Below are 288,358 nucleotides of genomic sequence, written 5' to 3'. Positions count from 1 at the left end.
GAATAGTAACTCGAAGTTTAGTGCAGTGATAATGTGTAGTTCATTGTATTTTACACTTTTCTCACTGCCGGCCATTAGCAGAAGATTCTCCAGATCCTTTGAGCTTCAAGGAAAAGTAGATGGAAAATCTGTTGCAGTTTCACATTCCTACATATTAATCAAGAGAGTTAAATGTGGATAATTACAGCCAAGCCAAAACTGACTCCTAACTTGGCACATTGAAAATGCAAAAATCTATCAAGAGTGAACAGCGGTCTGTAATTAAACACAAATCAAGAAGAGTAAAAAGGCGTGTTAGATACCTATCTAAGCTATTCTTCCTTCCTGTTTCAATAGTTTGAGTATTGAAGGTCTTTGTGGTTTCTAAGTCTGCAGCAAGTCTTTTCCCAGTATGATGTAAGCCTAATGCCCACAGTTTGGGATCTTCTGGCTGTGATGCATCACCGATGTGTTGTAAAGAGTTTTTTGTGTTATTGGGTAGCTTACTGGAACTAGGGTTTGCTTGACTACTGTTATACAAAATAAAACAACCCTAAACAAATGTATAAACCTAAACTATGGTATCAAATATACAAAAAAAGCAAGTGTATGAGAATGTGCAAGGCATATTATCAGTATTGGATTCAGTGGAAACCCTTCTGTTCATCATCTAATAGGAGTTTGAGAGCAAGCAGGCCTTCAATGTGAAATGTCCCTGTGTGGCTTTAACTGGGAAGTGGATGTTAATCTGCTTGCAGAATGACTCTGAGCTCGCTGGTGACTTGTGTGGTCTGTCAAACGCTGACATGCAAATTCATTGAGGCTTGTGTAAGAAGAGTTTCTAATATAATAATAAATGACATTGATTCCCGCCGAGTTCACATTTTTAAGTAAAACTAATCTTGCATCATAATGATGGGATTTACTTGAAAAATAAAATTAACAGGGCGGGGGTGGGGTGGGGGGGATGAGGATTTGTGCCAGGTTTTCCAAATTAAGATTAGTAATAACAATTACAAATTGTAGTTTTGTAATGAATTGAACTCACTCTCAACCGCCTGTGCGATGTCTGTCGGGGCAAATAAACATATCGATTCAACATATTCAGCCTTGTTGACTAATGCTCAACTTGAATTAATAAGGTTTTTAGTACTGAATTAGTACAGTGTTTTATTTCTGGTTCTGAAGTGTCAGCTGATTTTACTGGCCTCTCATTATCTTTATCAGACCCTTCAATTAAGACCTCAAACTTTTGTACCCAATGTGTGAACAGTGAAATCTGTTATCGCTCATATATTTTATTCTTGGTGTTAAATTCTGTATTTCTTAGCTGCTGCCAATTAATGATATTGAAAATATTACCTCCCATATGTTCAATATTTGCTTATAATATATTTACTCCTAGATAATCTCTCTCTGACTTGAATTTAGATGGACAAGGAGATCATCTAAAGGAAACTGAGAATCTGGAGGGTGTTACTTTGTGCACTTCAGTGTAGTCTTGATCCTAAATCTACTTAAGGGGATTGCCATGTTGGTAGCAACTCACAGGGTCCCAAGTTTTTGTATGAATTAATTCACCTCCTGAACACCACATCAGCTGATTTATGTGAGAAGTTGTACTTTTATTTACCCAATACTGGTGTCAGTACCATTTTTCTATATTTTGTTAAATATGAACCCTATTTAGATTGTGTAACACTGGTCACTATTACAATCAAGTTCCTTTGGGCCTTCCAATTTGCAGGAGTAATAAACCTGCATTTCCAATTAAGATGGTAAAGATTGTTAAGCAAAGTTTCAATGAATAAAATGATTTATTTTTTCACAGACAGAACAAGATTAATTATAAAATTAAGCAATATATATACCATTCCATTTAAGTTACGGTGTCAATCAGCAATTTCCACTGCAATCAGGCAGCAGTGTAGACGGCAGTGTTGTTTTTAATGAAGATGCTGTTGAAAGCTGACAACCACAGAAAATTAACTGCCCTGTGTTTTGTTAGCTTATCGTTTGCTAAAGTGTCTACTGTTGCTGATTTAAAAGCCCCAAGTGACTTAAATCATGACAGGATATAAACCTTTTGTGTTTTTGTTTTTTCCTTCACTCTACAATAGGATTGCAGCTACTGCAATTAATTTGTGTAGCACTGTTTCTTCAATGATAACGCACGCTTGGATTATAAAATAGAATACACTATAACATAACAGGGATCTGGTGATGAATAATAATATTGTTAAGGTTGATATTAAATTAGTCATCATTCTGTTGCTATATTCCTGAGTTTCACTTCCAGGATACAATCCCATTATAGCCTCTATTCCCTTCACTGTTGTCTCATTGATAGTGCTCTGCGTTTCTGTGGATCCTTAAGCAATTAAGAAGACTATATCACTTCAATCTCCCAAACACTGATCAGAGAAGGGGGACAAATGGCCAGGATGGTTTCCAAATAGTCGAGCTGACCCACGGTTTCACATAGTCAGTCCAATTAGAAAACCGTTTTGGCCGAGTTGAGCCGTTTGTTTTGGTGGGGAACATAAAATCAGTACATTGATGTATTTTGTTTGCGCAAGACCTCCCGACTCCATCTCACTGAGGAAGGATACGGTACATTTGCTTTGCAAGTTTTCGATGTTGCTTCAGGTTTTTAATTAGGCGCTCCGAACTGACAGGAGGAAATTACGGTGAACACGTTCGCCCACTTTTAATTGTCAAGAGCTAGCTGGCATAATGAAACGGAAGGAAATGTAACAATACACTGAGCGGTTTCAAAGTTACTCGGGTTCTGGGAAGTAGCTTCCGAGTATAATATGCACTTTGAACAGCATATGATCAATCACTGCTTTCTTTTCCCACAAGCGATTAACAAGAAGAGAAGTGTGTGTGTGCGTTTCAAGGTGAGGCTGTGTCTTGCGCTCAGACAGCTGCGTCTTGGGCCTGGGATCTGGAGAGACATTATCCAAATCTCTCCCTGCCCTGCAGCTTACTGCCGAGGGGAACCGTCTCTTATCTGTCTGATTGATGGGGCCACGTCGAGAACACCTTTCTGGATACTAATGAGCAAGACCTCTCATCTGTCATTATTAATAAACGTCATTCATTTAATCTGCATCATAAAGAGAGAATTATTTTTGTCTATTATTATTATTGTTGTTGTTGTTGTTGTTGTTGTTACTCCTGAAGTGCAGTAGTGTATCCCTCCATTTCCAAACACGGCTGAGAATTATGTCTGCTGCTACTGTGAGCCGACAATTCGATTTCATAATTTCCATTTGATCTATAAAAGTACATTCAACCCTAACACACTTGTTGCAGTTCACAAACATAATAACTTTTCCAAGTGAAAACTGCATTTACAGTTAATTTGCTTCCAAATGCATTCAGATGCCATCCCAAGATGCATCTATTTGACACCTGTAGACCGTTCTAATATTATCTTATTTCTTTATTATTAATTATACTCTTACAATTGTATATATGTAGGGTAATGTTAACATTGGTAACATTATGCAAGTCACTTTGGATAAAGGTGTCAGCTTAATAATAACAATACTAATATAGATATGTCTGTGCAGTGCTAACTTTTGTTGTGATTGTAGTAAACTATGAGTTTCATACGTTTGCCTGCCTGCTGATGTTCATGCCATCGACCTGCACTACAGGAAGTTCCCCAGCAGAGGGCACCTCTTTCCTAAGAACTGCACTGTGCCCATGTGAACGAAAATAAAGTCAATAGAAATCAATATGGTCTTGTAATTAAGGCAAATTTGCAGTAGTGCTAGTATTCTGCAAAACCTGTAATTCAGTTTTTGAACCCATCTGTCTTTTAAAGAACTGGGTAAACCATTCAATTCTAGACTCATAGGCTACACTGACTAAATGACTTTATGTATATTTAAGTTACATATCAGTTGCTTCAACATTTGCAAGGATCGCTTTATATTAATAATGATCTACCAGAAAAACAGATTGGTTTCAGAGACAACAACATTACCTGCTTAAGAAAATGGCTAAAGGTGTTCTTTAAATGATCGAAAAAACAGTGCTGGAAATCCTCAAACAACTTTGAAAGCGGTGGAGACAAAAATAAATGAGTTCTACTTTGCTTTAATAGCAATTTTGATAAGCATACAGGAATCCTTATGGCTCAGTCTCTCAGGGACTCATTACGGACAGTTATGTGATGTTCCCAAAGCTTCATTCTCAGTCTCTCTCTCCCTTTCTTCCTCCACTTCATTATAGTGGCGATCTAGCGCTGACAGATTCTGTGACTCAGACCGGTAGTCAGTATCGATAAATCTCACGTCTCTGCTGTTTTCTATCGAGCTCAGACCCTGCTCAGGTCGTACCCCCCGTCAGGTTAGTTCTTTGTCCTCTTCACTCCAACTTTGTAATATATTGATTGACCCTAGGGAGATAGAAACAAGTACCAGGAGCACTTTGCAATAAACAAAAACAAATCCTATAAGAACTTTTAAAGAAATTATTTTATTATTATAAGAATCTGTGTTTAAAGGTTCATAGAAACATATCAAATACTATTAAAATATTAGTATTATTGTTATCATGATTAAGAATGTGTATTTATATTCAGAATGGTTGCATCTGCACTAGAGGTCACTTCCTGTGTCACTTCTGGTGATTTGTGGAAGCGAAAATATATCGGTAGCTTCCAAAATGATCGGTGAATACATTTATAAATCAATTCAAAGTGCCTCCCTGAAGGCAGACGATCAAATCATATTAAATCATTTGGGGACACTGAAAAATAAGCAAAGGTATTTCATACATTGATATGTTTATACGATCCTATTAAGCGTGAGAACAAAATTGATTCCTCGTTCTTGCTGGTAAAGACTTCATATAGTTAATGCAAGACAAACTCGTTATATTATAAATGCAAGCCACTAACTGTACTGTTTGTGTTGCCAATATTTAGATCAGTATTATATATATATATACTAAGTTAAAATGTTTACGTGGGTGTATTTACGAGGAATATTATGTACACTTCTTTGAGGGAAATGATCTTGGACAGGCGTTTGAAGGCCACAAAGCAGCACTACTTAGAGTGACGTCTTTTCTTACATTAATTCCAGGAAAGTGATGTAACTAACTGCCTTTAAACTGCTGAAATCAATTCAATTAACCAATTAAGGAGCTGACTGCAGCCAAGTCCTGTAGTGGAGTGGAGTGGATTGGAGGACCCGCATTAACTTCCCCCGAATCTAGCAGATTCAAGGAGCAATTACAGCACGGATGAAAAACAAACAGATCAATTACAGAGCCTCAAAAAGTCAACCACTACATTAGTATGCGAGTCAAAAAACGTGATCTCTGTGCAAGTGTACTTATTATACATTATCAGGCTTGCATTCTTGACTCTTTTTTTTTTTTTTTACCCACAAACTGTCTCTTAGATTCCCAAGACTTTTCTGTGTCACGGAACAGGAAAACCTATAAATGTGTGCCTGCTTAATGAATTATATAACCCCAGTGTTATTGAGCTCCGGGCCCAGCTCATCTATCAAAAGCAATGACCTATGTGTAATTAAAATGCATTACTGGCTAAAAAAGCCTTGAGTACCGTAAGACAGATAAAGACTTACTGATCCCTGAAGTACAGTGAAAACTTCCCTATTGACAGCGGCTTGATGGATGAGAAATGTATTCAGGACATGGTGGAGGGGGTTGGGGGGGTGATAGGTGTGAAGGGGTGTATTGGAAGAAAGTAAAATGGCAAAGGGGGTCATGACAGGATTTTTCATCTCTCTCTCTCTCTTACTTTTTTGGCATCCCTCTCTTAGATTCACCCTCTGCTGTTGCAGGACAGACGTGCGGAGTCATGCAAGGCCAGGTTGCTGCGCCGGACGATCAGTGTCCCGGCGGACAGCCAGTTCCCGGAGTACCAGGGAGACCTGACTCAGGAGCAAGGTGAGTGGGGATTATTTTCCTTCAGTAGCAGCTGGAGCTCTCTGCCTCCCGTTCCCGAGTGCCTCAGACACAGAGAGCGGCCTCGGCCTACTTACAGAGTGCTCCATGCACAGTGCGGATGACCCCTCGAGCCACCCTTGACCTTTGTTTGGATTTTTGTTTGTGGTTTACTTTTTTATTAGTATTATTCATTTAGAAACGGAATGCAAATCTGAGTAATTTATGGTTGTTTTTTTTACTGGGACTATACTGGATATTAAAGTCATTGTTAATAGTGTGGGGATAAAAATACTGCTTTGTGTGTGCGTTGGATGCTTTCTTTTTCACTGTACATGTAACAGAAGGCATGGATGGGATTGGATAGTGTTGGAAATATGTTTGTATATGCTGTGAAAGTGCTGTGCAGTCAAAAATCAAAAATAGTCTGGAAGCATTGTGAAGCATTAGAGAAACAAGCAAACCCCTGTGGAAATACTGCTTGAGTATCTTATCTTCTCTAACATAACTGAAGGCACTGGCCATAAACTACCTTGTGCTGCATATATGTTACAAATTAGGTCATAATCTCGTCTGGCCTGCTCAGAAACTGCAACTTCAATTACTGAGACTGGTTTTGATGTGACAGTTTGCAAAGTGTTGGCATGGAGCTTAATTGACATCCTAAATGACACATATACCCCCAGGCCATCTTTTCCAGGATTAAACAGTAGAAATAAATGTGTTTCCAGTGCGGGGCATGACAGCATTTCACAATAGTCTGTTCCTCAGGCAATGAGGGATAGTTGTTGGAAGGAAAATGCAGCCGAGCATTAGTTCCTCTGTCACAAATTAATCAAAGGTCGGTATACATTATCGGATGAGATGAACCCAATTAATAATACGGCATTTGTTTGCATGCAGGCTAACATGCTATACATATTTTTTTCCTTCAATACAGTAGTTTTGTGTCCACACACCAAGAAGATAACTTTTAATTTTAATTTGCTGGGGGTGCATTACGGTTTTAGTTGAAGATTTCAATATTTTAAATTGATGAGCCTAAACAGATACTCCCGACAATACGCCACTTGCACACTGAGTACGTCTGTAGAAGTTTAATTATTACTCTGGATTCAGCTACATATTTGACTCTAGCATGGCTGTATTGATACTGAACAATTTTCAATGGTTTAACTTTTATCATAGTGTCTGTGATATTAATACAGTAGCCCAGTAAATGAAACGGACATTAGAAATATAAGTCTATGCTTGACCAGCAGGGGGTGAGCTTGCATTTCCTATATCACTAGTGCTCTGTGTTTCAGTCCTGCCACAGTATGTTGTGCTGCCATAACATATTTGTCTGTGCCGAGGCGAATTGATTTCTGTGCCGTTCCATATTTATGAATGAGAGAATAGCTTTCAGGTAAATGTTTGGCACCCTTCGTCTGAAACCGGTTAGCCACTTTACGCTAATTAACATAGTTTACACTTTTTTTTTTTATCATGTTTTTGTTTGACTTATAATGTGCATTATCATCGCACAACTGTTGACTGATTATTAAGTAAATTAGCTTTAGTTTTACTAGACTTAAAATAGACTCGGATATATACTTAATGTTTTATATGGAATGGGAAAACAATATTGATAAATAATTAGAGAGTAATAAGATAAAAGAATCCCTGAATAACAATATTTCAACTATAGTGTTTGAATAATTTCAACTGTGCAGTTTTGTAAGATTACTGAATGTTGATTTATCCTAAACAGATTCCAGGTACATTTTTTTTTTGGGGGGGGGGGGCAATACTTACACCTTCAACTCAGTAGTAAATAGAGGTGATCTTTTCCACTCACTCAGATGAAACCGTGTCCAGTGAATTTCAAAAGGATATCATTGATAAGTTAGCATAATTGAATATATCTATTCACCCAAATGAATCGATGACACCATTACATCTCCCTACGATTGTGTATGCGAGTGGCCTTTTTATAATTAATGTGCATCAGCGTGTTGATCTGTAATTGCTTCCCTTCTGAAGTACAGTCCCTTTGAACTAGTTTGATTACATCGTTCCCAATTTGATATCCATAGAGGTATCTGCTGGGATTCGGCGACACAAGGTTGTTATCGGCTTCATGCGTGAGTCTGTCTAGATGTGATGGAAAAACAGTCCCCATCATTGTTTAATGTGCAAATGTACATTATCTATCGCCTACCCTTACTTTATGTACAAAGTATATGTATCGGTTTATTCAACATCCTTAAATTCGTATTCACTATAGCCGCTCGTTGTTTTGTATTTTTGTTTTTGTTATTAAATATCTACTGCTGTACCATTTCCTGCTGAACTGAGAGTTGAAGAGTTTTAATGGAGTGCATTCGAGAAAATCACAAACAAAAAAGAGGTTTTATCGAGCGCGGCTTCAGAACACCAATAGCGTCATGTTTATGAAACGTTCTTTGCCATAGGAAATGAAAGTTGATTTCTAATCCTTGAACCTCATATAACAGGCCGCAATTAATGATGTGTCATTTGGATGTGGACGGCAACTGCAACCACATAGAAAACATGCCGGTACCTTTTAATCACCAGGGAAAACTCATTATAAGCAAAGAGCCCGGATCTCAATCCCATTGAGCACGTCTGGGACCTGTTGGATCGGAGGGGGAGGGCTAGGGCCATTCCCCCAGAAATGTGCGGGAACTTGCAAGTGTCTTGGTGGAAGAGTGGGGTAACATCTCACACAAGAACTGGCAGATCTGGGTCAGTCCATGAGGAGGAGATGCACTGCAGGACTTAACGCAGCTGGGGGCCACACAGATACTGACTGTTACTTTTGATTTTGACCCCCCTTTGTTCAGGGACACATTATTCAATTTCTGTTGGTCACATGTCTGTGAAACTTGCTCAGTTTGTCTTAGTTGGTGAATCGGATCTGAAGTGTGGTTCAGTGCTTTCAGAGTGGCAAGTTTTGATTATTGGATTAAACATTCATACGTTTATAAAGATTAGGAAACATAAGAATGATACTTCACTTGTTTAAAGCCATGGGCATTTGTAAAACTATGGGCCAAATTTATAAAACTTTTACTGTCACTCTATTTTGTTTATTATTTTTTTAAATATTGCCTTACATTTTGTAAGACCGTGCCACATGGTGGAGTGCTTGTTTTTTCAGTCAGAGCTCAGCAGCGTAAGACACCTGTGAAATGAGATGACACTCTCTACTCAGCCGCTGGTTAACAGGAGTCCGTCTTGTAGAGCCACCATGCCGATTGGCAATGCACTTTGGCAGAGGCCCCAGATTCATGAACAGCATGTAGCGACGCTGGCATGAAACCTGTTGGCTCTGCGCCACAATGCCATGCTGTGTCACAGTCCATCATCTCCCTGCACCACGGCAGCGTGCCGGTCCTGCAGCCTGCGCAAGCACAATTACACACCGAGACGTTCATTGCGGTGGATGAAGCGTTTCCAAAGTGACCTATAATGTTGCCGAGGCTGCACAAATTGCCGTGCCGAGGACTTTGACGTAGACAATTCCACTGACACAACCTGCGTTCTCACAGCGAGATGTCTCTGAACTCTTTAGCAGATGGTCAACAAATTCCCTGTATGCGTTTTTCACCCCTAAGGTAAAATGTAAGATGTTTAAAGCACAAAGTGGCTTAGAGTCTGATTTATTGAATTATTTATGTTTTTTATGAGTTTACCATTCTGGTGCTGTGAACATAATTGATGTTTAACATATTGAGCAGTGAAACATTGCCTGTAATGGTGCAGTAAATATGTAACTAAACATCAGGTAGTAACATTTTTCAGGATTTTACCCTTATAGTTGTTGCCTGGAGTCTGAAACAAAAAATACAATTATAAAAATGAATTTTAATTACTGTGCTGTATTTTTATATTGATGTGAGTAAACAACTGCAAATCTGTGTATTACTGGAGGGGAAAAAACTTAAGATACTAACAACAATCAACCCTTTTCACATCTTTCTACCTGTTGATAAAACCCAAAGTAAAGTCTGTTGTCAGGAAGTGGTGACGGGATTGGCAGTAGCAGCAGCAGTATAATTACTTTGATATCTGGCATTCTTAATTTAAGTTTCGCTAATTATCTCAGCACCCACAACTTAATTATAGCTATGGTTCTGTACTCTGCAGCAGTTGCAAAATACTTCATACTGCAAACGCCTACAATGCAGAGACTTCCTCAGACAGACTGAACACAGAAGTACGACTGAACTGCTGAACGCTGCACAGAAAACAGGCTTCATAAGAGAGACGCTTTGAGAGGGGGTTGAAAGAGTGAAGCGCGTTGGCCAAAAGGCCAAAACGGTCAGGGCTCAGGACTCTGGACGCCTTAAGGGAGGATTATATACTCGCTCTATAATGAAGACCGTCAAGTCTTGTTTTAGACAGTTACCATGGAATAATACCGGCCTGCTCTCTGAGATCACTAAATCACACAATCAAATCAGAGTAATAAAGTAAAACATTAGTCTAATTTCCTTAATGTATGTTTAGAAGCAAATTTTCATGCATTTTTCCAGATTGGTCATAATAAGAATGTAATAATATAATGCCTCAGGTGGAATGACTGGATTTGTTTTGAGTTAATCTTATTTTTCTATTTTCACAAGGGCATTGTCTTGAATATTTAAGTCGTGTAAAGCTGTATAATGTCTAGGACCAGACACTCAACCTCCAAAACGGGCTTTGTCAGTTCGATGCCACCTTCTTCTCCGCCCACCAATCAGAGGACTGGATGCCCTGTGCAGGTGGTGCTCGGCCAATGGTGTGCTGCTCCCTGGTGGGAACTCCTGGCCGTATCCACCAATAGCGTAGCCAGGATTGGAGACCAGGAGAGATGACCTAGACTCTCTTACACCAGTGCCACTTAAATGTCACCCTGTGCAGTTTGGTCCCTCCCACGTGTGCCTTTTATTCCTGATTCATGTAAATGTTATACAAGACTATTATTTCACCCCTGTCTAAATATGTGGCAGCCCCCTACTTTAGTGTTAATGACTAGTATTTACACTGCATCTCACATCTCCCCCGGTGCAGACAACAGCTTGTCCAGACACACAGGCCGCTGACCTCTCCTCTCTGTAATGAAAGAAAAGTCCTTTTTGTTTGCAGTACAAAGACGTGTGCTTATTTTTTCCTTGTCTGTGCAGCAAACATTCGGAGACTATGACAGTCCTGTTAATTAGAGTTGCCTTGTATTTGTAGGTGACGTGCCACAGCTGGCTGAAAGGGCATTTGGAGGGGGCGGGGATACAGAAATCTCCAGCGATCTCGATCCATGGCAGAGCATATTGTTGACAGGAGTTATATTGCTTCTAGGTTAATGGTCTTCATTTTGTTTTTTATATTTTCTGTTGGATGAATGGCATTAGGAGTCTGTAATCCAGTTTCTTATATGCAAAATTCAGTAACGGGGCATCTTTTGGATTTAAACCATTTTCATTTAACAGCTGGTTGCGCAGTTCCTGATGATCTCAAAATAACTTTGTACAGTCAAAGACTAGTGCAAATATGTGTCTGTATAATCAGTTTTCTAGAGTTTATTCCATTTTAATTCTGCATTGAGGAAAACAGAAACGGAAAAATGACATTATATACAATTCCCATATCTTTATCTTACTTAAGATAATTCATTCCTTGTAAATATAGATTGCAGCAGGCCATAGTTGTGGTCAGTTGCAAGCATAATTATTCCCCAATGCAATTTAACTTTCTTAATTTAAATATTAATTAATTGTGAGAATCTTGGCCAGAAGCCTTCTCTGTATAATTAAAGAATTAGTGGTGTATTGTTATATCCCAACAGCTTTAATTTCCCATATCTGCTTCATCGGGGGTCCTCTGGAAATCAGTGTCTTATTGTTAGCTGTCTGTTTGCCTGAAACTCCAGTCTATCTCTTTCTTTTGTGTTTGTTGATTAGATTACCCTCTCATTTATATTAAATTGTATCATATTAGTCATTTTGATTCTCCCTCCCTCTCTCTCTCTCTCTCTCTGTCTCTCTATCTCTCATATTCATATGGGATATTATGGGCAGGCCACATGTTTGCAGTCCGTTTCCTTTGAGAGCTGAAAAACGTGTGCATTGCCTATTTCTCCATACTTGATTCTCTCCCCAACAAAGTGTTTTGTTAAGTTTTTTTTATGCGGTATCTCGCACTAATACGAAATCATCCCTTGGATATATTTTCACTGTATATCTGGTGTGTATCAAAATGACAGCCTCAGATTTCCTTCTCTTTTAGTTGTTTTCCTCCTGCTGCCTCGGCCATTTTGTTTTCCCCCCATAGCAACACGTTTGTCTTCCTTGGGGGGTTTTGTTGTTGTTAGTGGTCAGTGCTCCACTTGGTAAAGTACTGGCTTTTCTTGGAATGACACACAAAACCCTGCCTGGTGAAGGGTTATACACACTTACATCTCAGTAGTCATTTACATTGTTTGGAATTGATAATTAATTTGTGCGTACAATTATGTATTACTTTTCTGTGTAAGATTTGACTACGAACATGTACGGATAATAGGCGTGTGTTTATTGAGCGTCTCTGCCCCTCTGCTAGGCCCCACCCACTTGCCCATATAAAGTGCATTCTCACTTTTTCTTTCTGCAAGTCCAACCTACTTCCTGAATATATATGAGCTCACTATTATCATATTATTAGAATACAATGGAAACCCACAGAGAATGAAGAACAATGTAGACCAAGAAACAATGCTATTCTTCTCAATACCAATTTCTAAAACTGTCTAACCGCACAAACTTGTAGAATATACATGTATATGATAATAAATAAAGCTGGGAAGTAATTTGCATTAAACTTGCTTTAATTCACAGAGGCATGATTCAAATCAAGGAGTAATCACATAGAATGAATCCTTTGGCATCAATATTTCCCCCTATGATTTGCTTTTAATTCAATAAAAAAAAATCTAAAAAAATTCAGTGAGCTGCAGTGCAGTTGTGGCTTTTGTAGTATTTTCATGGCCAAAAGGAAACTTAAAAAAATGGCATCTCAACCCCCCCATTCCATTGGCCTCCTGTGGCTAAAAAACAGGAAGAAATATGGTCACATGTCAGTACCTAATTTACCCTATAATACCGGTACTGAAACTAGACTCTAAAGCAGATCAGGACTTGTGAATGAAATATTATACCTTACAGGGTAAATTCTGGTGGTTTTTAATGTATTCCCTTGGATCTTTGGAAACGGCAAACCAAATTAATTTACTTCTTAAGAAGTACAGTCTTAGTTGATTTCTTAAGCAGCGTTAATTTTCTCATCATCGGTCACATTAAACTGCGTTGTCACCGCCCCCACCCGTCTACATTCATGTTTTCAAATGTGTTGCTATACGTCGCAGGTCTGCTTAAAACGTAGACAGCTATCGAGCTGAAGACGCTCCAATGTTTATCTGAGTAAATGGTAAAACGTTAGTTTTCATTGTTTGTGAGAAGAGCCTTTCATTAGCAGATGAAAGAGGAGATGAAGTGAAGTTGAGAGGCTTTCACGGATAATCAGAGCTCCTGCGGATAATAAGCTTAGAGGTACAGCAATTAATAGTGCATCAGTGAACTGCAGCTCCGGTTTTGCATAATAAATTGTGCTGTAATACAGGGGAAAACACAGAATGAATCACTTACTGAAACGTGTCTTTAAAGGTGCCACCGTCACCGTTCAAGAAAGAAAAAAGGAACAAATGTTAAACTTCTCAGTCATGACAACAGAGGGTACTTAATTGAAGTCCTCTTGCGGAGAAATATACCTGTTACAACAGACAATTGTGATCAACGAGCTGTGTTGAATTGCCAACACTGCACAAGAGTAATGGCCTTCATTTGTTAAGCTTTATGTTAGAAACAAGTGTTTGTCATATTACAGTCTAAGAGAAGACATGAGAAAATGACTTGGGGTGTGGAATGGGATGTATTTTTTGCTAAAGTAACTCAAATGAAGCATTTGTTGTGTTTTTTATATAATGAGTTTTGTGAATTGTGAAAACGTTTCCAACTGTTATGAGTTTGGCTGGGGTCCATAATCAAATTCAGTTTCAAGATCATATGGAAATGTGCCAAACCAATAGAAATCACATGAAACGCAGCAAATAGGAGACCTTAAGGACCATAATAACACAAGTGTAGGACACGGGAAAAGACACTGAGTTCAACAGTTCAACTTCTCTTTTTCCCAAACCACTAATTTGTTCCCAGAAAGACTTGCCTTGAAAGAAAAAATTGGTTGTTTCTCTGATTGTTGTGTCAGTCACACTCAATCTCATTACTCGTTCTTCACTCCAGCTATCTGCCTCACTTCACTTTTCCCACTTTCAATACTCGTCTTTCAAGTCAAATAAAAGTCAAATCCAAACATTCAGCACTGCGCTTTGATTCTGGGATTGGCGTGGCGCGTCCCCTTGAGAGACGCTTTGAGAAGCGAGTCTGAGTCGAATCATAGCGAAAAGGCACAGAAGTCACACAATGTACAATATTATACATAGACAACACCCAGAACAATACAATACATATCTGTGCGCATTTATTCAGCCTGACGGGGTCTATTTTTAACTATAATATAAACGCAGTACCCTATGCTTTTAACTCCTCTGCTCAGAATGCACAGTGTTTTCTGAGATCAGGATCATACTCCCCTCTCCGTCCTGAGGACCCATTGTTCCTTTAACAATGAAATACACTGATGTCTATTGGAAATGCACTCTGGAGAGCAAGGTGCTGCGTCTTCCTCCTCTAAAGTTAGAGCAAGGAAAGACCAATCGCAATTTGAGTCCTAATTGCAGTAAAATGAACAAAAGGCCAAGTATAAAGTACTGTGTAATCGTCATTACACTGTTGTTCAATTAAAAGAGTATAGGTGGTAATAGTTGTTTTTTGCACAATAGTTCCTGTGCAGTGAGGTCAGAACAGGCATAATTACCTACAGTGCAGATAGTTACAATGAAAGCAATTAACTGTGCATGACTAAGTACAGATACAATAAGGAGGAAGCGCGGGGAGTTGGTAATTGGGAGATAACAGGTCCTTTAAAGGGTCAGCGCTGTATTATCCACAAAGATGAGTTACTGAATGCCCTGGAAGGTTGATCAGGGACTGGGCGGTGCGGACCTCGGTGGGTTGGTATACCAACTGGGGACAAGGCTGGGGACGGAACAGGCTCTGGAGGCAAGAGAGCGAAGGTGGGGTACGGATAAGCTTCTAGCAGGAAGGGCAGAGGTTGGGAGAGGTTCTGGGGAGAGATGATGAGATGAGAGATGGGATCATGCATTTTCGCCATGCCTGTTAAATGATTGAGAAATGGTGAGGCTGAATTATATATCATTATATTTCAGCTTTCATGTACTCAGCTGAATGAGAGTTGCATGTGGGATAGAGACACTTCAAGGGAGATATTCAACAGCCGTTTCTTAACATGCAGGAAATATATGATTCAAGTTGGGAAGTTAGGGTTTCTTCTTCATGTGTGTCATTAATTTAAGGCACACTTTGTGATTACTAAGTAGCAGTCTGAATAAGGAAGTTAGGCTTTTCCTTTATATATGGTTCTGTTAAAAGGATTATATTTCATGACCCCGTCAGAGTTAGATATATTCATCTGAATCCAAGAATGATCTATGGTTCCTGTCTGAACTCCTCATGGGATCGTTGCATCCGTAATAACACGGTGACCTAATTGAGCACAGTAATCTAAGTGAGGTCTGTTAAGCACTGCGTACGGCTGTAACGTGACTTACCTAAATTCAAACTTGTGACATTTTTTATATTGAACACACAGCTCCTTTTCATAGGTGGCTTCTTCAAGTTCACTTACCTGCCCATTGGATATTCATACTGCATGACTTTACATTTCTGAACATCAGATGTCGTTTATTATTGTTCCAAATGGCTGTCGTTGTCTTTGCTGCTGCTACACACATTTTCTGCTCCCGCCGTTTTATTGTTTGTGTAAAATCTGTAAATTTAATCACACAAGTACACCAGGGTGTAGGGAATTATCGATGCAAATTAGGCAGAGCCGTCAACCTTAAACAAATACACTAATTAGCTCAGTTTGAGGTTCATCCTCTTCGTTATTAATCAGCCAAACTAGCGATAAAGAAAGCATACTTTATTGAATCTCTATTTCACGTCTGAGTAATTAAAGTAAGATTGTTTCATTTCAGTATATGATGTTGATGATATGCCTTTAGTCCTGAGGAACGTATTGTGGTCTGTGACGTGCCGCTGTCTTTTTGAATCCATGAGAAGTCATGTAAAGTGATTTTCCTTCTGAATGCACAACACAGGCCATTTTTCACATGTACAAATATAAGCATCGATGTGTCCTGTGACTTGCCTCACAGGGGACGACCAGTGGATGAGGTTGGAGGACTTCTGAAAATGAAAACATGCGACAGATCAGTTAACTGCGTGTCTTTATGAATAATCCTTCACCTTATAAGGCTTAGATTGCTTAGATAAAGCATTTCACAGGCACTATTCTTATGCGTACCGAAGGGGTTAGATCTCTCCTTTTTCTCAGACTTTATAAAAGAATGTTTCATCTTTATTTCAAGGCAACTCTTTGTGAGTGTTGAGAAGAATTTCACCACCAAACCCATAGACCTGAATCACTGAAAAGAAGCATATGGAAAATGCATTACTGTGTTAAGGGACGTTTAAATGTTTGACAAGTGCAAATGAAGAACAAGTCTGGGAAAGAGATCTCTCCCACCTATTCATTATTGATATCGTAAAGTATTCTATAATACCACCTCCCTGCAGCGGTGTCTTCGCCCCTCGTGCCTCAGTTCGACTCAGGAAATAACTTAAGTGTAGTCGCTTCATGTATTTTCTTCTCATTTATCCACACAGACGTCTATCTTCCATCGCACACCTCAGTTCACTACAATGGCACGTCACAAACTAGCAGTAAAGAGCTACTGTACAGCGTCCATTATTTAGAGCTGCTTTCCATTCAATTAAAAAAGCCTGTTAGTGTTTGGTCTTACCCATACCTCACTAACGTATATTTTGCTCATTCTTTACTTTACTCTCGTCGATTTAAAATAACACACAGGTAAGGGGGGATAGAAACAATTGTTAAATATCAATGACAAACTTTAGCGCCGTCCTAATGGACCGCTTCATGGGAAATGTGTTCCTCATTCAGAAGAAATATTTCTACCCTGTAATGTTTGTATTTCATATAATTCTGTATGTTGAGAATTCTTTTATATACTCCAAAGACCTTTTATTTATTTATTGTGATCATTCAGACGGAGGGTATTTAAGAAGCACAGTTTGCAGGACATTTTAAAGCATTTTGTTACAACTGTATTGTCAATTCTCTTAAATAGCTCAAAGATCTGTTTACATTTTTAAACCTCTTTAGAAACAGGGGTTTACAAGTGGACAGTTCACTAGACCTTTAAAAATGATATTCCCAGATGTCTGTTTTCTGGATTTCTGGATATTTTGGGGACAGAGATGGTCACCAGAGGATATAACAACTGAAACTCGTTCCCTTGAAGCGGTTAATTATCCAACACATCTCACCGATTGACAACCTACAGGTTAAGTGACCATTATTATTGTTATTATGAATATTGTTTTGTGTTTTGACATATTTTGTGTATGTCTTACGTATGTCTTCTGTGATTCATGATGTAGCGATAATTACAAAACCAAAACAGCCCTAATAATGTCTCTTTCACTAATTCTAAGAACAGGCTTCTCTCTTTGACCATTATTTCTAAAGGGCATGTTATTTAATTGGGCTGAACAGTTCTGAAATTCTATAGCAGCTATCAAGGTCACTCTGTGGTAGTTTCTTTAGATGTTTTTGCTCTGGAGACTCAAGGTTATGTTTTAGAAAGTTATTGAAACACAAGCTGTTGCTTCAGCCAAGTGTGCGTCAATGTGTGTGTGAGTGCATCTTTGTAAGCACTGAGCTCTCGGCCAGAGGTCGATCATAATGCTGTGTTTTACCGCAGGTGATGCAGTGGGCCCACAGATGTAGCGGACAATATGTTATCATCGTGAAGCTCTTCGTCGGTCTGTATCCAGTCAAGAGCTCTGTGGCCGAGCATCTGTCTGCATCACTTTAATGTGCAGCTCACCTTTTTCAGAACACGGTGAAGTTAAATATAGATTGCTTTGAAGGTCTGGCAAGAAATCTTGTAGTCTTTCGGTTTGCAAATTCTGCATTGACATACTAGTAGAGCTCTGTTGGTTCTAGTCCTCCCTGGATTGCTGATATGCTTTGCACCTCAACAGATACCTGACTTGTCTTTAAATATACACTATGGGTCCTGATGAACGAGCTTTCTCATAAGTGCGATTTCCAGCCCTCTGATCCAGGACAGCTGGACTCGTCGGGTGGCTGAACCGGACTGGAGTCATACTAGTTTACACGAAGTCAGAGTATTCAAATCCATTGACAGGCTGCAGCTTTTTATTCATTTGTCTGAAACGAAGAACACATTTTAATGAGGTGTATACACCGGAGCAACACTGTACTGTTGCTTCATTTCATGTGTCGTGAATGAGCACACTGGTAGAGTTCAGTGAAAAGGTCAACTTGAGAGTCTGACCTGATAAATCAACGTACGTGGCTTGCTTTTTAAAGACTGTGTTTTCACAAAACGTTTTAACTTGGCATTAGTATTTTATCTTCTTTCGTGCCTCCTCGCTTGGGATTTTACCGCCATCTCAGCTCACCACTACAATGCCTGGAAGACCAAGTCTGCTGACACATGTCATCTAAAAACATTCTGCCCCACCATCCCTTTCTTTTCATATCGTGAAGCTGGTGGCTGACCAGGGGATGGTGGGCTCTGCTGGGTTATCAGTCCTCCCCACGATGCCATAGCCGGGCTGTTTACACTCTGAACACGCAGTGCGATCAGAAGCAGATGGCATGGCACAGCGTGTTTTGGAGGATGGTGTGTGCGTGTCTTCATCTCTTACTTTTGTCCAGGAGTTACGGCACCGAGCTGGTTATTAATGCCAAATTGTGATGGTATAAAGAGAAGTAATAATTCCACATTCCAAACTAAAAGTAATAATAACAAAACCATTCTGAACTTAGTAAGATAGTTCTGCCTCTCTCTTCTAGGCAAATCCGCAGATGGAAAAATTATTAAATTAAATCAAACATATTTTGTAATCAGGATGAAAGGTGTAACCTTCCTCAGTCAGTGTCTTTGAGAAGTTGAGCGCATTACCTTGACAAACTTCTCAGATCCACCTTCATGCTTTTCTCCAACACAGTATTAGTATTCCTCCACTGTACTGTTATCCCAATATAATCCTAAAAGGTGACAATGAAAAACATATTCCGGCTAAATAATAACACAACTCAAACAAGTATTTAGCCAGCCTAGCATTAAATTAAACATGAGATTATTTCCCGTCTCATGAATGCACAAACTCGAGACTTTTGCAAGCGTAAAATGCTGATGATGATATACAGCAAGTAGTTTTTTTTTCTTTTCTACTTGGGAAATGAATACTTATTAATATAGGAAGTCTTGCAGAAATTAAGTTCAGATGCATGGAATCGTGTTTCTGAACGTACACCGGGACTTTTTAGATTCCATTTGGTTTTCATTGTGTGTGTATGTGTGTATATATATATATATATATATATATATATATATATATATATATATATATATATATATATATATATATACAGTGAGGGAAAAAAGTATTTGATCCCCTGCTGATTTTGTACGTTTGCCCACTGACAAAGAAATGATCAGTCTATAATTTTAATGGTAGGTGTATTTTAACAGTGAGAGACAGAATAACAACAAAAAAATCCAGAAAAACGCATTTCAAAAAAGTTATAAATTGATTTGCATGTTAATGAGGGAAATAAGTATTTGATCCCCTATCAATCAGCAAGATTTCTGGCTCCCAGGTGTCTTTCTCAGCTCGTTACCTGTATAAAAGACACCTGTCCACAGAAGCAATCAATCAATCAGATTCCAAACTCTCCACCATGGCCAAGACCAAAGAGCTGTCCAAGGATGTCAGGGACAAGATTGTAGACCTACACAAGGCTGGAATGGGCTACAAGACCATCGCCAAGCAGCTTGGTGAGAAGGTGACAACAGTTGGTGCGATTATTCGCAAATGGAAGAAACACAAAATAACTGTCAGTCTCCCTTGGTCTGGGGCTCCATGCAAGATCTCACCTCGTGGAGTTTCAATGATCACGAGAACGGTGAGGAATCAGCCCAGAACTACACAGGAGGATCTTGTTAATGATCTCAAGGCAGCTGGGACCATAGTCACCGAGAAAACAATTGGTAACACACTACGCCGTGAAGGACTGAAATCCTGCAGCGCCCGGAAGGTCCCCCTGCTCAAGAAAGCACATGTACAGGCCCATCTGAAGTATCCCAATGAACATCTGAATGATTCAGAGGAGAACTGGGTGAAAGTGTTGTGGTCAGATGAGACCAAAATCGAGCTCTTTGGCATCAACTCAACTCGCCGTGTTTGGAGGAGGAGGAATGACCCCAAGAACACCATCCCCACCGTCAAACATGGAGGTGGAAACATTATGCTTTGGGGGTGTTTTTCTGCTAAGGGGACAGGACAACTGCACCGCATCAAAGGGACGATGGACGGGGCCATGTACTGTCAAATCTTGGGTGAGAACCTCCTTCCCTCAGCCAGGGCATTGAAAATGGGTAGTGGATGGGTATTCCAGCATGACAATGACCCAAAACACACAGCCAAGGCAACAAAGGAGTGGCTCAAGAAGAAGCACATTAAGGTCCTGGAGTGGCCTAGCCAGTCTCCAGACCTTAATCCCATAGAAAATCTGTGGAGGGAGCTGAAGGTTCGAGTTGCCGAACGTCAGCCTCGAAACCTTAATGACTTGGAGAGGATCTGCAAAGAGGAGTGGGACAAAATCCCTCCTGAGATGTGTGCAAACCTGGTGGCCAACTACAAGAAACGTCTGACCTCTGTGATCGCCAACAAGGGTTTTGCCACCAAGTACTAAGTCGAAGGGGTCAAATACTTATTTCCCTCATTAACATGCAAATCAATTTATAACTTTTTTGAAATGTGTTTTTCTGGATTTTTTTGTTGTTATTCTGTCTCTCACTGTTAAAATACACCTACCATTAAAATTATAGACTGATCATTTCTTTGTCAGTGGGCAAACGTACAAAATCAGCAGGGGATCAAATACTTTTTTCCCTCACTGTATATATATATATGTATATGTCATTTTTGTTTTTTATTATTACGATATTCCTTGTACAAAAATAACAGCTTTGGATTTTATTAACTTTTCCTTTCATATCTTTTGTTCTTATAAGCAAAGGATTAGCTGCTGATCCTGGTTCTGGAAAGGCAGAGAAGAAAAATATAACTTAAAATATAGGCTTTTAAAAAGAAAAGCCCTGAGAGAGGGGTTTTGGGAGTCCTTTGAAAGTCAAGCACAGACTTTTTCACTGTTGTGCACCCCTTAGTTTCAACTCATGCAGCGATCTTATTACAATCCGATCTGATCTAAACTTTTGCGCACGAATGAGAGAAGTATTTTTCTGCTTTTTACTGGATTTGCCGGTCTGCTTTTTGGTTGACTTTGATCTGGGGGTTCATCTCTTTGGTTTCGCTTTTCAAGACAATCTTATCCAATCTGCCCAGTTGTCCATTAGCTCTAAATGCAATGGCAGTTATATCCTTTATGGCTAATATAATGAAAATGGGCCCCAGTACAATGTTGAGAAGCATACTGACGCACGAAGCAGACATTGATTGGAAATGTAAGGCTTGTTACTTGTTTGTAAGGCTACTTGTTTGCATTGAGGGATCTTCACACAGCCAAGCAGACGCTTATATGTTTGAGTGAGTTTGGAAGTCATATTGTAATTGCTTGAGTTGTCACAAATTGTGTATGGTCTTTCTAACTCCTTTTAAACAACTGCAGCACACAACAGTGTTATATTTTAAGTATTTGAAGTGGATATTTTGCTTGTATCGCTAGAAGCTTGCCCAACATGAAAACAGTTTGAGTGGTTGGATTAAAGTCTTTCTTCTTTAAAGTCTGTGACCTTGGCATGCTTGTAAATTTTGTGTTGCTGGAATCCATAAATTAATTCAAGTGGAATAAGTGCAGAAATGATTACATTGCCAAATGTCAAAAGAAAAAATAAAAGTTATGTTTTGTTTTATAGAGGCCCTGTGTGAACTTATCAATTATAGAGATCTTATAAAGAAAAAGGGCTTTTGGTTTGGTTAAGAACCCATAGTTCACTATTGAAGTTTTTGTCAGGATATGTCACTAAACCTTGAATATACACTCACCTAAAGGATTATTAGGAACACCTGTTCAATTTCTCATTAATGCAATTATCTAACCAACCAATCACATGGCAGTTGCTTCAATGCATTTAGGGGTGTGGTCCTGGTCAAGACAATCTCCTGAACTCCAAACTGAATGTCTGAATGGGAAAGAAAGGTGATTTAAGCAATTTTGAGCGTGGCATGGTTGTTGGTGCCAGACGGGCCGGTCTGAGTATTTCACAATCTGCTCAGTTACTGGGATTTTCACGCACAACCATTTCTAGGGTTTACAAAGAATGGTGTGAAAAGGGAAAAACATCCAGTATGCGGCAGTCCTGTGGGCGAAAATGCCTTGTTGATGCTAGAGGTCAGAGGAGAATGGGCCGACTGATTCAAGCTGATAGAAGAGCAACTTTGACTGAAATAACCACTCGTTACAACCGAGGTATGCAGCAAAGCATTTGTGAAGCCACAACACGTACAACCTTGAGGCAGATGGGCTACAACAACAGAAGACCCCACCGGGTACCACTCATCTCCACTACAAATAGGAAAAAGAGGCTACAATTTGCACAAGCTCACCAAATTGGACAGTTGAAGACTGGAAAAATGTTGCCTGGTCTGATGAGTCTCGATTTCTGTTGAGACATTCAGATGGTAGAGTCAGAATTTGGCGTAAACAGAATGAGAACATGGATCCATCATGCCTTGTTACCACTGTGCAGGCTGGTGGTGGTGGTGTAATGGTGTGGGGGATGTTTTCTTGGCACACTTTAGGCCCCTTAGTGCCAATTGGGCATCGTTTAAATGCCACGGCCTACCTGAGCATTGTTTCTGACCATGTCTATCCCTTTATGACCACCATGTACCCATCCTCTGATGGCTACTTCCAGCAGGATAATGCACCATGTCACAAAGGTCGAATCATTTCAAATTGGTTTCTTGAACATGACAATGAGTTCACTGTATTAAACTGGCCCCCACAGTCACCAGATCTCAACCCAATAGAGCATCTTTGGGATGTGGTGGAACGGGAGCTTCGTGCCCTGGATGTGCATCCCACAAATCTCCATCAACTGCAAGATGCTATCCTATCAATATGGGCCAACATTTCTAAAGAATGCTTTCAGCACCTTGTTGAATCAATGCCACGTAGAATTAAGGCAGTTCTGAAGGCGAAAGGGGGTCAAACACTGTATTAGTATGGTGTTCCTAATAATCCTTTAGGTGAGTGTACATCATGTAGACTTTGAGCTTAAATCAATTTGGTGTGATGGGTTTTGACAGAAAGATATTATGTAAATTCAAATGCACTGTATTCTGGACACTTCAGTCCTGCTGCAATTGAAATCATGTCAAACAAGATGAACATTATGACAACAGCCTTTATGGGGATGCTACATAAATCATTTAACGACAGCACACCTGCACTGATTGAGGTAAATCTAAAGACAATTTGAGAGATTAGGTTTTAAAGGAAAAAGCTCTTCTGCTTTGAAATGTAATTCCAAATTAAATGCAACCTTCTTTATAATGTACTTGACTCATATTTAACCTAATTTAGTATCTAATCTAAGATGATTAATTGCACTGTGTAATTTGTTGTTGTTGTTGTTGTGTACCACTTAAGCAGTCACAATTTCAGAAGACAATGTTTCAGGAGACAATGTCATTCCTCACCTGAGATCTGCCAGCATCCCTGTAAACACTCCATGATTTCGATTTATTTTTTTCATGAATAAGAGATTCCTCACAGAAAAAGAGCAGCTTCTACAAAGGTATTAAACCGATTACAATTTGAGAAAACAAGTATAATTTGAGATGGATGTCTTACAAAGATGTAGGGCATTATAGCAGTGGTGGGCAACCCTGTTCCCGGAGGGCCACACAGTTCTGCAAGTTTTTGTCCCCCGCCTGCTTACAACCTGCAAAAGATCCTAAATTGGTTCAATAACCATATGAGAGTTGAGAGGGAACAAAATCCACAAGCCCCTCTGCCCAACTTTGCACTTATAAGAGAAGTGAAGAGAGAAACTCCTTCATTAAACTACAAGAAATAACAAAATAGTGCTCTTTGTAATGTATGTGAAAGGTGAGATTTTACTTAACAGCGATGGGTAATTGCATAGAACTGTAAGGAATTTGCGGTGGACTCTTTCTCCCATAAATACATCGAGGGAGAGGAGATGAGTGCTGTTAATGAGACAGCTCGTGAGATCTCATGCTTTTGGGATAAAACAGGGGAATTAACATTCTGTGCTAGTACGGCTTACTCTTTGGCCAGAGGTAATTATGCCATTTCCTCCCACTGTAGACTGAATATCATATTCTCAATCCTGGCATTATCATTTTTTCCACCCTCTTTATTTCTCTAGGTATCGTTTGGTTTATTTTTTTGTCATCTAATGCATTGGTTTTAAGTTTAAAGGTGGAATAGGAAATATGAAAATCTCCAAGGTCATGTATTGAGAAGTGATGCAGCTTAAAGACTTGTTTCTTTATCATCTTGCTGGAATTCAAGTCTCGGGCTGCCTAGGCATGCACAGATCTAGACAGTGGACGAAGGGGGTGGACATCCAACACATACACCTTTTTTGAGAATGAATCCTCTGCACCCTCTCTCTCTCTTGATTGCTGATGTGGCTCGCTCTCACTCCACAGTTGTGACTGGTCCGTGTTCATCGTGTCTTTAGTAGAATGCGTTCGTGTCTACAGTAAAATCCCGCCGCTTTACTCTTTTCATTATTCACTCATATCGCCTTTGTCTTCAGAAAACTGCAATAGAAGTTCTGCTCGATGGTAAAAATATCTGCTCGCCCACATACAGACAACTGCAGAATTTCAATGGGCAGATCTGAGCCAGGCTTTTACATCATTGCATCTAATGAAACGGCTTAGCCTCTGGCCTTAGGAGATTTGATTCAATTCCTTTTCGAGGGGTGAACTTGAATTGTCTCATCTTTCAGGTTGCAGATCTCCCTAAACTAGTAGATGGGCTACTGGACAAAGCTGGGGAGAATCCACTGGTCACAGTCCCCATTGGAACCAATGACATAGGAAAAGGAAGGGCAGAAGTTTAACACATGGCTGAAATCTTGGTGTGGGGAAGAGGGTTTTAGGTTTATGGAGCATTGGTCTTTCTTCTGGGATAGATGGGACCTGTACAAACCGGACGGTCTACATCTAAACAGAAGGGGGGCTAATGCATTGGGAGAGTGTATGTGCAGTAATTGAGGATCTTTAAAATTAGGGACCAGGGGGGCAGGGAGCTCTGACAATGGGAGATGTTCCACTAAGGAAAGAAAGGGAAACTGCTAGTAGGAAAGACCTGAAATGTTTGTACCTCAATGCCAGGAGTATAAGGAACAAGATGTTAGACCTAGAAGCCACAGTGCTGAAGAGGTGGTATATAGATAGCATTATATGTCAGAAATGACATTGAGGCAGAATAACTCAAATTAGATCCCAGTAACAAAACAGAATCTTTGTGGGTTAAACTTTTGAATAAAATGAGGGTTAGTGGTAGGAGTGTGTTACAGGCCACCCAACTCAGATATTCAGCAAGATGTTGCATTGTACAGTGTAATCAGGACTGCATGTAGAAAGGATGTGGCTGTTGTAATGGGGGACTTCAATTTCCAAAACTTAGACTGGGAAAGCCCAGTGGGGACTACAGAAGCAGAAATTGAAATGGTTGAGATGGTAAATGACTGCTTTCTAACTCAATTTGTCAGGGAACCAACCAGAGAGAGGGCATGCATTGACTTGATCTTTTCAAATGAACAAGACAGAGTCAGAGCGACAGTAGTTAGAGAATCAGTGGCAAAAAACAAGGACCAAGTCTAAAACAATGGTCTACAATTTTAGAAAAGCAAACCTTGAAGGTATGAGGCGGCACTTAGGAGAGTTAAACTGGAGAACAATGGATACAGATTCAGTTGAAAATGGATGGGTATATTTTAAGAATATACTACTTGAGGCTCAGGAGAAATTTGTAACAAAACTTAGCAAATTGAGAACCAAAAACCTCAGCCAAAATTGTTTAATTGAAGTATGCAAGAGAAAGAAAATGTATAGTGCATACAAAAGGGATAGAGATTAAACACAATACAAAGAATATGTTGAGCTGCAAAGAGATCTTAAGAAAGGGATCTGGAAAGAAAAGAGGTAAACAGCTCTTGGAGCTAAAACCAATGCAAAGAGCTTTTTTCAATACTACAACAGCAAGAAGTCAATAAAGGAAGAAGTGAAACAGATGAAGGGCAAAAATGGAAGTATCTTTGAAAAAGAACAAGATGTGGCAAATGTAGTAAATGAGTATTTCACTGAGGTTTTTACAAAAGAAAAAACAGATGACATGCCACAGGTTAACAATCAGTCCAGTCAAACCCTAAGAGAGATCAGGATAAATGAGGAGGAGTTACTAAAGCGACTAGCAGAATTAAAAACAAACAAATCACCTGGGCCAGATGGGATATTTCCAACAGTACTTAAAGAAATGAGGGAAATTATTTATAGGCCGCTAACTCAAATATTCCAGATGACACTTAGGACAGGGGATGTGCCAACTGACTGGAAGACAGCAAATATCATACCAATCCACAAGAAAGGGGACAAAACTGAGCCAGGAAATTACAGACCAATCAGTCTCACCTGCATCACCTGTATAATGTTGGAAAACATTATTATATAGAAAATAGGAGCATCTCAATGAAAACTCTATTCTTGGAGATAGTCAACATGGGTTTAGACGAGGTAGATCATGTCTTACTAATCTATTAGAATTTTTTGAACATGCAACTGCAGCTGTAGATCACGTGAAAGCATATGATATGATATACTTAGATTTCCAAAAAGCTTTTGATAAGGTTCCACACCAAAGACTGATCCTCAAATTGGAAGCTGTAGGCATTCAGGGTAATGTAAGTAGATGGATAGACTAAAAATAGACTGGATTCTTACTTTACAGCATTTTTTCACACCTGCCTAACACTTTTGCACAGTATTGTATAGGACTTCAATAAGTACACACTGCAAGGTACATTTAAGGATATCTAACACAGATACATTATTAATTAATAAGATGACTAAGTTAATTCATAATCATGTCTCTGTCAGAATGAAGCATACACCCATAAAATCACAATAACATATCGCTACCTTTACTTCCTTTTATCCTCACGACTTGAAGTTGATGAAATTGTGTTCCGTTTATCTTTGAAGTACAAAGCTCAATGAAATCGCTTTCAACTTCTGACAGTCCCTCGGGACCAAAGGGCAGAGGAACGCAACCGTTCAAATAATGGAATGGAATGATTCCAATCGGAGTTCTATTGAACCAATAATATATTGATATTAATTCTGGTTTAATATTCATGTGAAAATGTTAATACTAATTTAACAGTGTTTTTCAAACCAGTACAATGAAGCTGTTATGTGGTCCTGTCTGTTGCCTACATTTGCATATAAATTGGGCATGTCTGCTTGTTACAGACCAAGTGAACTCTTACTGAATTTGTTTGTTACTTGGGGTTTGATTTCCCATTGTGAGAAGGTTCCGTATAATTTATTTTGCCCTTTACGCGTGTATTATAATTGTAAATAACAATGCTCTAAGTACCACTTTTACTTTCTTAAAATCACCTTGAGAGATGCACCTTTGCTATAAAATAACCATTTGTTTATTGGTTAATCAGTAAAAAAAATCTTAACTGAAAATGTGTTTCTCTATACATTTTTTCCTCAATTTAAATTTAAAGCATTGCCTGTTATGTTGACCTCACACCCCTAGAGTATTCAAAACCCCCAAGTCAGGTGACCAGGCTTGTGGCATAGTGGGTGTGTTGCCCATTTGGGGGATGTGTGGATCGGTCCGAGTCCAGGCGGGGTCAGACACACAGACACTGCAGTGGTGCTGTGACCTGAATCGATGAGATGGATGCCGCCAACTCACTGAGGTATAACAGAGCTCCCTTCGACTCGGTAGAGCTTTGACACTCTATCTGGGGGCCCGATCCTTTGACATAGTGTGCTTGTCACTTGCTTACCGCTGTGCGGATCTGGCGTTCGGAGGTGACCCTGAGACGGCGCATTGAACCTGAGTGGGGTCTGATTGCACGTGCTGCCGCTTCGGCACTGCTGGGCTTCAGTACGCTGCGGTTTCCTTTTAAGTCCCTCAGTAAGAGCCCTGCTTGCTGTAGCTATCCTTCCTCTGAGTGTGTTGATTCATCTCTTGCTGTGAAGCTTTGATATGAGGATTTTCCTGCTCAAAAGTCCCTGTGTTTCACTACTCTCCTAATAGACCTGGTAACTGAAATCGATTTCTCTGTTTTTTCATTTGTTCTTTCCTCCCGTTGCCCAGCATTGAGAATTTCTGTTTATGATCCGGCGATGCTTTTGAAACCGAATGCCAGCTAATAGTATTGGAAGTAAGTTACTAGAAGCTGTACATTTGAAGGTCTTTCATTTACCATGTATGATCACTATGACAATGTGAAGTTACAAAATAATTTGGCCTTTAATTTATACAACCTTCTAAACACTTCATAGAGTTAAGATCATTTTTATTATGAATAACACTAAAATGTCTTGGTGAGATAAGTATTCATCCCCTGAGTCAATACTTGGTAGAACCACCTTTGGTAGCAGTTATAGCTGTGAGTGTTTTGGGGTGAGTCTCTACCAGGTTTACACACCTGGATTTCTTAATATTCACCCATTGTTCTTGGCACAATTGTTCAAGCTCTGTCAAGTTGGATGGGAATCAATGGTGGACACAATTTTCAAATTCTGCCACAGATTCTTGATCAGACTCAAGTCTGGGATTTGACTAGGCCACGTTACCTCTCCAGTGTTGCTTTGGCTGTGTGCTTGGGGTCATTGTCCTCCAGAAAGTTGAATCTCCTTCGCAGTCTTAGGTCTTGATCCAATGATTCAAAATGTGGGTTTGTAACACAACAAAATCTGACAAAAATGTCCAGGGGCGGGTACCTGTAGGCACCAAACTTAGTGATTTCTGCTCTTTGTTTCCTCTCTGGATTTCTCGTACTTGCCCTTGGCCAGTCTAGCCAGCTCTTACACAGTACTTACAAGGGATGTGTTTTTATTTAAACCTTCAAAGGGGCAAGACTTTTGTCTAAAATGATTTGTCCTGTCGAAATCTGCACCCTATGAACCAACAGGAAGTGAGTGGTCTTTCCTATTGACTGCCTTGCTGTTCCTCACATTGTGAAACAGTCATTGATGTGTAGGCTGCCGTCTCGTGAAAGGCCAGACACAAGACCGTGATGTTTAAACAAGGGCAGGTCATTTGGCCCAGCTGTTCGTCTGGTGTTAGTAGCTAATTGTTCACAGAAAAAATATATCTCATATTTGTTCAAGGATCCCAGTAAGTCAACTTTGAGACGGTGGTTATGTAGATTGTTCTGGGCACTCGCAACTCTTTGTACAGACTTGTCTGCTATTTTAAGAGCTAAATTAATTACCTCTTTACTTCCAATTGTCTCCCTTGCTTAGTTGTTTTGCTTGAAGTTGATCCTTTTCTGTAATTGATGTCTTTGTGGTTGACCCAGGTTTGCATGTTATTATTTTTTTGTATTTGTCTATAGAAAGCATCTTGATACAGCCATATATGGTGAACATAACTTTATCAAAATAATATACTGAAACTGCTTGTTTCAACTTGCATCTAAAATTAGGTGGGTATCACAATAGTCACCCTTTGTATCTGTGAAAGATTCATTTCCATGGCAATGATTTATTAAACAGTGATGTGTGACAAACATGAAATTTCAGCAATCCCTCACCCATCGTGTAGATTTACTGTCAACTACCTTTAACCAAATCCGCAGGGTTTTGATTATATTCCCGGGTTTTAACACACGGCGACAACTTCATGTGTGCTCTATAATAAAGTGTGTTACTCTCTACACACACTCTCACTTTTTTCTCTCCGTTTTGTTTAGGAGTGATTCAGTGTGTGTAGGCCCTGGAGTTATATTTTATATGGATTTCTGGAAGAAAAGGGGAAAAAAAAAACACTTGGATTACTAGACAATGTCTCTTCCCATCCCAGAGTCCCTTGCTGTGACAGTCGTCTCCTGTAGTACCAGCGGCGGTTCTAGACAATTGCAGGTGGGGAGGCCGGGCTGGGGGGAGTAGTAATATTAAGGTGGCCATCAATTTCCCCGCGGTGGTAATGTGGGGGGTGGGTTGCTGACAGGGTTTCTGTCACACTAGGGGCGCTTGGGGGGCCAGCCTCAATTCAGGGGGAACCGTGTCCACCCCAGGCCCACCCCTGGATTCGCCCCTGTGTAGTACCCCGATCTGGCCAGAAAAGGCACAGTTCCGTCCCACGCCATGTGCCGAGCTCCTGCTTCCCTTCCGATCTGGACCCCCGAGTCTCTGCGGTGAAGTGCGGTCTTGTGTTGAGCTGTCTGCCGCCGGTCATCTGTCCTCCCAGCGCAGCCGTGATTTACTGCATACCAATCGCACATCAAAGCCCACTTCACAAAGGCCCGACTGTCACAGCTATAATTGACAATCCGGCTGCAGTTCGATATTAATAATAGCAGTCGGCAGTGATTACAGGGCCTCAGCTCGTGTTTTTGATAAATACACATGCTCTCCATACCCTCTTCCTTTGCTTTTTAATATATTTTCTACTTGTTAGCAGTAGCATTTAGATTTGGCCATTGTGAAGTATATATGTGTGTCACAGCGGGAGTGTACATTGAAGTCTTTTGTCCAAGTTTCATGCAACAGTTCCTATAATGTGAAAGTCTGAATGCCTCGTTTCTGTAGGTGGGAAGGGATTGTTTTAAAAATCATGTCGACAATGTAGGTGGAGAAACAAGCCTTCACAGTAACCCTTTTCTCGTTGTTTTGCAATGAAGAATAATGGATAGAGAGATCTGCACTGAAGCTGATGCAGAATGAGATTTGAACCACACACACACACACACACACAGAGAGGGAGAGGGAGTGAGTGAGCAAGCGAGTGAAAAAGGGACGCTGTGACTTTAAAGCTCTGAGTAATGAGAGCGCTGGAAACGGCCTGCGTTCTGCTCAAGCCAGTCATCTAGTTGGAAGAGCAGCCAGATGTAATACAACGGCGAGAGCAGAGCCTCGCAAGGATGCGGCGCTAGTTCATAAATCAGGTGAATCGACTCGGGCAACTCACCCCGCTGCACGGAGCACAATATGGTTACTGCCCGACTCTGAAGTTATGGAGCCAAATCACACAGCTGAGCAAGAGCACTCCAATGGTAAGAAGAAGTGTTTAAAAGCCCTGAAAAACTCATAACTGTTGGAAGGCAGATGCACTGAAGCGAGGTACCGGACTGCAGCCACGGGACATTCTCTCTCTGCTGACCGAGAGAGAGCAATTGTTTCACTAATAGGTTGTTTTTGATTCATGATGGGTTTTGTTCTCCTTTTTCCACCATCTGTAGTTTGCTGTTCATGTTCTCGGAGAGACTGCGTCTGGCATAGCTGCTGTGAGTTCCAGAGATGGTTTTATGCTCATTAAAATAAAGGCAGCTTTGAGATGTTGTCGTTTTTGTTTTTGTTTAGTTCTGTTGTACAGACATCTTGCGTGTGATGTCGTGATTACTTGTTAAAGAGGGCATTTATGCTGGGAGAGTCTGAGGGGGTGTATTGCATGCATGGAAACCTGAAGCAGCCTCTTTGCTCTCCTTAGTGCGATGCTGAATCAGAGTGCTTGTTAAATAAATGACTGGAGTAAGAAATGGGGTGAACGGTCTTTTACTTTGTAGAGGCTAATTCAATGGAAAGCTTTTGCAGTAGTTTTTTCCTTTTTTTTGGGGGGGGTGTATTGAAACTAACAGATTAAGTGATTTTTTATGCAATAGGTTTCAGAACAAGGGAGATTTGAAACAATCAGTGGTCAAGTGGATTACAACTCTACAATCCATTAGTTTTGAACCTAGGAGCAAGTCAGAGATTGTGTGTGTGTGTGTGTGTGTGTGTGTGTTAAATCTAAATGTTCAACTCTGATGATGTGGATTCTGTAGAACTGTCATTTTGGACATTTTAGATGATGTATTTGCAGATAAAAGACAGCTTGCGGTTTGTGCAGTTGATACTCAGAGTCCTCCTCAACCATGTTTAATTAGATAATGTAATACATTCCCTTTTTACTGTCTGTATGTTTTGAGTCAGAGTTTTCCTGAGCTCATTTAAAATGTAGGCTTGTTTTTGTTTTTCCTCTCTCTTTCTTATTTTGAGTGACCGGAGGAAGGCTTTACAGCCCTGTCCCATAGTGTGCCATGTATTCTTGAGGAAGAATGTGGTTTAAGGAATGAGTCAACGTCTAAACTATTTCAGAAGTCCTCGTTTGGCTTGCCAGTTTTCGGTGAGCTGTACTACTTTATTTTGGCTGGGCTCGGTGCCATTTTCGAGTGGGTAAAAAAAAAAAAAAAAAAAGCAGCATTGGAACGCAGCTCGAGTTTTTGCTGAACCATTCCTTTGGACGGTTTTTAGCTCTATAGTTCAAGAGCCTAGATTATAGTGCTTAAACAAAAGACTGAAAGTGACAAATAGAAAATAGCTCACAATGAGTTCACTGCCAGCTGTTGTTTTGCCCAATTTGCGAGTGCATTGATATCATTTTAGGATTGAACTTTTCTTGAAGTGTTTGACTCAGTTGGTGGATACAGCATTATGTATTCATAAACGAGGGAGAGGAGAATTACTGTCATGACATATTGTTTTTGTTTTTACACCCTGCTGGTTTTGTCTGTTTTTTGTTTTACTTTAATTGGAATGATTTGTTTTTCTTTTTTCCTGACTGTGCTTCTGTTTTAAACAATGGGTGGGGGCAGGGATTTAAATAGAAAGACTTTATTCTTTATGTCCGATGAATTAAATTCGACAGTGGGTTTTTGGATGAACAGAGAAGAGAACTTACTAAACCAAAGGAGGGTGGTGTTGGAGGACTCCAAATTTAGGTTCCTCGGGTTTGTGCAATACTGCCCATCTTCATATTAAAAGTGAAGTTTCGAAGCTGAGCTGTTCTCAAAGGATTTCATTATAAAGCATCCTCTGAACACCCCTGAGGACTAAATCAAAAATTCCTGAATTGATGTTTGTTTTAACAGTAGTGGCTAGTTATAAAAAAGCATAGGCTGTAGTTTTTTATGACTGTGCATCAGATCTCACAGTGTATCATCCTGAGTACAGCTGGCTGTCACATCCCGGGACTGCGAAGAATATTACAACAACTTATAATTAATCTCATCTCCCTCTTACTGGCAATAAAGCACAAGGTCTTACAGGTTGAACAGAGAATAGTCCAAAGTGGTCCTGTACTAAGGCCAGGTCAGAAAACTTGAAAGGACAAAACCTAGCTTTTTGGACATTCAATTCTGTATTCAAATACTAGTGTCTCACAGTCGTTTATCTGAGAGGCTTTGAGACTTCCATATATAATGTTTTTAAAATGTTGGCTGGGTTGTGGAATAAGTGGGTCTGCTACCTTCATAAAATAACTTTTTAATCCTTTTTCTTTTTCTTTTATGACTCTCGTAAGGCAATACATCTACACAGTGTCGTCTTCAAACAGGCATGGTCCTGAGACCATGTTTGCCAATCCATTCACGACTCTCCGAGCTAATGGCGCTACGAAGAACACACACTGAGAAACGGGACGGGACAGTGAGAGCCTGGGGCTGCAAAAAATCCTGATTTCAAGCCTCTGCCAATAGAGATATATTTTCAGAATCAAGAAGTGGCTACCACCTACCTATTATCAAATTAACCTGCCAACACACGCCTTATCTCATAGCTTGTTAGTTAAAGGCTTTGACCTATTGTGGCTCGCAATCTTCAGCGCAGGGTTGCTGTGCAGATTAAAAGCACGTGTTGTCTTTCTGGGCTTGTGCTGTAAATACTGTATTGCTGGTTCTCTTGTGAAATGAGCCTCAACTCCTCAGACTGGGATTGGTTGAATTGTGGCCTGAATGATCAGCTTTCTCTCCCAGTGTGCCTATGCTTTATTTTTGTGCCTGGTGTGCATCATGTAATTTGTAATACAATGTAATTTTCATTGCCTACAGTGTGTTGGGAACTTTTGAAAAGGTTTGGCAGAGGAGAGAGCATATTCACTGCTTGGAGAGGAACACAGGCTTATTTGAAAGACACAAAACTGCTGAGGACTAAGCAACAGCTGCCAGTTTGGAAACGTTCGCAGTCCAGACTCAAAAAGCCGCAGCACATTTTCAGAGCCGAGCGTTCGGTACAGAGAGTGTTTGACTGTGGGGAGATTCCAGGGCACACTGTCCAGAAAAACTGGGTTTGTAAATATGTTCCTCCTGGCTGTATATGAGCTGATCAGTGTGTATGGGACTCCCAAAATATTTACTTTAGTCCTGATATGCAGATGCTGAGCAGAAACATACACTGGCCCGAATGTTTCCATTGTAAAGAATAAGAACCTAATTAGTTCTTGAGATGGTTGCAAATATAGGATCAACTGGAATCTTTATTTATATATAACTATATAGCATATATAATAATTCTATATTCAGAGATATAGAAAGCTAACAGGTCTCCTAAAGTAAATATTGTTTGTCTATAATGAGCCCTTTGTTTGTTTGTTTGTTTGTTGGTATTTAATGGAACTGTTTATTCTATTTTACTATCTGTAAATGCAAAAGGACAGTTCACTGTACAGACAGGCGATTTGTTTCTGATTAAACATATTCAACTTCACGTCTATCCTGTAGGTCGGATGGACGCTGCAGCACTTGTTTTCGGACTGTTTCCCTTAACAAATTAGGTCAGGTCTTGGCTTTGGAGAGCACTTTTGTTGGAGTTACATCCTGTGACAAGAGAAGGTCGTGAATCATGTTGTTTACAGTCCTGGGCCCGTCCTAAGGTAGTTTGTTTGACAGAGCTGGTGAAGAAAGTATTTTAAACCGCTGGGTTCAGAAGTTTGTTTTACCTTAGTGTTGCTGTGGCACTGCCCTTGGGAATGTGTTGTAGAAGTGTTTTAAAGTCCTTCCCATTGCTGGGCGGGTGGCTGGTAGATTTTGGATCATCGATTAGGAGTCCAGGGCAATGAACAGACATTGCTTTATTTCTCAAAGAGATTATTTCCAGTGACATTTTAGCCCCGCAAAAGAGCTCCATGAAAAGTTTTACTTATTTCATATCAGTGACCTCGACCTTGATTGATGTGATCTTTTTAAATTATTATTCTTTATTTTATCATTTCAGTACCATTTAGATTCCATTCCATTTAGATATATTGATTATCCTCCTGGCTTACTAAGATTACCATGTGATAAAAACAAGAACAACAATGGAATGAATGAATGGTTTTTAGTTGCATTCTTTACAATTCATAGAAAAAAAAAACTAAACCAAACTAACACAGTTCAAGTGTTTTGCCTAAGGATGGGAAACTGTGGTAGTAAAATGATTCATTGCATTTATTTCACAAAAAAGCAACAGAAGAGAAAAGAAACCCTAAACCAATTCAATTCTAATAAGTGCACACAGCGGGAGAACACAAAATGAAGACTTTTTTTTTTAGTCCTCTTTTCAAAAGAACAAATTCCTGTTTGAAAGTGTTGGCAGTGTGGAGATGAATGACCGCACAATCACTCGCCCCACTCGGGGGTCCGCAGTGAGCGAGGAGCTGCGTTTCTGTCTCTGTGGATAAACACAATAAATATCACAAAGGGGAAATGTAAAAGTATTTGTTTATTTTATCCCTGAGCCCCCTGCACGGCGACACAAAACTTGTAACGTGTGTAAAGAAACGAGAACAGCACCATTTCAAGCCGAACTTGGCCTTCAATTGTTTTACTATAAACTATATTCTGCAGCTGGAAGAAGACAGACAATATTGTGCTGGTTATTCTGCTCAGAATCTTCCATACATCAGGGTATGATCGTCAACTACACAGATTCATTTTTGCCAGGGTTTTTGGGGGGTGGGAGGTCGGGGGGGTTCCTATTCAACCTCACACTGCCACTTGAAGCTATTGAGCGCTATGAGTTTGGAAAACGTATTACTGTATACAGAAGCACTCTATTTACTCCATTAGTCGAGCCCGTCATTAATTCTGTTAATGCACTACGGCCTGACATGTTCCCGGGATGTGCGTTGTGCATTGTTTGTGCTGTGCATTCATCTGCTACAGTCCAATGGCCCCGTCTTACCCAGACCTAGCCTTTCTATTTCGGGCAGCTTATTTCTCATGTACTCTCCCCGTTTGTGTAGCCCCCAGCCTGTGTGCATCGGTCTTCCAAGTTGTGCTTTCTTGTCTCATTATCATCACCTCTCCCGGTGACACATTCTGAGAAATAAGTCAACAGACGTGGCCTTTGCGAAAGGTCACCTGGGCTCTTAATGACAGCCGATGCTTGCCACGTCGTGCATGTTCGTGACCATATGTGTACGCAGGCATGTTCGTGTCGATAACTGCAAACGTGATTAGAAGAAGCAAAGCGGACGGCTCCCGGTTTTAAACTTGACTTTTCGCCAAATATTTATTTGATCAAATGAACAAACTGTGGTGATTAAAATTGTATTCATATCAATGTTGTGCAGTGTGGTTTTACCAACCTTTTACTCTTGCATACGGATGTAACTTTTTTAATGCCTCACCAGCTTGTTTATGCCCAATAATTCTGATATACCTGTAGCATGGAAGTGAACAACATTATCCACGATAAAACCAACACGTCGGTGTCTAGTGCTCAGGTTTTCTCAAATTGCTCAAAAGACAGAGCATAGAAACATAAGAAAGTGTCCAATCAAGAGGAGCCCATTCGCCCCATCGTGCTCATCTGGTGTCCATTAATAAGTGATCCAAGGATCCTATCCCGTCTGTTTTTGAATGTTCCCAAATTGTCTCTTCAGCCACATCGCTGGGGAGTTTGTTCAGATTGTGACGCCTCTCTGTGTGAAGAAGTGTCTCCTGTTTTCTGTCTTGAATGCCTTGAAGCCCAATTTCCATTTGTGTCCCCGGGTGCGTGTGTCCCTGCTGATCTGGAAAAGCTCCTCTGGTTTGATGTGGTCGATGCATAGTCCTCCACCTTATTTTTCCCAGTTTATTTGGTCAGATGAGACATTGACTGAATGGTGGCATTGGAGACATTGACAGGTTTCTGTCTCACGTCTTTTTACCTCCGCTTTTAAACATGAATGAGCACTACTTTATTGAATTGCTGTTTTATTTCTGCTGTGATTGAGTTTTGTATTTGTGTATTGTGACTGTACTTTTAAATTGGCCTGCAAGGGTACCACGACAGGCACTTCACAAATGAAAGTTTATTGTTGTTCTATTAAATCATGTATGTCAGTTTAACAGAACACAGTGCGCCTGTATTTGTGACCTTTCTTTAGTGTCCTCGGGCGTCAGAGCTTATTTTGACAAGGTGACAAAAGGAACGAGATGTTTTCAAGGTTGATGTGTTAGTTTTGTGGAGAGTGAATCAATGTATGAAAGAAATGGCTCAGGAGTGTAACTTGGAAGGACCAGTGATACCTGAACTGACCTGCATTACACTGGAATAAAGCTTATCCATAAACTCAAAAAGGGCAGTGAAAGCTATCTCTTCTTAATAGGTCCTGATTTGCTCTGAAGCAGTGGTATTAGAGAAGAAGAACGGGGGATGACAACTCCAAAAACATCTCCAACTGTCTTTTAATTGTTAAGTGTGCATCAGTTTTGGCTTAAGCTTGTTTTTTGGAAGTAAGCTTTCTTTTTCCCCTTATCTGTATTCTTGTTTTGATATCAAAAAATTGAATTGAGCGCTATAAATCCTGTGAATTATAAATAAAGAATACTATAAAGGACATTCTTCAGAAAGGCAGGCCTCACCCCAGATAGATTCCCAGCACACCTGCTGTGACCTGTTGTGGTTACAGACCTACTTCTCAGACCCGCTGAGTTTCAAATTATTTCCAGTCGAAATAGTTTCCCTTCTCTAACCCCTACAGACTAATCCTGATAGTGTAGATAGCACTGTTTATATTGCAGGCTTGGAGTTGAGCCTCGTGTCTACATGTCAAGCGTAGACTGGCATATCGGATATCAAACGCAAATGACAAAGCAATGACTGCAGCTACAACTACGGGACAGGGCTTTGTAGAGCGTGTTTACTTTGGAAGGGCCTACCTTTCATTGACCCAGCGTGCTTCCAGTGGAGGGAGTGATAGTCTGGGAGCTGACGCATGTATGAGAGTTACACATGTTCAGAGCAGTGTGAAGTCAAACGCTTACTGTGCACTTCCTGTCACATGACCTATTTCAGAACAGAAGCTGGTCACGGTGTCAATCAGATCGGCGCTGATAAAGAACCGGAAGCCCTGGGATGAAAAATGCAAATCATAATCAAGCTTTTCCAAAAATATAAAAACTGAACAAAATGTTGATTTCAGATAAAGTAAATAAAAAGCCATAGAAGGTAGTGCTATTAAAACACGCATGCAGATCTCTTCACGGAGGTGTGTGAACTTGTAGTGAAGCTGCATCCGTTTGATCGCTTGGGGAGGAAATGAATATATTGATTGCTTAATCAGATCAAAAATCACCAGAAAAGCAGTGGAAGGATTAAGTGGCTTAGCTCCATGACACTGTCTGAGAAGCGCCGTAGTTTCAGAGAAAGTTCACACTGCAATATGTTATCCTCGTCGATTAATTTGTAGATTAATGGAAACTTGCTCAAGGCATATAGCCCGGCAGTGATTCTTAGCCCCCGTTGATCGCCGTCTCTGTAAAGTTAAAAAATCACTCGTGACAGCCACTCCCCTAGGACTATAAAACTGAATTTGATTTGCATGCATCATCATTGAGAAGATTTATTCTTTAGCCAGGAGTTTATTTCTTTTAAACTGGATACTGGTATTATTCAGGGATCCTCTAGTCAGCAATAAAGCATGCCACAGTCAGGATTACCATTTGATTGCCTGATGAAAACTGCCTAAGTACAAACATTATGGAAATTGACCAGATCAATAATATGGCTCCCTCCCCCCCATTGTGTTGAGTATGACTTGTACGGCATGCACAATGGAGAGCAAATATGAGAAAGATTGTGCTTCCATTTTTGTTTCTTTCCTAAGGGAAAAATAAATTGATTTTGCAATGTTTTCAAAAAAGTTTTAATTGGTACAACGCATTATGCTCTGTGAAGCATCTTAACACTTCACCAAGCATTAGACAATAGATTATAATAGTATGTATAATACTGCACGGTTAGTCCATGGGTACTGCAAAGTAAACTGGAGATTATGCTCGGCGGTATCGTTTGTGTAGCATCACAGGATACCAGCGCAGTCTGTTTGGTACAGGAAGCCCTTTGTGCGAAGCTTGCTGTACTTGCATTTCAATGGTATTTCTCTATTTGGCTGTCATTAACATGAAAAATAAATGGGATGCATTCTCTTCTGGATCAAGAGCTTTACAAATTGGCTGCTGGTGTATTAACAAGCTAACCTGATTTGAGTGGAGCACAGCGGGGAACCAATTTTCCACATTTGTTAGCATTTGATGCCCCGCTGAGAGAGAGCCTAGTCTACATACAGTGTCTGTTTGTGACCCATCTCATGTCAGGATCTCTACAGGGACATGTGAACAAGGTCCAAAAAGACCTGCTTGTTTGTTTATTCATTTTTATTATTGATATTAAGATGAAGATTTGATTTGTTTTTAAGTGGCCTTGCTCTGCTCTTAAAACTCCTCCAGGATTGAAGGGCCTATGGGCAATCTCAGTAACTGAAGGGGAAACAACGACAGTGGGAATTCGACAGATTTGTACCAAAATGGGTAAAGATGTGGTAGCCTATGGGATGTGAAATTAAATGAGTGATACAACCGCTTACATCAGTGGTAGTCACGGCATGTCTGCCTGATGACTGTGCGCAACTACTTTCTGCATCAATGTTTCATCAGTGGGGTCTGAAAACATCTGACTTCATTTCGAAAGAAAAAGCAGTGCCTGTCTGGCTACAGAACAAGTAAATGAACAACACCAAATTAGTTTATGATTATTATTTGTATTTGTTCTTTTACAAAAGAGAATGAATGAGTTCTTTAATCCTAAAGTCTTTGATAATGAATATCACGGACTTCTAAGGAGGAAGGTTTCTTTTAAGGAGCAGATCTCTGTGAAACCAAATACAATACAGCCAGCTGTTTATTCTACCAGTGGAGTTACGCTTAATGCATATCAATTCTAAACTAAGGCAATGTGGATTTCTTTGTTATCACTCAGCTAACCTGGGTTCTGGTATGCCTTTAATTTCTCATCTCCCTGAATATTACCGCCTATGGAAAAATAGTCATCCTTTAAACAGAACACTGCACAGCTGGCTGACTGCATCTTACAGGCCAAATCCACCGTGTCCATCCTGCGTCAGCACAGTATTCGGTGGACAGAAGGACCGGATCCTATCCATTTATTTATCTTATGAATTGTTGGCGGTTAACTCGACCTCAGGAGTGTGGTGCGGTTAATCGTTTTCTCTGACGTGTTTATCCACTGAAACTCAGTTTGTGTTTTCCCCGATTGTCTTTTTCTTGAGAAAAGCAGAGAGATTTTTCCATCTGTTGTTAACACTTGAGATGTCGCAGGGTTAAGGCAACACATTGTAAGGGTCTCAAACTGAAAAGGCACCGAGAGCAAAGACTCAATATTGGGAAAAAAAAATTGCTGCAAGCAAATAAATTACATGTATTTAGTGGTGTTTGTGAAAGAGCTCATGTTTCGACAGGAAGCAGCATGTTTTAGGGAGAGCTAAAGCATGTTTTAGAGTCAATCTACACTGCAGTGTAGCTACTGAAATATCCAAGATTTTCCCAATCTTGGGATGTCTGTTCGTTGGTATCGCTGTAAAAATGAGAAGCATTATAGTGCACTGCATAACCATGTCTCAGTTTATAGTGTATTAAATGAAAATCATGAAAGACATCGACCACATCAAACCAGAGGAGCTTTTCCAGATCTGCAGGGACACACGCACCCGGGACACAAATGGAAATTGGGCTTCAAGGCATTCGAGACAGAAAACAGGAGACACTTCTTCACACAGAGAGGCGTCACAATCTGAACAAACTCCCCAGCGATGTGGCTGAAGAGACAATTTGGGATCATTCAAAAACAGACTGGATAGGATCCTTGATCACTTAGTTATTAATGGACACCAAACGAGCACGATGGGGCGAATGGCCTCCTCTCGATTGGATGCTTTCATATGTTCTTTTTAAATACAGAAAGTACTACTTTGGATTTTGAAATTACTGGGTGCACTGGTTTCCAGATTATATTATTTAGGTGAGAAGACATCCTACTTTGTTTCCCATTTATTTAAAATCTACTCATATCTTTTTACAGAACGAGCAATTTAGTGTTTGGATTGACAAAGACCCAACTCATATTCCAAATTGCAATATAGCTGTAACTTGGGGGGGGGGATCTTAATATCTTTGCCTATTTCAGACCTTCTCTACATTTGCACATCGGAAGCAATATACAGGTTCTGAAAGAGAGTTTTAGTACTGTTGAAAACCCTTAAGTTACAAAGGAGAGAAGTTGAACTTCAAGGTGATGAAGAATGAACCTGTGACATCTGCAGGGACAGGAAGGGATGGCTGAGGCTGAAGTTTGTTACCGCAGAACATGGATTTGGGTAGCATTTCACATTGAAAGGTGTTTTTTTCTAAAAATGGTGCCAAGACCACAAGACAATTCCATGATCAATCTGGGCCACAAAGGTTTCAACATCAGTGTTCAGTTATCTGTACAAGGCAGGTGGCCAGAAATGTACTTGGTGTGTCTGACATCTGACATTGGCTGACAAGTGTGCTTGCTATGCGGGGATGGCTCTTACTGTCTGTTTGAAAAGGACACAGTGAATGAAACCAGCTCTGTGAAGCTTTGGAATAGAGATTTATACAGCAGACAGATGCACAACGATTCTCAATATCTCGGAGAACAGAGACTGGATGGCATTTTAAATTCAATTTACCTTGTGTGAATCCCGTATTTCTGATGAAGGAATAAACAGTGGGTGGGTGTGAAATTCAGAAGATGCATAAACTATACCTACTTGATATAAGGTAGAGCAGACATCCAGGACTAGTAAGATATTTATTCAGAGCCTTTATTGTGTTCCTGTACATTGGTTTTTGTGTTCACTGTGTCACCCCATTCTTTATTCGTAATGTATTCATTCACTGTAACAGAAATGAGGTGTCAAACCTGTCGGAACTTCCCATACTTTGTGAAAAATAACTTGCCTTTGATACCACACTCACTGTATTACATTGTCCAGGAAAAAATATACTTGGATATGTTACAACCAGAAATCATACCATAAAAATGATTCAGTCTCCTCATTTTTAACGACAGGAACTAATTATATTATATACTGCAGAGAATATATGTAACTCCTTCTGTAAATTTATTTTTTTAATGTATATTTTTTTTGGTCTGGGCTCTGACTGGGCAACATTTACCTTTTTGTTCCTTAGCCACTCCAATGTAGCTTCGGCTGTGTGCTTTGGGTCATTGTCAGGCTGAGAGGTGAACGTCCATCCCAGTTTGTTTTCTTGCAGAGGGTAGCAGGTTTTCCTCAAGGAGTTTTCTATATTTTGTTTCATTCCCTTCAATGCTGACAAGTGCCCCAGTGTCTCCTGAGTGTTTCAGGTGGGTTTTCTAGAGTATTGCCTCCTCCACATGCCGGATTTGTGGAGTGCTTAGGATATTGTTGTCACATGCACACTTATGACCAGTCTGGGTCATAAAAGTCTGTAGCTCTTGGTAGCCTCTCTGCCTGATGTAGGCAGGGTCTTGGTGGTGCCGTACACCTTCTACTTCATAATAGTCTTGACCGGCTCCAAGGGATATTCAAATCCTGTGATGTGTTTTTATACCCATTCCCTGATCTGTGCCTTCAAACAACTTTGTCCTGGAGTTCTTTTGAACGCTGCTTGGTTGAGTCTTTGCTCTGAAATGCACGACCCAGCAGAGGGAACGTAAAGGAACTGCTGCATTTATCCTGAAATCATGTGAATCACTACAATTTAACACTTAACTTGCATGATTTTGGAGATGATTGGTTAGACCTGAGCATTGCAATTATCCAACCAAGGTATTTCAGATTTAATTTTTAATACATTTTCTACAGAATGTTTTTCACTTGGATGTTGTGGGGTAGGATGTGCAGATTCATTTTAATTCTAGGCTATAGGCAACAAATCTATGTTGCAGCAGGTCAAATTGGGAAGAAAGAAATCTGAAAACTGCAGTAGAGTGAATATCAACTAAGGATAAAATGGTTCAGTTCAGTTTTTATGTACTTGTTTTGTGGGAAAAACCAATTAGACAACTTAAAAATGGGAGAGAGAAACTCGAGTAGGAGTCTGCTTTGTAGTATTGTGAGGCAGCAGAATTTTCTGCTAAATTTGGGTGCCTGCACAGGTTGATGATATATGTGTGGTTGTTTTTTAACACAAGTCGCTCGTGACAAATGGTTGGGCAGAGCAGGACTAGACCGCAGATCCAGGGCAGCTGGGGTAGCAGAATGAATGCTGCTTTTTATAACACTTTAGCTGTGCATGGCTTAGGAGCAACCTATAGATTAAATGCGGGGAAGTGGTGCATGAAGCGTCTTCCAGGCCAGGCCAATGCAGCGTTTCCGGAACAAATCGCAGAGAGCAGGTGTGTTCATTTGTGTGTAGATGCAAACAGAAGTATTGACACTTTTCCTTTGAAACCGTGTTTATTTTTTATTTTTGTATTAAACATGTCTAATATAGGGCCTCTTACATGTTAAGTATCTCTTTATTTAACTCTGAGTTGGTATAGGAATGTTTTTAAGTCATTGGAGTTCATAAAACTATGGTTTTTACTTGGTTTGGTTGACTGGAATCTTTTACCACTTGCTGGGATGAATCCGTATCCAATATGAATCTGAAATAGTCAATTACAACATTAAATTACATGAATTAAATAATATTTATTTTCCAAATAGTGTGCCAATACTTTTTTCTATGACATCAGTAACTTTTTACAACATTAGCTGTATAACACTATTGGATTCATTATATATTTTAAACAGGAACGTTATGTTTCTGTTTATGCTCAATAGGGTTATATTATAAAGCTTCATTATGGATTAAGATTCTGACTATAACAAAACCCTTAACCTTTAAAGATATCTGTGTACCTTTGCTACATCTTTATAGTATAATTGATTTAATTGATGAGTAACAACCCTAAAACACGTGTATTAGTGGCTTATTAAAATATCAGACTGTAGTGTACATTTCTACTTACTTGTCTTTAAATGAAGTTGTGCATCAAACACTTGTGAATTAAAACAATTGGACACTTGACGGCTGAACGACAGGGTGGAACAATGTAGTAAGAGCAATTCTTAATCTGTCCAACACATTCCACTGCCTTACAGTTCTGTTTTTAAAGCCCCAATGAATTACTTAATGGATCTTGGCCAGACATTAATAAAAATGACTGACAAGCACGTTCTGCTAGTACGGTATATATGGGAAAGGGCTTGATGTTTAAGTCTCATTCCTTTAGAATCTTGTCTTTGCTTGCAGGGTGATGTCATAATCGTGTTCTCGAGATTGAAGTCCTCTTGGGACACAACGTGGAACTCCTTGGCTGTCATTGCTGATCACTTCCCTGGCCCCCCATGTGGGGCACAAGTGTCTTTTGTCTTTAAAGGCAGCTGTACAAATCCCCTTTCTCAGACTGCGTTTGGCTCACAGACAGCTTATTAGGAAGCTGTGTTTTAATCTGTGCAATTGTTTCGGGAGTTAATAATTAGATGGCACCACAGTACATTTCTGTGATTAATGCCGCACCGGCCTAGGGAAAATAAACCATTTATGCAGCACATAATAATCCTTTATGTTCTTTAAATGCAGTGCTATTAAATCGCTATGACTTAGAATGAGGGAAAGACTACAGTGTACATCACCTGTGTGTCTAAATATGTGATCCATTTAAAAATCAGTGTAACTCTGTTTTAATTACCCACTGATAGAATAGCATCTTTGTTTCAATCTATACCAACAGAAGATGTATTTTAAAAGTTGTATTGGGGGAACTCTAATGTATTGAAATTTATATATATTATATCTAATACTTAATGGTGCACAACTGCACAGAGTTATTGAAGATTTAATGGTCTGTTTTTTTTCTTTAAATGAAAAAGAATTGCAGTTACAGAAGGAGTTTCAAAGTTACACTAATGGGTTCTGTTGAAAGGTGGAATACATTTAATGAGTGTAAGGGCACTGAAAATTATTGTTGTGGTAATCATCTTATTCAAGAAATCCTGTAGACAAATAAAGCGTTATCATTCTATAAAACCAAATAATTCACAGGATATCAGGATATACCTACGGATACAAGTTTAATTTGAAATAAAGATAAACAGCTGCGGTCAAACCAGAAAACCAACACCGTTTGAGAAGAATGCAGTAGGCTGGGTTTTTATCTTTACCAACGTGCTTTAAATAATTAGTAAAAGTTGTGTAAGAGTGTAGGTTAATTGCTCACGATTACCTCTGTGGTTTGTAATGTATTAACTAAATGCTCAGAGAAAGAAATCCCAACAGGAATTGCACCAATATCATTTATCATGGTCTTGACTGGTGGTACACAATATACTATGCAGACTCTGAATAAAAGGACTAACATGTTTTTCCGTTTAATATTCAATCTTGCCTTGCAGCTGTAGTTGTTTATGCAGTGTGTCTGTAGAGTATAGTCCCTACTGTTGAGCAGCAGATTAGGTAGGTTAAAAAGGAATAACTTGTTAATGTAGTAAACTGATTTAGAAACATTGTTCTTCATTGCTGTCTTGGGCTCATTACAAGCCACCACCCAGGGAGTCCCAGAGCTGGTAGATGATTCGATTCGATTCGACCCCAACACCAAGCAAGAGGTGATTTCAGACTGAATTAGTAAGAGGTGATTTCAGAGGGAACTACAGTGTAAAATGAAGAAATAATCTGTAATTTGTGGAATTCTAGAAGTATCCAGAATAATCGATGCACAGGCTTGGGTCGGGATACGTAAGGCAACATAATAAACCTGTTTGATATTGTATCTCACAGCCACTTATCTATGTGGTTTCGTTACAGATTTCAATTATAATTATAGGGTAACTATAATGGAGAAAACGTTAGAACGTAATCGTTTCAAATCCACACTTCCCCATCTGAAAGCTAAGAATTGCTCCATGTTTGCTGTTAATTTAGTGGGTAATTATTACACTTTACAGGAAAAAGCATCTAATTGCACATTGGTGTAATTTCTCAGCGGTTGTTGTTCTTCTGTGCTCCTATATTGTTTCTTTAAGATGGAACAGTAATACAAATAGTAATTTCCATGAGAGCGAAAATAGCGTGCCCCCGGGCCCGGTTTGTCAGTTCCAGTTTTTTGACATTGGTAACACACAGACGACAAGCAAATGTAACCTTTTCACTGTACTTTAGGATTAGCGCTGTTCCGTGAATTAATCCCGTGTCTGGGATACATTACCACTGAAGTACAGTGTGTTTCCGGATTTGATTAATCCCTAATGATCACTAACATAAACATCACAGATTCCCTGGGATCTTGTCTATCAAGCCCAGACACTTGTCAAGATTATTTATGTTGTTCGATTCAGATAAACCATTGATTGTTAAACACAGAGGATTCCAATTTTGTTTCATTTTTGTACAGCGCTGAAACACTGCAAGTTGTGGAATATATGCTCCTCTGCCTATATGTCCGCATAGTGATTTGTAAAGTATGCAGTTTTCTTTTAACCTCATTGCATACCATAATTAGTCTCTGGAGCTCTATGAAAGGCACTGCGTTACGATGCTCAGTTCTATACTTTAATCTTGGATAACAGTGGCAGCAAACCTGAAGTAAGAACAGATAGGCTGTACAAGTGGCTGGAAAACGTTTAAAACATTAACACTACCTCTTTAGTTTTGGGCTGTTTCTCCGTGTCCAGAAATCAAGTATCCAGTCTGCTTCTGAACGAAAGACAGACATAGATCTGTCAGATATCTAAATCATCATCATTAGAACACCTCCCTTTTTCAAATATTGTTTTAATTGAAATCCTTTTAAACCTTTTACCTCTTTTTGAAGTGCAGTAACAAAAAGCTTGAACATACATTGTAGTCTATGCTTTGAATGTCGTCCATTATGAAAAAGTCTGCTGTTTCTGCTTTTTAAAATAGGGTTGGAAAATGACTGTACCAGCAAGGGAAGAAAGTCTTTGTTTTCTGTAGACAGGTTTGCCGGCTAATTGATGATATCATTTAAAATGAGTGGTAATGGAGGAACCAACCCGTAGGCAAATGTGGAACTTTGTGATCCCATTAAGCCTCCTAATGTAACTTTTAAAAAACAAATTGGGAAGTTGAAATAGAGGATCAGTTGTAATCCCAGCACATCAGTGGGCAGATTAGGCCATAGCTATACATTGCATTAAAGGCACTTTAGTTAAGATGCACCCCCACCTTTCACTGCCTTCCAGGTTTTTATTTTACTTTCAATTTGTTAGGGTTAATGATGATACAAAAATAATGCTCTGGATAATGATCTGGACGTGCTTCGGTCTCCCCTGCCTTAAGCACAGAGTTGTAGCTGTGAGCTAAAATGATTAACAAATCTGTGAGAGTATAAAACCTGCATTTGTACATAATATACTATAGTATATATAACACAGAGCCCCATCATATCGTATGCATTGCAGGGATTGTTACACTTGCTGGGATACAGTGTGAACTGTGTGACCAAGATGAAGTTTTGAAGGTATTAATTTGGTCTTCGAGTCTGCGGGACAGATCAACCACACTATGTGAAGGCAGGCGGCCTGGTTTCCTCTCAGTAGGAGGAGAGCTCTGTGGCCTTGTCATTAAGAGAGGAAACGGAGGCTCGGACCAAGTCATTACTTTGCAGATCTCAAATTACGACCCAAACTTGGTGTGCACTCTTCGGTTGTTTGTTTGCTTTTGCATTTCCTTTATTATATCGTTTAAATATATTTTTATAAGTAGTAGAAATGAGCCTGCAATTTGCAATTTGGTCCAGTCTCAGATATAATAATTAAAGCAAACCTGTAAATCAATTCAGGCACAATTAATGGCCTATCACGTTTTGCAAAACATGCGCTTAAAAGTTTTGGAAAATGTTGTACAAAAACTCCTGTTTTGTTGCTGTTTCTCTTCACATTTTATAAAGGAAAAACAAAACAAAGGGTTTCAAAATGCAGAGTGAAAAATAAGTTCCTTTATGACTTGTCTGCATGGATTGGGTCAGGCCGTATTTCAGCTCCCTAGACAGCATTGCTCTGTGGAATTAAAACAATTCACTCGCAGATCTGACTCAGTTTAGGAGCATGCTTATCCCCAAGGTTCACCAAGTCTGTGCATTGGTGGGAATGGTTTTGCTCTGGGTTCCCCTCTGTCCCCTCAGAAGAGACCCCCCTGAGAGAAGCGATGCTGGCTGGTGTTCGTGAGGAAGGCAGAAGGAAGAGTAATGGGGAAAAGCAAAACTCATTGTCAGTGTATTCACAGCAGGGGGTGTTGTGAAAAAGCTGTAATTCAGGCCAAAGCAAAAACTTCAAAACGAGGAACAATTAAAAACTCTGACGTGTTTTTAACAAGAGCTTCTTCTCTCCCACGAGGAAACCTGAGGTGACATCCCCAGGGCGAAAAGCTGCTGACCTTTGACCCCCCGTCCTCACCATGACACATTTGTCTTCTCAGAGCTGACTTTGCTTATCTAGGCTCGGATGCCTCATTCACCCCGCGGAGGCGTCCGTGGGCTTCCCTGCAGGGAGAGCTCAGGCAGGGTGTTAATGCTGTTCTCTAGCCAAGCAGGCCGAGTCGCACACCTGCATACGCGACGTTAAAAAACACATTCCGTTGTTTAAAACATATTCACTGGGGTTAGAAACAAGGTGAGTGAAGTGAAGTGCAAGATGGACAAACGTCAGCTTAACATTCGTCCCTCCTTCGTACTACAAATAGTCTGGGTAAAACATTGCTTAAAGCTGTGCATAGTGTGTAAAAGGAAAGTCTCCCTGGCTTCGTTGTCTGCCAATAAATACACAAATAATAATACTGTATCAGTGTAAAAAACAGAACACACACACTCCCAGCGACCCTTCTGCTTGGAAACAGTTTAATACACCTACAGGAGACTGAAAATAACTGGAATAAAAACTACGCTTAACACATAGCACATTATAGTCCACTTTTGTAATCAGCGACCTTCTGTCTGTGTTTAAGGGCTGATTTAAATCACTCCGGTACAGTTGGCAAAACATAACTGGCTCCTGACAAAAGGCATGCCAACAAACCGATGACCCTTTTTCCTTTCCTTTCTTTCTATTTTCTTTTTGTTTTCTCCTTCAGCCTAGGATGAACTCGGCTCCCCTGCCAACAGGCACTCTTATGTTGGCGCTACTTTTCCCTGTCCCCTCATTGTCTGCAGTCATTCATCTTGCACTGTTGCTATTGAGGAGTGAAACACAGCCTGGGTAGAGGCTCGGCCTTTTCAGCACAGCGTCCCAAGAGCCTCGCCTGTGATTGGCTGATCCTCGGCTAGGAATTCGGCTCGTACTGAGGGTTTGAGAACCATCTGCCTGAGGGGGTTGGAGGGGGGGACTGCAGCTGCCTGTAGTTCTTCCTTAAAAAAAAAAAGAAAGGAGATAGAGAGCACACTTTAACTTGTGTCTGCACCGGAGCCGGTCTTCTTACTCCAGGACTAAATACCAGCTGATTTGTTTCCCTTCCCAATCTGAAGTGGGACTGAAGGCATCGCTGTGATTTGCTGCACTGCAGGAGGTTTATTTTAATCATTGTTTTCGGTCAAGCTTGGATTTCTGTGTTTGAATGAGAAGAGCCCGAGAGAGGGGGGGGGGAAGGAGAGGGGGCAAATCGCATATCTCTACAACTTGTTGCTGTGGGCTTGACACAGCGAGGATGAGATCGGTGTTCGTGACGGAGCCGCAGCACGTTTAAGGTAAGGATGACAACGCCGTCCCCGCTCTGCCGTCGGCGTCAAGCGCCAGGAATGAAAACTAACTTGAGAGCGATCTGTTCACAAGTCGGCGAGGATCGGGGTTTTTTCACTCGCTCAGTAATGCCCTGAGAGGCTCTTGATGGCTCTTGCCGGAGAGTCCAGGGAGAGGTGTCGGGACAACTGTTTGACACTCGAGTGTGATCTGGAGGGATTTGTTTTGCAGTCTGTAGATGTGTGAATGGAGGGAATTGAATGTGGGGCAGTTTGTTACCATTGCCTTTCAAATTATCTTTTCTTCTTTGCAGTTCCTTAACATCTACAGATGTGTGTCATCAGTTATTCTTACAGAGAATCAGGGCATTGTTTAAAATGAGGACATTAAGGATCTCTTACCTGAACTGGTTATCACTTGTACTGTTAAAAAATGTTCTTTAAAAAAATCTATACAGTATATTTTGTATTGTATGCAGTAGAAAATGAATACGGGTTCAATCCCCTTTGTCTCACAGTGGTCTGTGCTACAGGGTTTATTTGTACAAGGTGTTTGTCATACCTGAGGAAAGAGCTGTAAGGCTTGTGGCACATGGCTGATGCTAGCTAGTGGAAATGTAAGATTTATAATCCTTTATGCCGGGCTACATTCCACAGCACTGAAGCAAGTTGAAAACGTGCGAGAGCTTAACTGTGACCACTAACCCATTCACAAAGACTAGGATATTTTCTTCTGTTATACAAAATTTGTTTTGAAACATGTCGTCGTCTTCTTAGAGTATGGCGTTTCCATTTGCTCCTGTGGCTTCACTGTACACTTTGATTGTTGTCCTATATATAGGTCCAGGACAGCAGTGCGAGGAAGGAAGTGACATTTGGAGACTTGGTGGGATGTAAAGCATGTCGTTACACGAACAGGCAGACGCAGAGCGGAACATGACAGTTAAAATCTGAGATTGTAACTGGTAGCTAGATGTAGCTAAAACTTTTTCACTGTGGTTAAGCCTGTGCCAAACGGTCATATAATCTCTGGGTATGTTACCCTGTTGTAGATAATGCAGGTACATTCCTGGCAATGATGTGTGTGATTTGAGTGTGTCTGGACAAGGGAGGTATTTCTGCAGCTGCAACTGGAATAATAGTATAAACAAAAGTCCCGTCTGCCTTCTATTGTTAAGCACTTTCGAGGGTGATGCATGGCTTACTACTATATTTAGATATGTTGTCATATTATCCTAATGAAAACAACAACATTCCCCTTCAATTTGCATTTCAAATGTACATCCCATTTGTTGGATGCTTCACTACTGGAACTTCACTGAAGGAAAAGAATAAAGATAAAAACAACAGCATTCCACCAATTCCCTTTAATTGGGAACGTGAACTGACTGTCTTTATGAGCTCCTTAATGGAAATGCTCGACCGGTCTCCCAAACCTCAAGGAGAGTGCCCAGACACACGTACTCGAACTGATGAAAAACACTGTTATTAGAAAACGAAGCCTAGCGTATCATTAATATTGTGAGTCATTACTTCACTCAAGTGCCGTTGCCATCAAGATCTGGCCGCTGACGCCGCTGCGATGCTCAAGGTAACTTAAAAATCGCTGTGTCGTCACTCTGGTCCCGGCTGCTGAGTGGCCCTGGATTCGGTAGCTTGCGTTGGTCTGATCCGGCACACTGATGTCTGGACTGGCTGTATAGGAGCCGGTGTTTCTGACTGGAGACAGGTCTGCCTGGCTGGCGCTGAACTGCGTTGCGTGTCTCAGGACAGAAAGGTAATTCCATTAACTGTAAACACCGATCAAGCTTGTGAGCAGAGATTCAATAAGACATCCCTGGATGATGAAGTTAAGTGTCTGGTGTGTGTGGACGGAGGGGGAGGTGGGGCAGCTGGGTCGCGACACAGAACAATTTCCTTTCTCCACGATATATTCTCTATCCGCACTTACGGACACCCAATCATGGCATCTTCATTAATGCTTTGATTAAACAAAATATTTTCATTTGCGCATGCATAACTTAGATAAGACACTTGGGTTGGCTGCTTTGTATGAGACCTGATACTTTGAATGGGATCGTACAGTATATGACCATGATACTAGCGGCAGTCGTGTGTGTGATACCAGCTGGATATGACACTTTGCTTTTTTTCAAGTAGAAATGATAAAAGGCAGAGGAATTAATTTATCTTTTTGATAAAGTTATTCAGTTCACACAGTGTGTCCTATACGAGATTTGTTTCTTATTAACTTAGGCTTTGTGCAACACAGAGGGTGTCCGTGTCGTGCGTCTTGTCACCCTGAATTGTTCAGGTTTTGTGATGTGCAATAAAGGATGGGAGACGCAGGGTTTAGTCCTTCTCTTGCAACGGCTATATTGTTTGAATCGTGTGGGATGTCATCTGTCTGAAATACCTCATCTGAGCTCAACGCTTTCATGTTGGTTGTGTTTCTGACATGGTCCTCTACCGCCAGTGAAGAGAAAATGAAAGTGTGCCGATTACAGCGCAGAAAAGGACGCATTGGCTGGACGGATGGTGCTCTAATTATTTTATGTAATTCGTGAAATCATCGAGCTTCTTAAAGGCGTGTTTTGACTCATTCCGTTGGCCGAAAACCAAATCCAAATCTGCACCTTTCTAAACACAAACGGTAGCATCTGACAACTGGTTTTCCCAGCCCATAAATCAGATTAAAAATATACAGTACGTGTAATGTTGTTTTTAGACTGCGGCTCAGAGTGACTGGGCTTTGGACTTGAGTTTGAGCTTCTCTCCATGGAGGCCGATGTGTTTTTTGTTTTTTAACACCTGCTTAAGAATGCGGTGCAAACGGCTACAGTGTCTAACTAAGCTGGTTACAGACTGGTGGAAAACACACTGCGCTTTAATGACTGTAACAGCTTCTAGATACAAATGAACTGAGCACCAAAGGCGATGATTTGTTTTTTGGCAGCCTGACGAAACAGGGTCTATTCATCTTTCAGTGCGAAAGAATGTGAAAATCCCTCTGGGGGCTTTTCAGGGGGATTTAGGTAACTTTTTTCAGCGTCGTTCAGCAGTTAACACAGATTAATTCCTACAGTTTCAGGTGAAAGTGAAACACCCCAGGCGGCCATTTGTGCAGAAGCACCTATAGATAGCATTTAATAACGATGAACATAATTAGGTAGTTTTCTTTTTCTTTCCTCGTCTTTTTCTAGTGTTTTGGCTGGTCTCTTACAGATAGTGTTCTTTAAACAAGCCTTCGTGAAACTGGCCGTCCTCGAGTCGCATGTGTTTCCAGTGAGATAGTGACAATGGGGGTGGGGTGGCAGTTGGTTATATAGGTCCATCAACAAATTGTCCGGAAGGTCCTCTTGCAATTCCTGATTGACAGAAATATACAGAAACTTTGAATGACTAATAACTTAAAGTTTGCGCCTTCTGGTCCAGTATCCCCTCGTTCGCAGAATAAAGATCCAGGTGTGTGTTGGAATTTCAAGAAAACCATGTGACAGGTGCTCATAGGTTCATCAATGCATTTTATAAACGGTGTCTTGATGGGGAAAAACTCTCAGCAATACATTAGGTCCATCAATTCCGTTATTTAACATGTATTCAGATTCTCTGCATGTTATCATTACTTGGAGAATAAGAAACACCCCCTGCTGTCCAATGTTTACCACAGATTTTACATAGTATGTGAGTAATATGTTCCATTATGCAAAACCTACAAGCACGGGAGGCTGTGTGTGTTTGTTGTGCTCAAATAACTGACTTCGAACCCTGTCATCGACCAGGTATTGATATCCATTCAGTGTGGTAAATAGCTCAGGACTAATAGAACAATATAGTGACATGTAGGATATTAAGGAGACTGATTAAGGCTATTAATAGCAAATCTTAAAGCATCTTAACCCATCTATTGGTGTCGTCGCTGTCAACGTTGTCACTGTGTGTGTGGGGGGTATCTTAATGTGTTCATGTTAATACATTGATACTAAAAGTTTGTACCAGAGAGTGAGGGAAACAATGCATCATGTCTAAGAAGGATCTATGGTATGTGTTGGGATATCCAAAACAACTTCCCTGTAAGTCGGGGCTCTGATTGGACACTTCACACATTCCTGGAGGGATGCGGGACCATCTGTAGTTTATTACCAGAAGAGGGTGGGGGGGCAGAGTGTGCACAATTCAGAGACTAAGCCGAAGAAATAACCGCTCTCTGCACTGCAGACGAAAATGAGAATTAGCCGCGCTCTGGGGGCTGGGGGAGAATATGCGCTGGCTGCTGAGGAACACATTTTGTTTACCGAGTGCTCGGGGAACAATATTCACATTTATCTTAAACTGTTTTTCACACAAACTTCAATGCCACGCTGCGCACCAATTGTTGTCTAACCAGAATATGGTAATTACGAGCACTCTCTGCCTGGCGTTCTCGCTGTGCGTTTGTGAGCGCGAGGCAGTGATACATGTGCTGATATGTTTAAGCCTCTTCTCCCAACACCGCTCTGCAAACGTCCCCGTGTCTCAGCCTGTGCACAAAAAATGTGTGGGAAAGACCTGCAGTGTTCCTGCCTTCGCTGTATCACACACACCAGTGGAGCACAACTTTTGCCTTGTTTTTTTCAGTGCACAATTACACAGATATTAGTATGTATTGTTCTTACAGCTTTCCTTTTTTGATGGACTTCACCATGACGTTTGCAGGAGCTGAGGATCAGTGGGTCAATTGGCTGTCTCCAGTTGTTGGCTTTCCTTTTTTTGTGTTCAGTGCCCTTGATTTGTTCATAATAAACTGCATGGCAGCAGCCCAGAATTAATCATTTATCATATTTATGGCCCTCAGGCCCACAGATTAGAAATTACATGAAGCAAAGACTCTCGACTGCAGAGTTGTCATGAGAAAGTCTTGCCGTTTCTTCTAAACAGCGTTTGATGTGGCCACGCCGGCTCTCAGCCTCCTCGGCTCAGAGCAGGAATGTGTGGGCAGCTCGGCTTTCCATAGGGGCTGCGCTACAGAGCACCGAGGTTTGATAAAAAATTTATATACTGTATCTCCATGAGATAAACCGCGTACTTTAGTGTTCGCTGTGAAATATTTATCAGAGGGAGATACTTGTGGTTGGCTTCAATAATTAATCTGTCGTTTCAATAATTCGGAAGACAATCCCCGATCTGCAATTATAATTTTAGCAGCTATAAATCAAAACAGGCAAAAATTAATATTTATACAAACTGTTGTCTATATTAAATAGAGACATTTAGATCTATACAACATCGATCTGTCACGTTGTAGGTGGTCACTTCTCTTTGGTTGACGTGATTTTCGATGAGACTCTGCCACAGCATTTTCTTGCCTACTTGTAACGGGTTAAATAAATGCTTTTGTGATATTTTGAAAGATCGGTGTAATATATTTCCTGTTAAACTTGAGGTATGGCTTATTTTCGGAGATTTGCCGTAAATCCAGTCGCTGCAGATTAAACCTTTTCGCAGCAAATAAAGCTGTATCTGATCAGAAATAGTCTGAAAATATTGTTTGTTTTCTATGCCTATAGAACAAGTATAACATCAAGTTTCCCCTGCTTTATATATGTTAAAAATGAATTCTGATACATATCCAAAAGGATAACTTACATTTTCATAGGATCTATTTAGACGCATTGTCAGTTTAACTTCTTCCCGTCTGATGTCAGAGGTGGAACGTTGAGCAAACATTGAGAATACATTGAGAACACAGAAGCAGGACGAAGTGCACTTTTTACATCTCAGTTGGCATTAGTCAATGGTATTTTAATTTCTTTTACTACTCTTTTTAAGTTAGCCGTGCTCACTGGGAGAATGCGTTCCTTTCACACATGCTTTTCTTTTCATCAAATTCCAAGCCTTTTTATAAGCGGCTGAAGGAACTCGGTTGAAAGATTTCCAGAGTTTTCTCGGCACATCCCTAAGTCCAAGTGCAGCAATATTTAAAACTTACTTCTTTGGCCTTTCTTCTCACTAAGCATCTTTCTCCATGTAGGTGTTTTCTGCTGCAAGATTAAGTGAATGTTTTGTCTTCCCTTGCTTAACATTGTTCTGTAAATGGTTTGCTTTGCATTGCTTGATGTGGAAACGGAAACACAAAGAGAACATTAGCCCGTCATTAGAAGATTTTCTAAGGGAAAAGGAGTCTTGTCTTTCTTGAACTGTCTGAGAGAATCGTGACGTTTCCTGACCGCTTTCCTGCACCGAGGTTAATGGACTTTCCCACTCCCTCCTTCCAGTTATGAGTTTTGATTAAACTCAGGCTGCAGTTCTACCCTGCAGTTATCACAGGTTCACTTCTGATGCACAAGCGATGTTATTTGCCAATGTGTATTAACATTCATCTCCAGCTATGAGTTAAAAATACTAGCATCGGGTGTAATGGCCATCCGAGTGTGTGAGAATTTGTAGTTTATAAAGGAGTTTCTCTTTACAGATTTTCCACTCATATTTCTTTGTAGTTCTCATTAAAAAAAAAGAAAGATAAAAGGTAAATTGACATACAGTTTTGCAGCTGATAAAATACCATTGACAGGACTTTTACTATCCTGAATAAATGTTTTTAGACCACTGATAGCCTCTGCTGTTCTGTTATCCTTCTCTTCACGGTTCACAGTTTTTGGCTGCATTTGTTTGGGATTCTGACCTTCTCAGTTTCTTTTCACTCTCAACAAGTATTTATTTTTTTTTTTTTTTTTCTGGCAGCCAGCGTACATGGTTGCCCACTGTTTAGACCTGCAGCTTGACCCCACGAAAAGCACACAATGCCAGCTATAAATGAGCCCTTCTGTTCCATACAGTGAACTTTTTCTTATTTTTACGCACCTTTGACCTTTTCTTAAAAAGAAACATGTCCTTTTTCTCGATTCACTTGTTTGTACGGTAGAAGTTTGGTTGCCAAGAAAACACTTCTTTCTCTGCACTGGGGGCTTTGCGTGGCTCTGTGTGTCGCTGGAAGCAGGGTGCTATTTATCATTTCTAACTCCACCATGGCGGAGAAGGCCTTTGTGTGAGGTTCAGAGACGCAGAAGAAAGAGTTTTGAGTCGGGGATCTTGTGCGCATGGTGAACCGCAGGATAGGAATGCATTCAGCGCTCCTTAGTGGGGGGGGGGTCTGCTGCTCGGTGTGGGTTTTAGGTGCCTCTTGGTTACAGGCCACCCCTCCGACCACATCGGGGGGGAGTTTGCTTCTGTGCAGCGGGTTTGTGTTTGGTGTTGTGTTTGCAGACCGCGTGGGGTGACGAGAGTAGGTGAACTGGCAGAGGGTGTTTAGTTTGGGATGGGGGCAGTGGTGGGGCACTTGCACTGGGAGGCCTACAGGTTTTGCGAAGCCTGACTCTTTGGTTTGGGCTGCTGTCTCTGATAACCACTGAGGGGCTGCATTCATGCTGGATTAAAGTGCCAATACTTTAAATAGACCGAGCTGCAGCACATTTTCATTGGCAGCTTCACTGTGTTCCAGAGAAAGTACATGCTAATGTTTGGTTATACAACTATATCAATGAATAAGGCCCTGGAACACAGTCCTCTCTCTCTCTCTCTCTCTCTCTCTCTCTCTCTCTCTCTCTCTCTCTCTTGTCACCTTGAGATTGTATTAATACATATTAATAGGTTTGCTGCTTTATCTTGATGAAAATCAACCCACACACATTAAGGCGATGCTGTACAGCAGTTTCCCAACGATAACCTGGAGCCACACCATTATTGGTAGATAAGAAAATGCAGACACAAGTAGGTCAGAATAAAACAAGTCGTTCTCAGTCTTTTGAAATCGTTTTAGTTCCCCCGACCCCCCCCCCCCACACACACACACACACAAAAAATGTATCCATGTAGATGTGAACCAGACTCGGATCGTGGGGACCAGTAAAGCGATGTTAGATGCGGTGCAGAGGATTTATCTCGTCAACATGAGTCTATGGATCAGCTGACCATCCAGAGGCCAGACAAGGATCCTAATCAGAAGTGAAGAGGCTCTGTGCCAAGAAGAAGAGATATTACATATGTGTAAGTATTTCTGAAAAGACTTTGATTGCAAATGGGTTTGATCACATCCATACTGATCTTCAAACATCCTTGCCCATTTCACATAGGTTTGTACATAAAACGTGTTCATATCGATATTTCATTATGTAGCTTCTAAGCTGTTTTAAGCATCAAAGGATTATGGCGCTGCATCTCATTCAAAAAACACAGCATTGAAGTTGCTTCCTTTTTAAAGAAGTGATTCACATTTAATTTATACTGCAAGGCTACTGGCAGCACTGTGGAGTAGTGATTAGGGCTCTGGATAAGAGCGTCAGCTAAATTACAAAAATAATAATAATAAAAAGCTCCAAGTTTGGGTTCATTTTTAGCCTCGGTCGGATTTTGTTTTGCTGTGAAACTGTTTTATGAGAGACTCACTCAAAAAAATGGTAACCTTAAGTGCGAGCTCATGAGAGTTCACTTCCTGTATTTTGTTTTGCCTTTAAAAGTGTTATTCTCATTAGGAAACATGTAAAGAGATGGAAAGTTTTTGTTGAAACATTCTTAAAGTAAATTAAACCGCAATAAAATAGAAAAAGATACATTTCACCTGCATTTCACATGTTTTTCTTTTGTTGTGTGGAAACCTGAAGTTAAAGCAAACTCTTAAGTGTACAATTTAAATGCGCACATGAATTGGGAATTAGGTTATGCATTTTAAAAGCCAGTCTCTTCCAACATACCATTAGTAGTTAAACGATAAATATTTTAAGACTAAAGTGCTGTTATATAACAAGAAAAAAAGTATTGCAAGCAGAACGTGTTTAAACGCTGTGGTGCTAATTTAATGAATGCTTGGAATTAGACTTCAAATAGTTTTCCAAAATAAATATAGAAATAAAATGAAATCTGCAGTGCTGCGTTGTGAATGTTTATCACAACAGAGCTGTAAGTAAGCAGAAATCAGTGTCACATTCACTACATTTAATTGAATAGTTTTTACTGTGTATTGTATCTTTCCATTGCTCTATGCAGTATTATTAATAATAATACTCTCTGCAGAACAGAAGGTAATGAAAATGACCTTGGGAAACAATTCTTTATTTTATTAGTTCCTCAGATTTAAAACGGGAACAATGAGTTCAGCCAAAAGGCCATTAATAAGTTAGATGTGCTTTATCTGTTCGCTTTCCCCCTGAAGAAATAAGTAGCGGGCGTTTAAAAAAAAAAAAAAAAAAAACGAAGCAACAAATCATTCTCCCACTTGGATGTTGCTTCACATGCATAATACAGTACAATCAATTTAGCTTCTCAAATTGCAATGTCACACGTTCTGTCCGTAGAAAAGAAGGAAAGAAAGCAATAAATAAATAAAGACTAATTCAATTTTCAGGAATAGTGGGTTTTACTCTCGTGTGGTAATTAAATAGGTAGGAATACTTAAATGTATACCATTTTACAGATGGTGTCACTAAGTGTGAGGAGGCTGGAGTTGCAATAATGAAATAAGTCACAATTACTTTCATTTTCAGGACTAACGAGGACAAGAAAAATAAGCAACACAGAGTAAGTAAGTCAATGGCAGGTTGTTGTGTCAGTCTTGCCTTAGGATGCCCCGTCAACAACCGATCACAGCTACCTCTATAGCACGTGCATCTGCATCCTCGGTCATCCATTCATCTCTTTGATATAGACTTGTTTGTTTGCAGTTTACAGAACAATGAAAAGCAAGGGCACCTCCACTGCCTTTGGCACACAAGCCTGTAAAACTGAAACTGATGGAAGCTGGGAATCAACAGCCACGTTTTAGGCGCCTCTGTCTAACTGCTAACTCTGCCGATTGGCGTTCCCTGTTTTAGGAGATGTGTAGAAACCGTGGAAGCTTTTCTTGCAGCAGTGACTGCTCACATTAAAGTTAAGCTCAGATACCTTGAAGCATTGTCCTTGGCATCACAGCGTTTCAGCTGCAAGGCAACAAGGATCTCTCTGCTGATCTGAGATAATGTGCTTTTGTGTAGTGTCTCTGTGAGGGAGAGAATTAAACAGAAAAGTAAACAGAAAGAAAAGAGAGAACTGTGGATAAAGTGAAACCATGCTTGCTTTGCTTCCTTACTGTACTCTCCGAGGACTTCATCAGACAGATAGTTGCAAGACGTTTTGGCCGGTGAATGTATATTTAATGTATAGAAGTCATTGAAGAAGGAGTGATGCCTCACACAACTTTTAAAAGCAGCATTATGACTGTAGTGTTTGGCTGAAACTGGTTATCCTAAAACACGCCTTTGAAGCTGATTACTGCTTATCAACATCCTTTAATGAATAATTAAAGTGGCATCCTGTTCCAGCACTGTACTGTATGTTCAGACACACAGCTGAGTGATATGAGCCTGCTGAGGTTTTGTAAACAGTATCATTTTCCCTCTGATTGGTGAATTTTGGAAAGCTTGTGTGCGATGTGAAAATTGGGTCAAGCAGGCAGCGCATTGTGAGGGTTTTAGTTCTGGTTAATATACCACAGGAACCAGCCTCCATGATTGGGTTTGAAAGTGGAGGATTGTGGGAGCTGGAGAACTAACTGAAGTCTGCTTGTGCTGGGAGTAAACACAAGTGTTTTTGTGTTTTTGGAACATTATAATTGTTAGTCAGCAGAATAAACCCACACCCTGGTTTTGATTGTGTATTACTGCTTTAAAACACTTTTAAAGTGGGCTTAATCCTTTTGATATTAAAAGGGAGGAAACAAACAAAATGTGATTGATATGGTTTTGTTTTAGATTCCACCACAATTACTTTCTGTGATTCAATCCTATGTAGCTTTTGCTTTTAAAACAGCTTATGTTTTTTCTCCTACAAAAAGCATATCTGATCAGATTGGTAAGATTTTAATTAAACAGAGTACTCAATCAGTGTTTTGGAATCCAAATATTGAATGTGTAATAAGACATTTCTTTTAGTGAAAATTAAGACTCTTACTTATAGTTTCCCCAAGTGAATTGATTTACATGGTCCGATCCTAAACCAGGACCTGTTTAACTTTTTAAAATTGTAATTGTATTTCTCCTCCTTTCCTGCAGTTTGTTTTGCAAATGAAATAAAAACACTTCAAGACCCTGTAAGATGATTGGGACTTCAAGAGAAAGACTCTGGCTTCTCCATTGCTGTGTGACACTATTTTCTTTTAATCATAGCAAATAATTAATCTGCAGCTGCTCTGATCACAAGGGAATTAAGGAAGAAAGAAAGTGATTTAATTTATTCCGGTCTAAAAGAAGGCTAATTGTTCTGAAACTGCTCAGGTTAAAGATAACACCAGTTTGTCTGTGTGTGTTGTGTAAATGAAGTCCGACAGTGTTTGTGTCGAGGTGGTCTGACCCTTATGCAGTGCTGTGACACACAAACAAATGTTAACAAAGCAAAACAAACACAAATACTTTTCTGAAACGCAATGGCGCTTTCTTTTCAGGCGATTAAAATATTTATAAGGTTTTGCGCTGATGCTTTCTGAGGAGTCAGGTGTCTTTTTAAATAAACATGTAATCCTGGAACGTGTTTGTTGTTGGCTTGTTTTCCCTCTCTCTCTCTCTCCCCTCCCTTTGAAATGTTTATTTCTGTGGACAGATTCGTCACGGTTTTGCTTTGCGTTTCAAGCGCGCTGATGGCCTCCCGTTTCTAAAAAGATAGGTTTGGAAGTACAGTAGTTACAGTAATAGGATTTTGACAGCTTTGCATCTTAAATCAAGTATGCAGCGCTGTTACAGGGCAAAATGTATGTAAATTCATGTTACTTTGTTTATTGTTCTACTCTCTCTCGATCAGGACGGATTTGTGTTAAATCGGAGGTTTCTGCACAACTGTGTACATTGCTGTTCTTTCCCTTGATCTTTCTTAACAAAATTGTTGGGAATTGTTGCAAATTAAAATCTCAACCGTCTCCTCTGTTGTACTCGGTTTAATAAAGGGTGCTTGTTCTGAAAGTATTGCACCTCCCCACATCTACATTAATATTCAGAAAAATATTGGTGTACTGTAATAGGAATCTGGAGGTTATTTTCATAGCAGAATATAAGTAAGATTTTATTCATTTCTATTTATTTTGCACAGTTCTCTACCCTTCTGCAGTTTATTTTTATTTCCTGCTGGTATAAATGCACCGTGTTAATAAAAGGAGCATATTAAAACAGGCGGATTGTATTAGAGTCAGTTGGTTTGTCAGTAAATACCAAATTGACTTCTTCTGGGAGCTGCCGGTCTCATTTCCCCCGTCTTTTGAAGTCCTAAAAGGTTTTCAGATGCTGTCAAGGCCATTCCCTGAGAATATGTCAGTCGTTGCTGCTGGTCCTGGCCTATCAAAGCAGTTTCGTCCTGCGGCACTATAGATGAGTTTAAATAAAAATTAGCCAAAAATGAATTTGGAAATGGGAGGAACGATGCTGGTACTGAAGCCACAGTTGAACTGCCCTGTAGTCCAGAGAATTTGCCTCTAAAGATCTGGAGAAGGTATCGTATGTCAGAGAAAATGAACTGTACTAGAATCGATTTAAGGTCCCCAGAGGTGAACTATTTGATATACAGTGTCAAACGTCTTCTATTCACAAGACAATATGTATTTATATACACATAGGCCAATGGACATTGACAGCATACATATACTGTATGTCGGAGTCTAAGTTGGAGTGCAGGGTCATGGGTTCAATCCCAGGTGGTGGACACTGCTGTTGTACCCTTGAGCAAGATACTGTACCTATCGCTCCAGTAAAAACCCAGCTGTATAAATGGCTAATTGTGTGTAAAAATAATGTGATCTATGGTAACAATTGTAAGTTGTCCTGGAAACCCAGAAACCTCTTACTGCTGTGCCACTTTTGTCTTTTAGTCCTTATTCTAGTTTGCCAGAAGCTAAATGTATGTCTACAGCGACAAATCAAACTGTGAAAACTGCCAATTGTGCCGTGTTTAAGATGACAACATTTTCTACTGAAACCTCTGAGCAGAGGAGGCATTGCAATGTTCAGGACTGATTTCTATATGAACATTGACAGGTGGAGAGCAGGGTTAGTCACTGCTGTGCAGTAGAGCGTGGCGATATCTGCTTTAACCCCATCTCTCTCAACGAACTCCCGACGGCCATAATATTATCACCAGGCAGATCTTCAGTTTGGTCGTAATGGGATCTTGACTGAACCCTCATCGAGAGCCTAGCCTGTGGGCAAGGACTGTCGCTGACACCCTTTTTACTCTGTATTTTGAGAATGGACTCAAGAAGGGTTAAATACAGTATAAATAAATATAACTGCTCCCCCCTTTTCTCCCATTTGGTTTCTGTTGATACAGAAGATTTTTTTTCTCTCTCTTTTTTAGTTTTTGCTGATTTGAAAGTCATAATTGTTCATGCTCCACTGAGCTGCATTAACAGGCTCAAACCGTTCTCATTGACCCTGGGCTGTAATTCAGGAATTATATCAGAAATAACAGGATTAAAAACGCTCATCCAAGAACAATAAACTATCGGACAACACATTAACGTGTACCTCCAGCTCTGGATGCAAATTTGTGGCCCGCCATGCTTCTGAATAAAGGGAGGCTTGTAAAAGTATATGAAGCTTGGCTTGCACATTTCGTCTTGGGATAATTTCAGTGGGGAAAGGTCATTTTGCCAGCTAAAGATGACTGGTCTTTGTGCTATGCAGGGAAAAGCTCATTTATAAGGAACATTTGTGCTGTTCCTCCAGAAGATCGTTAAACCAAAGATTACCGAATAGAATGAAAACAATTAAGAATATAAGGATTATTTATTTCTACTTCAGAACAGTCTTGTTGCATTTAATTAAAAATATCTCTATCAATTAATGTATTCATTTTAGGGGGCTGTTAATGTTTGTATGATGAGCAAAACAGCAATATTATTTAGTATTCTACGTTGCATTGGGTCTTTTTACTTCTGAAATTAAATGATGACCCTGGTTTCAGCCTAAACCTCATGTTAAAGTTGTCTCTTGTGTATATCGTAACACAATCATGGTATCCGTTTCAGCATCGTCCTTTCTGAAAAATGCCCATTTGAGTGTGGCGTTCACGCATTTGAGTACTTTTGGAGTGGCGCAGTGCATTCTGAAATTAAAAAAGCAGGGCTGTGAAATTGCTCAGCAGTTATTATATTGTGGGAGTAATTAAGTACTTTATTAACTGTACTGGAGGCTTGGGTACGTATGAAAATGATTGTTTGTGGAGGGAAGTTGTATAATTACTTGGTTTAAGATTGTTCTAGGGAGGTAATTCATGTGTATTATAACATAAAAGCAGTATGGTGCAAATGTGGTGCCCATTGTTGTTATGTAAGCCCATGGGCCTGCATAGCAGCAGTGAAGGTATAGAGAGGGTTTTCGCTCTTTTTCTCGTTCCGGGTTTTTAGGCTGCTGTTAAGAGCAGCTGTAGGCTGTACTCCTGGCCTTTTTAAAAGTCCTTGTGTTTTCACAGTAGTTGCTGGCAACGCGGCCATTGATGGGAATAAACCGCACATCCTTTGATGTAGCGACGGCCTGTGTTGCCTCCACATTACATTAACATTTGAAACAGCATCTCATACAGAACTCACATCTTAAGTATTTATGATGTGTTTATTTGTTTGTCATGTTCAGACTCACTTTTCTGGTTCTTTAAAACCTTGATCTCCTGGAGACATATTGAGATTGTATTCTCTTGATCTATATACAAGACTTCCCAGCCTATTGATTCATTGATTGCAATAAGCAGCACAAAATCAAAATGTAACACTGTATAATGTCTAGGAATTCGCAGTGCTTTCTCCAGAAAGCTTGAAATTAATTAAAATGTAGTATCAACTGTGTTCCTCAAGGTAAAAGAGTGAATGCCCACTGAACCATAGAAACAGCAGTGATTGAATAAAATATTCTGAGTGAAAAACAGCATTTTAAGCTAAAGGCATTGAAACAGAACTCAGAAATGCAAAGCACTTGGTTTTCCAGAACTAAGTAAGAGGGTTTCATTAAAAAAATAAGTGTTAGTTATTTGTGGAAATGTTTGACCTGCACGGTAAAAAAAATATAGACATAAAGACACTTCAGAGGAGCTCGATAACTATACAGCCAACCTATATAAACCCCGTTCTGCCTTGTACCGTCTAGGTGCTTTGTCTAATTACAGTTATTAGCAGGTTAACCACCCCGGGGACGTAGTCTGTAAGGACGGAAGAAATAATGTTAGTCAATTACACTGTTAGGACTTCGGCGTGTAACTAGGTGTCCTTAATTTGTTCCTATAGAAACGGCGTTGCTATGTTTTGTCTTGCTCCAGTTTCAAGTGTTCATTAACAGCATTCGATATTAGCGCACTTAGAAGTTTATTAGTGAGTGCTGTAATTACATTTTGTTCTTGAGTATCAGAAGCGCTGACAATGAAGCTTGCCGGCGCATTACCCGGAGTACTGAAATTAAAGCTTTAAGAACTTGTTTTCTCCTCATGACTTGATGCTTTTGCAGAGAGCTTCATTATTCCCAGTCCAGTCAGATTTATCACTTCACTCCCTCTGTGCAGCTCGACAATGGCACATTGCATAGGCAAGCCAGTAGCTGGAATACAACACACAAATAGTCAGAGATGCATCTCAGCTTCTCATAACTTGGTGATGGATGTGCATTTCAGTGTGCTTGTCATTATTTACTGTATCAGGCTTTGTGGTCGTGATTATAAATCTCTATTGGTTGCAAGGAATAAATAATAACACGTTGTTTTTCATGATGGATTGAATACAGGCCCACTCTATTAAAATGCTATAATGCTATAAGTGTCTCAAATATGCTACAGCAATTCTGGGAACCTGTACTGTCAAGGTGTAGTACTTTAAATCCTCAAATAACCATTGTGGCAAATCTACAACATCTGCCCTGGCATCACATGATACCTTGGCTGGCATGTGTCAGTGTACAGCCATACCTCTCATGCAAAATGTCTCCAGGACTGAGCACTGCCGGGTGCAAATGCAATTTTAGGAATTAAACCGGGATCAACATCCACGAATGAGCCTTTTCATTTTATTCCTCTTCTTATAGTGTCTCTAATTGATGCGCATCAAATATGAGACGATGGGAATTTAGTAGCACAACAACGCGTGCATATGGAGTGTGTTAAATACATTTTACAGTCCGCAGTTTTAGTAGATTGCATTATTTCTAGTTTTATTATGTCTCATGTCATAAAAGAAAAAAATACACATTTAAAGACATTCTCCCCAATTAGAACATAATGCTTTTCCACACACAAGGTTAATTACAAAAATACTTAAGTAAACCCCAGAAATAACAACATGGGCTTGCCTCGATGAAACACTTCATATTCACAGCGTGTGAATCATAACAAAGACTATAATAATAATTATACATGTTTTATCATTACTGTTGTACTTTCTGTCCCTTGCTTAAAGGTTTAGTGTGTGGAACAGCACCGCACAAGAAATAATGAAGACTGATTTTACCCAGAAAAACATACCAAATGTGTCATATATACTACGTTCTGTAATTTTCCAAATACAGAATCCTGGGAAACACGTTTTGTTGTTGTCTGTTGTCTGTGTGGCTGGACATTGCAGAGTAAGACACGCCAACTCGTTCCTGCTACTATAGTTTGCCTTTTCTATTTTTTATTAAACAAATCTAACCTGAATCTCTAAACTGAACTGTATCTGCAAACTCCACAAGGCCGGCCCAGCTCCCGACTCACTGGCTTTGATCTCCTAATCAAGCCTCCCTGGGAGCAGGCCGGCGATGAGAGAGCCTGACTACAGTGATGTATTCCCTTTGTTGAGGAATATCTGGCTTTGTTCCCTCTGGTACTGTAGCTCATCTCTGTGAAATCCACTGATAGGGTCACAGAGCAGGCACTGATGAATTGCATGACTTTGGCTGTGTATCTATGACCAGAGAAAACACTGTTGCACTTTAAACACAGACTGCTCCTCCTGCCCCGCTGAAGTACGGTGGGCCGGAGTGCTTTAGCTCCTTATCGGTGGATGTCAGCGTGTGTCTGCAGCTATTAAGACCCCCTCATACACATACACATACACATACACACACACACCTCCCTGTGACAGTTGTGTGCACATTGTTATCTCTTCTCATTTCACGTTTCCCACCAGACCACCCTTGGAGAAAGGTCTGAGTGACCTTATCTAATTAAACAAGCACGGTAATGTGAGGTTTGGCATTGAGAATATTTATATAGACTCTACAGGTGTCCTTTTTGAAACTGTATGGAATAAAAATGCATTTTCAGACGTTTCTTTTGGAAGTGACTTAATGGTCTACATGAACTCCTTGAGATGAGGCTGTCCTTTCCCAGATCTGAGGGACTGCTGATTGGAGGTGGGAATTGAGGATCCAAGGTCTTACTTATTCCACACAATAGGCAATACACAGAAAGTGTGTTGAATAGATTTGACAACAGTATAAAACACTGTAGAAGCGAGCTAAAGGAAAAAACTCTTCCTTGATATTTCTACAGAGAAAGAGGACATCGTAGTCTATCACTAGTAATGGGCAAATACAACCTTGTGATGCTGGCATAGATGCCCCTTCTGTTGAACATTGTCAGTTTGTACATTTTATAGTTTTTTAAATTCCCAAATTATGAAACAGGTGGGCAGAACAAATGAAGATTCCCATCCCACAGTTCAGAGGCTTCAGAGCTGACCTGGCACATGACCTTTACTACATTATATTCACAAGGAATGCATTTCCTTCTGTTGAAGCTTGGTAATGCTCAACCTCCTGTCTTTGAGCCGATTGGCCCATCGGGGCATTCTTCGTTTGATTCTGAATAATGCATCACATGTAATTCTCTATCATTTCTCAGGCTTTTATGCCTCCTTTTTATGTGTTTAACGTATGATTTATTTATCGGAATGTGTAAGGCAACACCGCCGTGGCCAATTGGCGGCGAGAGATTTGCATGTCATTAGATTCTCCTTTATTATGAATGAGCTGGGTCCGCTTGACACGCTGTGTGGCCCATTACTGACGTTACAGGGGTGAAATATAGGCACCTCGTCTTGTGAAATCAACTGTTAAGCAAGTCTTTTGATGCCAGTTGGCAACTGCAGACTGCCACTATAGACTATTAAATCACGGTTAAATATGAATGAGGTTAGTGCCACTGGTAATGCACAGAAAGCCCTGCTGTAACAGTGGTCATGATTCGCACTGCCAGGAGCAGTGGGCACTTAATCACTGCTCAGGGCTTTTAAGAGTTACAGGTGGGATGCAAAACTGCTTGTAAAACAACAATACTACGCACATGTCATTGAGAAAATGCAATGGTGGATTCAGGTGTTAAACTGTAGTACTTTCCAGTTGCATAATGAAAGCAGGTATATATTATCTGCTTTAAACAACGTCCTTTTTTCCTGTTGAGGTCCGTGAACACACTGCGGCTCATGAATGTGGATTTGGCATTCTCATTAATTGTTTTTATTCCTTTGTTTTATGGACTTGGGGGGACATGAATTCTGAGATTACTTTAAAAGTGTTTTTTGTTTTTTGTTTTGTTTTGTTCCCCCTTACCCCGCCAAACACATAGGCATATACAAAGTGTACTTTTAATCAAAGTTCGTTCCTCCCTTGTCGTACATTATCTGAGGCGGTTAGTTCCATTTGATGCTCAGCGAGCAACACAGACCGAATCGTAATAATCTCTGGAATGCAAAAGCCCAGATGAAGGGAGGGCTTTTTGGGATTAATGGCTTTACCAAATGTCCTGGCTTTGCACAAGGACTTCGCATTCTGGTCCCAGGTCCTGCAGTGCCTTGAATAAGAGATACCCCTCACTTTTCTATTGGAACAAGCAAGAGAGAAAAGTTTTGTTGTTTGGGTGGATTGACTGATCTGGATTTTCTCCTTTTCTCCTCGTTTTCTCTTTTTCTTCAATATGCCACCTAGGAATTACAACAGACACTTGCCAAACCAGTATTTATATCCACCTGTCAAAAGGCTGGGTGCCGTATTCATATCCTTCACAAACCCATCCGAGCCACAATCTGATTTGTCCTGAGGGTTTGTTCTAGCTATGAAGCATTGCCCCATAACAGTAACTCTTCCCAGTTACTGCAGTCCCAGCAGCTCCACTCGCTTCTGTGCAGAATAACAATGCAAGTATCTGTTCAAATGACGTCGCCGAAGCCTAACGGTGGCCGGAGCAGCTCTTGTGAACCAATGTTTTTTTTGGAAGCTTCAAAATACAAACGCAGAGCCTCTTTTGAACCACCTTGTATTGATGTTCGTGTCCATAGTGGATACTCAGTGTTCGTATTATGCGTATGAAGAAGCTACCGTACGTTGGGGAAGTAAAATCAAGAGGTAATTCAAAAATAAACTGCAACCTTGGATCCACACAGCCACAGACAATTGTATTTCCCTCTGTGGTGTCCTGCAGAAGCAATACGTCTTTCTTCTCTTGGCTTCTCTGTATTGTGGGGTAATCTCTTACAACAAGCCCGACGTTTTCTTTTATTTTCCGCACATCCATAATCAAGGGAGGTAGAAAGCTGATCGTATGAGTGCACGAAATGCATTTATAATTTAGTGACCGAACTATTGATTATTGTGGCCATTGTGTTCGGCTGCCTTGACCATATCCTTCGGTAACCGTCACTGCAGAAGAAGGACAGCTATTAAATTAATGCGGGCGTTCTGCCAGAGATAGTTAATTGAGATTATAATGTCATGCAGGCGCTAAATGTGACTTGGGAGAGTTTCATATTAAGTACCTCCACAGAGCTTAGCCTTCTAACAGAGAGCATGGGAAACTCTGAACAATGGATCCAAGCTACTAAATACAAGAATGCATGTTTGTTTTTGTATTTTTAAGAGGACAAACTCAGCACCCGGCGTTTTGTCGCTGGCCCTCTTTGGTCACACATTCTGAAGTGCTACATTTTAATCGGCGGGATTTCATTAAAGGCTGTCCTCTTCGGCGTTTCTTTATTTAGAGAGCCGCCTTGTTCCCCATCCAGAATCGCACGGCACTCCGGCTCTTCACTGCTTAGTCTCCTTCAATGAACGCCGCTAATCCTATGGCGGCTTCCAAGATTTGACGAGCGTGAAGAAATATCCCCTCTGGGGCTTTTTTCCAAGTTCACACGGATGGAGAATTAAGGTGAGAGATGAGGTCCTGATGGCTGGACCTGTCTGTCAGGTGAGTCGATGACCCTCGTGGCAGCAGCACTGTAGTGCCCTTGTAGCTGAGTGACTTGCTTTATCTCATATTTATACTGTACTTATGCACATGAAAGGACTATTGCTTTCAGATCCCTCTTTGGACCCAGTGAGGTGATTGGATCAGATTTTCCAGGTCTTTACTGACCCGTGGCTGGCCTTGGCTCAGTGGCTCAGTGGATTTCTAATTCACCGGCTTTCAATGCGTTCTCTGTATGTCATCAAGGACAACCAGCTGGCATCATTTCTTCTCTGTATCATCCGCCCACTTGCGTTACTCGCCACACTCAATGGGCATCATCCGCAGTCTCTCTAATATCAGAATTGTGAGCTTCAGGACTGTACTGTCAAGGGCCTGAGCTCAAAGACGTTTCTATTGCTGAAGCTTTGTGAAGAGGGCAGGTTGTGACTTGTACGGACCGCTCGGCGTGTTGGGGGTGGAGCCGGTAATACAGCAATTTCCACGGGAACCCGCAGCCCTGTTTTGTCTGCTGTCTCTTCTGAGTGCAGCCATGGCATATGACCCCGAGGCACTGCTAACCCGAGGAAGTCTGCGTTCACAGCTGCCATTCACTCAATGGCTGACGTTTCCATGGAGATTTTAATAAGTACCGCAGGTGATTACAATGTTAACTTTTGAAATGTCACGGATCCAGCAGAGGGTGGAAGTGTCAACTCTTTCTTTAATGCAACATAAGAAAATAAAGTGCGTGGAGGCTGTTTGTCCCATCTAGCTCATTAATGATTGAAGGCGTTCGATTTTGGAGCGCAGTTGCTAAGGAGTTACAAGTGCGATTGTTAATAACAAGTCATGTTAGAGCATAACACATTACAGTATTGAAAAACCTACATTATTCCACTTTCTGCTTCATCAAATATCTATTTTTTTAAACAATAGGAATGATGCTTTATTCCCATTTGTCACAGGGAAATGTTTCAAAAGCAAGGAACAAAAATGATATGACCCCGTTTCTGTGTTTTAAGGCTTCTTTTCCCCTTGAGGGGACACTTCCCACAGGTCGAAAAACACCACCAAGGAATTCGGAAGATAAAATGCCAGTCGCGTTGCAGCGATGCTGTTGAATTTGTGTGACATTACTTATGAATTTATTGATAGACTTATTGTTTACAATCAGTGGAGCTTAATGGCATTGCTAAATCACTTTAATTAAAAAATGTAAGTAATTCTACGTCTGTTTGGGGCTGTGTGTGTCAGGTGTGCCTGAGACAGTGGTCTGGATTTCTGCAGGGCTGGACCACACACTCGCACGTATCCCTCCGTGCTTTTTGTGGTCCGTTACGTTTTTTCCATCATGCTTGTTTTCAAAGTCCAGGTTTCCGATTCACACTTTATTGAGTCCGCCTTTCCTCATAAAGCAGGAGAGGCTTTGTCCCTTTGGAATCCTTCAAAACCTCAAAAGCTGGACTCTCCGGGTTATTTTACGAGTCCGTTGAAGTTGTTTTCTGTCTATAACCCCAGTACATATAATCATTGACCGCTTCTAGCTATGTAATTTAGATATCTTCAATGTCATACAGTGTTTAATGTTATGCTTTGAAACTTTATTTTATTAGACTTAACCTCCCCCCCCATACTCATAGGATACACAGCAATTACTTCCCTGAAAGAGAGTGATCGAAGGGAAAGTTTAGCTGCTTTCCCTTTAACTTTTCCCCCAGTCAAATCCTGTCTGCTTGAGACTTGCACTGTTTCTTGCAATGTTAGGATTGTGTGTTTCACCTGGATTTCTTTAGAGACCCTCATGTCCAAGTCCCCCAGTCTCTGGTGCTCTACAAGTATCCCTCCTCAATGTGCGAGTGTCTTAAGTTCTGTTCTATCGTTGGGCCTTTGAGTTCAAAATACCTTGTTCTTCGAAGGGAAAGTATGTTGCTCTAAATTTTGTTTGAAGGTGCGGTCGAAGGCGGTCTCCACTCGAGGTCCACGTCTGCGTCACTGTCACCCTCATGAGCCTCTCCTTCTGCCATGGTTTAACCAGAGCTTGTGGTGGCACTTACCCACAGATCACCTTCCAGGAGCTTTGTCTTGGTGACATTGCGAGAGCGCAAGGGGTGTCAAATGAGTAATTATCGCGTGTCACGGGCGGTAAGTGGTGTGTTGCGGGAAGTGATTGGCTCGCACCGTTATTAAGTGCTAACTGTGCCCTCTGAAGTGTGGCAACCGCAGCACGCTCCCTCCTCGATGTGCCCAGCAGGAGCACGGGAATCTGAAAAGTAATTACTGTTCTGGTTCATAAGGTGGATGATATATCTGAGGATTGGATTGGGCTTTTGTAGTCAGCAATAATGTAATTGCCTGAATGCCTGCACTTTCGCGCCTTGCTTAACATTATTCTTTTAAGAATAGCTAAGTTACAGCTCCATCACTTGGATAACTGAGGTGTCTGGAGTGATCTGGGGCACGGAGAGTTGGTACCCAACGTGGATAGCTTACAGGAGTGGCACATTATTGTTGACCAGTGGCAGAGTTCAGTATCGTTTCTCTACGTAACCCAAGTGTCTTTTTGTGCAGCATCTGATTTTGTATTTATTCCTTGTTTGTGTGGAATTGGTACAGCAGGACCGATTTCGTGTGTGTGTTGTATGTATGTATGTGTGTGTGTGTGGTGAGGGGCAAGTTACATAGTTTCTGCTTCAGCATCTAACATATGTCAGGATATTATCTGCCTCGGCAGCGGTTTGGCCTCAGAGCATTTTCCTCTTAGCCCATTTTCTCAGTTTAATATGAGATTGGTGGCGGGGGGGGTTGAACTCTGGCCATATTACAAACCCTTAGAATAAAAAAGCTAAACAAAAAAAAAGTACAGCCTTCTTGGTAGGATACATCTGCGGTATTTTTGTCACATCCCTACCGGTTAAATCAACTTTGCTGCTTGGCTTTGCATAACAAAGCTCCTGAAGGATGTGTTTTATTTCACTTATACACCGATCAGCCATAAAATTTTGACCACCTGCCTAATATTGTGTAGGTCCCCCTTTTGCCGCCAAAACAGCCCTGACCTGTCGAAACATGGACTCCACTAGACCTCTGAAGGTGTGCTGTGGTATCTGGCACCAAGACGTTAGCAGCAGATCCTTTAAGTCCTGTAAGTTGCGAGGTGGGGCCTCCATGGATCGGACTTGTTTGTCCAGCACATCCCACAGATGCTCCATTGGATTGAGATCTGGGGAATTTGGAGGCCAAGTCAACACCTTGAACTCGTGATTCATCAGACTAGGCCACCTTCTTTCATTGCTCCGTGGTCCAGTTCTGATGCTCACGTGCCCATTGTAGGTGCTTTCGGCAGTGGACAGGGGTCAGCATGGGCACCCTGACTGGTCTGCGGCTACGCAGCCCCATACGCAACAAACTGCGATGCACTGTGTGTTCTGACACCTTTCTATCAGAACCAGCATTCACTTTTTCAGCAATTTGAGCTACAGTAGCTTGTCTGTTGGTCGGACCACACGGGCCAGCCTTCGCTCCCCACGTGCATCAATGAGCCTTGGCCGCCCATGACCCTGTCGCCGGTTCACCGCTTTTCTTTCCTTGGACCACTTTTGATAGGTACTGAGCACTGCAGACCGGGAACACCCCACAAGAGCTGCAGTTTTGGAGATGCTCTGACCCAGTCGTCTAGCCATCACAATTTGGCCCTTGTCAAAGTCGCTCAGATCCTTATGCTGCCCATTTTTCCTGCTTTGAGGACAAAATGTTCACTTGCTGCCTAATATATCCCACCCACTGACAGGTGCCATGATAACGAGATTTATCAGTGATTTTCACTTCACCTGTCAGTGGTCATAATGTTATGGCTGATCGGTGTGTGTCACTAGTGAATAATATATTATATATTACATAATATACACTTTCTCATGTTTACGATATAATCCCTTATTCAGTGTAATATAGAAGAGGTGTCTGATCTGCATATATTAATGAGTTATTGAGCAGTATTTAATAAAATAATTAAAATTACCTCCAACTGCTCTGTTTTCATATTTTCATAAGCACTGGAGCTCAACTTTTAAGGATTTAGAAGAATTATAAAGGGTCAGATGTCTGTGGCTCTTCTTGGGGACATGCTATTGGTAGTGTATGCAAGGCATCATCAATCTCGGAAGGCATTTGGCTGCTTGCGCCGTCTATCACACATGATTCAGTTCACAGCTGCACACCTTTGATGCTTCGTGCTCATCACGGCTCTACACTGCCCTCGTGGCTGTCAGCCAATCATGTTGCCTTGACAGTGAGATGCAACTTCCAGCATTGCTTTGCGTTGATGAAAGGTGGCAGCCGGTGTGGCTACATTTCATTCAGACGGACATGAATATGTTCAGTTTGCTTTAAACAGAAGAGTGTTCATTTATTCAAGACTCATTTCAAGGCTTGCCAATGCGGAGAGTCGTTTTGAGGGGTGGGGGTGTGTGGGGACCGTTCAAAAGGTCAAACGATGTATCGTTCCATAATCATTGGAATTTGAGCTCAGACACTAATAAGAGAAACAGGCCGCACACTGTATTAGTAAAGACATGGAGTGGTTGGTGCCAATAGTGATTATTGTATGAAATACCGGTCCCTTGATACGGACGCTCCATTGGTTTGGATGACAACTGGAGTGGAGTTGTCGATACGGATGAATGCCATGTATTTGCTCTTCATTAACAATCAGACCACACTGACAGTTGACTCCCCTGCCATTAGAAACTGGTGGAGACACTCAGAGAATTTTAAATGCACGCGCTGCTGTGAAACGCTTTATCAATATTGATCCCAAAGGCCTTTATGAAGTTGAGCCGTAGTTGTGATATAGAGAGACTGACACCATTCAAGAAAATGAGAGGGGGAACGGGGGGACATCACAACAGCAAAAGAGAAAGTAAGTTATTAAATTCATAAATAAATAAGACTCCGGTCGACTGTTGTGGCCGCACATGCTGCTGCACTGTATTAGCGCTGAGAGACAGAGGCCATTACCAAATCAGACGCTGAAGAGTGACTCAGCACTTGGGCCTTTGCTGGGCTCCGGGTTCATTATTCCCCTCTGTCAGCGCTGTCTGTGGCTCAGATCACGCATTCTTACTGTCACCCCATCCTGCCTCGCCACCCAGCGCCCTCTCTGCCTAATGAGAAAGCTTCATTACTGTCCACAAGGGGAAGGACAGTATGCGCTCCTTGGCAGCCTCATCAGGGCCAGAATTATGGTAATACACAAAACCCATTCCTCTCACTTCTCTGTCCTCGTCCTTCCGGGCTGGAGGTCCCTGCTTTTTCATTTGGGTTGATGGACGGAGACCCATTCTTTTGGACCAGAATATTTTGGGGAGTCACTGGTGTAACTGTGCGGGGCTCTCACACTGGCAGACCCCTGTCAGTGGCCGATGAAACACACAACAGTCCCCGTGTGTTTCTGTGAAGCTGGTTTAGCAAACAACCCTCCGTTCTTCTCCAGGCAGCATTCTGCGCTTTTAGCCATTCTCCTCTCAATCTGTAATTGTGTGAGTGAGCACATGATTTCTGATGATGATGATGATGTTGTTGTTGTTTCAGTTAGGGCATTAAGAAATTACTGGCATAGGAAGGGGTGCCTGTCATTAGAGCCTGTTTCCTGTTTCCCAGTGCAGTTCTGGTAAAGTTTTCCACAACAGGTCTGCCACTTGACGGACACTCATCAGCTCTTACTCACAATGCAACAAGCAGATCATTTTAAAAGCCTCTCTATTCAGCAGCACTGAGATACGTCAAACAATCCGCCTTTTACTAGATGTGACGATGGTGTTATTTTTTTAAATGCCTTATGCACCAGAGGGGAAACTGGCAATTGTTCTGGGAATCCCAGTAAAGCAGCCTGTGTTAATTGTATCAATGGCTTTTCAACTTGCCTGCCTGCTTTTTAATTGACTAAACTTTATTTGCAGAATGAGAAGCCCTGTACCGTATTATGTGCTTGAGAATACGGTGACAAATTGATAGATAAGGTAAAAGCAGAGCAACGATACCATCATCAAAGGCTTCACTATTGCGGAAAGTAAGCTTTTCAACGTGGTTTCAATTACACCATCTAAATCACTGCCAAAGTATTTTAATCAGAGGTAACAGCATGAACACATCAGGTATGGCACATTACCGCTGGCTTCGAAATACGAGTCTGCGGTGTTTGAAATGAACCAGCCTTGAAAAAACACATCTAGGTGACACGTCTATTTCTAATCATGGTCTGTTAATACAGTTTGAAACTTGACTGTGTTTCGTTCTTGTTAAGCAGCAGGAATTGTGTGTCATTTCCATTACTGCCCACTGTCCAACCCGTCGATTGGGGTTAGCGATACTGTAAGCGGACACTGTGGTCACACATCAGAAACGCACACAGAAAGAGTATGTTTGGGGGATCATCCAGCAGAAACGGCACTTATGTATTCATGTACTTGCCTCTTATTTCTCTCAGCTAAAGATGTGTTTTTAAGATTTCATGAGTTCCTTCTGGCATGAGCCTTCAAATCCCATGGCACTCAAAAGCGAGGGGAAAGCAAAACGGCTTTCTTTTCATGTCTGGCTTCTTTTTTTTTTTTCTTCTTCCCCCCCTTTCCCTTCCCAGAGTGTGCAGCACCCCCATAGGAAAATCAAACTCTCTGATCGGGCTGCCGCTCTGATACATTTGAAAGGGGCTGAAGATGAGCGTTTTAAACAGACTGTTTTTGAAAGAGCAGGACGTGGCGTCTCTCGCATGACAGTATCAGACCGACAACATTTTCACTTTAAATGTTAGTTTATCATTTTGATACGTTCAGAAACTTTGCCAATGTTCATATACTCAGTTAAGAAAAGCAATATATGTGATCAAATAATGTAACCACTCTATACTAGCAACTGAATAACAACTCCATGGCTGTAAAATGTTCTGTCACGTGTTGCTATAAGGTGTAAACACATTATTATTATTTATTTCTTAGCCAACATTATTCTCCAGGAACACATAAAATTGTCACAAAATCTATAATATAACAATTTTATTTGGGGCAGGGAGGTAGGTTGGGTTATCTAAAAGCCCTGTTAGATCACTGCAATATTTTGTGCTGTGTTATTCACATAAACATGCGTTTCATCTTATTACTTAATGGTAGTGAATATAATTTGATTTACGATGACTTGCACCATTACCAGCTTTTTCTGAATACATGCTTCAATGTATGTCCTATCTCCGAGACATGGCTATTGAGACACAGTAGCTGTCTGTGAAAGACCGGGGCTGTCTTCACTTTGTTAGACTATACTGTGACCTGGCTCTCCAGGTAGCTGGAACATGACCCAGCAATGTCTAATGTTCTCTGTCAAAACTGCTCAATATCTCCACTTCCTGTGGTATATCTACACACTCACTGCCTTGTAGCAAATGATTAATAAAACATAAGAAAGTGTCCAATCGAGAGGAGCCCATTCGCCCCATCGTGCTCGTTTGGTGTCCATTAATAACTAAGTGATCAAGGATCCTATCCAGTCTGTTTTTGAATGTTCCCAAATTGTCTCTTCAGCCACATCGCTGGGGAGTTTGTTCAGATTGTGACGCCTCTGTGTGAAGAAGTGTCTCCTGTTTTCTGTCTTGAATGCCCTGAAGCCCAAATCCATTGATCTTCAGAACTGTCCTCCTTGGATTTTAGTGCTATGTAGGTATTTGTGACACCTCAGTTGGACCAACAAGGGTCTCGTCATCTTGCCTGCCGCCGCTCGGCTTGACTTGCACTCCTCGTGTAAACTTTTTAAGAGATGGAGACATCAAGCTAAAAAAGCTTAACAAGGTTTTCATCTAGGCTCTGTAAGTAAAAGCTGTTGCAGAAATTCGGATCAATATGTACACCAAGTAAGTCAGCAAAAATGAATCAAGCTCTCCAATTGCTTCGATCGGGCTCAGGATGCCAGAGGTGAGAGTTGTACATCGTATTCCTTTTTTTCTCCTCTTCTCCTCCCTCCTTTTATTTTGGCTTCCCCTTACTACTTTCAATGAGAGCTTCGAGAGAGAATGATAATTTTTCTGGAATGAATGTCTGACGAAAGTGTTCTACATTTTAATATCAATAGGGAAATGCGTGGAACCCACAATAATGACTTTAATCTGGTCTTTGTAGGATAATTTTTTGAAAGATAAGCTGTCCAGTCATTATAGCGGAGGGTTTTACATTGTGATTTTAATTGTCCTTTTACTTTAATGATGCAGTGATTGGGGGGGTTTACTAGGCCGTCTTCCCTTTAATTTAATTGACTGTATTCCTTCTGCATTCATGTATATAGTTGTATTGTTTTGGTCTCATGTGCACCTCAGGCCTCAAGTCTTATAAAGCCACAATAACTCCCCAGTTTGATGGGTACAGTGAGAGTGGAAGTGACGTGATTGTGTTACAGAAATGAAAGGACTTTGGCCCCCGGGAAGGCCAAATAATGTGTTAATGTAGGTTTTAGCCTGAGGCCTTCTTGTTTTTATTATTTTATTCTGACTTTATCTGATTGTTTTTGCCGCATTAACCAGACAAAACAGAACATAGAACACAACGGAGTGTTTCTGTAGAAATTAGAATTTAACAATGAACTAAAAATATTTGTGTAATTGCTGTTTTACAGTGTGTTAGACTGGGGTTTGTAGAAGTAACACTTTAAATCAGGTGCTGTGATTCCTCATTAATTAATATATGTGACCACAGGATTATCACATCAATAGCTCATCGCACCATCCTGTTTTAAAGTGTGGCCGCAGCAGATATTCACTTTTCTCCTGATGGTGAACGGTTTGACTGTAACATTGTCGCACCTCGGCACAGTCTGGTGCGTCCCTGGCTTATTTACTCCAGGTCTGGTGTGTTGGCGCGTGGAGAGAGGCCGCGGTTGAGCCGTGACTCAGCCCTGCCCAGTGCCGCGCTGACAGCCAGCCTCCCACCAGCTCACAACTCATTTGTTTCCAGGCCCGAGAGGTTCTTATTTTGATTTTGCTTGTCTGAAAGCTAAGGTGGAATCTTTTCTTTTATCTCATATTTGACTCCCTCCTCGGTCCTCTCTCTCCGTCTCTTGTCTGTATCGGTTCACAGTCCGTTATTACCATCTTTGTGCTTAAAGCAGACGCAGATGACTTGCTAGCATAACAATAGTGGAACCGAAGCCTGAAGCAGGTCCCATTGTAGCACTATATCGCTCTCCCCAACCACAACACGGCATCTGCAGTGAGTAATTAGTCACAAATGTATCACAATATTAGGCAATACGGTTGTTCTGCTGCAGAACCGTGTCATTATGGGATGAACTTACTCTCCGGAGACGCAATCCCTCCAGCAGAAAAGTATGTTGGAAAGTCTTTTTTTAATGACTCACAGAAGAGGGGGGGAGTAATGAGCATTCAGTAGTAGTAACATTCAATTACTGCGGTGGCGATAAATATGGTTCCTGCCTTTGGAGTTACAACTGGCTTAACCCAGCGTCTGAGACTATCTATAGCTGTTCCCTCTTTTGGCTGCTAACCCTCCTCAGTGCGGGTCACTTAGTGGAGGTTTTTTTAACTTGTTTTTTAGCCGACAAAGGGAAAAATCTTTGAAAACGAGGTTTGGAGTGATGTAATTGTATTGAACACATGACTTATGCTTGGCCTTTTAAAAAAAACTTGAGTCCACTGCAAGATTGTGAGCCCATACATCAGTTTGGACCCCAAGATGCAGTCATTGTTTACATTTCAAACATATCAGGGAACAGCTCAATTTTCAGGCAATGGTTTCTAATACTGTCATGATGGAGTTAAAGAGATTGTCGCATTGTATCTCCTCTTTTGTGCAAATGGCTTGTTAAACTGGGTTCTGTACTTCTGTTAAACTGCAATAGTATTTTGCTTGATTTTAAATTTGTAGTATATTTGTGCTGTGTTCTGTCAATTTACTGTTTGTACTGCCAACAAATAAATAATAATGAAGTAATAATTCTGACAGCAGAGTGGCTTGCCTGCTCTCTCACGACCTCTGCTGGCGACTTTCATTTTAGCATGACTTTTGCATGGTGGTGAAGCAGAAAGCAAAGAAAATAACTGCTTAGATTGTATTGAAACAAAAATATAAAGTATAAAATGGTCATTTGCATCTTTGAAAATATCACAAATCTAGTGTCAGTTCCACAGAAAACAGCCCTACATATTGTGTCAGCATAAATTAGACCGAAAGGAGCTCATTTTGTCTCCACCGGTATGTTTGAAGATGGACTGATGGATCATGGATACATCTTTGTGAGTTGCTATAGACCCACCATGTACGCTAACTCTCAACATTACAGCTACTACAGCTGTCCTCAACGGGCTGCTATGGGAGCACAATTAATCTGCTGCCTGTGTGATTTTGTCCAAATCCGCTCTAAAGTGGATTGAAAGGAGCCCAAGAACTGCCCCATCTACTATGATTGATATTTGATCTTATTTACTCCCTTTTCTGCCCAATTTTGATTGACTATGCATTCAACTCCCCCCCATGGCTCTTCACTTGTACAAGAGGGATGAGACTCTGTCCAAATCCACAGCCACACACAGCTGGTCTAAGCCTCAACACGGTCTTCCAGGCTGCCAGCGCACGATGCCCGCAGGTTCTGCACCGGTCAGGATTTGGCGCAGCAGAGACGGCTGACGCCACGAGCCTGTGGGCACCTGAGACGCCACAGGGAGGCGCTGGCATGCAGAGATCGACGGATTCGCCCGGCCAACTCCAGGCGGGTGTGCAGTGCACCCTGGTACATCCAGGCTGTGGCCAGCAAGAGTGAGGCCAGGGTGGGAGCTGGAGCCTGGCTGTAGGACAGCGCCGGCCCTTTGGGTGGAGGCTTTTACTGAATGCGAATTAGCAGAGGTATCATTGTGGTGTAGCCTGAGGGTTTGTGTGTATTTATGTACCACTAAATAACTTAAAAATACATATCTGTAAAAAAAAACAGACTTGCATGTGGAGGAATACTTCCATAACGTAACCATGAGGCCTCAGACCAGCCTGTTTAGATGCTGGTGTTTGCTAGGAGATTTTAAATATGCAGGGATTAGAACCAATAAAAGTGCACAACCACGCTGATATAATCAATGGAAGCGATCCCCCCCACCACTCACAGAGCCAGACCACTTCACTCGATTAACGAACTGAAAAGAAGGTGGCATTGTCACCTTTGCACCCCTATATCGCACTTCGTCGCTCCCAACAGAGCTGTTCCCCGCAGGTTACACTACAGGCGTCGTACAGCTGGTCTGCACTGGAGACCCACAGCCGGTTTCAGGCTGGATGGATGTCACCATTCACACGTCGGACTAAGCCGTTCGGGTTTGTTTCTGTGATCTCAGTGTGGGTTTGGCTTGCATGCATTTAAAGCACATAAGGGTGTATTAATACAGTCCAGTGGGTGGCAGTAAATGTTTGCTATTGGCACAGCATCGCTCTACAACTTTTTTAAACCTCTAAAACACTACATGGGCACTGAATTCTCCTGCAATGCTGCTACCATTTTGATAAGCAGTTCATAAACACTGTAAACATGATTATTATTATTATTATTGTCGCCATGTGTGGAAATCCAGTTACTGATATACGAAGAAGTACTGAGCCATTAAACTGAAATTGGGCTCCAGATATATGGTAGGCACAAGTGATGAGGTGAAACACAACCCGCTCGAGACAACGCTATTTCATCCTCGGTGCCAGAAACACAAATTCAGAGCTGTTTATCACTTAGGCAAGAATGTGCTGATAAACTAAAACACATTACGGGATGTCAGTCGCACAAATAGTGCCGTGAGTGCGGGCTCAATCAAAGCACTAGCATTTGACTTTCAGTGTATTGTTTTCCTTCAAGGATCCCCTGTCCCAGTACTGGACTAAACCTGAAACCGACTCGGAGGTGAAGGTGACCGCAAATCAGCGCGTTTAATTTCAGATCAAGGAAGAGTGACATTTTCCTGACTAACGCCTTTCAGAGACCGAAGTGACATTTTTCACAGTTAGTGTAGAGTCCCGATAAGCATGTCTTCAGATCCAGGAGATATTGCATCTTCTCCAACGTCCCTCCCCTGCCGTACTCAATCAAACCACAGGAACCACAGTGCAGCCACGGAAAAGCGGCTCTGTCATCCTTTCCTCTCTATAGCGGGCGATTGGCCTCCTGTAGGCTCGGAGTGGCAACTAAGGTTCATAGCATTGGTGGAGGAAAATGATTACCCCCGGTCCCCGTGTCAGCAGTGATTTAGTGTCCGGGCTGTTCTAGTGGTCAGGGCGAGATTTATTGCACTGGCTGGCACAGAACCCCCTTTCTGGCAGCTCCAGGGAGAGAGACTCGGCGACACTGCAGTGTTCCCTGGCCTTTGATGGATTCCAGCCATCTTGCTGGCAACCAACTTTCACTTTCGAGACGGACGTACATAACTTCTCAAATCAATCGCTGCCTGCTCAGAGCAGTATGTTAAAGAGTCTTCACTCAGCTGACCCATACTGACCTTCTCGAGATTGCCGTGCGTCTCTCACTTGACCACTATAGAGCACTTCTTGAAATGTGGGACGACCAGAAAGATAATTTTATTCCTGATTGACGTGAATGTTAAACCGTGTTAAAGACGCGCTATTTATAGTGGGCCCGAGAACACAACTGAGGCGGCTATAACTTAATGGATGCGATTTCACGTTTTGCAGATTCATTAAACCAGAGCCTTTCAGACCCCCATCCATGGGAAGTCTCAGCTCTTCTCAGTGTCCAGTCGACGGACAGCTTGTGCAGAGAAATTGGAGGGAAATCTTCAGAATTGTGCACTGGGCCACGCAATTGTGAGGTGGTTTCCTCACTAACTGCTGCTCTCTTTCAAAAGTGCCATCGACTCGACAGGTTAAATACATTTTGCCTCTGAAATTAACCACATTTGTACGATGGGGAGCTGCAGCTGCGGCTTCATATCTCTGCCCTTTCCCAGTTAAACGAGAATTTGGCTTCGTTATCATGCAGATGGAGCGCTTAGAGTTCATTAGCGTGAACTTTTCCCCTCTCGCTTCACATGGCTGCACCCAGAACACTGTGCGGCTCCTCAGCCATCAACTCCGAGTCGCATCAGAGTAACTTTGATAATGGAGCCTCTTGAATTTCTGATTAGGTCATAATCGGACCGTGTTTCCGGAACAAAAATTCAGAAATCAATTTCAGAGTTTATACCATCACCCTCAAATATTTATTGCACTTCTCGAAATCAATCTCGTGCACTGAACAGAACAGATCAATCATTTTTCATTTTTAAATATATATGCTTTTAAGTTTAATATGGGTAGTAATTGACCCTCTCCCAACATTTTATAGTGTCACATGCAGTGTAAACACACCAGCCTGTGCTGAACCTCAAGGGCCGGGTGGTGTGCAAGCGGGGAAATGGCTAAAATCCAAATTTGTATTCACTGGAACGATATGTTGAGAAATGAGCGAGAGTGCTATCAAATAACGGATCCGTCACTGCCAGGAGAAGGGCTGTGGAGAGGAAAGAGCCGCGCTGCTATGATAGATAGTTTCCCCATAAAAAGGTCTCCTTTGTATCTGTCCACTTTGAACGCTCTTCCCTTGAAGGCACTTTGTGACCTTGATCGTAAAAGTGCATTTTCAAAGTAATGAGTGTTTTAAGATAGTGTCTGGCCGGGGGAAGGGGCTCTGCATTCCCTAGCCTGGTGCTATCGGCGAGTTTAAAGGTGTGGGTTGTTTTTAGCGCTCACTAAGGCAGCGTTTCGGTCTGCTGGAGTGTATTTTGAATGACTTTGACTGCATGGGTTTACTGAATAAATACATGATTTGACTTTTAGGCATTGTTGTTATTTTTTGGAAGGGAAAACGAACACATTGAATTTTCTTCAAGGCCTCAAATGACAAAAATGGACACAATATACTCACATGTCCCTAAGCCAAGCAGCTGAGACATGCTTGGTACATTTCCATAGTTCCCAGATCTTGGACAAATAACAAACGTAGTCAATGTACGAATGCCGAACGAAGGTTAAGCATGTAAAGAACAAATGTGACACATAAACCTGTCCACCTGTTCACAGTCATGACAGCCAAGGCCTACGTCTCTAAGAATACAAGGTAACAATATGACAACAGAAACATTTATTTTAGAAAATGTCAAAAACAAAAAAACTAGAAAATAAAGACTCAAATTAAATGTGAGATGAATAAACATTACAGCAAACAGACACTCCCATTTGTTTCTCACACATTGACACAGGGAGTGGATCTGTCTTCACTTAATGCAGCGAGGAAGATAGGAATAGTCAGGACATGGAAACAAACTGATTATGAAAATGCACAGCGTTTGCAAATATGAAAAAGCAAAATCATTGTCTGCCTGGCAGTTGTATATGCCTTCTAATTGTTTTGTTTTAAACATTTGTTATTGTTTTATTTCATATTGCAAGTAGTAAATGGTTTCTTTTTAAGCGTTCACAGCCTTGCCTCTGCCTGTGGAGTAATTGTTCCCAGATGCATGTTTGTGGTGAGTGGATCAAAACCAGAGAGCGGGCCGGTCCTGTCCCCTTTGAAGGCTGCCATATCGGATATCCATACACGCGCAATGTTTTCTCCATGTGTTTCATTCCCAGATCTGATCTGCCACCGGTGCCGGGCTGGGATAGATTGGGGTTGCTGAAGAGTGGAAGGTGAATTGCTTCTGATCTGAATAAAGCTGCTTTTTATGAGTGGAGATAATGGGCGCTGCTGTGAATGAACTAAGAGAAGGCTTTCGTGAAATTGAAATGGTTTTCCTCCTCGCAGTTCTGAGGGGTCTGAGCACAGGGCTGTTGAGTGTAGTTTTCATTTCCGAATACGATGTCAGAGTCGGTAGAGTGATATTGTGTTCCCTGATAGTCTCCTTCTTGAAAGAAAGTATTGCTTTATTTGTTGACTATCTAGACCTGTGTGCTTTACTCTGCACAGAAACGACAGAAACGTGAGAGTAAATGACACTGGGGATTGACCTAGGAATTGGAAACAGTGGGAGCAGGGGCCTATAGGTGATGAAAAATGTGGGTCCCAATATATATTGCTTTTTATATTTATATTGGATCTTTTTTCTACCATTTTTTGTTTTCTTGGCAAACCTGACCGGATATTTTCCCGTTTGTCACAGCGTAGCCAGGAACTCTGCTTCAGCCGAGACTGTGGCTTTCTTAGGAACCAAGCATCACTGTCTGATCCATCGAGCTTTTTATTTTCAGAAACAGATCATTTTCCCCCAAATTGCTCAGAACCCAAGCAGCTTTGTTTGTGCAGCCTTAATGACTTGAGGGCGAATCCGCTTCTGGTACACTTGTATGTTAACTAGTTCACCACTGGCTGATGACATGTCGTGTCAGATGTTTGGACCAATCAGCAAACAGCTTATACAATGGGCACTAGATATGACCTTGCCACTTGCTTATCTCCAAATCAAAACAATAATCATCTGCTGTCGAGCGACAAACACGGCACAGTGTGTTTGGGGAAAAAAAGGAGCGGTACATGACCCTTGCGTTGCTATCAACATTTTATTTATACACCCTCACCCGCAAACACATGATTTTCAGTGTGACAGTTGAAAAATCATTGCCACATTCCCTCAGGAACACAACGAGCGAGATCTGTCCCTGTGGAACAATACAAAACACACAGACTCGGTAATGGCCAATGACTCCATTGCCCATAGATCTGATAGCGAGCCACAGAAGAACAGAAGAAACCAGTCCTGATTTTGCCTGGAGAGTCGCCTCCTGGGAATTCCTGCCTTTGTCGTGAACAATACTTTTCTCAGCTCCCACTTCAAAGCTCTGCAGTCCATTGTTTTACATGACAGATACCCCATCTCTGCAAAAACTTGGAACTATTTTTAGGCAGATTTCTCAACTTTCTTCTCTCTCTGTTTAGTTTACTGAAGCGGTCTGTTTGTGCTGTGTGCTGAGCTCTGAGTGCTATTATATGTATCTGGATATTTCTAGAGAGTTTCTACAGTTTATTCTGTTTCCATTGGGCTGTGTGACATGTTCCTGTTTAATAAGTGTTCATTTAAAAATAATAATAGCTCTCCAGGGCTTATAGACTCCTGTTTAGGTGCAATCCTATACACTACAGACATGAATATGAATGGATTTATATCTTTTTTTAAATACCATTTCATCTGTTAATAACATTTCACTTGTCCCCCTGAAGTCTTCCTAAAATCATGGCCCATGCCTCACTTTTGGCCTTCCTCTTCTCTTAGTTCCTAAAATTCCCTAAAATAAAACAAAACTGAAGCTATCCGTGTCCTTTACTGCAATATCGGAGTGGAGCTTGTGTTACGTCCCAACAGTATCGCTGATAATGAGATGCAACGGCACCATATGGAAATCGTCAGGGCGAGATGAGAAATTCCACAGGGAGAGCGGCTCTGATGTTGCCCGTCCTCAGAAGTTATATTAATCATGATTACAGGCCACGTCTTAGGAGTGTCGTATTGTACAAGTTGTGTACCATGGATGAAGGAAGGACCCCCTGTTCCTGTGTTCATCAGAGTCATCCCGGGCAGTTAGAGCACATCTGACCTTTAGCGCCGGATTGCTTTTCCTGAAGGCGTGAGGCCTACCTGCTGGGAGGAAAGATGCTGCTTTAATGCAGGGGATTTGATTAGCCTGACAAAGCGGGGCTTGAATCCGAGCAGCACTGCAGTTTATGCCATTAATATATTCAGAGTTTAATGCTTTTTGTTATGTATTATGAACGGGGATGTGATGCATCTGTTTTTAGAATATTGATTATTTTATTCAATGTTTTATTAGGCCCCGTTTCTCTCTGGTGGTTGTGCTGATTTGGTGTGGACACACACTCTCTGTGAGTCTTTGTATACAGTGAATTAAATGCTTTACACATGTTGTGATGTTTTTTTTACCTTGGGAGTAGTTGTTAAAATATCAGCGTGAATGGGAGCGAGGACGTGAAACCCTCCGTCCACAATGGTATCAAAGTTAATATCATAGCAACCCTATCTCCCTCTCTATTGTGGTGAAAATTCACACCTTTCTAAAACAGGGTAGCTCGCTACATCAACTAGGCACGCCGCTGTGCTTTCTGCTTCACAGCGATCTCCCTTGTTCATCTCAGTAACAGGAAACATCAAACTACAATAAAAGTAATTCAAATATTTTATTCTCCAGTCCGTGCTCCGAGACGGCGCAAACGAAGGACATTCATCGGGAATTCATAGATGCTCAGCCCTGTTTTTCCAGATAACAAGATTTGCCACGGCTCAGTCGTTATTACTTCAAGTCAAGTCTTGTCAATATAGTAATCAGGTGGGCTGTTGGTGCTTTAAGTTTTCCAGTAATTGTCCTGCCTTTTGCAGGACTAAATCACCTCTTTCTTCTTCGCTTCTAAACATGTTGATACACTAACTGCAGGACTGGAGTCCTCCACACAAAATGTTACAATAAACAACTCCATTCAATGGCCGATGCAATTTCACATATGCAAGCAGCACCCATCCCCATTGGGTGAGCTTAGACTATAATGGAGACCACGATGCATACTTACTGTGTGTGACGACTGTGTGCTAATTACTGTCTGGTATCTTTAAGTATTCGTTGATCAATAGAGACAATCAATTTTGCTGCAGGTAAAGGAACTGTAAGACATCGATTCGAAGATCAATCACCGCGCCGGCTGGAAGTCCAACTGCATTGCGATCGCTTTGCCTGTGTGATAATGTACGCATGGCAAATCTTCGGGTTTAAGGGACATCGCACAGATACCTTTATAAAGTGTGATGTCTTAGAGAGGGCCAATAAAGGACCCTATTGAACGCATTGACTTTTTGTTGGCCTGTTTTAATGGAATCGATGCGCTTTGTTAACTCGCACGCTGAAGTGTTTTGAATGATTTGGAGATAGGCTGTGGTTCTTTGTGGTCTGGTTTAATTCCTCTGTTTCATGGGCTCGAAGAGTTTGGGAACTTCACTCGCGATAGGTGGAGATTACAAACCGAGCAGGTGCACAGGAAAGAGCCGAGCCTATATAGGGCCAGTATTGATGTTTTGAAAGGCAAGTCAAAATCTGAGTGGGAGAGAGTTGAAGAACATGATGTCCCATAAATCGTGTCTGATGATCACTCTTTTCTGATTTGACTTTGATGGAAGATGTGCGTTCCCGTAGGAGTCCTTTATGGTTCGCATACTAAATTCAGACATACTCTCTCTCCGTGTATGAGCTTTATTTACACTGTTTGCCGCTACACATTGAAACTTCTCCTCCACTCTCGGAGGCGATGTGGGAATTGCAGGTTGGGCGGGTAAGGAAAGGGGAGAAAAGAGATGTGCGTTTAAAAGTGATGCAGTAGATGTCTTTTGGAGACGACATGAAATAGAAATTTTAATTTGCATTTCGGCTTTTTCTATAGGGACGGGGATTCCATGGGGGGCTGGGCGAGCGCTGGAGAGTGATGTTGAACTTTGAACTTCATACTCGCTGTAGTACTTGCTGATCAAAGGCTGAAAGATAATAGCCCCTTGTTCTCAAATCCCTGTTCATACGTGTCAAAGGGAATGCAGTTCATATTTCCAATCGGCCCCTTATGAGTTCACTTCCCCTCTGGCCCACGAGAGGCACGTGTTTTGTGGAGATAAATCAACACGCTTTGTGGGACCTGATGAAGCACTTGGATACTGATTCCTTTCTGAGATGCAGAGAATAAAAGGAACCAGAAAAAACAAATAACCAAAACAAATACACTATTCCTCATTATTCTCAAGGACAGCTGAGGCTTGAGGTTTACTTTACAGCTAGGTTCCAGTGTGTAATGGCTCATTGTTGACTTGCATTAGAGTTACTGTGGTGAATTTGTGCCACACACTACAATCCTGCCGCCGCATCGGGTTGTATAATATTTTTACAGTGTGTGTTTTGTTTGATTCCATTTATCAACCTATATCTAATTAGATTTATTTTTATGTCATCATAAATCATTGCATCAGGGTAAATGCATGTGGGATTTGTTTTACACTCAGCCTTATTACAAATATGATCAATGAAGGATCGCTAATATTGAGCTCACTAATTCATTTAGCTAAGGTCTACCAGACTGGTGATACAAAGAGTCTCTCAGACTGTACCCTGAACACGAGCATTGATCTCCACATTGATCTCTCGCACGAGCTCATAGTCCCGATCCAGCTCCGGCCCAGTGGAGTAAAGGCCTTGTCCGTGTAAGCAAACATTGTGTTTTCAGGCAGTGCTTTTCAATCAGAATCGAATTGTGGAAAATCTAAAAACATTTCCTTGGAAGACTATAAATTGACCATGAAAGATGATTGAAGATGTATTTTATTAGATGGGCATGATTGAATTAGTCCCAACCCCAGTTTCAATTTCTTAATAGTTTTGCTCCTTGTCTGTCATTGTCTGCGTTTCTCCTGGTGTAAGTCAGTCATTGCGAGATATCCCTGCTATTGACATATGCAGATATCAGCGGCCCTAATTGGTTCTTCCTGGTAACTTCGATGGCGGTGTGATTTTGATCACGCTCAATTTGGCATAGCGGCATATGCTGTTGACGCCTGCATTAGCACAGTCTGAGATTAGTGGAGAAATGGCTCTTTAAATGTTGATGCCAGCAGGCGACCATCGTACATGTGGCATTTTTATGTATCTATTTCTGCAATCAAGCACAAGCTGTATTTTGTTTTTATTGGATAAATATCCATTAAAGACTTAAAAGGGGGGGACATGCTTTTCTGATCTTTCACCAAGAGTTATCAAACTGCAGCAAATGGAGTAAATATGTTTTAGTCTGTCAGAGGTTTCAAAATCACTGTACATACAATGCCCATACTGATACAACAGGACAAATTTCTCTCATGGTTTTCCAATCATGCATTTATTATACACTGGTATGTATAACGTGACGGGCAACTTTCCTCAAAGTCTTGATCCTGAATGCGATTGAACTGCAGGGTTCCCAGTGGCTGTCCAGAGAGACTCTCTTTGGGAGGTTTTCCACGCTGCACAGAGAGCCTCGATGCAGGCGCTAACCAGCCTCTGTGCTGCATTAGATTCACATCGTTCTGTCCCTGTGAATCGGCGGCGGAGAGCAGCGGGGGGGTAGATCTGCCTTGGCAGGGTTTCAGGAAGCAGCCTGGCTCGGGAAGGGAGCCCAGAGCCGGGGCAGCTGCCAGCGAAGCGAGAGCCGCAGGAAACCGATGCTCCCACACACTGTCCGGCTGGGACGCGGCGGACTGTGACGGCGCCTCCGAACACAGGGCAAACGCACCCGGCGCAGCACAGCGGCCCGACACAGAGAGGGGTCTCCTCTGCGTTGAACACCGCTTCTGCTCAGTCATGTGATTCATAACAGTGAAGTAAAGAGAAAAACACGAACACGTCAAACTTCATTTAAAAGCTAGCCGTGAAGTCATGACATCATGAACACACGCTGTGGATTGTAAATCTACCCTTACAGAATGTCTCTTTACTTCTCATATCATTATTTTTATCAGTATTGTTTTCATTAATATATCATCATCGTCATTATTGTCAGCATCAGCTGCCCTGATCGACCCACTGCCGGATGCAAGCCTGCCTACGATGTCTCCACTTTTTTCAACGTACATGATTTATATATAGATACGTAGCCGCAGGAATCTGGGTTGGTAATGGGGTCTAATGGAAAGCTTTATTGTGCAATTCATTCCCTGCTTTTACTGTATTGTATTTGCACTGCATGACCGAGGCAGCACAACGGTGCTTTGAAAGGACTGCATCGCTGCTTCGGTTGCTCATTTTAAAAGCCTTTTTACCTGAGGAAGCCTGGACGGGGGAGGGTCAAGCCAGGTCTGACAGGGGTCTGCGGGGGTGCTGAATTCATATGTAAAGATCTCTAAGGTGCGATAGAGGAGCTGGGTTTCAAAATGTCCCTGCAAGCGCTTTCATTTCCACATTGTGGTTCTTCCTAGTGTCTCCTCTATAACATATAAAGCCCCAGATGCAACTTTAAAAAGCTCTCGACTTTTTAAAATACTCACACTGCCCAGTCCAGATGTTTTCTTAAAATCCACTGTGGTGAAAATATATAAAACTGAAAGTCCCTGCTGAAGATTGATGAGGCGCTTTCTGATGTTCTCTTGTGGGAAAACTGAGGAAGAAATATTTTTTTCTTTATTGACCTGTGGGGGATGATTCATCGACTCCAGTCACATGGAACAAAGTGTTTTTTGTTATTGTTGTTTATATAACGCAGTGGAGATGTTTGCTTAATTAATGAAGTGCGAGACTGGAGCCAGTGTACTTAATTAGTTTTGTAATTATAATAGAAGAATTAGTTCACAGCCACAGGATTCATGGTTCCCGGCATTAATACACTTTTCTGCAAAAATTTCACAGTACAGTTTAGCCAGGCTTCACTTTTACCGAGCTTATCTTCAGAGAGCATTGCGGTTTAATTTGTTCATTGCAGAGTAATTTTCTCAATCATTACTGACATAGGGGGCTCTGGTTTTGTCCGTTATGGTGAGAGGAAGGACATTATGCTGGCCCAGGTATCCTTATTTTCAATTTTCACAGTTGTGTTACACTTAAATGTATTCAAAATGACACACTTTCCCGAAATACAAAACACATTAAAAATCAGTCTGCACTCTGTGTCATAAAGACGTGTTTCATTGACCTTTTTGCTTTGCAGCTGAAGTCTCATAAATCACCTTTGCCTTAAGTAAACAGGCCTTACTGATAATGTTGCAAAAGGTGTGAACATCCAAGAAGACTGCTCTCCAACAAATCCAAATAAGCAGCATTAACAGACCTTCGGTAATCATACAATCAGCCACTTATGTTACTATAAATACAATGTCGCTGCTTAAGACTCCTGTCTCTATTTGTATTCAGAGATACCTTAATGATCAGTCTGGATAAAACTGTGCTTTTATGTTCCTCTTTGTTACCGGGCCCAACCGGCAATTAATTCTCCATAGATGAAGGGGTGGAACAAGCAGTCGGCCCATTCATGTCGACAGGTGTCCAGAATCCGAAACGAGTCCAACCCTTCCATCTTGCACATTATTGGAGAGGCCTGCTTTTACAGTATCGCACCACGTGCTTAACGTGTATTACTCTGTTCGTTTGGAGACACCGTCCAGTTGTTTAGTTTTTTTTGTTGTTGCTGCTGTAATTAAGTGCCGTGTTGCTCGGTAGTTCAGCTAATAAACAGCCGAATCTCTTGGAATTTTTACACGGATCCTGGCACAGCTTGTAATGTTTTGTGAACAGAGGCAAGTCTGTGCTGCGGTTACGAGTGAGGACTATAAAGAATAATGCTCCCTTGGGTGGCATATTTTGAACTCTTAACTAGGCCAAATTCTTTCGAATACAGATTCACAGTGTTCCTGCTTTGCGTCGCAGCCGTTTATTTGTATTGCAGAAACTCACAGCGCTATGCAGCGTACCTGAGACCTCTTACTCGACTGCTTTTATTGTTTTACAAACGTGTCAGACCACGGGATGTGTTCCTCACAATACGTGTGGAATAAACGGTTCACTTTCGTGTTTTCTCTGCCTAAAATAATACCTTTTGATTCATTGTAATTCTCTTGTTTGTTTGTTATTATATGTTTTTAGTTTCATTTTTTGGACAAAACTAAAGTTGTGTGGCCAGTAATAAACATGACTCAGTGCCTTTCTTTTTTTCTCCCATTCCAGAAAGTATTTCATTTGTCACACACCTCATTTACTGGACAGTGCACAATGGAAAGAAGCAAACTAAACTAATAACTTGATTTTGATAGGAAATCTACTCCTCTTGCCCGACAAAAGTACCTGGCAGGAAATTACTATTGTTGCAACTTGTCCATCGCGCCGGGCTCTAGGCAGCCAGCGGCTCTTATCGGTGCAGGAAAAACTATCTGACACACGTTGACGGCAAGAATTCGCAGCCCGAGGCGAAACTTCCGTTGCCGTGTTTGTGAACGCGGTCTGTAGATGTAGGAGGCGGTTCAGGGGGTACGGGTTTTTGTGCCAGACCCACCATCCTTTGTTTTCAGTGTGCAGCAGCCAACGACGCGTCTGTTGTCCAGCTGCGGACCTGCCAGCTTGACCTGGACTTTAGTAGCTCCCTGGATTGGCTTGTTTCTCACGAGCCTGCGAGTCGGCCAGAGCCCCCGTGAAGCAGCACTAAACTCTGGCCTGGACTTGTGGGAGGCAGGCAGGGTTTCACAACAGCACTGGGACTCTGTCTTATTGTGTAACGGTTGTGGACTCAAGCAGTGACTCGTCTTAATTGGAGGAGTCTTCAAAGCTGGCATGTTGGATTAAATAAATATAGAGGATCTTGCTTAACATTGAAAGAACATCATTAAATATAATTTGCTGCAGCGTAGACTGATTAATTTAGCAGCACGCTCATTGAATAAGTGTATATTCTGCTTGTATATAATGTATGTGCTTTAGTTCTAACCACTTGATTACATGTATTAACCCTTAAATATATAATAATAGTCAAGAAGCTCTTTGTCTTCAGTACGGAGCAATTTTAATACCATGGTCACCAAATTAAAATGATTGTCTCTCAGTATGACTGGAGGCCACTGCCGACAGCACCCGACAATATGAGCTCATTTTCATCCACGATTGTAATAACTGTCTGAACGCACTCAGAGACCAATCTCATATTAATCACAGAAAAGAGACTTATTTCCAAAGCTCTCCGGGGCTACAAAGGGGATCTTAAATATTAATTTGCTCAGTTATTCTTAAAGCAGAGGATACAGTTGTAGTCAAATGTATTCTTCCCCTGGGTATGAAACCATGTTACTCTGCGAGTCGTTTAATTGAATACATATTGTTTAATAAACCGTACATGTTTTGTCAATTCAGTCTTTTCGGAGGTGGTTGAGCATCTAGAGAAATCTGTGAAGATCTGTCTCACCTGTAAAGATACCTGCTGCGTTGAGACAGTATACTTTGGACATTGATTTCTACGCAACACCAGTTCAAAGTCTTATAAATCAAACCCGTCTCAATTCAAGGGAGGTTAACAGGATTTGCATTAATCCCACAATCCCACAGATAAGACTGCACTCCAGCTACAATCAGTCTAAATATCGTTCTTCTTTTTTAACTTTCTGTTTTATGGTTATCCTATATTCATGTTCACTGGCACTCAATCTTCAGCAAAACCCTTTCCAGTGTTGTTGCATCTGAACCCTGTCACTGTTGTGTAACACTTGCTTGAGCACTTCGAGTCGCATTGTTTCAAATCTCGTGCTCCACTCGCTCCCCTCCATTCAGGGCGGTAGATCCCAGCCAGGTTTTACACTCAGCCCAACTTTTACACTGCTTCTCAATGGCATGCTAGCAAGCCTCTCTCAGCTCCAAGCACAACACACTTATCTATTGGAAGGAAACTACAATACTTTTGCTCTCACTGAAGCCAATGTTTCTTTGTTTTGTCTTCCTTCTGTATTTATTGCCACTGGTAGTAGCTGCGACTCGGCCCATGCAGTTATACTATACTGATATGGGGAGAATAACTTTTCTCTAATTGAAAAAAGAAAAAGACACTGCCAATTAAAAGAAGACAGACTTGGAAACCTTTTTTTTGTGGGAGTTTCGCAAAACAGGACACCACTTGTCGATACCCAGAGCTTGGTAGCAGCATGTCAGGGACGGGCAGGAAGAGTTCTGGAAGGCCGTCTTATTACTACAGGCTCCTGGGCAGGACTCGGCTCCAGAGACAGCGCAGCCGGTCCCGCAGCAGAACCAGACCGGCCAGCAAAGGTAACGGTCACACCCCCTTCAGTACAGGACGGTCACCGTACAGCGAGGGTCCCGTTCACTCATTGTGATCATTGTGCGTTCACCTGAGAGGTTTGAATCCCAGGTGGGGGACACTGCTGATGTATCCTTGAGAAAGGCACTGTACCTAGATTGCTCCAGTAAAAAACTGTATAAATGGGTAATTGTGTGTAAAAAGTATGTGATCTATTGAAACACTTGTAAGTTGTGTGTCTTCTAAGAAATTTCTATATACTTAGACTGGGAGGTGGCAGTAAGTTGTGAAAAGTTTGTGTTTTGCAGATTTGGTGTAGACAAGTTTTTGTAGATTGGTTCGTTCTCATCTGGGATGCCCTTTTCAGATCAGGGTTCCTGGTCTCATCAGGGTTATCGATGACTGTATTACATTTCTCTGTCTTGCCAATGCCAGGGCAGTATGCAGTCAGTGAGTTCAGTTGTGGTTTAAACTCTTACCAGGAGAGGAGTTTAAAACTAGTTCTGTGGAAAGTGAATACACACAATGGATTGCGAAACTGAGAGCCGCACAATTGGATGTGAAACTGAAGTGTTCAGAGCTGTCTATAGTGCGTTTGAGATTTTGGTCAGTCGAGACACTTGACACAACAATTGTGGTTTGTGTTCGAGTCATACTATTGTTCTGAGACTCTTTTATTGACTGTCTTGCAACACGCTCCCAGCATTGTTGTCAGTTTTGTACCCTCCCTCTGTGTCCGTCCGATAGTAAACGGAGAGGAGTGGATCAGGAAATTCTGGTCTCATGCAGGCTGGCTATAGAAACCTAGCCTCTGGGTTTAAATTATGTAATTAGGCAGACATGGCTTTTCTTGTAAGCATGAGGGTAGAGCAGGGAAACTAATGGTCTGTTAAGATGATTTTGTTAAATAATTATCTGCTCACAATATTAAGGAAACTACATTTACCGCAACTAATGTGGATGAGTGGAACACATACTTTACAGCTACTTCTGCATCTGTCATCTGCTTAAATTAATTTCCCTCTTATATACAAAATAATTATGTGATGTAGAAGGATATCTATCTGATTTGAATTCCCGAAGGAGAACACAGCGCATTGTGCTCGTGTTGTTGATCTCCTGGCCATAAAGGTTGTCGCACAAGTCTCTATTATCAGGTTAAACTTCACTGAGGTCGTGCTATGAGCTCATCTGTTTGTTTAGCCGTAGGTTGTTAGCTCTGGATATTTAATGAGTCAGTTAACCGTCAATATGCAAAAACCAAAACAAACAAATGCTCTACTGTGCCGCGCTGTCCCGTATCTCCTTTACCTCAGTGAATGTGGATCACTGTAAACCTGAATCAATACATTAATTACTGTGTTGTAAATAAAGGAACTGGTCAGACTGCGTAGAATGTGTTTTCCTGTGAGACTTTTTTTTAATTGTTTTTTGTCTTAATGGAAACTTGTTGCTGAAGCTTTGTAAGTTTTTGAATTTTATTATCTTTTTAGTTTTTTTAAGTTTTGTGACACATTGTCGTTTTGCAAGACAGCAGTACTTAGTGCCCGTCTTTTGAAGGGTGGAGGACTTGTTGATCCCCATATTAACAGCACAGCAGTTTCTGTTATTTACTGACCAGATATAATTAGACCGAATTGCTGCGTTTCCAGACACACGCGTGTCACTGGGTGCCTGGGTTTCTCTCTGTAATCTCATGTTGTATATCTTCTCCCTCCCTTTACCAATACGATGCGTATTTACGCAGGTTGGTGGTAACTAATAATAGTCAACAAGAGGTGAGACTGCACAGCATAAAGGGGTGATCACACTACAGCATTATTTAAATATTTGAACCCGTTTCACTTGTTTTCCCTTTTTGCTCTGAATGTAGTTGTTTTCAATAGCTGTTTTTTATATTAAAAAAACTGCAAATAAATGCAGTAGTGTGACCTAGCATTGACCCTATTATGTGTGGAGGCCACTCTGACCTTTGAGCTGAGCCTTGACTTCCTCATAGCAACCTGAGCTGAAACACCATCTTTGTGGCCCCACGTCACAAGACTTTTACTTTCACTGTGGAAAAGCTTAAATATTGGCTGCAATAACTAGAGCACTTGAGCTATACACACACACAGGTTAGTGGAATTGAATCTCTTTAGTCTCGAGTGCAGGAGACCGAGAGATGTTCCTCAAAGTCCACTTTAAAGAGCCGCTTCTGGCTCAGTTGGGAAATGTGGAGGTGTGTTTGGGATTGCAAATAGGAAGCACTGTAGGGAGGAGGTAGCAGGGTCAGAGGCAAAGCCATGTAGTGGATGCTGACTCAACATGTCAAAGAAACAAATAATAAGCTGCTAGCCACCACACAAGGATGTTGGGTCGACGGCCTCCTCTCATTGGTAACTGTCATTATCGTGGACGTTTCATGTTTTTTGTCAAGGCGTAGGAAATCCAGTGCCATGACATCATCGCCTAGCCAGCTGCAGACCGGTATGTCACAAAGTTACATGCTAAGCCAGCTGTTGAGTGACTTAGTAGAAGCGGTCCTTTCACTTTGAACTTTAAAGCCACATCTCCTTTCTCCCATCCTTTTGAACTCCTTTGTAATTTAGTAGCTGCTGTTTTTGTTTTGTTCTTTTCTCCCTTCTTTTTTTCCACAGAGCGTGTTCTTTGAAACTTTGATCTTTCAAGATCGTTCCTGGCAGGGTTGGAGTAATGAGCTCTTCACTACAAGCGCTTCTCTCTTTTCTGAGGAAGAGTGGCATGTGCCGCAGAACATCAATACCCTGGTCCCCCCCCCGTGTTTATGAATGTGAGCACATCATTGTGTATGTGGGGTTCAGGTGTGCCGTTTTGGATGGAGTGGGTTTTGAAAACTACAATTTGAGGCTCACAGGCGTTTCTACCATGATGTGTGAGTCAAAATGAAGTGTAAAGTCAGAAGAAAATGCTTCAAGTGTCCTCAAAGTAATGTAGTCATCGATAACAATAAGTAGGCTAAGTGCACAATGCAGCCCTTCATGTTTTATCAGTTATTTTGTTTATTCATGGGCCTACTGGCTTTATAGCTGCATTAAAATATACTTGACAGGAAGCGACCACGTGGTCTAAAGCGGCAGCATCCTATTGTTGCATCACGGTCCCTTCTTTTATTGAAAGCCTATTGACTTAGTATGTGTTACTAAATGCTGATTAATTAACCTCAACACAACCCAGCAAAAGTGCATTTCCTTCAATCTTCAGCGCAGAGGCCTCTGTAATTTGATCTCCCCTCTCTGGGGGCGAAAGCCAGAGCAAGCGTGTCTATTCATTGTGCTGTGCATCAGGTTGTTGTGCAAGAGCTCATTTACATTCTTGGTAATATGGTATAGAGGTGCTATAATTACAGACAGATGCCTTCCACACGGCTGGGCCCCGGGGGCCGAGTTCTTCGGCAGCGCACTACAATGCATTACTACTCTTTTCATTACGGCTGGAGTGAACACAGCACCTTCATTTGAAATGTAGGTCCGCCGTTTTGTAATCAGTCTCTTTCAAGCTGCACTAATGCTTTGCTGGAACCGAGGTGTTAAACTCAGTGACCGGAGGAAGTGCAAGACACCTGGATTTCCAAAGCAGAGTCATATGTATTGTTAATAATTCAACAGCATAAATAAAGCAATGGTAGAGGTTTAAAAAAAGGTGTGTGGTGGGGGAGTTAAATATTAACATTACAATTATCATTATTACTATTATTGTCAAATGAAATGTGTGGCACAAGTGTTCATTGTGTTGTGTATCCATTGTGTGGCAGCGCACTGTAGTGTTGCACTTTGTGGTGCTCAGTTGGAAGAACGCTCCAATGCCGTGTGTTATTTAATATAGGACTTCAGAAATCACTTCCAATAAGGGCCTTTGTTCAGTATGGAGAGGTAAGCTGAACAGTTGTTTTTGCTTCCATTCAGTGATTTATTTGTTTGCTCCCCACTGGACGTCAAATGGGGTTCAATAACGCACTGAATACCTAATCACTTCAATTATGTATTTATTACCTTTAGAGACAGAATCCTTTTGACAGAGAAGTGACATTTGAGGTAAAAGGACAGGAATGGGGTTTGCTGGAACCCAGTCCGCAGTCGCATCCTCTGTCGCTGTAAGGGTTGCTTATTTCCTAGGGGCGTCACAGGTGGTCCCAGAAAGGGTCTCCACACCACCCCCACTGCCTCATGACAACAAGTCCCTGCGATGAGAAGCTACCATCGAGTCCTTGGTGTCCAATCGCAATCGATAAATGCCGCTCTGGTCGCCTCCTGCTTCCCCTTCGCCCTCAGTGCCTCCCCACCTCGGGGTTAATCGCTGCACCGTGGCGGTAAATAAAGGATTCGATCGATCTCTGCTGCGGCCTAATAGGCGTCGAGTGGAGGAGCCGGGAACGCGGCCGGTCTTCAGATCTGAATTGTGCGATATGAAAGTTCTTCCGAGAGGATTAAGCGCGGTCTTAGCAAAGCAAACTGCTCATAAGCCGGCCTAATACGGGCAAATACCTCTTGTGTGTCTCAGAGGCTCCCCCCAAGTGGCTGGGATAAGCAGTGTCATCATAACAGCTATGAACTGGCTAATTCTGCAGGTCTGAACACAGCAGCCCGGGGGGGAGGGGAAAACAAACAAACACATGAGTTTCACAGCAGTAAATGCTCTGAGGACGTTACCTACAAAACACGGTTGTGCATTGAGCAGGTTTGCATTTCTTTAGTAGATGGTACAGTGCAACGGTGAATGTGGGACACTTGTGTTCAATTGTAGAGAAACAGGTGTGTGATGATCCTGCTGTTTCTGGGCTTTTTACAGGGGCAGACTCTTTTATTGAAACGGCCGTATTGCCCCGTTAAAAGCCAATGTAAAACAGCTGAAAAACTTTACTACCATCTGCCTGGTCTCAGTAAAACGTTGAGTCGGTCTGTGAGTTTAAAGGGAAGTTAAGTGTCAGAGATTATAAAAGGACATAATAAGAGAGCCAAAGATCTGGGGCTCTAATGTGTGTGTTGTGATTTGTATGTCACCTTCCCACGAAGACTTGTGAATGAGATTTTTATATTGCTGTGCGGTTTTATGATCTGTTTAAAAGGTCCTGCACAAGTGTTGTTGTACAGAATGACCCATTTAAATTAGGAGGAGCAGCCTGGGCTTCCTGGCGAACCGTTCCCATGTATCACTTGTAGATGGAGGAAAGAACGCTGCCAAAGAAAACAAGAAATGTTTTGCTTTTTTCTTCTTCTTCAGGAAGCGTAACAGAGGTTACAGAGTGGAAACTGGAAATTAGGAAATCACACTGCAAAGTTAGGACTTCTGTCATGTGTTTTTGATTTTAAGCTGCCGTGTGGTTGGTCAACACTACTTTTTTAGAAGAAGAGATGAAAGATACAATAAAAAGGTTCGGAACATATTTAGATCTTGTATTAAGTTATTCATACTGCTTGCTGAATTACAAATTGCTTTTTTTGTCGGTTTTGTTTTTATGCTCAACCTTGGTAGACGTTTTAATTTGTAGTCTTTGTTGCTGATCTTGTGCCCACCAGAAGCCCCCCGTGCCTTCGCCGATTCCCCCACCAACACTGAAAAGCAACGAGAGAGAGCCAAGTGCTTTTGGATCTGACACAATGATTGTCATGCATTGCGGGCCGTGTTTGGCTGCTCAGCGCAGATGGGTTTGTGGGAGCTGACGGGGAAATATTAGGAGACAGGTGTACGGGCATTTGGAAAATGAGACTTTATTACAAAGAAAAGAAGATTGACTGATTGTGAGTTGCACCTGATCCACTCTGATTCTTTCACCCCTTTCCACTTGAAAATAGTCCTCCTGGAGGGATACCAGGTGGTGGGTGTATAAATGGTCAAGCAGAAGGTTAAATATCGGTTTCAAATCCAATATAGCCTTCTGAAGTCAACAGATTGACTTCAGAGGTTATTCATCTCCTTTCACCCCAGGGCACAGCTTAATATCGGAGCTCAAGCCAAGCAATCAACAGGAAAGTGCTTTGTAACCAAAAGGTGCCATTTTGAATACAAGGTGTTTTTTTTTTTAAATTCCAATCCTGGATGTAAAACGTGCATTATTGTGGCTCTTGGAATATGGCCAGCGCTGTAGCTTGCATAATGAAATATGCTGTTTTTATCAAGGATGTTCGAAATGGGTATCCGCTAGTTTTAGATGAAAGTAGCGTTCTGGCTGCTGATGAGGTTCAGCCACTCTCAGTCCAATTAAAGTCTCTGTGTTTGCTAATGTAGCAGGTATGTGTGGCTGGGATCGTGATGTGAGGGCACAGCTGCTGTCTCAAAGTCACAGTCCTGATGGAAATGATGTGGCTCTGAAGCGGTTGGCATCTCTTTCCACGCCGCGGTCCAATTGAGCGTGATGCAGGTTTCTAGTGAATCAGCTGGAGATGAAGGCAGGAATCGGTGTTAAATAAAGAGAGGTACAGGAGAAGCCCTTCCAATTTCCTGTTGAAATAGTTTTGCTTTCAAGAAATCAGATGGACGATTATATGTACTTTCCATTGCAATTGATCTAAAGCTGTGTAAATTAATTGAAAAATGCCGGAGTAATAACAGATGATGCACTGGAGCGTTTTAACAACAGCAGTGAAATGTGTATTTCAGCTTCAGAATCATTTCTGGCACTTCATGTTTTTTTTTTTTAAATGGCAAATTAATATTTGTATTGATCATGTGTTATGATCAAACTCTATACTAGGTACAGCTGTGGTACATTCATGATAACAGGACATATTTGTATGCATTACTTGTTGTGTGTATAACAATAGATTAGTCATCTTTATTTTTCCATAATCTTCAATCGTTTGCTCTTTTATTGTTTGATAAGTGTTGCTCAGATTCTGCCTAGGTCAAAACCTGGTGGGTAACGTGATTTTTTTATGTGTATATACATATATAATCAAATGATATGCTGACAGTAGGCAGGTAGTGTATACCTATGAATTTGAGGTGGTTGGCATTCAAATCACACAATTGTGATGCACTGAGCCTATTGAAAAGAACTCAGAATGGTTTTGTAGGCAGCATTTATATTTCTATTCAAGTCTTTTTTCCAGATGATCCAGTGCTGAAATAAAATGGAGCGAAAGTGTGATGTTTAGCAACTTCCTGAGTAACCAAGCTTGACAAGTACCTTTATATAAGGAACCCCTGTTCATTGTCTCAGCTCTGCCGTGATGCTCTGTTTGCAGGCTAAAATCACGTTACCTATGAAATAAGTGGGTTAAAAGAAGAGTACTCCTTGAAAAAACAACGCTCATATATATATAAATCAATAAAAGTTGAGCTCCAGATCTTAGTCCATCAAGTGTATGCCACATAATTGTAGTTCTAATAAGAAAGTAGAGTGTTTTTGTATATATTGCTCTTTTTGTTTTGTCTAGGAAATACAGTGCAGTTGACCTTTCATGCTGGATGAAAATCCCCACTAATAAGAGATAAGCCAACAACAGGTTCCTTGAAAAGGTTTAACGCTCAATGGACGATACTCCAGAGGAAGGTGCTTGTGTGACAGAAGAGTTCCTGCTCTGCCCGTATTACAATTATTTGCAAATCAGTTGTAGAGAGCCCTGATAAGGAGTATTCATTATTCAGTGTCCAAGAGGTTGTCTCTGCGGCCGACTCAGTGCTAGTTCAGAGACAGGCGCTTTCTATTTGGTTAGAAGAATGTGTTTGTGCTGGTCAAATATGCCAGGTTAAGAGTTCAGGAATACTTCACACGTCGACTAATGAAGCCACTGCGTGTTGGTGGTCAGTCATTGGATTACAACGGTCTGAAACATCAATAACATCATTATTAGGTTTCCTGGCTGACTGTTGTGTTGTCTTTGAAATGGAGGCTGTGTTCATGGGTTCCATCCTGCGTAAATAACGAACACGTGAATAAGCAAATCATAGTTTGGACTGCAAAAATATCCTCTCACGCACATGTATGAATGTTTTATTAGTATTGATTTCATTGATTTGCCATCACTACTTTTTGTACTCACTCGGTAATGCAGGGAATGGGAAGAAATGGCATCTTCCTTAAATTAATGAAAATCTAGATGATGCACTCCCTTGTCAATGTGAAAATAAATAAATAAAGTAATCAAATGGAGTTTGTCACATGTTTATTTTTGTGCCCCAACATTTGTGAGGGAGGTGTGTGTGTGTATGATACAAGACCCCTTCACTAGTCTGTGGGCCAGACCAAATCAAAACCTTGACCTCCACACGCAAATCACCAATGAAGAAGTTGTACCCAATCGTGTTTTGATTCATAAATATTATATAGTGGCTTCTAACAACAGTGGCTTCTAACTCAGGTACGTCAAAGTTTAGATGTGCCCTTCCTTTGAGTTGTGATTTCACGCCAGCTCCAAGAAAACATTTCCCAGCCCTCTGTCCGCAGGGAGTCGTGCGCAGTCATTCTACAGTATATTGTGTAAATAGTGAGTTCCCCCCATTGTCTCAGCTCTGACCCCGTAGAAACGGTTGTCTGTAGTGAGAAGGGAAACGAGAAACAAACAGAGAGGAAAAAAAACAAAACAGCACAGTGGAGAAAATCCCGTCTCTGCTGAATCTGCAGATTTGTGCGGTGACTTAAGTAATTAGGAGAGGCGTTTGAGAAAACATGGGTATGTGCAGATAATTATGTTACACAATCCTCCCATATGTGTGCTTTGTTTTTTCACGTGAGAGTGGCTGGGTCTTGGCTGGTGTTTGTGAGAGCCCTGACCCACTGAGAAGACGGGTCACCAGGCCGGCTCCCAGCTGTGCTGATCATATCCATATTCAGACAACTACGGCCCAGTGCCGCTCAGAAAATGAGTACTGCGGGCTTCGGACACCTGTTCTTTTAATGGAGTATTACGAGGGTCGATATCTGGCAACAGTTATTCATTTATATATATCATAGTGGTGTGTGTGTATATATACACAGTATAGATGCATTGGGATAGTAACTATACAAATACTAATTGCCATACCTTGTTGATAAAATAATCCAATACTGCAGATCAGTAATTTAATCAGATTTTTGGGATACTTATTAAAAAAGAAAACAGGGGAAAAAACAAAACAGATATTGAGTTAGAGAAGTAAAACGATGGATAAATACATCTTCCATATATAATGTACAATCATTTTTCTGATTTTCATATAAAAGTGTTGCAACTTGATGATTGAAGCCTTTCCACCATGAATCCAGAAAGACATAAAAATCACGAGACTCCCACCCAGTGAACAGACTCTTTGGGAAATAGTCTGCACACACATGCACACACCATTTGTTCTTAATGAATTTGTCATTTTCACATTCATTTATCTTGTTTGAATTTGCTCGTATTGATATATTTGGGCTTATCTGCCATTTTGATTATCATTAATCTTTTTCATGCAGTGAATATTTCTGTATTCTTTTAAAAGTGAAATTGTCCCCGCAGATGGTGTACAGGAGCAAAATGCTGCCACACGCTGCTACTGCTGCTACTGTTACATTTATATATTTTTTGCTGAAAAATAAATCCTTAATATCAGACAATCTAAATGAGGAAAAAAAAAAAGACAACGTGTTCGAACAAAAGGGAGAAAAGGCATCTCTGATCTCTCCCGCTTCCAGTGGTGATGCACATATTTTTAAGACAATATTAACTCCCCATCCCCAGGCAGACTAACAACTGCTTTCATTTACTGTGGCTGAGTTTTTATATTACTTAATGTAACTGTGTCTTTCACAAACGTAGAAATAGAGCAACCAATTTGTAATTAGGGAAAATGCTTAAAAAACCCACCTGTAGGCTACATCAGACGTGTTTCCTGATCATTTCCTGCCTCCTGGTAAATTTCATACAACTGCTATACAGAATGACTGAATGACCAATAGTGGACTATAATTCAATGGGCCATAACTTGTCATCTTGCACCCAGTTAGTTGACAACGAATTTAGATAACTTCTTAATAATAATAAATAATGATGTTGATGATGATAAAAAGGTTCTGTTTTTGACATGATTCTCCTCTTTTAAAATACACAAACCTGGGCCTTCCTGAGATGAAAGCGGCCTGCATTTACACCTGTTGACACAACAGTGATGAATCATGAGCTCGTCAGCGTGGATTCGTATCGGTAAAAATAAGTTGCAGAGAACTACAATTGAATATGGTAATTGTAGTTGAATATATAATCTTAAAAATGTAAGTCAGTGTCTGTCTTTCTACAATCTCTCCATCGCGGTCTACAATCGAGAGTCCAGGCCTAGAATAGAAATGCACATCTAGGGCAAGTCTGTGTCTGGTGTTCGACTGAGCTGGTTCTCAGTGCATTGTCCTAACCATATTTCTGAAACGCCAATAATCCAGAAATATTCCATAAAAGCATTTAAAGGTGCTGAAGGTCTGGTTATTAAGTGATAAAGCGGGAAGAAATCTCAGAAGTCTGTGCTGGGTTTTCAGACTGCCTTGCTCACACTTGGCTCCATGACAAGGCTTCTGAAACGCCAGCCTCCCAGCACTATATTTGGGTTGCAGAATACCTCAGAAACCTCAAATTGGCAAGGCTACTCCATAATTGGGAACCAGTTCTGTCCATGTTTCATCTGCATGTGTCTCGCTAGAATAGCCGAGAGAGTTTCAGGAGATATTAGTGCGCAGCAAGTGACCTCCATGGAGTTGTGAAAGATGGCTGTGGCAGGAGGTAGATGTAAACACAAATAGTTTATATTTTGGAGAAGACGACCCTGCCTGGACCCATTTACTGCATTTGCCAGCCGCGTGGCATTTTCTTATCACACACAGCATCTTTGCAACAATGAGAAACAAACCTGCCACTGCAAATAAGGTGTCCTGTCTGACCCCAGCGATGCACAGAAAGAGAAGTTTGGGACTTTGTTTACTCAGGAAGAGCAGCGTCTTATCTTTACTCTGGTCGTAGAAAGTAAAGTTAATTCCCGATCCAGAGGCTGTTAAAAGCTGCACTATAATTGTACTCCAGCAGTTTTGTGTTGAGACCTACTTGCATCTGTCTTTAAGCAGTGCTCTCGTAAAGGGTATAATTGGCATTACTCTCTGCACATTTCACAATAATGAGAACTGTGCAAGACTGCGAGATCTGTTGATGCGAGCTCCAGGCAATTTTAGTTTTTTTTAAAAAGGGGGATAGAAAACAAACAGAAAAAACAAACATGGTTTGATCGACACGATACAGCATTTATATTCCAGCAGAGAGCGCTTTTTGAAAGCACGTCAAGTATTCAAGACACAAATAGGGTTTGTAACTTTAAAAAAAAAGGGAAAGCTATCCCGTAAGACAAAGGCGCAGTATAAACATGCTCAAAACACTTGACAGACTGTGATTTTTTACAATAATTTTGCCTTCTTTGACAGTGTTTTCCACCAGTCTTTTTGAAGCCAGGTTTTCTCTTTTCCTTTAGATTTTCGTTTATTTGACAAGATATCACTGTATACATATTCCTAGGCAATGTAGACAGGAAATTGTTTCTATTAAAAACAACTGAACCCTTTGCTAAGGCTAAGATTTGTTTTATTTATATATAACCTGTTTTTGTTTATCCCAGAGTTACTCTGCTATGTGGTCAGGTCACAATAAAACCGCACACATGGGTATCTTGGGAAAATCAGTATTGCAGGATAAGGGCTCTCTCGTGTTACAATATAAAAATAATGTAGCTCTCAGAGGGGAATGTTTAATGAAGTTACTGCTGGATTATTTCAAGCTGCAAGGAAAACACAAACAAACTGAAGCAAACCCAGCTTTCCAGTGGCAATTTATGAGTAAGCTACATGGCAAATCACAAGCTTAGCTATTGTTCCAGATTACCTGTTTAAATTCTCTATGGTCTACTACATTGTGGTGCTTTACATGTCTTCTGGAATTAAAATATATACCAGACCATCTTTATTTTATTGTATATAGCGCCCTGAACACCATGTTCCCACTTTCATACATTGGATTTTTGTGATGCTGATGTCTAGAAAGAACGAGTACAGAAGTATTTGCTGGGCTGCAGATACCTGTAGATCACTTGGCCACGGTGCTCTCAGCAGCACTGCAGACACCCACGCGTACTGAAGATGCGTGACTTGACACATCCTGTACAGAGTGATTTATGTTCCAGTAGAATGGAGATTTCTATTCTCAGAGTGGCTCAGATGTGAGGGTATTAGCAGAAAAGTACCAGGGTTGCGAGTTCCAGTCTCCATCTGGGACACATGTATATATTATCTCATTGTGGAATTGAACATATTCCAAAGAATTTTAAAATGGAATAAACTCATCCGCTGTGTTCTGGTGACGTCAGCAACCCTCCCGGGATTTGTCCGACATTCGGCTACCAACCGCTGTGGATTGTCACGCTGTACCCTGTTTTGGGATGTTAGTTTGTGTTGGCCACTGTTTGTTTATAGAGTCTGGTGTGGATGAAAGATTTCAGCTTTTAAAACTCCATAAAAGTTACTCGCAATCAAGGGGGGAGGAAAAAATAAACCCTTAGCACAGAAATCCCAAAAGAGGCAACGTCACAGTGTGTGTGTGTAGTATTTCATCACTGCTTTGCATGATACCTACACTTATATACATTCACATTTGAAACTAATTAGCTCTTATGAAAGATGGGAAGTTAAGTTCCTGGTTTTTGGTGTAAACTGCTACATTCACATGCTGAAAGCTGTTCGGATATTGAATTCCAGCAACATATGGTAGTTTACCTGGATATTTGAATTACTACCTGGGGAACAATTATTACTTGGCAATTTAACATGCAAGCTGTTACTGCTTTGCAAGTGTAATTAAATACAAATGCATGTCAAAATGGCCGGAAAAAAGTTTGTTTGTTTATGATATCGACAAGAAATAGAGGCAGCATAGAAGCCAGAGAGATTGAACAGACTGTGAAGCCCTTAGGCTGAAGGATGGATTTATAAACCTTTGGCAAAAACGAAGGAGGAAAGTTCAGTGGGCAGTGAATTTCAGCGGCTCTTCAGCCTCACTGTGGGGAGATGGAGCCAGATGGAGATATTATTTAAACCATAGAGATTGAGAGTGTGCAGACTACCTGTCCTCAATAAACCCATAAACCTGAGCCAGGATTGGCAGCCTAAAAAGTCTCTGGAACACCAAAATGTAATCCCCCTCCCACACACATTTTATCCTGGCTCTGTCATGTCAATCAATGATCAGACTTTGCCACGTCTCGTTCTAAAGCTGACATATGTTACATCTAATCACTGTTGAAGTAGGAAGATGTCTTATTTGTTTGTTTGTTTGTTGGTTGGTTTAGGCTTCAAAAAGTGTTCCTCTTTTGCATTTCGAAACATTTAATTACACATGAATGATTTGGGAAGTGACCTCAGATATGCCTCGGGCAGGGGTTATCAGAGAGAGGGGACATTGTGATGCATTGCAGTGTTGCAAACAATAGAGTCAGAGACAGGGACCACTATTGCAGTGTCATAGACTAGGGTGAAGTCATCACATCCATGGACCTGGCTGGGCTGTTGTACAGGGTGTTTTTGTCTTGACCTGTGATGTATTTCTATTTCATATTGCTTCTATTGCTCAGTTGAAGCAAAAATAGAGACACAAATATCACATAGTGCATTAGCAAATCAGTGCTGCTATATATTTTTTCTATTTCAGTATTTTTTCTTTTGTTTAGGAAGAGCTTTTTTTTTTTTTTACCGAACAATGGGTGTGCATTGCCCAAACTGTTTCACACACTTACGTATAGAAACACGTCAACACATAAGTTGTCCAGTGTCAGTATTTCAGTAACCGTGTCATCGACACTGTTATCGTTTGTTCTACAAGGCTCATAATTATAAAGGCTTATCGAAATGTCCTCGCCGCAACGTACAGCTTTCAGTTTAGCCACAGATCAAAGCCACCACTGTGTCTGAAAACACAACCCAAAGTGAGTCATCTTCACCACAAAGCATTTGGAATTTGAAAAACACTGTTTGTGTTTCACTTGTCCGGAAAATTATATATATATTCAACAACGTTTCCCCCGTCATAGATTTTTGAAGACGCATTCAATAGAAAGCCCTTCCAACAGTCTTTGTAGCTTAAAACCAGCTCAATTATATTCACAAAGGAAACTGAACAGCAGCTTTGCTAATTAGAAGTCCTGTTTGACACTCTCCCTGTCCTACATTTTTTCCAAACTCAGTAAAGAATTACACCACATGACAATTATGTTTTTTATTTTATTTTATTGTATTTACTCTCTACGGACCTGTCTTCCCAAACTAAGTCCCATACTTCAATCAGCTCCCACCACTAGGGAATCCTATTAAACATTCCTGTACTTTTTCAGTGATCAATACAGCACTGGCTTTCCTTAGGAGTTCATTTTATAGTCAAGCATTCCTTCCTTTTATGGAAGACATAACAAAGTAAGACCAGGGCTGTCCTGACACTTCAGGATGTTTGCTTCTGCTGATTGGCAGCTGATCTGGTGAGACTAATGTGATGTAGAAGGAACTGTGGTCAAAATACAAGTGCCTGAGTCTGGTGATAAGAGCTCTTCACGAATGTGGAATCCGTCTTACTTCCCTATCTTGCCTATTCAAGAGGCAGAGAGACAGAAGGCCTTGTTTGGTTTCCTTCGCATATTAAACCACAAGAAGGCTGTCAGAAGATCAGAGCACCCCAAAAATATTACTATTTATACTTATACACTCACTATATTAAAGAAAAAGATTGAAGTCTAGTTGTTTGCCATCGGCAGCTCACTGTTGCTCATTCGCTTCTCTACAAAAGTCCTTTAATTAAAATCTCAGACCAACAGTCTACAAGATGCGTCTGTTTTGCAGAGTTTGTAGGACTAAATCAGCCTTTTTAGGACGTTCTGCTTTGTTATGACCATTCACGGCGTTGCCAGACTATGGATGTGTTTAATAGCACGCTAGGAAAAAAGTGCCACAATAGGACAAGTCTATGGGGCCTTGACCGACCATTGAAGGTGCTGTTAGTTTCTTCCAGATAAACTGAGTTTTGCATTCGTAGTGCTTGGGAAGGGGAGGCGTGGCTCAGGCTGAAGCCAACATGGCACGTCTATGGTGAAGAGAGAGTGGAGGAGTGTTAGATTGCCTCTGCTAAATAACCTTGGCATGCCAGGCACATCCCAGCCCTTTGCCAGAGATGCTATCAGGCACGTTGTTCGCCTTTTCAGCTCCATTCCTTACACAAATGACATGACGTGTGCAGCATTACTTTCACTTCAGCAGACATCACTCTGCCAGGGCTGCGTGTCCGGGCTGAGGATTGGGGTCGGCTCCTCCTCACACCACAACCCTCCCTGTTGGCCGAGCGCTGCGCAGGCCGTAGTGGGTTAATTGTGCATTAAAACAAGCTGAAATGCATGTGCAATTAAGTATTACTCTATAAAGACACAGCTACATTTAAGTCCGGTTCATAAACACACTCATTTTCAGCCAGGTATGTTCTTCTCTTTTGTTTCCCTGTTCCTCTTTGCCATTTGTATTCAGCCCCTATCCCCCTCTAGTGGATTAAAAGGATCCATATTCACGTCAGACAGTTATGTAAAAAAATCTCTGTGGGTTGCCTCAACTGCTATAAAGGAGAATAGCAGAGCTGTATAAATTCATGAAGCTGCAAATGACATGTGAAGCAAAATAGCCGTGCGGTGCATAAATTCCCTTCACCAAGGTGAGATAAACCTGAGCGATGGCAGATAGGAACGGCGACCCGTGCAAAATCCACTTGATGATCGCATCCTCAGATCGGGAACGCGTGCCTTTGCCACCGCCCCTGGCTCTGCTGCGCAGGGGGCTCAGATCTGCCTCTGGACTCGGGTCTGCGGAGGAGCGTGCCATGTTTCTATGGGAACAATACATGAAAATCGCCCTTCATGGCAGTGAAAGCACAGAATCTACAGTGGATAGAAATACATATTCATGAGACTTGAAAGATTGATTTTTTTATATATTTACACACACACACACACACACACACACACACACACACACACGCATATATATGTTCCACCCACAATTTTATTTTATAGGAGAGGAGTGGAGGAATGAATGGGTTTTATTTTGATGCTTATTCTCAAGGACGATAGGATTAATGTCTGAGGATGCGGTGCCGGGTACACAGCGCCACGCAGCTCCTTGCGTGTCCTTGACAAGGCCACAAAAAAGCTGTCAGAAGTATTATAGAGTTGTGTTTTTTCGTCTAAACAACCAGGATCCTTAACCTTAAGGAGTATTCATCCAGCAGGAAAAATACTGAAAGGAAATGCTTGATTTCACTCAAATGGTTTCCTCCTCTCTTACGGCCTGAGATTGAGACTGAATATAAATGGTATCATAAGAAAAACTGAAGCCCCTTTACAGTTCAGTTATATCAATATCAATGTCACAGCTGGGCAAGCTATTGTATCTCACCAACCCGCAAGAGCAGTGGGAGCGCAGAACAGAAGGAAAGCAATAAAGGCCATTTCAGATCCCAAACCTGGCTTTGAATGTGTTTATTAATCAGCTGCACGTTCGCTTGCTCAGCTTAATATTTGAAAGTTATGAGGACTCGAAAGGATCGACTCACTGAGGTCTCGATTACATTGTGTGTGTGAAGATGCTGTGCCTTTATTGAACTCTTTCACATTCCTGCGCTCAATAATGAGTTATTTGGCATGTGAAATGCCCGTCTCCCCGCAGTGTTGTTTCTTTATGATGTCTGATCAGGACTGTTGGATCACAGGAGAGAATCAAGACTCCTTTCTGCATTAAACTATTGCTTGACTATTCAAAAGGTATTTTTGGGTAGGGGTACAGAATGACACCGACTGAGGTGACTTAAAATGGAAGAACAGCCGCCAAGAGTTCATGTCCACGAATCGCACTGTGGGAACAATTGAGGGGAATCGATTAATTGAGCGAAGGGAATGTCCTACTGAGAGACTGAGGAACTGAACCTTTTCACCCTGGAACAGAGACTACATGAGGACTTGATTCAAGTCTTCAAAATCATGAAAGGCATCGACCACATCAAACCAGAGGAGCTTTTCCAGATCAGCAGGGACACACGCACCCGGGAACACAAATGGAAATTGGAAACAGGACACACTTCTTCACACAGAGAGGCGTCACAATCTGAACAAACTCCCCAGCGATGTGGCTGAAGAGACAATTTGGGAACATTCAGAAACAGACTGGATAGGATCCTTGATCACTTAGTTATTAATGGACACCAAACGAGCACGATGGGGTGAATGACCTCCTCTCGCTTGTCAACCTTCTTATGTTCTATCTTTTCTTGTGCAGGTGCTGGTTAATAATTTATTTAAAAAAATAAGAAAAAGGTCTTCGGTTTAAACATTAATCATCTAATTTAGAAACAAGCTGTATCCAGCTCCCAGAAAACACCCATCTGAACAATCAAATCGGGACCCCACAAGCTCTTTTAATAAGCTCTTCAGTGCCGTGTGGACAAACCTGCAGCCCCTTCAAGGTCATTCCTGACGCTGTCAGCGTGCCCCGGCCCCCCCGCAGCCATGTATTATTCACAGTTTATCACATTCTCCAGTGTCAGCCTTTTGGCCCCTGCATGCCGGGACTGTACATTGGGAGGAAGCTAGATTCGCTCTATGAGCCGAGAATCGAAACGGAGCACATGGCGAAGCTTTCAAACAAAAGATGGTCGTTCCCCCCACTCGTGTGTGGGCCCGTTAATAACCCACTGACTCCAGAACCTCATAGGCATGTGACACCAACGCTTCCAACTACAGTGGGAGTCATTTAGGTGAGAAGATCCAATCTGGCAGGAAAATGCCAACACACGTTATCATCAACTGGGAAACCATTAAATTATAAAACAAATCTTGTCTCTTCTTTGATGTCTTCTTTAAACTAAGAGAGTCATAGTAGAGGAAACAACCCCTGAGATGGATTAAGTGAAGCCTGTGACGAAAGTGCAGATGGGCTGAAAGGGTAATATATATAGCCTAATAAAGCTCTTTAATTGTATGCAATGATGTGAACAGCTGTTTGTATGCCGTGCAGCGTCTCTGACAAACGTGCTCTCGCTTGCGGAGGGATATCTGGAAATGGTGTCTAATGATGCAAAAATAGATGAACTGTAAACTTACTTGCTGTGCTTTCTATAATTACTTTTACTGGAGTGGGTTGTTGCTTTTTTCATGTCTCGGCAGTGAAAGTATAAATTAAACTGGTCACAGCAGACCATTTCATGTTCCCTTGTAAAGTTTATTAGATTCTTGTGAAGTTGCACTTTGGGGTTACTGTTTTTAAATGGAAAAATTACCCCCCCCTTCCCCGAAAACCATGCACAGAAGTGAGCGAAAGCAACCCCAACAGAACCACATTTGATATGAACAAGATTTTTTCTTTACCATGGTGAAAATGGCTCCATGGCCAGGTTTACACTTTTATCCATTACATCAGTGTGGGCTTCATATTTATTTTGATAAGTCTATGTATATCTGAATGAGTATAATACTTAGTCGGGTTTGCCATTGAACAGCGTCCAGCCTGGAAACACTTGACATCCTCATTAATCACGAACACACAGATTCTCTTCCAGTCGGGTTGGCTCTCTCGTGTGTTCGGGTATGAATGAATGGATGAAGCTCTTCCCATCAGATATTGTAATAGTGTGACCGTGACCACCCCTGGCTATTAAACAGTAAACCTGCGCAAAGGTTTATGTCCTCACTATGAACGTCAGGAATGATGGATGGAGATTATTGACGGTTCCCATGAGGGGCCCTCGCATGTTCGGTGATGACTGATTCACTTTGTAATCCCATATATACTCCTGTCACCCCTTGTTTGTATTTTACCCCATAATTACTCAACACACCGCTGGGCTGCGACGGTGTTGTATCAGAACACATCCAGAGAACCGAATGACGAGAACACACAAGAAATCTTATTTTTAAGTTGCTATTATCGGTAGAAGGTTTGGCCGCAGTGACTAATGAGGCAGTGCACACATATGACCTTTAAAAGCCTTTGGTTAACATGTGTTCTCCTCCCCACTGTCACTGCCAAATCAAGTGTTTATTTTAATAACAACATGATAATACGAGGGAAGGTAATCATGCCAAAGGTGTTGAATACTAATCAGTGGTTTAAATTGCCCTTGTTGACCTGAAGGTAATGGTATTCCAAGTGAACGCGATTTGTGGTCATGATCTTCATACACTCATCGTAATGGGATATATTTTGAAACCTCTCGTTGTGAGTAAAATAAGTGCCAAAATACGGCAGGTGCAGTAGTTCAATACTGACTCACCTGTTAGAGGGAAGGTTATAGATTGGAGAAGCCACTGAGAAAGGTTATGAACTGGTTATCCACACCCTTTCCCAGGGAGACGTACAGTTTATACAAGAAACATTTCACAGCATCACAAAGCACAGTCATATAAACATTACTACTGCAGCTACTACAACATTAACACCAGCGTGGAGATATAATACGAAAAACAAATGGCTACATCAGAGCCTCTAATAGCGGAACAGTACGGACAGTTGTTGATGTATGCGCCGCTTTTTCATTACCCGTCTAGTGTGCAACTGTTCCCTGTAGCATCATGAGAAAGCCGTCCCTCTCCCTGGCTCTCGCTCTCAATGTCGTTCGTTTCAGTCCTGCGCTCTCTGTTCAAATGTACGGTGTGTTGTCACCGGTGATTGTTGTGTCCGCGCGCACAATGGAAACAGATGCGTCTCTCTCGAGCTGAAGACCTGCCGCTGCTTCAGCCCGTTCTTGACAGATGGGGTTTCATCCATGCTGTGTAACAGATTGCTGTGGCGAGCAGTTAGCAGGGATCGCGCACGTCCTCGCTCCTCGATTTGCGGTTTGCGTCTCGGCTCAATCGAGGGTGCAAAGCAAAAGAAGTGAAACGACAGCAATGCATAGACAATTACAGAAGTCACCTGTAGGTATGAAATGTTATTCCTCGAGGAAATGTCTCCATGAGGAGTCAAGTGCTTCTCAACACCTCAACTGTCACCGTCAGCCGTTCCACCTGAACACAAGCGGATGATTTTCCCTGTGTTTGTTTTTTGGGCAGGATATTATAATTTTTTCTTTGTATTGAAGACTTGACGACTGGCCTGATGTGAATCTGGTGGGGTGTCCATCGCTGCGCTCGACCGGGCTGATCCACAATAGGGGGAGAAGGACTTTCACTTCACTGTTATTAATAAGTCACTTATGAAGGCTGGCAGGATTAGACAGCAGCAGTTTTATGAAGAGACCCAACCCCTACTACACAGGCCAGTTAATGATGTAACACATTCTCATTGATCCGGTTCATTTAGCTCCCTTCCACTTTCAGAGTCTTAAACACGCATAATAAACTGGAAGAATTCAAACTTTGAGGCCGTATACGAGTAACAAAGAGGTCGAGAGCCGGCCTGCCTGTAATTGGTCTCTGTGCTTGGTATAGACCATTGATTACTTCAGAATGAATTGAAACACAGATGCCAAACCGGAATGAATATCTAAACACACGTGACTGTAAGGAGACCAAGCGTAGCACGAGGGTTCCCTTTCATTTTTGTAGTTGTTGTTGTTGTTGTTGTTGTTGTGGTTGTTGTGGTCTTGTTCATTTAACTAACCTCCAAGCATCCGCTTACCATTCCTCAAGAGATCTTAATTAAAACCGCATAACTCCACAAAAACAACCTATTTTTGATGTACTCTTGTAAATGCCTTATTATAAGTAGATGGTTCCACTTCAATTGTCAAGACCTTCAAAAGAGGGAGTCTTGTTAATATGCCACCATGCAGTATTCTAATAAACACAGGAAATAAATAACTGGAACAGATAAACCTCTCCACTCTTTCTTGCCCACCTCGACAGAAAATAAAACCATAAATATATATATTATTTTACGAATAATCAAATTAAGCGTTTCCTTTGAGCTCAATTCCATGCGTGCTGCTTTGATTAAAGATGATTAAATGCGCCCGAGAAGATGCCAGGCCACAGCAGATGTTAGAAACCTGGAAGAGCGCTGGAGACAGTTGGGGCTCCCAGAATGCACTGCGGTTCAGCCGATGTGCTCAACACCTTAGTGAAGCGCTCTCTCTCATCAGGTGTTTTTCCCTGGGTTTCTTTCTCTCCATCTGGGATGGTACTAGAATACAATTAAGGATGCCATTCAATTCTGCCTGGGTATCCAGATCTCCGCCTCGAAGGCGAACCTCTACTCGCATTCTTCACAGAAGGTACGGTCTTGGTAGGAAGTGGAGTTTTCTCTCAGTCTCTTCCCTGGCACCTGTTGCTGCATGAAAGGGACTCAACACTCAACCACAGAGCGTGGAGACCGGAGAGACCGCTTGTTTCTGGGAGTCCGCATTCAGCACAGGTCTGAGGGTTTAACCTTTGTGATATAGTGTGCTGTAACTTAGAGGCGAGAGATTTAGCTATTATTGAAGCACTGAATATGCTTTGCGGTTTGGTTTTGTGTTTTGCAGCTGAGGGGTCTAGGATACACATGTACAACTCGTTGTTTTTGAACGTGGGTCTTTTTGAAGCAGATAAACTGTTCGATCAAGGGAATGTGTCTGTGATCTGGCTCTACTCTACGCCAGTCTGAACCAGGGTTTGGGTCAATTCCTCTTTTTCAATTCCAATCCCCCCTTTTCAGACCCATTCCAAATTCCATTTCCTGTTCTTTTTGCCATTGGCATAATGGGACTTACTGGGATTGGAATTGAATTGAAAATGGAACTGTAATTGACTCCAACTCTGGTCTGAACCCTTAAGAAGGTCAATGCGGTTGGTATCTCATGAGACCTGGCCCAGAGGCTGCAGTAGGGACCTGAGGAAAAAGTGGGGAATCAGGTCAACTACACAGCCTTTGAAATTGCATTTGTTAAGTATGACATAATCCCACATACCTAAAGTAAAGCCCACATCTGGTATGGATGTTAATCTCTTTTGCGGTATCTTTGTGTAGATCTGTGAAGCTATAAATCTGTGAAACAGTTCCTGGAAGCTCTAATAGTCATATTGTCATAATGTTTACTAATTACTCTTTAATGGATCTTGTAATAAGGATCATTAGCTAGCTTGCCTTTTCCCAAATTGTGTACGTATAGGAAGAGTGCTTACCAAGCTTGGGAGGGTTGTGGATTGTTCTGGAAAGGGACTTTAATGAGTTAATCTGAAATAAATACAGTATAATTTGCATTAATTGGAAGCTAGTGAGCTGGAACTGGGATAATTCTCTAGTATCTCTTTGATCTCAGTGCAATTGCATGGAATAAAAGCCTATTGTAACCTGTTACATGGGCGGCTATAACTTAAGAGCACTAATGCATTTATATATAGAACAGCTTTCCAAACATGCACCCCAGTGAACCAGTAGTGGGAGATGCTACAGAATTAAATTAAGACCTTACAATTGAGTTTTGTCCACCATTTGTCACCCTTAAGGGAGTTTCTGAATTTGAGCACTATTTTTCAAATGTCCCTTTTTACTCATGACAAAACTAAAGGCAAATCGACTCGAGTATTTACAGGTTCATGCAGAAGTAAATCACAATCGGTCCAGTTCACAAACATTTACTTTACTCACTGTTACCATACTAATCTTGTTGACTGTAGAGTTCAATTATATTTGTTTCTATGGGGTTATTGTGTATTTATATGAATTGTATATATGCTAATGAAAACACAATGGCATTAAAACATGCCTCTCTATCATTGTGGGCCTGGGGCTGCAGGTTGTGTTTCCATGTCCTTCTGTTTTGCTTGACATCCCAAGGCAACATGTATGCTGTCGTCTCTACATCTGGAAGCTCTGATGACTGTATAGCCAGGTGTTTTGTTCTTTAGTTTGCTTCTATGCAGTGCAATTCCTTTCACAGTATTTAAACGAAGAATTAGCCATGAACATACAATTTTTTAGGCATTAATTAAATGTTGTTAAATGTCAGATGCAAAGGCTCAACATGTTGATTGAGTGATTACTGACTCGCTGTGCTTCAATATTCCTAAAAACGATTTAGTGTACAGTATGATAGTACTAAAGCTTAGCAGCAGTATTGGTTTGGTTTGCTGCTTTCGATATTCTTTAATTTCCAGTTTGTAAAAATAAAACCTAATCCCAGCAGCAGAAGTGAGAACAATAACCTAAATACTACCTAAATGTTGCTGCAGCTGCATCAAGTACCGTACCTGTCATTTTCAGTTCCGCGGAGGCCATCCTGACATTTTATTTTTTTATTTTGGCGGTGAAAGTTTGGAGTCTTTCCCATTCAGTTTGTACCTTGTCATCTGTTATACCCAATTTTGCGGGGGTGGTGGTTGCTAGGGGAGTTCCCGCTCTTTGTGATCTTTGTACATCCCAAGCACACTGCATTCTCCATCCCCAGGAAATCAATATCTATGGTGGATGTAGAAAACCACAAGCCACAACCCTTGCTCTAGGTCCGAACCCAGCAGGACCGACCCACGCCACCTCTTTCCTCAGTCATTTTTTATTTTAAAAGTTTGGCGTAGTCCTGTTGCTTCATTGCCTCTCTCTCTCACACACACACACACACACACACACACACACACACACACACACACACACGCAACTCTGGCTGACATTTACCGCTGATGCTGTGTATGCTGTCTGGATTGTGTTTCACCGCTGTTCATCAGATCTTTACTCTATTTGTCTTTCTTGCCTTGTCAACCTCTGAACCCAAAGAGATTCTCCTATGTGTGCGTCTGCTTGTAGCCTCTTTATTCACCACTCCATCGATCACTTTTTTCCTCCAACTTCTGGGCATTTTATCTTGTCTTTTTGTGTCCTTTGTAATTTTTTTGTGCATATTCTCTCCCTTCCTCTCCAACATAGCACTCCTTGTGTGCTCACAATGACCTTATGAAACCTAATTAGAGAAGCATATCGATCTTAATAAAGAGAAACCTTTTATCTCAATATCGCGTGCCAAAAACAAAGTGGCCTCCGCAGAAAGAAAGACCGTAATGACGCCGGGATCAATTCTGTGTGGAGCGCGGCGAGTGATTTACTACACCGAGTATGTTCTCGGGAGCGGGCCTGGCTAATATATTGCAGCTTGAGCTTTGTTTTAGTTCATTTTTTCATTGTCGGACAACTTCAGATTTTGAATATACACCTGAGTTATGCTCCTGATTTATTGGGGACAGACTGGCACTGTTTAATTGGTATCACTTTCTTTTCCACAATCATCACTTCAGTCACCTTTATCGATTTACATTTTCTCTGTACGGGACACTGCTGTAGAAATACGAGTGGCCATTCTGCTGTTTCCAAGCATATATTCAACTGTTGGCATGAGACAGCTCAACTACTGTGTCGCAGCCTGCTGTGACCAGGATTCCCCACAGGGCGGTGTTGTTTGTGCTTGAGTGGGCCGGGGTTGTCTTCAGCTGGTCACACTCCTGTACTGCACTGTTGTCGGAGAGTTGTGTCAGTCCTCTACTTGAAGCTGTAGCTCCGCTGTTAGCGTGGGGGTCAAGGCAATGGGCGTTTCTCGAGGAGTGGTGTCTGTGTGTGTGTCTGCGTCTGTGTGTTAGCTGCCAACACAATTCCTGCATTAAGCACAAGAGTCTTGTAGTGACCCAAGCTGATTAATAATGGTCAAAGATGGAAGAGGTTAAATAAAATTAACAATATTTTTTTCCTGAATAAAAAAGAATCCCAAACTGGGCGAGGAGAAGGCAAGGCCTGTGCTTTGTGATCGAGTGACTCGGCCTCCTCCGCTGTACTGGTGACAAGGGGCTCAGGGAGACAGATGTGCCATTTCTGTAGATTCCCCCCCTCCCCGCTAAACAGCGTCTTCGCTTTGTTTCTTGCAGAGTCTCCTCCTGAGAGGCCTGGACGGAGACGCAGTATGCCAGGCAGCGCGACAGACAAGAACCCCGCCATGGAGCCCGCTGCCACTACGCCCTTCCGCGTCACGGTAAAGTCACGCTCTTATGCCAAGAGTCACACTTCTGGTAGATCTCTATTAAACAGTGTTACAGCAGTGTGCCAAGTCTGCCGCTGTTACAAACTGGACCTGTTGTGCTTTAGTCTCTGGGCTGCATGGTGCACGACCCATACAGTTGAAATGATGGTTGGTAGTAGCCACTGTCCTTGGCACCCGCTGGGTTCACATGGCTGATAACTATTACTGAACTGATAACTGAGGTATAACAGACACCTGCAGCATACAGTAGATCACAACATTTGAATAACTGCGGAGCCAGTCTTTACCTGGATGTCAAAGCCCTCAGAAATTGTAATTTCATTCAATTATGGCCCCAAAAGCCAAATAAAAGGGCAATGACCAAGATAAATGATAGTGGTAACCTTTTCTTGTTAACCATCTACTGTGAGGGTTGTATTTAGCATATATTATTCAGATGTAAAACGGGAAAAGCTCATGAATATTTTAAATTAATCCACTGTTTGCTATCTGTTAGGTCCGAATTACTAATTGCAATAGCACATCTCATTAATAACCAACGAGCCTCGAAAAGATGACTAATAGGTTAAAGGAAATACACTATGCTTATTAGATACCTGGGTTATTTGATAATTACGAATGAATTGCTTTTTGGGTCCGCTACTCAATTATTCAATCGCAGTGAATGTTTTATTTCATGGCTTAAAGCTAATTCTGTCCTTCTTAAAAAATAAAATAATAATGAAGTGCTCCACGTCTTCAATAGGGATTCTTAGGCTAATTCCTCCACACAAGTCTTTTAAAGTCAATTCCAGATTTATGTTTCTCCATAAAACATAGCGGTGACTGCAAGCTTGTGAGTGAAGTGACAGTACATTGTCAGGTTAGTCATATCAAGCAGACGCTGAAGGTTATGATGTTCATACGTAAGCCGGTGTGCGCTCTGCTTGGGTTTTTAATCATATAGAACACGTGTGCAGAGGAGGGGAGACAATATGGGATACTGTCAGTAGATAGAGGAATTACATGTACTTTTTAATGTAATCTTACACAGCCATTGCCTTACAGTTGTCAGTTTACACACGTGACATTATCCCTGCATACACCACATAAAGAATGAGAGAATATGGGCGGTGTAAAATTTCAATTTGTGTCCCATTTGTGTCCCATCTGTGTCCCATCTTTCTAATTTGTTTTTTAAAAGCTTATCAGCCCCAGAAATGCGTGCAGCCTTTTAATAGAGGAACCCAGAGTGTGAGCTTTAATTTCATGGTTGGTTTGCTTGTTCTAGACCCCCGCAACTCTTTGTGTAGAGCTTCCCATTTACAGCCTTAATTTCCAGTCCCTGGGATTGGCTTTGATAAACCATTGGCTTATAATTGTATTATTACATGTATAATCTTTGTCTTTTGGTCACAAATGTTTTATTTTTTTGTCTGCATTTTCTGGCGTCGTGATATAAGCAACTAAACATATCTTTCGAAGATGTGAAAGCATGTATTTTAATATCAGGACGGTGAATAGAATAAACAAGGACTGAATTATGTTTGTGTGTAAATTCACAGCATTACTAGATAACAAGTGCAAAACCGAAGACAGACATGTGACTGATCGTGGCGTTCATTCATCAGCGCAATAAATGTCTGCAATAAGGAAACTGGTAGCATTTGTGCATCGTTTCAAGTTCTTAAAAGGCAGTGTAACGCAATGAAAAGCAATATGCGTGAAAAGTTGGTTTAATAAACTGCATGGACCACACACTCGGTTTCAATTAATTGTGGTTTATGACCTGATTCTTTTAACTAGTCCAAAGATCAAATGAAAAACTGAAATTCTGCTACCAATAAACCATAGTCTGCTTTGAATTATTAATTGAGGCTCTCAAATCATAGTGACCTTGGTAAGTCAGTCTGATCACATCATCAGGACTGTGGCTCACTTTGATTGTCAAATGGTTTTATTTGAAGCTTTGCTCCAGCAATTATTATTATTACTGTTCTTAGCTGACAATTATCCAGCTGCTTTTTACTGGACCAGTCTAGGTACAGTGCCTTGCTCAGGGGTACAGCAGTGCCCCCCACCTGGGATTGAACCCTCGGCCCCCCACTCGAGTCCAGAGCTCTGACCGCTGCAGACTGCTGCCAATTAGCAAATAGCTATTGATTATAAACAAATGTGTTACATAGGCAATACAATTTGGAGAAGCACTATAAATCCAACGAATATACAGCTGATGAAAATGTATGTAATAACTACAAGGTGATTCTTTTTCCTCCCAAGTATTTGTCCTGGAAATATAGTCTAATGTTTATGAGCACTTTATTTATTAGGCAGTGGCAAAACGAGACCTAATTTTGTAAAGATTTGATCTGTTTTCCCTTGGTGTGGAATTGGCTCTTATCCAATTAGTTTGTCAGATTTAAAAATGTGTTTGTTTGCAGCCTTTGTTTTGTATTCCCTGTAATGTGAGGGTTGAACTGGAAGACTAATTCGCACTGTCAGAATTGGTAAACACATTTATTCCACGTAATTCCCAGGTCTTTTTTTCTGTTGTCATCTAACAAAGCTGACACTGAACGCTGAAATATGGACAACACGATGCAGCTCGTTCTTTTGCTGTGGCACTTGAAGCGAGCTTTCCATCAATCGTGCACAAGTTACTCGGAAACTTACTTGAACACGCCAAGTAATTCAGCGAGAGCTAGGTGCCTGTGTTGCGACCACGCTTTTGCAGAGACGTTCCTTAAAGCTGAATAAATGCCAGCTATCCGAACATTTGCAGGGGGAAGAGATCTGTCTGCATTCTGTGTATCTCCCCCGTTTTGAAATGGAGGAAATGGTAGGTTGGGCGCCGAGGTAGAATCAACAATACCTACCGAGGTGAATTAATGACTCGTTTTATTGTTCTTGACAGGGCAGAACGGTGCCATCCAAACTTGTCCCGCGCCTGACTATGACAAATAGATCTGTCTTTCATTCTGCAAAATAAATACAATGAGAGAGAAGAAAGGAGGGGGGTGAAAATAACTTAAATATGTATCCCTCAGAAGCTCAGGCAGGTTAGAGCGCGGCTGTGTGTTCAGCTCGCAGCGTACAGTGCCTCCGTCTGAACCGACACACGGTTTTTGATATGGGAAGAAAAGGAATAATCCAGATACTTACTCTTAAACAATTGTGGAGACTAGCTTTAGGCAGCAATGACTGTAGTGTCTGCCACTTAGTTTAGTTTAATTTGTGCACACAACTTATAAGGCTGTAGTCTACAAGAGGAAACATTCCCCATACACACACAGTGACACACACGTATATATTTCTCTTATTCTTCCTGGTATTCAAATAAAAACAGAAGCTAGTGTAACGACTCTGTCTATATGTGTTGTAAAGCTGTAGATGATACAATGGCTAACCTGGTCGTATTAATGATTTACAGATCGCACTGCCCCTCGTATCCTTGATCTTCCGCTGTCAGGTTCACGGCAGGTGCATCAGCCCAACGCGCACAAGAAAGCCACTGCGCGACTCGTCATAGTTAAGAGTTCTTCAGCATCAGGAAAACATTTCTATTCAGGCGATAGATTGTCTAAGGATCTTCCGCTGTGCCGGAAATGGTTTAAAATGGTAGAGCATTCACTAAAAGAAACACAAGACTGTTAGGTTTCTTTTGCAAGGAAACCCATTCAAATGACATGAATGTGACTTTTATGTCTACAGGAAGGGCTGATTTCCCTGCTGCTGCTTAAAACCTTTACTTGTGTTACAAGAAAACAAGGCGGTGAGAAGAAATAAGAAACGCACACCAGGGCCCGCTGTCGGTGGATTGTGCGGTGCGTGGATGTCGGCTGGTTGTGGCTGTTCGAGGAAATGGAGCTGACCTGATGGGTCAATCCAACTGAGTCGACAGAACCTTTCACACACATCATGAGGAGGCCCCTGGAAGAGCACAGTTTACGTATTTAAAACGTGCACCTGACCCGACCGCGCTCAGCTCAGGCACAGCAACATAGTTGTAAGAGAAATTAAGTGGTGCATATGTGAGTAAACATATGGTAGTCTCAGGATTTGTGTTTTAGTACAGAATGCACAGAACATTGTAATTATAAATGTTTAAAGAGGGTCTGTGAACACAGCCTTCTCATGAGGGGACCTCGATACTGTTGCAGTGCCATCTAGTGGATCGCAGGAGGGCTGCGCTACTCCAGCCCCAGCTCAGCTCCAGGTATTTGCTCTTATATTGTTCTCACAATTTGCCAGCTGCCAATCAAACAACATCATTCTGAAATCAGAGCAATCTATAAGTGAACCGCATTGAGCACACTGATGTCATGGTGTTTGACTCTTGTTTGCCAACCTGGATCAAGCAGTTATCTTATCAAAACAACTTTCTAAAACGAAATTATTAAAATAAAACAACAACAACAACAACCCCATCTTTAACCAAAAGCCGTGCAGCACCTGAACGGCTTAAGCCAAGTCTGTCGTTTAGAAAATAAAAGAAGAAATAGACCAAAACAAATAAACCGACGTCTGGGAGAACCTCTTCTTCACACAGAGAGGGGTGTCAGTCGTAAACCGCTCTCCAGCCGTGTCTTTGAAGCCGACAGACTCCTTGTGTGCCTTCAGGGACACAGTCACTGTCGCTCTCAAACACACCTGGGGGGTCAGGTGGCCTTTCCACATCGGTGACCTTTCTTGTGTTCGTATGGTTTTGTAGTCGATTCGGGCACCTGTCGACCCAACGCTGTGCTGCATGACCATTCACAGCCGAGCCTGACGGGGGCGGCTGCAGCGTCTATAACTAAAACGCTTAAACTCCTGTCCTGTTTCCTTCATTCAGTGCAGTGTAGTGAATAAAGAGGAGCCGCGGCCAAATGAAAACAAATGAAGGATTAAAGCTCTGAGGCAAAGCCATTCCCGGCCACAGACACGCCGTACATTAATCTTCATGAGAAAGGAAAGAGGCCTGTAGCTGTTTCAGAACAGGAGAGTAAGCAATAATAATAATGTGCTAATAATAACCCAATGATGCAGTCAGATGCCGGAGACTGCAGAGAAACGATCGCGCAGGCATCAACGGGCTGCGTCCCCGCCGCGTTACAGACATCTTATTTTTAGTGGGACTGGGATCAGAGCGCGGCGAAGGGGGGAAACGAAAGCGGCCGTTTGTGCTTCTTTTCAAAACCACTTCTGGAAATGTTCATAATGATTTCACATCTTTAAAATTAACCCCCTGGTCAGTGTATTTAGAGGAATTTGCAGAAAGACACTTACACTTCCTGTTGTGAGGTAAGATTTTTCTGCTGCGGTTTGGGTGGGGGGTTTTGAAAATGTTATTTAAGGGATGGTAGAAAACATGTCTCCTGTTTACAGAATTACATCTCCATAGTCCGTGTTTCAAGGGAGGGGGGAAAAAGCACAACTCTCAGACATAAAGCTTATTGATCAATACAGAAGTCTTGGATAAAATTATATTTCACCCTCATTACAAACAGATCGCAACGCTCATTTATACAGAACTGCAATATACTTTTATTAATCTGAATTTGGATGCTTCTGCTCCTCAATTTCAATATCACAGGTGCAGAATGTAGTGCATCTGCTAACTGGCTGTCCAGTAAGAGTTTTGTCCATTATCTTTTTTCTAGCTGTTAATAGAGTAGTCAGTTAGGGATGAGAAACCTCAATCGAACACAGGGCTGTCTCTCTACTCTCTAATCCATGAACTAGAAGCTTCTCGAGAGCCTTGAATATTTAACTTCTTATAATTTGAGTTGTCAATATTAGTTTTGGAAAGCAATATGTCAACGCCATGTGAACCTCAGGACGAATCAATCCTGTGCAGAGTCGCAGAGCAGACACCCGTTACACAGAGCAGCAACGCAGCGCACCGTGCCCTCAGCCTAAACAGTTAAACCTCAGTAGAGTATAATATTCTCATTATGATACCAGAGCACCTTGTTTGTTCATCTTCTGTGCTGTATATATATATAGATTCCCCGTTACCAATATACCACTACAGTTGCCCAGGTCCTTATGAAGATGTTATTGGATTTGGAAGTCCCAGTGACACTGATAAATGGCTCTCGTTGCTTTCCGTGTTTGTTATTTTATGTTTATCCGCTGCGTACGCAAAGGGAATCCCTCACAGTAGGCACAGACAGAATATGATCATTTCTTTCACATCCACGTCGCAGTGCAACCCATCTCTCAGATCCATGGACAGTGAAAGCAGAGGTTTTAGGAAGCGTGCGGGATTTGGCATTACCTACTCCTCGAGAGATTGGGGTTGGGTTGGTTTTCTTCAGCGCAGTGTGAAAGCAGACTCCATTTTCGATTGAACTGCACTGGCCAGGAGTCATCCATCTTCGAGGACAACGGGGGGGGTGTGATGGGGAGGTATTGTGCTGGATGATTCTGGTAAAAGCTACTTGGGGTGTTTTTTGGGCCTTAGAAGCAAAAGGCACCAAAATGTGCAAAAGAGGAGGAGAACGAACTAAAAAAACATAAAAATAGTAAGAATTCATTATATATGAAAATGTCCACGTGCTGTTTTTGTGGCCGTAAGCTTATCTTTGCCAGTATCTTGCCAACAACGTGGATCCTACACCTCCCCAATATAGAATAACAGAAGAAAAACTAAAACTCCCTTCCTTGATCTAACCTGAGAGGCTGTTCTCTAATGTCCTTATGGTTTGGCTTGCTGTGGCTCGTCCGGCACCATTAAGAACTGCCTTGCAATGGAAAACAGGGAGTGAAATTGGCCAACTGGTCGCCTGCCCGATTTAAAATAATACAAAAAAAAAAACCTGAGCATCGCTGCGCTGCGCTGCTCTGTATTGATATCCATCTTGCCGCCACAGCCGCTGAAGATTGATGAGTCGGGGCCAGACTGCATGAAGAGGCCCCTCAAATCCCATTAGCTCCCTGTTTGGTTAAGCCCTCCAAATTGTACCTTGATTAATTGGCACGATTTTCAATGTCACCGGATTCGTTCAGCGTCGTCCGCAGGGGGCAGCGCGCAGATCTACATGACAAGTAGCCAGCGGAGTACGGGAGTGGTTTCATCTGGTTATGTCCTGTAGTAACACAATGGCGTTCGTCCAGAGAAAGTTACGCATGCGTTTCGCACTTTTTTGCCTTCCCATTTCGGCGAGTCCCACAGCTGTTGGTGAGCAGCTGCAGACCTTTACTGGCTAAGCATTAATCATCCTGGAAATGTCATTTACCTCAGCTGGAAATTGTCAGACTTCATAGAAAGGCTTAAAATTAACTATATTTCATACGCCGTTCTTAATATATTCCAGCGCACCTTATTGCTGCTTCTTTTCGGATTGAATGTGAAGGAGGCTTCCGTTGAAAGTGTTGTTTCTTTTAAATGCTGTGATTGCAAAGGATGCTGCTCAGGGTGAATTTACCGAACTATTCTGATATTGTCAAGTATGTAAATGTGTGCGCACCAAACGTCACTTACAGAAGAAACCGGTACAGTAGTTGAGTAACAGCAAGAAACCGGTACAGTAGCTCAGTAACAGCAATTCAGGTCATTCTTGCCAGGAGGATAAATGTAAACTTCCTTGGAGAAATCAAATAATCTGCCGCTGGTCATGTGGCAATGCACACGCTTGATCACGATGCTAGTGAGAATCAAAAGACCGGCCTTTTCCGCATCAGTTCTTTAACAATGTCAGCCCAGAACTCTCCTCTGCAAAACTATCCAGGTGAGAATTGGACCAGCGGTTACATCAAACACTGCCTTCTACAGCGCGTTACTGCTTTCTATTCGAAGTGTTGCTGTGAGAAAAAAGAAAAGAGATCAAATTACTAAGCAGTTCAGTACACCGGGCTGCTGTTTTTTGTTTTCTGTATAAACGTGGTATTGAATTTCACCTTTCCATCCTCTGTTTTGCACACCACCTCACACCTGGTTTCTCGCTTTTGGGAAGAGACCGAAAAACAGATAATTGTAACCTGCGAAAACAGACATGCTGTACATTTGTATGGAAGATGCACATACACACACAAAAAAGTGTGTGGTCAGTCTGCTTTGTCTACCTGCTGAGGTGTGCAATAACTTACAGGACCAGTGTGTGTGTCATTTGCTTCACTTTCTCTATTTAGGCTAATCATCTAGACAATACAGTAAGGGTTAAAGATAAACTTACTTCACATCTATGTGGTTTCTGGCTAGATTTGCACCCTAAATATAATATTTTTCACTGCTGCAAAAGACATGTTAATGTTGGTTTGGCCACAGCTAGGCCTCAGAAGACCATGCCAAACTAAACCAATCAAAATGCCCAGTCAGCCCTGCAGTGTAGTCTTGGCTTTGCTGGTGCAGAGATATCACTCAGGACTTCCAAGACTCCTCCGAGCCGAGCGCATCGTACAGCAGATCTCTCATAATTAAATTAGAGGGCGGAATACCAGTAACAATTTAAACCCTTCCCAAATGGAAGATGTGAGCACATTTTCATGGATCTCAGCCCAGTTTTGTGCACTGGTGGTCAGGTTTTGCTCTCCCAGTGGGAAGGAAATGAGCTATTATCAACCTGTAAAAATGTGTTTAGATACTCGTGGGCAATCTTGTAATGTTCGGCCGCTATTTGATAGAGCACATTTGCTAAGCCCCCTCTCTTGTAAATTGCAATTCAATCACTGGCACCAAAACTACTCTCTTAAACCTTTTACACAGAGAGATGGCTTAAGTTGCAGAAGCTATTTTAATATGCATAGATACATAATCAAGCATATAAATCTGTGATTATCTTCTTTTTGGACTGTCCTGTGCTACTGGGATGATGAATTATTAATTTAACTTCATGTTTTTTAACAAGGGTAGGGCTTAATTTCCTGGGTTTAATTTGGTGTGGGTTTGTTGTGTGTTTTGGGACACAATTCTACTGTGATCATACCAGAGGGTATTTAAATGAGCTTCGAAACGAAAAACAAAGTGAGGGAAAACTTAAGTGTTATTATGAAATGCCAAATCTTCTTCCTGGGGTTGATCAGAGTTTTTGTCCCTTTTTGTGTGCGTCAGAGAATCCAGGCTAATTCTCTTATTCTGTGTTCAGTGATTTATTTTCACTAAAAGCTGCATCTCATTACCTGTTCTGCCCAACCTATTCTTACAGATGGCAACAACAACAACTATTCATCTTGCAACCTTCCGTTCATCACTTAGACATGAAGAAACATCGGTTTATACCAAAGTTAAATATCCATTTGAAAGTAAAACCGAACAGTGGGCATGTTTTAGTGCCTTTTTGATTCAGTTACTTCCATGAAACAATAAGACCTGATTATACAACTGTGCGTTGAATTACCATGGCTTTGAGGAAAGAAATACAATTCAGTAATTTATCTGTGTATCTGTAAATACCCTTTACCATGTATTCTGCAAGGTAAAATGAAAAGTCAAGGTTTCACTTAATAGTCCAGGAAATCCAGAACTCATAAAGGAAAATAGCTAGTACTCAGTGGTGTCCAAGTTCTTGTGTGTTTAATTCCTGCCCAGGACTGAACTTGTTGCTGATCTCATTTGCACATCAGTTATCTCAATGTCAAAGGAAATGGGAAAGATGTTTTCTAGATGCTGATTTGATTGGGGGGGGGGGGGGGTTGTACTGTGTTCAGGCAAGGAAGCAAATATGAAACTTCAATATCGCTTGAAAGAACAACAGAGAGAGGGTTCAGGTTACATTAAACAAAGTTTTTCAGCTCCAGGTAGGTAGTGTATGAGAGAAAACCAAGTGGGTTTTTGTAAAAATGTGTAGTGCCTACAGTAAGACTTTAAATTGGTGGAATGTAGGCTTGGGGTTATTTTCTTGCTGCACAAATACCAGATATAGTCAAATCTGGCGTGTGTGTAAAGGGAAGCTATCAATCTTCAGTGTTACAATAGTATCCTCAGGACAACTGGTGGATGCAGGGTTTGTTTTTCAGCTTCTCTTCCTTATGAAGAGTTGGCTGCAGCTACACAAGCATCACATTGTACGTCTTCCTTGCAGCTAAGGTCATTCACCTTCATTCACCCATTTGTTAATATTGTTGTTTTCCGTAATGTGGACAAACTGGCTGCCATCTTTAAAGCTCAGCACATTCCTGTACAGAGATCTCACGGTCTCCTTTCTAACGCCAAAGCACTGCCGCACAGACCTCTGGGAATTGGTCAAGCGAGTCCAAGAGGACAGGAGTCGTAATTCCCCGAAGCGGTTTCAGGTCCAGTACTGGAGAGGAGAGTGAGGATATTGGTATTTTTATCTCCTTTGCATGCCACAGTGGGCAGTTACACAACGACCGAGCTATCGTGAATGATAGGGGTCAGAGGTCACGTCCCATCTCCCCACTCCTCCCTGTTCTACAGCTCTGTCTCTGAAAAGGTCTGCCGATGACCGGTCCCTGAGCTCGGCAAACACAGCTTGGTATCTTGACACACATGTCCAAAACAGAACGCTTCGTAGCAGAAAACTGTCAGGTTTTCTCTTTCTGTTCTCTTTTACCTTTTATTTTATTTTTTATCTGTCTAATATTGACATGCACAGCGGTCCTCCAGGCGCTGCGCCGGATCTGTCAAAGCACCTTTCTCTTTCAAGATATGTTTCAGGTTCAGACCCCAGTTTGTCGAGCTTCCAGGCCGTGCGCGCCTTGTCAGAGATAAAGTTGTGTTTTCGGTTTTGAGTCCAACGGAAATAATAAAAGCTCTGTTCTTTATATCGGGTCCCTGGTTGGATGCCACGGCTCACGCTGAATTAACCAAGCTGATAAGTACTTAGAAGTGGAAAGAAAATGCATCCTATAGCCCAAACCCATCTGGTCTCCAATCCTAGCTACACTACTGTTGGCTTTAGCCTGGAGGTCCCAGGTGGCAGCGCACAATTGGAGCTGCCAGGGAGGGTTGGCCAGAAGTTGTCTGGGCAGTTTCCAGTTGACCGTACACCAGCGACTCGTGTATTTTCTGGGGTGTCTGCAGGTGCGTATTGTCAGCTAGTCCAGCTGCACCGTATCCTCCGAATGATGTGATACCCAGGCTGTGTCCATTGTCGACTTGCGGTCCGCTAATTGGTGGATGGCTTTGCTGAAGCGCCGAGTCACAGCAGAAGACCAAGGTGACTATTCCAGATTGGGAAAAGAAAGATGAACCGGCGCAGTTAGTCCAGGAGTTGGTCATCTTCATCATCCTCCTCTTCATGGGTTTATTTTCCTTCACCTGCGTCATTTTAGTGGTTCCTTAAATCATAATCAAGCGTATGCTGATAATACTCATCATATTGACTTAATAACTCGCCTATGAATACAGTGTTATGTATTTAAAATCTCCAGTTACTTTGAAACACAGTCGAGCTATTAGGGTCACCTATTTCAGAAGACATAACATGTTTTTTGTTTTGTTGTCGTTGTTCAACAGCTGAAGGGACAATTTAGAATAGCCAAACAAATTCAATCCAAAATACAAGGAAAAGCAGAATGTGTACAAACCAGGATTTCTAAAGGGTTCTGTTTGGCACAAACTATGGTCCAATGAAGTGAGTTCCAGTGAAATGGGAACCAGGACAACAAGCCATTTTATCAATTTTATCTGCATAGCTTGGTGTCTTTGAGCAGTCTGTTGTGCTTCTGGTTCAAATCTAACTGTAACAGCATTTCATGAACAGAAACCCATGCACAGCCTTCCCCCTGCTTGCATTAATTGATATGTCCTGGTAATAGTATATAGGAGATCTCTCAAGTGCAAGCACAGATGACTGTAATGTAAGCAGTTTGTCTGTTTTACTGCCATCTGAATTCATTTGCAGGCTACAATATGCATCATTCTGTGACCTAACAAAGCCAGAAATGTACTGTATTATCATTAAATAGTCATTTGTGTGTGTGTGACGTACTTGGTTCTCAACAGGAAACGAATGGACTTTATATCATCCCTGGGAAGGCAGAGAACCCATTGTCAGACGCATTGTTTGGTTCACAGATAGACAGTGATTTTAAATATGAATTGTAATGGTGCATTTATGCTCTTAAAATAGTGTTCAGCAGAATATTGTATTGACTAGTAATATGTCATGACATTTGCAGGCCATTTACTTACCTAACCACATTTTTGAAGATAAACGATTTTAAACAGTAGCTATGAACTATTTATTGTGGTGCAGAAAATATCACTAAATGGATTCTTGTTACTGACAGTGGATACTTCTTTTGTTCTTCTTATCAGATCAGGTTTGTGGTGTTGATTCATACTTAACTGAATCATGTTTTCAATTGGCATGTTCACAATTTTTAAATAGAGGGGCACACAATTAAAAAAAGGAGCATGTTTGGTGTATGATAAAACAGTGTACAAGAACTTGAACCATCTCCTGTATAACACAAATAGTACAATAAGGTTGTAATTATGTGGATTGTACGAGACGCAGGTCCGAACAGAGGAAGGATTTATTGATTTTCTTTATCAGTGGAAGCCACAGTCCAGACAATAAAGTTGAAAATGTATGTTTTTTTTCTACATTCAATGTAATGTTTCTTGCTTAAATTGAAATTCAATACCCTTCTCCAAATACATACTTTATGAACACAACTTTTTTGCCACAATAATATGGTATACATTTAGTTTTTTTTGCGTCTGTCAGATTACTGTATTAAGTAGCAGGATAGGATTGTCTTTAAGCTGATAACACCCAATCACCCTGAACAGACACTGTGGCGTAAAAACAATCCAAAAGCAATTGATGATGATTCTTCTCTCAGGTATTACTTGGACATGTATATGAATTGCATTAAGATACCCAAGATTTAATATATGATTTAATGTATTGTAAGAAGCCACTTTCTACTACTCATCAAATAAACATCAATGGGGTCCAAGTGAGTAAATTGTGATTCACAGGTAGATGTTGTTGATTTTGATTTTGAGCTCTAAGTAAGTGTAATGCATGCCTTGTTTAAAGAAAGACAAAACCGTAATAATTACACCTAATTCAGAGATGTTTTTGTTCGTTAATGTAAGTATGCCAGTCCCTTCTCTCCCTGCTGTAGGAGCTACAATTAGCACCCAGAGTGGCTGAGGAATCAGTGATCGGAAATATTGCACTGGTGACAGTGATGGGTTTTGCTGCAAAGGTGTTGATGTGAGCCATTCTCAGAGCCATTCATCACATGTATTCAGAGACAATCTGTGAATAACTCCACTGGTGGTGGGGGTGAACAGTAATAACTATGTTTAGAGACGGGTCTCTCGTCTTGATTTACTAAGCCTTCTCTTCTCTTTTCCACCTTTCTCATTGGTGTGACGGACACTATCGCCCAACAGGTAGCTTTTCCTGGGATCTGCTTATGTGTCAGCCACCCCTGGAGGTTCAAATATGAATACAGCCATCTCTCTCTCTCTCTCTCTCTCTCTCTCTCTCTGTTAGAAGCTGTTCTCTTCCTCACACTTGGGAAGAGGCAGACTGTGTCACTAAATGAACTTCAAGGCTTGTTATTCCTCTGTCAGTCTCTTATGTTGGCGTGTATGCTCGTAAACAACCACATTCAGCGGCGACAGACACAGCGACCCACACAACTCCTAATTAGGCAGCTCGGTACTACAGTGGGAATGTGTTAAAAAAAGAAGAACAAAAAACAACAGGGATTTCAGCACTGACAATACCAAACATTGTGGTAAATGTACCTTGTTTTTAATTAATTTCCTTCCCAAGTCTAGGCCTATGGGACTATAAGCTGGGAGTGTAATACAGCAGAAGACAATGACATTTTGAATATCACCATCTTAGAAATGTTGTAAAATACAAAAAAATTAAATATGCTCTTTCTTAAAGTGTGGCGGCAGACTTAATTGTAATTATCCACAGGGTTGTGTAATTATTTGAATCAGGGGCAGATTATTCCTTAAACCAGATCCTGGTCAATCTCCACCCAGTTCCCCCAGGAGATATATTCTGGAGAGACTGTGGTCACTGCTCTGAGAAGGAACACCTTGATTTCATTGTGTCTCGATTCGACTCGAAATCCTAGAGGTCCTTAATGATAGCACAGTTTGAAATATGAAGTTGTACGTTGCCCTTCACAATCTGTCTCTTGCAGAGAGAGGCTGTGGCGGTGGCTGTGGCAATTTAGCGCTATGTATAAAATATAAACCTGTTTAGCTTTTTTCTCCATTGCTATGAGATTAACACGACACTTCACTCTGGTGTGCATTGTCAGTGTCATACTTAGACAGAGCTGTCTGTGCCTCCAATCAAAATTGTCCAATTTATCATCATGTACCTGCCTACCTATGCACCATTGTGAGGAAGACCAATATGTTTTAATTAAGTCATTTTACCCAAAGTGGGAGCTCATAGATCGAACTGGTCCTTCTTTTGACCTCAGCAGGATGGAACAGTAGTTTATATGCCTCCTGATTGAATACTAAGACTAATATGCCATCTCCAATGTAGTTGCTGTAAGTGATATGTTAGACTTTATACATCAGACCCGAGTTGTTCCATTTTTCTTTTCAGCTCGTCTAATGGGATCGCTTTGTCCTGCGTTCTGTAAACGTTATCCTTACATGTATATTAAATCCACAACTGCACGTCGAAGATGATGTCAGAGAAACATGTCGCTTGGTTACTTGCTTCTGTTCGAGACGTAAAAGGATTGCTTAAATGGTAATGCACTCAGGGAAAAGTTATTATTAGCATTTTACAGTTTTAATCCATCCCCCTCTCCCGTATGATGTAATGATCTGCTCTTTGGATTATTTCAATTCCCCTGTGAGTGGATTGTGTGTCTGTCCTGAAATGACAGCGTGGAAGACATTACAATGACTCAGGCCTTCTCTGGTCCACAGTGTGTAGAACCTGCAGAATCTGTATCTGTGAAATAAAACTTAACAAAACACATTTTATTTGTGAAATCCAAAGTTGACAGTGCTGTCAAATGAAGCACTTTTGATGCTAAAAATAATAACCTGTAATAATAAACAGGAATCTGTTCCAAGCCTACATGTCTTCTTTTAATGGAGTGCATAACTGATTTTAGATTAGGCTTTCATATCCACGAGCAATTATCCTGCCCTGACTCGCTGCAGCCCAAAAGTAGACACCCGAGTCACGGCACATCAGACCGTGTGGATCCTAATAGAGTGCTACATGGTAACGCTAACCATCATGCACTTTCAGATCGTGTTTGAATAACCTTTCACTTCAGCCTGACAAGCTCCCACTTTGAAGAGGGACCTGTCACTTGTGCCCCTGCAGTGCAATCTGCACACGCATAATTGACTCATTTTGCGATGTTGCTCTAAACAGAAATGAGTGAATGACTGCAAGGAGGAGTTCTCTGAATGTGTTGCTTGCATGATTCGAGTCAGTTGTGGACCAGCTGTACTAAGAAGAGGCTGCAGCACTAATGCAAGGATGTCCATGATGTTTAAACCGAAGACCTTTTTCTTGCATGAGACAAGATAGAACATAAGAAAGTGTCCAATCGAGAGGAGGCCATTCGCCCCACCGTCCTCATCTGGATCCTATCCAGTCTGTTTCTAAATGTTCCCAAATTGTCTCTTCAGCCACATCGCTGGGGAGTTTCTTCAGATTGTGACGCCTCTCTGTGTGAAGAAGTGTCTCCTGTTTTCTGTCTCGAATGCCTTGAAGCCCAATTTCCATTTGTGTCCCCGGGTGCGTGTGTCCCTGCTGATCTGGAAAAGCTCCTCTGGTTTGATGTGGTCGATGCCTTTCATGATTTTGAAGACTTGAATCAAGTCCCCACGTAGTCTCCTCTGTTCCAGGGTGAAAAGGTTCAGGTCCTTCAGTTTCTCAACAGGACATTCCCTTCACTCTACCGTCTACAGCAGTTCTGACAATGATAATTTTGAGTAGTTCGGATATCATTTTATTTATCTACATTTCATCTAACTTTCGAAATGGTAGCTGCAGCCAGGGAGACGGCTCATACAGGGTTGATGATGTCCAGTGGGACACAACGTCATTCTATTACAATGGGGTATTAATGGTGTGGTATCCATAGTACTACAACAGCGTAAATGAACACTACATTCACCAGCCACTTATAGAAAAGCGCAACATATCATTTATTTCAGATACGAGGCCATACAGATCACTTATGAAGTAACCATCCATCCCTGGGAATCATCACGGATAACTTCTGATCTAAATCATTTGGAAGCTTCTGAATTAAGGACGCTGCTTGGGCACTTGCTAACTACATCTGTGAATGATCTGAAGTGAATGAGATGATTTTGGTGCCTGTAAATATGCTGAGTGTGATAAGGTGAAACTGAGGACAATATGGGTGCCACCCACTGGACCCTGAAAGTTTTGGGCAGCCAGCCAGATGGCAAAAAGCTTACTCACCCCTGCTTCTTGGAGAGGAAATGCTTTCCGCAGCCCACCGCACCTGGGCATTTAACACCTCGTGCAGACGTGGCAAGCCAGCAGAATGTGAGAATCCATCTACCTCTGAGATGTGCCTGGTGCCAACACATGAAAAGCATAGGACCGTGTATGACCTCTTATAGTCCTGTCACCAGCGCGTCAGGAAGCTGCAGGATGAAATTGCTACGTCTGTAATTCAGTGATGCACTATTTTAGAGCCACTAGTTTATGCTGTTTTGCTGAGAATTGTTATTATTCTAATATCGCTCTATTTGTTCGCACCCTGCATAGTAAAGAGGGAAATGCTTCATTCAAATTTGAGCAACACCGCGTCCTTAGATGGCACCTTCACTCTCCATCTACACTTCCTCTCCCGTATCGATTCAGACAAGAGAACAATGGCAATCTGGCTCTAATTCTCACAGGAGGGCACGTTCTGCTGCTTTTATTCTTACCTTTTGATGAGAGCAGGTTAAACTGTGTCACGGTGGCTGTAAATGTTAGCACATATAATGAGCCTCGAGACACAAAACCCACACCCATATTTTTGATCACAAACTGGTATAATGCAGTCATGTTTTGTGTTAAGATGGCATTGCTGCACATCATATTGTAGGTGCTGTCTGTGAGCGATGGCACAAAACAGTATCTGCCCATAATGTCGGTATATTGTGTGTGTCTGTATATCAATGCAAAAGTTGTTGGAGAAGCCAAGGAAACGCACCGCAACGCGTGGTTCAAAATGTCAGGTCATCTTCACCTCATCCAGTCAATTCTGCAGCCCTATATAAAGCAGTCCCGCGATGTAGAAGATTCTCTGCCTCTCTGTATTACAAGATAACATGAGAGCAGGGGTTAATAACTTCGCCATCTCTTTCCCAACCTTGGTCTTCAATTACCCAGACTGCCAAGGTTGTGGAGGAGCGCAGCTTGAAATCCTGCCCAGCCCGGCCAACACGGTCCAGTTCCCTGCGTTCAATCTGTGATACTGTCAGTCGTGTGGCTTTGTAACTCTTACTTTCTTTTTCTCACTCTGGCAATTGGCAAGATCTCTCAGAGCAGAGGAAGATAAGATAAGCCTACAATACCCTCAAAACATGGCTGTCTCCAGTGACCCTGAGAATGGGTCACATTTTGGGAACGAATGCTGTATAGTAAAGATCCACAATATCTATCTCACTATGTGTTTTTCTCTGGTTGGTGGATCCCCTCCCCCCGCACTCCCTTGATTGCTTTAATTAAATTATCTCGTCCAATATTCATTAAAAGGAACATAGAAAACATTGATGTCTTGGATTAAGGCCTTTCTGAATGGTTCATTATAGATGACCAATTCTATCTGCCTGTATTAACGGCTTTCACAGTGAAGTGTCTCCCGGAGAACGCTCTGCTTTTGCAGGTGTCTCTTTCGCAATTGCCACTGTGTAAACAGTTCAAATTGCATTTGCTTGAGCGGGAGAAGTCGAGTGAAGGAAGTGAGAGGTACAATGAAACCTGTCAAAGGAAATCACTCCCACTCCCCTGTTCATCCTTCTCCCTGGATTACCAGCGTGCTCGTTAAGGAAACAGTCATGGAAATTTAGTGGAACAATGGGTTCAATTTGGGATACGCGTATTGTCTCACATTTAAGTGTCGGTAATCCCTCCGTTTCTGATTGTCCCACCCAATTAGCGTGAGGCATTTACATTGGTGACACTTTGCATCTGGTTTCTTATTTTCTGCTGTCATCTCAAATTGAGTTGTACTGTTGTAATTATATATTAGAGATTACATGTACGATACTTTGCTCGTGCTCCATATAGATACACCTGGGAAACTAGAAGAATAACTAGCACTAGTTACTGCAGTTAATAACGTATTCTACTCCACTCCACCACGCCATGACATTATCCTGCAGTGTGTTGCTGTGGTTAGGGCTCTGGACTCCTGAGCAGAGCATTATGGGTTAAATCCCAGGTGGGGGACGTTGCTGTTGTACCCTTGAGCAAAGTACTTTACCCAGAATGCTCCAGTACAAACCCTGCTCTATAGATCAGAGATTGTACATAAAAATCATGTGCTACAGCATAACAATTCTTGATACAGGTGTCTGCTAAGAAATATAACATAATCGAGGAGTATAGGCGGATGCCAGCCAAGCCTTCTGTCTGACACTTTGTCTAATGCTGTAAAAACAAAGATGAATCTGGCCCGCGCTGATGAAAGTGTCAATTAGTCCTCTTGTCTCCTGAGTGCGCCTGCGGTGGAAACATCTGCAGAAGCCCGTTATGGAGAAGCGCGTCTCAGACCGCCATCAGACTGTGTCACATCCAGCTTTGGGACCCCTGCAGCGAGCTGTGACGGGCCACACTGTCTCTCATCATTCATCCCTGTCCCCATGGGCCTTCTGATAGATGCCGCTGCGTGGGGAGACGTGCAGCGTTATGGTCCGGAGATCCGTCTTTAACAGTGTGCTGTAAACATAGCCATTCGCCGTGGTGGCCGGCCCACTTCTGCCTGGACACGTTTGTATCCATTCTAGTTCAATCCTGGCACTGGGGTCCCAGTTGGATTTGAAACGGGGTAAGAGATCAGTGTTACAGAACTGGAACTGAGATTGAAAAGCTTCCATTGAGGTGGGATTGGAATTGAACAAGAGGAATTGACACCAACTCTGTGTCCCACTTGGTCAGGCTGCGCTTAACTGTGTCTTCATTCTTGTAAGTCACTTCAAAACTGTCGTGCTCTGGCTCTGTGATTCGTAGATTGTGTGCCATGAGCTCTGTGGAATTGTCTAGTCACCACTATGAAGTACATCAGCAATATAAATGTGTTTTAGACTGTCGCTGGTCAACAAGGAAGAGAAAAATGAATGTATTATTAAATTGTGAATGACCAAGATTCCTTTGTAAACTGGAAGAATGTTATCTTTCTGTCCAATCAATATTAAGTGCGAGTTTATTATTATTAGTTTGAAAATCCATCAGTGTCTCAAAGGAGTTTCCTTGAAGCAGACGATGGCTGTGTGAAGAGCGATTCTTCACACACGAAGACAGCATAAGCATGTGATATCCAGTGTTTAAAAGGTGCCTCATAATTTTCTTTATTTCTAAAGCAGCAGCCCTCATTCAAAGTCAAACTGGAGTGAAGCTGTTCTCAGGAAAGGGACCTGGCGTACTCAGTCAGGGGAGCCAAAACTCGGGATGCAGTTTCTGCACATTCAGTACCTTCTTATGATTCTTCTTGATGTATTGCGTATAACTGCAGCCTGAAGCCGAGGCCTGGATATAACGTCTCTTAGTCAAGTGCCATTCAAACACCTGTGCTGACGATTTATCCTCCTCCCTCGGACACTGACCAATGGAGGCCGGGATTCCTTCTCCGTTTGCTGACTTTGTAAATTAAGCTGTATTTGTCAGTTAAACATATCCCGCGCTCCCCTACGGTCCCAAAACATAACTCTGAACACGAGATGCTTTTTTTCATGTTCCCTGTGGAATATCGGCAAGTAAACTACACCGCATATTGCAGAATCAGTGTTTTTATGTCAATGATTTATGCACATTAGTAGAATAGAAAGACTGTATCAAATGCTGAGATGGAAGGCATCACTGTTACATTTTTCCCCCTCAGAAATTCAGTAGATAAAATGTGTATTTATAACTGCTAAGTAACTCTTTCCCAGTTATTGAGTACTTGTGGTGCTGCCAGTTAACAGCCCATTAAGAGGACCTTTCACAATCAATACTCTGGTATCTCTGGGCTCCATGGAAGAGAGAAAAACAAGCTGAAAGCATGGTCTCTGCTGCTCTTTGTTGCAGCTGGATACAGCTGTTGTGTCTGAGGTGGGCACTTAAACTAGCTCTAACTGGGAAAATGGTAATGTTTCAAAGTGCAATTATGTCTGTCTGGACAAGGAATTTGAAGAGGAATAAAAAGCTAAAGCACTCGTAGTTCTGTTGACGGTTCAGCCAGTGCTGTTTACTGCATCGCTGTGTTTTTCCCTTCCTCCCCCTGTGCTAACCGGGGGTGAGGGAGTCGCCCTTGAGAGGCGCGGTGTCGGAGCCCAATAACCTTCTTTGCTTTTTCTTTCCTTTTCTTTCTGAAAGCAAATGGCATCGTGTTCACACAATCACAGCTCAGCTCTGCGGGGCGAAGCAGCGCAAAGGAAGGCCGAAGACTTCTTCAGATGTACGCAGTTTACAGACGGATCAAACCAATACATCATAGATGTATAATAATCTCTAAAAATAAAACTCTCCACAGCAGCAAATGTTAATTTCTCCAGCGCATTTAAACTATAAGTGAATGTATTGTTTAAAATGATTGAAGTAAATCACTTTTTAAAATTATTATAACTATTAAAATCCAGCCTTCCCTTTAAAATTATTAGTTGTAATATAAAAATTAGGCTAGGCTCCCTGCTAAAGTGTGAAATTAGCTTTCGTGTGATTTGTTGGAAGGTGTTTTATAACATTTTTGTCTAACTGAAGGCCCCATCTTTGCGGGTCTGTGGAGAATGAATATTTCTCAGCCGCAATGTATTGAGGAAGGTAACAGTGCCTCCCCAAACAAATGCTGTCTAATATTTGAATGTATGCCGAAGGTGATTCATTTATTGAACATTGAGTATGTTCACTTATTTTTTTCCATTTATTCTCACTAAAAATAACTCAGTGGGGTCTGACAAGTTTAATTGGCATTAATTAGAGAAATGTACATTTGGTCACGATTATTACTTCTAGATTAGTAATGAGGTCTGCTAAATAAAGGGAACCAACAATGTGAAAACTACATGGGACGAGAATTTAATTTTGGGCCAAATTATTACATTAAAAATTTGATTTAATCCTAATATTATCATTCCACCGCAGTCTAAACTGCAGGTGGCATACAGGTCAGTAAAACTTCAAAGGGATCTTCTCAGTAAAGGCTGGGTACACATCGTTCTGTTTTTCAAAGGCTCAAATACCAGTACAAATTATTTTTTAAAAGGCCAAATTGCTGTGCTTAACAGTGTAAAGCAAAACTGTACAGCAGACTTCAAGCAGTGCTCTTTAATGAACCTCTATGGTTGTTGGCTTTTAACACTCTTCAGAAGTGCGGCCCTGTCATTAAGGATTTAATTTGTGTGCCTCTGCTGCACCGATTATCATAAAACCCCTGAATAGGACAGTACAAAGGCGACCAAAGGAGGAAGAAAAAAGGAACAAAACAAAATCTGCTTTGCTGGCAATATTGATTAGTCAATGAAAATGTCATTTTTTTTTCAATGTCACCTTCTCCTGTCTGCAAATTCAGGGGAACTGATTTCCAGCATCACTCCCTCCCTTCCTTCCTCCACCGCCGTATCTCCGTGGGTTTCGAAGGCCCGCGTTGTGCTCTTCCCACCACACTGTTCACCTCGTCCATTGGGGGACTTGGGGGAGCCTAGTTTAATGGAAACAGTGAAATTGGTGTGGGTCGTTATGGGAGGGACATAAAGGTCTGCATTGAACAGGCAGGTGATTGTATGGTTTTATTTCAGGCAATGATGAGGTGACCTTGTTGGAAGTTAAAACTAAACGCAGACCTTCTGTATGCAACCCGCCTCTCAATCAGCAGTTTGTACCTCTGTAGAGTTGTCTGTCTGTATAGATACACCCACCCAATATATCATTCAACTACTGCCAGTTTCAGTGCCTGTCCCAGACTTGGTTGTATGAAGGGAGATCCTGTCTAGAAGGAAATGTACAGGTCTTGTCGTATGTTTGGATTTGTAGTGCCACTGCGAGGAATCGGCCGCGTATTCTTGCCTGATGCACCTCAACAATAACATTCCTTTCCTATTATCCGATGCAAAGAAGATGCCAGTCAGAAACGTGGCAGCTGTTTTACTAGCATTTTTATAATGCAGGGTGGAGCTGCAGTGCTTACTGGCCAGGGGAACTTCAATTTTTGAAGCACAGGCAAGAACGCCGGGAAACAGTTTTATTAAAGAAGAAGAAAAGTTTGCGGTTCTTATTAAACTTGTTCATCTTATTCCTGTGTAAATGCGGACCAAATTGGTACTAGAGGACTTTAAAGATGAAGGATTACATCGAACGCAACTATATGAATATCATTTCGGAATAACGCTCTTTGTGTGTTGACTTTTATAGTCGTTTACAGTGTACAGTTTCAAAGGAACAAGATGTCTGTTAATCCATGAACAAATACACCGTTTTAAAGTACCGTTCCTAATTCAGAAACTATGAGGAGAATGAGATACTTTGGTATCGCAGCAGAATTAGCCCTGCTACACAGCGTCACAAATCGCATCCACAGCGGCATTTCCATGAAGAATTCTGTCACAAAATAGACTGTAGACTAGACTTCCTAATCCTGATCGGCATTCTTCGGCCTGTGTCTGCTCCCCCCACCACCACGATGATGCTGTGAATGCGAGATACTGTAGGAATTATTTTATTTACGCCCATTGCCACTGGTTCAATTGCTTCAAGGTGGTTTTTGTAAGTACCGTCTAATGCTGGGGTCTGTGTTTGTTGTTGTGGTGGTGGTGGTGGTTTGTTTTAATTTGGTCATCCATGCAGAGCTCACATCCATAATCCTTATTTGTGCATTTGCAGATGTGCAAACGAAGACCTGCCCGTCCCGCGGCCCCTCTCTGTGCGACGGCAGAATCGGGTTAGGGCTATCAATAGCTTCACAGCAGCCATTAGAGAGATTACTTCAAACCGTGGTCTCATTATTAATCTCTTTCCTCTGAGAGAGCCGTGTCGTCGGGCTGCCTTCGCGTTTGGTGCCAGACTGTAGCTGACGAACACATACAGGGCAGAATGTGTCACCTGCCTGATTTTATTTATTTATTTCTGTGTTTATTGAGAGCTTTTCTATTGAGTGGAGAGCTCCCGTCGGGGAGGCATGTATATCTGAATGAGAATGCTTGTCAGAAGAGGGGTATTTTATTCTCCACCCCCCACACCACCCCCGGTATTCAGAGGAAGGACAAATTGTGCCATCCATCACCGCAAAATGAGCACTGGCCTTATCTGCATTATCGGTGACCCCATTTCTTTCTACTTCTCCATTTCACATCTTCCATTTCGTGTTTTTTTTCTTCCATTTTTTTTTCCATTTTCAAAAAAATAAATACATATCTCTGTCCTGTTTTCCTGTCAGCCACTTCCTGACCATTTACTTCTTTCGCTCTGGTGGCCAGCTACTGTGAGGGTATTCGAACAGTCCTGGCCCAGAAAGACCCGGGATGTTGGGTGCCCTTGTAAACAGAAAAAAACTGCAGAAAGATCATGAATGCTCAGATAGATAATGACACGTTTCTGATTACCCCTCTGAGTGGTATCAGTTGAAAATGATCCCTGCCGCAGCCACCGCTCAGGAATGCTGTTCATGTTCAGGCCGCACTATTTGCCCAAAAGGAAACCTGTGTGTCACCAGCAGACCAGGTGACACCAGCCCATCTCCGGCCATCTCCGCGCCGCTCTGCCCAACGCACGGACGGCACCCTTTGGCGGACCTCGGTCGGGAGCTGCAGCTTCCTCTCTCTCCCCACGCCGGGATCCTGTTCCCGGGGAGATCTGGCGCAGTTTTACATGCGATTACAGCCCGTCCGTCTGCGGCTGCTTTAAATAAGATCGCCCTCCTGCGAGCCGACGCGGCGAAATCTCTGCTCTCCCCGAGAACCCGCAGCATGCCGGGCTCGTCTTTTTTTTTTTTTTTTGTCTTTAATGCCAGCCAGTGGTTTCCTTGGTAACTGGGGCTTAGGGGAGTCTCGCGTCGACGCGGTGGCCTCGGCTGCGTGAGCCGCACGAGCAGATGTTGCATGGGGAGGAGGGTGGCAGGGGGGGTCTTTGGAGCTGGGGTTGACAACAATGCAGATCGCTCTGAGCTGTTGCGAATGAAAGCAACCTGAGAGAGAGAGAGAGAGAGAGAGAGAGGGAGGGAGGGAGGGAGAGAGAGAGAGAGGGAGGGGGGGAATAAAAGCGAGAGAGAGGCAGAAAAGACTGTTGTAGCTGTGACTAGTGCTTGGTTTTTTATTTATTTTAAATGCATGTGTATTCATAGGTAGATTTATTTCTTTAAATCCTTCTCTTCGTCCCTACCTCCATACAGGGGTTTTTAAGCAGAAGGCTAAAGGGATCCATCAAAAGGACAAAGAGCCAGCCCAAACTCGACAGAAACAGCAGCTTCCGGCACATTCTCCCTGGCTTCAGGAGCGTGGACAATGAGAGGTAAGACGCACTGGTTTCTACTGGGGCTGTCAGCCCTTTTGCCTCTGGCGGAGGGGGGTTGGTTGTATAGGGACGCCACACGCGTTATCCTGTTGAAGCGCTTAGGATGCCTGTGCTCGCGGAGCACGATACGCTGGGGATAACAGTCGGGGCTGACACACTTTTGAGGTTCATTACAGCGTCCTGGCATTCCTGGCATCTCCTCTCTATTGTAAGGCAAAGGGGAGTAAAGTCATTAGATACGGAGAGGGGCTGGACACGGATGATTCGAAGAGTGAAGCGTTTACTTAAGGGCATCTCGAATGTCGTGGGTCAGAGGTCACAGAGGGCAGGGAATGATCAAAGCACGCGCTCACGTGCCCTTTCCTGGTCATACGCACTGATTGTGAGGGTCTGCCTGCGTTTCCATTCAGTCCCGGTGCAGAAGGAGGATTCTGTCGGCACTGACCCTGATTCTTATAGTATTAAAAACACTTCCTGGGATTATTTATGTAAAGTACAGTGTTTCTATTCCAACCAGACTTAATGCTGCAGATTATAAGAACCATCTTCCTCATTTGGTAGGGTTATTTCAATGAATACAGAATTATAAAATTAAAGCGATGGTCTAAATTTTTCCTCATAGTTGGGTTCCTGAGGTGTTTTCTTGTTTTGTTTTTGTCATCTCAAAGACCTGGCTCCAGTCTTGTCTTTAGTACCCGTTTACACAAGATAGTGTCAAGGGGTGGGAGAGCATGGGTGACACAAGACTTAAATCCTCTGTCTGTGTTCCTAATACTTGACCACCCACAGCAGAGAGCTTCCCTACAAAAGCTCGACACTCAATCTTACTATTAGAATTGTACTTTTATTTCCCGATATAAAACACGGTGTGTTTGTGTGTGTTGTTGTTGTTCAAACCTCATCTGCTCAGCTCCTGCACTCACTCGATCTGCTCAGCACCCTGAACTGCTGGCGCACGGTTTAGGTACGGCACGCTTTCACTTTTGCCCAGTCGTAGCAATGCAGAGGAGTGGGTGTCCAAACAGCTTCCCCACTGCGGGGTAAAGCCGTGGCTGACAAATGAATACCACCATGTCGGCAGACCACCCAGATAACGGATTGGCCCGGCTTGTCTTCAGACCGGTGTGGCCACTGATAAGGAGAAAGGCCAATCGATGCTGTTTACTGCCGGCACCGTGACTGGAGATGTTGAAGAACCTCCTCACATGCGGGAGATTGTTGTTTGCTTCATTTGTTTTGTTGGCACACTAATAATATGTGAGTCCTTCTTATGTGTGTTTATTGTGCGTATACACACTACTTAAAATCAGCATTCTGTCCAATCTGTTGTGGTCCAGAACGCTCTCAAGGAAAACAGTGGACACCAGGGAAAAGAGTGTGGGAGAAATGGCCATTTTTTAAATATTTCTGTTTATATCTTTGTATGGTAGGTGAGTGAAATGATTTTCAGACAGTATATGACTGGAGTGCTAAAGAGGGTAACGATGGAGTGGGTCGGCTGTAGATCTCTCCACAAGGTTTGTTCGGTATTCTAGAAAAACTTCACTGACGTGTTGCCACTGAGGTTACCGATACAGACAGAGTACTTCACATAGGTCTCCAATATCAAATATATTTCCCACGATGGAGTCGTAGAAGTTTCTAATTACTAAGTTTTCTAATTGTTTTTTTTAAGGTGTCATCTGACTTGGCGTTGAGGTGAGCAAACGATGCTTCAAACATGTAATTGTGAATACAGTTCTGTCAATTTCCATTCTTTCCTTTGGTTAGATTGCCTGACACCTGTGTCCGAGACTGTTCCCCTTCAGCAAGAACTATACAAAGTTACACAATGATAAAATGGCATCTTGCAGAACAAATAGAGAAGTACAAAACTGAAAATTGAATGCTAATAATGCTCAGCTTAAACTCCATCTCTGTGATCATGACTGTATTGTAAATAAGTTCATCACTTCTTAGAGCTAATCCCAGGTCATTCCATCGTGTTCAAATCCCAAATTTACATCTTCGGGTGGTTTTATTAATCATGTTCGGGTCCTCCAGCTGGACACAGAATTGAAGCTTAATTCGCCTTTTTTCTGAAGCTCGAGGCTCATGGAAATTTGATGTCTCCTTCTTATTCAGAGCCACTTAATAATGGATTGAAATACCTCCTCAGCTATAAAGCATGAAGGAGGGCTGAAGGACAGGCATTGTTTGGAGACAAAACATCAAAACCCTAAAACAATACAGCTTGGTTGGCTTATTCCTATACCCTTGTTCTATACGTTAATTGTAGTTTTCCTTCTCCCACTGTCTTTTGTTGCCTTTTACAATGCAGCATGGGCTCTCGTTGCTTTCATGCAAGGGGGCAATGTTTGCAACGGGCTAATTTCCAATCTACAGTGGACAACGAAGAAAGGTCACAGCGAGGCATGAATGTTAGTCTGCGCTACAAGAAATAACATAAAACACTGCAAATCCATCTCGCAAAAGGAGCGACATATTGGAAAGCATACAGATACACTATGGAACGAGTTGTCTTGGCAACAGAAGACTTTGTCAAAAATCATCGTCAGTGTTCCACTTTAATCATAAACAAAGGTCCTTAAGTAGGAATACACTTAAAAAAATGTAACTATCAGAGAAGGATTTAGTTTCTTGCAGGGCGAGATTTATGCAAAACGATTTAAAAATAAACTAAAGAAAAATCCCCGAGCTAGGACTGAATTAAAGGGTCACAAGTGTACTCTCGCTCGAATACTGACAATCGGCCGTGGTTGCCTTGACCGGCAGCTTAGTCCATTAATCCTGCGCTTTGACCTCTTTTGATGATCGGAAGCAAAACAGGAAGAGCATCAGGGGATGTAGAAATGACAACCTTAGACGGGTTGATTTTTGTGTTTGATTTGATTACTCTCCATATCGATATGTTGTTTGAATCGCCCGTCTCACCACCCTGTCTTGCTTCTGTTGTACTTTCAAAGAGGTGTGCTAATATTTGCCTGGACGAATTAAGTCATAAAGAGTGGGTGTTGATATTTGCTTACGGATACACAGAAAGGCTTCAGCCTGCAATATCACATCTGTCTCCCGGTGATGGAAACGCATCAGAAATACGTGCTGCCTCCATCCTGTGTCGTCGACCCGATGGAAATAAATAAATAAACACCCTCCTGTGCGTGAGCTGAAACGCATCCTCTGTCAAACCAGTCTCTCGGTTACCCAGAGTGCTTGTCTGCACATTTAAATTCCTCTGACACACGGGAAATAATGAGGGAATCTGCAGCAGGGATCCGTGGAGGTGAGAGGACAAACCACACACCGACTGATCCGGCACAAATACATTTTCAACTTGGATTCCCTAGTTTTTCTTCTCCTCCTTTTCACCCCCTTTGGATGGCGTAGTCCTCTGAAATACACATTTTCAAAGCCATCCTGCATTTCTCCCGCGTCGGCCCACAATGCCCCATAGCCAGGCTTATTGAGCAATCAAGAGGGTTGGATGCAGCTGTAACTGCTAACAATCTCAGGGATCCAAGCCATCACAGGGTGGCCCAGCTGATTTCTGCCCTTCCCACTGTGATTGGTACTCGGCCGGTAGTGCACATCCGACTGGGGACTCCTGGCTAAAGCCTGTGCCATAGCGTAGCCAGAGACCAGTCTGGGGACACATGGACCCAGGGACACAAATGGAAATTGGGCTTCAAGGCATTCAAGACAGAAAACAGGAGAGACTTCTTCACACAGAGAGGCGTCACAATCTGAACAAACTCCCCAGTGATTTGGCTGAAGAGACAATTTGGGAACATTCAAAAACAGACTGGATAGGATCCTTGATCACTTAGTTATTAATGGACACCAAATGAGCACGATGGGGCGGATGGGCTCCTCTCGATTGGACACTCGATTGTCTTATGTTCATATGATCCTAGTGACAGGACACACCCCGGCTTGTTGCCGAGGCGGTCACTGTACGCGTCACCTCTGATGTATTCGCTCTCTCGGTTTTCTTCATATGCGATTAAGACGCTCATGCTGATGACTTGGAAGCAACATCCTCTTACAATGCAATTATAAAGATATTACACCTAGTTAAAAGTGCATTTCCCCCACTGAAATAGTACGTCTTACTGGCAGACTTGTTTGAGTAACAGATTCCATTAAGAGGATATAAAATTCCTGCCCACTAAAATTAAATTAGCTAGACATATTGGTATTATAGCTGGCTTGACTAATGGAGGGCCTCTGCACAGGCAGCCTTAATAAATCACAGCACAATAAACTTCTCTCTCTTCCCCCCACTGAAAGATCTGGGAGGAAGGGGGCATTCAAGTGTAGTCATTAGATCCTTAAAGTAGAGAATAATTGTGAAAATATCCATAATTAAAAATGTTCCACTGCAGAACAAAGTAGGAGAGCATCGGCCTGCGTGAAGCCGTCCTGCGGTCTGTTGTAAAGTGTCCATGCCGTGAGAGATCAGCCGAGGTCATTCATTGTGTACGTTGTTCTCGGACTCGGAAACGAAAGCCACACAGGTCAGGAAAGGTACACTGTTTGAATTGTTTGGGAGCTTGAATTGTCCTTGGTGGCACAAAACTCTCCGTTCTGCCCTGGGACACTCATACATTTAAACTTTAAATTAATCATATAATCTTATATATATATATATATATATATATTTTTTTTTTTTTTTTTTTATTATTATTATTATTTATTTATTTTTAATTCCCTCAACTTATTTTGCCATTGCCTCTTTTAATTTACTAAATAAAAACATCTGACAGGGCTGCAGTTGGTGCTGGTATTTGCATAAATGAGTTTGCTTAAATTCCTTTTATACTAGATCTACTGTCACATGTATTTGTTTTTAAGTCCTTGCAATTTCAAAAATAATAATATCGATGAGTGTAAGACGGAGATAGAAATGTAACCTGACCGTGTTGAGAGCTTCTATGACACAGACCAGGGGTACATGGTGCAGGTGAGACACTGGCTTTCCATTATTACTTTTATCATCAAGTGACATGACAGCAGACACTTGTGCTGTTTTAATGCGTCTATTGTGCCTTTGGAAATCTCTGGGCTTAACTCTAAGCAGCTTTGCATTTGACATTTGGAATATTCATAATGGTAGAATAGAGATATGCTTAAAAGAGGAGTTGGACAAATTCTGCTCCTTTTTACTTACATAAATGGGGCTGTATTTTAATCACAGGAAAAGGTATCCGCTCAGTCACTCCCTTTAAGCTCTCGATAAGCTGTAGGGCTTCACACAAGCCATGTTCACACTGTCTTCTGTCTCTCGAATCACAGATGATTACTTTCGTACCTGAGCCAAGGGCGCTCCAGACTTTCTCCAGGCCTTGGTAACTATATCTCTATCCTTGTATCGTATTTATGAATACAGTTTCTGTATGATAGCAAAAAAAACACCCCAAAAAATAGCAGTGTGGCTGGCATTACTCTCACAACATGGACCGTCTGTCGGCTTGTGAGCTTGCCATTACAACATGGGTAAAAATTAACCATCTGCTTCCGAGATACTTTTTATTTTTTTTAACAGTGTGAGGTGCAGAGAGGACTGAACTAGGACTGATGTATTGGAATCAGTAATGCTGAATAATAATAATTGGTTAAAGCTTCTTAAAACACACCACATTATACGTTTGCATTATTCCAGATGCTTCTCAATGTGTCGTTCTGGGAACCAGGGTCGTCTTGTTTGTATAACGACATTGACATTCGATCAGATCATGCCTGGTGTCTGATGCATGAATTCAGTCTAACTGCGATGCTTCATTATCAGTGTTATAATGAATTTGAGACTTGTGATTTAAATCACCTGCCCAATACAGAGACACCGGTGAATGATGGTTAGTTTGGATCCAAACTCATTTGTGCGTTTTGATTTTAAAATGAGTTTTGATTGAGAAGAGAATTAAGGATACCATACAATTAAGTGCCGACTTACATAAATATGTAAACCTTTCAAGGCTGCAGAACAGGGCCCCGGTTCCCAAAGAAGGACACCGCTTGGCCGAAGCTTCAATTCACGGTTCAGCAGTCTCATGATGGAATTAGTCTTTATGTGTGTGTGTGTGTGTGTGTGTGTGTGTGTGTGTGTGTATGTGTGTGTGTGTATATATATATATATATATATATATATATATATATATATATATACACTCACCTAAAGGATTATTAGGAACACCATACTAATACTATGTTTGACCCCCTTTCGCCTTCAGAACTGCCTTAATTCTACGTGGCATTGATTCAACAAGGTGCTGAAAGCATTCTTTAGAAATGTTGGCCCATATTGATAGGATAGCATCTTGCAGTTGAAGGAGATTTGTGGGATGCACATCCAGGGCACGAAGATCCCGTTCCACCACATCCCAAAGATGCTCTATTGGGTTGAGATCTGGTGACTGTGGGGGCCAGTTTAGTACAGTGAACTCATTGTCATGTTCAAGAAACCAATTTGAAATGATTCGACCTTTGTGACATGGTGCATTATCCTGCTGGAAGTAGCCATCAGAGGATGGGTACATGGTGGTCATAAAGGGATGGACATGGTCAGAAACAATGCTCAGGTAGGCCGTGGCATTTAAACGATGCCCAATTGGCACTAAGGGGCCTAAAGTGTGCCAAGAAAACATCCCCCACACCATTACACCACCACCAGCATGCACAGTGGTAACAAGGCATGATGGATCCATGTTCTCATTCTGTTTACACCAAATTCTGACTCTACCATCTGAATGTCTCAACAGAAATCGAGACTCATCAGACCAGGCAACATTTTTCCAGTCTTCAACTGTCCAATTTTGGTGAGCTTGTGCAAATTGTAGCCTCTTTTTCCTATTTGTAGTGGAGATGAGTGGTACCCGGTGGGGTCTTCTGCTGTTGTAGCCCATCCGCCTCAAGGTTGTACGTGTTGTGGCTTCACAAATGCTTTGCTGCATACCTCGGTTGTAACGAGTGGTTATTTCAGTCAAAGTTGCTCTTCTATCAGCTTGAATCAGTCGGCCCATTCTCCTCTGACCTCTAGCATCAACAAGGCATTTTCGCCCACAGGACTGCCGCATACTGGATGTTTTTCCCTTTTCACACCATTCTTTGTAAACCCTAGAAATGGTTGTGCGTGAAAATCCCAGTAACTGAGCAGATTGTGAAATACTCAGACCGGCCCGTCTGGCACCAACAACCATGCCACGCTCAAAATTGCTTAAATCACCTTTCTTTCCCATTCAGACATTCAGTTTGGAGTTCAGGAGATTGTCTTGACCAGGACCACACCCCTAAATGCATTGAAGCAACTGCCATGTGATTGGTTGGTTAGATAATTGCATTAATGAGAAATTGAACAGGTGTTCCTAATAATCCTTTAGGTGAGTGTATATACATTATATATATATAATATGCTTAATTGTTCACTGCCTTGGCAAAAGATGTTTTACAAACCCCAGCTGTTCCCCTCTGTACAGCACAATACGCAGACTCTCCCCTCTGATCCTGTGGATCGGAGACACAGATGGCCCCTCACTGCTTCCACATGAACCCAAGCCGTGGGAAGGCATGTATGTCCCTGTTATCCCCCCCGACGGTGGGAGATGTTGCGGTTTGTACTGTGAGCGGAGCAGCTTCCCTGAACACAGCGAGCGTCTGCAAACTGAAAGATCTTCAGATTGTTCCTACAGCCAGACACGGGCAACTGTGCATAGTCAGCTATTGGCTTCTTATCTTTTCACTTCCTCAAAATCACAATCTTGTATTTTCTTGAAGCTCCAGAACTAAGCGCTAAGGGAACGACAGCCTGGCCATGAGGACAAGGCCATCAGACCACAACAAACAAACACACACACACACACACACACACACACACACATACATGGTGAAGGGAGCCAAGGAGCTGCTGCACAGGAGGAGACTGGGGAGGCATAAGGATATGGTTTCTAGCAAGTGGCAGTTGACTTTTAGGGACCCCGCTACATGGGGAAAAACACCTCCCATGCTGTAATGATATGCATGATGGCACAGGTCCCACTCAGCCCAGAGACCCACAGTCAGGTCATAAAGCAGGCATGATTTGAGAATAAGTTATCTCCCGCTTTAATCGCTAAATTCTCTGCACCTGCCATGAGGGTCAGCCGGTCTGTTGGCCAGGCGTTACCGGCTGTCTGTTTCAGTTGAGTTGAGGATGGTGCGTTCGGCCCTGCTGGGCTTAAACAGGTCTCTGGGGCTCTGTCTGACGCTGCAAAGATTACACTGTGGCATCATGCTCACCATCGCTGCATTTCATGAAAACTGGAGCTTCGCCACCAGTAATGCCTCAGGGTGGCCTGGAAATCAGTCTGACCCCTCAGCTCTTCTTACATTTCACTGAAGCAACCAGACTTCCAAAATGGAGAGTCAGGTGGTTCTTAAACTCGGGGTGTCACAATTACCAGAACGCCAATGTGGTGTTTAAAGACATGGTATTTTGCGAAGTAACTACTAAACTACATCACTGTAACTTTTGTAAAGTAAAACAACAGGTTTTTAGGGTGTGTTGTAAGGTTGCAGACTTGTTTCTGAATTTAACTGCAAGGGGGAACAACAAGAGTCTCGCTGTGTGCAGTGGGCATTTGTCAGCATTTCCTGGTCACCACAACTGCACGTCAGTGTAGCCCCCCCAACCCACAGCATCTTCCCTCTTTTAAAATGTTCTGCCTTAGCTGCACTATTAATATGACTGTATGGAGATGATGTTTCCTTTTCTCGTACAAAAGTAAGTTTTTCTCTGCACCAAAAGTGTCCAGCACAGTCCTCTCCGGTGGGAAACACATTCACAATCACAGCGGGCTTCGTCAGAAACACCATCATCCCCAGTGATTTGAATCCTAAATGGTTTAAAAATATGAGCATTATGCAGAAGGGGGTGTTTGCCTAAGTCAGGTTGACATGCTTGACTTGAAGATGATGCATGCTAGAGCTGGGTGGCATATGGGAATTGCAAATTAAACTGAAGCACTACCTTCGGGGAATTTATTTAGGAGCAGCTACTTGTATATTTTTGCCACCGGAGGCATTTCCCTGCACAGAGTGAGTCAGTGTTTGATAGTGCCGCATGGCCTGTGATCCCCTCCAATAGTAATTTGGTTTTAAGCCTAATTTAACATTTAGCAGGTACGCACCAGACAGAACGAGGGCTACACTTGTTTTCGGCAAATCCTTTTAAGTAGGATATTTGCTGCATGTTCATTTGGAGTATTTTAAAGAGTACATGTGAAAGACGACTGACTGCATTGTTCAACGCAGTGGCTCTCAGGGGGAGAGGAGAGACCTAGCAAATAATATGGGCCCTGTACATAATGGCTAATGACCGTGCAAGAGATTGGTTCAGATTTCCTTCCCCCATCCAGTCTTGATTTAGTTAGAAGTCCCTAGTCTAATTAGCACTGATAAATCCCGTTGATTGGAGAGAAATATCAAACAGCATGACAGCGAAGGCCAGCAGATGGTCTGTAGACAGTGTCAGGCGTGGCTGTGTGTGGCGTGTACAGTATCCCTGCACTTCTCATCGACTCTGATAAGCATCTGCAGTCTGCATTCGTCTTTATCTGACTGTCAACATACTCGTGGTTACAGTGGAGAAGGGGAAAACATCCAGGCGTACAGAGTTACGTGCTGCTGGAGACAAACACACTGATAAAATAATAGAGCGCGTCTCCTGAGCTGTACAGAGAATTGCCACAGTGGAATATTTACACACACAATATCTGCAGTGGAAACTTCGGGGGCATAAAAGCATGTGGCACTATTGTGAGCCTGATCCCTGCTGTGAAATCCTTATAGAACTGGCTTTAAGGATGTCTGGGGATTTATAACTGGTTAGAAATAGAAAAATAAATAAATAACAATAAGTCAGTGATGTATTAAAAGTGATTAGTGCCCGGAATGGAGATGTGTTTGTTTGCTCTTTAATTCACTCACTTCCTATTAATGAAAGAACAGTGGATTCAACGCAGATACTATTCTGACGGAGAGATCGGTGACTCCGTCAGCTTTGTCTGTAAGGTTGCTTCAGTCGGCTCCTTTGTGTGTTGTCATTCCTGTGAGAGGTGCTGGTTAGACAGACAGGAGACACATAAAGGAGGCACATCAGAGACGCCCTGGAAAACTCGATTGTGTGTTGTCTTACACAAACATCTGCTTACGAATATGAAAATCACCCTTAGGACCCCATATATTGCAATTATGCCAAGAACTCTGGTTTATAACATCTGAGTTTTATATAAATATAAATTGCTTGAAATATGCAGTGGGCCCTCGCAGTGAGTCTGACCGCTCCCTGTCTGGTACTTGACATTGTGAGCATCCTATAAAATGTCATGTTATCCAAGAAGTTAGTTTTTTATTATCATCATTCAATTATGCATGTAAATATACATTGGAAAATACAGTAACACGACCGTGCCTTTTTCAAATGTCAGTGTTTAAAGTTTAATATCTCATTGGAGTAATTATGAATGTTGTTCCGCAGTGATTTAATAATTCAGCACCGCTTTAGGAACAGCGGGATGTGCTTGTAAACGGCATTGTAGCCCGACTGACAGCACTGTGCTGGACTGGCACATTGTACACTACGTTTATCTCACCACTGGCACGCTCTATGATGGACACATTGTGTCCAGAACTCCCTCCCATACAACTGGAATGGTTTGTTAATTAGCTCTCTCGCCGGCAAACTATTAAACAACATCCTTATCACATTGTTTAATGAGACATCACATGAACAATAACAATAATAAACCTCTTTCTATTCTTTCTTCCAAATTTTTGCATTATAAGAAAGAATGGAATGTGCGCTGTTTGAATTATGTGAGAGCTATTTATTTGAACCAATATCAAATATCTTGAACTATTGCATGGAAGAAAACAACAGCAACAACAGTATTGTACTTTTACATCTTATCACCATAAATAAAATAATATGGTAGGTAGTATCACAATAAATGAATGAATAAATAAGTAGATAAAATCCTGCTGTTAAAGGAATCTTAATATTTGAGCTCTCCAATCAAACAGCCAATGTATCGATTCTAAGGCATTCCTTTGTTCTCTGTAATTGTTTTGGATGCTTGGGAGGTGGAAAGAAATCGGTGGTGCCGCTCGACAACAAAAGCCATTTTCTCGGGAGTGCTGGCTCTTGAGCCGCTTACCTTTTCCGAGCGTATCTCGCAGCCATCAGACCTGCGTCGTGCCTGGCCCTCCAACTTTCCGCCTAATCACAGGGCTCTCCGCGGGTCAGCGGCGCCGGCGGCAGCACTGGCCTCTGTGACGGCTGGAGGCGGCGCTGGCGGCTTGGCCGGGTCACGCTCTGAGGCAGCGCTCACTGGGATAATACCTCGCCAAGCAACTCTGTGCTAATCTCCTCGAACTCGCCACCCATTTAGTGTTGCGGATGCAAAGCGGTCCCTCCAGGACGTAAAGGTAGAGGTTCTTAAATAAGACTCACAGCAACGAGTGAGAGTTAAAACGCACGGCTGCATTCAGTCATATTGCAGCTACAGAAGAATGCATCCATCATCGTCATTGTGGGGGTGGGGGGGCAGCCTAGGTATGGACTTAGAAGTGTGGTGAGAGGAATGATTGTGGATCAGTGAGTCTGTGACACTCATTTCTGTAGGGCGTTGTGTTTCGTCATAGTTGGCTGAGCTCCACAATAGTATATTGAACAACCTGGAGGCAGATTTTAGATCAAGTTATAGAAATGCACCATTATTTAGACATCAGTCTTTCTTTTCCTATCTCTCGCTCTCTCTTTCTCTCTCTCTATTTTAATTGTGTAATTGCAAATGGAAATAAGTATTAGCTTCCCAGGATCGCAATCCGGAGACACAGAGGTCATGCATTGTTGTGATGTCTGAATGAAGCCTGATTGGCAGCCTAATGTCTGATTAAGGACACACTGAGTCAAGTACGAGGACGGGCCTAGAGCGTCACCAGGCAGCAGAAATGGGAAAGCCATCAGGGCTGTGTGTAATTGGGCCGCGGTACATACAGCCAGCTCAACAATAGCATTGCTTCCAGGTCATCCATACATCGCTCAGGGCGCTGTTTCACTGTCCCACTTAATTACGAAACATACAGCTTTGTTAGGAACAGGATGCCAACCCCGTATCTGTGCCGCTAATTCAATGAGACATTGTAATGGTAAGATTTTGTGCCTTGGGCATCAGGTTATTGTAGCGTGAAGCCACACTGCAGCGCAGTCGCTGAGGAAGACGGGGAGATTTCATGCTTTGTCTTTTTTTGACTTTTGTGTTCGGAGCAGCCCATTTCAGGGCACACTTGCAGCCCTTTAACACTACGTTCTTGGAGTTAAGTTTTTAACTGTATTCACACAAGCCCTGTAATCAACTATGAATTGCTTGACCTGAGAGACACTCTGTGCTGTAGTGGCATATGAACTTGCATTGCATTATGGGAGATTTGTTTTTCCCCAGTCTTGCCCATACTCTGGGGTTGGAATTGAATCTTCGCTTGCTCCTTCCCGGCGAGGAAATGTTGACCATAATCTGAAACATTGCAAAAGGTTACTGCTGGCCTGGATACGGGAATAATACAGTCCATATGGATGTTGGATTAGCCTCTTTAAATGCATCAAATTAAGCTGTGCCTCGTTGTCTTCATTCCTGCAGTCTTTTCTCTGTGCCCCTCTCTGATGGGGGCTTATTGTGTTAGCTTTTTGAGCCATGTTTATTCCAGGGAACAGGGCTTGGACCTTCTGTCCTCAGACAGCCCCCCCAAACACACACACACACACACGCACACACACACACCCCTCTGGCCTCGAAATACGCTCTGTTAATTTCCCGTCCTTTTTGTGGCTGACATCTGTCAGTGTGTCACACAGGCTAATAGGAGACCTCGAGCTGCCCATGGCAATCACTCTCACAACCGGCAGTCTGGGCAAGCGAACGCATCGGCCTGCTGAGGGCCAGTCGTGGGGAACTCCTTTATTGAAAACTCTATTTTTAATATTGTCTGTGGCGTCTTGCAGAAACTATGGGAGAACGCACATAATTTGGCAGCAGGATTCGTGATTTCAAAATCACTCCCGTAGGCCGGCTGATTTTACATTTTTGGCCGCTTTGTGTGCACTGGAGCTCGATGTCCTTAAGCCCAGGCTATATAATGGACAGGTTTTAGGTTACGACTTGCTACTCGATGTGTTAGAGATCGGTGAGCAGAAAACTGACACCGTGTAGGCTGATTTTGAGAGGACAGGTGTGTGGCCAATCCGTGATTAAAGCGGCTCCCTCCCTGGCATTTAACACTCACTACACTAAAACACTAAACCACAATGACAGCAGGATGCACGCATTGCCCAGTTTCCCCAGCTGTGTGTGTTCGTAGTATTAACACGGGGACCAGAGACAATTTAGTTATTTTTCTTTCAAATTAAAAAAGAAAGTCTGCAATGATTGGATTTCGCAGTGTAGATCGTCGGCTCCCTTTAGCTGAGAATGAAGTTGAAACAGGATATTGATGCTTTAATATTTGAACACTGCTGCTTTGCTTTGAATTCTCCTCCTTCCAGTCTAAACCGTTTTGATCTGTGTCCTCATCAGCCCTCTTTAGGACCAATACAATGTGTTCTAATTTCATTTCTCTCTTTCTTGGGGGAAAAAGGGAAGGCATAAGCATTTCTGTGTCCCCCTAAACTATACTTACACCATGGAGTCATTCATACAGTGGCTGCACGTTTGTGTTTTAAAGCCCTGTTTGCGTCCTCATGCTTGTAATACTTCTCCGTAGTTTTGTTAAGAATACAGAGACGTTCATGAAATAAAACCTGGAACTACAGCCCATATGTATCGAGACCAGTATATCAACAAATTGACTTTATTTTCTGCTATAACATAGCTCAAGCTTTTAAAATAAACTGCATTGTGTTTACACTTGGATCGCCTGAATTATCATGTTTTTGGTTTGAAAGTTGTTTTGTTTGCTGCATATCATTGTAGCAGTATAAATAAGATGAGAATTAAATTATTGCAAAAACAATTGTATATGATTGTGTATTAACAAATGATATTAGTAAACCTGTACAATATTCATATTAAGAATGTCCTTTAATATGTTATTCCCAAAACATAATTAAACTACAGAACATAAAAATGATGTAAAGCCTAATAAGGACAGACATGTATGAATGTAAAATGAAGATACTCATAATGCACTGAAATGAGTCAGTTTATTGTAGTTTTTAATCTAAATAATTACTTTCAAGAATATATGAAAACACAAATCTACAATCTGACAAATCTCTTGTTTTTTAGCTATAGATAATGAGTTTAATGTTCCCAACAGATCGCTTTATTCCATCACAGCAGGGTGTTTAACAGGTACAATATGTATTAACTACATAATAAAGATCTACTTTATAATGTACAAGAAAACAAACGCAAATTCAACAAAGCAAGGAGCAGAGAGGGAATTAAAGGACAGAAACAACACGTTGTAGAGATAGGGCGGTGGATATGAGCGGGCGAAAGATGCTCAATGGTGATTAAACAGTAATAACGCCTCAGTAATATGCAGTGAAGGCTCAGGATTATAAATGTCACGTCCTGAATGCGGGCGAGTCAATGTCTCCTCTTTATTGACAAACAAACTGTGTAGAGCAGCTACAAACACCACACCCGCCAGTTCACTGGTTAAACATCTACAGCATCAATCTATACATCATGTAAATGCTTTAAATATTGAGTTTTATAACTGGGTAAAGAAACAGGGGGCTACAAAAGCTTGGTTTTGATGTCAGATCTTTTTAAATCGCACCTGCTCCATCTGCAGTGTCTAGAGGCTTGGCACACGGCCTTTTTATTTATCTTTGTGTAATTTGCTGAAGAGGTACACTATATGATTCGCTGTGCTTCCTTGTTTGCAGGGAGAGCTCGTTTTACGCCTGGCAATCAATTACCACGTCACATTGAGGACTGCGGCGGGCATCTGAAAGTTAATGGGTCGTTGCTTAAATTTACAAGGTCATCTGTGATGTAGATTTAATTGCATAGAACTATTAAACAAATCGTGGGCATAATGGCCAGGAATCTGCCAGTGCCAGGAGATCCGTCCGCAAACACTGAGTCAATGATTTAGACACAGAGCCTTTGAATGGTTTGAATTACGCCTCTTCATTTCAGATCTGATGCGTCATGTTCGAATGTCACTGAATGTGTACGCCTGGCAAAACCTAAATTAATTTGGCAGAGATATTGTCTCAGCATTAATGATGTCAGAGTTTTCAGCACATTAATATTACCTTTATTCCTGAATAAACAGTGTTGTTTGGAGAAGTCTGTAATGGGTGTAATCCTCTTGTTCTTAGTTTTTTTTTAATTAAAGAAAAATATAATTACATAAACTGCATAATTTGGATTAAATATGCTTCTGTTCTTCAATTGAAGTTACTTAATGAGATTTCTGAGTGTTGCTATCCTTTTCCTGTTTTCAGTCTATCTTACTGTGAAACAAGTTAATTAAATAAATACAACGCTCTGTTCAAAACAAACATCAATAACTTCAGCCCCTTAGTACACCGGATTCATCTTTAATGGTTCAGATTGTTCTCCTCTGCCGGAAGTGGACAAGTGAGTGCTGTATGATCGGGAGATATCCGTCTCCACTGAGTGATGTTGAATAGAGAGGAACACTGTCTCACTTCCTGCTCTTTGATTCCCTCCAACAGGGGAGCTGTGGTCTCACACACAGCAGAGACAATTCGCTGATCTGAATATCCAACTGCAGCCTTAATCATTTACACGACGACTCACATGTGCTGAAGAGATCGGGGTAACATTGTTTCTGACTTCCATTGTAGCTTGTAGTGTCTAACCCTCCTTCTCGTGTTCCTCAGTGTCACACCTTTGTTTGAGTTAAAGCAATAAATGCATGTATAAAGTGGTTCTGCCTGGCATGAATATGGCTGAATGCTTCCCCTTCTGTTGCTGCAACTATTTATCTAAGATACCTGTCATTTTTCTTTTCATAGTTAAGGTTTTCGTTACAGTAAAAGTCGATGTATCTTATTTAATTTCGAGATGAGAAGAGACGTTCTCGCAGGGTTTCCTGTCCCAGGCGATGTGCCCTTTTCCCCGCAAAATGGAAAAAAGAAAAAGAAAATGCATCATATATTTGAGTTCATCTTCATCTGCCTCCCTGAACCGGTAAAACAGTATGAACCTTTCTGTCAGAGAGAACAGAAGAGCCAAATAATGTACTTTTCAACCTTGCAAACTCTTTAAAATTGGATAAAAGAATCCAATACTAATAAAAGCCAGTTTCTAGTTATTCTCAGCTCTCGGTGCAGTCAGACATTTTCTCGTGGTATTACTTCTTAACAAGCATCAACAAGAAGGGGAGGTTAAAAATTGACCTAAATTATTGTCTGATTTCTCTTAATTATAGTATTGTCATACTATACTAAGACTCAGCTTAATGACCTGCAAATGTATTCTCTTGTCTGGTGGGACTGATGTCAGAAGTACTCAGATTATTCAGATTCACACAAAAGATGTCACTGCAGAGGAGACCATAAAACATCCAGAAGAACGTTTTCAATTCCTCAAACAACATCACGCTATGCGATCCGGTTTAGGGAACGGGCACGTGCCTCGAGTTTCCAGAGAAAATCAAGGTGTCCTCAGCTCTGTCTTGCAAAGTTTCCGCGGTTTGGCGGAGGGAAGAAACGAAGGTCACCTGTAATTGGCAGACTGATGAAATTTACAGATGGTGATGAAACCAGACAAAAGACAGAAGGGTGAGTTTGATAAGGATTGTGTCTGATAGATGCAGGTATCCGTTTCATCTCATTTGGGCGCCTCGATTGTCAGGATGTTCTCTCTGCCTGTGATGAGAAGTGATGTGCCACCTGTTTCGTTGACGGTGTTGCCAGTGACTAATGATGCCCAACTCATTTGTACCACACACAAGAAAATAAATGTCATTAACTGTCACTTTTGACAAGGGTTTATGGGTTTTGTGTTTGGTAGAACCGCTACAGGCCAAATAAATAAATCGAATTTGATGCAATTCACGGCAGATGTTATTTTTCTTGCACTGGGTCGGGCTTCGGCCCACCACCACCCTGTATTGGATGATGCGGTCATTGAAAATGGATGGAGGTTATTGTCCTTTGATGAAATACGCTATTTTTCATTTGTTTTAAGTGAAAACTGAGTGTGTCCCGACACCACCGGTGGGATTTGCAATGCAGGTTTGCGATGAGAAACCGATGAACGGTAGAGATGAGGAATTTAAAAACAGATTCCATTAACACAACATTATTACGCTTCCAAAACCCGCTCTTGGTGGTATTGAGATGTTCATCACTTGGTGTATTTCTAATCGGAAAAGGGGTCTATGTACACCTTTTTAAATGCAATCTCTTAATTGTATGTTTGTTTATTTATTCAGAGTGCAATTTGTCACTAATTGGATGTTTCCATATTTTAAAATCTCTTCTGCTGCATTTACTACTACTACTACTACTACTACTACTACTACTACTACTACTACTACTAGTACTTGTCATTATAATAATTACTATCGATCCATTCCTGTGTTGACCTTTCACCATTAAACCCCCACGTTGCCTTGGCCTATAGATTCTTCCATGCAGGGACAGTGGGGTGAGCTGCGAACGCGCTGGCTGGGTTTAGTCGAGGATGAAATGCGATCATGACTCACTGCTGGGCTTTGAAGCCGTGTTCATCAGCGAGGCCTGAAAGCAGTGCGCCGTGCTCTTTTCAGAGTCCCAGACTCAGAAACAACACCGGTCCCAGGGTGATGAACGCGATGCGGGCTTCTCTGAGCTCACAGAAAGGTCAGGATCATTATGAGCAGAGAGGTAGAGGAGACGGAAGAGGAGGGTGTGGAGAGAGAGCATGTTGGCTGAAAAGCAGCATTTCAAAACAGTCTGAATATGAAGCTGACACAAGGAAAACGGTGTGAGTTTGTGGCCCGTCTGTGTCATTCAATTCAGCGCTAAGGATGCCAAAGCAACCGGGTGGGAATTTGAATAAAATGTGGGCTGTAACTATTTAACGATTGCCTTTTTTTTCTCCTACTTATATACCAATTATTATTTCCTCTTAAGTAGGAGGAACAGAGTCCTGACAGGCTGTGCCAAACAGGGCTGCAGAAGAAACGAAGGGGTTTCTGTAACGTTAAACAGTTAAGAAGTGTGTGTGTGTGTCCATTAAAATGTCATGGAAAGCTGTGTAACCTTTCCAATTCAATGCATCAGATTCCACTCAGCGTGCAGCTTTTAATTCGCTTTGAAGTCCCTTTTCCGAACAGGGCATGCAGTCTACCTCAGTGCTACAATATTATCTAGGAGACAGGGGGAAGGAGCAGCCTTTGTCCTTTGTCTGTAACGGGGGTTGGACTCTCCAGTTCTCGTGCCAAAAGGTCTTGTGCTCTTCGAGTAATGCCTCACGACGTGTGTCAAGGCTACTTCTGATCAGGAGGGCGGCTGATTAGGGATTGAAAAAGGGAATCTCTGGGCTTTATCCTTGGCGCCAGAAGGGCCTTCATTTCCCCGGTCTGGGCACCGGCTGGTTATCGGACCGATGTGGTCCACGCTCTGCCTGCTCTCGGCCGAGGGTGTTCGCGAAATGGACGTAGATTAAAAGACGTCTCTCATTCCTCACGCTAATCCCTCTTAATCAAGCAATCGGACGCACTGCTTTGAGCGACGGGCTGCGTCCGGGAGATGCCAATCACTTCCGACGACATGCCGATGCAGACCTTCCCTCCCACGGAATGTTTTGATACACGTATGAACATTAAACCCAAGTGTGAACAGACCTGTTCCAGAAGGGTGGATGAGTTGGGATGCAGTATTCTCCCATGGGAAGGTACTGTAGAGATGCATTAAATCCTTAGTATTCAGTTCCAGCATCAGGAACCCAAATTCCGAATGATTGATTCTGCAAAATCAATTCACACAAGTGTGCTTCTACGATACATCCTCCTTCGTGGCCATTCACCAGTTCACAAACATGGCAGATGTGTAAATGATGTGTATTTAAACAACATGTAGAGTATAAGCACTCTCATTACAGAGCCCGCTTATGACATCCAGACAAGTCATTTCATACGCTGCGTACGTTTATAAAGCAGAGTTTGTGTTTTTACGATATGATTTTATGATATGAATTATATTGGGCTCCGGGCTCCGTAAATATCTCGGCTGATGGATGTCGTTACTGTAGCAACAGACACAGCCAACTAATAAAAAGCTTTTTTCTTTTTTTTTTTTTTTCCCCTCTCTCAAAAACAATTGCAAGTGGTTGAGATTCATTTGCAGTGAAGTGGGTTTGTGAGGTCTGGAAAGGGGGATGAGCATTCATGCCAAACCCATAGTCCGTGTGCAATGCAGGCTGGGTAATGCAGAGGCTATTGGATTGAGAAGCGAGCGTTTCTAGCAGAGGCCCAAGTCGATATTCAGGGATCCCATCTCAGCGGAGACATAACCTCCCTAAATGCCTCCTTTTATTTCAAAGGCCCACCCCTGGAGGTGTTTTTATGTATTCGATATTTTGTGTGACAGCAAGTATAAATATTTTTGATGCAACGCTCTTTGAATTGGCGATCAGGGCAGCCATGGCAGCAGTGTCACTCCATGGGATAAATCCCCACACAGGACCACAGCAACCCACACGGGGCGCTGGCCTGCAGTTAATCCTGCACTCCTCTGCAATATCTGCAGGATATTTGGCCAAGGAGTTTGTCAGCTGCAGCATAACTTTCCAAAAAAGGATTGTCGAATTGTTGCAGAGAGACTGAACCTCACATCCAGGAGGTAAATAACATGGATGTAAATAACATTGAGTTGAAAGTTCTACACACCTACCTACATACATAAATCTTCAGCAATCGTGGTGGAAAAATACTGTTATTCTAAGTTCTTGTTCTGGGGATATACACAGAACCCTTATCTGAGAATATGTTCTCCCTATTGTCCAAAAAACTGCTTCCCTGAAGGCACTCCACAAAGACATATTTCATTTATTTATCACATTAAGGCTTGCTTATTGTTATCAAGCTGTTGCGTTGTGTGTGCCTAATTAGCAGAAGAAGGATAATGGCTTGAATATGTTTATGAAAAACAGGATATACATTTCCATTCATTCAGAATTCAGCTTCCTAACTCTGCAGGGTGTGAAGATTTTAACCTGCTCATGTGATTCACACTCTAGGCAACTTCGGTGCGGGAGGACACAGTAATCTCCCTTTACTTCAGGCAGGGGTGCAGCGTGTTGTGTATATTTGTGAAGCCGGGCTTTTCAGATTCAGCGACTCGTTTAACATAAGGCCCTCGGGCTGTAGAACGAAGGCCACAAAACCTAATTAAGAGGGATTCTGAGCTAATGAACAGCAGGGGTCCAGCCCGGGATTAGAGATGAGGCATTTAAAACAAAATGAACAAAACAAATAGAGTTTCTCATGATACCTGCATTCGAAGAATCAGTCGAATCGATGGTTACTCCCCGAGGAAGCATAACAACAAAAAAACTGTGAGTCACTATCCTAGTATTGAATCCTCCTCGCAGTTAATCAACTTTCTTTTTTTGGTTGGAGCCCACTTATTTAAACTTGACTCAATTTGTTGTTCTGAAATCAATGAAATCTGATCAAGTTAAGTCATCCTATGAACACAATGATTGTTGTTACAGGCAAGAAATCCGTGTGTATATTGTTCCGTGGTGCAGTTTAAACCGATTTGCATTTATTTGTGAGACTTGGGTACATCTCCTGTTGATCTCTGTGTTGATATATTTTGTCTTTCGGTTTTGCCGCATGGGACGCGATGTTGCACACACATGGAATATGCTTGTCTGTGTTTATTTATATCCCCATATGCACACCCTCAAACTGAACAGCTTGAAGTGGATTTTCGCAGAGCTCGAGGAATGTGCCCTCCCCCGCCACCATCACCCCGTAGCGGGACACTGGTTGACTGGGAGCCCAGAAGGAAGAGAGCCTTGCACAAGGCCAAGACAGATCGCTCATGCTGCTTGATGCGAAAACTAATGACACTATGGGAGGAATAGAACTAGATGAAGTAACGCATGAGAAAGACCTAGGAGTCTATGTGGACTCCTCACTTTCTCCATCCAAACAATGTTGGGAAGCAATAAAAAAGACAAACACAATGTTAGGGTATATTGTCAAAAGTGTAGAATTGAGATCAAGGGCAGTGATGTTCAGACTGTACAATGCACTAGTTAGAGCTCATCTGGATACTGTGGACAGTTCTGGGCTCCACACTTCAAGAAAGATATCGCTGCTCTAGAGGCAGTTCAGAGGAGAGCAACCAGACTTATTCCAGGTCTGAAGGGAATGTCCTACTGAGAGACTGAGGAACTGAACCTTTTCACCCTGGAACAGAGGAGACTACGTGGGGACTTGATCCAAGTCTTCAAAATCATGAAAGGCATCGACCACATCAAACCAGAGGAGCTTTTCCAGATCAGCAGGGACACACGCACCCGGGACACAAATAGAAATTGGGCTTCTAGGCATTCAAGACAGAAAACAGGAGACACTTCTTCACACAGAGAGGCGTCACAATCTGAACAAACTCCCCAGCGATGTGGCTGAAGAGACAATTTGGGAACATTCAACAACAGACTGGATAGGATCCTTGGATCACTTAGTTAGTAATGGACACCAAACGAGCACGATGGCAAATGGCCTCCTCTCGATTGTACACCGTCTTATGTTCTGATGTTCTTAAATGTTCTAATGACAAGATCCTTCTCCTCTCTCACCAGTTCCCCGAATCCGCATCCTCCTGTGTTGGACTTTAAAATTTGCCAAATGTTCTGTCGAGTGACTGAATCAGTGTGATTGGAATACATTTGATCTAGTTGCTCCCCTGAAATGTGCCAGACGACTGGCCCTAATACTTCACACCAACTCCTCAACAGGGAAGACATCAATAAAACATTCCTGGAGGCCTTTTTTGTTACTCCCTCTCTCTCTCCTCTCTCTCCATACAAACCTTTTTCCTAGTGCTGACTTTATTATTTTATGAATGGACTCCCGTCTAACACTACACTCCTCATGTTAAAGAAAATGTCATTAGCGACATGCATCTATGTTGATAACGTACGGGACCGCCGATAATCTTACTAGCACCGAAAATAATCAAATGTAATACGTGAGTGCGAATGATCAGTTACATTGAAATTTCTCCCACTGAATTTTAGCTTTTTTATTTCTCTCTCACTCGAAGACTTAAAGTATAATGTGAATTATATTACTGACCTTCACTGAGTATGGGTGAATTAATAGATTGAAAAACTGTCTGCGGTAGCACGGGTTCACAAAATCCAAGAGCATATTCACTCAGTGCTGTGTGAGACCCGTATTGCAATATTATCCAGGGGGTCTTTGCTCGTGTGGAGAGGAGAGAGCTTAGCGCAGAACAACGAGCTTGTCAAACAAGAGCGAAGGACCATTGATACATCGTTATTGGAATCAGAACGGTTGCTTCTATTCTAATCCTTGAAGAAAAAGATACACCCACATCCACTCAGTATCTCCTCTATTGTCACGCGTGTGTTTAAAGCCCACAGGGGATTGGAGTCCAGTGACAGCGATTGTCTTTTGACAGACACAGATACTTAACCTTGGCCTTTTATTACGTACGACTCTCACCTCTACACCATCCAGAGCTGAAATATCATTGCCCCCAGAAAGACAGAGCAAGGACACCCGTCACACAACCTTGAGCCGCGCACTGCAGAGCCTCTCTGTTGTGTCTGAAATCCCTTTGGAGAGTCGATGAACCTTAGGTGGAATCGAGGAACGATGTCTTTCTCAACATTCGTAGATACCGCCGGCTGTAAGATCAGAATTCTGCGAGAAGATAAATTAAGTTGTTGCTGGTGACCTATCTGACATAACTACATGATTAAGAAAGGAATTTATAAATATTACTCTTCATCTCTTGTGAATTTAATTCCTTGCCTATACATTATTGTATTGAAATAGATATTCGTTTCTCCCACCACCACTCTCTCCTAAATACCAATCCAATGAGACCACATTAGGACTAGGATTTTATTTTGTACATGTAGTCCCAGTCTGAAATGTCTAATATCCCATTTAATGTGAAGTCTTATTGTGTTTATTTGGCTCTGAAAGCTGGTCTCTATAATGGCAGCGTTTGAGAGAGTTAAATGGTGTTTTGTACAAAGCTCGAATCCATTGTGCAGAAGAATATGTTTATTACTCACTGTTACACAATGAAAGCATTGCCTCTCAGGCAAGTCCGAGCGACGGGGGGTAATCCTAATATTATCACAACAAATTGCCAAATCTACATTAATCCATTTGCTGGTTTTGCGGAACGGGTCGAGATGCCGCTCTCTCTGCGCCGACTCCAGATGGGAGCATTATCGCCTGAGTGTTTGATCAACCTTCATTAAGGTGTAATGGCAATGAGGAGGGAAAATAAAATCTGTAGTCATTTCTGAATGCCTGTAAATGGTGCAGTAATTTGTTATCCTTCCCCCTTTTTCATTTCAAGATCATCTCATTGATTTCCCCAGCTTGCTCCGAGCCATTCGACTCCCTGTTGGATTTCGTTACTCCATGTCTAGGTTGCTGACTATCGGTGGGTTCAGCGCCTCGGCTGTGAGGAAGTGCCAGAGGGCGGCTCATTCGCTAGTATTTCCCTCAACGCTCTGCTTCGTTACTTCTGTGTGGGAGCCAATTTATTTTGTATGGACCCAGAATACTTAATGTGTGTGTGTGTGTGCGTGCCCACTGTACCACATCCATCCTGATTATTCAAATGTATATTTTTGTATCATATGCTATGTTAATGACTTTCTCACAGCTCTCAGAAACTTCACCACAGCGAAAACTTTCAACTAAAAAGTTATAATCACGGGTTACTAAGGTTTCTATACAGGAGCTCAGAGGGAGTCGGGGGTGTGTGTGTTTGGGGGGCAATTAGTGTAACAAAACTATTTAAAACTCATAATAAACCTTGAATCTCTCTGAGAACCGTCATCCCATCAATTCAGATCTTTCTCTTGCTCAGTGACTGCTTGGTTGTCACCGTGTGAAATATGGCGGAGCGAGATTGTATATTCACTGGTTCAGCATCTTCTCTCGAAAACTGAATGTTAATATGTAAATGTTGTGTTTGATTTTGTGTCGGTTATGGTCACCCAGAGTTCAGAAAAGAAGGAGTTTTTGGGGTTTGATGAGGACTGGACAAAAGTGATGTCACAGTAGTGTGCCTTAAGCTTCCAGCTGTCATGGATGGAAAGGGCTTCTCTCCAGCACTGATCCAGGAGAGGCCTGGTCCAGCTCGTTCCTCGGGTCACCTCTAAATCAGCAGTTCCCACTGTTTGGTTGAGAAAACGTCTTAGTTATTGATCAATAAAGTAAACCACTTGTTCAATTAAGGGAAGCCAGGTCCCTGAGGGTTAAAGGGCATCTATAAAGGGGGTTCCAATTGATCCATAATTACAGAATTTACTGAACAGCATGTTTCCAAGTGTTTATAAATTAATAATTTGAGGGTGACCTACAAAACCTGTTGGACTGTGGCTTTCCAGGACCTGTGCTGGACACCCCTGATTTATGATGTCTGTGTCTCTTAAGAAACTGCTTCAGGAAGCCACAACATACAACAAACGATTGTAGAGAGAGAGTCAAATTCACTATATCATGCCGTGGTTTGTCCTCACTGGCAAGCATACTTTGCATGTATTTATTTATACATTTATTTTTAAGCTCTCCTTATTATCTCCCTCAGTTTTCCTGAAAATGACAACAACGCGCCCGTGAGAGAGAAGTAACAGTGCCACTTTGATCGAGATGAAAGGAAGGAGCGAATGACCGTAATTCATGGCTGTACATTAATGGCAGGAAGCTTAATTTAGTGAAAGCACAAACATATGGGAAAAGCAGCTGAAAGGCTGTCGTGATACTTTTATAATGCAACCGCTGCGCTCCGATTATGTTTCAGCAGTAAATTGGCCTTCTTTGTGACAGCCACACTCTGGCGTCTTCTCTGAGCAGACACTTCCCACACACACTTTGCCAGGTATACACTAAACACTGTCATTCACTGGATCATGTTTTTCCCTGATATTTGTAATGAGAAATGTGACTCATTGTGGGGAGGAAGCCTTGAAATTGGTCATCTTCAGCCCAGGAAGGTTTATGGCTGCTATTTACTGTACATCATAAAGCTTTCCTAACGGTGACATGATGATTGTGACATAAGATCGAGCGGATTTGGCATATCTCTATCATCCAGTATGTTTTAAGACATTAATCCTCAGGGTCGAACACACATCTCCCACATATTACGAGTAAAGGACTCTAGTCTTCTGGTAGCTAGGAAGTTCTGGTTCTGATGATCCAAGCTTTCTTCAGACAAATATACACAGTCTACCCTCAGATTTGAAATCTCTCATTATTTTGCCCACTTGGTCAACTCAATATCTATATTATTATTCTGTTTAATGATTTCCTTTGAATTGTTTTTTTTATATATTTTGCATCTCACATGTATGGAAATAGCTGGTGAGCCCAGCATTAGACTTCCAGTGGTTTTTACATGAATCTTCCTGAGCCTGTTGGTGTCTGTAAAATTCAATTCACTAGCCTTTCAAGTCTTCCTCTTATGCCGTCCTAAATCCAAGATGGCTTAGTTCAAATATGCAATGTGCTTAACAGTATTAGTTTGGGTCGAAAAGCTCTTCAGAGGAAATGTGATGCCTCTCGATTGAAGGAGTCAAGCATGAGATACAGGGAGACTTCACCCAATGTGTGCGGAGTTGGCGTTTCAGTAGATTTCACATAAGCTGGGGTCTCTATAACCTCCTTACCGTTGTGTGATGAATTCCCCCCGTTTTATTTTCTCTTTGCTTTTCATCTATTATGCACGACGTGTAAGCCTGCTATTAGGCGCAGGGAAGGACTTTGATTTCGCTGAAACTCAACACTTCTCAGACAAATGGCTTTTTCGGAAAGACAATACAGCGGGTAGGGTGCCGGAGCGCCTATGAATGGGTATTTTCATTGAGGGGGTGGGGGTGCTAATGTTCTTAAATTACAACCGTTTGAAAAAAACAAGTCAGAGAGATGGATTTTTAACCTTGAACAGTTGGTTTTAAATTATTGAGCGTGTTCCTTTTTGGAACCCAGTCTGATGATGTCATGTTGTTCTGAAGCCCCAGTCTCTGCCAAGATAAAGTTTCACTTAATCCCTTGTACCTGTTTGGCACAGAAAGCTTTACTTTGGGAGCATATCTGTTGATGGGTGTCAAGTGTTTTTTGTTTTATTATTATATTTACTTTCACATGTTATCAGTTCAGTTTTATATACAGATGCACAGGAAGAATTGTGTCCATTCATCTGTTTAAAACAAAGGGCATTTTGTTTTATATTGCCATTGTTTGTAGTGGTTTGGAGTAGTTAAGAGTGGATTTGTTTGCCTGCCCCTTCCCCCAGCATAACTCTTTCAAAATAACTAAATCATACTGAGTTGCTTGCTGCACAAGATGTAGAGAGTCAAGGCATTAGTCCTGAGAACAAGACAGAGAAGAGAATTAGTGTGACAGGACATGGCCACGACTAGAAATTGGATTCCTTTTTTCAATTTGTGTGAATGCCTGGTAATGGTGTGTTGCTTTCTGCTCGTTTGTGGGGTTTGCCGTTTTTGCACTCACGGGCGTTCAGTGTGATTGAAGCCAGAGACTGGGTTGACAAGTTAACCCGTGTTTTCCTTTCAGAGCGCCTGTGTTGGAAGGGAGGCTTGACTCTTTGTATGTCAGGCTACGTCTGTGACGTTCCAAACTGCGGGTCACGTACCACACTTCAAAATGCAACGTCTAACATTCATTCAGTCTGGCTCGAATTTCTCATTTCTCAAGAAGGCTGGGTCAGGAATCATATTTGCCTTTTTGCAGAGAGCGTGTCACTGCGCTTTAAATTCCTGTTGATGTGCAGAGTGCAGGTTTGAATATCAAAGCACCTTTTCGGCATGATCACCTCCCCGAGGCTGTAATCCCTTATTGAATATGCTCGATCAGCTCACCCCCTCTTAAAATACATTTTTGGAGCACCTTCTATTTGATTCTCATAATACAAATATAATCTGAAACACTGGGGTGTGAAAAATAACAATGTTGGGGAGAATGAATATGAAGATTTTTGACTCCGACTCCCCAAACTGAATGTTGATTTTAGTACTCGGTATTTATACAGGGAGAAGATAAATCAAATCAGTTTTTGCAGAGGAGAGAGATTTTAAACATGGCGTATGGCAGGGCTCTCCACTCTACATCCGTGGTGGTTCAATGAAACCATGAAGAGAGCTGTAGCTGAATAATTGAAGCCAAGTGCTACCGCTGGGAATAATGGGAGCGGGGGGTGGGGGCGAGAGTAAAGCTGCTGCTTGAAGGTTGCTGTCATGGCAGTGACAGGCATTGCGAGACGTAGTTTTCAAAATTGTCTCCTGAACTTTGAGGGATTTCACAAAGCCAATTGCAAACTGGCAAACGAATGCTGCGCTTAACATACTGAATGGCTTTCTGCATCGAGAAAACAAGACGAGAGCGAGCAGTGGCCCGCTGGAGACGGGCCCTATCGTAGATGGGTTCAAATTTCGGCGTACGACAATCCTGGGAACTGCAGTGTGTTACCCTACACTTCATATTGTGGATTCACAGTCTGCGACGTGAAGTCTTTGTCAAGGGTTTTTGTTGTTGTTGTTGTAGTAGGTCTTTGGTTTGTTTTCTCTCTCTAACTGCAGTCTGACACTTAGATCTTGTCTGCCAATATGTTCTGAGGTTCTGTGCCGAATTTTCACCCTGTGATTGTGTGACTGGCGAGTAAGTGTCTGTGTCCCGATCACAGCACGGCCTTTGCTGTTCTGTGCAGATGCTCTCTGATGAGCCATGTTAAATGACACAGTGCATACAGATGTATATATCAAGATTTAAATTTATTTTATCGCTAGGGTGAAGTTGATCGGTCCTATATCCAGGTTAGAATCACCGACTACTTGAAGACGATTGTCTGACATGGTTGATTTAGTCTGGTTTAAATAATGCATTTTGAAGTAATGATTTTTCTTTTTTCTGTAGTTTTTCTGAACATTCATTCTTCTCTGAGGTGTTATTTGCCATTCTGCAGATTGCGACGGATAACTTGCGCAAGTACTGTTACAAGAATCTTAACAGGCCATCCAATCAATCCTAATGCTGCTGCAGAATCAGAATGAAAATAGGATTACTCAAAAAAATATGTATTATGAATCATATTAATAATCACAGTATAGCTGAAATGTTTGGATATATGCTGTGCATTATACTTAAAATGAATTTAACATTCCTGTACTGTTTTCTTTTGCAAATTGTATTAAATGTCATTAACAGAATCGGCAATTTGGCTGTGACATACTAATTGGTTTCCTATTGAAAACTTTGTAAGCAATACATATTTATCATCCATGTAGCCCCATTAGCCTTTAAACCAATTAAGAGAGAATATATTTATTTAGGTGTTTGGTAATCCACTGTAATCTGTGACATGTAATGTTGTTTACTGGATTAAAAACATACTACATGTCGAAGAAGTGTGAAGCCGTAACCAAAGGATAGAGTATTATTACCTACAGGGTCCAAACAGGTGTGTCCATGTAATCTTTTCTAGCACATTGAAAAGGGTTAGATGTGTAATTATCGTAACTCTGTATTGTATTGTGCTTTCATCATTCCCGTATGGAAAATGTATATAAAGTAACATATTGTAAATGTATATGTTAATGTAATTTTCATTCAATTTTTGTTTTTAGGCAATGAGTATATTATTATTAGTTATTATCGATGTATTTATTTTAGTTGCTATCCTTTTTAATGCAATCCATCTTGCGAAGGCTTCTGCACATCGGAGGTCAGTGTATTGCATTAGTGGTCAATTCAATTCTTCAGAGTCCCTTTATAGGTCAACACCGGACAAGTGAAAGCCAGCACTTATCCCTCTTTATTAAAAAAAAAAAAGCAGGCAATCAAATTAAATTCCAGCACTGGCTCGGTTGAGATGCGTTGAAACGTGTTGAATTAAAGAGAAGTGGAGGTTAACGTTTTTCCAGCATTTCTGTACTGTACTGGCAACAACTGATTATTATAACAAATGGAAAGTTTGTCAGTTCTGCAAACAACAGCTCCACAGGGAATGGTTGGCAATAAATGTTTAATCATTATAGCCTGGAAGTGTCTGAAGTTTAAGCAGCCTGCTATTATAATTTTATTACAGAAATTAGCGTGCCAGTATGTTGTGCTTTTGCTGAAAGTGCATTTCCACCACTGTGTTTGTGATCCGAACCCGAATTCGGTAATTTTCTATTAGTACAGGAATACAGAGACCCATAGGACAAATAATGGTTCTAGTGCACTGATAAATGAAAAGCCTTTTTAGACCAAACGTCATCACATATGCTGAAGATAACGATGGTTTGCAGAAATAGTAATTGCTAATTGGCTTTTTTTTTATTTATAGTATCACACAAAGATGAGAGGTCATTATCTGAGTACTCCCCCAAAGGTATCTGTTAAAGAATTAACCGCAGATGCTCCCTGAATAAAAAAAAGAAATGTAAAAAGTCTAATAATTGGCTAGTTTGTAAATGATTCCCAGAAAATGGTCCGTCTTGTGTATCGTTACTGAGAAGAGTCACGATACAGAGCAACACCAACCAAAACTACAGGCGAGGACGGGGGGTTATTTTAAAAAGAAAGTTAAAATAAAATGTGCGGTTAAACCTATTTCATCAGGAGAATTTGATTGTCTTATGAGCCAAGTATTTCTCATGCTCCCAGGAGTGAAGAGAAAAATGAAGTGCAGAACGGAGGGAGGGAGGGAGGGATGTTGTCATGGAAACTCGTTTTCTTTTTTTGTAAATTAGTGAGGACTCTGACAGCGATGCAGCCGTCTGAGAAATCACCCGGCTACATGATCATTGTGAGGGTTCGTTTATTTTAAAGAAGAAAATCAAACCAAACACACACACACAAAAACAACAAGAATGTAGCGCGATGCCTCTTGATCAATACATTACCTCGCCTTTCATTTTAGCAGTGTAATAGTCTCGGGAATAATCGATGTTTCGGAGAAGCGTCGTTGGAAGGCGCAAAGCTGCTCGGGGTCTGTTGACAGAAGCGGGGTCTGATTTCATCGATCTGAGTGTGTCAGGATTGTAATTAGGCTGGAACAAGCCATAGGGAACACGGCGATGCCACAAACAAATTACAGGTGCCAGAGCTACCCGTGGCACCCCTGCCTGTGGTGTATTCTGAGCATTGGGTTTGACCTACAACCCTTTATAATAGAAATGTATCAGGCTGCTGTCTGTTCTGTTATTTGGATTTCGATTACTGACGGTTTGAGGATTCAATCTCAAGTCCAAGCCGTGTTTTGATGGTTAACAGCAAGTCATATCTAGCTATTATGTTCATAAAAAGACACTGTTGAGCAACACATTGAAGTGACACAGAAATGAAAGCTCAAGTGCCCTGTTGTTGTTCCGTGACAGGGCCATGTAACTTTTTTGGAGGCTCTCACTTTTAATTAATCCCTGTATTCAAGTCCCCTCAGTGACCACTGCAGTACTCAACGAACAAAAGGCTTCTGAACAAAATGCTTTCAAACAGTTTCCATTGTCCCCTCGTCTTCTGTCCTTGCCACTAAGAAGATTTATGCTTTCAATTAAGATAAGCATTAACAACAGATTTGAATATTGCTGTTACTCATTAAATTAGCATGACAATAGCTAATGCTTAAGGAGAACAATAAAGGGGATCCATTTTCAAGTTTGTTCGTTTGGTTTGGTGGGGGGGGGGTTGTTTTGTTTTTTCACATCCAGATCTTAAGAACTCGTTTCTCTATTAACAGAAATAGGGTTTGACTGCATTTACCATATTTACATGACTGTGGTCTGCATCAAAGGCAAATTCGTGATGGTGCTTGATCTTGGTTTGCATGAAATAGGAGTTAAACAAAAAACCTCAACAAGCATTGGAATTTTTTGTGGTTGACGGGTCCATAATATAACCGTATATAAGAAGTCCTGTGGATTAATGCAAACTTTAAAAATAATCCATCATCGGTCTTAGACGATTCTAATACCCTGTGTAATTTTTCACATGCTGAAACTCTGTTTTTGGATCAGCTTTAAATAGGCAAATGCACTTCCAAACTGGAGTGTTCCCCTCTGGCTCACCCTGAAGTGGGTTATGTCACTAACAATGATCTCACTCTTGCAGGTGACTGGTGACTTCATATGACATCACCTTATCATGCGGTCATAGTAATAATTTTACTGTTTAGTGTTGGGACTTCACATTCTACTGCTTCAACGGCATAGTATTTCATTAACTGTTTCCCATATTCATAATACACAACTTAGATAAGAAATAAGAATGATTATATATATGTTCACCTTATATACAGCTCTGGGAAAAATTTAGACCACTCCAAGTTCAGAAATCAATGTTAAGTGGTCTCTTCATTTTTTGTTTTGCTGTATAACATACACGAACCAGGACTCCTCCATCTTTAAAGATTGCAGGGATTCCTTCCTAGACTGAAATATTCTCTGAGAAGCTGACTGAGTATATGGGAGACTGTCAAGAGTTGCTATATTAGTGGTTAGTATGTGGCTGTTTAAACCTGGGGTGAGTTAGTGTGTGCACAGTCCCCAGTCTGTGCCGCTTCCTGTCGCCACGCTAGCTCATTGCAAAGCACCACCCCACCATCCAGAACACATGACTCTATAACTAAGGCTCACTTGGCAATTAGTCAGTCATGATGACTTGACGTTAATCAACTGGGAATAAACAGAGACATTGACTTTGCTCAATTCTGCACCCCCTTCTTCTTTCATTCAACAGAGCATTTAATGGGTGTATGGTAGATGCATTACAAGCGTCATGAATAGCTCTGCAGGGATTAGTTCAATTGCATTGGTAGAAGAAGAAAATAAAAAAAAGCAGTGGTTTGTGAAATTTGAGACTAAGCTCTCCTTGATGAAGGCAGGCGATATATTTCTGTATGCTGTGGCGAGTGTGATCACAATTTGCCGTGCATACATTTCCTAGCAGGTTATCAATAGGGTTAGGAGGGAGAGGCATTAAAGCATAATTAATCCCTGCCTCGGAGAACGTGGTGCGTGTCACTAAAGATCCAGATGAAGACATTCTTGGGGAAGTTGTTTTCGTCCCCGACTCGCTGACTGTGATCGAGATTTCACACCATATAAAGCCCTCACGTGGGGCTCAGCTGCCATTTTGATATGCTGTTGGCAGCCGGCAGATAAACACATCCCGGGAAAGTTGTGTTGTTTCTCAACTCTGTGAAAGACTCTGGGGAATAAAGTGGGCCACACAGCCACGCGATTCCAAATCACTTTCCGTCTAGTTTGAGTTCTCATTACAAAGGCGCTCGGCGTTCAGACTCATTCGTTCTCTTAATTTCGCGGAGAAGCTGATGTTGAGCACCCGGCGAGCATTTACATTACAAAGGCAGCATTAAGCAGACGTGAATGTTTGCTGTGAAATGAATGCCATCTTTGTCTAGTGTGCCGTGAATGTCAGCCAGCGGGAAAATGAAAAATAAAGTCTGTTAAATAAGTTTTCTTTCTTCCCCTCATCTCATGTTGTTGTTTTACCTCCTCCTCCACTCTCAGCTTAAGGTTACTGTTCCAAGATATAGATGAATTCAGATCCTCTTATCTTTATTTGAATACAAGATCTTCAGGTGGGGGGGTGGGTAGCCATTAATTTCCCTGAAAAGAGCCTCAATTTCAAACACTTTAATTGTATTTCTTGTAGCTGAAGCAGATTGCTCAGGGTCACAGGAGAGAACAGTGACCCTCCCAAACTGTACGCATCCTCTCCTCCCCTGCTACTATCTTACCCAGCCGAGCGTTTGTATCTATTCGTAGGTCGAGGGCTTATGATGTGAGTTGGCTGTTTGAACAAATCCTCAGGCATCCTGCACAGCTACCGGGGGCTAAGCCAGGTTGATTTTTAACCTGCAGTGTGCACATACAAGATGCGTTCAACCGTTTAATTACTCCTAATCGCACAGAAAGTGTGCCTGCAGAATACTAACAACTCCAAAGGTAAATGACTAGTGGATTAACTCTGGGAAAAGAAAGCAGGGCAAACCAGAATGGTAGCTAACTTGTCGGCGTCGGGTTAAGAAGCAGCGGAGACTGTAAACACGTCAAGGCTGTTTATCCTGTTTGAGGTTTGCCAAACAAAAACAATTCCCGTGCAGATACACCGTTGACTCAGCACTTCAGCGACTCCTGACTGAGCACAGGCAGGGGGTCTGTTTTGTGACAGAGAGAGCTCACAGTGGTAATCTGGGGCTGACAGTCACTCCGCTGGTTTACTTTCTAAGCGGTGTGTGTGTGTCCAAACCGGCATCCTGGAGAAATAACACGCACCTTAACCCTTTGAGGGCCGGCTCAGAGCTCTGCGCTGCAGTTCTGAGCCGGGTTTATTTTGTATTGAGAGAAATTCCACACACCTGTGTTTAAGACTTATAAATCATTTACCGTCAATCGATTCACCATCAATGATATATTATTGTAAAGCTTGATGTAAATGAATGAAGATGATGGCTGTTCATGTTCTAAACTAATTCACATATAAAAGATTTAAAACAGACTATAGATTAGTATAGATTTAACAGTAAAGAAATTGGGAACATTTTTACATGGAGATGTAATCAGAATGTTCAGAATTGGAATATAAAAATCTAAATTTGAACTGATATTGTTTTCCTACAAACTTCAGTTTCCATAAGGAGAAATTACCCCCCACACACACACTGTGGTAATGAGTTGTTTTAATGTCTGGATGCATTTATTTATTTATTTTCTCGTTTCATCTTTATCAATTGTCTAGCCAGTGACAATCTACTGACGACTCCTCTTCATTAGCCTAGCTCTCAATTACCTGTTCTGTCATGTCCATGTGCCATTTCAATTTGCAAGGAACCCGTAAAGAATGTAACAGATTTATTTATTTTTGGTTCCTGATTCAATACGATGTTAAAACTGGGTCAGAAAAAAATTGAATTCTAAAGTTTCTATTTTTTTTATTTAATTTTATTTTATGACAGACAGTTCTGCCCTTTGGTTACACTGTATAGCTGGATACCAATTAATTGCACGTTGCTTTTTCCTCCTGATACTGCTTCAGGTTAAAGATGGTAAACAGATAATCTAAGCTGTTCCTGCCAGGGAGCTGTCAGGGACCCAGGCATTGTTATCATATCCACATTCGCACTCACACTCTTGTTTTATGTGAAGAAAAATGCAAATTCAGCATCTGCTTCACCTGTGAGTAGTGTGGGGACAGGCCGGGTTGTCTAAATGAATCTGTCAGTGAAATAAGAACTTATTCGATTCGTGGTAAGAAGGCAGCTTCCAATTGAACCGACTCCCACTTAAAACACGATCTCATGATTAGTGCTTCGTTTAGGATGTCCCAGTGTCTCGGTGTCGCAGGGTCCCAATCGATTTGTTATTTAGATGCATGGCAAAGCTTCTCTTTATCCCAGACGGATATGCATTTATCCCTGACTTGATTTGTTGGTGAATTTAGCACAAATTAAAAATATATATATACACCTATACACAACACAAATACAGTGCAGTCATGATCGATCAGACTCCTAGGAGGCGGTCAGGCCATTCGAAACTCGTGAGAATTTCGAAACTCTTGGCCTAAACAAGTTCAACATGATACACAATTAATATTAATGATATTAATGATTGGTAACCATATTTTTTTAGATCCCGAGTAGGATCCCTGGCGCTTCTCCTTTGCCATAGTTAATATAGACAGGATAAACACTGTGAGGAGAATTATTGGAGATTGCACAGACTGAACCGGTGGTCGCACTGAAGTGAAGTGCGAGTCGTGCCGTTTCAGGATGCGTTACAGCCGGTGGAGTTGGGAACAGTGCCAGCAGTTTGAAACTGCATATAGAGAGAGAGATAGATGCATAGATACAGACATACTGACCTCAATCAGAGTCCTCTAGGATCAACTGGAATCATCTTTTCAGACAGTACTTGTAATTTAGTCATTTACTATCCTGTAAGATTGCACTTATACAACGTTTTGTCATACTACTTGCTCATACTACTCACTTCGCCAGAACTTACTACAGGAGCGGCACAGTATTCCTCAGTATGACTGCAGGACTCATTAGGGCCAAAGAGTCAATTAAAGCTGTCTTTCAGTGTCTGGGTTTGGTAATATGTTAATGCTCCATACGCGGCTGTACAGACCAGATATATTTTCTCTAAAAATGTTTGTTTTCTGACTATTTTCCCGATCGTGATTCCTCTGCCATGCCAAGCTCCTCACACAGCCCCCGACTCCAGAAAGTCTGCTGCGGAGTAGCGATGGCCTGCTGTCAATGTCAGAGCTCTGACTGCAGCCCTTTGCTATTCATTAAGCCTTAATACTGACGGATAAGCAGGTGATGCACGGCGATGAGTGCCGAGAGCTCGCTGTCACTTAGTCCTGCTTCGCCCTGATGCTCAGCCAAATTGTTCTGAACAGCACTATCGAACGGACGCGCTTGGTTCAGGGCCCTCTGTTTGCACGCGTGCCAGCTGGGCGCAGGAGGCGGATTTGGAATAGCTGATTCTGAACAGCGCCATCTTAACCGAACACGGGCATGGATCGAGCTGGACTCGGTGGCAGGCGGTGTGTTTAAGTTTCCCAGGCAGGGTTCCAAGGTGGAGACGGATTTCACTCTGGAAGGGTGCAAGGCTGATTGTCCCATTACCATTCACCAGGTTTCCTTCCTTTGAAACCATATCATGATGCGCTGCAGCCTGTCGAGTTCGTACAAGATGAGGGGTTCAAGTTTGCTGCTGTAATGGAACAATAACGATTTTGTGGCGGAGTCTCGCACAGCAGGCCGCTGGAAATGGGAGGCAATGGTTCCTAGGCAGACCAAAACACATCCGTATGCAGTGTCTATTTCTCTTCCTGGCCAGTCCCACAATTAGGTGGGATAAATCAGCTGGCACACAACACCAATGGCAGTGTAAGGCTTTTAAAATGGCGATAGCGATCACAAACAGCTGGGATCTTAATCAAAAGAAAGTACAAAGCAGCGGGTAAGCCGGGTGATTTAGCAAAAGCACAATGCGATCGGACTTAACCTCTAATCCCCAAGAGTGCATGTGGCGGTGGGGGGGGCGTTCATTCACAGTTTAAATCATGAAACGGATGAAGCGATAGACTCATTCGCTCAGCGCGGGGCTGCGTGCCTTCGTGTTGTGGGTCGTGTGTTTCCCAGGACCGGAAACCAATGGGAAAAATGCCCAACCCACATCAATACCAGCATGGCCTTTCTCCTCTCCCCGTGATTGTTAATGACGGTTACAATTGTAATCAATGACTAAATCCATTTTGTTTGTTTAAACTCGGAGTGGAAAGCGTGGCACCGCAGCTGGATTTAATAAATTAACCACAGCGAGCTTCTTCCTAGAAACCTGCGACGATCTGCTTCATATGTTCTGCGATTAGGCATCTGCTTGTTAGGGAAACAAATGGAGCAATAAGCGGACAGTGATGAATACTGTAACCGGTGGGAAGAGGTCGTTAGGAAGGCTTACATCCTGCTGAATGCAGAAGTAATTGTGATAAACAATTGTGAACCTTAATGTCTCCTGCCCACAAATGTACTCCGCGCTGTCAATAGGCCGCTGATAACCGGAGCAGGAGTGCAGCGTCTGTGCTGTGAATCACTCTGGGCAGTGACTGACTGGCAGTTAAAGAACACGTCTGGCTGCCGCTCGCTCCTCCCCTCCACCATGCCCCCCTCCCCCCCCAAGCCCCCAACCTGAAGCTAACAGTTTCTAGCATTGTCCCCAAAAATAGCTCCTTGCTCCACACAGAGTGGCTGAGTTCCCTCAGCAGCACCAGCTACATAAACTGTTGCCTGAGCTGCAGCCAACACCTAATAAAGCAGACAGGACAAAGACCACACACTCGCGGGGCCGGTGAGGGGCAGGGCTTGCATTCGCCTCCCTCTCTCTCTCTCTCCTCCTGCCTCTGCTCCACTCAGATCACTCAGGCTGAGGAGGGGGAAGATAGCAGAGAGAGAGAGAGAGAGAGAGAGAGAGAGGCTCTGAGCAGTCTGCAAGCACATACAGAGAGGGAGAGAAGGAGAGGGGCAAGCCGTGGCCCACTTTAGGAAGGAGGGCAGTCTCCTCACTGTTGGGCGGGGGGGGTAATAAAGAGGAGGATCTCTCCACCGAGCGCCTGGTGAATGAGTCCAGCGATCCTGGAGCGGAGAGGGACACATGAGGCAGAAAATGGAGCTGTGAGATCGCCCGTCTCCCAGCATCGCTCCCACCTCTGCCGCTGAATTGCAATCCATCCTGTGTGTAGTCGATTTGCTTCCCAGACCCAGGCGGCATGCTCGGTGAGTGCTAGCTTTTCTCGGACAAGCGCTGGTGAATTCAGATGCTCTGTGCTAACATCCTAGTGGGTGTCTTTTTCTGTTGTTGTTTTGTTTGTTGTCCTTTTTCTGTTTTCTGTGCATGTGTCAGGCTTTGTGCGAACGGCTCAGCTTGGCTCCAGACAGTGTTTCTGCCTTGTTCTTTTATTTTTAACCGTGCTCGTTCACCTAGTGTTGTTTCAGGTCCCTGCTGTCACAGCTCCCCTAAAAGCAGACGTGGAAAAAGGTTGTCTCCTGTCTGTGGATGGTACTCTTTAGCCGTATTCGGGAAGCAATTGGGAAGCCAGCCTAAAATATGTAACAAAAATCATCTGACTCCCAAGCCATGAGGTCATCTGTTAAATTACTGCTGGATGTTCTCTGCGCGATGCGATGGATCGGGCTGAGAGTAATTAACCGTTTTCCAAAAAGCCTCGCAGACTCTGTGTTTGAAGTGGACTAAGTGGACCCTGTAATTTAATTTCGAGTTACAGTGCCTTCCTTTCAGTAGCAATTGCTTTCAGAAACAAGGATTCTACCACAAGAACATTTTAATGAGTTTTTGTTGTTCAAGTTTTCTGCCACAATTTAATATCCCACAAGACTGAGAGGGGAGTGCAATAATTCGATAATACGTTATTGTAAAGTGTCACACTTCATTTAATTGCCGAATATCAAGAACAGGACTCGATTTTGTATTTGTTCTTATGGGCTCCTCCACAAAGCAACCTGACAACCTCCTCAGCATCTGCAAGGAAACCTAATAGAATAGGAGATGATAGGATTATATGGGATGATACGTGCAGTTATTATTTGTATGGCTGAACTGATTGGTCATACCCTCGCAGCGGCTGTAACTGTAGTTAAATATAGTCGAGATTCGAGGAGCCAGAAGAGAAGGACACAAGAAGCGTTCTGTTGCAATTGCTCGGGAAAGTGTTTTTAGCGTGTCTCAATTTGAGGAATGCGTTCGTGTCAGGCATCAGTGTACAAAAACACGCTTTTGGTTTCCCCCTGGATATAATATAACCTTTGTTGCGTTGCGTGTCATCAACGTTACACTACATGGCATGTATTTGCCTTTTAAATATTTGTGGAGTCCAGTAGCTACAAAGTGCGGATGTTTTGCTTTTGGCAACATCTCCTGCTGGAATTGGTTCTGGATGGGGACATGTTTCGGGAAGCAGAAAACGTTAGCTCTCCTCTCTCTGTGGTCGGGGGGAGTTTTCTGCTTCGTTTGAGCACATTTGTTCTTCCACAAAGTGCAATACAAGGAGGAGAGAGCTGAAAAATGTTGTTTGGGGATTATTTAAACCGGATTATGACCATACAGGTCTGTGTGTATATCGTGTTTAGTGACACAGGTGCAGTCGTGGCTCTCAGACTATACACAGCCATGTTTTGAATACATTTTTTTGAAAGCGGAATTAAATCCCAAGAGATGCTTGGCCTGCTTCTCCCTGTAGATGTTTATTTACTTTGTTTCCCCAATTCCTGCATCAGAGCTCTTATACGTCCGTAAAGACGTTATGTATTTATTCTGCTGCTACTGCGCTGGGTGCGATGATCATTATTTCTCAAGGCCTGTGAATAACACTTGGCGAGAGCGGGGAGATTAAGACGCACCTGCAGACAGGCCGAGTCCAACAAGCCACTCGAGATCTGGTGTGTTAATCGCGTGTTTTAGTGCATGGACATTCTTGACCCCCAGCGATTGTGACATCATGAGAAACAGTCCAGCGTGGACAGTGTGACCTGGAGGCGGTCTGTGACACACACCCAGTGATGGGGTAATCAGCCTTCCAGTCTCTATAAAAGCCCCCCACTGCATCGTTCTCGGATCTCGAGGCAGCCACATCAGAATATCAATTAGGCTAATGGTGTTTAGCTCCTAATTAGCTCTCTCCACAAATCTAAAAAAAGAAAAGGTGAATTTGACCCACTCAACAAAGGAAGACAGCCAGTATGAACAGAAGGGATGCACCTCATTAGACCCAGAATGTGTTAAAAAAATATTTTTTTAAAATCTGTCACATTTGCTTTCTTACGGAGCCTCAGATGCAGCTTCAATAGTCGAGCAATTGGCAGAATTTAACAAATATGTCATTAGGATCCTTCTTGGCAGCTTAATGGGCTCCCAGCGGAAGAGAACTTGTGTGCCGTGGCGTTTTCGGCTCTTTGTCGTACGTATTCCTTCTGGAGCCCCCCCCACACCGCCCCCTTGTTCAGGGACTGTTATTTAAGTGTGAAGTGACACATTACGCGTCTGCGCTGGAGGCAGTGTCAATCAGGTAGCAAGAGTGGTGTGAGAAAGCAATAAGTAATTTTCACAACATCCCATCTGCTGTTCAATACAGTTTGACACCCATTTCAGTGAGAGAGGGAGACGGAGAAAGAGGGAGATGCTCATCTGGGCCTTTTTCCTTCTTCTCCTTCACTAAGCAACCCCCTCCCCCACCTCTCTTCCTCCTCACTCCGTCTCCCCCTTGCTATTGGCGGCGGAGAATATAATAGTTCATTGCCTCGTTTCGATTTTTTCCTTAAACAGTTTAAAAATATGTGCAAACAGCATGAAAACTTCCCGGGCTATATTTATTATGCACTGTGTCTACAGCCGGCACATGTGACAACATCCGGCGCAGCACAGAAAATAAAAGAAAGGGAAATTAAGGGAAAGACACAGAGAAGCAAGTAAATCAACGATAAACACATTTTGTTTTCTCCCTGCTCACTTGTATCGGATAAGATACATTTCAAAAGATCTTTACTGCGGGTTTTATGGTTGTGGGGAGCATAAAATGTAAATCACTGACTTGGATGCGAGTCGTACAGAAACAAAAGGACTCAGAAGGTGCATGTGAATAAATAAAGATGGTTCTAGCTAACCCCCCAGGTGCAATACACTATTCAATCTGCCTCATACAGAACCACAGTCTTTTTTACTATCAGATTGCATTGAAACACAGGCTGAGGAGACAGTCTGGTCCTGCTTCCTTTCTGTACACAGAGACAATCTCGTTGGTAAATGTGTCTCTGCCCACTAGTGGGCATTCTGGCCTGCGATCTGAAACTTCCCTCTACTGGCAACGGCCCCAGAAAAGACAGCGTCTGGGCCAAGGGAAGAGAGGTTTCATCACCACCCTAACGAGCAATAAAGCCTTAATAGAATCAGCTGAGGTTGAGACGCACTTTTTCTCTTCTCTTTTTTCTCGTTCTACGTGCTTAATCATTGTGTTGACTTTGCTGCACGTTGAGGAGGCCGTGCCTGCCAGGATTTGTGCATTCAAGTGTTTTCCTCGTTAGTTAATGCGAAGGAAGAGAAAAGGGAGGAGGGGGTCAGACTTGCTACTATTTGAGGTCTTATTTAATTAGATGTCTCTTTTATCAGATTGTTGTCTGTGAAAAAACGAAAAACTAAACACAAGAAAGCAGAAATGCAAACCAGTTATCTGTTCCTTAGAAACGTACTACTTCACCCCTGAACATAAAAGGAAGAAACAATGAAACACCGACATTCCTGTCCGAACTGAAGCATCTCCCAATTATCAAATCTGCGGCTCCGCACACTGTTTCTGCACAAACAAAACAAAGCCCTCAACAAAGCCCTTGTGTAATAACAACTATAGTAATAATCATAAGAAGGAATATGCATTAGGGCGGAATAAAACCAGGGTGTTAAATATAGTTCAGTAGCTAGAGGTGTCAGAAGCACAACCTGGGCAGCCAGCTTCAGTGCTGATACACTGTGCATCAAATGATTGTAGCGAGTGGGTTGTGTTGAAGCAACGGCTTTGTGCGACTTTAATATCTGTGTGTGTGTATTGATAATGTATGCATTGTGACATCCTCCAGCATCGTTTTCTGTCCCCTGCGTACAGCTATATTCTGGTTGTTTGGACTGTGTGTGTGCAAGGCGCGTGGATCGGACTCGGGTTACAGGATGTTTACACAGACGCTTGTGAGCCGAATGTGAAATGTCAGGCTTGAACTTGTAACACAGGGCAGGGAATGTGGACGTTTTGAGAATGAATCGGCTTTGATTGGCTATGAGATTGTTGACTCATCTGTCACCCTCTGGCAGGTCACCTGTGTGTCTGTCTGGGTGGGGCTTTCTCTTTCGTGTGTGTATTGGACCGTGGCATTGTCGTTCAGAAGCACACTCAGTTAAAGCAGCGTTGTTGAATAAATCCAGAGTACATTCCTCTTGCATTCTTAGGGTTTTCAGATCATGTTTTCTTTACTGTACAGCTTTGCAAAATGCGTCGTTAACCTCAGTGGGGTTTAAAGGCACAGCAGATTGGATACTTTTGTCTTATTCATTTGGAAACAAAGTAAAACAAAACCCTGCTTCTCGTTTGATATTTTTGTTTGTGATGTCATATTTTCTTATGGATGATTTTAGAAACAACCTGCCTAAAACCCTTTTCAGGTTCCTGAGAGGAGTTAAAGGGACGGCTCTGAATCGTTACCACGCTGTCTCTACTGTCCTGCAGAGTTACACGACCAAGGTCTCTCAAAGATGTCTTTAGAGTAGACCGCACAATATAGCGTCTTAGCTTTCGAATAAGAGATGCACAGATATTCAAGATGTGTGTGTGTGGGGGGGATTGTAACTTGCCTTAAGGATCCTAGTGGAGAATTTAGATTTTTATTTCATTATGCAGAAAAAATATGATATCTCTTATAATAGAATCAAATCCAATACACACTTTTCCCCCGTTCTGAATATCAAAGATTTGGAGAGAATACATTTTGCTCTAATGTATGTGCATTAATCTAAGTAATTATAAAACTGTGTTACTGCATTCGTCCACTGGTACTGTTCTGCTTAAAAAGCTTTGAAGACGAGGGAAATTCTGGCTCAGGCCAGACTCCATGCGAGGAAGATCCCTGCGGTGAACCTGTTTATAAAAAACTTCCTGACTAAATCATAAGAATACATTTTTAACATCAGCAATGGCTGAGCAAAGATAAAGGAGACAAATATTCAACTCTGATTAATCACATTATTAAACTTGTCAGTACATTTGGCTGGATCCTCGGTAAAAAGTAGGGGAGCTCCAGTATTTTTATGTCCGTTTCATTTGCTGTTTATGGCCGGAGATTATCGTTTTCTTTGGGATAGTCTTGACTTCTTTTGGGATGGAGAGGTTTAACAGTTTATTCAGGAAGCCATAATCTTATAACTAATATATTTTGATTGAATTTCTCACTTCAGCAGAGCTTTAATGGCGTGAATATTTAATTTCTACCTCACTGGCCTTCTCTGCCTTTATTTAATAAAAAATGACAGGCTTTTTTTCAAGTTTTCACCAAGTCTACCTTTCACACCCTGTGGCTATCTGCTAAATACCATTTATCTTCTCTTTTTTTGTGTGTGTCTGTGTGGAAATGAGAACTTCTAAGTCGATGACTGAGTCACACTTTGACAGCCTGAAATAAATTTGATAAGACAAGAAATTATATACTTCCCTCTTTGACATGAAAATATGACAGAACCCTGTGGTGGACTATTTTAAAGAAGTGGCTTCCATTTCTTGTTTTGCCTTTAATGTGACACAATGCGGTTTCACTGAGCACACTGTTGACAACAGGAGAGTTTAAGATGGTGGACGATGCTGGAAACCACACAACGGGTCCTGTACTTTGACAACACTGAAAATGTAATCCGTCTGGGGCCGTGTGATGCGAGGCGGTTTCCGTACGTTCATTTCACGCAAAGTCCTGTGAAAGTTTCCACAGCAGACGCTTACAGAGGTGTCAAACCTGAAAGGAAACGATGCAGTTACGGCATTGTGATGCTCGTGCAGATGTTGTCATAAAAACACAGGCGTCAGCTTTCCTTATTAATGTACTGTGCTACAGTATGGCTCAGACAATGACCAAGAGCAACAACAGCCTTAGCAGGAAGGGCAGATTCAGCGTGATTTGTTATGTGTCTTTGTTTATGCTGACATCAGGGCACTAGATGAATTGACCGATCTGTTCTGCAGCAGTATGGGTTCACAAATACAGGCTCTCTAGACTCCCGGTGCAAAGCAAGCCCCAGTAGTGTCGTTGTGCGTCATGGGATCCTGTCCGAATCCCAACTCTATTAATAGTGCCAGTGCAGACGATTCATATCCCCATCCTACAGCTTTAACTCCTCTTCTCCCTGTCTATTCCTTCGACTGGAAGACAGTGGTAAATTCGACTCCTGTTTTGAAGTGTGACTGTCTGCCTCCTGTGAGAAAGTGCACAAGGAAAAACGAGTCCCTCCCCAACTTCAGATAAGGAGGAAGGGGCCAGGCATCTGGGGTCCATCGTTATCAGCGGGTGACCGGTGCTGGAGAACAGAACAGAACAGAAGTAAGACAGGAGTGCGAGGCAGTGAAAGAGTGCAGGGTTTCGGCGTTTTAGAGACGCACGCACTGCTCTCCGTTTTTTCTTGGAACTTAGCGGTAAATTATTTAAACATTATTGAGCATTAAAAAAAGAAAAGCTGTGTTAAAGACGTTCAGGGTTTTGGCTTGACTTATTTTTTTATTTCTCTCCTTTCTTTCTCACATTTTCTCTGAATGTTAGTCTCACTTATGGCACTGTCCAACAATCTGCAAGTATCCTGTGTTATATGAAGTACCTGTGGTCAGCTGGATAAAACTCCTTGTCGTTTTGAATTGAGTGGACTAACCAGGTATGAAATTCTGTAGTTTTTCCCTTAACACCATACTATAATGTGTTCAGGGGCTTTGTGTAGTGGCCTGTTGTGTTTTGCTTTATCTTGAGAAGAACGCATACAGCTGCCTCACGTTGCTGCTCTTTTAGTTTTGCACTGGTGATCATCGGTGGGCAGGTTCAGAAATGAGCCTCGCTGTGGAGCGCAATCTTGGCAGCGATGGGAACCGTTATTGCCTCTTTAATGAGCACATTCGTATGGTTATAATGAAACAAAACAAGAAAAACTGTCGAAACGCCACTTGGTAAACTCACGATGTCACCACGATGTGCGACAGTGTCTCCTCGGTGTCTTGAGCCCAATTGACCTACTTAAAGCGTCTTTCACTCACAGTGCTATATATAAACTTCGGCAGATCCTGGCTGAATTAAGATTAGGGGCTACAACATAGTGGCTGTTCTTCAGCCCCCCACCAGACTATGGGTCACAGTGCACTCAGTTATACATAAGAACATAAGAAAGTGTCCAGTCGAGAGGAGACCATTCGCCCCATCGTGCTCGTTTGGTGTCCATTAATAACTAAGTGATCAAGGATCCTATCCAGTCTGTTTTTGAATGTTCCCAAATTGTCTCTTCAGCCACATCGCTGTGTGAAGAAGTGTCTCCTGTTTTCTGTCTTGAATGCCTTGAAGCCCAATTTCCATTTGTGTCCCGGGTGCCGGCTCCTCTGGTATACAATTCTGCCTCTCGGTGTACTAACCGGTGCTGTAGGACTGTAAAGATATCGAGGAAACATGTTTCTCATTCGGTGTCTTTCTCTGCAGTTGGTCTCGTCTTGCAACCACAATTCAGGGACACATCTGGGTACGGTTCATTCTAAGAACTTTTTGTTGTGTGTGTGTGTGTGTGTGTGTGTGTGTGTGTGTGTGCACGCGTCTCATTCTGTCCACATTTCTGGTTTCCCCCCATATGAATGTGTAGCCATTGTTTGCTCCTTGACTCGAGGCCCTGCGAGACCTCGACTTCCTGTTGGTCGCAGTGAGTCGGAGTGTGGGAAATGTGCTGCGGCTGGAATGGCAGCCCTCAAACGCACCGGGCTGCAGTCGCTGACAGAGCGCTAACCAACACTGCGGGGGGCAGGGGAGCCGTGCCGAAAAACCGAGAAACGCTGCTGTGTCTGAATCGGAATGATGCGTATTGTAATATCTAATTAGTACACGAGAAGAGACAATTACCACGTCTCAGATAACATTCTCATCAGAGGGAGGTTTTGGCTGAGGCAGGGAGGCACAGCTCCTGGAGAGTTGACAGTGTCGTACTGTTATTTAGGGCAAGTATCTTTTCCTTTCTTTCCTGGTGTGTTTGTCTGTTTGTTTGTTTGTTTGTTTGTTTCTTCCTCTTGTATGTCATTTGCAAACTTTGAATCAGGCTTTCTTTATCACACCAAGCAAACACAGGAGCCAGACCATCGCAGAGAGATTTAAAGGGAATTGGTGCTTTTAGGGTCTCTGTCTTTGTGTGTGCATGTGGTCAGACACTGATTTACATTGATTGATTGATTGATTGACTGGGATTTATTTCTACTTTTTTAAATGTTTGTTTTGTACTGAAACAGGGTGCTCAAGCACATTGGGAGCCTGATTGACTTGAGCGTAAGGAGCACATGCTGATTAGATTAGCCCAAGGGACTGCAGGACCAAATCTGAGCCTATAGTATTTAGTCTGGTGCAGACACTTAAAAATAAATAATTATATACGACTATGTAACGCAGCGCTAATTAGCAAAAACTCGGAATGCTTATTATATTTATTTAAGTGCGTGTACTAACTGGACCTGCATGTGTATTTAGCCTCTGGAAAACGATCCCTTGTTGTTTGTGAACTTTCCCCCAGTGCGTCTCGCTTGCAGGCGACCCGTAAATGAATCGCGTTTGATTCAGGTTGCTGCGTTTTTATTACATTACGCTCTGCCATAATCAGCACAGATGTCACAATTCCTGAGGAAAGCTGTCTATCTACACGCAGGCCTGCACTGACAAGTTGAGATTTGGGTTTTGGTTGTTATTTTTTGCTATTTTTGTGCTCTTTCCAACCCCCCCCCCCCCCCACCATCCTGGCTGCCAGCTGTAACTTTTTTGTAGGCCAGTGGTTCCTGAACCGAATATAAATAAACCCCTGGCAGTGTGCCATTAATCTTTGTGTGGAATTAGGAAGCTTGAGTTTCACCCTGAAAATTATCTTCAAATAAGAAATACTCTTTGCTGTTTTTGTGTTGTGTTGTTTGCCCCTGACAGTTTTCAATCTACTGTACCTGGGGTATCAGAACATCCCTAATTGGTCTGGGGTCCCATTGAAGCGATCAATACCCTGTCTTTGCCAAATGCAATGGTTAGATCAGCCCACAGTTCCCAGGAAGACATTGGATGCTCTACACGCATTAGAATGCATGAACATCCGGTTTCTCTCCCAGCCTCCCCAGTGCTTTGTGAATCCTATCTGTGGGTGAATATTAGAAACTGGGAGACCAACGGCGGTCCGTGTTGTCGATTGCATTGAAGTCGTGCTTTGCGTCAGACTTTGCAGAATTGTCTTTGGGAATCAAGTGTAGAATAGATTTCAGTGTAAAGCTGAATATATATTTGCTAGCAGGCATTAAGTGAGGCTGCCCGAGAGAGTGTGTGACGATGTCTTCCTTTTAAGAAGAAAATAATCTCATCATCTCCTCGCTGGCATCTCTCGTTCTAATGATCCCTGTGTTTCAGCTAATATTGAATCTGAAAAGCCATGTGTTTCTTTCCTCAGGTTACAGTTAATAAGGTAATTATCACATCAAAACTGGTCATTCCTCGCCACAATGTGAATTTCCAAATAACTGATCACTCCCAATTATATCAAGTCTGAACCCATTCAGCTGAGCCTTAATCATAATCATTTCTAGGGCGAGAGGTGTCCAGTGATGTGCGTATTTAACCCCAGCCAAGCCCTACATTTCACCAGGCATTGGAAACGTACCATAGATACAATCCAGTCGGAGGAAATATCTGTGTGTGTTGCAGAAGCCACGTCCCCATGCTGTCGAGCTACACTAGGTGTGTCACAACTGCAGCCCTCGACATCGCATGGTGTTCAGAGATACTAATGAAGAGAACCCGAGAATACAGATAAACTCCGGTTTCTCAGCAGGTTTTTTTTTCTTGGCTCTACCTGTCCGTACTGTATAAACGATTGGCGTATAATGAGGCACCGAGCGGCTGTAGTGTGCTTGAATCTGCCTGATAAGAGCACCTCTCAATTCGAGGCACTATTGAAGAGGCCCTTCAGCCCTCAGTCCTATAGGATTTATCCCACCCGCCAGAACACTGCGTCTCTGTCCCGATGCGTTCTTACGCAGCACATAAACCAAAATGTCTCCTTCCTTGTTTCAGCAGCATGCTGTTGGTATCATCACCTCATCAGAAACTTCAAACCCACAGTACTGCATTGATGCCTTGTTGTGAATATGTTCTGCCACGACCCAGAATTATATTTATCCAAACGCATGTGCAGCTGAAGTGATTAATAGCCATTTTCTCTTATCCATATATCATTGTTAACCATATTATAAGTAATACAACTATTTGTATTCATTATTAATATTATTATCATCCATTATTTTCAATGACCTCATCATCTGCACGGGAGCCTAACTTGGCATTATTATAATAATGTAAATTATAATAATAATAGTATTTTTTGTTGTCACCCAACATTTTTAAACATCGTTATTATACTTTATTATGTCTTAAACATGGCATTCTTTTTTTTAATACAATTATGAAATTAACTCATTAAATCTGTAATTTTTGTATTTGTATTCTATGTATTATTGTCAATCATAAGTCCTCCACAATGTCAACAGTTACTCGTTGATTAATAATAATATATGTTTACCTTTTTGGATTTTAGTCTTAATAGTCTGAAAAGGTTGTGCCTAAAAAAAACTAATCCTTCCAGATATAACTCCTGCACCAAGCATTTCATTTACCTTTTGTGAAACTCGTGGATGTCTTGGCTTCGTCACAGTGAAATCACTTCCTCACGTCTGTTGTAATCGTGTGGAAAGTATGATCCGACGCATGGACACTAGGCCAAATCAAGTCAATCATTTCCAGGAAGGAACCAACCCGACTACCTCCTACACCAGGAAGTTCTGTTCGGGTTTCAAAATCTGTTGTAATTAAGTTTAAAGATGTGAATTATGACTGGGACCTCCTTTAAGTTTTCCTCCTTAGACTGTGTTGGATAAATTATGAATCGGCGAAAACTGAATAAAAGATTCATAATTAGAAAACATAACCTGGATGATTTATTTATTTTGAATTTTAGTATGCGGTAAAATTGTTGCATTTAGACTTTGCTGGGTTCATTTGCATTATATCCATGCTGCTATACTTTCACTATATGAGCCAAAAATATACAGAACTCATAAACAGAAAAAATCATTTGATCTGAAACCCAGATTAGTTTTTTTCCTGGGCAGCAAGATCCACATGAAGCTAACCTATAAACTGCTCCTCACCAGATCCCTTCAGTCTCAACAATTCTCAGAGGGTATTTCAGGTCTAAAACGTGAAAAGGAAGGGGAGACAAAGCAGAAAAGCATGCTAAATAAAACTGGGCTGTCTTTTTAAATGAGACATGTGCAGACTTGGAAAGGAGGGTGTGTTTAAAACTAAGCGGATTGTTCCCTAGGGTGTATATTGGCGGAGATCTGTGTGGAGGCCAGAATTTTCTGAGTCTGGAAGCCGGCCATTGGCTGCAGATTCCCAGAGCCTCTAAACAGCAGAAGCAAAGGAAGATTAAAAAAATGTGCTTTGGGATCCGTGCCTTGTGTGTTAAGGGCCTACAGGACAACTCCCCGGAGCTATGCTTTTTCGCCTTAGAAAACAGTAAGTAGAAATCTTCTCACGGCTTTCTCTTTGTGCCGTGGTACACAACTGTTTCATAGGCAGCAACTTTCGTGGGCTTTTGTCACTGCGTTTGTATACTAGCAGCTGTGGGGAATGTGAGGCAGAGGGTTTTTCTTATGTGTCGCTTTTTCAGTAGAAGGACTGAAAGTGATTTTTCGCAAATCAAGTGGCTTCACTTTTCTTACGCATTGATAGCAGTCTTGGCACCTCCTCGGTCTGCGTAGGGCTGAACAAGCTACAGATTTCCATTAGAGCTGGCGTCGGCTTGTTACAGATTTTTAGTTTGTCTCACAACATGTTAAAAAGCATACAAACCAGAAAACATTCGAAACTACGGTTTGGTTAATCCTGAAATGACAGAGAGGAAAGAAAACAATCTGTTCTATTGTCCTGAGTAGTCACAAAAGGAAGGCTTGTAAGAAACTGTTTCAGTCGTGGAAACTTTACATGTTAATTAAAAAGAGTAAACATCTTGGACCGAGGAACCCTGTGAGGCGTATTTGCTTTTGATAATGCTGGCCAGTTCTTCCTCCCTTCCCTCGTTTATTTGCTTTCTTTTCCCTTCTAAAGGTCATTGACTGGAATATCTGTTTGGATTTGCGTGGCTGTAGTTAATGGTTAACCCAGTTCAGAAAGAAGGGAGAGAAACCAAGGAAGGATTTTATGCCACATTTGCCGTTGGTGCTCCGTTTCTGTCTCTGCCGCTGATACTTTGCAGCATCTCGGCTGTGTTACGAACATGGGGAGGGTAGGGTGTAATGCGTACAGATGTTGGCAGGCCAGCTAGACTGTGGAAATGAGCCGACCAACGGTTGGCTGGAGTCTGATTCCACTCCACTGCGGAGGGCTGTAAACCGGGGCCGGCCCAGAGAGGTCAGGGGCCGCATAGTTACATGCTTTAATGTGGGAAGCATTCTCCGCCTGCGGATAAGTTAGCTGAAATTATTCTTGGCAGCGGTGTAATAAACAGCCGACCTCAGGCTATGGATAACATATAGGAGTGGTTCACCATAGATGAAATGGCACTGTTTTCTCTCTCTGCATCTTTTCTCCTTCTTCTTCTTCTAGTTTTCACTTCCATTGTGCCAGTGTTGCAGTCGACCTCTTCGGTTTAAGAATGTGAGCTGGACTTCCCTCAGGAGGAAGCTTGTTTCTTGTGTATTGTTTTTTGCCCCTTTGAGGGCTCCGGTACACGACCACTTGGCTGGCGTACCGTTTAAGGTGGTGATTTGCTCTGGTTTTGTTGAAAGCATTAGGTGGCCACTTCAATGCGAGTCTGCTTTTCAAGTGGGGAGGCTGCCTAACCTCCAGCTTCTTCACAGCATCCATCGAATCTCAGCTGTCAGAAATCGGCTCGCTGCTGCAGTAGTCATTGTCAGTAGCATTGCTCTAACATCTCTGCTGTAGACTCTTGTCCTGCAGTTGAGCCACGTCCTGCAAGTTCCTGTCCAGTGCTTAGTCTTGGCAGCCTTCGACCACTTTGACCGCTAAATTCATTAGTCTGGTCATGTGCTTCAGAGTGGAGAAGCACATGAAAATGTCTCATATAAAATATCTCATAACATCCCTCCATCACAGCATCCCTCATTGAGCCCATGCTTACCATCCAAGGAGCTGAGTTTTCCAAGACAGGCAGTAGATTAGCCGAGACCCTTCTTCTCGCCAATTGATGTTTTCCGCAGTCCCATGCGATGGCAGTTATGCAATTGATTTGCACTCTCCGAAACACGCATCCTGCTGGGAGGTTGTTTAAATCACGTCTCCGTTGATTCAGCTAGAATCATTTCAAAAGTTTTCACTTTATTATTCAAATGCGCGGGTATAAATAGAGATGAAAGCCCTTGCGTTACAGTTTTAGACAGCGGCTGTGATGTTGAAGTGAACAGAAGAAGATTTGGATATTGCCGCGTCACGTCAGACCTTCTGAAACCACTAGACTAAATCGGAAAGGTAGATTACTTCAGTGGAAGGCACTGACGGCAGGTGAAGTTTTTTCTGCATTGCCTATATCTCAGGAGCTTCAAATGAAAGGTTAAACATCCTCTTCCTGCGTATTACTAAATCTATGCTTCTGGAGAGAGATTATGCTCAATGGAGGATGTGTCTCTCCATCTCTGCTGCACAGACGAAGGTGGACTGATCAGTGTAATGGGTGAAATGGGAAGCATGTGTTTTTAAATGTTCTTCGACGGACAAATTGAAGGAAGCCACCCTTGGCCTTCAGCCCTGGATAAGCCGGCCTCCGGATAAGCTCCCACTAAATCACTGCCTGATCGGTTGCCCGTGCTTTAGACATGTCGCCGCTACTACAGAGAGGCTCAGACGCTACCGGCCAGCATGAGCATGAGGCCTTGGGATCGGGACTTGGGAAGGGTGGCTTTCGTACGTCCTGGAGTCTTGCCTTATACCGAATATATGTGTCTGAAGGAGAGCTTCACTAATTGTGGTCATTCGGATACCTAGTATAACTTCCCTGCCTCACTGGAATTGCCCCACACGCTGAGAGAGGGATATCTGAGGCTGGGATCTGTGAGGCACCTTAATTATTGTCCTTGGAAAACACTGGCAAATAAATGGTTCTTGGAATACATCCCATATACGGGGTCGCTTTTAATGACTGTTGTTTCTTAACCATAATGACTCTTCAGTGCTTCTCTACACGTGCATTAGACTTTAGATAATATTTTTGACCTACAAGGAATAAACCTGGCCGTTTTCCTCTACAGCAGAGTCAAATGAACGTTGAATCACATAGGCCGGTGTCACGTGACTTAATTTCTCCATTCTCTGCATGGCTATGGAGAACAGAAATATAGAGTTTATATACTGTAAAATGTAATGTAAATGTTAAATGTATCAACTCCATTTATAGTTATATAAAACAGATCAGAACAGATGCTTACTAAGACTCAATGTGTATAATATGTGGTGATACACCCAGTGTTTTGAGAGCCGATGCTTCAAAAGAGACTATTTACATTTACCTATGTTTGTGTGCCCATACAGAACAAATGTATATTAGTAATAGGCTTATATGGTAGAAATGTGTGATCCTTATATTCCTCATAAACCACAATCAGCCCATTCTTTGTATTTTAAAAATATGGGAGGTATTTTTAATCCATTTTAGTCTGTAACCATTATTTATTTCATAGGTTGATAATATATCTCATCTATTTTAAATATGCAAAAAAGGGGACAATTATGGTATATGAGAAATATAAGGATCACACATTTCTTCTGTATGTTACTATACACACACAGATTTCTGATAATTGCATTGCTGCCCCTTCTGAGTTTGTAATATAAATGAGAAGCCGGATATTTACTTTGCCGATAATACATAATGACATCTCCTTAAATATCAGAAAAAATTATTCAACCAGTACTTTTCCTAATTTAATTCTTGCTATTGTTGTATGCTCTGGTAATTCCTTCATTATTTCTTTGTTTGAATTAGATGCTTAAGAGGGACTGAGAATGAGGTTTAATATTAGCTTTGTGGCGGCCCGGGAGAGGCTGTCAATGCGTCTTCTGTGAAAAAAACAGAAAGAAGTGTGACTGTTTGTGCTTTTCAGATAAGCTGCTCAAGGTTGAATAATAATTTACATTCAACTCTTGAAGATTAAAGATAATTATATCAGTATAAATAATCAATTTCATCTTCACTTTTAAAAGTGTTCTGTTACATCTAAAAAAATCATTGTTTTCAGTGATAATGAGTATTTGCTTGCATGCTTAATGTATGCATGTACACCTACAGTGTGTGTATGCGTGTGGGTGCACGTGTGTGTGTGTGTATGTATGTATATATTCTGGATGCCTCTTAGCCCTGCAGATATATATATCTCACCATCACCATCAGCCAATATCGATCCACTGCTGGAGATATATATATATACACTCACCTAAAGGATTATTAGGAACACCATACTAATACTGTGTTTGACCCCCTTTCGCCTTCAGAACTGCCTTAATTCTACGTGGCATTGATTCAACAAGGTGCTGAAAGCATTCTTTAGAAATGTTGGCCCATATTGATAGGATAGCATCTTGCAGTTGATGGAGATTTGTGGGATGCACATCCAGGGCACGAAGCTCCCGTTCCACCACATCCCAAAGATGCTCTATTGGGTTGAGATCTGGTGACTGTGGGGGCCAGTTTAGTACAGTGAACTCATTGTCATGTTCAAGAAACCAATTTGAAATGATTCGACCTTTGTGACATGGTGCATTATCCTGCTGGAAGTAGCCATCAGAGGATGGGTACATGGTGGTCATAAAGGGATGGACATGGTCAGAAACAATGCTCAGGTAGGCCGTGGCATTTAAACGATGCCCAATTGGCACTAAGGGGCCTAAAGTGTGCCAAGAAAAAATCCCCCACACCATTACACCTCCACCACCAGCCTGCACAGTGGTAACAAGGCATGATGGATCCATGTTCTCATTCTGTTTACGCCAAATTCTGACTCTACCATCTGAATGTCTCAACAGAAATCGAGACTCATCAGACCAGGCAACATTTTTCCAGTCTTCAACTGTCCAATTTTGGTGAGCTTGTGCAAGTTGTAGCCTCTTTTTCCTATTTGTAGTGGAGATGAGTGGTACCCGGTGGGGTCTTCTGCTGTTGTAGCCCATCCGCCTCAAGGTTGTACGTGTTGTGGCTTCACAAATGCTTTGCTGCATACCTCGGTTGTAACGAGTGGTTATTTCAGTCAAAGTTGCTCTTCTATCAGCTTGAATCAGTCGGCCCATTCTCCTCTGACCTCTAGCATCAACAAAGCATTTTCGCCCACAGGACTGCCGCATACTGGATGTTTTTTCCTTTTCACACCATTCTTTGTAAACCCTAGAAATGGTTGTGCGTGAAAATCCCAGTAACTGAGCAGATTGTGAAATACTCAGACCGGCCCGTCTGGCACCAACAACCATGCCACGCTCAAAATTGCTTAAATCACCTTTCTTTCCCATTCAGACATTCAGTTTGGAGTTCAGGAGATTGTCTTGACCAGGACCACACCCCTAAATGCATTGAATCAACTGCCATGTGATTGGTTGGTTAGATAATTGCATTAATGAGAAATTGAACAGGTGTTCCTAATAATCCTTTAGGTGAGTATATATTCTTTGAATGAACCAGCTGCTAAAAACAGAAGATTTCTTTAAGGGAAAACTGAAATAATCTAACTAGTAAAAACAATGTAGTTTTATGAAGAATGCTCTGAAGCCTAAATCAAAACCATTTTGAGAAACTGGAGATTTGTATTGAACTACATTTGTGTTCTTTATTATATTGATTTAGTATTCGGTGAACATTGATTTGTAGTTAAATGAAAGCTATACACACTGTGGTTTTGGCTTTTTCAGAGGTCTATTTACACATTTGCATTTTCTTGTTTTTCTCTTTTCCAGTTGTTTTCTGTCTTTCACCCTTTGAAACGCATTAAAAACTCCTAGGAGACAGAAGAGTGAATGACACAGTGGGGAAGTTATGCGTTTTAACATACGAATCGCCTTGCCTTTTTTATTGATTTGGCAGGGAAACATTTCCGTTGTTGCCTGACAAACCAATTTATTGTTATACAGCTACAGTATGACTGCATTGGGTCAGAAAGGGCATTTTTAATTTGCTGCATCATACCATGTGTTAAGAAACATAGCGGATTCTTTCTTTATTCCTTGCCATGAATTAAAAAGCCAGTTCTAATGTGGGATAATGGTACCTGTTGACAAATCACAAAGCCATGCTTGCTTCTATCAGCGCCTAATGTGCTTCGCTGTTTTGTATAAATATGGCGCATAATATCCTTGTTATTTCCTGTTATGTTCCCAGGATACTCTGTGGTGTTTTCTGCTCTCTTCCCCAGTGGACAGAAAAACAGGGCTATCCCACCACCAGGAATGACGTCATTAATGTTTGGGAAATGACTAAATCTCGTGTTTGCATCTGTTTTGCTTTTCCTGGTTATGCTCTCTGTGATTGCAAGACACTGAACTGAACCACGAGGGGACAAAACCGAGTCTTTTAATGAGACAGAGTCAAACACAATCCAAGCAAGGTGTACAAAATGCAATGCTTCCATCAATCATTTACATATTTATACCCTCCCGTTACAGACTGAGAAGAATACCCCAGTGATAGCTGTTGAGATTACTAGAACAGTTCATTATATACAGATTCAAGACACGAGGATATTATTGTTCTGCCTTATCCATCTTCCTGTTGTCTCATCGTCAATGGCCTCCTCTTCGTCTGTGTTTTCCAGGGTCTTGTCTCCACCAGGGTAAGCTCACACAGGTGCGACTGGGCAGTTATCATCTCTGGCTGACTGTCGTCTCCTCTCGGGAGTGCGTTGTGCTTTTGCAAAGATTTAAAACAAGCGGGTGGCGGTTCAGATTTTCCACAAGGAAAACAGAACACAGTCTTTTATTATTTTATTTTTTCTGAAGGGACTTCTGGGGCATCCCAGCAGATCTTATTAAGGGGTTACCCTCAAGCGAGACTGGATGCTTATTGGGTGATATTTAACTGGGAAAGGCCTGTCACTTTGTTCTGCTGCAGTGACTGCTTTTCCAAGGGAGCAGCATTCGAGTCTGGAAGCTTTGTTTTCTTCTGCTTTTCGGTTCAGTTGGTTGTTTGTCTTCTGTTGTGTGGAGAGATGAGCCTTAATTGACAACTGGCAATTGTATATACGACTTGACGGAGTCCCATCCCTGAAAACTAACCTCTCTGTATTTCTGGAAAGTCGGAGGGATGGGGAAGGGGGGTGGCGGGTGGGTGCTATTTGCCTAATTCCCTGGAGACCCATTAAATTAATCTTTATGTTTAACAGAGGGGGAAACATTTTTCATTTGCTCTCCGCAGTGAGACAATCTGCTCCCATTGAAGCATGAAGACAGTGTGTAAAAGGCAACAAGTCACTTTTTAATTGCTGGCCCCCTCTCCTACATTTCTCTTTTGAAATGGCCGCTTGTCCCAGAAGGCTGACAGGTTGACGGTTGTCAGTACCACCTGACCGGCAGTGAGCTGGGTTACAGCGACAGAAGTAAAGATTAATTGGCAACCGATGTAGCACTGAAGGCAGGAGCCCACACACTATGACATACAAATTTTGATGAAACAGTTACAAATGGAGAAAGAGGATACCTCCTTGTCACTTACCTGCCTACAGAATTGGGAAATGAGAAGGATAGCAGTTTACTCGGTTAACTTCCCGGGTTATTTCTGTGATATGGTTTACATTTTGTGGTGTTACTCTTTCCCAACAGAGGATTTGTTTCCAAAACCTCAAAATCTCCTGACTTTCCCATAGGGTTCAGCCTGGGAGCTTTTCCACTCCCGTTTCGTTTGTTGCAGACGAGTTTGTTGTCGTCACATTGAAGTTGCCATGACTGCTTTGTTCGGCTCCATTCAGTCGTTTTCATGTTATAAAGCTGTCAGTGTTGTAAACTTCCTCGTCGAGTGCTTGGGCCTCTCAGTCCTGCTAGCCTAGATAGAGATCTCGCCACTTTAGCAATAAATCGTGAAGTCAAGGTTGTTCAATTATGTAATGGGCGCGTTTGGGGGATTTGAGCATTCGGTGGAGTGGCCAGTGACAGTTAATGGCCCCTACAAGGTCGTTATTGAATGACAATGCCGGAAGCTATAGATTGAAAGGCTGTTATGAAGTGCTGATCGATCTCTGAAATACATTCAATCGAGGCCTTTGTAAACTCGGTCACTCTACATATCCTGAATATTAAAACAAAAAAAGTACTTGTTTCTCCACATCCTCGAGACCTGAACCAAATACGCACAAATGACTAATTATGACCTTGTCCACTATCACAGTTTAATATATGCTAAAAAGCCCACACACAAACACACACACTTCATTTCTCAGATACATGTTTAAATATTGTTACCTAATTAAGTACCAGAGAAAAACATAACCTTATTGTTGTCATCACACGTGTCTATAGGCAAACAAGACCCCATTACCGCCCACAAGCTATGTATGATTTTTAAAACATTATGAAAGAATATGTGTAGCCATCATTAAGCTGGTCTAAAACCCCCCCCAATGTCTGTGACCCGAATCCAATCTCATTTTCCACAGTCTAAGAGAACATCGCGCTGTTGGCTGGGGTCAGCGTCAAACCCAGTCCCTACCCCGGCCACGATCCGAAGGTTAATCTGTGGACTTGGGGTAGGGATGCTTCCCTCTCCCCCATCCTCCCTATTTTGACACCGACTGATAATCACTCCTCAACCGGGGGGGGATTGTAGATTGAGATCTTTTAAATCAGAATCGCCCTCGAAGACAGAGATAATATCGCCCGCAACCTTGATGGAGTTGATGGAGAGCCGAGATCTGCTGGAGATGATGCGGAGTTCGGTCACTCTAGTTAAAAATTGATGTCTTACACGGAGGTTGGCCAAGGCACGGCTCTCGGGCGAGTGCGGCGAGAAATAATGTCTGGGAGCGTGTGGTTGCGATCAACATTTCAAAGCCGCGATGCTGCTGGCAGGACCGGGTGGGATCGAGCAATAAATAATATGCGTGTGTGTGTGTGAGTATGCGTGCTCAGTACAGTAAGTGTGCCCATAGAGCTCATGTTCAAAGACAGCATATGCATCTTGCTGTACAGCATTCCATCCATAGTGGATAGTCAGGATGTTACAGATCTTCTGATGGCATGTGTCTGCCTTTGATATAAAGTCTTCTGTCTGTTGTGTGTAAGTCAGTCGTATAAAGGCTCGTTTTTCTCCTGGATGCTTTTGTGTAACCCCAAACTCAATCTCTCCAGATCCAGCCCACTCTCCATCCCTCCTTTGTCCTCCCCCTCTTCTGATCTCTCCATATCTGTTTCTCTACCTTCCCTTCTACTGCTCCCTCTGCCAGAAACCTTGGCATTAGCCCTTGACAGATGATTATGTACCCTTAGAGATCTATTTGAATCCATATTTGTATTATTATTATTTGCGTTATGCAAAGATGTCTATACAGATATGCGTATATGATCCAGTACAGGAAATGCGAAATAGGAGCCGGGAAGTGAATACATTACAGATTACAGAAATGGGAGAAATAAAATCAATGCCTTATAATATTCTTCTTGCTGCATCGCTGAATGTAATGTGAACAGTACGAGTGTGGTTCATTTTAAAACCTTTTAAAATCAGACCACTTTTTCCTTTTTCATAAAGTTAAAAGAAGTTACCATTGACTGTTGTCTTGAGTATATAATGAAACCCTGCACTCTTCAGACCCTTTGGATATGATTAAATTAACAATGACTCCCAACTAGATCCTAAGATGATGATAATTGCATTATGTGGGCTCGATTTCAGGCTTCTAGAGAAGACTAGGCCTTTACTGACAGAGCCGCCGGAGAGCGAGTCTCTCGCCTCAGACGATTGTGTTTCTCAGTTACGTCAGCTTTTGGTGGAACTGCTTCAAACTATTTGCAAGTGCAGATCTATTATTATTATTATTATTATTATTATTAGTATTATTATTATTATTATTGATCTATTATTTCATTTATTTTTAGCAAAGGCCATTACCTATAATATTATAAAGCCATTTCTAGATACCTAATACAGTAAGAATATGCTACTGTAAGTCCAAATTAGATTGAAATCAGTGAAGAGGAAGTACAAAATGCATGATACCATGTAGGGATAATTAGGGGCAAAAGCGAAAGCTGAGAATAGTTATATTAGTTCTTATATTAGTCAAAACAGGCATTATTACAAATGTTACCAATACAATTCAGGCAAGAAGCAGAGGAATGAGTACAGCAATCATAAACAGCAGTTTTTTGAGAGGCTCAAGATGGGGTGCTGGTAAGTGGTATTTCAAAAGTGTTTTAAAAGTTGAGAGCCATAGATTTTGAAGATGGTGTATTAAATCATTGATAGTACAGCAGACTTTTTAAGGTTCATCATCTGTAAATAACATCTATACGAGTGGTGGAGGGTGGGGGTGGCTGGGATGTGGGGTAGAAGAGTCTATTTATTGAAATATTGATAGGCCTTAGAAAAGCACGAAAGCTGTTGGGGAATGATGCAAGGCGAGATGTTGAGAGCGCCGTCTGTCTACCGTCTGAATGTTGTACTCGAGCATCGCGTAGCTGGGAAGGAAAGTGAAAGGGAAACTGTGAGTTCCAACAGATGCACGCGTAAGAAAAATAGAAAGCGCTCATTCTTAGCAGTGCCGGATTGGGAGAGTGTGGCGCAGTCAGAAATACATAACGGAAAAACAAAAACAAGGCAAACGTGAGAGGAATCCCGTGGAATGCAGTGGGAATAACGGCCCCTCTCACCACTCGCTTCAAATGTATATTTCTTTCAAGCAATTTTGTGCAGCGATTGTAAAAGGCATCTATTCAAGAAATGATGAGAGCCAGAGCGAAAGGATCGGCACTCCAAAACAGAGAGCCGTGTCCTGCACAAATGAGCGGCACGGAGACGCAATTCGATGAGACAGAACTGAGTCGGCTATCTGTTATTTATAACACTGTGCCATTGTGCTTTCTGCTGTGACATATGTGCTTCCCGTCATGGGACAATGAGAAGTATTTAGTGCAAAATGTCTCCTAAAAATCAATCTCCTACGAGCTGTATTTGTGGCTGGGTGTCGTTTTCTTGATGCATCGCTTTCTCAAAACTGCTTTTGCCCCCATCTTTTATAGCAGGGGGTGGTGGGCAGTAAACGCCTCTCCTCGTGTGTCCCCATGTCAATATATTGAACGCAGAGTCGTAGATCACACAGCTATCACACAGTCTGACCACGGGCCCGAGGTCCAGGCTTTGTTGTTGCTGGATTACGTTCATTGATTTGAAACTCGGGGTTTGGCTGCTCATTTTCCACAGCCTTTATCTCACAGCAGGCGGAGGCGCCTCCTGTACACAGCTGGCTCACCCGTGTGGAGCTCTCGAAGAAGCGGTCAGGAGTTTTCTGACGGGAAAGCGGTCTCTGCGGTAATATGGGTGTGTTTGGATTTCTACGATATCGCTCAATTAATTAACTCTAGTGATTATTGAGCTATTTTACCTTTTACGAAGGTCTGCAGATGTACGGATTAGCCATTCAATGGAAATGTTGTAGAAACTGTACCAGACACTAAACTTTGCACAAATGAAAGTCATAGTACAGTAATCCTTTGATTCTCACCATTCTCCTTACGCGTGTGTTGTCATGTCACATGACGGACCAGTGCAATCTGGTATATTATCCACGGCACACTGGAGAACGTCAGGGCCTCAACAGACTTGAAAAACGAAAGACGGATACAGTACAGGAGTGGGATTGTTGACATTGTGCCGAGTCCAGGGATGGTGATTGAAAACCTTCACAGAAATGCAACAAAAACATTCGTGATAACATTCCTGCCCCCTTGGATAGTTTGTAACAACATGAACTGTCTGGGCTCGTCAGGGGCATTGCACCCCCCACCTTATCAACATTCCCCGAAGGCAGTGCTTGAACCTACAGATTCCTGTTCAGTCAAATGAAGGTTCTTGCTTCTTGCTGCTGCCTGGCAGAGCGCCACAGCAATGGTGTTCTTTCGTTCAGGCAGAGAGAGAGGGAGAGACACAGAGGGAGGGAGGGAGAGAGAGAGAGAGAGAGAGAGAGAGAGAGAGAGAGAGAGAGAGAGAGAGAGAGAGAGAGAGAGAGAGAGAGAGAGAGAGAGAGAGAGAGAGACTGACAAATCCAAGCAGTCAACCCCACTCAGCTCCGCTCTGGCATCAGCTTCATGGATTGATATGATAAGTCCAATTTAATTAGACGCGGGGAGACACAGATGAGAGCAAGTTGTGTCGGCCGAGGTCAGGTCACCACTGGGGGTAGATCGTGTCCCGTTCCCTTCTGACGTGAGCCTCTGTCTCTCCCTGCTCTTACAGAAGGGGCCCATGTGCGATGTCTGTAACAACCCAGCTCTCTGACAAGCTGTCTCACTCACGAGGAGCGAGGTATAGAGATACATGAGTATAAACGGGGAAGCAGAACCAAAACCACTTGCTTTTCTGACCATCTTTAGAGAATATAAAGAAGTGCAATGCAGCGAGTTTGGAAAGTCACCAGGTTTTTAGGTGAAGAGCTATTAATACATGTTTTCATATGATATGATCCCTCCTGCATGCAAATACCCCTTTACCAGCGTCTGTCTTCTCTCCACCTCTATGGACAGCCTCTGTAGTTTTATCTTGGTGTTTTGCTGCAGTTTTTTATATCAGGTCTGTTAATATGAAGACACAGTATGCAAATTTGACTTTGGCGACATCAGTGCCGCCCGAAAGACTCATCTCTCCGTTTCTCGATTTGCCTGCTAATGTGAGCCGAGCACATCCGACGCCCGGCTCCGTGGCAGCCTTCAAAACCGAGACGTACATTTGCAGCGTTCAGCCGAGCGCTCTGGGGCTGCTGCTAGGATGATTGTTTTCCCTCCGACAGTGAAATTCCTGAACCGTGGCAGACATCAAGCCCAAACCGAGATCCCACACCTGAGTGAGATGAATCTACCCTGGCTTTGATCTGTGGTAAAAAAAAACAAAAAAAAAACTGTCCTCATTAATGCATTGTCAGTAAATGACACATATGCTGATGGTAGTGAAGGGAAATATTACTGAGGAGCTGGTCACATCTCAGTCAGCAGTTCATTGCATTCCCTTCCACCCAGTGTCAGCTGGAAAGAGCACAAATTACACAAATTAGACATCGCCGCATCTTACCTCTCGGTATAAAAAAGGACGGAGAACAGAAACCTTTTGCACACATTAAAACTACATTTAAGTTGTACCTTGCTCTTAAGAATGTATTCCTCCATTGCAACCCCTGTTCTGGCTAATTTAATAATATTATTATTATTATTATTAATAATAATAATACTTAATAATAATAATAATAATAATAATAATAATAATAATAATAATAATAATACAAATAATAATAGTGTGTCATTGTAGTTATTCAAATGTTAGTGACGCTTTTTTCAACATGTCATTTCCATGTAACCAAATAAACTGTGCACAATGTGATGCCTTAAAATGATGCCTTGAGGGTACAAAATAATTAACCTGTCTTTTTTTTGTTTAACTATGTAAATACCCTGTCAACATGCATATTAAACTGTATCTCACATTGCCAGTGATTATCCTAAAATGTAAAATAGATTGGACTCTCGGGAGGTAAGGTGGATAATTGCTAAAGCGGTGACTATAATCTCTCTGAGGCTGAAACTTCTTCTCTTAACTTATAAGTGACAGAGACTGACAAACTTTGCCCTCCTGATCGGCCATGCCGCTTAAACAATACTTATAATTGCTTGGCGTGCCTCCTGAGAAGAGTTTAATTTTCATAATTAGTGGTTCACTGTAGGAAATCCATTAAAGATCCCTGAATAGTTTGCTTTTTATAGAACAAACATTGTTAGAAAAAATAAGTGGAATTAAAACCACGTTGTAAAAGCTGGTGAGGAAGCGGACAAGGAGTGGGAATTGTAAACGTGATGTGGAGGAGGCATATGAATGCTTCATTTCTGTTTACATCATTAAAATAGACCCATTATTGGTCTCTGCTCTAGGGGTAATATCTTCCAAGCTACAGACCCGATGGGAACGTCAGGGTACGAGCAGGAATCATTTGCTAAAACAAAACTGATAATGTAATTCAAGCACCCTGCAGACAAATGCAGAAGGTCGAAACCTTTGATCAAACTGCACTGCGCTCACTGTTGTTCTTATTATATATACATGGGGAAAATGCGCAATGAAACTAATGTTTTATTTCCCCCACAGGTTTTACCCGGCAAATTCTCATTTAAATCCCAACTGAATCGTGAATTTTTTTACACTTTCAATTCCAAGCTGAATCATTTTATTTTATGTATGTATTTATTTATTTATTTCCTAGGCTCCCCAGACAGCTGTGTGTTATTTTTACACAATGTTTAATGGTATAGAAATTTTGTTTTGTTGTAGACTACCCTCCAACACAGAGAGTTGCAGCAGAAACCTCGGCCTCCCAATGTTGCCTGATGTTGTCGGTAACTCTCTGGGTTTTGCCTTAAGGGTCCACGCCTTGACTCACTCGATCACGTACCAAGAGGTGAATTATTGTGATTTTCAGCTCTGTAGCCGCTCTCGTCTTCAAGTTAAGAGGACACAATTTGCAGCAGCTGCACTTGAGAACGTTTTGAGGAAATAATGGAGAGCAACCTGCTATTTGGGTTTGTGCCGAATTGCTTCTGCTTTCCAGCCCCGTGAAGGAGTAGACGGGGGGGACAGAGCTGACGTGTGGCCTGGGATATGAGTCTGCGTCCCTCTCAGCTGCTCAGATCTCTAAAAATAAAAAGGTGATGTTGTTAGGTATGATCGTTACCGTCCGCTACAATGCTGTGCCAACTGACGATTCACAGAGATGATGAATCGATGTTCTCGTTAAAGTCTGTTAAAAGAATAAAATCAATCTCATTTCCTTGCCAGTGACTGATGTCTTTACCCCGTCATTTGTACTGTGTGCTTTTGTGGGACAGGGATACGTGTGTTGTTCTCCCTAGAATTGTGCAGCTTAACACGATAGTGGAGGCTAATTCTCATTTGCTTCCAGACCCAACCAGCAGCTCGCAGTTGTGTTGACAGTTCAGAATCTCATTACTCTCATTTTTTTTGCCCAGTTACAAAGTGACCAATCACAGAGTAGCTCCGTTTTTATTTTTTCTTCCTGCAGCTCAGCCAGTTGATGCTGCCTTTTATTTGCCAGAAATACTGTGAATTACAGGCAGAGATCCCTGTGCTGGTTATTATAAGAGCTGCCACAGCAGTGCTGGACGGTCTCGGTCGAGGGAAAAGGATGGGGAAGGATCAACTGGCCGTGCAAAAATAACCACAGTCTGATGCAACATTGAAAGCGGGTCTGAAAGTTGATGACAGACATTTTAGCAGGAAAAAGGTACATGATGTTGTGTCTGATTTGGAATTAACGCTCACTCTTTTTTGGCATTGCATTCGTATCGGAACAGTTGCACACAAATCGGTGTTACGACGATATTCTCACAGTGGAACCAAACTGGCAATTTTCCATGAGCAACGTGTTATTTATATAACGATGCCTTCAGACTGTCCGTTCGTCAAAACGTTTATAGAAAAGTATCTGTGTCTTGTACTGGAACACCTGTGAACGATATTCTGACACACAATAGGGTAACACTTTTCTAAGGGAGAGAGTGCAGGCACTGAGAGTCCAAGGTTGATTCTGTCCGCCTCCCCCGGACAAAAGGTATAGACCACTCTTTTCACCGTGAATGGGTATTCGGGAGAGAAAGCTTGTGAGTGGGCTTAGTAACTAATGTGAAGAGAGAGGGGATGGAGGAAACCTGTCTCGAAACCTTTGAGCTCGGAAAGGGGAAATATGAACTCCCTTTCATGAGCAAGCACCAGTCCCATATTGAAATTTGAATGGTCTTATACTATTGCTTTATTATAACAGTAAAGGTCGCAATGGCATCCTGTATGTGGATTGGATACCAAAGAATAGACCAGTCTCCAAAACCAGAGACTCAGCATCCCCTGTTCCCAGTGCGGACAGCTTCTATAAACACATCTACAAACCATCTCTTCCCTCCAATGCATTTCAGTCCTGGTGATTTGAAAGGTGAAAAACAATACAGGAAGTAGTCAACTCACAGCTTTCTTGCACATACTTTACACTTTTCTATAAATAACTGAAATCAAACAAAATATCAACCGATACAGCCTGGATTTCTTGCGTATACTATTTCTACAACTTTTTAGGGATTCAGTCTTCCATTTGGCTCATATCATATTAAATATCAGCCTTGCTCCTGTCTTCATGAAACAGAGTGACAGAGTGTTTGTCTGGTTCAGGCAAGATGTCCGGAGGAAAGAACCCTCCAGTAGGATTGGAATTGTATAGACTTCGGTTTGACCGATTTGTAAAATGCAAAGCCAACGGGAAGAGCTCAAGCTGGGAATCTTATTAAAGGTGGCTCGTGGAGTGTCGCACTAATAAGGGGTCGCTCAGAGTCCTTAATTGATTCCCAATCGCACTAATTTCCTAAATTTCCCCAGGCCATCAGGTTCACAGAGTTGAACACAAATTCTGTTGTTTGCCTGCATTGTTGAACACCAAATCAGACTTCCAACTCTATCAGTCCAACGTTGAGAAATATATTTCCTCCAAACTTCAGAACAGGGCAAAAAAAATTAAACCATACCCAAGAGGTTACACAAATAATTCTATAGATTTACATTTTCACAAAAGCTGCTTTAACGTTTATTGATTGAAACTGCTGTGTACTTTATAGTTTCTACCTGTTAATTAAATGTTTTTTCATCTTACTCGTGTGTTTCCTTCTGGCTGATAGAATCCATTCTCGTTTAACATTTCTCAGTATGTTATCAATACGCTGAGCTCAGTTTGACTCGGGCAGTAGTTCAGTATGATTGTTCTCTGATGAAGGCTTTTGTGTGTCCTATAGCACAGTATAACTGTTTGAGCCTGGCACAGAAATTGGCCATCATGATGTAAGTTGCTCTGTTTACTTTTACAAACAAGGCAAAAACCTGTCAATAAGGCGCACTAGTTTTGATCTTCATGTCATTCATCCCTATCGGCCTTTAAAGCTACAATTAGTTTGTTGTAACCACCATGTCTGTTTCTCAATTAATCGACAGATCCGGTGAAAAATCACACATTTATTATCAATGGCACACTTTAAACCGCAATCGGGTTACACATATTAATTGGTTAGTCCGTCGTTGTCGTGTAATTCCTGGGGTGTAAAGATGTCATTGAGAGCGAATCTCGGGTTGTTTTTTTTATTTAAGAGTGTCTGCAAAGATTACACAAACCTAAAATACAGAAATACAACAGCTCATCTTGCAAGGTTTCCTCTTAATGACTTTCTTTCCGCTCAGAGAGTAACGCGGTGGCGCACGCTGGGAAGAGGTTCCTTTAATAGGAAGCCATTATGAACAGATGTATGATTCATCATCAAATCTCTGTCATTTAATCGAGAAAACATAATTAAGAACTCTAATTACAGCTATAAAAGCAGGTAGGGGCTGTTAAAAAAAATCTATCTATCAGTATTGATGTTCACCACAAATCAATAGAAAAATCTGTAAACATGTTTTTTTCACCGATAGAATGCAGGAATTTTAAGAGAAAGTTAAAAAAAAAAATACCAAAAAGTAGTCACCTAAAACAGCAAGGAGGGTCCATTAAAAGCCATCCTGGAATTTACTGATTTTGGTCTGCAATAGCATTTATTTAATATCATTAATTAACTTTTTATTTGATTCCCTTGTGTATTAATTAGAGCTTATATTTTACAAGCATAAGTTTTGTGTATTTGTTATTTCAAATGTCTACCTGTTTCAGTTGAGCTGATCAGATTATTGTTGAGGGATATTTCACGATTAGCCTGTAGTGGCTGTTGATCACTGTAATTATTCTGTCTGTGAATTTCATCGGAGTGCCTCGATTTGCTGTTTGATTTCAGATGGATTGATTTAATTAATTAATGTATGCCTTGACAGTATTCTGAAAATAAATGACTATTTTAAACCATTGGTATGGAAATTGAGTAAATCTGTAATGTGGAAGCTGTAGTTTACATATTTTAATAACGTTTCATACATATGTGATTAATATTTTATTACAGTTTTACTAAAAAGCAAATTAGGCACTGAAAATGTCTGTGTATGGGATTCATAGTGATCTGTAGTCTAAAACTTCTATCTGGTGGACCACCTGCTGTTTTTGGTTTGTCACTTAATTACAAATATACTGATATTCGTTTGGAAGCATTTAATATTTACTTGAGCCCACCCCTCCATGCCCCCAGGGAGACGAAGACTTGATCAAATAAAAGCTGGTTAGGGGAGAAAGAAAAAAGACAAATGAACAGCTAGATATGATATCAGTTTGGGCTTTATGAACGCCCCCCAAAAAATGTACAAGGCACAGGTGTCTCTGCCTGTGATTTGTTCAGGAAGGCTGCCGAGTTAAAGTTCAAACCAAATACTTTATCAAAAGGAAAGAGGCGTCAGCTGTTGGGTCTTGAAAGAATGACAAATGCAAGCTAAATGGAGAAAGAAGAATTGTCACTTCCTTCAGCTGTGAACGCGGCCTGGCACACGGCACCCTCTGACAAATCTGTTTGCAAATGACAAAACCGATCCCGAGCACGCGGCGGCTGGGAATAGATTTCCGGAGACTTATGCGGGGTGACAGCTTTAAGACGCGGTGTCGTTTTTAATTTTGTTTTTATTTTGGTGCGGATGCCGCCTAACAGTTCCGCACAGTCTACTTTACATACATATTGCTTCTTGGCAAATAATACGAGGCAATTGTCATAAAGAGTGGGATTAGTGCTCCTCCGTGCCCCCCAAAAAGTAATCATCTATCAATCAGAATTAATCGCCAAAAAACTAAATATGTTCCTGAAAATGTGCTTTGATATTATTTGACTCTTCCCTCTGTGAGAAAATGATACTGTATAACCAAATCAATCCTTATAGGAACAGTATTAGACAAATAAGTCAGCTGAAAACATGATGAGGGCAAATCTGCTGCTCGTATAACAGTCGTACAATGTGAGCGACCATAGTTTATAGTGGGGACCACTGGGACACCTTTGAGATACGAAAATACCGAACATCTTCCCAAAAACAACAGACGGGGTCAAAGTGCATCAAAATACAGACAGTCTGCTAAAATACTGTCCGGGTGGACCAACCCTAGGACCAAAGGATTCTGGGATTTGTGCTCTATGAGCTCGGCTGCAGATACTCGGTGTCTAACGGGCTGTTCTTTCCTTTCCAGATCACATCTAATGCCGAGGCTGAAGGAATCGCGGTCCCACGAGTCTTTGCTCAGCCCCAGCAGCGCCGTTGAGGCTCTGGATCTCAGTATGGAGGAGGAGGTCGTGATCAAACCCGTGCACAGCAGCATCCTGGGCCAGGACTACTGCTTTGAGGTACTGAACAGTCTCAGCAACACAACCCCCCCACCCCCACCCCTGAAAAAACACTGGCTCATAACAACACAATGACACGGTTGAATTGATACGTTCTTATTCTCTAATTACCTTTAAATGCAGTGAGAGCGACCCTGGCTGTGTGCGCAGCAGTCCCCCTCAGAGCCATTTGCTTTGCCTTTGCATCTGGCTGTGAAATTGTTCAGCTTCTCGAATTAAAATGTTGGAATGGGTTTTGGTGACCCCTTTGGGGGAGATCGATTAAGTGCATTCCCACTCCACGACGGCTGCAGGAGACCGATGTATAGGAAATGACCAGGCACTGAACCTCGTGTGGCTTATAGTGCCTTTAAAGCTATATTGCATTCTCTCTCTATAAAGCGCTCTCCCGGCAAAGCACACAGTGATTGTCTTTGAGGTAGCGGTTAGCTGTGTCCATCTTCCACCTGAGCTTCCTTACATTATACAGACATGTCCCCATTGCTTTAACCTACAGGAGAATGTGTACTTTTGATTGAATGACTGCCATTAATTAAATGCAGGGTTTTATCCTCTGAGAATCTGCTGTTATAAACAAGGGCGTTCCGGTGCCTTGTGCTGCGTTTTTCCTCTGCTCTCTAACGCTCTGCAAGTTCAGTCCTGTGCGCTGCGTTCGCCGGGACATTAGCATTCCGCACCGAAACTCATCAAAATAAATCTGCCGGATAGCATTTCGACATTCACACCCATTAGAGCTCCCCGATCACAAATCACCCTCCGTCCCTATCAGATTACTTTCTGTGTATTCCATATTTCTCCTGCTAAACAGAAACACACTCGGCTGCTGTGATAGAAGACGTACTGTTATTAGCCGAACACGGTACTCTTACCCCAGCGTTAACGTGTGTCCCCGTTACGCGCTGCCGGGACCAGTCATTATTCTGGTCTGTCGGGTTTTCATTCGCCGACGATTTCCCTGCTGCTCCGGGCGGCGAGTGGTGAGCCGTGCGAGTTTCCCTGTCCTACCACGAGGCAAGCTCCTTCTGAAACAGCATGCGAACGTCGAAGACCTTTGCTGGCTATGGATAAATGCGTCGGCACAATAAGCTCTGAATAGCAGCTGCCTGTTCAGACTCGGCCAGGGCAAGAGGGATAACAACTCTCGAATATTACAAGGTTCTTCAAAAGTGCTCTGAAGCCCTCAGCTAGTAATTAGACATTAATTAGCCATGAGAAGCCATCGGGACTCGTGCAGAGTTATCCTTTGTACTGCGATGAAGCATTTAACGGGTTTGCATTGAACGTGTGTCGATGCATTCCAGAGGCCTAGGAACGGCCTTTGTGGTCGCTGTGTTATCTGAGATGTAAGAGAATTTGAAGAATGGCAGTTGGATAAACAGGCCCGGTCGTTTGACTGCCTCACCCTTGCTGATTAGATATGGATGAATACCTTAATTTGACGCATTTAAAATGGGAGCTGTCTTCATTAGCGCTCCACCAGGCCGGGAGTGATGAGAACATGAGTTTTAGAAAATGAGAACAATGTCAGAGCCCCTCTTTCCTACCCACTGATTGCGCCGAAGCTGCGAGTGCGAAATGCAGCCGGTGACACGGCGCCGTGACAGTCAGGTGTCTGTTGCTTTTATCTCAATTTCAGGTGCACTTTGTAAGTAATGCGCTGTACGTTTTGGAAGAAGAAGTATCATTATAATGAGGCCCAGTGCTCCTCAGCCGCATAGTTAGAAAAGGCTTCTTGTGCCCTCAATACGGATTCACTTTTGCCTGTCTCATTTATATCCTGATGTTATTTGCGGACTATAATAGATGTGGAATTGACAAAATTGGAGGACTGCGTTTTTTTTTCCCTTCTCTCTCTTTCAGCTGGCTTTGATACTGTATGCCTACCCCGAACCGCGTCTTCAAGTACTCTATTTATTGCTTGAGTGAGGACGGCTGTGTCATTTTGAACTTATGGAATTCCTCGCCTCATTTCATTTCTGTGTGGCTTTGCTGGTGGCAACTCAAGAGGAGGACATTTAGAGGGATTTAGAAAGCTATTAAACTAAAGCCAATTGCTGGCTGGATTGAACAGGTACTGCTTGGTGACACAGGCCTCTTTCTGCAGAGATATGCCTGCCAGCCTGGACATCTCTGGCAAGAAACTGTTGCGTGTTTAAGACAGTTTGGAACAAGAGTGACGGACACCTGTTCCCCCAATATTGTGAAAACTCTAAATTTGTCCCCCTCAATCAAAGCCAGGTGTGTGGATGAAATAGTCCCCATTCCCCGCCACTCTTGGACATGTAGCACCGCCCCCCACTGGATGAAATACAGATATTGTTAATTTATAGATACACTGTATATATGTATATAGTTTTTGTGTGTTTGTTTTAATAATTTGTTTCCCTCTGCACAGGTTACAACAACAACCGGAAGCAAGTGTTTTTCCTGTCGCTCTGCCGCAGAGAGAGATAAATGGATGGAAAACCTGAGGAGGGCTGTGCACCCAAACAAAGTAATTGGATACTTCATGGGGTGGGGTGGGGGGTTGGAGACATGTACATTCATACACAATATCAGTGAGGATGTATTTGACTTGCTTCTTTAAAACCACGTGAACACCTAGTTGGTCCAAGCTTCTTTGGCTGCAGTTTCCCATTGTTTTCAAGAGGAGGGTAAGGGCCGGGCAGTTCCTTCTGTTTGCTATTTGATTAAAGTATGTGGTGAGACCAGATCCAGCTTCCTGCTCGGAGATGATAATAAAGCACAGTTTGGTAGCAGAGACCACTCGGCGATCTAACGAGAACCACATGCCGTATACAAACATCGATGTTTGCACGGCATCTCTTCCTGGCTCTGGCTCCGAAAAACGACACCATGTCAGTGTTTGTAAACATAAGCAAGATGCCGTTACCTCTCTCTTCAAATGACATGCATATCTGAGGCATACAGAAGCACAATGGTCTCTCCGCCTGCTGTAGAAAGAATGAGAAGCTGATTGATTGACTGCATTGATATTCCCAGTTTGGTTTCCCTAGGAGGTTTGCAGGTGTACAGATGTATCTAGCAAGAGAGAAACATGTTTTAATTCAAGTGGGACCTTGTCAAGTAAGGATCATAAGGATCGCAGGATCATAAGTGGTCTGTGAATAGCATTAGGAGGCGTTAACTGCAGTTTTTGCACCAAGTTGTTTAGTTGTCATGAGATAATGTCTTTTAAACAAAAGGATTGAGACAGACTTCCACCTTTCATTGGCAGGGTTTTAAGTAGGGAAATAAAAATGACTTTGTACGAGTTTAATGAAGGTCCCCAACCTCTTTAACGGCCACAGTGTGGTTCTGCTCAGTGCTGGACTGTAATATGATCTAGCATTGTATCAAAAACAAAAAGGCAGTTTTTCTCAACCTACTGACTGTGGACCTGAAGGCTTTTACGTGTCCCTATAGGAATCAACAAAGCCAACATGATGGTGACTGACTGTACTGGACCCTCGAGTCCACAAATCATAGTGTTTAATGTTTAATGGGTTAGGTCTACAGTGAATGTTTACTGTGAAGCCCTGTTACTGTTTCTGTACTCAGACTTCTGTCCCAGGATGTTGTTAAACTCATATGTCAGCTCTCTGAAGGTATCTGTAGGTATTTATAACAGTTTCTTGTGCAGAGTCTTTCCATGTTAAAATGATGATCCTCAAAAATATCATGGGAACGTTCACTTTTGTCCACCGTATCTCCACACCACCATCTCCATAACTGTCTGTCGGGTGTTGTGCGGTGAGCAGGGCGACACAGCTCGAGATAGATATGTGTTGGTGCCTGCTCCAGTTTTTGTTCTGTGTTTGCTGGCGGCTGTTTTCGCTCTAGGCACAGCTTGCTCTTTTCCATAGTAAACCGCTGTATGAGCGCAACATTCTCATGTTTCTCTTATTTGATTTTCAAATGAGTCCACTTAATAATAATGTAAAGACAAATAACAATAAGGTAAAGATCTCCGAAAGCCTAAAACCGGGCCTCTGTTAAAAGCAAAATAATACAATTCTAGCCAAGTGTCTCTCTTTCCTTCTCCTTGTTTAACAAATCGCTAATTAAGAGAGAGTTCCATCTTCTGGGTTATTACATTATCCATGGTCTGCTATATATCTCAGTATATTCTGAAACTTTTTTTTTTTTTTCCCTTAAACCACATTAATTGGGTCTTATGAAATAATTAACATTCAATTTCCAGCATAAGTCATTTCTCGAGCTTTATTGCACATTTCCATTTTCCTATCGCTTTAGACTCGGTAGGACGAGCCCGAGCACATCCGTTACCCTGGAAACTGGAGCCATCCTTCTCCGTTACGTCACGCGGCCGGAGAAAGCCTCCACCGCACACTGGGAGTGCAGCGGTGCTATTGTCTGAAGGGAATCTGTTCAGCTCGATTAAAGTACACGACAGATTGAGGGACATTGCTGTGGAGATGTAGCTCAACGAATCGAGAGCTGTGTGCTCCAATCGTTCCAGTCCCAACACCATTGTTGTTTGGTTTGTAAGGGTTGGCCACAGATTAGGGTAAAGATCTTCCTGCCAGTGTGCAGGTAGCCTACATTGAGATGGTCTACGCCAGGGCTGGCTTTAGTGCCAAGATGCAGCTCTACAAGTGCATCAGGGCAGGGTGGGTAGCAGTCGTCTGGGTCAGCAATCTGCACACATCAAATCTTCGGACTGTAGGCAATTCCCACTGAGTTCCCACTGCAAAATATAGTAGTTGGCTTTGTCAGCGGGTGTTTCAGAGGATGTGTTTTGTCTCATCCCTCCTGTAGTGGACAGAGTTGAGTAAGGGACAATCCCAAATTGGGTGATAAAATGAAAATATAATTGAAATCTTTCTTTTAAATATAGAAAGACAAAATCTCTTGCAATGACTGCCTTGTGCGCTGTACAATGAACTGTTTGTCTTCCTGCAGGACAACAGTCGACGGGTGGAGAACATGCTGAAACTATGGATTATAGAAGCCAAGGACTTGCCGGCCAAGAAGAAGTACTTCTGCGAACTGTGCCTGGATGATACGCTTTACGCACGGACTACCTGCAAGCTCAAAACGGACAACGTGTTCTGGGGCGAGCACTTTGAGTTCAACAACCTGCCCGCCGTCAAGAGCATCACAGTGCACTTGTACAAGGAGACGGACAAGAAGAAGAAGAAGGACAAGAACAACTACGTGGGGCTGGTGAACATCCCCATCGTGGCGGTGACCGGGCGGCAGTTTGTGGAGAAGTGGTACCCAGTCAGTACACCCAACCCCAACAAGGGCAAGACCGCCGGCCCCATGATCCGCATCAAGGCCCGGTACCAGAGTATGAACATCCTGCCCATGGAGCTGTACAAGGAGTTTGCCGAGTACACCACCAACAACTACATGGTCCTCTGCTCGGTGCTGGAGCCCGTGCTGAGTGTCAAGAACAAGGAAGAGATGGCCAGTGCGCTGGTGCACATCCTACAGAGCACCGGGAAAGCCAAGGTAGGTCCAGGATTAATGCCAAAGCGGCCGTGTATAACCGGGGATGGGCAACTGTGGGTCTTTAGTTCTTGATTTCTGAAGGCTCTTTTTGTTATTGTTTTTAGTTCAGATCTTCTTATGTCAGAACTCACATCCCCAGCTCTTTCCAGGTCTTCATCAGCAGCCAATCACAATGTGTATTGAGAACCTCTGCTGTCCTAAACTGGAGATTCTCACTGAGACACACAGATATATACTCATGCTTGTTTAGTGTCCATTAATAACTAATGCCGGGGACACACTACACGATTTTAAGCCCGATTTGAGCCCGATTTGGCCCTCACGACAGATCGGCACTGATCGTCATGACAAGCAGTCTGGTCGAGGCACGTCCCCGCTGCCGATGGTCGTGTAGTGTGAGACGGGATGCGATCGCTTGCCCTCCGATCTGATCGTAAGCTTGTCGTAGCCCTTACAATTTTATTAAACATGTTTAATATTTACGACTCGATCGGCACCGATCGTGGAGAGTGACGTGATCAGCAGCCAATGAGAGCCGAGCTGACTGAAGCAGAGAAAAGAAATTGAAGAATAAACATGGCAGGAGAATAAGATTGTCATACGTATTTATTAAAATACTTCAACTACCAATGGTTGTTTCGGGGCAGCTTATTTTAAAATAATATATGCTTTTTGTGTTTGTCCGCACAGACGAACACAAACAACAACAGCGGCTTGTGGTCGTGTTCTTTACGCAGTTTTGCACAGATCTGCAGAAATCCTCTGATCCCATTGGTGGAGCAACGCAGATCTGCGCTACACAAATGTGACCTGTACAAGTGCACGTCCGTGTTTGTTGACCTTTTCTCTGTGGATCACGCGTGTTTCTGCGAGATTTGAGGCTGTGACGCAGATCTCCACGACAAGGATGTCAGATCAGTCATGTAGTGTGTGTTCCCCTGATCGGGTAGTGTGCGCTCCTTCACGACGCAAAAGACAGAAATTAGTTGCAAAATAGTCGTTAAGTGTGAGCTGCCCACTGTTCACAAAATCGGGTCGGATTGTAGAAATCATGTAGTCTGACCCCGGCATAAGTGATCAAGGATCCTATCCAGTCTGTTTTTGAATGTTCCCAAATTGTCTCTTCAGCCACATCGCTGGGGAGTTTGTTCAGATTGTGACGCCTCTCTGTGTGAAGAAGTCTCTCCTGTTTTCTGTCTTGAATGCCTTGAAGCCCAATTTCCATTTGTGTCCCCGGGTGCGTGTGTCCCTGCTGATCTGGAAAAGCTCCTCTGGTTTGATGTGGTCGATGCCTTTCATGATTTTGAAGACTTGAATCAAGTTCCCATGTATTTGGAGTTTTCTTCATCGCCAGTTAAGATGTTGCTTGTCTTCCGTTTAAGTCAAAAGACCTTGTAAAGTTTGTCCAAAGGTGTCAGCAGCTCTGTGTTGAATCCAAGCTTATCATTTTCCTGTACAAAGCGTGCAGTTTAATAAGAGCGAAAAAATGTTTTTTTAACAGTAGTAGCTATTCAAGAGGTTTTGCTCTTCCTGTGTTCCTGTGTTCATACACCACTGTAAAGGCCACAATCACAGATATTTATTGACTGTGTAGTTCTCATTGTTGGAGCATAACTGATATTAAGTATATATGAAATGAAAACACATCAGATTGTTGTGGGTTGTTGCTATTTGTATATCAGGTCTGGATGTTGAGTCACTCAGTCTGTTGTAATTGCAGTTGTGGACTGGGGAGATTTACAAGACAGTATCACAGACAATATAGACATCTCTCTCTTCGTCCAAAAAAGACAAACACGGCCTCCGGTAGTCACCCTGTTTTGTAATCTGCGCTGCTCTCGGTGAACCCAATCAAGGATTTGTGAAACCAGTGGTGCGAGGGAGTCTGCTTACTGACTGAATGTCTCTCAGATCATCTGCTGATTCTCAGCCTCATGCATGTGTTTATGTACGGGGGCCTCGATGGACCAGCCCTGGATCTCTAGTTTCCACTCGCTCCGTAAAAGGACTGAAAAGTTCACTTTCAATATGCAAAGAAGGCTGTCACTGTGCCAGACTGCCTCCCAACGGCAGAGCTGCAGCGGAAATTAATACAGCTCAATGCAGTTACTGTGAAATTACTGAATATTTGTTACTGGTTATTATTGCATTGTAAGTAAAATAGGCAAGCCATCCCGATAGTGGTGCATCACATATTTTATATCCAGATTTATATTGAGATGCAGCACTTGTGTGTGGGATCCTAAGTTGTTAAACCTTTGACTACTGTGCTTTCCTGAGAATCTAGTATAACGTGAAGATATGAGGTTGGGAATCGAGACAATAGATGTTGATTTCAGTGAACAATCACAAAATGTACCCAATAAACGTACTCCTTTGAAGCAGCTGTTCGCCTAAATATCCATATTTCATACTGACCAGCATCCCTACCCCCTCACCCCGCCCCCAGAAAGGAAAAAATGTTTCATGTGCTTGATGCTGAACAAAGCAAATCAGCATCCTGGCTGCCATGGGCCTGTTTCCTAGTTTGGGAATATGCTTGATTTACTCTGACTGCATGTTGTAAACATCTCTGAGACTCTATAAGGTTACGGTCAAGCTTTTATGAGGCCCTCAGCACCGATGTGTTTAGACAAAGGTAATTATCCATACAGGAGGCAGTGTAGCTAACCCAGCGATGAAATTTGGTCGCATTGCAATTGTAAAACATGTCCTGACTTGTTCCTAACTGCCTCTGCAGGCGCCGTGTCGAGGCCTCTGTGCACTAGAAGACATTTCTCCTGGCTGAACTGCAGGAATCAGTGTGTATTATTTGCAGTCAATTGAATGCAATCTATCAGTACATAATGATATTAAAATCTAGCATACAATCTGAATAAGTGCAGATGAAAAAAGGACAGTATATATAACTTGCATTTTTTTCATTTTCATTTAATGTTAATCTCACTGTTGTTTTGGAATCGCATATATCATCTTTGCATTTTGTCCCTGACTTTTTTTAAATATATATATATACACCGATCAGCCATAACATTATGACCACTGACAGGTGAAGTGAATAACACTGATAATCTCGTTATCATGGCACCTGTCAGTGGGTGGGATATATTAGGCAGCAAGTGAACATTTTGTCCTCAAAGTTGATGTGTTAGAAGCAGGAAAAATGGGCAGCGTAAGGATCTGAGCGACTTTGACAAGGGCCAAATTGTGATGGCTAGACGACTGGGTCAGAGCATCTCCAAAACTGCAGCTCTTGTGGGGTGTTCCCAGTCTGCAGGGGTCAGTACCTATCAAAAGTGGTCCAAGGAAGGAAAAGCGGTGAACCGGCGACAGGGTCATGGGCGGCCAAGGCTCATTGATGCACGTGGGGAGCGAAGGCTGGCCCGTGTGGTCCGATCCAACAGATGAGCTACTGTAGCTCAAATTGCTGAAAAAGTTCATGCTGGTTCTGATAGAAAGGTGTCAGAACACACAGTGCATCGCAGTTGGTTGCGTATGGGGCTGCGTAGCCGCAGACCAGTCAGGGTGCCCATGCTGACCCCTGTCCACTGCCGAAAGCGCCTACAATGGGCACGTGAGCATCAGAACTGGACCACGGAGCAATGGAAGAAGGTGGCCTGTTCTGATGAATCACGAGTTCAAGGTGTTGACTTGGCCTCCAAATTCCCCAGATCTCAATCCAATCGAGCATCTGTGGGATGTGCTGGACAAACAAGTCCGATCCATGAAGGCCCCACCTTGCAACTTACAGGACTTAAAGGATCTGCTGCTAACGTCTTGGTGCCAGATACCACAGCACACCTTCAGAGGTCTAGTGGAGTCCATGCCTCGATGGGTCAGGGCTGTTTTGGCAGCAAAAGGGGGACCTACACAATATTAGGCAGGTGGTCATAATGATTGGTGTATACTTCTTTATTGAATTACTTTTCAGATATAATACAACATTAATCCATTATAAGACTACAATGTTTTTACTGTGCAAAAATACCAAAACAAACCATTGTATACATGATAAATTGAAAAGCTCCCATTGTAGAGCAATACCTACTTTTTAATATAATTTCATACTGATACATTGCAAATAAGTTTCTTTTATAACCTCCACTTTCCAAACATCAAGGTCTCTCTTTCCATCATTCGAATAATTGTTTCCATCATTTGTTGTCGTGAACTGTTATAGTGTTCACTATTTATTCACCTACTGCCAAGGACTAAACTTATATATATTCAGGATCGCATTTCTGTTTGTGTTTGATTGATATTCGTTCAGCTACCAGGACTGAAAAGTGTCCAGGAGGCAAAGCAAGCTGTAATCTCTCGAATTGTTAATATATAGAAACTAATTAACATCATTGTAAATAACAATTAAAGAGATCAGCCCATGCAGTAATGACGGTGGGTCACGTCCCTTCATTGAAAAGTCAGTCAGGTCCTGGTTTTGGAAGTGGATCGGACTAAATTGTGTGCAAATCCAGGCCCGAGAAAACTGCTGTTTTCGTTGTTACTAAGTAGCTGTCAGCTAAAACTGGATATAACTGAGAAATCTGCAAATTAGATTCATTAATGAGACATATGCTCAGTAAACATCACATAACATATTAATTTCTACCGCAGATAATCAGATTTTTGAGTTTAGCTGTGTTTAATTTGCAGCTGGCAAATCTTAAGACCTGTTTGATATTTGTCGACACAAATGTGTTTTAGCTCAACAAATATTAAGCTTGGCTAATACTAATCAGCCTATATGGAGGAAAATACAACACAAAGAACGAATTGAGCTTCCACCCACATTTGAAAAGATCTATTTCTCCGTGTGCAGATATATTGCTTTTTCTCTTTTTATTGATGAAGGACTGCATCTTATGTTCAGCTGTTTTGACAGAAATAAAACTCGTAGACGTAAGACACAGCACGACCTTCGGAAAGAATTTCATCACCCCAGCTGTGATACCTTCATAGTTGAAATGGGGTGGGAAAGGAAATACTCAAAAGTATTCAATGTTCTCAAAATATGAAAGTAAGACAAATAAGAGAGAAAGAAAAAGAATGGAACATAAAGTCTCCCAGAAACCTTTCTCTAAGTCGAGTTCAGAGAAGTCCGCGGGTAAAATCCTTTTATAATCCCCCTCTATAATCGAATATTATCTAGCCTCCCAATTGCAACATCCAACTTTTGATCAAGTTTTCTTCGCAGCATCCTGACACTGCGTGTGTGCAGGTCTTCACATGACAGCCCTGTTCGACTCAAAGGAACAGGTTTGTGTTTGTTAATTAGATCCCATTAATTAGCCCTACCGTCTTCCTGGAGCAAATTTACAATTACGCTGGCTCCTCGGTGCTGTGCTGTAAAACTTTAATGCCAGTGGTATTTTAATGTCCGCGAGTTCATTTTTCATTACTGCAGCACATGTGCCGGGTCAGGGCTGGCTGTCTCCCATTATAGCGCTCCGTGTTTTCATATCTGCGCCTCGTAATGCACTTTGTAATGAATTGGCCACTAATTCCTTCTGCTGATGAAGATTTTTTCAACCCCTTCTGCGGGGGTTTAATTAAGGTCGGACAAAGTGGCTGAATAAATCAGATCACGGTGTTATTGATCTTTGAGAGTTTGGTTTTATAGAATTCGTCATTAAGCTTTGGCGGAGATTCAGCTGGGTTTTTTCCCCCCATAATAGTTATTACACGTCTCGGACAAGCACAGAGACGGGCAGTAAGCCTGTTACTATACGATATAATAGGTTGTGTAGGGATACACAAATATACGCTGGTGCAAACTACTGATAAGCCAGTGTGGCTAGATTATTACAGGTCGATTTATATTGTTATGCCATTGGGTGAAAGTAAGGTTATTGATATTGAAGGCTTCCTAACGCTACAGGCAGGTGATCTGACTAAGCTGCTTCTGCCAACTAATTCACATGAGTTGGATTCGGAGGCATTAGAACATAAGAACATAAGAAAGTGTCCAATCAAGAGGAGGCCATTCGCCCCATCGTGCTCGTTTGGTGTCCATTAATAACTAAGTGATCGAGGATCCTATCCAGTCTGTTTTGAATTTTCCCAAATTGTCTCTTCAGCCACATCGCTGGGGAGTTTGTTCAGATTGTGACGCCTCTCTGTGTGAAGAAGTGTCTCCTGTTTTCTGTCTTGAATGCCTTGAAGCCCAATTTGCATTTGTACCGTATATGAGTGGAAAGAGACCTCAAATGTGAGGAGACTCTTCCTGAACACAAACACACACACAGATTCCAGCACCTTCAAATGCCATAAACTCATGATCTCATTGCGACATTTTTAGTAGACGTGTTTGTTTCGTTTTTTCCATAATCAAATGTGTATTTCCATCTGCTATTTGCATTCACTGTAGCTGTTAAACATACTATGGGCAGAGTTTGTGATGCAAATCCTAACTGCTTCAGTCCAAGTTATTGCAAAACAACCGGTCCGCCCTGCACTCCAGTCCGCTGTTGCATCTGAATAGTCAAATTGGCTGCTGATGATTGGTGTTCATAGCCGATCTCATAGTTTTGAGTTGGATTCTCCTCTGTCAGGACAAGGTGACAATATGACTCCATAATAACGGAGACCCTGAGCCAGGACATAAGAATATAAGAACATAAGAAAGTTTACACACGAGAGGAGGCCATTCGACCCATCGTGCTCGTTTAGTGTCTGTTAATAACTAAGTGACAGTATTTAAAGTCATCCTTAAATGGGTAGAAATTAACATGTGAATGAAGCATCACACCTTTACCCAGGTGAATGTTGGTACTTGCCATGTATTATTAATTAATGGACGATAACTGATGATTGTAGGGTAGAGTAAATGCACGTGACCTGCTTCCTTAGGCTGCACTTCAATCCTCCCACAGCAAGGTGGTCATGAAGTCTGCTTAATGAAACCACTGATTGATTAATAACCTCCCCATTCCTTTAATCATCTCAATTAGTCATTCTATTAAGGCAAATTGGCGTGTTGATTAAGCGGCAGCAGCGTCGGAAATGTATTTAGTCATGCATCCCTTTATTAATAATACGTCTTGTTCAATATTTCTTAGGATGTGTAAAGTGAAATGTTTACTAGTAGAAACACATCATTTGTCAGCAGAAGAGTAAGAAAAACAGTTTAGCCTGCTGAAACCATACCATCAGTGCTGTGAGATGTTATATGTTACAAAGATGCAAAGGTAATAATGGCAGGTCCTTCACAAGCAGCACATTAAGTGTCACTTAGTTTCATAAGAGAAAATATTCTGTGCATTAAATGTAGCTGTTCAATCTAAGTTGACCATCTTTCATAGATTGACGTTGTTCTATAAAAACTTGGCCATTAGAAGAAACGCTCCTTTCAGCATCGACAGAACTGGTAAAAACTGACTAATATCTTTTAGCCTTTTGGGTTAAGTTGGGACATATTTCTTCTGCTTCAATTTAAAACCCATTCAAAAAATTCTATAGCCATTTTTTTTACTGTGTGGTTGGCGTTTATCCATTTCTGATTGACAGCCAATATCACATCCTGGAGTGGAATATAATGGAAGGTCTTACAGATCCAAACTACACGCTTATTGTGGGTCGAATCTCCTTACTGCCATGAGAAAGTTATGATCTGAATAAAACATGGTTTCATTTGTCTGTTTTTCAGACATTTTTACTGTTTTACTGTTCATTGCGGTGTCTGTGCTGTGTACCTCTTGTGCCATTGTTCGGTATGCATTATTCATTCTGCAACTTTATTATGTGTTGGACGAACCACTGAATCGGACCCATCCATCCCTTACAATGGCAGGATATTCAGCACCCAAATACTACGTGCCCCGATTGTGACACGTGGCGGTCTTGTTGGTTAGGTGGTCTATGCAATGTCAGAGACAAACCCAGTCACATTATTAAAATTCAGATTTGGATAAGTAAGAGATAACAGAGTTTCATTTATATGCATTTTAATCATCATTAATCATCATTTGAAATGTTTGCTTACCAAAGTTTAAAATACAGGCGACACTTGAAATGCAGTACCTTAAATAATTGGTTTCAGTGAAATACTAAGATTTATTTTGTGGTAATGGAGAGAGAGAGAGAGAGAGAAACTATTTATAACCAGGCTTCTGTTGATGTTCCTGTATTATTTTGATATGTTTCCAGTATATGCAATCCTGGCTGAGACGTACAAATATGTGATCAGACAGCTAGTCATTCATAACTGTACGCAGCGAAGTAAAAATAGTTTTCACAGCGCTTCAATTGTGATTAATACTCACAGTGAAATCTCCGGCTGGAAATTATAATTTCATTGTCTTCTGACAGGTCCACTGCTATATCCGGTTTTAATCAGAATGCAGGAATGGATAATTAATTAAAATACAGTCGCAAGTTTGTTCACTTGATTCATGTTAAATATTCAGCACACTAATTTCCGCTTTAATCGCCATATGTAGTCATTTACCAAACCCGTATCCTGGTGCTTTCATTGTGTTTCAAGATCTAGACTTAGAGATGATGTCAGTACGACCGCCAAGAAACAGAGAAAAAAAACTGTCAAAGCTAGACCCTCCTTCTCCCAAACCCGTCCCCAGAAGTTTGCAGATGCTGATGTGGAAAAAGTCATAAGGTTTGAATCCCCTCTCGCTTGAATAAGTTCTGTACCGTGTTTAACAAGAATGTGAGCTCGTGTTCAGGGAGAGATCCATTTCAAAGGTGGCTTCTTGCCGTCATTACTTTGTTCTCATGAGGCATGTTTTGATCTTCTTTATCCAAAGGTATGTGTCACACTTAGCTGTTATATTTTCGAAAACATAACCCCTGAGGTCATGTTTTCGGGACACACCCACAGGCCTACCGTAATTCCACTGAGTTTTGTGTCTGCGTCTCTTTTCAGATAACAAAGGCCCTCGCGACTTGTTCTTGTCTTTACTGACAGATGTGAAGGTCCTTTCTTGCAGGTGCTTAACAAGTGTGCACTGTAGCCTAATGACCTCCAGGCAGAGGTCAGAGAGGCAACCATAGCAAAGCTCGTTAAGTCAGTGTTTGCGTCGTTAGCAGTTCAAGGGGATTTTATTACAGCTGATAATTAGGAAGTTATTAGCATGAACTGTTGTGCCTACCGCTGTGTTTCAAAGTAACAAAATAATAATACAAATCCAAACTGGCAGCTTGTAACAAAAGAACAATTTGAAACTGATTTGAAAAACAGGGGGAGATTTGCTGTGCTTTATGGGCACAAAGAAAAATAAAAAGAAAATTTTTCCTCCCGAGACATTTCTTGAATGAGATGTTAGCCTTCTGGAAACAACAGGAACATTTATATTCATAAACTGTAGCTGCAGGCATGAGGTTGCTTTATTGATGTTCCAGTAGGTAAGCTAATGTATATTTTAGTGGCTATTTACTCTGCTGGGGGTCGGACAATATGGAATTAGTCTTCCGTGGATCTGAGCAGTGTCGGTATTTCATTCTACCAAGTACAAATACAATTAAATGAGGATGAAATATTGGATTTTTTATCCTTCCATATTACTTTTCCTTCCTCTCAAAAAACTGTCTTTCCCTCCTGTATCTGAAAAGCAGTAGAATGGGATTAATTTTAAGGGGAGGGATTGTAAGCAAGCACAGAAGCAGTTTGTTACTTGAGATCACGCATGAAAAAAAAAAAAACTTGATGTATAATGTCTGTATAAATCAACTGAATTGGCCACAAGGAATAATTGTGCTTACACTGTAGTTTGAGTGCTTGAGTATATTTCGGGCAGCGTCATAATGGATGTTCTTCAGATACAGCTGATGTGCCCTAGATGTGCCATAACATTGATGTATCATCCAACTAAGTAGACCCACAATGAAATGTATATCGCGAGAGATATCAGGTCAATACACGATTTAATGCTGCTGCTATCAATTGAGCTCCAGCAATGAAAACGACGATACAGCATCGATTGGATTTAATTTAGCAGTGATGGCTCACGTGAGATGCTTCTCAAGCCACTAAATTCCTGACCGTTTTTTTTCCTTCACTCACAGAAAGAAAAATACTATGTTCCTTCGATTTAAGACTCTTTCCTTTGTACTAATTGTTCAAATGTGATAAGTGCAAATACAAATAAAGAAAGACCAAACACTCCATAAGTAGATTTGGACTAATGAATCCCTGCCTAGTAGATTATAGTCATGAAATCGATCTCTTTACTCTTAATCTTATAAAGAAGCTTTACATACCTAATTAACTTCAAACCTCAGATAAGCTTTCCGGGTTTGTTTTTAACCAATCTAACTGCTATATGATTATATATTATTTGTCAACATAGCAGCCATATATTGGTTAATTATGCAAATAGCTTCTTTATTGTGGCTTAAAAGGAAACTCGTTGATCTTACAGCAGGTTAAATATTAAGCCAGTATCAGAACTGGTTTTCATCCCTCAAGTCTTTAACTGGTAGTAAATGTCATTCCTTAGAAAATTCAAAGGAATTCGCCTTGCATCTGGTCTGTTGAAATGAAGGCGGGTAAGTTAAGACATCTTTTCTCAGTGTTTGCAACCTACAGGTTTTCTCACGCTTCAGCGCGATTTCAGGTTTGGTCATGTACCTATTTATAAAGCACCTCAAATCACATTAAAGAGGATATTCATTCAAACCTGAAGAAAAATACTTAATTGTCATATGCCAGAGTCCAGCGCTATGTGAAGACACAGCCTTTCTGCTCTAACCGGCCCCACGCGACAACCTGGCTCTAGAAACATTTAGCAACTGAGGCCCGGGAGTTGATGCCTCACAGCTGGAGATCAAACACAGATGGTAGAGGCAACTTCCTAAGCAGAAGATGTTAATAGACAAGCCTTCTTTCGCAGGAAGAAATAAAATATCACATAATTCCAACCCCTGCCGTGTCTGTAAAACACGCCGCTTCGGAAGGGTTTGATCACTTCAAATGAGACGCCCTGGCAGGGACGCTGTGAAGTGAGATTTCTTTAGTGGCGCTGTTTCTCCATGTTGAAAAGAAGACAAAACTAAAAACTAAATCCAGGAGGAGAGATCGGTAATGCTCCTTAAAAGTCAGGGCGATGGCATCAGAAGACTTCGCAACGCGGGTCTCATAGTAAGCTGTTCTTTTTTTGTTGTTGTCGGGTTTTTCTTGTTTTGAACACGATTGCTGGGTCCTATTAGCTCACTCGGGCAGAACAGCAGCACTTCCACTTGGCTGTGCTGGATTCGTAATCGCTTTCCGTCGTCTCCAAAGCAGGGCTGGGTTTAATCCGAAAGCTTTGCCTGTAGGCTAATGTGCCAAAGATATTGATTGTGCAGATCGGTTGTATAACAGCCCCCCCCCCACCGCTTCATCTCATCTATGCACTCGCACATTGTCTAACATGGTTTCAAGGTAGCGCAAAAATCAAGGGAGTAATCAATGCTTTTTCTCCTGTGTTTATTTGCTGGAGGGATTCATACATTTTAATGCACTCATTCCATATGCTGTTGCCTCAAAGATTAAGATAAGGTCAGATATATGCCTGATTCAGAACAGAAGCTGTAGGACTGTTCTCATATTAATTAATATCATGTGTTCCCCTTAGTTAAGATCGTAGTCTCAAAGGTCAGTGCATGAGTAAATAAATACATATCTATACACTCACCTAAAGGATTATTAGGAACACCATACTAATACTGTGTTTGACCCCCTTTCGCCTTCAGAACTGCCTTACTTCTACGTGGCATTGATTCAACAAGGTGCTGAAAGCATTCTTTAGAAATGTTGGCCCATATTGATAGGATACCATCTTGCAGTTGATGGAGATTTGTGGGATGCACATCCAGGGCACGAAGCTCCCATTCCACCACATCCCAAAGATGCTCTATTGGGTTGAGATCTGGTGACTGTGGGGGCCAGTTTAGTACAGTAAACTCATTGTCATGTTCAAGAAACCAATTTGAAATGATTCGACCTTTGTGACATGGTGCATTATCCTGCTGGAAGTAGCCATCAGAGGATGGGTACATGGTGGTCATAAAGGGATGGACATGGTCAGAAACAATGCTCAGGTAGGCCGTGGCATTTAAATGATGCCCAATTGGCACTAAGGGGCCTAAAGTGTGCCAAGAAAACATCCCCCACACCATTACACCATCACCACCAGCCTGCACAGTGGTAACAAGGCATGATGGATCCATGTTCTCATTCTGTTTACAACAAATCCTGACTCTACTATCTGAATGTCTCAACAGAAATCGAGACTCATCAGACCAGGCAACATTTTTCCAGTCTTTAACTGTGCAATTTTGGTGAGCTTGTGCAAATTGTAGCCTCTTTTTCCTATTTGTAGTGGAGATGAGTGGTACCCGGTGGGGTCTTCTGCTGTTGTAGCCCATCCGCCTCAAGGTTGTACGTGTTGTGGCTTCACAAATGCTTTGCTGCATACCTCGGTTGTAACGAGTGGTTATTTCAGTCAAAGTTGCTCTTCTATCAGCTTGAATCAGTCGGCCCATTCTCCTCTGACCTCTAGCATCAACAAGGCATTTTCGCCCACAGGACTGCCGCATACTGGATGTTTTTCCCTTTTCACACCATTCTTTGTAAACCCTAGAAATGGTTGTGCGTGAGAATCCCAGTAACTGAGCAGATTGTGAAATACTCAGACCGGCCCGTCTGGCACCAACAACCATGCCACGCTCAAAATTGCTTAAATCACCTTTCTTTCCCATTCAGACATTCAGTTTGGAGTTCAGGAGATTGTCTTGACCAGGACCACACCCCTAAATGCATTGAAGCAACTGCCATGTGATTGGTTGGTTAGATAATTGCATTAATGAGAAATTGAACAGGTGTTCCTAATAATCCTTTAGGTGAGTGTATATATATATATATATATATATATATATATATATATATATATATATATATATATATATATATATACTGTGCAGCGGATGCACAAAACCAGCTGTGTATCTTGCATTAAAATATCAAGCCAAAGAAAATATTGTAAAACCCATATTTTCTCTTGGTAAGTGCTCCCTTGTATAGCGAAATACAATATATAACCGTGACCTTTCTCCCCTGGTTTTCAAGAAGCCAATTATGTCCTATGTATAGGCACTGTGAAGTTGACAAGCCCAACACAGGGCAGACAATAATGCCATTAGAAGACTCCAAGATCCTGAAATCTTAATCTTAAATTAAAACGCTGACAGATCCCACTCTGTATAATGTCCGGGCGTGCCTCGCACATTGTCCAAGCGTTTGGCCTGCAGGGACTGGCGGATTTCCCAGTGTTTAATACGTTGTGCACTAAAGCATTTGCACGGGGAGTACGTTATGGGATGGTATTGTGTACGTGTTATCCTTCCGGACAAAACAAAACCAAAAAAAAATACATTCATTTCCTCATTAGGACTTGCATAATTCAAAGAGTGACGCATCCTTCCATACGATGACAAGCCCTGGCATTCTCTCCTGCCGGAATTATATTTTAAACCTTTGAGTCATACAAAATCATCATTATCTATCAATTAAGAGAGGCTTATAATACATCCAGCTTAAAAAGCAGATATTTTTAGAGCAGGGAGAGATCAATATATATGAAATGGAATATTGCTTTGCCCTCGCGCTTTAGTTGAGAAATTAAGCTCAACCCCAGTAGTTATTTGTTTCCTCGTATCGAGGGCTGGTAATAGAATTCATCAAGTGCCACCGAGAAGCCATTAGAGAAGCGCTAGGTAATGAAGAGAACCGGATTCTCTTCTCCTGTGATAATGAGGCCGCTTGAAGGCTTTTTGAGATCCGAGAGCCGGCGAGAGTCAAGGTCAGCGGTGTCTAATTAGGAGTCTGTGCTGAGTGCGGGGCAGTGGCATGTAGAAACAACGTGCAATCTCAGCCAACTCCGCCGGTACGCACACGGCACTGGGGAACAACTGGCGCCAAACCCTGATTAAAAAGAAAACAATAATTACTTGAAATTAGGTGGAAGCCCGTACACTGGAATAACGTGTGCGGAGAGAATGGCGGTGTAGGACTAGTTGTTTTGGTCGTGTTTTGCCCAGAAGGCTAATGTCTTAGTTATTATTATATATGTTGGGAAAAACATAAATTAAACACTTTTTCATTGTTATTTTTTTAAGAACAGCAAATCAATCTGTTTAAATGAATTGCCCCTCCACCTCTTCTAATCTCCATACCAAATTGAGTTGTAGCCAATCAATTCACATTGTTTCTGTTGAATATCTCATTAGCTTATTGTAGAAATGCGAGGTATGTGTGAGCTGTGTGGATAAATCACTACATCATTATAAAGAAAAGGAAAATACATTAGTGTAAATGCCACCCATAAAATGATTTAGAAACAATATATTTCTATGTGGGTTTTTTCGAAAGCTATAATTGAAATGTAACATTTCAGCAACGTCCAATCTCCCTCTCCCTACTCTCTCCATCTCTCGCTGAACAAGGTCAGGGTTATATTTTCCCAGCCTTTCTCTGACAGCGATGCTTTGAATTATCCTAAGATTGGAAGGCAATGTCATTTGAAAGTGTGACAAACCCGCTCCAGTTCAGATTCAGAGCTGAATGTCATTACACTGTATGAGAGGCCAAGAAGACGTGGCATTTAGTCTTGAGTCATTTTAAAGTCCGAATCTCATTTCGTTGGCTGAAGCATCTGGGCCCGGTTAAACCTTCAGACCTCGTCATTTTAGGTGTTGCTGTTTGCTGCACAATTTCCAAACTCTCAAAGAAATTCCCATTTTGGTCCTTTAGGTCTGAATATCGCAGAGAGCCTCACCAATTGGCGTGAACGTCCTCCCACTGCCGACAGCAACATTAAGCCCAGTGACCTTTGATTCACTCTGTGATGCACCCGGTCCCTTCTTTAAAACTTTGGTACAGAGCTGCAGTCAGCGCTTGTCAGACAGGCTGCCACACAAAGCATATTCTGCCTTCAGGGGGCTTTTTCACTTATTTGATTTTTCGCAATTTCAATCACTGAGATGTAAAGCACTTTACAAGTCTATGCTGTCAGGTTAACCCTAGGGATGTCATCTGTTGTTGTCTTTTTTGTTTTGTTTTTTTGTTTGTCGTAGATTTTTCTCTCCCTCTCTCTCTGCTCTCAACCAACCCCCCCCCACCCCCTCGTTCCCTGTGCCTCGCTGAGATTTGCTGCTCTTGCAACATCTAAACGATGCTAACTTATGGCTTTGTTTATGTGATCTGACGTTAATGCAGAGAGAGCAATGCTTTTTCTTATTTGCACTGAGACTTGTGCCGAACCTGAGCAGGGTAGGCGGTGAGACGTATTAAATTCAGCCCTGAGTGCCTAATCGAATGCAGAACACTTTTCGCTTCTATCTGATGACAGTAGAAATGTATAGCTGTGGCATTGTTTACAATATGAGCGAGCATCCAAGTGTCCTGTAATTATGGAGCCAGAATACAAACATAATCACATCAGCGCCTTTCAATTTGCCATTGATAAGGTTTTAAAGGATACCGGCTGGATTACAAACTTTTAAAGTAGGTGACTGTTCAGCCTCTTGCATCAACAGCATTTAATAGAGGCTCCGATTGGCTTTAACTTTCCCTGATTGCGTGCTAACTGCTCTGCTGTTAGCACAGACAAGACTTTCAAACACAACCGAGATCCTGAAAGGGGCTGACAGAGGAGACCCAGATGAACGGCTCCGCGGAAAGCAGGACCATGTGACAGGAGTGCAAATGAACTGCCAAGTCAGTTGAAGCCTGAGATCGGGAGCAAACTGTCAGGCCATATTGGCACAGCCTGTGTACCGAGGTCCTTCCAGAAATGACTTGACGAGGGGCTTTTGACAGAAATGTTGACTGTCTTGTACCTCGTTATCTTGCATTGTCAGTTTGCAAGAGATCATTGGCCATTTCATGATGTGCTTCATACAGAATTACGAGCTCAAAGAGATGCCCTTGAAGTGGAATACTAGAGTGCATACAGTTTGAAATCGGCTCGATCGATGGCAACGTTCTTTGGGCTGGACCTGCCGGCCTTTTTTGGACGTAAATACCCCTCTAAATCCATATCCCTTTCTCAGTTTAACCAAAGGAGATCTGATGACCAATCAAGCATTTATTAACAATACCTTTCCAATATTTCAACTGCAGTCAGGTGATACGGAGCCGTGTACCCTTTAGTAACAAACCAGTGAGTTAGTCAGCGTGCCACTGTGTAATTGTCACATTGAAGAGAAATGAGTTGACTCGTTGTCGCCCCCTTTCGGACCTCTGTGCACTAATTGAGACACAGACACGGATTATCGGTGTGAATACAGATTTAGGTCGGGACAGCAGAAATAAACATCTCAATGTACAAAGTCTAGTTTGGAAGTACAGTTATATCACTGTCAAAATCAAATAACCTCTCAGTGAATTCAGACATCTTTATTTCAGATTCACCAACCGCTCCTATAACCTTCTCCCGGACAGTTTTATGAACTTGTCAACTGTTGAGTCATGCCTTGTCAGCATTGTATGTTCCTGATAAAACGGCTTAGAAGAACAGTCTAATTGTTCATTAATATGAAAATGAAGAATGCTCCCAACTACTAACTGCCTTTCCCTGTAAAGATTAGTCACAGATGATGGAGCACTAGTTTCTCCATCACAAAGGTAGTATTCTCTGTTTTCACATCTCAAAATCCAAAAGGATTTGCACGGGTGGACGGCCGGCACTGTTCTGCAGCCCCTTCCCACTCTCCCCACTCTGTGTGAAGGGCTGTATTGAAAGGCCTGCCTGGATTCGCTCTGCTTTTCGGTGTCGTTTAAGTCCACTATCAGATGGCGTCTGCTCCTCAGGACGCTGGCGTCAAAACGCTGTTTGCTGATTTCCATGATGGCACCATCAGCGGTGACATCATTGGCAGCAACAACCAAAAAGTTCATTTTAAAATATTATAATTGCTCTGACATTATCCCCAGAAGATAATTATCACAGTGCTAACGTGGAACCACCAGTAAAGGTTAGGATCTGCGGCGAAAACACTGAGTGTGCCCTGAAAGGAGCAAGACTGATAGCTGCTGAGATCGAAGCAATCATCTGCAAAGAGATTGTTGTAGTTCGTACAAATATTTAAACGTGTTCAACCTTTTTCTTTGAGCCGGGGGGGGGTTAAAGTTGTTAATTATTTTGAATGTCTGTTCACATGTGTAGCATTTTCTTCCTCAGGGTGCCTAACACACAACAACGGTAACCTATTTTGGGTTTTCTTTTCCTGGGTAGGCAATGGGTTGTGTTGAAGTTGGTTATGAAATTCTTTTACAAGCAATATCTTTAAATGCAAGCAGTAATGAGATGCACTTTGCATTACCCCTGCCGTATTCCCTGACAACATAATTGCCAAGGATGCCTAACAGTCACTGGCACCGCGTGCGTCTGCTTGTGCAATGATTAACAAATTATTTAAGCACATAAAGCAGATGAGCACGGAGAAGTGACAAGCGCAGGAGATGCAACGCAGTGAGACCAGTTGGGAGTTGCCATTATACTTTCTCCTTATTATTCCGTTTTCAGTTCTTTCCTTCAGAAAAATGGTTCCTTCCTTCCTCTCTCAGGAGTCTCGTAGGCTACATTTTAATGTGAGATGCAGGTGTCACCAGTATCCTGCTTGTAAGTGACGTATCAGTGAAATTGAAATGGTTATGGCTGAATCCCAGTGTGGGTCTACATTGACACGCACTTCTCCTGTTTGTATTGTAGGGACTGCGTTGCCATCCGAGCTCAGCCGCAGCCTTGCGGGTTGTTCCTAGAACTCACTCCAAATCAAATGTCTTTATGAAACCACGCACAAACAAAGGAGGAAAAAACATGATGTATTAATATCATTATGTTTTTATTCCATGTTTTTAAACACAATTATTGTGACAGACATTCAAACACGCCAGGCCTATGATTCCCGATTGAGGAAAACTGAGCACTACGGCAAGCCGACCTGGACTGAAGCAGTCAGGACTAGTCTGACACCACTGCTGTAACTCAGCCTCACCCCACATTAGTATGTCTCTCTTTCTACTGGAGAAACGTGTCTTTGAGTGTGTGTGTGTGTGTGTGTGTGTGTGTGTGTGTGTGCGTGCGTGCGTGCGTGCGTGTGTGTGTGTGAGAGCTGGCCGGGGGATGAATGGATTACAGATTGATGCTTTATATCTCCTTCATCACTTGTCTAAAGAATAGCAGAGTTGCTTAAAGTGAGATATCCCTTAATCCGTGAAGTATTACTGGTAAGGTAAGAAGAAGACATCCATTACGATCTGTGCAGACCTGCCAACTTTTAATTTCCAACAATGTAGTCCCACACAACATCTTTCACGCATCTTTACTCGCTCTTGTGTAGCAGATAATGTGTTGTGTGTGTGATATTAATTACCTCTCCCTGCCCGGCTTCATTGTCATTTTTTTTCTGCTGAGTCGGGTTTCATCTGGCTTCGTGTTTTTTTTTTTTTGAGTGCTCTGGTCCACTTTCATCGCATTGTCGAGCCTGGGCTATCGTGGCCCTTCTCCCCCGGCCGTGCTTTGGTTCTCAGCACACGTTCGCCCTCCTGTAACTCTGACAGCACCGCTCAGCGTCAAAATCACTTATTGTGATGAATTCCAGGGCCTTTGCACATCAACTCCGGTTACCCGTTCTGAGAGCCAGAGACTCTACCCCTGTGAATCCCCCTGGAAATCAAAATGCATAGGTAATCACATATATACGTAGACATGTATATATTGTCTGTGGCTGTAGCTGTGCTTGTGCATATATAGATTTGATAGGAGGTGGTGCCAATGATTGTAGTGAAATGAAAGATGGAGAACAAAGTGGATGATGTACGCAGAGGAATACAGATGTATAATGTACAGACAGGGTTTATATTAACTAAAAAACACCTTTTTCTGTCTTGAACAAATGTTTATTTTATTTTATTTAAAACAATACCAGTATTTTATGTTTTCCTTTAACTGTAAATGTAGCTTAATGCACCTTCTCAGATGCAGTTAGTATGATTAATGTGTTACAGCTCAGGAATGCTATTATTTATCGTGTTTTTGTATTTGTTCCTAATTTGATACAAATACCTGACCTTCAGCAGTGCACACTCATTGTAGCAGCGTTGTTAGCTTCACATTAGAAATAAAATCTGATTGTATTTAGTCATCAACACAGGACAAATTGTACCTTCATCAGAGATCAAAGAATCGGATTAATTCAACTTGAATTCAGTTCCATCTGAATTGCTAAATATGAGTTGATTACACACACACACACACACACACACACACACACACACGTGGATAATATGAGGAATTTCCCTGTGTTGCTAGGTTTAGACACCAAGAGGAAAGCGGTTATGTTTCCAAAAGTGAGTTTATTATTCAGGAAAGAAGACAAAAGAGCAGGAAAACAAAGGGCTGCTACAAACAACCTTCACACAGGAACCCGGCTCTGGGTTCGGCAGCTCGGCCTCTCACTCACTGAGACAAAAATAATCTCTCCTTCCAGGAGCTTTTTGAGATAAAGTTTACATCACTGAGATGACTCACAGTGTGTGTGTGTATGTGTGTATGTATGTGTTGAGAGAGTGACTTTGAAAGAATATTCAGTTACAGAATACTAATTACCTTGTTTATAAAATAATGCCATGTAATCTGTTACAATACCCCACTCAGCAGCAGGGCAGGGTGGATTAGAAGACATTGGGCCAAGGTGGTTAAAAAGTGTTTTACAATTAACTGGGTGCTTGTGTGTGTGTCTGTGTAAGTCATGACTATCACCATCAGTCTATATCAATCCACTGCTGGGCCTCAACAAGACGTTTCCCCTTGTTTTTCGATGTACAGCCTCTCTTTTCCATGTCATGCCAGCAAAAGCTTCCGATTTAATCTTCACATCTTCTATGTCGTCTTCCGGGTCTATTTTCATCTGTTGGAATCCATTCTGTGGTTTATTTTGTCCATCTTTGGCTTTTTCTTCTGGTCCACTGCCATTTTAACAACTTCACTCTTTCAATGATGTCACATTTTGATTTATTCTCGGATCCATTCATTTTTCCACCTCTTCTTGTTTGTTATTCCAAGCAAACATCTGTCCATGCTTTTTGTGTCGTCCGCAGTTTTTGTATAATTTTTGCATTAAGTGACCAGGTTTCACAGCCATAAGTGAGCACTGGCCGTATGCATTGATCAGATACTTTTCTCTTCAGGCAAGTGGGTAGATTTCCTTTCAACAGCCTGCCATTTCCTCCAAATGCACTGCATTCCAGTTTCCCTCTTTTTTTGATTTCTTCCATAATATCTCCATCTGCGCTGATGAGTTGTCCAAGATAGACGACTTTAAGTATTTCTGATCTACTTCAATATTGTTAGCTTTCAACAAGCTATTGAGCATGACTTTGGTCATATATTTATTTATATTCATTATAATAAACCAGACTGACAGGGTTTAGCATGATAAAGCCACACTAAGCACCACAGAGAGCAGTGCAGAATAATGTGTGAAGAACCAAGCCCTTTTTATCGAGACACAAATCCGTCAGGGTAGGAAATCACACACGGGATCATCTCCACATCAACACAACACTGAGGTGACTCATCACTGTACTCGGAGTAGAGAGCCTTTCCTAATCACTGGCATTTACTCCCTGATTGTTCGTGACACATTCAAACAAACACGATAACACATTTGAATAGATCTTTAATGCATGCACAAGACAAGATATTAGTTTGACAAACGGGAAGAAGCAAAAATCAAGCAGGATTATATGCACTGCAGCACAAACGCGCCTTTCCCTTTGGAATGGCTTCTACGTCTGAATGGATCCTTTTTTGGCATTGCAATCGTATGAGCAACCTTGGCACTGTTCAAACGCAATACCTGGTTAGCTGTAATCAGTGTGGGTATCTGACAAACTAGTTTCGGCCACAGACCCAAAACTTCCTGTTAGTCATTCACTAAAGCACCATGGTTAGCCCTGGTTTGAACTGTGGCCACAGAACAAGAAATGAGCTTCACGGCATATATCTGACCCACCATAGCATTTTATATTGAAATCCAGATATATATGTGTTTTAATATGTTTGGAATATATTTAGAACACTATATAACTATATCAGCATGTGAGTTTTCCTTATTGTATGGCTCCATATAGGGGTAAAGAAAGTCTCCCATGAGATGAAGCGTCCGTGTTAGGTTAGCCCTGGAAATAAAGGGGAACAAATTATAAAGTTGGGGGTGGCGACAATATTCTTGTACACATGGATTATCTTTTGTCAAGCAAACTGGCTTTCCTGAGAGCACGACTTATTTAACGTAGGTAAATATAATATCTTTCTCTGCTCCACTGTGTTTTGATGGAGCTTCGAGGTTGACAGCACCATTATAATGTTGTTGACACAGATATTTATGTGCCGAAGCCGAAGCGTAGGGCTCGTTCTGTACTAAATAACATTTACTAAGTCCCTTTTCACAAGATGAATCATAACACACAGGCCTTGACTGTGACATGGTTGTGCTTTTATCGTAAATTCTGTTTGTCCAAACACGGGCAACTGCCACAAAAATGCAGTGTGACACAAACGCTTAGCTGTACTTGAAAGGTTTCCAAATTGAAAAGTATCGTATGACAAACTGCAACCCCGGGAACATATGGGGAGAAACTTGGTCTTCTATTCCCTGTTAATCATAAACACATTTAACATTGTGCATTACATGCAAGTTGGCAAGCAGCTAATGCAACACATAAGCATTCAAAGCAGACACCATGGGGAGATGAAAAAGACCACCAAATGTTTCCAGTGAACACTATAACATCTGCCACTTGCTTTTTTTCCCTCCTGTCGGTGAAGCGTGAATATCATTTTAAATACTTCCTAATTGTTTTGCCTGATTGATAGAACCATTGGTTTCTCATTGTGATTTTAAATAACACCAAGATTAATTGTACTTGAATCCTTGTCTACGATGTATGTTGTTAGCAGGGACGTTCGTATTGCCCTTCCCCTCGGATGCAAACCTTTTCGTCAGTTAATGACATAACTGGAAAGTGCGCAAATTTGTATTCATGTACCAGCTATCTTCAGAGAATAGGTTGATTTAAAAATTAATGCAATTAATCATAAATCGGCAACCATTTTAAAACACTATAAAATGACTGGTAAAATACCTTAATGATTATTAACTTAAGATGAGCAATCCAGCTTACAATGTATCTGGCAAATTCGTTTTAAGACATTTAAACCCTTGGAGTACATCGTTTTTAAAAATATATAGGTATACTCAGTGCTAAAGACACGAAATAAGGGTACAAACAAAGAATACAGTAAAACATGCTGTGATCTTTGCATTGTATTTGGCTGTTGTGTTTCTTACTTTCTGCTCTTTTTTTTTACATTCATAATTTGCAAATCATACATAGCACTGAAACAAAAGAGCAGTGTGGCATTTCTGTGCTAAACTTTAAGTTGAAATTGCAATCTGCGGGCTCTGTCAAGTAAAGATTTAATTCAATTATGTAGCTCTGTTTTTTACCCCCCTGTATCCAGTCTGTTAATCTACCTGATTAAACATGAAAAACATGAAGGTTTCCATTCGGTTCAGCGCTAACTGCTAATCTTGATCTAAATTTCAGGCTTGTGATTCGTTTTGTTTGTTTGATTTTGGTGTGAAACTCTATCCGCAGAACAGTGTCTCGCTCAGATATGTCATTTTGGAATTGAATAAGGCTTATTTTTGTTAAAGCATTTTCCACTGGAAACGACATGGTGTATTTTTCTCAAGAATGGAAGAAAATTATTGTGTGATATTAACCCAGGTGGGTTTCTTTCTGAGAAAGATGAAATGGCTCGGTTCATAATTACTATAATTTGGCCTGCACGTCACGTTGTCATACTGTTTGTGGTAAAACTCAGCTATTTTGAATGTACACAGATATTTAAATAGTTTGATATGAACCCGACATTGCCATCTTTATGTTTTCCAGAGAGCTTATTTCCAAGTTGAGAAAATAAGATAAGAACATAAATGTACAATCCAGAGGACTCCATTCGCCCCATCGTGCTCGTTTGGTGTCCATTAATAACTAAGTGATCAAGGATCCTATCCAGTCTGTTTTTGAATGTTCCCACATTGTCTCTTCAGCCACATCGCTGGGGAGTTTGTTCAGATTGTGATGCCTCTCTGTGTGAAGAAGTGTCTCCTGTTTTCTGTCTCGAATGCCTTGAAGCCCAATTTCCATTTGTGTCCCCGGGTGCGTGTGTCCCTGCTGATCTGGAAAAGCTCCTCTGGTTTGATGTGGTCCATGCCTTTCATGATTTTGAAGACTTGAATCAAGTCCCCAGCTGGGCAGCCAATTTCAAAATCCTAATGGTAGCCGTCCGTTAATGTGTTTATCTATGTGTGAGTTTGAGCCTGTAGGTATGTGAACATGTCTATGTGTAGCTGAACGGCCCAGTGTGTCTGTGGTCCCAACACCATCATGGCCGGAGCTTCCTGTATGTCTGGTTCCCCTAATATCTTCCTCTGCTTCTCCCATCCAGGACTTCCTCACGGACCTCATGATGTCGGAGGTGGACCGCTGCGGCGAGAACGAGCACCTCATATTCCGAGAGAACACCCTGGCTACCAAAGCAATTGAGGAGTATCTCAAACTGGTTGGACAGAAGTACCTACAAGATGCACTTGGTATGTGGTGGCAGGACAGATGTCCGTATTTAGAAAAATAAATCAAAATCTGTAACCTTGATATAAAGAGCTATCTCTAAAAGTTTCTGTTGGAACGAAGAATGACAATTGTAATCTCGAAACAAGATAACAAAAACGAGCACTCATTCCCCGATAACATCTCTGCTGCTGATGGAAATTATGATTTTCTTTTCCTGCTTTTGTAGACGGTGACATTTTGAAGATACCCCTCGAGGTTATGTGGAAGAAAAGCAATAACATTTATCTTTCCTCCGAGTGTCCTTAAACATCCAAGCAGTGCCGTGGCAGACGTCTTCCCTTTATAATTTGGATTTATTTTTAGGTTTGCTTACTCCCAGGAGGAGTGACAGTCCTTGACGGTCACACCGCTCGATGCCTGCACAGCTACCTCTCAACGTCTGTCAGACAGTCAGCCTCTGAAACCCCCAAATGCCGTCAGAAATGTCTCTCTTCCACAGAGACTCATCAATAAACCCAAAGTCTTGGCACACAGAACCAAGAGTTGAAAGCTTATGGAAGTTTGTGCATTTATATACTTATTATTTTTAGACATGCCTTCTTCTCTTCCAAACAGACCTTATAGAGGAAATTGGCAGTGCATTTTTATGAAGTGCGTTCTTTAGATAAAAAAACAAGAAACCCTGACTCTATATCATGACCTTAGCTGCCTCTTTTGATGACATGCATCTCACTCTTTGATTAACCTCTTTCCTGGCTGAAATCCTCGCAGGACAATGTGTTCATATCATGTCAGAGTGACTCAGATATATATTTCCATCTGGCTTGAACTGAATCTATTTTAGAAACATGGATGATATAATGATTACATAAACAGAAGTTTACCATTTATTCTAGCTATTTGAATGTTCCTATTTTTACTTTAAAACCTCCACTGGTTTAATTATATGTAGTGTACTGGTAAGGTATGTGTTTTGATGGGTCAATACTGTTACCTGGTGGCCAGAGTTTGCAGTTGCAAAAGGTCTTTAATTTTGTGATTGCTGTAGTTTTAATGGTCATTCAGTTGCATCTTAACTCACACTCTGATATCTCAGCGTATCAGCACCGTGACGCCAATAAACCTAGAGCAATCCGACTCGTGACCTGAAGGATATACATTACATCCTGTGAAGCGAGCATTAAACGAGCAATCAACCTCAATCTCTCGTTAACTACTTCCAGTTCAGTGTTGAATTACACAACACTTAACACTCAGCATATGTGCGATAGATTTCATGCCTTTTAAAGCATTTGACAAATTGACTTACTTGGCCCTGAGAAAGATACTGGGCGTAATACTGACTCACTTTAATTCATTCAGTGAATTATGGAATCTAATATAGACTGATTAGAAATCCAAATGAGCATTGTGCCGTTACTGTGCCTCAACAGAAACAGAGTGTGGGGCTTGAGTTAAAAAGTGAGGCACATTTCCGAAGATATTTTCTGTTTTGCTCTATAAACCTGCACAGATCTCATGGTATCTGCGAGCTCTTCTAGACACTTTTCCAAGACTACTAACATGTCAACAATCCCATAAGATTTAAGATGACATGGTTTAGTTTTAATTTTTTTTTCCTCCCACTTGCTCAAGCTCAACTTTGCAAGTTCAAGTTTACAAACTGAAGTGTCATGCTTCAGGCTTTCTCTCTGGATGATCCCAATTGCCTCCCTGATATTTTTCGTTTACCTCTGGCTTTGCATTTGTCAACATGGACTTTAATTTGCCAGGTGTCTCCCCAGTCCTTTTACACAGGGTTTACGTTCCTGATCCCAGACTACTTTAGAGGGCCGCATACTAGCAACACTTGCTACAGAAAGTGCATGAATTATTTGACACCTGCTCTCCCAAAACAATGCTTGAACTTTTAATTTCCCCTCATGCCGGCAGTCCCGGTAAGCAATAAAGCTGCGAAGGTGAGGAATGCAGTCTGAGGGCCCGTCCTCCACAGTGCTGGCGTTCAGGGTCTGCGATAAATGTAAATAAAAAGCATTAAAATATAATTAAAGGAGGCCAAGCTGCGGCCTGTTTATAAATAGGATCCCCCCACTACTCCCCTGGCTTCCATCGCTCGCTGTCCGTCCGTGATGCTGGTGTGATCCTCCGGATATCTAGCACTCTGATTAGTCCCTCTGATACCCGCAGCCCAGGATGGGATGGTTTAATGTTCGGCGTTAGATTTAGTCGAACCTTTATTGCATATTCTGTGTCTGTAGATATTAAAGAGAGGCTGGGGAGGTTGAAACGCTGTATGTTTTTCTCACACGCCATATTAGATCAGAGTTCATCTATCATTTGACTTTCTAGGTTTGTCCTTTCGTCTTTCGCCACAAATGGTGGCCACAGTTGTTTGTCTAATATAAGACTACGGTCTTTTTTGACTCTCTTTGTATGTGGTGCCGGGACGGTCCAATCTTGCCCTCTCTGTCTCTCCCGTGCATATTTTGCGAGTCAGCCTTACAGGACACCCCTGTAGTGGATCAGCATTTGAGAAGCTTTCATTAAGACGAACGGACGGCTGCTCGGACAGTCCAGTTATAATTCACCTGCTGCTTTACAGCTTCCCAAAGCAGTGAGAGTGTTCAATTTAACGGATTATGGATTTATTCCTTGAAAAGTAAGTTTCCATTACAGCCGGGCTATGCGGCTTTATTCAAGACCTTTGAGTAGTGTCGTTGTATTTAAATATAGACATCGAGAAACCTGTTTTTGATGTATAAATGTATACTCCCATTACTAATTTTAAAAAGTAAACGTATATAGTAAATTATTTAATTTTACTGACATTTCTCCTCAGGATATAGAGTTGCTAGAGAAAGTGAAATGTTCATGCTTTCCCTGAAATGTTTTACTTAATGGAATAAAATCAATACATACTGAGAACTGGTAGCAATGCAAAAAAATTATGGAGCCAAGGCAGAAAGAAAAACTACTAAAAGACAGAGTATCCTTCTTTAATCAGCTCTTGTGTAGGGGGGGACAGCAGACTGCTTTGACGGCCTGCATTTCGGTCCTTTCCTAAAGCATCGAGAGCCGAAGCGGAGTGACTGTGGGGGGAACAGGGAGACAGTGGCCAAGTCGAATGATAAAAACAAGCATGATGAAATCCAAGCCCCTGATTCAGAGACGCTGCCATCAGAACTGCCATGTTCCAGTGTCCCCCCCATCCTGTTGCTGATCGTTGTTAATTCTCTGCCGAAACAATTGAAGTTCCTAAACATTATTATTGTTTTGTCACACACATGCATATATAGTGTATTTTATCTTGCTCTATATATGTAGATTATCTCTGTCCATGAAAACAGCAAGCCGTGTAATTCACCAGAAACAGAAGCATGCGCCGTTGTGATGAATAATATAAGGTGAAAAGCAAAAGGTGAATTAATCCCGTAGATTCTGCACAGGATTCATTATTGCGTGTCTTAGATTTCAATACATCCGTCACAATGTGGAGCTCATTCTTTTGGTGGAAACAGAGGTATTTGTTTTTAATAGGAGCTGTCAGGGGGTTTTATAACGTTGTATTTCATATCTTGATGGGAGGAATATATAGTCTTGGAAATGTCTGACTAGTCTTTGTGTTACTTAATGTCAGATATTTATGCCTGTTCTGTAACGAAACAGTATTTTAAGCCAGTCCCAATGAGCAGAATTTACTTTTGGTAACGCGTGACGTATTTTTGCATTTTTATTTTTAAAAACATGGTACTTTTTGATGCAGATTTTTCAATAAGTGGGCCACTCAATGTCTAATGATTCAACTGACAATCCACAAAACATTGAGTAAGTTAATATAACTGAGGAAATAATATCATTCACTTAAGACTATATAGATTTATAAATCATACAAAACTTCACAGTGAATGTACAAAAAGAATACAGTAACACTGGATTATAAATCTTCTTAGCAGGCACACTAGGGATCATATAAGTTTCCTGGAGAAAGTGTTCACTGTCCTTTATACACCACACTCACCACAGGATTTCCCATTTAAATGATAGAAAACTCTTAAAGTTAAGGAAGAAATGTCTATATGTTAGGGTTCAATGGAAGACTATAACTACGGGCAGCAAAGAGAGATCTCTGTGTGTAAATCTTCTCCACGCATCAGTCAGATCATTTCCTCTCACACACAGGTATCTCTGTGTCAAGAATATTGATAGCCGCAGTGTAAATATTTTATCAATGTTTTCCAAGAATTAGCTCTTTTTCAAAGCGGCTGCTGCATTATTGAGGCAAGGGGGTCTCCCGCGCGGACAGAGCTGTCCAATGTGTGCGCTGCCACGTCCGAGCCCAAATCCGCCGCCATTTCAATGAACTGCTGTTGATCCGTTTCCAAATGGGTTGTTTACCTTTGCTCTCTGCTCTTGACGCTTTCTGTCAAAGACTCATGTCAACACCATTTCCTTTTAAATCACTCTCTAAGAGTCTGAGACACTTATTCCTTTTTTGTCTGCCAGCCGGAGAAAAGCATTTACATTTATAGTTGTGATCGCGGGTACAGCGAGAGCCGTTCCTGGAAATGTGGTCAGCTTAGCGTGAATAAATGTAATTAAAAGCAGGTGCATTCAGAAGTTCTTTGGATTGCACGCACACGTATGAGGAATTTTCCTCTGTGTGCTTCACCTATGATCTGATGCATTTAATAAGTGTTTTTATTATAACTCTTTGACAGCGGAGAAGAGAAAGGGATATGAAATTGGTGTGGTGCACAATACCAATAAAATAAGAAGCTCATGCATTCAAGGTTAAAAAAAAACATCAATCTGCCCAAACCAATAAAACAGGGCCGGGGTCAACTCCCATTTTCCCAGTCCAGTTCGGTTTTTAACTGGAATTGGAATCTAGCCTTGGTCTGAATCAGGGAACTGGTATTATGAAAGTGTAACGACCTGAACCCTGTGATCAAATCAGCCATATGAAAGCAGCATTATACCACATATCTTGACATCAAGTACTGAGCATTTCATACACAGCCCCCAAACTCATCCTTCAGTTCTCTCACATTGCATCTTTACTAGCTATTACTTGGTATCAAGGTCTAAATAAAAAAAAAATAGCTTCACTAGCTTCCTCTCATCACGCCACGGAGTTGTGGTGGTGCACTGAGTCAAATACTGGACCATCCAATCATATAAGAACATAAGAAAGTGTCCAATTGAGAGGAGCCCATTCACCCCATCATGCTCGTTTGGTGTCAATTAATAACTAAGTGATCAAGGATCCTATCCAGTCTGTTTTTGAATGTTCCCAAATTGTCTCTTCAGCCACATCGCTGGGGAGTTTGTTCAGATTGTGATGCCTCTCTGTGTGAAGAAGTGTCTCCTGTTTTCTGTCTTGAATGCCTAGAAGCCCAATTTCCATTTGTGTCCCGGGTGCGTGTGTCCCTGCAGATCTGGAAAAGCTCCTCTTGAATCAGGTCCCCAACGTAGTCTCCTCTGTTCCAGGGTGAAAAGGTTCAGTTCCCTTAGTCTCTCAGTAGGACATTCCCTTCAAACCTGGAATAAGTCTGGTTCTATCCCAGATCGATGCCTCTAGTTGCTAAACGGTTACCTCGATCCATGCCACAGAGGACATTAATGTTGCACTCGCCTGGTATGACTCGAACGTGTGTATAATTACAGGTGCAAATGGCAGGCGGGCATAATGACCGAGACGAGGATCTTTCGCTCACTCGCTCCTGCAAGTGACCGGGAGTAACCTTGTGCTCCTTCCCTGTCTAGGCGAGTTCATTAAGGCGCTGTACGAGTCGGATGAAAACTGTGAGGTGGACCCCGGCAAGTGTTCAGCCGGAGATCTCCCGGAGCACCAGAGTAACCTGAAGATGTGCTGCGAACTGGCCTTCTGCAAGATCATCAACTCCTACTGGTAACACACTGTTGTTTCAATTGTGTATTTATGTGGTGTATTTGATATCAAAGTTTGAAATTGTTAGTAATCGCGGCTCACAGCTATGATTCTTGTATCTTTACAGGGGTCTGGTACAGGCTGCTATGCTTACACACACACACGCACACGCACACACACACACAAACCCAGTTTCTTATTACTGCCTTGCTCATTTTTTGTTTGTAGTTTGTTTTTAATTAACAGAGTTTATATAAATAAGAGGCTTGGCTAACGAGGTGAGGTTTGAAAGCAGGAGTAGCTGGTGTTATTTCTCTTGTCTTTCTTGGTAAACGCCTGTAAATGTTACTAATTAAAAGAGGAAAAATAATGAAAGTCTTATCAGTGTTGGCCCTCCTTTCACACCTCCTGCCCCTTCCTGGCTGAACAAATATTTATGTATCTGGTGAGAGTTGTTTATGTGATTGATTTTTTTGAGTGTTGGAAACAGGCAGCTGCACAATGAAACGAGCAGGAAGCATGAAATAGCCAGGGTCTGGAAAAAAAAAAGCGTCGCGGAGATTCATATTGAAGCAAGATATTTGGCCTGGGTAGTGGTTCTGCTCTCGGCAGCTTTCACAATCGGGTTATTAGGAGGCATAAGAGAGGAGATGATAATAAAAAAGCCTTCAGGAATCAAATCTAGCAACGGTACAATGCTTTTATGTTTTTATCTGTTATATAAAAGCTGCCCTTGATTCTAAAATGGTGTAGGCACCGTTTTATGGTACCAACTATACCATAAGTAAGTCTTATCCTGTCCATGCGACGGTAGCACTATATGACATGTGCTTTACATGTTCTGGGAGTGGTTCCCATAGTGTGGGGAAATAAAGACTCCACACACGGCGATGTCAAGATTCTGGCCTTGGGTTTGCGGTTGATAAAACTTCCTGACAAACTCATCAGTCCTTCACCAGCAGTGCTAGATTGCCGAGTGAGTTTCATCCTAGTCTATCACTTCCGGAGGCTCCGGCTGAGCGCGCTGATCAACGATCTGTGGTGCGAAGCTGTCAAGTTTCAGGAACATATTTTCACTTGAGGCTGACACATCCTTGAGGCTGTGCCACACAGCTTTGAGATCTACCTGCAGGTAAATATCTGTAGACAAGTTACAAAGCAAAAGCAACAAAGAAAGGCTTACAAGTTATACATGAATGCAACACTGATTACAAACAGGCAGCACTATAGGTTAATATCCGGACTGTGGTAAGTCAGTTCCAAGAAAGTGTTTCAAATTCCTCAGATCTCCGAACCAGCAGAGAGCGTGTTGATGTTGGCTGGGGGAACTCACCCCTGCCTTGTCCTCCCCAGCGTGTTTCCCCGGGAGCTGAAGGAGGTCTTCGCCTCATGGCGGCAGGAGTGCAGTAACCGGGGTCGGCCAGACATCAGCGAGAGGCTGATCAGCGCCTCCCTGTTCCTGCGCTTCCTGTGCCCGGCCATCATGTCGCCCTCGCTGTTCAGCCTGCTGCAGGAGTACCCCGACGACCGCACGGCCCGCACGCTCACCCTCATCGCCAAGGTCACACAGAACCTGGCCAACTTTGCCAAGTGAGCGCCCAAAAGCAAGCCTTGACATGTTGTCCAAGGTTCGGCCAATGCAGGTTTCTAACCACGTTCGTTTGGAAAAGAGCCAGAGTCAAAAGCAGTGGTGGTCGGTTGTGCCCGTTGTGCTAAAGGATAAGATTAAAACATGGACCCACCAGCCAACTGCAGAGCAAAAAAAAACTTTGATGGCAGATTTGCATCAGGTTGCAGGGAGATACTCCAAACAAACACTCAGCATCTGGGATTGAAAATTGCAATTGGCAGCTGGGTCAAGACTTTTTTTTTTTTGGTCAAAAATAGGACAGGATTAGAAATGTATACATATATATATATTTTTTTTTGTTCTCACTGTCCCTTACTGTATCAAATGGGTCTCTCTTCTGGGTTGTACCATTTACAATTGTAGTCACTTATCCTACACTGGAAATATTTGGTGTGCTTTCATTATTTACTTATCCTAACTCTGGGGAAAAGTGGAGCTGCTGTTTATAAAAATGTGTGTGGTCTGCATAGGATGACCTGGATGCCACCGTGCATTGATATAGTATGCATGATAAAGCAGTAGTGTAAATCTAGATCTTTGCTTCATAGTCAGTGTGGTTTCACATTGTATGTTCCCATTTATGTTGTGTTACACTGATGTTGTTCACCAACAGCATCTGATGAAGAGCTCAGATGGACATCCCTTGCTATTAACTTAAGCGTTCTGGTGTTTGTTGGGCAGATTTGGCAGCAAGGAGGAGTACATGTCCTTCATGAACCAGTTCCTGGAGCACGAGTGGACCAACATGCAGAGGTTCCTGCTGGAGATCTCCAACCCCGAAACCATCTCCAACACGGCCGGCTTTGAGGGCTACATCGATCTGGGCCGAGAGCTGTCCACGCTGCATTCACTCCTGTCTGAGGTGGTCTCCCAGCTCGAGCAGGTATGTCAAAACATGTCCTTCTTCGTAATTGAGTCTTAAGGACGGAGCGCTGCTGGTGCAGGGGGTGGGGAGAAGTCAAGTGGGCAAACCTCAGTTTTCAGATCAGGGTCTCCACGTGGCTTCTCAGGTGATTGTCAGCATTTCCAGCTGCAAAACATCTTCTAACTGGTGTTATGGCTGGGCTGTGGGTCATTGTGGGGGTTGGGAAATGAGAAATAGATTGCTTTGACTACAAGCATTGTGAAGGGCACTAGCTTCCTCTCATCACACCATGGAGTTGTTGTTAAACCTAAACAAATACTGGACCGTCCAATCATATAAGAACATAAGTCAGTGCCCAGTCGAGAGGAGGCCATTCGCCCCATCATGCTCGTTTGGTGTCCATTAATAACTAAGTGATCAAGGATCCTATCCAGTCTGTTTTTGAATGTTCCCAAATTGTCTCTTCAGCCACATCGCTGGGGAGTTTGTTCAGATTGTGACGCCTCTCTGTGTGAAGAAGTGTCTCCTGTTTTCTGTCTCGAATGCCTTGAAGCCCAATTTCCAAATCAATATGATATACCAAGCCGCAAAGATAGGAAATCAGGTCCCAAACACATTGTTTAGGAGTCTGAAATGAAAATGAATTAAGTCAACTGTTAGACAATCATCATTTTTTTACAATTACATGGAGATTTGTTCTTCCCTGATTGTTGGAGGCTGTCTAACACAGTTCATCACAAAACGCGCCGAGCGGTAATTGAAAAATACCGACTCAGATTTCCAGTCAGATTTTGTATAATCAAAATTAATTTTCCTGTAACGAGCAGCGGAGAGCCGAGCAGAAGCCGAATATAAAAAATGTCTGTGTATGTAATTCTGATATTGATTTATATTAGGCGTCTCCTACAGCCCAAAAGTATATGAAGGTATAAATGACTGTCTAGTTTAATATATTAAATTAAATATACACAGTTTCGTGTTTTGAGAAATGAAAATAAAAGTGATTCTAACAAAAAACTATAGCTACACTTTATTACATTTTAGTAATGCTGTACACCAGTATGATCTGCTCAGTTGAGTAATGTACAACAGTGTGGCATCAATCCAGAGTGTGCAGCGAATTAAAAAAGCTGGAATTAAAGAGTAATTTAATTAATACATTTTTTTTTTTTGTAGTTGTTGTTTATTTCATTTTTAGTTGCATTTTTCCTTTAATGGCAAGAAATATTTTCTCAGCCTTATGTTTTCTTTCCTGATTAGTAAATCGTTTGAAGTTTAATGAGTTTCTATTTATTTTTTTATTAAGAGAGCTTAGAAAAAAACTCCACAGACTGTGTGCTTCCAATGCTGATCTATACAGTTTAAGGCACCAAAATGTGAGGTCAGGTAGAACTATGCACATGCAATACACCTACAATCATTGTATAGTTCCATATAGTGCCATGATTTTCTAGCAGGGAGCAAGGGGGTGACTCCTGAGTGGCACATCCAGTAAAAACCTCCATTTTGAGGCAGTGCAGGATATATAGTCCTATAGTCAGAGACAAGTTGGTCTCCCTTCCCTTCCATATTATTGCTGACTTTAATCCAAACCTCCCAGGGGGTCGCGCACAACTAGCTCAGCACTGCCAGGGCAGGGTGAGTAGAGTGGAGCCAGGCAATCCTCTGTTCTCGGCACAGCAGCGCCTCCCGGTGGTTTCATGGGTTCCTGCAGCTTCAGATTGTTTACAGGTCCGGCTTCATACGATAGCTGTGTGGGGTGGGGGGTTCTGGGTTGGCAGTGAGACAGACCCCAACAGAAAAGAGTTAAGGCACTAAACGGCGCCCAATTCATCTATTTTTTTTTCTCTCTCTCTGTCTCGCAGGGCACTGCTTCCAAGCTGGGTCCTCTTCCACGCATCCTGAGGGACGTCAACACGGCCCTCACCAACCCCTCCAGTGTGCAGGTGTCCGTCACCTCGGAGCGCCTGGCCTCCCCACCCAGCGCCGGTTGCAGCATCTCTACCGGCCTGCAGAAGATGGTCATCGAGAACGATCTGTCGGGGTGAGATACACCATCAATATCCGCCTCCTCCCTCCTTCACAGTCACTCCTTCCTCTATAAACCGGGTTTACCTTGGATAATGTCCCCCCATTAGTTGCATTGATACTATATTCTGTATCCAGTGTATTTAGATGCCAAGACGTGAATTAGTCGGCTTGCTTTTTATACATTTTATCGCAGCCTCTTCTTACATTATCAGTGTTAGTGGGTCTTTGTATTTTTTATAGTAAATCCATTGACTGGATGATTTTGTGCTGCAGTTGAGTCTCCCGATGTCCTCTTTGACAACCACTGTCAGCGTATTATCCCCCGCATTAGGCCGGCACTTCACAGATTTATATATGCGTTCTTCCCCAGCCTCTTTTAATTGCAGGCTGTTTACAGTAAAACAGCGGCCAGACAGGGACAGAGAGGAGACTCCCGAGATTACGAGCCAAATGAAATACAGAGCAAATGTAATTGTTTGTTCTTTTATAGACAATAAAGCCACAATCAAGTTGTCTCCTCCTTAAGAGGGAACGGAGTAAATATTTGAAACCGATCTGCGTCGCTTTTCTTCTCCCAGCAGGATTGAAAACATTTGATTTTATACTTAACTGGGTTTTTCATATGTTCCTTAATCACCATTGTCCTGCCTCGGCCTTTTCACAGCCTGGTGGACTTCACACGGCTGCCGTCCCCCACCCCCGAGAACAAGGACCTGTTCTTCGTGACGAGGAACTCGGGAGCCCAGCCCTCGCCGGCCCGCAGCTCCAGCTACTCAGAGGCCAACGAGCCCGACCTGCAGATGCCCAACGGCAGCAAGAGCCTGTCCATGGTGGACCTGCAGGACAACCGCAGCCTGGAGAGCGGGCCCAACGCCTCGGCTGTGCCAGACTCCCTCAACGACAGCCAGTCGTCCATCGGGCAGTTGGCGGGCGGGGTGTGGTCGGCGCGGACACCCCAGGGCAATGCCAACATCGGGCCCACGATGAGGAGGCAGGGCCAGACCCCCACCACGCCCAACTCGGAGAACGTCCCGGGCAGGCCTCAGCTGCTGGCGCCACTCTCCTTCCAGAACCCAGTCTACCAGATGGCAGCAGGGCTGCCAGTGTCCCCCCGCGGCGTGGCCGACTCCAGCTCCGAGTGCCACAGCTCCATCAGCTCCCAGAGCAACAACGAGGACGGCAAGCACGGCTTCATCAACCACGGCACCAGCGAGGACTTCGCCCGGCGTTCGGGGGAGTTCACGCGCCGCCAGCTGTCCCTGACTGAGAGCCAGCATCAGCCCACTGTCCCACGGCAGAACAGCGCCGGCCCCCAGCGCCGGATAGACCAGCCGCCCCCTCCAGTCACCAGGGGACGCACCCCTCCCAACCTCTTAAACACCACCCCGTACCCCCGGCCGTCCAGTGGGAGCATGATGTCCTCGTCCCCGGACTGGCCGGGCAGCGGAGCCCGGTTACGGCAGCAGTCGTCCTCCTCCAAGGGGGATAGTCCTGAGACCAAGCAGCGGACGATGCACAAGCAGGTAAGCTTTCCTGGCCTGACGACGCATGTGACCATGTGTCCGGGCCGGAGTCTCGGCTGCGTCTCTCTTGAGACCCTTAGGGGGCCGCAGCACCCAATCCTGGTCCTGGGGGGCCACAGGCTTGCAGGTTTTCTAGCTCTCCAGATCCAGTCAAATCCCCAGGGCCAGAATTGTGCCAACCCGCCTTAAGGGGCCCATGAAGGTTTTTAGTTTTTCGTATGAATCTGGATAAGCGCTCCTCGATGCCCGATGACTGCATGCACACAGCATCAGGGTTTTGGCCTCTGAATTTCAAGTTTTTGCTAGAGTTAATTTATAGAGAAAGTGTGGTGTGGGCTGCTTTATTTTCACTGAGACCAGAATGACAGACTGGAGGTGGGAGCTAGCCTCTGGAGATGGGCGAAACTTAATTAAACGCCCAGCCTTCAGCCTACGCAACATATCAGACAGAGCCCGGCATTAGATGTAGAGATTCCTCTGCAAACCATGTGAGGAGGCTGAGAAAGAACAGGCCCACACAATTAATTATACCTACAGAAAGTGCCATGAAAAGCCCGACCACATAGCTCACATCCTTAGAGTGAATCTCCATTAAAGCCCTGTCGAGTGAGGCCTGTCCCCACTGATGCGACACTTCCCTTTTGCTGGGCAGACAGAAACACAAACCCGCGGAGGAGTTAGTCACCATTTCCTTCCATTCACATTACCCCCAGCCATCGGACTTGCTGTCTTTATTTTTTGATACCACCACGTAGTAACCCATAAGGATACTATATCATGTCTGCAGAGAGATGTTGTACAATCGAAGCTCCAAAATCAGAGCCCCGCTGGACATATGAAATCTGCATTCTTTAACTTAAACATGTTCTAAATAGTAGCGATGAGTTTAACGAGATAACGAGCTAAAGTTTAATGAAGCATTATTCGCTAGGAGGTTGTTCACCCAACGATAGGGTTGCTTGTTTAATTTTGTCAGCAAATACATGTATTATAATCATTATTTTATTATTATTATTTTGTTTATTTGTTTTTATTAATTTGTTTTTTGTTTATTTAAATGACGGCCAATTACAGTTCTCTAAATCACATATAATGACATAGACCGCACCACTTAAGTGCTAATGTATTGTCATGCTTCTGTCCTGCTTGGTAGTGCTGCTCATAAACAGCAAGGGCGCGTTGTTCGTTTGACATCCCTCCACACAGAGACCGGCCTCCCATTGTACACAAATCTGTTATGTAATCCAAATCGAATCAGACCCTGGAAATAGCAGCGCAGAACGGGAATTAAGCCCACATTACTTCATTGTGTGACACGTTAGCGACCGTATCAACTCCATTACTAATTACACCTGCTGTTCACGTCATCATTTCCAGTCCACCGGATATTGACAAGAGAAGGGTACAGTCATAATGAAGGCTCCGATCTTTAAAGCTTTCCATGTTTATTGACAAAGTCCCACGCCGTTAATTGCGGAGAGCTGTCAGCCGCCCCACTGGATTCTGGGTAATTAGACGGACCGGTCATTACTATCAATCTCTCTTCGTAATCGGGATGATTGGTGTCTCGTAGGGGGTTGATTGACGGTGCACATGCACAATATGGCGCCCCTCTGTCATTTACAGAAACCGCTGTGTAAATGACAGGGTCGCTGGCACTCTCATGTGTCACGTTCTTAATTCCGCATCAAACCTGAAACAACAAGGCATCAAGAGAACATTATTGCTATTATTAATAAGTTATGATTATGAAATTGACATGTACAAAACACCTTTAACTTTAAACCAAGTAACTGTAAATCAAGAAGGTGGATTTCAGAAAGAAGTGAAGAGGTTTTCATTTGAAATTCTTCCTTCTGCTCGTTTATTAATTGAGTCAAACCTGCTGGAGTCATTTTAGAAAAGGGTGAATGGTGAGTGAATACAAATTAATTTCCTATCTGATGGTTTTGCATACATACGCATTGTTTTACTGTAGTTATTAATTATGTATGTATTATTCCTCCTTGGAGATCATTAAACAGTTACATAACAACAGTAGTCCCACAGATACCCCAGTATCCCTCCCCATCCAATTAGTGGAACCTAAATTGGGATTGGCGAGACTTGGAGGATGTCATGTAGTTTGCACTCACCCCATATTTCCTGGAGTTTATTTTCTTTTCTTGCATCCCATTTTGCCAAATAAATTTATTCAGTGATTCCGCAAAATATATATTTTTTATTATTAAACCCCTAAATCAAGATTATAAATCACAGGGCACATTACACTCGAACTCACCAGCACACAGTCATTTAGTGTCTTTATTGCAGAAACTCAGCTTTATTAGCGGCATCAAGAATGACACACTCATAATTTTCTAATTGTTGGGAAACGTTTTCATTTCATTGTGCTGCTGCTCACATCTTGGCAAAAAAAAAACAGGTCTTCATTTATTTTTCATGTCTTAATTTCTGAAATCCACCTTTTTGTCCATGCACATTACGAGGCGACGGTTTTGTAAAGCTCCTCGTTCCATCAGTGGAAAGCCAAAACCGGAATTTGATTGCGTTCGATTGGGATTTGATTGACACGCAGATGATCTCGTTAGGAGTCCGTTTCCATGCAGAAACCGTCAGGCTTATGATAGCGGTCCTGATGAATCATTACATGTCATTCTCTAAACACACTCAAGCTGTCGATAGGGCGCACACAATCTTAATGGGGCATCCCTTCTGTTCCCGTCTCTCACAACTAACGCGCCGCCAGCCACCCCCCTGAGCTGCCCCACCCGGGACCGAGTCACATGACCTCACCACCCCGTAGTCGAGCGGCCCTAGTCATTAGAAACCGTAGCTTTCCATTTCCGAAGCCCTCTCAGCTGTAGGCAGCATTTCCATTGCAGATTTTCTTTTCTCTGGTTTCTTTCTTGTTTTTACTTTTTGCTTTGCCAATTTCCCGCTCCCCCCCCCCCGACCTCATGTGTTTGTTGTGTTGATCTCACTAGGCCCCCTCCCCCGTGAATCCCAATGCACTGGACCGCACCGCCGCCTGGCTTTTGAATATGAATGTGCAGTATATAGAACACGAAGGCATTGACCCAGATCCCAAACACAGGGAGGAGCTCAGAAACAAAGAGGAACTCACTCAGACTGAAAAGGTAACCACACACACAACCCCCCCCACACCACACCGAGCCCGCTGCTGTGACTGAGAGACAGGGGTCAGCGACAGGGAAGGGGGACTGTCTGATACTGTACTCACAACTGGGCACAAACCAGTAACTCGGCAGGGTGAATTACTCTGCATGGTCTGAGATCGTTGCTGGTAGATGAGATGAATACATATTAGAGCTTTTTTTCCTTTTGCTGTGCCTGTGTGTGTGTGCGCGTGCGTGCGTGTGCGTGCGTGTGTGTTTCAGTTGTTTTACACAACACAAATCCCCAACCCCACCCCCTAATAAATACATTAACAAATAAACAAACCCCAGTGCATTCAATACATCTGTAGAATAGCTGGTAAAGATCTGTGCATTTTCCAGTCCATGCAGCTGCTCATTCTCTCATCCAGTCATCATCGAACGTGCGTCACAAATGTGGTTTGTGTGCTTGTGTGCAATTCTGCCGAAATATCCCAAATTACCCTTGAAGTGGGATGTTACAGGCATTGGTGTCTCATGGCTACTAAGGATTGTGTCCTGTTTAACAAGAACTTTGCTTCTTAAGAATATAACGGGAAATTAGGGAAAAGCCTTGTGTTGTTATTCAACATTGTTGTATAATAACATTAAGCAGCTTTCTCTCTCTCTCTGTATTGTCAATAGGTACTATTGTTAAAACTCTCCATTTTACACTGTACAGCATCAACATCTTACCGTGTTCTGTAGCGATTTTGGGGAATTTGTGAAATTATTTGAACAATATAGTCTAGTTTTTCAGAGACTCTCGGGAAGAAATTGCACCCAACGCTGAATATTAGCTGGCAGACGAAGAAAGGAGGCCGGCGCTATAAGATTCAGACATGTTACGCATGATAACCTCTGGGTATTCACTAATTTGTTTTGGCAGACAGCTAGCGACCTTCCGCGCTTTGTCGGGGGTGTTTATTAGGAGAACAGTTTGTCTTCTCCCTGTTTATTCTGGGTTTTCCACCGAGACAGAAGCCTTGCTTAGTGTCTAATTTGCCACATAAGTCCTGTTCAGTAGCATTAGTGGCGCTTGTTCGGTTTTTGTTTTGTTTTAGTGTGATCTGCACTTCCCCCATCAGCGATACAGACCTGATTGTGTCACGAACGGGGCACTCGATCAACTCTGCCATCCCGCTCTTATCCAGTCCCACCGGACACCTGCACGTGCCTTTGATGGTGCTTTCAGTGAGGAAAATCAAATGTGGTTTCAACCGGGCAAAAAGCAGGACAATTATCGGCTTAGTGTCCACTGTCACTGCTCCCACATGCCTGCCTTTTTGGGTTTTGTTGTTGACTGCTTGAAAACAACAAGAAGAGCACAAATATATATCTATTCAGGTTTTCCTGAGTGGTGCATCTGTAAACAGACCACCACCCAGCGTTCGGGATGTGTCCTACGGTCTGGATCCAGCTGGTCTCCACTCTTCGTTATGCCGTGGCCTGCTTTAGCCAGGTATTTACCCGTGGAGAGGGCACATAATTGACAAGCGCTGTTGAGGCAGGCTGGGTAGATGTCAGCTGAGCAATCCTCACTGTCTTCAGACTACAGTGACTAGAGCTGCAGGAGACGTTCTGATTGGAAAGGATTGCAGATGACTTACATAGCTGACACAATATATGTTCTCAAAGATGCGTGCTTCATCCCATCCCACTTTTTTGTTGTTGTTGCCGATTCCTCAAGAACGTCTATCCAGTCTTTCTGTGATGTGGGTACGAAAAACACAACGAATTGAACAGATGTTTTTGAGTAAAAAATAAAAACGATACCGTGCAAGACTTTAAAGCAAACAAAATCGGAGTTTAACTGTAGATTAAATCCTTACTGAAAGACAAACAAATCCAGATTTGGTCAATATCTCGTGGATTTGAGCTCACAGCAGGCTGAGAATCGGCCCGTTCGTGCACTATGTCTGTAGGTAGCATAGTGTTTGCTGAAGTGAGAGAATGATGAGCCTTGAAACATTCAGCCATAAATCCAATTCTGGTCGTCCGAGGGGCAGCAGACTACATCCCCTGTTATGCTGGTGGAGTACACACTTCTTCGGTTTGTTTTTTTTCTCTTTCACTTCAATGCTTCTGTTGGTTAGAAACTCTAGACATCCTCAGAAATCATCAGCTCCCCCAAAATAAACCCACTTCATGCACTTAACATATCCTCAAGGAAGTTTGAGAGATGTGAACTGGAAAGACATCCAGTATTGCCTCGAAGTGCTTTCACAATCAAATGTCAATACAGTCTCAAATGTCTCTGTGGGGGAGATACTGCTGTATCAGTCATATGCACCGTTATATCACTGTAGTGCGGAACAGTGCCGTGTTGTTTAAACGAAGGTTGAATTCATGTTGAAGGCCATTCTGCTCTCTGGAAGCACGTCTTCGGTTTTCGGAAGTTATTCACTGAAAGGGCTCCTTATTGTGCAGCCTAAAATGAATGTTACATTATCCTGTAGGTGGGAATTAAACTATCTTGCCGACCGCTAATGAGATCACACACCAGTCAGGAGAAAGACTATTGCGTGTTTTGAGAAGCGAGGAATCCTTAATGTCACACTCTCAAGTCAGAAACACAGCGGTTATGAAATCAGATTCTCAGGAACACGAGATCTTTTCCCGGAGATTGTAAAGGTTACGTGTTGTCTGAAAGGGAAAAAAACGAACACAGTATAGATTTTCTTATTAAAGTGTTAATTAACAAAGGCTGTATCATTTAAGATCTGTAACTGGAGATTAAATTCAAATGAAATTAAAATATTGTAAAGATTGCACAAAGCAAATGTAAATCAGTCCCAGTGTTATATAAACAACCTGGATTTCACATCAGCGAGAGAATAACCAGTACAACACAATACAAAAGTCAATGAACGGGCATTTTCTGGATCAAGTTCTGAGTAATTATGTATTTTCTTTGTGTGTATTATCAGTGCACTTATGCATATTTACATGGGAGGTAATGTTTAGATACTTCGGCTGTTAATTGATTACACGTGTGAGTAAAATCACACAACATAATTCCACATTCTCTATAACAGTGTCACTGCAACTACACTGCACATTGTCACACCACATGGTTTCTGAAGTCAGTCGGTATAAGGTATTAAAAAAGCATAGGCCGTGTTGTAGGTTTTCAAAACGTACGTTTTGCTCATAATGCATTTGCAATCCACAAACGCACACGCACACACACGCACAGTCTGGCAAAGAGCGGTGCATCTGCTACAAAGTAACAACGGCAAATGTTCAATGTCACTTTCACTCTGAGGAGTTTCCTCCAGAGTGCAACATTACTTTTATTGACACCATAAACAGCTGTCCCTTTACGCTGTAAATTCCGTGTATAATAGTCTCTGGCCCAACATTTTCTTTACGCTTTTAAGCTCAATTTAATTTGGCCAGTTGGTATATTGCTGGCTATTCTCCTGTCTTGTCTGCTGGCTGCACTGAGCGATAAGCCATAGGATTTTCTTTCTTTATTTCTTTTACGTCTATCTTATCACATGGCCAAGATGGAAGGAGACTTCACAAAGATGCAATGAGACTTGCTCCACACATCCTAAGAGCTTCAGTGCCTGTGAAGATCCCTCCTTAGTCTTTGGACTTGCAGTGAATGCATTTGAGGAGTCGTGTTTCAGTCTCGCTCTCCTAGTCCTTTTCTTCTGGAATGATTGTGAATCACTTTTTTAGACAGAGAAGCTTTTGTGTTGGTTGTTTCGCTTTTCTTCGGTTTACAGATCCGATCCCCCCTGTTTCTGTCTGCTCATTTTAGGACCCACAAATGTTAAGTAATTTTAAAATCTAGGCTCTTTGTATTCATTCCCATAATCCAGTCGTCGGAAACGGTCAGAAGAGGCCGTCCAGATGCATTCCCAGGAAAATGTTTAAGACTCCATCTGAAAAGACCAAACTAAATTTCCACCAATTTGGCAGAGTCTATGACTAAATTAAAATAAAGTGCTACTTGATTGATCCCATGTTGATTATACAAAAGCCTAATTACACCATCATTTACTTATTTCTAGGGCACACAGGTGTAATTTAAATCCACATTGATTGGACATTTCTTTCCCTGGTCAGAATCCAATTGGGAAGAGGCCGATCACTGCAAAAAGTGTCGCACGGCGAGAGTAACTGTTTGAAGACCAAACAAACACTTTCTGAATTAGTTCACCTTAGAACAGGGAACCCAACTGGGATTTAAAGTGTATTTATTCTTCCAAAACCCAGTGGGTTCTGCACAAGCTAAATCAAGACATAAGACACTGAATGCATGCTGGGGTGCCGTCAGCAGCTTTGCATGAAAGAAAAGAAGAAACAATATCACTGTAGAACAACATGGCAAATTTATGTAGTGTTTTTGATTCATTTGCACACAATGTCTTATTAAAGTGACAAGTAGGGGAAAAGGTGGGAAAAAAAGTGTAACACCTTTAGTGTAAATGAATGTTTCCTATTTAAACTCATGCAAGTCCCTCTCAGACGGGCATTTTATAGCCATGACATCATTTTAAAATCTGCACAGTGGCAGTGCGTGGGTAATCAGACAGAGAGGCCCTCTTTGCTCTGGACCCTATTTGAGAAATACACCTTCCTGAACCCGACTGCCTGCAGGCTATTTCTCTATTTACTCCTGATAGGCAAGAGCCCGAGTCCCGCTACACAACTGTGTGATTGGTCGGTAAAAACTCACACTGTCAGGCGAACGTGATGCAGCTGAAAACCGTGCAGAGAATTTTAATTCTCTTATGGTGATTTTTAAAGTGTGACACGAGAAGGTTTGTGTCGCGTCCTCCCTCGGCAAAGACTCATGGGTCCCTTGTTGCCGTCTCCCCTGTAGTACCAGCAGGAGATCGCCATCCTGCAGGACAAGCTGCGGCTCTCGGCCAAGAAGTTGGAGGACTACGAGTGCCGGCTGAAGGGGCAGGACGACCAGGCACAGAAGATGCTGCTGGAGTACCAGGCCCGGCTGGAGGAGAGCGAGGAGCGCCTGAGGAGGCAGCAGGAGGACAAGGAGCTGCAGATGAAGGGCATCATCAGCAGGTATGGCCAGACTTGTGTGTGTTTGATTGACTGGGTGATTGATTGATTGACTGAGACAGAAATGGCAGAAGGACAGCGCTGAGAAAACCTCTTTTCTCATCCTCCTATTTCAGTGTTCTTCTTTTCAGTCGTAATGAATGTATGTGCTAGTAATGGACTTTTTTTTTTGTAATCTATAGTATGCCACCAAGAGCTTCTCGACAAACGTTTCTATTTCAACCAACAATATCTGGGTTTTATAGAGTATCTCCCAGGCTGCTTCTGCTTGACATTGGCTGACCCCGGCTGAAAGGTGTTATTAAAGTCCTTGTACAATGTCTGAGCCATCAAATAGGCCGTGTTCTACAACGGGCCGGGCCTCTCTGCGGCGGGGCCTGACAGCCACGCAGGCCCGCCTCTCATTTCCGTCACAGCGGAGCAGAAATAGGAAATGACGGCCCATCTAGAGCACCGAACGAGTCCCGGCCCTGAAGGCAGCTGGCAGGCTGTATTCACACCAGAGGAGAAAACCCATTAACCCGAACGCTGGCGCCAAGAGCGGAGATGTGTGTGTGTGTGAACACGGACGACATACTAAGCAGCATTACAGTCTTTAGGTGAAAACGGCAGAATTGCAAGTTTTTAATGCCCTTATTGTAAAAGGAAATTCTATTAATGTTCCCATTTACTAAATACTGAAATCCTATCCTACAAAGTAATTGCATTATTATTCATTTATTTGTCTTAAATTCATTAAAACTTCATATAATTGTGCTTTGTACCTGACACAAAGTATTCATGGGAAATGTTTTTTGTGTTTTCGGTTTTTAACGGTTAGAACATAAGAACAAAAGAAAGTTTGCAATCGAGAGGAGGCCATTCGCCCCATCGTGCTCGTTTGGTGTCCATTAATAACTGATGATCCAAGGATCCTATCCAGTCTGTTCCATTTGTGTCCCCGGGTGCATGTGTCCCTGCTGATCTGGAAAAGCTCTTCTGGTTTGATGTGGTCGATGCCTTTCATGATTTTGAAGACTTGGATCAAGTCCCCACGTAGTCTCCTCTGTTCCAGGGTGAAAAGGTTCAGTTCCTCAGTCTCTCAGTAGGACATTCCCTTCAGACCTGGAATAAGTCTGGTTGCTCTCCTCTGAACTGCCTCTAGAGCAGCGATATCTTTCTTGAAGTGTGGAGCCCAGAACTGTCCACAGTATCCAGATGAGCTCTAACTAGTGCATTGTACAGTCTGAACATCACTGCCCTTCTTTGTAATTTCAGGCTCATGTCGGTAGAGGAGGAATTAAAGAAAGATCACTCTGAAATGCAGGCTGTGGTGGATTCAAAACAAAAGATCATAGATGCCCAGGTTAGTATTTGTATGAACAATCTGGTTTAGTTGTCATCTGCAGCCAGAATATAGTTATAGAGCCCAGTAAAATAGCATCCTCTAGTGGGGAAAGTGGTAAATAAGGGTGAATAAACTTTTCTTGAATTTCAAATTTCGCAGGGCTTTTTTTTTACTAGCACACAATGTATGGCATCACAAAGACTCACCGAGAGTGTGTAACTAGAACACAAACACGTGGAGCAAGCACAGTGAAATACTGTACGATGTACAAATCTGTAGGAATAACGTGAGACATCAGATTTCGAACCATTTGAAGCAGAAATTCCCGACATCAAGCTCAATCACATCTGCTGGCCATAATGCTCTTTGCGTTGTTTGATAATTACCCTCACAATGCCGGCGCATCCACCATAATGGAGCGCAAGAAGTTGTTTACTGTTTTTCTCAGCCCATCAAATTCTGGTTTAGGTAAATTTAGCTTAAGGGTAATATTATGCGAGATTAAATAGTGCGTGTGAATATCCATTATTCAAGCTTGCACTCGATGTAGAGGCAATTAATTAGTCTTTGTGTGCTGTTAAAAGTTAATGCAGACTAATCGCAGAATAACTTGTCTGTTGATGCAGCTAAAGACGAAGGCTACGCAGCACTTTGAATATGTGCCAAGCTAACGTCTCCCGACAAACCCACGCTTTCACACTAGTAATAAACCTGCAGCCGCGTTCAACATCTGTAATGAACCACTGAATAAAGACGGGGAACAAAACGCTTTACTGCGAATCTTGGCATTGTGTTCAGTCTGTGTGCTTATCTCACCTTCGTTAATGATGTATCCCTGTTGATTAAGCCATTTACAGATTAATCATAAAGACAATAACACACACAGTGGAGCTGGTGGCGTTTTAAATAACCCTTCAACAGAGCAGAAGCAGATTTTGTTTTCAAGTCAGGTAAACCTTTTTAATCCGTAGTCTCTGCCATTAATGTACAATCAAAGTGGCACAACATGTACACTGTGACTCCTCCAAAAATAGTAACGGTACTGCAGTGAAACAAATCAGTACCTCGACGCTTTATGGCAGCCGTTTTGTTTGGACAGGATAGAAATGGAGACAACGTTGGCATGAAAAATAGTTATATTTAAGACCCTGCGTACGTTTGGGGAAATACTGCAGATATTACTTCAGAAATGTGTTACACAGTGAGAAGAAGAACGTAACTGTGTTCGGAGCTCAAACCCAGAGAGGGCGTATTCACCACGATGTACGCCCTCCCCAGATGTCTCTCTCTCCTGGTAAAAGGAAGACACACTGGCCTGTTATTTCCTTTCTGAGGAAGCTCGTACATCAGTGTCCACAGTGTATATTGAGTGAAAAAGTAGTTATATTTGAAATACAGGCATTAAGAGAGACAACTCAATATCATCATCATATTTCTACCATCTTACCCCGTCAATCTGAATGCGTTTCCTCTCTTCAGAGTCTTTAGTCTGTGTGTGGGTTGGTTTTGTGTACCACTCCCTGTTCTGTAGTGTTTTCCTGCTTTGTGTTGATTCCTATTTCATACTGAATGTGCGTCATGATGTGTGTCATCCCTCCGAGTGTGTCTGCGCCCCCCCCCGATTGCACCTTACAGTCGGTAGGACATGTATACTGACCCCAGCTACGTTTGTGTCCCGCAGGAGAAGCGCATCGCCTCCCTGGACGCGGCGAACGCCCGGCTCATGAGCGCCCTGACGCAGCTGAAGGAGCGCTACAGCATGCAGACGCGCAACGGCATCTCCCCCACCAACCCGACCAAACTGCAGATCACGGAGAACGGGGAGTTCAGAAACAGCAGCAACTGCTAGTGCAGGCAGACGAGCCAAGCCGCGGACAGCCGGCAGCGGCAGTGGGGGGTGGGGGATAGTTCAGGGGAAAGGGGGATTTTGCAGATCGTCCCGGGATCTTTAGACGGAAAACAAACCAATTGCAGAAAGAACCTTTAAAAGAGTGGTGTGAGACGCACAAGGGCAGAAACGACAACAATAAATGCTTTGCCAGAGCCAACAAGAGTCCCCCTGTGCGTTCCTGATCGGAAACCGTTTTCCATTATTTTCAATGGAAGCTCTTGTTCTGATATTGAAGACGGGGAGGTCGACGATGGGAGAATGAGCTCTTTCCCGATCACAGCGCAGTTTGGACCCAAATGCATATACAAACCCACGAACTACACGCTGGCCGCGCTTTATCTCCAGATGAATCTTCTGCTGGGTCTGAGATGTGACTCCTGGAGGAAGTGCGGACCGCTGCACTCTGTCAATACCGATTGAGGCTCGTTCAGGCCCGCGATATAACCAATGTTTACCATTGTCAGTGCACCTGTTCTGGTTTGTTACAACCCTTATGTTTCCCTTAAACTGAGGAGCAGGTTTTAAGAGTTTCTGTAATTAAATAACTTCCTGCAGTAAGCCATCCCATTATGTATGTGTGTGTGTGTATATGTGTATGTATATATATATATATATATATATATATATATCCACAATCTCTGGTGACTGAAATCAGTATGATCTTGGACTCTGATTGGCCGAGACAATAGGAAAAGATCTTCAGACTTTGTAAGGAGGAGCTGAAGGTGGAAAGGCTTTGTTTGCTCCACGCGATGAAATTTCTCCATCAAAGGAGTGGAATGTAGTTTCTGAGTCGGGAGTCGAGGGGCGGGATCGTCATTCCTTTCTTTCGCTGCATTAATCAGTTAAAAAAAAAAAAGAAAATGGGCTTGTCTTGCGTTTTGACCAAATTTTAAAGCTGAGCCATCACACTCATTAAGGTTTTTTTGCTAAATGCATGTCATTTCAGAGGCTTTGCATGTTTAACGATATCCTATCTGACACTTTTTATCCACGAGAGGCGCTTCCTGGTCCTTCTGAACCCGAATGGATGATGTCCTCAGAATGATCCAGCTACTGGTCTCATTAACACACAGAACCGGGCCTGGCAGCGAAGCCGAGACAGACAGTTCAGCCGTCGGGACGGGCTGAGGGGAGGCTGGGCCGGTTCACTCCAACGTCACTTATTTATTGGTCGAATTCTTAGTGTGTCTTTATTTAGGAGAAAAACGCAGGGCCGCATTACTGACCAGATGCCTGCCCTAATAATCTACGTCAGCTGTGTTGCCAAAATAGTTCTGCGACAGTTTTCACTAAACAGGGAACACAGGCTGTAAATATCCCTGTCTTCCACGTGCAGAGTTGTTTAAATGCTTACTCTTTGTTTCAAGCAGCAGTTATTAGTGCTTAACAATACAGCTGCACCTGTATCTCTAGTGTTCACAATAAAGGGAAAGTTGGTTTTAGGACACACAGGCACACACAGCTGAAACTGGCATCCAGACAATTTACAGTTATTTAAAAAAGAAACATAATCCAATAGTGTTGACAATAATCAAAAATATATGGGTGTGTATGAATGAATCTGTTGAACAAGGGCGCAAATGACATTTTCCAAATGTGTAATTTAACTCTTGTTGAGCAGATGTGTGCATGTATGTATACACACATAAACACACACATGCACACGCACACACAACTCATGTAGCTTACCATGTCTACTGAATGTCAAGATGCTAGTCAAAAAGCTTTTGTTGGCATTTCTTATAATTTGACTTCATCTCCCATTGCTCTGACACCAAACATTTCTGCATTATATATTTTGTATATTTTTGTATTTTTTTCTTACCTGTAAGATATTTTTTTGCTGCATGTGTCATGCCCAGTGCTACATATAGTAGCACAACAGGTATAGTTTGTTTTAAGTTGTCAATGGTAAGGAAGAAGCTACTTCCACTATATAATTTGCTGCATACTTTGTATGTGCTTAAATATAAAGAAATTAGTGTATTTAGAGGCAAGATGCCTCGCTGATGTAAATAAAATGTTCACAATATTTTTACCTAATGTGATTTAAAAAAAAAAAAAACGTTTTTTTCTTTTTGTAAATGTTCCTTGTGTTTAATTCTACTGTACTGATATCACATGAATATTGTAAATAGTTAAACTGTTATTCCTGGTGCTGCTTCCTTAGACAGTTTCAGCTTCATTTTACTGCTGTTTAGTCCTTTTTTTTAATGCAGGTATTCTCTTTTGAAAGCAAAACACTGACCGCGTGAGCAAAAATATGATATTTATGTCACTCATGTCAGGTATTTTGTCTGGCCCAGGAAACTAATGAAATCCTCTCTCAGCAAGCTCTCCAGATCCAGTACTGTGAGCAGAATCGTAAAGAGACGCAAGCACAAATCCCCACTGACCCTCAGTCCTCTTCACCCATGCACCTCTTCAAAAGGGAGCTCTGTGCATTTCTGTCTCGATTGGTTGACTTGGCAAACGTTTCTTTCTGCATCTTGTTCGCTGCCCATCATATCACCAGTAGTTATTGTCTGAAACAGCAGCTCGTGGCGCTAACACGGTTTTTGAGACCATCTGCTTATTGCAGTCGGGTCCTGAATTTGAACAGGACCCTCAGCACAGTCTGGTAGGAATCTGGTCTTGGATTGACCAACGTGTGTTTAAATGCTTTTCACCAGGCCGTGTCGTACAGAGCTGCTGAGAATCAATTAATTTTCCTCTCAGATCTGCAACTCGCACATCCTTGAGGTTCCACACCTCGGAAACGCCTGCAGAGACCTGGGCTGCTTCTGGCCTCTGATATTGACTCGTGTCCAGGGGTTGGAAGGTGAATATTTTATTATCTTACCTTATAAAGGCTGTCAGTGTTTTGCTTTGACAAAGGGATACTCCTGTAAAGCGACTCAAACCACTATATTGGGCAGAAATCACTGCGTTCTCGAAGTCTGTGGTTCTGTCCTCTCGCTGTCTGTACCAATGTTCCAGTCGTACAGAAGAAATTATTTGTAATTCACTAGTCTAGCACGACACCACGCAGTTTCAGGAGCGGGTATATCTGCTAGTCAGTCTACTAATACAGTAGATTTCATAAGAGGGAAGAATTAAATTTAAATTAAATGTATTGATTGAGGACTGGATCAATTTAAGCCAATTAGCGTACTTTAGTGATTTTAAATCGATCACTTATTTTAATTGATACAAAAAAATCCCACGCAGAAGAACAATCAATAGAGTATCTGGATTTAATATGCAATTGTTGTACAGGAACCAAACAATAATTATACGATAAAAATAAAATATTGCAAATTTCTCTTTACTGAAATTCCCACAAGTGGTCTTATTTTACAGTCTTAACATGACTGCTAACTACAGAGAAAGAAAAACATTGCTTCTTTTATGCATTTTTGATTCAAAAAGCTTTGTAAAATAAATATTATCAGATTCAATTTACAGATTTTTATATATATATATATATATATATATATATAATTTCAAGCCATTTTAATTTATTTAAGTTCCATGAGTCATCCCAAATTAAGTAAAACAACAAACGATTAAATGTCTAAGTGAATTAAGGTGCCCATTGTTGAAGAATAAAGGTGTTTACTATTTAAGATAAAAAGGTAAAATAGTAGGGGGTAAAAGATCCAACATACACGTCAGTGCGTGTGGAGATATACTCTCTCCCTGACTTCTGGTGTTGCAAATAACTGGTTTCTAAAAAGCTGTTGTATGTTTTATAATCTCTTCTAGAGTCACTTTTGTAAGTATGTTAAAAGTAAAGTATTCGCTGGACTCGCTTCAGTATACGACAACGACAACAAAAAAGACATGTAATAATGTACAGAGGAAGTTGTTCGTGTTTAAGAAAATGTGGCTGTGCAATTTATGTACATTTGCAACTAGAATTATTAAAGTTTTATTTAGCTATTTTAAGTTTCCGCCTCGTGCCGTTTTTCATGCTGTCAGCGCCTCGTTTCTCCTAATGGCACGAGCGTCAAACATCCTGCTGGACAGAGAGAAAAGGAGCGTTTCCAGCTCTTTTTAAATTCGTAGGATTATTGTGGAATAAATATCTCACAATAGGATACACAGTGTGAGGGATTATGCTGCATGTGCTTCATGGTACGTGGCATATTTTTTCCAGGAATGGAGGCATTCAGGTCAGGATTTGATTTGAATCTCTCATAGCAAGTGTAGATTTTTATCCCAGACACACACAGACTCACTCAGATCTCTTGGACCCAAGTCTGTGGGGTTGTGGTGTAAATTGATGTCCGTTGGGAGCCCGGGCTGACACTCTAAAACCTGCGTTCTCTGAAGAATGAACTCTGTTTCTCCTCTTCCACTACATTCAAAACCCCAGAAACACACTGATCCTCTGAGAAGCTGTGGAATACAAAAATCAGGTACAAGACAGTAGGTGTCTATTACTTTTAAATACTGACCTGAGACTTCAGTGGGAAATAGAATGATGACAACCAGGTAATAAGCACAATGATCGTAGAGCTCATAGGAAAGTATCACACTTCTCCTCCCACCTGAAGCGTTGTACGTCTCAGTCAATGCAGATTTGTCATTGATTGTTCTTTGTTTCACATTCATTTTATCTGGTTTGACTTTTGTGGTGAACTTAGTTGTGCTTAACTGCCATTTTACTTATTCATCTTTTTAATACTGTAAATATTTCAGTTTTCTAAAGTAAAACTTTACCAAAGACTATTGCTGCCACACAGATTTCAATGAACTTCCCTTTTTGTGGTGACAAATCCATGAAATAAGACGATGAGAATAAAATTGACAAGGTGCGAGCACAAGTACACATCCCTCCACTTGCGATGCACAGTTATTAACTCCTCATCCCCAAGGCAGACTAACACGGTTAACGGCTTTAGTTTTAGTCATTAACAATTAATTGATTCAGTGTTTCATTAGGTAATGTAACTCTGTCCTTCTAAAACAAATGTAGAAATAGAGCAAGTCTAAAGATAGCCTAATGCTTTAAGGGAAGATGTTTAACAAACCCTGAAAATTATCCAACTGCGAGCTACATAGCATGAGTTTCCTGCACAATTCCTGTATTCTGGCAAATGTCTGCCATCCCACAGAAGATGTCCCGGGGACTGGGATGGCCAACACAGCTGACTGACATTGAGTTATTTGAATGGGGAATAATGTGTCACGATGCACCCAGTTGGGCACGGAAAATAAAAAATTGACCTTGTCTGAATGGGATGTACTATGCAAACACTATAAACACCACAGAAGCCTTGACTTCTTCGCTGCCACAAATTAGATTAACTTTTTTCCTCCGAATCGCTGCTGTGGCCGATTATATGAATGTGACTTACTGGATCAAGTCTCACACATTTCAACACTATATAGTCTTACACAATATAGTATATTCCAGATCTGAAAAGAAAATACAAAAGTGTAAGTCAAGTTCAAATTAGACTACCAGACCCGCTCTGAACACATCTGCAGGTGAAACACCTTGACTGCTCTCTGGTCTGCAGCGGGAAGAAAGTTGCACATGCGTTCGCCACAAGTTCCCAAATTTATTTTAAACCACTTAACACATTTTCGCTGGGGGCTCTTATCCATTCCAGCTGAAGTTCATGGCCTTATGTTTGCATAATGGAATTATTTCTCTTTAAAATCACCCACAACACCGGTTTCCGAAATGAATGAAACTGTGCGCCCAGCCGGGTGATGGAGCCGCTGAGAGGCGGCAAGAGGACTGTTCTATTAAAGCAAAACATACAATGAAATTAATACATACACTATAGTATACACAATTTGAACATCATGTTGCTGTTCAACGTCATTTCCTGTCGCCTGCAGACGCGGCTGCGTGGAGGCTCAGAGTGTCGGAGGAGGTTTGGCTTGTCTTGTCTTACCTCTTCTGTGAAATGATTGTGTCCATCCCTGCACTTTGCACATATACATTCTGGCTTTGTAGATTGTGTGACTATAGTTTTTTAATTGTAAACTTGTAATGAAGGTAGAATAATACTGATATAATACTTATGAACGGTTCCAGGGCTGCCATGGGGGGGAGTTGAGGGATGGAATGGAGGGAAGTCCTTTTCCAATGGGGGGATTCAGATTGGAATGGCGGAATTAGGTTCCCAAATGTATCCTTTCGAACTGTGATGCAATACCCGCCCGCGTCACACCGCTACCCTTTGACGTCCTCCGCGCAGGACCGTATGGGGGAAAATCACTGAAAACGGGGGATTTTCTGCCTGGTTGTGTTAATTGTCTGGAAGAGCTGATTGAATTTCTGTTGATTGTCGTTCTGAGGGTTAAATCCTCCTGTTTTAAATGTCTAAAATATCCTTCCTTGCTGATTTTAATTTTAAGCCTTAAAAATTACTTAAATGTTCAATGTTAGTGTGCTCATCGTTTTTAATTTATATACCTATTAAGTAACCACATCTTGCACCGTCACATGTAACCAATTAATTAGTTTACAAATTTTGAACGTGTCAGTAAAAACTGAAACAAGATGAATTGGTGTTTATGTAACGCGTCTTCTTTTTGTGTGGAGCTCATTGCCTTATGATTATGATTATTTGATACAGTGTTTTAATAATTAAGTGGTTGCTACAGGGTATTTTTGTCTTGTGTATTTCTTACAGAGTTAGTTAGATTTTTAATTTTCACTATCAAAGACATAAAGACAATGTTTTAACTTCTGAATTGACCAATGCAACTTTAATCTGCTCTGTTTTATGAACTAACATAGCAGTCTTTGTGACCAAATACCATTTACTGTAGTTTGTTAGCTGGGTGTTCTGCAACATTAAGTGTGTGTATATTAATGAGTATGTGTATGTATACTTAATGACTTTTATTTCTGTAGAGCCCCTTTGCTGTGCCCTCCCCCCCCCCATTTTTCTCAAGAAAACAAATGCAGTGTTCAACACTTCAGACTATATATACTGTTTCAAACTGTAACTAAAAAGACATATTGAAAGCAACCTTCCCATATCAGTTAATTGCTGACGTGACCTCATTGTTACTTGTGTAACCAGACAGACATATTTAAGTGCATCCTACACTTTTCATTTCCTATCTAATTTGGTTAAAAGCGATACCCGTCTTACAACATGCTTGAACAAGAATATTACATAAAAAGGTAATCAGTTCTTATTTGACTTGCCAGATTAATTATTTGTTGTCCTGTATGAAAAAATTAATCTTTCAATGTAGTCTCTGCCCGACACCTGAAAGAATCTTCCTTGACTGCTTGCAGCCAGAACATTTTGACTTTGTTCCAGGTAATTCATCATTGTTATTAGAGATAATAAAATGGCATAATGATTTTTAAATGACATTTTATTTTTGTTCATGAAACAGAATGGACATGCAGTCTTTAATTATTGGAACAAATATTTTATGTTTTGTCTCCAGTAAACAACAGACAAGTCTTAAATATGACCTGGTCTGGAAAACAATAATATTTTCTTTGGTTTTGTGATAAAACAGACACTTGTTAAAGTGTATCCGTAGTCCTCTTTGTATATTTAGTGTTTCATGACCAGTTTTCATTAACAGCATGAGGAACTAGCAATGTGGAAAGGAAGGAAGTAGATCATGAAGGCATTTATAGACCAGGGTTAGGATTTTAAAATCTGCCTGGGAGTGAATCAGGAGTTCGAGTCTCGCCGTGGCCGGACCCCACAGTGTGTTACAATATTTTGGCTTTGGGTAATCCAAGAGTAGTACTAATCAAGGTCTGTGAAACCTGCTGGTAGCTTCTGAATACAAAACAAACACACAAAAGCTTTAATCAGTGGGTTTGTTTCTGACTGATTCACATGAGCCTGTCTAATTGCTAGTGGGGGAAAAACAAACAAACTGTGAAATGAATAAATTAATAAAAAGCATTCTGTCACCAAAAGGTTAACTTGCCTGATTGTTAAATTTGAGAAGGTAGGCTAAGAGCCCCTAGAGAAAATCTGCAACAAAACGTAAGAAAACAGATACCTCTGGATTAAGTCGTATGATTGAGCTCAACATTCAGCAGATTCACTTTATTAATATTTGATTACGATAGGAAATGGGGATTTGCTGTGCACTGGGTATCTCAGATATTGTGTTAATGTTTGTATTGATTTTGTACTTAGGCGAAAAAGGATTATGATTCTTTTCTATTTTCCTTTGAGCAATGTGGCCTTTATTGTGAATAACTCATCTGTAGTTGATAACAAGAGGAAGGAAAGAAAAATGGTAGCTGACCTAGGTGGATTATTTAATTTAATTTACTAATCTTTAATTGACCCGGGTAGTGTTTCAGGGAAGGGTTATATACTGAACACAAATATAAGTAATGTAAAGTGCTGGTCCCGTGTTTCATGAACTGAATTGAAAGAACCCAGAATTTGTCCGTACCCACAAAAATCATATTTCTCTCAGATTGTGTGCACACATTTGTTTACTTCCCAGTTAGTGAGCATTTCTCCATTGCCAAGATAATCCATCCACCAGACAGGTGTGGCAGATCAAGAAGCTGATTAAACAGCATGATCATTACACAGGTGCCCCTTGTGCTGGGGACACTAAAAGGCCACTCTACAATGTGCAGTTTTGTCACACAACACAATGCCACCGATGTCTCAAGTTTAGAGGGAGCAGTGATTGGCTGATGACCGCAGGAATGTCCACCCGAGCAGATGCCAGAGAATTTAATGTTCATTTCTCTACCATAAGCCGCCTCTAACATCTTAGAAATTGTTGCATGTTGCATTTATATTTTTGTTCAGTAGAGCAAATTTAGTTGTGTGTGATTCTGACTAGCACCATACCACGCTTGTATTTGCTTTAGTGATTATAATTACACATACTTGTACATTGTCCTGAGTTGGTGGTGGTTGCTGCAGATTTCTTTTGATAGTAAGCATGCATCATGGATCATTCTTCTATTGATTAATTGTTTTTGTTGGGTTTATTCTGTCCCCTTGTGAAAGACCATGACGTACTCGTAGTTTCCTCCTTGCAATCTCCCTGATAAATCCCTCTGCTGTAGTTTTCGATTGGTGTTTGGAAGTATTTGGGAAATGCATAAGTCCACTCCATTCTGCCTGTTAGAAACAGTGTGAGACAATGTGTGTTTGAATCATTTTGTACGATGCAGTTGATGGTATGATAAGCAGTTCAGAAGTGGTCTATGTGCTAGAAGTATTTTTTGGATCTGGACTCTACATCCCAAGTTGATCTCACAGAGGAATCGGGGGGGGGGGGGGTTCTTTAGAAAGTCAAAGATAAGTATTGTTTTGATTCAGACGGCAGAGAAAGAGTTGGGTAATAGGGTTTCTGCTCAGGTACTGCAGGACACAATGACTCTAAGAAGGATTAAAATGGAAATTGCAGCAATAAGCAGGATAGTCCGTGGCCTTTGCAATTGTTGGTGCAGCAACTAGCAATTGAGCTAAGCCTGGAAAAGACAAATTTAACACAGGAGGCCAGGATTAAGACAGAGTGTCTGTGGAAAGAGCGGCTGTTAATTAATGAAACTGAAAAATTGGAGGATTGCTTGAACAGTCAAGTGCACATGCGGCACATTTTCCACATGTTCTCCTGCGATGACTAGAGTTCAGCACAAATAAAAAAACTCCATTCCAGCTAAATTAACATGTCATAGCTATGGGAGGAGAGGTAAGGATTGTGAACCGTTGTCTATCTTGTGTAGGGCAGGGATTTTTTGTTTTTAACATCAATGGCTGATGTCAACTAGGGGTCAAATTTGGTCACACAAATTCACTTAAAATATTTCTCAAGCATTCCCATTACAAGCAAATATTTTATTTTAAGATATGTACCAAATTAAATGTAAAAAGTGAACCTTAAATTAATGTACTGCATTGCAAATTAGCTTTAATTTGACCTCAAGTAAAGATGGAAAATGATCAGCTCTCAAGCTGGTCGGATTTTACCAAACATGTCACATCATCTTTACTTTCTGAAGATTATAAAAGGATTGCTGATTAAGTCCAACTGTAAAATATAAATACCATTCTGCTTTTACTCTCCAGGCACTGGGTTATTAAACAAAGCTCGGCAAGAAAAACTTGAATCGATAATGACTAATGGAATTCACTGTGTCTCTCACCAGGTGGGGGCTGTGACTGTGGATGGATTGGTAATAATACTAATATAAAAGCTTTATGAAATACAGGGGAAGTATTGAACTGCCTTGTGAAATCCTCCAGAATTAGAGAAGGGTGTGCTTACTTAGCAACTGGAGAGAAAGTCTGACGAGGCTAGATGGCATTATTTATTACAAGCACGTGTTGCGGTGGGCTAAGCCGAGCCTTTGTCTGGCCTGAGTATGAAAATGCCTCTTGCTGTTGTGAATATTGTGTAGCATGTTAGATGGTAGATGGTAGAAATTGTGCTCTGAGATTGAGAGAGAAATTGAGCAGTTAGTTGCTCTTAAGTGTTGGTCATATCCCTTGTCTATTGCCAACAGCAGGTCAGTAGTCCAACAACATACTGTAGACTAGGAATTAAAGAATTATTGAACCCGCTGGTTCTACATGGCTGTCACCAGTTTTCGCTCATACCTAAAATGAAAATTAACACTCTTTGTGTTTGTTTTGTGGAAGCCTGGTTAAACAGTGGCTCTTCGCAAGTGGAAGTGGACCCTGTTAGTAAAGCTAAAAAACGCTTTGTCCTTGTTTTGCTTTGAAAGTTATTGAAGACCTCTGTGAAATAGTCTGTTTATTGCATCTAATTCCATAGCAGGTCTGTGATATTCAGATTCCTGTCAAATTTGAGGTCGCACCATTCATCGCTGAGACTTCAGTTTCCTGAGAGGTGTATAGATCCAGTGAAGACCAGCAACTGACTTCCTGCTGTTGAATTTGAGAAGCGAATGTGAGATTTTCACTAACAGAACTAAATGCAACTGCAAACGCCTCCTGCTTTTCAAATACTCATCCATGCGGGAGGAATGGATTGATTAGTCGACACAAACATTAGTACAACTTGTTTTGTCGTCATGAATTTGTCTGAGGCCCTAATCCAGGGTGACATACCGTCGACTCAAATGCAAACCGTAAAGTTTTGCATTTCAATGGTGGCACAGTCCCCCGCACACCCACTTGCTCGATACTCTGTAATTGAAGATCGATGCTCAAACCTTTAATTGCTGTCCATTAGAAGTAGCACAGTCGGGCGACTAATGTTTATAAATGACACGTAAGTAGTGTGTTTAATAAGAGAGCACAACTTAAGAACTACTTCCATCTTCGAAGCAGAGGAATAAGTTATGAGCCAACTGCTTGTTTGTTAGTAAATCCCGGCATTGTAAATTGGATGTTATACTCCACTTGCCTAATACTCCGTGTAAAAGCCTTTTAAATGTGAGCAGAGTGCTTGAGCGGGAGTGAGAGGAGGTTGCCCTCTCCACTTCCATGGCCGGCAATATCTGTACCCGTACAGACTCCTCTTCCTTTCCTTTAATAACGTGCTGAAATATTAATGTGACCAGAATACTACTGAAACATGTCAGCATTTAAATAATACATGAAATCCCTTTGAAACTGAACTCCATCAATGTTTTATTGCTTATACAAAAAGAGGCACTTTTTAATTTATGGGGGTTTTATGCTATTAAATAGTAATTTGTTAGCTATATATGGTGTTTCTGAAGAAGCAGGGAGGAAGCGTTAGGAGCCCAATTAGTGTCTCTCACAACACTTCTGTTTATAATTCTTGACAAGGGTAATAATGAAGGATCAGTCATTTCAATCCATTTTTATATAGTATACCCACAGAGTGCTTTACAGTTTCAATATGTAGACAAACAAACCATACATAATTACAATAAACATACTAAACATAAGCATGCTAAATCAAAAACCAATACAATCGCGGCAGAGAGGGACACTGATGGATGTTGTTTCTGCCTAGTTTGACTTTTTTCCAAAGTTTGAAAAAGTGTGTTGCTGTGCCCAAAAACTGAAAAAATCCCATCAACTACTTCAATCGATTAATCTCATGTAAAACGGGATATAAACAATTAAGCCTATCACCTATCACTACTAAAAGTTATTTATAGCTAGATTATATTATTTTTCATGGAAGATCCATGGGGCAAGGTCTTTTTTTCTTTCTTTTTTTATACTGCCTTTGGCTATAGATGTATAAAAGACATGTTTACAGTATCTTGTATACAGTGAGGGAAAAAAGTATTTGATCCCCTGCTGATTTTGTACGTTTGCCCACTGACAAAGAAATGATCAGTCTATAATTTTAATGGTAGGTGTATTTTAACAGTGAGAGACAGAATAACAATTGATTTGCATGTTAATGAGGGAAATAAGTATTTGACCCCTTCGACTTAGTACTTGGTGGCAAAACCCTTGTTGGCGATCACAGAGGTCAGACGTTTCTTGTAGTTGGCCACCAGGTTTGCACACATCTCAGGAGGGATTTTGTCCCACTCCTCTTTGCAGATCCTCTCCAAGTCATTAAGGTTTCGAGGCTGACGCTTGGCAACTCGAACCTTCAGCTCCCTCCACAGATTTTCTATGGGATTAAGGTCTGGAGACTGGCTAGGCCACTCCAGGTCCTTAATGTGCTTCTTCTTGAGCCACTCCTTTGTTGCCTTGGCTGTGTGTTTTGGGTCATTGTCATGCTGGAATACCCATCCACGACCCATTTTCAATGCCCTGGCTGAGGGAAGGAGGTTCTCACCCAAGATTTGATGGTACATGGCCCCGTCCATCGTCCCTTTGATGCGGTGCAGTTGTCCTGACCCCTTAGCAGAAAAACACCCCCAAAGCATAATGTTTCCACCTCCATGTTTGACGGTGGGGATGGTGATCTTGGGGTCATTCCTCCTCCTCCAAACACGGCCAAAGTTGATGCCAAAGAGCTCGATTTTGGTCTCATCTGACCACAACACTTTCACCCAGTTCTCCTCTGAATCATTCAGATGTTCATTGGCAAACTTCAGACGGGCCTGTACATGTGCTTTCTTGAGCAGGGGGACCTTGCGGGCGCTGCAGGATTTCAGTCCTTCACGGCATAGTGTGTTACCAATTGTTTTCTTGGTGACTATGGTCCCAGCTGCCTTGAGATCATTAACAAGATCCTCCCGTGTAGTTCTGCGCTGATTCCTCACCGTTCTCATGATCATTGAAACTCCACGAGGTGAGATCTTGCATGGAGCCCCAGACTGAGGGAGACTGACAGTTATTTTGTGTTTCTTCCATTTGCGAATAATCGCACCAGCTGTTGTCACCTTCTCACCAAGCTGCTTGGCGATGGTCTTGTAGCCCATTCCAGCCTTGTGTAGGTCTACAATCTTGTCCCTGACATCCTTGGACAGCTCTTTGGTCTTGGCCATGGTGGAGAGTTTGGAATCTGATTGATTGATTGCTTCTGTGGACAGGTGTCTTTTATACAGGTAACGAGCTGAGATTAGGAGCGCTCCCTTTAAGAGAGTCTCAGCTCGTTACCTGTATAAAAGACACCTGGGAGCCAGAAATCTTGCTGATTGATAGGGGATCAAATACTTATCTCACTCATTAACATGCAAATTAATTTATAACTTTTTTGAAATGCGTTTTTCTGGATTTCTTTGTTGTTATTCTGTCTCTCACTGTTAAAATACACCTACCATTAAAATTATGATCATTTCTTTGTCAGTGGGCAAACGTACAAAATCAGCAGGGGATCAAATACTTTTTTCCCTCACTGTAGGTACTCACTCCAACAGCTAGTTAAGTATCTTTTTTTTCCGTTAAGGTAACTTTATATTAGAGCCCCACCGATACAGGTTTTTTGGGTCCGATTCCGATAATTGGGAAGCTAACTCTCCTGACTACCAATATATCTGCCGATATTTCAATTTTTTTTGTTTGCATGCAAAACAGACATTTTGTAGCATGGACCCCTCAAATCTCTCTCTGTCTGAGATAAATTGTCAAATATTCACTGAAGGCAGGATTTTTACATTTTACATAATAAACATAACATTACTTTTCATCATAAATAACAAAAATTTAATTGCTATTGTGAATTTTGAAAAGCGATTTAATTAACTTTTCAGTAAAAATGCAGCTCTATGATGAAAATAAACTAATCAAAACCATGGACAGTGAAATGCAGCACAGCTTTCAAAAACACTTTCCAATTGTTTATGAGGGTTTTAGTAAAACACCAGTTAATTGGTGTATGAGCCTGTGTTTCTCGGTGGGTGGGTGTTTGTTCAGTAGTGCAGTGTGCGCGGCGCCGCTGTGCTGAGAGCTTCCAGCGAAAACTAATAACTGTTAAAAAATAATGGTAAAGTATAATAACGACTGTAAATCCAAATAAATGTATTTATTTATTGTCTGAAGTCTGACGAAGGATTTTATGGTAATTTGAAAAAAAAATGTAGCAAATAGTTTTAGAAAATACATCGGTGCATTATCGGTGGAATATGTGCCGATATAGATATTTCTGTAGAAGCCCAATATCAGCCAATAATATCGGTGCTCTGATATATCTGTCGGGCCCTACTTTCTATAACCCGTTTGTATGTGTTGGGGGTAAATGTAGCTCACTCTGCAGTCTGAATCCTGCACTCATATTGAATGCACATCCACCACCTGCGTTTTATATGACTCCACACTTTTTTCATGTTAAAGGAAATGCACAAGAGAAACCATCCATCATTTAAGCACTATATGGAATTACCACCTGCGCCTCATTTAACTGCCTTAATGAGTAAGAGAGAGAGGGAGAGAGAGAGCTCTGAGTCTGACGGTGTGATCTGGCTGGGGAATATGAAAAGGTTGATCATTCACAGAACATGTTAACAGTGCCATGACACGAATCTTGCTTCCCTTTTAAACCGAGCCTGTCCCCTCCACCCCCTTACGCTTCGCAAAATGAATGTGAAAAATACACCCATTAATGTTGAGGTATGGAAATGAGCGACCCCAGACGCACTTATTAACAGAGTGCTTTTCAGAGCTGGCTGCCGTGGTGCCCTGTCCCGGCCATTCACAGTAATTGCACAGTTTAAAACCGCTCCGCCAATCGCTTCGAGAGCAGGGTGATGCGATCATATCCATTTTCCCTACACTGATTCATTTTATTTGCCGAGCCATTGGTGACTTTCAGACGCCATTCTGTAGCTGCAGACTGGAGGACACGGGGTGACTGACCTCACAGAAGATGCTGGCTGGTAATGGACTGATGTTACTTTGCAGTTCATCAAACCTGACTGCTGCCACTTCCACAAGCCTGAACATAATGAGCACAAGAAATGAACAAGAAATAACATCTCTGAGGTGCAGAGTTTAGAGTCTGCAGCCTGATGTTCCAGAATACAGAAGGCAATTGAATTACAAAATGGGAGTAGATTCAAATTCATTCGATGACTCTAATAACATTTGTTTTCCTCCTCTCCCATATATGATAAACCACCAGAACGTGAGCTACCAAGGCGGCACATTAACCAGAGTATTCATTCGATGGTAGTGGATGGGAGAGTGAAGAATGGGCTTTTGAGTGTCATGGTCCTGTCATTAGTTTGCAATTTTGCAGTTGGCATCCAGTCAGATGGCAGTTAAGTGGGAGAATTGTAATGTTAATCCTCATTAATGTCTGTAACACTTGACTGTCCCACATGCTGGAGCCTCCATTCACACGCCGGCGCACAAGGACAGCTCGGAGAATAACGCATAACGTCACACTACATTAACTAGGGATTAGGGATGTGAATTAATTAGAAATGTACATTTCACAAAGTATCTCGCAAAACAACGTTAACAGACAAGGGAAGTCAAGGTCTGATTGTAGAGGATGCATTTTTTTTCATTCATGTCCATCACAAATTACATATGACACTTTTAAGGTTGCAGGCAGTAGTCAAGGTCGGGTATACCTCTGTGCATCGAAGACTAGTTATTTCTTCTGGACTGGTGTGTTTGGTAGGATTTCTCATTTTGTCACGGCTTTATTCTCAGATTCTGTTTCTCTCCTCAGTGTATTCTGTTTGCATACTGTTTTACCTTTTCATAACTCCTGAAATTCTCGCAATCTTACCTCCCTGTCGCTAAATCCTTTTCATCTTAGGTATTCGCCTTCTGCTTTCAGTGACAATATCCCAGACTCCACAGCTGCATAGTTCATTCTAGCTACCCCCCCTGCCAACAACACAGCTGGGCCTCCGATGGCAGGTTGTAATCCATGCCTTTTAACACGCTTTGACCCTTCCACTGTAGGCGCATGTGACTCTGTATGGCTCCGGTGTTCTTTCTGTAAAATACATTTCACTGCTGGTGGGTTCCTGAGTGCCATTAACACAGAAACCCCCTACCAGGCGTGCAGATGTGCTGTATTCTGCCAGAGGAATGGACTCGGACAGACCGACACTGAGCTCGTTCCCTGCAGGCCAGGGGTGCATCCAAGCACACGACTCTTGACTTTCGCTCGGGGGAAGGGGGTTGAATCTGCAAATTCCCTACCAGACAGTATAATTTGTAATAAGTGTACTACTGATTCAGAGTACACATGTCTGTAAGCTTTTCTGGTCTGTAAGATCCTTTTTGAGTCTACCTATACGTGAAACAGGTCCCTCCCCTAATGTGACTGATAAACGACAACGAAACACCCAGTCCGAATCGCAATCCAAGTTCCGAAGGCTACGTCCAAATGGCTGTACTTCTTACTGTATTTTTAGTTTCCTGTATTCCTGGGCTCTCTTCTTCGCTCTCCTTCTCGCTGTCTCTCCTGCTCCTACAGCACTTTGGCATAGCATAAAGTCCAACAATAGAAAATACACAGCATGCATAAAATACCAGACCTTCATAATGCCATTTTATTTTAACAACAAAGGCTGTTTGTAAAAAAATGTCCATGTATTGACGTGCTGCATGATTGTATACGGTCCCATCCCAACGTCTGTTATTTACGATTTGTTTAGTGTGTTTATGGTTAATTCCCTGGTTCTAATTAATTCATTTCATCTGAAGTGTGTTTGAAGTTCACAGTTAAGTTGCTGGATGTTTAGAAATTGGGCTTTAGGGGTGAAGTTGGCCATTAGTTATAACTGATAAATCTGTAGTTTGGCCTTTAAGACTTAATGCTGTTTGAGGATACTTGGCCAATATATTTAACATGCATCTGTCTGCAGTACTTTTTGATTTCATATGTTCATGGCGTTTGCTTACTGAGGATTAAAATGCCTCGACTGCATCCGTAAAATCCTCTAGCAGAGCTTCCTCCCCACGTTGTCCTTTAACCGACAGACCCTCCTCTCTGGTGCTGTGCTGTCCTGCGCACTCTACTCTCAGGGTCTGTCGGCCCTGCTGGCTTCAGCACCACCTCAAATGCCAATTACTGTGTTGGACTAATTAATCGGATAACAAGTTGGCATGTTCTTTCCAGACCCAGAACAGGTGCTAATTGAAAGATACCTCTATGCCCCACGTGCCGCCAGCCCTGAACGACAGGAGCTGCCTATCCCTGCGAGGCAGTGCCCTGAACCGCGCCATCTGTACGGCTGTGGCGTGAGTCTATTGCCTTGACATCCAGAGAGGCGTAGGAACGAGGTACCTGGCCAACTGCTGAGTATTTATGCAGAAATTCAATAAGCCAGCACTCTGAGACCACAAGAAGACCCAGGTCGGTTCCCAGAAGAAAAAGCTGTTGTTTTTTAGCTTTTGAAAGTATTCGACAGTATACATTTACACCCATGGCCATTCTTCCAAAACAGGCTTACACAAACTTGATCATTTTGAAACTGACGTTGTTGCTGTTGTTGTTGTTTCATATCGCATAATTGTTAAGGATATTCAGGTATTGATACAGTTAGTGTAGATGCAGCCCCTTACCTGAACAACAGAAACCTTCGATTGTAATGAGTCATGTGGAGATTCTGTAATATGTTTGCATGGTGCTGCAGTGAAACGCGCTGCAGCCGTTCCCTGCTGTTTGCGGCCCGGCAGGGAGTGCGGAGGCGGACGGCTGGGCATGGCACATTCCTCGGCTCGTGTTGGCTGCTTTCATCCCTCTTGTGTAAGTACAGGAGGTGCAGTGACCCGAGCTGATTTATTAATCACTGGTAATTCCTAATTGGGGAAAGGAATGAGTGAAAAACCACCGTTGCGCATTTCAAGATTTAAAAATAAACACAATCTCTACAGAAAAATAAAAGGTTAATCTTCCCCTCAGGTAGGTTTTATTTTTTAAATTTTCAGTATGAAGAATCTGCTTTTCATACGTATTTTCTCTTGGCTCAGATTTCATATCCTGGATATTTGAAAGTATCTTTCAGTTGAACCAAATGTAAAAACATCATCTTACCCTGGGCATTTTTTTGGTATATCATGTATTAAACACAACCGCTTGATAATACCATCCATATATAAGATGTTAGTCATCACCACATTTAAAAATAAATGTTTCGCAATGAGATAGTGCCCGCCAGGGCTAAAATAAACACTTCATACATTTAAAAATAAATAAATTCGATAAATTAGTGCATTACTGCAGTATGTAAGCAAAAACAGAAGAGCAACTCTCTCTTTGACTGAGGATCTCAATGCAGGACGTGATCAGACTGTGTCAGCAAGAACAGTCCGTCGAGAACGGCACAGAGAGGATATTATAGCACGGCTGCAGTGCATGAACCCCTCATTACAAAGACAAATGCACATGTGAGAGTTCAGTGGTGCAAAACCATAGGCACTGGTCAAAAAAGTGATCTGGTCAGATGAGTCATCCATCACCATATTCTCAACAAGTGGGCGAGTGCATGTGTGGGACACCAAGAGAACGGGACAGGCCTGACTGCTGGACCCCTACAGTGAGGGGGTCCGGAGGCTCTGTTATGCTGTGGGGGGCATTTTCCTGGCATGGTCCTATGGTGACACATTTCTCTCCTGATGGGAGTGTCTCTTCCAGGATGACAATGCCCCCATCCACAGGGCACGAGTGGTGTGATGAGTATGAAAATGATGTGACTCATATGCTATGGCCTTCGCAGTCACCAGATCTCAACCTAATTGAACACCTGTGGGAGATTCTGGACCAACGTGTTAGACAGCGCTCTCCACCACCATCATCAAAACCCCAAATGAGGGAATATCTTCTGGAAGAATGGTGTTCATCCCTCCAGTAGAGTCCAGAGACTCTAGAATCTGTGCCAAGAGCAGTGAAGCTGTTCTGGAGCTCATGGTGCCCAATACACTTTATGTTGGTTTTTCCTTTACTGTGTCACCTATCTGTATATGGATATGTGTGTGTTTATAATATATTATATATACACACACATACACACGCTTAGGTGCTTGTTAAATGATGCATTGCTCTGTGAATTATTGTCTATGGCATGAGTTTCAGTTGGAATTGAAAATCTGCAAGTCTTTTAAATGAGAAAGTAACACAGAGTAAACAGTTGAGGAACTGTTCATCAGACTAAAGATATATTATAGCCTATATTAACTTGTTTATTGCGAGTGTCTAGTTTTCTCAGTCTTTCTGTAGCTGGAATAATATCAGATGCCCTGCATGATCTTCTGCAAGAGGCTCATCAAGATGGTATGTTTGTGTGTGCGTGGGTGTGCGTGTACATTAGTATGAACTGGGTGGTTTCATTGTTTAAATGTAGCAGAAACCATTAAAATGGGGAATGCACCTCATAATAATCCTTCACACATCTGTCATGTTATAATTAAATAAACGGGAACAAAAACAATAACAAAAGAGCCCATAATCCATAGCAATTGTGTGAAGTGAATTAGTCGCACACTGCGGACTTGGCTTCTGCCTCCCGCAGTTCACAACGCCCTCGTTCTCATTCACTAAATGCTCTCGTTCAATACGTGTTGTAGAAACATGGCCTAGGGCTGCAAACAAACACTTAAATAAGCTCTAAAAATAATACTGTAACAACTGCACTGTACGTTACTGTTAGTGGGCGGTCGGGTGGAGGAAAGGGCTGTGAAATTAATACATGAAAAATACCTCAAGCTAGAAAAATTATAATAGTTAACACTAAGTTACTATTACTGCATATATTCAGGGTTTGTGTAAATACTTGAGAGTGGAGGCCCAGTGGACCAATGCACAGTCCAGAAATACTCTTATAGGTATGTTTAAATGTAAACGTATGATTCTGCAGCCGTGCTAAGAGGCCTAGGCCCTTTTAGTGATGTGTTAAGGTTGTTGGCACCTGAGTACGGGCTTCGAGTCCCCGCTCCCCGCTGTGACCTGGAAACCCCCACAGTGTTACACTGGTGTCAGCAGTGGGATATCGATGGACACGCTCTAACTACAGAGCCCCGCGAAGTGTTACAATATATTGTACCAATGGCACTATAAGGAACTGTCCAGCTGGGGATTCAGTAATAGTGTGCAAGATAGTCAAGTGCTATGGGGCAGTATGGGGGGGAAAAAACACTTCAATGGACTGCATGCGAGTCCAGATAAAGGGCAAACTATCGATATCCTTCTGGTAGATACTGTCAACATTGTAACTTCTGCCAATATGTGCAGCAAATTGACAAAATCTAAATCTTAGCAGTTCTGAAGGTGGTTTATTCACTATTTTTAAAAATTGCTGTAAGGTGCGTAATCTTAAAGTAATTACAGCTATTTACCGAGATGCTGCTCTCATCTCGCCCTTGAATGGCAGGCTCCTGTCTAATTAGACAGCGTGTTGCATCTCTCCGGCTTTTCAAAGCTGCCCGGTTTGTGATACATTCATCTGTGGTTAATGTAGGAATTTATATACAGCATGAGCACATTTTTAAGTGCCTTTTGAAAGATATCTGACTTTGGATATAATGAACTGACATATTTTTCATGTTTACAGAGAGTAGGATTACCGAGGATGTGTGCAGAATGCTGTAGCCACTCCTTGCCATACACAAGAATAATGTCTTAACGAGCAACATCTCCACTCTTTCACCACGAATCCAATTGGCTCGGTTTTGTCTTATACAGATCTGGTATAGGTCTTCCTTTATCCAGTTGATACTTTGCAATATATACTTGAATAGAACCCTGTTTAAAATTTCTTCTGAGCTACCCTGTCAGACTTGACTTGGAAAAGAAACAAAGCCATTATTTTCTGTGTGTTTACAACTTGTACAGGCATTAGAAACCACATGGGGAAGGAAAGCACAGTTGGTTGCAGCTCTTCGCCTAATTTACTCTGTGTCAGAGAAATTCGGGAACCAAAAAACTGCCTGCACGAACTGTTGGGAAAGGTAAACACTTTTGTTTGAAGAAGACAAAAAAAATCTGTAATTGACATTTGTTTGTTTAAGGAATGCAGGGAATGCACTGACGTGGGTGCCCCTCTTGGCTGTTCCTGCTAAGTGGAGTGGCTGAGAAGTAACTACATTATCCAGAGAAGGGTAACTCTTTGGTCAAATATAAGCTCCTGCATTCTTGTGTTTTCTGTTCAATTAAAGCCCAAGGTACAGTGCATGGGGCTGCTAATGTAAATCAGGCGACGTCCCCAAAGCCAGTCAGAGGAGATGCAAGCAGGCATTGATTATTTGCAGAGGCAGAGCCCAAGCTGTGAAGAGACACGTGGTGTATTTGGGGACGTGTGGTCTATTCCATCGTGAGTCGTTCCCCAGCCAAGTGTGCCTCCCGCAATCTCAAAGCAAAGAAAGTGCCTGGAAGCCCTGAGCGCAGAAGCATTGTCAGAGCTTGTGTCTCTGATCTCTATATTGACTACATGGGAGAGCGGGTTCCTTCACAGTCTGAAAATCCTGCTAACAAGAGCGGCACATTGTATTGGCCTGGAATTATTTATGAAGCCAAGATCAAGCTCCTGTATCGCAGATGCTGAACAAGTCCCACTTGTATTCGGACCACTAGACACAACTGCTAGTGCGGAGTGTCGGTGCAACTCCCAAACCGTATCGATGTTCGTTTGCGGACCGTGTGGAACTTGTAAAGGTAAAAACAAAAAGCAGCCTCAATGTGATCTTTGGCTTTTCTACTCATCCCCATGTCCTTTAGTCGAAGTGTGATTAGGATTAAGGGTTTGTAGGAAAGAAACCATTACGGCACAGTGCAGTATCCTTTAAATAATTAATTAAATGTCCTAAATCTCCGATTGGTATTGTTTAAATTGGGGTAAAAAATATAAAGATTGATAATGAAGAATGGTAGGGGAAGGAAGGGAGTGATAATGTGGAAAAAGTGTAAAGAGGTTAAGACAAAACTCAACAACAAATTTGATTTTTCAGTCACCGCACCTTGGCACCTATAAAATACACTTTTATCCCAACAGTGCAATTCCATACAGAACTGCATTTAGCGTGCAGTCATGGGTTTACGATTGTTATGGCCTGTGTTTGAGTTTAATGCAGAATGCAGTGTTGGAGGTGAGGAGGAAGTCATTTAGACAGGTTTATATAAAAACAAAAGCAGGGAAGTTTTAATTTCAAGCATGTTATGAATGGGGAGAGCAAGAGAGGGGTTTTGAATAATGCACTGTGCTCTACTGTGCTGACCTAGTTACTGAACCATTGTCGTTCCCCTGTGGTGTAGAAAGAAAAAATAATCATGAAAAAATGCCTCGTTGGATCATTTCAAAGAGAAGGGAGATGCAGGTAAAAATAGTTTCTGAGAGGGGAATGGCATCGTGCCAAAAAGTAGGATAAAAATATGGAAGGATCCCAGTGTTTGGGAATGCGATCCGTTTTATTGTAAACATTGCCACTGGAGAAATGGCCCTTTGTAAATGAACCATATTAATCACAAACCGTGTGTGTGTGTGCGCACATGTAGGGGAGAGAAAATAGTCTCCATTATTTAGTGCCGTTCGGCAACGAAAACCAGTGGGTGCCTTTGAAAGCAGTAATAAGGACAAATCTGTCAAAGGCAAAATACGCCACAACAGATTTTTCTCTAGCACTTAATTTCCCTGTAAGTCTGGCATACCACACGCATACGCACTCGCACATGCACGC

The 288,358-nt window shown here is 42.0% G+C and overlaps 1 protein-coding gene across 4 annotated transcripts; it reads left to right on the top strand.

Annotated features, from left to right (window-relative positions):
• Positions 1-94,852: 94,852 nt before the first annotated feature.
• dab2ipb (DAB2 interacting protein b) lies at positions 94,853-269,348 on the top strand. 4 transcript variants are annotated; one of them, XM_066712742.1, is made up of 16 exons: positions 94,855-95,260; positions 120,099-120,202; positions 144,653-144,771; positions 212,785-212,938; positions 215,334-215,432; positions 217,865-218,419; positions 241,936-242,080; positions 247,827-247,971; positions 249,304-249,540; positions 250,262-250,463; positions 252,311-252,489; positions 253,141-253,999; positions 256,987-257,139; positions 261,998-262,200; positions 263,455-263,542; positions 265,206-269,348. In XM_066712742.1, the coding sequence occupies exons 1-16, from the start codon at positions 95,140-95,142 to the stop codon at positions 265,371-265,373; spliced, it is 3,531 nt and encodes a 1,176-aa protein (XP_066568839.1). In that variant the 5' UTR covers positions 94,855-95,139; the 3' UTR covers positions 265,374-269,348. The 4 variants fall into 4 exon arrangements, with proteins under 4 accessions (XP_066568840.1, XP_066568839.1, XP_066568842.1 ...); XM_066712743.1 differs by lacking the exon at positions 256,987-257,139 and having other exon boundaries at positions 94,853-95,260; XM_066712745.1 differs by lacking the exons at positions 94,855-95,260; positions 120,099-120,202; positions 144,653-144,771 and adding an exon at positions 182,027-182,323.
• The last annotated feature ends 19,010 nt before the right edge of the window (positions 269,349-288,358 follow it).

This window comes from Amia ocellicauda, chromosome 9 (assembly GCF_036373705.1).
Source record: "Amia ocellicauda isolate fAmiCal2 chromosome 9, fAmiCal2.hap1, whole genome shotgun sequence".
Lineage (NCBI taxonomy): Eukaryota > Metazoa > Chordata > Actinopteri > Amiiformes > Amiidae > Amia > Amia ocellicauda.
This window is presented reverse-complemented; position numbering and strand designations above follow the sequence as displayed.

Bases quoted from the DNA above. Each gene is read 5' to 3' on its own strand.
- dab2ipb (XM_066712742.1), top strand. From the start codon at position 95,140: ATGTCAGGGACGGGCAGGAAGAGTTCTGGAAGGCCGTCTTATTACTAC. The intron at 212,939-215,333 runs GTACTGAACAGT...CCCTCTGCACAG, and splicing joins GCCAGGACTACTGCTTTGAG to GTTACAACAACAACCGGAAG. The intron at 247,972-249,303 runs GTAACACACTGT...TGTCCTCCCCAG, and splicing joins AAGATCATCAACTCCTACTG to CGTGTTTCCCCGGGAGCTGA.